Below are 288,358 nucleotides of genomic sequence, written 5' to 3' on the forward strand. Positions count from 1 at the left end.
CTCCATGCTCAATGCAGAGCTTGATGAAGGGCTCAATCCCCCAGTCCTGGGATCATGACCTGAGCTGAAATCAAAAGTTGAGGGCTCAACCAACTGAGCTACTCTTGTAGCCTGCAAAAGATATCTTCATGAATGAAAAGATAAGTTAACAGGGTGGGAATAAGATACTTACAAACAACATATGTTGATGAAGGACTTGTATCCAGGGTATATAAAGAACATTTAAATGCAATCCTGCCAAACAGATATTCAACAAATGGTGATTTTAAGATCGCAAATAAACACATAATATTTTCAACAATCATCAGGAAAATATTAAAACTCTATTGTGACATACCATTAATGGAGTACTTGTTTGACTTGCTCAGTCTGTTAAGTCTGACTCTTGATTTTGTTTCCGATCATAATCTCATGGTCTGTGAGTTTGAGTCCCACATCAGGCTCTGCTCCTGCTTGGGATTCTCTCTCTCCCCTTCTCCTGCTATCACTGTCTCAAAATAAATAATGTTTTCTAAAGATACCACTAGCAAGTGAAGACTAAGTGGGACTAAGTGAAGACTTCAATAGGCAAAGAAGGAAAGTATCATATAAAATTTTAGAAAGCACTCGTTAATGCCTGACATGCTAATTATTCTTTACTTTGAGAACCTCCTTAAATATTTTGCCCTAGTTATCTCACTTTACTTAACACCAGTCCTAGCCCTGACCACTGAATACATTTTTAGAAAGACTGAAAAGCAAAACCAAAAAAAAAAAAAAAAAAAAAAAAAGTAACAACATCAAATGCTGTTAAGACTGCAGAAAAACTGGAATTCTCATAAATTACCAGTGGGAATAAAAAAATGTCCATTCTGAAAATCACATTTGAAGTTTCTTATATAGTTATCTATACACATATCCTAAGAGATGATAATCTTATACCTGGGTAGTGACCTTAAGTAAGTGAAATTGGGAAACAAAAGCAAAAATGAACTACGGGGACCTCATCAAAATAAAAAGCTTCTGCACAGCGAAGGAAGCAATCAGCAAAACTAAAAGGCAATGGAAAGAATGGGAGAAGATATTTGCAAATGACATATCAGATAAAGGGTTAGTATCCAAAATCTATAAAGAACTTATGAAACTCAACACCCAAAAAAACCAAATAATCCAATGAAGAAATGAGCCAAATACATGAATAGACACTTCTCCAAAGAAGACATCCAGATGACCAACTGACACATGAAAAAATGCTCAACATCACCCATCATCAGGGAAATACAAATCAAAACCACAATGAGATACCACCTTAAACCTGTCAGAATGGCTAACATTAACAAGTCAGGCAAAAACAGATGTTGGCTAGGATGCAGAGAAAGCGGATCTCTTTTGCATTGTTGGTGGGAATGCAAGCTGGTGCAGTCACTCTGGAAAAGAGTATGGAGGTTCCTCAAAAAACTAAAAATAGAACTACTCTACGACCCAGCAATTGCACTACTAGGCATGTATCCATGGGATACAGGTGTGCTGTTTCAAAGGGACACATGTACCCCCATATTTATAGCAGCACTTTCAACAATAGCCAAAGTATGGAAAGAGCCCAAATGTCCATTGATGAATGAATGGATAAAGAAGATGTGGTATATATATATACAATGACGTATTACTCGGCAATCAAAAAGAATGAAATCTTGCCGTTTGCAACTACATGGATGGAACTAGAGGGTATTATGCTAAGTGAAATTAGTCACTCAGACAAAGACAAAAATCATGACTTCACTCATATGAGGACTTTAAGAGACAAAACAGATGAACATAAGGGAAGGGAAACAAAAAGGGAAGGGAGGGGGACAAAACAGAAGAGACTCATAAATATGGAGAACAAAATGAGGGTTACTGGAAGGGTTGTGGGAGGAGGGATGGGCTAAATGGGCAAGGGTCACTAAGGAATCTACTCCTGAAATCATTGTTGCACTATATGCTAACTAATTTGGATGTATATTAAGAAAAAAAGTGAAATTATATGTTTATACACAAAGAGGAATGTTTATAGCAGCTGCAGTCCCACATGTCAAATGTTACATCAATACAAATGCCCTTTAAGAATGGAAAAACAATCTGTAGTGAATCATACACTAGATATTGTTGTTGTATGTTGAAATCATACTATTCAACATTAAAAAGAAAAAAGTTGGGGTGCCTGGGTGTCTCAGTCGGTTGAGCATGTGACTTTGGCTCAGGTCATGATCTCACAGCTCTTGAGTTCGAGCCCCGCATTGGGCTCTGTGCTGACAGCTCAGAGCCTGGAGTCTGCTTCTGCTTCTATGTCTCCCTCTCTCTCTGCCCCGAACCCACTCACATTCTGTCTCTGTCTCTCTCAAAAATAAATAAACATTAATAAAAGAAAAAAAGAAAAAGAAAAAAGCCACTGTGGTGTATAACAACTTGATGGATTTCAAAGCCACGAATGCTGATTGAAAGAAACCAATCTCCAAAGGTTACATACAATGGATAAATACATTCCATTTATATGACACTCTCAAAAACACAAAGCCATAGTAATTGAGAATGAGTAGTTGTCATGGGTTGTGGGAAACAGTATGGAATTTTGTACTCATGAAACTTTTCTGTATTCTCATTAGGGTCATGGGTACTAAGTTTATTTATGTTAACTGCAAAGAACTGTACACTAGAAAAAATAATAATCCTAAAGTTCAATAATTTTTTATTTATTTAATTTAATTGTTATTTATTTTGAGAAAGAGAAAATGCATTCAAGTTACGGGAGGGGCAGAGAGAGCAAGAATCCCAAGCAGGCACCGCACTGTCAGTAGAGAGCCAGATGTGGGGCCCAAACCCCCAAACAACCATGAGATCATGACCTGAGCCAATGTCAAAACTTGGATACTCAACCAACTGAGACACACAGGTGTCCCATATCTAATAACATTTTAAATTTAAAGTCACAAAATGAATGTCTTTACCTAATATGTATTCATCAATATAAGAGAGGGAGGGCTTTTTAATTTTTTAAATGTTTGTATATTTTTGAGAAAGTGTGAATGAGGAAGGAGCAGAAAGAGAGAGACACACACAGAATCTGAAACAGGCTCCAGGCTTTGAGCTGTCAGCACAGAGCCATGCAGGCCTCAAACTTGGGATCAGCAAGATCATGACCTGAGCTGAAGTCAGATGCTTAACCAACTAAGTTCCCAACATTGGTTATTTCCTGAGTTGTTCATTTTAGCCATACTTACTGGTGTGAGGTCCCATCTCATTGTGGTTTTAATTTGTATTTCCCTGATGATGAGTGATGTTGAGCATTTTTTCATGTGCTTGTTAGCCATCTGTATTTCTTCTTTGGTAAGGTGTCTATTCATGTCTTTCACTCATTTCTTTACTGGATTGTTTTTGGGGTGTTGAGTTTGATAAGTTCATTACAGATTTTGGATCTATCTTGATCTGATATGTCATTTGCAAATATCTTCTCCCATTCCATAGGTTGCCTTTTAGTTTTGTTAATTATTTTCTTCACCATACAGAAGCTTTTTATCTTGATAAGACCCAATAGTTCATTTTTTGCTTTTGTTTTCCTTGACTCCGGAGACATGTTGAGTAAGAAGTTGCTGCAACTGAGGTCAGTTCCTTTCTCCTATAGGGTTTTGACGGCTTCCTGTCTTATGTTTAGGTCTTTCATCCATTTTAAGTTCATTTTTGCGTGTGGTACAGAAAGTGGTCCAGGTTCATTTTTCTGCATATTTCTGTCCAGTTTTCCCAGCACCATTTGCTGAAGAGACTGTCTTTATTTCATTAGGTATTCTTTCTTGCTTTGTCAAAGATTAGTTGGCCATACATTTGTAAGTCCATTTCTGGGTTCTCTTTTCTGTTCCATTGATCTATGTGTCTGTTTTTGTGCCATACTGTCTTGATGATTACAGCTTTGTAATACAGCTTGATGTCCTGGATTGTGATGCTTCCAGCTTCGGTTTTCTTTTTCAGGATTGCTTTGGCTATTTGGGGTCTTTTCTGGTTCCATATTAAATCACTTTCTTAATTTCAATAGTATGTCAATATCCAATTCAGAAACTATCTAGATGCTTCTAGAACTATCTAGTTCTTTTAATTATAAGGGAATTTAACATAGGATTGACTTAATAAGTACTAAAAAGTTAAATAGGAGATGATGAGAAAACGAAGAGAGAAGCAACAGAAAATAAATTCTTCCACCACCAGAGAGAGACATTTGGTAATTTTACCAGAACTCAGATTTAAGGATTCATCTGGAGTAAACTGGAACCATAGAAATGTATTCCTGGTAGAACTTTCTAGCATAAATTAAGACCAGAAGTATGGTTAGTATAATAAAAGTTGGAGCCATGAAAAAGATGCTGCAAGAAATCTAATGATAAGATTAGATATACTAAGTAAAATATAACTGATATCTTTCCTTTTTTTATTGTCTAATATTCCATCAGTGTTCCCATTACCCAAAACTACTGAGAAGCCAGAAATGAATGGAACTTGGGTAAGTTATTTTATTTTAAAGCCTATATAGTTAGCATACAGTGCTATACTAGTTTCAGGTGTGCAATATACTGATTCAATAATTTTTTTTTACTTAAAAAATTTTTTTTAAATGTTCACTTATTTACTTTTGAGAAAGAGGGAGAGCACATGTAGAGGAGGGGCAGAGGGAGAGAAGCAGAATCCAAAGCAAGCTCCAGGCTCCAACCTGTCAGCCCGGAGCCCAGTGTAGGGCTCGAACCCAAAAACTGCAGATCGTGACTTGAGCAGAAGTTGGATGCTCAATTGACTGAGCTTTCCAGGCACCCCTGATTCAGCAGTTCTACACTTTATCCAGTGCTCATGATGGTAAGTGTATTCTTAAACTTCTTCAGCTGTTTGACCCATCTCTCACCCACCACCACTTGTAGTAACCACCAGTTTATTCTCTATAATTGTCTATTTGGGGGGTTCTCTTTCTTTTTTTATTTTGTTCATTTCTTTTGTTTCTTAAATTCCATATATGAATGAAATCATATGGTATTTGTCTTTTTTTGACTGACTTACTTCATTCAGCATAATACTCTACTTCTGCCGATCTTGCAAATGGCTAAGACTTCACCCTTTTTATGGCTGAATAATATTCCATTGTATATACATACCACATCTTTATCTAGTCATCTATCAGTGAACACTTAGTTTGCTTCCATAATTTGGGTATTGTAAATATTGCTGCAACAAAACATTGGCATCCATATACCTTTTTGAATTAGTGTTTTCATATTCTTTGGTTAAATATCTGGTGATATACTTACTGGATCATATAGTAGTTCTATTTTTAATTTTTGAGGAAACTCCATTATATTTTCCACAGTGACAGCTCCAGTTTTCATTCCCGCCAGCAGTGCACAAAGGTTCCTTTTTTCCCATATTTTTGCAAACACATGTTGTGTTTTTTATTTCAGCCACTCCAACAGGTGTGAGGTGATATCTCATCATGGTTTTGGTTTGATTTCTCTGATGATGAGTGATGTTAAGCATCTTTTCATGTGTCTGTTGGCCATCTGTATGTTTTCTTTGGAGAAATGTCTGTTCATGTCTCCTGCCCATTTTTAATTGGTGTCCCCACACCTTCTGCTTGTGCTCTGCCTCTCTGTCTCCCAAAAATAAATAAATTATTTGTTTTTTTGGTGTTGAGTTATACAGGCTTTTTATATAAGGACTGTCATTTGCAAATATTTTTTTCCATTTAGTGGGTTGTGTTTTAGTTTGTTTGTTTGTGTTGTGCTGTTGTTGTTGTTTCCTTTCCTGTGAAGAACTTTTTATTTTGATGAAGTCTCAATAGTTCATTTTTGCTTTTGTTTCTCTTGCCTCAGGACACATAGGATTTGGGAAAATTTCTCCCATGAACAGAGAAAAGCAAAATAAGGCAAGTGGATGACTTGACAGAAAATTGGCTAGTAGTGAATGAATAAGCAGCACTGTGTTATCATTATACATGTTACTCTTATAGACTAGCAGACTGTATATTCTGGTAGTTTAGAGTAGGTATGCAGTAGCTATAGGACTTCCAAAATTGAAGAGTGAAGGCCTTGGCAAATTCCTTCCCTGTGAAAGCAATAATAAAACTGGCAGTGTTATTAAAACAATTCCATAATTCTAGAAACTAAGCAAAAACATACAAGAAGTTAAGAAATCATATATGAAGGGGCACCTGGGTGGCTCAGTCAGTTGAGCATCTGACTTTGGCTCAGGTCACGATCTTGCACTGAGCTTAGTGCCAACAGCTCAGAGCCTGGAACCTGCTTCCAATTCTGTGTCTCCCCCGTCTCTTTGCCCCTCCCTGGATCACGCTGTCTCTCCATCTCTTCCAAAAATAAATAAATATTTAAAAATTATTAAAAATTTTTAAAAATCATATATTAATAAAAATATTTTAACCAAGTTAACAACAGTGAGACTATAGAAGTAGATCCATAAACACAGAGAGCAAACTAAGTGTAGTTGCTGGGTAGGGAGGGGTGATAGATGAAAGGAGTAGAGGGTACAGGCTTCCGATCATGGAATGATAAAGTCATAGGGATGAAAGTTAAAGCATAGGAAATATAGTCAGTGGTACTGTAATAGCATATATGCATATAGTGACAGATGGTAGCTACACATATGGTGAGCGTAGCATAACTTGTTGATGCACTGTGTTGCACACCTAAAATTAATGGAACATTGTGTATTAACTACAATTCAATAACAAATTTTTAAAAAATTCAGAAAAACTAAAATATGTTATTTAAAAATTCAGAAAGACTAAAATATGCCAGTTTTCACACTGGCAACATACTTAACAGAGAAACACTGTAAGATATCCTCCTATCTAGAATGAGATGGAGAGATCTACTGTTTTTTTTAAGACCTCTGCTTTCACACCTTGTATTCAGCATTATATTGGAGCTTCTAGATGTGCCAAAGAATTAATAAGGAGAAAATAAAAAAACAAAACAAAAAACACTTGTATTAGAAGAAGTAAGATGACTTCATACTGCATTTGCAGATGAGGTAATTTTATAAATAAAATCTGGGTGTCTTGATTACACCCGACTTAGGCCCAGGTCATGATCCTGTGCTTCGTGGGTTCAAGCCCCGTGTTGGGCTCTGTGCTGACAGCTCAGAGCCTGGAGCCTGCTTCAGATTCTGTGTCTCCCTCCCTCTCTGTCCCCACACCTTCTGCTTGTGCTCTGCCTCTCTGTCTCCCAAAAATAAATAAATATTTAAAAATTTTTAAATAAATAAATAAATAAATAAATAAATAAGCTAATATAAAACTTCAGAAAGATGTAGGATCGAAATTAAAATCAATTGCATTTATATAAACTAGCCATAAATAATCCAAATACACATTTAAGAAACCTTTATTTACTATGGCATTAAAAATAGTAAGATATTTAGGATTGACAGAAGTATAAAATTTATTCTCTGAAAAAAAATCATTGAAAGAACTAAAGAAGACTGAAATGACTGGAAAGACATCTCATAACCATAAATTAGAAGACTTAATATTGTTAATATGTTAATACTTTTCAAATCAATGTACAGATTTAACAAAGTCACTACCAGAATGTCAGTTGGTTTTTGGAAAAATTGGCAAGTTGAAACTAACATTCATATAGAGTTGGAAGGGGCCCAAAATAGTCAAAACAATTTTAAAACAAAACAAAGATGAAAGACTCACACTTCCAGATTTCAAACTTTACAACAAAGCAGTGGGAATCAGGACAGTGTGTCCTAGCACAAGGATAGAGATATATATCATTAGAATGTAATTCAGAATAGAAGCAAACCCATACATTTATGGCAATAGATTTTTGACAAGAGTGCCGAGGCAGTTCAAAGGGGGAAAAATCCTTTTAAGTGATAGTGCTGGGACATGAGATGATCACATGCAAAAGAATGGAGTTGGAATCCAACTTACATGATATACAAAACTTACAAAAAAATCAGAGAAGAGACTGCATATGTGGGGGCAAAGAGTATATGAGAAACCTCTGTACCTCCACTCATTATTCAAAACTGCTCTAAAAAATAGTGTATTAAAAAACATGGATTAGGGTTGCCTGGGTGGCTCAATCAGTTTAGCATCCAACTCTTGATTTTGGTTCATATCATGATCTCACAGTTCATGAGATCAAGCCCCTTTTGGGATTGTCTTTCTGTGTCTCTCTGCCCCTGCCCTGAGATGTATGCTCTCACTCACTCTCACAATAAATAAACTTAAAACAAAACAAAACAAAACAGAATCATGTGTCAGACCTAAATGTAAGAGCTAAGACTTTGAAAACTTTAGAAGAGAGCAGATGAAGATAGCACATGTTTAATAGAATAGATATAAAGTTTATGACTGGTTTAGGCACTGTATTCCTTATGACGACAACAAAAGAACAGGCAAGACAATATTCTTATAGTGACTTTTATCAAAATTAAAAATGTTTGTGTGTGAAAGCACATTTTAAGATAGCAAGAAGACTACCTTTAGCATAGCAGCAAGTATTTGCAAATGACTTATCTGACTAGTGTCAAGAACAAAGAATATGTAGGGGTACCTGGCTGACTCAGCACAGTATGTAATTCTTGATGGTCGGGTCATGAGTGCAAGCCCAACATTGGGCTTACTTTGAAAAAAAAAAACTTCAGAAAAGAGAATATATAAAGAATACTAAAACTTTAACAATAAAATAGCCAAACTATGGAGAGAGCCTAAATGTCCATCAACTGATGAATGTATAAAAAAGATGAAATATTAAACACACACACAACAGAATATTATCCTTCCATCAAAAAGAATGAAGTCTTGGGGTGCCTGGGTGACTCAGTTGCTTAAGTGTCCGACTTCAACTCAGGCCATGATCTCACAGTCTGTGAGTTCAAGCCCCATGTCAGTTGATGTGCTGACAGCATGGAGCCTGGAGCCTGCTTCAGATTCTGTGTTTCCCTCTCTCTCTGCCCCTCCCCTGCTCATGCTCTCTCTCTGTCTCAAAAATAAATAAAAACATTAAAACAATTTTTTTTTAATATTAAAAAAAAAGAATGAAGTCTTGCCATTTGCAACGATGTAGACAGAGTTAGAATGTATTATGCTAAGGAAAATAAGTTACACAGAGGAAGAAAAATACTGGAATTTAAGAAACAAAACAGACAAACATATGGGAAAGGTGGTGGTAAAAAAGAAGAGAAGGAGGGGTGCCTGGGTGGCTCAGTCTGACCTTGGCTCAGGTCATGACCTTGCAGTCCGTGAGTTCGAGCCCCACATTGGGCTCTGTGCTGACAGCTCAGAGCCTGGACTGCTTCGAATTCTGTGTCTCCCTCTCTCTCTGCTGCACCCCCACTCATGCTCTGTTTGTCTCTCTCTCTTTCAAAAATAAATAAACATTAAAAAAATAATAAAAAAGAGAAGGAAACAATCCACAAGAGACTCTTAATGACACAACAAACTATGGCTTGATGGAGGGAGGTGGGTAGGGGATGGTCTAGATGGGTAATGGGTATTAGGTACTTGCTGGAATGAGCACTGGGTGTTGTATGTAAGTGATGCATTCTACTACTGAAACCAATAGTACACTATATGTTATGTAAAAAAAAAATTAAGATAAATACATGTATTTGGTAAAAAGAGAAATAACCCAATTTTAATCCTTTAATATAAGCATATAATTTGAGTAGACATTTCTCTAAAACATAGATAAGTGACAAAAAAGCAGGTGAAAATGTTTGATATCATAGTCATTAGAGAAATATGCAAGTCAAAACCACAATGTGATTCCACTTCACATGCAGTAAATACATAGCTATAATAGAAAAAGATGGACCATAACAGTAGTTGTTATGGAATTGTAGACATAGAAACCCTCATACACTGTTAGGAGAAATGTGTAATGCTGCAGCCAGCATGGAAAGTAGATGGATGTTTCCTCAAAATATTATGCTTCCTCAAAAGCAGAGAGTTAACATATGACCCAGCAATTCACTTCCTAGGCATGTGGCCAACAGAAATGAAATCATATGTCCATACAAAACTTGTACATAAATTTTCATAGTAGCATTATTCACTATAGTACAAAGTCAAAAGAACACAAGTGTCCATCAAATGAAGAAGGAAGGCATATGGCACAACTATGTAACTGACTGCTACTTAGTCACTAAAAGCAATGAAATATGGTACATGATACAGCATGAATGAACTTGCTCAGGTAATTTGAGCATTATGCAAAGGTGAAAGAAGTCAAATATTCAAGCCCCTATAACATGTGATTCTATTTATATGAAATATTTTTAAAGACAAGACCATATAGAAAGAAAGTAAGTTAGTGGTTACTAGGGCTGGAGAGGGGCAGGAATATATAGTGATTGCTACTGGATATAGATTTCATTTTTGTGATAATGGCAGTATTCTTTAATTAGATAGTGATGATGTTGTGCAACCTGCAAATATACTGAAAGCCACTGAAATACATGCATTTAAAGAACGAATTGATATATAATTTCTATGTCAATAAAATATATTAAATGTTTTTTAAATGTCCGGTTTTCAAGACAAATTATGATACATGCAAATAAATGAAATATGTGACTCATAAGAGGTAAAAAAAACAAAACAAAACAAAACAAAAAACAGTCAGTACAAACTGTCTCAGAAGGGATCCAAATATGGGAGATACTGAAGAAGACTTCAAAACCCACTATTGTATGGGGCACCTAGGTGGCTCAGTTAATTGGGCAACTGACTTCAGCTCAGTCATGATCTCACAGTTCGTGGGTTCCAGCCCCTCGTCGGACTCTGTGCTGACAGCTCAGAGCCTGGAGCCTACTTCAGATTCTTTGTCTCCCCCTCTCTCTGCCCCTTCCCTGCTCACACTGTGTGTCTGTCTCTCAGTAATAAATAAGTGTTAAAAAAAAAAACAAAACAAAAACAACAACACACTATTGTAGGTAAATTCAGTCACATAAAGTTAACCGTTTTATTTACTTGTTTTTAATTTTTATTGTTATTTGTTTAACTTTTATTTTTGAGAGTGAGAGTGTGTCTGGGGTGGAAGGTGCAGAGAGAAAGGGGGCAGAGGGGCAGAAAATGAGAGAATCTTAAGCATGGAGCCCATCACCCAGCTCCATTCCACTACCCTGGGATCATGATCTGAGTCAAATTCAAGAAACAGAGGCTTAATCCACCAAACTACCCAGGTGCCCCTTGTGTTATTTTTTTAAGTAAGCTCTACACCCAGCGTGGGAATTGAACTCATGACCTTGATGTCAAGAGATGCATACTGTACTGACTGAGCCATCCTGGCACCCCAAAATTAATCATTTTAAAGTGAACAATGCAGTGACATTTAGTGATATTAACACGGTTGTGCACTCACTATCACTGTATACCAAAACATTGTTATCTTCCAGGGAAAGTCTATACCCACTAAGCACTTTCTTTCTACTTTGCCAACACCAAATTGGATTGTTTTCATGAATTTGCCTAATTTGGATTCTCCCACATTGTATCTATCAATACAAATCATTTTCATGGCTGAATACTATTTTAATATATACCTTAATGTTTTAATCCATTCACCTGTTAATAGAGTTCAATTGTTTCCACATTTTGACTATAAGTGAATAGTGCTGGTAACTATATATCTACTTGTTTGAGATCCTCTTTTCAATTTTGGGTATGTAACTACAAAGAATATCTGCTGACTCATATGGTAATTGTATGTTTAGCTTTTTGAGGAACCACTGAAGTCTCACACTGTTGAACCATTTAAATTCCTACTAGCTATATGAGTTCTGATTTTTCTGTATGTTTACAGCTTTAGTCCATTTTGAGTTAGCTTTTATATGCGGTACATGGTTAAAGTCCAACTGGACCCTTTGCACTGTTTAAGTAGCTTGCCAAAACACTTATTACAGAAAGTGTCCTTTCTCATAAAGTGGTGTTGTTACACTTACCAAAAATCATTTGATCATAAGGGTGCCTGGCTAGCTTAGTGAGTAGAGTCCAGGAATTTTTATTTCCTGGTGGTGAGTTTGAGCCCTGCGTTGGGACACAGAATTTACTTGAATTTACTTAAAAGAAATCATTTGACCATATATATGAGTGTTGATTCTTGGAATGTCTATTCTGTTCCAATGGCCTGCCTACATGTCTGTCTTTAGACTACTATCATGCTTTTTATTTTGTAATTTGTTTTGAAATAGGGAAGGGCAAAGCCTCTAATTTTGCTCTCCTTTTACAGTGTATTTTTTACTTAGTATCTTGTGTCTATAAATTAATTTTTTCCTATTTCTGAAAAATATTATATTGGAATCTAGATGAGAACACATTGAATTTATAGATAGCTTTGAGTGGTACTGACATTTTAATAATTCTTCTGGGGTGCCTGGGTGACTCAGTCAGTTAAGCATCTGACTTAGGCTCAGGTTATGGTCTCACTCCTTGTGAGTTTGAACCCCATGGTGGGTTCTGTACTGACAGCTGAGCCTGTAGTCTGTTTCAGATTCTCTCTCAATCTCTCTGCCCTCTTCTTTTTGCATTCTGTCTCTGACTCTCAAATATAAAATAAAACATAAAAAAAAATTTTTTTAAATGTCTTCCAATTCATGAATTCAAAATGTCTTTTTCAAATTTTACACCAATGATTTTGTAGCTTTCAATATACACGTTTGGTGTTGTTAGTGAAGTTTTAAGTATTTTTTTTTCTTTTTGTTGCTATTGTGTTTGTTTTTACTGAGAAGTTTTTAATTTTCTAAAAAGTTTTATTTAATGAAGTAATCTATGCCCAACGTGGGGCCTGAAGTCACTACCCGAAGTTTCATGCTCTTCCTAATGAGTCAGCCAGGTATCCCTTGAATTTTTAATTTTAATTCCAAGATAGTCAACACACAGTCTTATATTAGTTTCAAGTATTTGATGCTATTGTTAATGGACTTATTTTAATTTCCTTTTCAGATTTATTTTTAGTGTATAGAAATACGATTGATTCTTGTGTATTGACTTTGTATGCTGTAACTTGGCTATGTTCATTTATTAATCCTAACGGTATTTTTTGTGGAAACTTTTGAATTTTCTACGTATGTCTTCTCCAAACAGAAACAATTTTCTTTCTTTCTCATTTGGGTGACTTTATTATTATTATTATTACTATTATTGTTTTACCAAATTAATCTGGTTAGGACTTCCAGTACTATGTTGACTAGATGTGGCCGAAATTGGTATCTGAGTTTTGTTTCTGATTTTAGGGTTAAAGTTTTAGCTCTTCAATTTTGAATAGGATGTTAGCTGTAGGCTTTTAATATATGGTCTTGTTGGGGCGTCTGGGTGGCAGTCGGTTAAGCAGCCGACTTCAGCTCAGGTCATGATCTCACGGTCCATGAGTTCGAGCCCCACGTTGGGCTCTGTGCTGACAGCTCAGAGCCTGCAGCCTGCTTCACATTCTGGGTCTCCCTCTCTCTGACCCTCCCCTGTTCATGCTCTGTCTCTCCCTGTCTCAAAAATAAATAAATGTTAATATATGGTCTTGTTATGCTTAGGTAGTGTTCTTCTCCTAGTTTGTTAAGGGTGTTTTTCAGTGGTGGCGATGTGTTGAATTTTCTCCAATTAAAATTTGCACCGGTTGAGGTAATTGTGTGACCTTTGTCTTTCATTTGAATAATGTGGTCTATTACTCTTCATGGTTTCCTATATTGAACATTCTTACATCCCAGAGATAAATCTCACTTGGTCATTATGTGTAAATCTTTTATTGTGCTGTTAACTTTGGTTTACAGGTATCAACTGAGGATTTTTGCATCAACATTTGTCAGAGATGTTAGACTCTAGTTCTCTTTTCTTGTTATTTTATGTTGCTTTAGTAATTACTGTTTCAGGGACACTTGGCTGGCTCAGTTGGTGGAACAAGTGACTAAATCTGAGGTTCCTGAGTTTAAGCCCCAGGTTGGATGTAGACATTATTTAAAAAGGAAAACAAAACTGAGTTTCAGCATATTCCCTAAAGTTGAAATTTTGGGAATAGATTAGGTTTTTGTTCGCTTGTTTTTGTGTTTTAAGATTTTATTTCGATGTATTCTATAACACCTAACATGGGCTTCAAACTCACAATCCCAAGATCATGAGTTACATGTTCTACCTACTGAGCCAACCCAAGAACAGTGTGAGGTTTAAAAACATTTTTTTTTTAAATGTTCATTTATTTTTGAGAGAGAGACAGAGCACAAGCAGGGGAGGGGCAGAGAGAGAGAGAGAGGAGACACAGAATCCAAAGAAGTTTCCAGGATTGAGGTGTCCGCACAGAGCCCGACTCGGGGCTGGAGCCCATGGACTATGAGATCATGACCTAAGCACAAGTCAGACACTTAACTGACTGAGCCCCCGGGTGCCCCTACAGTTTGAGGTTTGATGTTAACTCTTTAAATATTTGGTAAAATTCCCCCAGTGAAATCACCTGGTTCTGGGCTTTTCTTTGTTAGAAGTTTCTTAAATTTTTTTATTACACATTCAGTCTGGCCTGCATGTACCCTTAGATGTGAAATGAGCTTGTTGTTGTAGACAGTGAATCATTAGATCCTGTTTCTTATCCATTCAGCTACTACATGTTGTCTAACTGAAAACTTTAAACCATTTACACTTAAGGATTTATGATAGGAAAGGATTTACTATGATCATTTAGGAAATTTTTCCTATGTTTTCTAGCTATTTGGTCTCTCTTTCCTCTTGTTCTGCTTTCCTTTTTTGCTTTATTATGTTTGTTTGTAGTTACACCCTTGATTCAATCTCCTTTCATTATTAATTTTTTAATGTTTATTTATTTATTTATTTATTTTTTTAATTTTTTTTTCAACGTTTTAAATTTATTTTTGGGACAGAGAGAGACAGAGCATGAACGGGGGAGGGGCAGAGAGAGAGGGAGACACAGAATCGGAAACAGGCTCCAGGCTCCGAGCCATCAGCCCAGAGCCTGACGCGGGGCTCGAACTCACGGACCGCGAGATCGTGACCTGGCTGAAGTCGGACGCTTAACCGACTGCGCCACCCAGGCGCCCCAATGTTTATTTATTTTTCATGGACAGATTCATAAACTCACAAAACCATGAGATCAAGAACGAAGTCAGATGCTTAACTGACTGAACCGGCCAGCTGCCCTCCTTATAAGTATTTTCTTTGTGGCTACGATGAATATTGCATAAAACATCATTAAATGTAATATGTACCAATCTCTTTTAAGCAGAGAACATATTAACTTTATTACGCAAAAGCTCCCTCTACTCCTTTACATCTGTATACTTCCCCCTCCCCCAATGATTGCTGATGCCACAAATGAGATCTTTTTATATTTTATATCCATTAACATTTATATAGCTATTTCTATGCTTTTTATTTTTAAATTCTATGAGAAAATTCAGTATAATACATCAATTCAAAGGATTCTATATTTGTCTATGTGTTTATCTTCACTAGAATGCTTTCTATTTTCAATATGATTTCATTTTACTAATATTTTGTTTCAACTTGAAATACTTCTTTAGCATTTTTTTTTTTTTTTTTTTTTTTTTTGGTAGGGAATGTCTAGTGGTGCTAAACTCATCTTTCTGTGTTTTGGGAAGTTTTAATTTCTTCTTAAATTTGAAGGGCATTGGCACAAGATATAACCTAGTTTGGTGTGGTTTGTTGTGGTTTGTTTTCTTTTTCTTTTTCTTTTTGCTATTAGCAGTTTTAACATATTAGCTGGCCTGCAAATTTTCTGAGAAATCCAATAATAATGTTAGAGAGGATCTCTTATATGTAACAAGTAACTTTTCTCTTGCTACTTTCAAGATTCTCTTTTTCTGTTCCTTTTGACCATTTGCTAATGTATCTCATTGTGGGGTTTGAACTTACTGTAGTTAAGGGTTTATTGCATCTTGTGAACTTATTTCTTTCCTCAGTATGGGGGAGTTCTGACCACTACATCTTCATATAGGCACTGTTTCTTTCTGTCACTCTTTCTCTTGCTGCGCATAAAAATATTTGGTGTATGTCTGTCATCTGTTACGTATCTACTATCAGACTAAGTTATTGTTAATGTAAAATCAATGGTTACTGATTTTGTCTGGGCAACTTATCTGTTTAGTGTGATATTAAGGTCACCTAGTATTACTTTATTAATTTTTCCTTTCAGTTTTGTATTTCCTTTATATATGTAAATTCTCTGATGTTACACCTAACACCTATTTACACTTTTTTTTTTTTTTAAGTTTAGTCATTTATTTTGAGAAAGTGTAGAGAGCAAGAGCACAGGAATGGCAGAGACAGAGAATCCCAAGAAAGTTCCATGTTGTTAGCGCAGAGCCTACCATGGAGCTGTTTTACAAATTGTGAGAGCAAGACCTGAGCTGAAAGCAGTTGAATACTTAACTGTGACTAAACCACCAGGCTTCCCTATTTACAACTGCTTTATTTTCTTGATGAATCTATTCCTCTCCATTATTATTGTGATCATTTTAACTTCAAGTCTACTGATACAATAGACATACCAGCTCTTTTTCAGTTAAATTTGCATGGAATATCTTTTTCTCTTCCTTTTGCTTTCAACCATTCTTTGCCCTTTAGCTAAAATGGGTCTCTTGCAGGTGGCATATTGTAAGATCTTATCTATTCCCTCCAGAGTATCAATCTTTAAAGAATGGAGAATTTAATCACTTTGGGTTAAAGCAATAATTGATAAATAAGGAATTATTGTTACTAATTTATTATTTCTGGCTCTTTTGATGTTCCTTTGTTGCTTTTTCTCTTATTTTCCTTTGTTGAGTTGATGTCATTTATGGTAATACTGAATTCTTTTCTCTTAATCATTGGTGTATCTAATACAGGTTTTGCCTTTAGGTATACCATAGTACTCATAAAATATCTTTGTTATAACATCCTGTTTTGTGCTAATAACTGAGTATCAAAATACAAAACATAAATTCTTGCCCCTCACATTTTAGATATTTATATATCTGATACCACACATATTATATTTTTGATACTTTTTTTTTTATTTAAACATTTAAAAAATATTTTGAGAGAGAGGGAATGCATGTGAGTTGGACAGGGACAGAGGGAGAAAAGGACAGAATCTTGACTTCAGTGGAAACCAAGAGTTGGATGCTTAACTAACAGAGCCACCCAGTGCCCCTAAAACTTTTATTAAAAAAGCAATTAATATGTGACATATATTGTTTTAAGTGTACATGATTCAATATTTGTATGCTACAAAAATCAACATGTCTACTTCACATCCATAATTACATAGTGACAATTTCTACTCTTACCAACTTTCAAATACACAATAGATTATACTCACTGCTGTACATTCTATCTCCATGACTTAATTCATTTTATAACTGAAAGTATGTAACTTGTGTTCACCTCCACCCATTTTACTCACCCCAAGGCCCTACCTCCAACAACTACCAATCTGTTTCACTAAGTTTTGTTTAGTTTTAGGTTCCACATATAAGTGAGATCATACAGCCTTCGTCTTTCTCTGCTTATTTCATTTAAAAAAAATTTTTTTTCAACGTTTTTTATTTATTTTTGGGACAGAGAGAGACAGAGCATGAACGGGGGAGGGGCAGAGAGAGGGAGACACAGAATCGGAAGCAGGCTCCAGGCTCCGAGCCATCAGCCCAGAGCCTGACGCAGGGCTCGAACTCACGGACCGCGAGATAGTGACCTGGCTGAAGTCGGACGCTTAACCAACTGCGCCACCCAGGCGCCCCTCTCTGCTTATTTCATTTATCATAATACTTTCAATGTCTGTTCACATTACCAAAAATGGCAGAATTCCATTTTTTATGGTTGAATAATATTCCACTCTACACATATACCACACCTTTTTTTTTTTCAAATTTTTATTTTTTGAGAAAGAGTGAGTGGGGTATGGGGTAGAGAGACAAAATCCCAAGCCCAACATGGGCTCAAACCCACAAACCATGAGATCATAACCTGAGCTGAAATCAAGAATCAGAAACTTAGCTGAGCCACAAAGGTGCCCACACATGTTCTTTATTCTTTTTTTGATGGACGCTTAACTTGTTTCCATATCTTGGCTATTCTATTTACTGTTGCAATGTACACTGGGGTAGAGATTCTTTTTAAGACAATGATTTCATTTCCTTTAAATGCTGGTTGCAGTATTACTAGGTGATACAATTACTATTTTAAAGTTTCTTAGAACGTCCGTTCTGTTTTCCCTAGTGTCTGCACCAATTTATATCCACCAGTGTCCAAGGGTCCCCTTTAATCCACATCCTCAGTAGAATGGTATCTTTGTCTGTTTGATAATAGATATTCTAATAGGTGTTGTGAAGTGGTATCTCATTGCAGTTTTGATATAGATTTACCTCATTAGTAACAATGAGTTCTTTGGAAAATGTCTATTCAGATCCTCGGCCATTTTTAAATCAGATTTTTTCTTTTGAGTTGTATGAATTCTTTATATACATGTTTTGGTTTTTTTTTTTCAGATAATTTGCAAATATTTCCTCCCATTTAGCACATTGCCTTTTTGTTTGATTGTTTCCTATCCTTAGCAGAGGTTCCCACTGATTATTTTTGGCTTTGTTGATGTTACTTAGCTGTCAGATCTAAAGAATCATCACCAAGACTGTTTTCAGTAAGGAGTTTATCATTCGAGGTCTAATTTTCAAGTCTTTATCCATTTTGAGTTAATTTTTGTGTGAGATAGGGTACAGTTTCCCCAGCACCATTTATTGAAAAGACCATCACATGCGGCACCAAGGTGGCTCAGCCAGTAAAGTGTCTGACTCTTGATTTCAGCTGAGGTCATGATCCCAGAGTTGTGGGATCCAGCCCCACATTGGGTTTCATGCTGGATGTAAAGCCTGCTTAAGATTCTCTCTCCTTGGAAGTTAAGATGGCAGAGAAACAGGGGGATTGGAATTTCTCTCCTCCCTCAAACACAGCACTACTGTGGTCAGAACACTTGGAACACTAAGGTGGAAAGAGACAGCTTGTGAAACAAAGGTGCGTGTCTGCAAATTGGGAGAGATAAAACGGGCAGCACAGGCTTGGAGGAGAGGGGAACCCTTCCATGGAGAGACAAAAGAAGAGAAGAGAGGCTGTGGAAGTGTGGGACTGTATTTGGACAAGAGAAAAAACTTCTCTGGACCATGGACTGGGGTACAAAGAATACAAAGAAAGCCAGTTTCTACTTTGAAAACGGCCTTAGGAGTGAAGATTGTGGAGTTTTCAGACTTGTGTGACTTTCTCACAGGACAGAGCTGACATGGGTTGAGACTGGGGTGGAGGCAGCAGCCACTGAGCACGTAGCAATCTCAAGGGCACACTGGGATAGAACAGTCCTCTCCCTCCAGTACTGCGGGAAGAGTGGGAAAAGGAAATACTGCCCCCCTCCCCGCCTCAAGGACCAAAGACCCTGCCAGAGGCCCTTTGTCAGCTGGGCAGAGTGGCACTATTTCAGAACCAGGTTTGCACCAAGCGGAATCCTTTAGGACATTGGGTTTTGAATGTCAGCTGAGTGCCTAAGACAGGAGCAGGACAAACCAGCCACCTGTTCTACCGTGTGAGGGCTGCCTGAACAGCCTGGCTTGGGTCACCCAGTCCGGGAGGGGAGGAGACAGCAGGGTGTCTCCATTTTCCCCCCCATCACCAACACACTGGTGCTTCAGGGAAAATGACAGTGGCCCCCGTGGAGGCGGGACATGCTTACACCAAACCTCACCCTCTGTGCCTGACAACTGCATATGTACGGGAGTAGGACTGACACTGACCAAACCAGACAGCCTCTGCTCCAGACCAGCATGGCCACCGGCCTCAGGCAGCAACAGACAACTGTACTGTGGTTTTGCACTTTCTGATTTGAATTTTTGAATTTTAGTCAATTCCTATTTTACACACACACACACACACACACACACACACACACACACACACACACACACACACATTTTTTTTTTCCCTTCTTGCTCTTGTTTTTTTAGTCAGGCATTTTTACTCTATTCTTTTTACACCTTTTCCGTATCTCTTTCTTCTTTATTTTCCTCTCTGTCTTATGGTTTCTTTGATTCTCTGCCTGATCTTTTTCCCCACCCTGTCATTTCTCTCTTTGTAGGGGATAAGGCTTCTACCACCCCCACCCCCATTTTATTCATTTTTTTCCAGGGTTACTTCAGTGAACAAATCAAAGTCCACTTGGTCAAAGGTCCAAACACTCCACCACGACAAGTAAGGAGGAGCTTTGCAGAGGACTGACTAGTGGGATAGAGCAGTCAAATACATAACAACAGAGTGTATGCAACACACTCTGAAAACACTTCCTGAACTGCCAGGTCCTGGACAGTCTATGCCCCTTTTAAATATAGTAGTACTAGCAGGTGCAGGACACATAACAAGTTATTAAAATATGTAAAAGACAGAAAACTGTCAAGAAGACACAGAAAATTACCTTCAAAATCAACAGAAACAGGTCAACACCACAACATATTATAATGAAACTGGCAAACTACAAAGATAAAGTGAGAATTCCAAAAGTAGCTAGGGACAAATGAACCTTAACGCACAAGGGTAGACACAGAAGTATAGTAGCAGACCTGTCCACTGAAATTTGGCAGGCCAGAAGGGAATGACAGGAAATATTAAATGTGCTGAAAGGGAAAAATATGCAGCCTACAATCCTTTATCTGGCAAGACTATCATTCAGAATAGAAGGAGACAAAGGCTTTCCCAGCAAACAAAAACTAAAGGTGTTCATCACCACTAAACCAGCCCGGCAAGACATCCTAAGGGGGACTCTGTGAGTACAGAGCAGCAAAGACTACAAAGGACCAGAGACATCACCACAAGCATGAAACCTACAGATAACACAATGACACTAAATCTGTATCTTTCAATAATCACTCTGTTAATGGACTAAATGCCCCAATCAAGAGACATAGGGTATCAGACTGGATAAAAAAACAAGATTTATCTATCTATATGCTGCCTACAAGAGACTCATTTTCAACTTGAGGACAGCTACAGATTAAAAGTAAAGGATTGGGGCGCCTGGGTGGCTCAGTTAAGTGTCCGACTTCAGCTCAGGTCACGATCTCACGGTCCGTGAGTTCAAGCCCCGCGTCGGGCTCTGGGCTGATAGCTCAGAGCCTGGAGCCTACTTCTGGTTCTGTGTCTCCCTCTCACTGCCCCTCCCTCGTTCATGCTCTGTCTCTCTCTGTCTCAAAATAAATAAACGTTAAAAATAAATAAATAAAAGTAAAGGATGGAGATCCATCTATCATGCTACTGGATGTCAGAAGAAAGCTGGAGTAGCCATCCTTATTATCAGACAAACTAGATTTTAATACAAAGACTGTAAGAAGGACATTACATACTGCATGATTAAGGGGTCTATCCAGCGAGAAGGTCTAACAATTGTAAATGTTTATGCACTCAACATGGAGTGCCCAAATACATACATCAATTAATCACAAATATAAATAAATGTATAGATAACAATACCATGATCTAGGGGACTTTAAAGCCCAATTACAGCAATAGATAGATCACTTAGGCAGAAAATCAGTAAGGATACAATGGTTCTAAGTGACACATTGGACCAGATGGACAGAACGGTTATATTCAGACCTTTCAGGACACCTGAGTGGCTCACTGGCTAAGTGTCCGACTCTAGATATCAGCTCAGGTCATGATCTCATGGCTTGTGAGTTTGAGCCCCACAACAGGCTCTGTGCTGACAGTGCAGAGCCTGCTTCGGAATCTTTCTCCCTCTATCTCTGCCCCCACTCCCCCCACACTCTGCTTGCTATCTCTCTTTCAAACTAAATAAAACTCAAAAAAAAAAAAAAACCCAAAAAACAAAAACTTTTCATTCTAAAGCAGAATACACATTCTTCTCGAGTACACATGGAACATTCTCCAAAACAGATCACATACTGGGTCACAAAACAGTCTTCAATAAATATAAGAGGACAGAGTCCATACCATGCTTATTTTCAGATCACCATGCTATGAAACTTGAAATCAACCATCAAGAAAAAATTTGGGAAGCCTCCAAATACAGGGTTGTTAAACATCATCCTATCACAAAATGAACGGGTCAACCAGGAAATTAAAGAAGAAATTTAAAAATATATGGAACCAAATGAAAATGAAAATATGACAGTCCAAACCCTTTGGGATGCAGCAAATTTTCTTCTTAGGACTGTCTTTGCTGCATTGCAATCCAGGCTTATCTCAAGAAATAAGAAAATCCCAAATACACCTCAAGAAACTAGAAACACAGCAGTAAAGAAAGCCCAATGCCAGCAGAAGGAGAGATATAATAAAGATGAGAGCAGAAATAAACAATATAAAATCCAGAAAAACAGTAGAACAGATAAATGAAAATCTTAAGAGCTAGTCTTTTTAAAGAATGAATATTGATAAATCCCTAGTCAGAGTTCTCAAAAATAAAAAAAGAGAGGACCCACATAGATAAAAATCATGGATGAAAGAGGGCAGATCACAACCAACACCACAGAAATACAAACAACTATTAGTGAATACTATGAAAAGTTATATGTCAACAAACTGGACAACCTGGAGGAAATGGACAAATTACTAGGCACCCACACGCTACTCAAACATGAAGAAATAGAAAGTTTGAACAGACCCATAACCAGCAAAGAAATGAAATCAGTTATCAAAACTCTCCCAGCACATAAGAATCTTGGGTCAAATGGCTTCCAGGGAAGTTCTATCAGACTTAAAATTTAAAGCAGAGTTAATACCTATTCTTCTCAATCTGTTCCAAAAAACAGAAATGGAAAGAAAGCTCCTGGACTCATTCTATGAAGCCAGCATCACCTTGGATCCCCAAATCAGACAAAGACCCTGACAAAAATGAGAATTACAGGCCAATATCCCTGACTAACATGGATGCAAAAATTCTCAACAAGATATTAGCAAATCAAATTCAACAGCATATAAAAAGAATTATCCACCATGATCAAGTGGGATTCATTCCTGGACTGCAGGACTAGTCCAATATTTGCAAATCAATCAGTGTCATACATCACATTGACAGAAGACAGAGTAAGAACCATATGACCCTGTCAATAGATGCAGAAAAAGCATTTAAGAAAATACATCATCACTTCTTGATAAAAATCCTCAAGAAAGTTGGGGATAGAAGGAATGTACTTTAACACCATAGAAGTCATATACGAAGTTATCAAATTCACTTTTCACAGCTGACATGATAGTCTACATGGAAAACCCAAAAGACTCCACCAAAAGTCTGCTAGAACTGATACATGAATTCAGCAAAGGCGCAGGACACAAAATCAACATACAGAAATCAGTTGCATTTCTATACACCAATAATGAAGCAACAGAAAGAGATATCATGGAACTGATCTCATTTGCATTTGCACCAAGAGGCAAAAAGTACTTAGGAATAAACCGAACCAAAGAGATAAAATATCTGTATGCTGAATACTACAGAAAGCTTATTAAAGAAATTGAAGAAGACACAAAGAAATGGAAAACACATTCCATGCTCATGGACTGGAAGAACAAATATTATTAAAATGTCCATACTACCTAAAACAATCTACAAATCCAATGCAATCCCTATCAAAATAGCACCAACAATTCATGGGGCGCCCATGGCTCAGTTAGTTAAGTGTCTACTTCAGCTCAGGTCATGGTCTCGTGGTTGATGTGTTCAAGCCCCGCGTCGGGCTCTGTCCTGATAGCTCAGGGCCCGGAGCCTGTTTCAGATTCTGTCTCCTTCTCTCTCTGCCCTTCCCCTACTCGAACTCTATCTCTTTCTCAGAAATATTTAAAATTTAAACAAAAAGCACCAGCATTCTTCACAGAGCTAGAGCAAAGAATCCTAAAATTTGTATGGAACAAGAAAAAACCTCAAGGAACCAAAGTAATGTTGAAAAAGAAAAACAAATCTGGAGGCATCACAATCCTGGACTTTAGCTTGCACTACAAAGCTGTAATCATCAACACAGTATGGTATTGGCACAAAAACAGACACATGGACCAATGGAATGGAAAAGAGAAATGGACCCCGAAGTGTATGGCCAGCTAATCTTCAACAAAGCAGCAAAAAGTACCCAACGGAAAAAGACAAGTCTCTTTAGCAAATGGTGCTCAGAGAATTGGAGCAGAAGAGTGAAATTGGACCACTTTCTTACACCGTACACAAAAATAAACTCAACATGGATGAAGGATCTAAATGGATGAAGGACCTAAGTGTGAGACAAGAAATGATCAAAATCCTAGAGGAGAAAACAGGCAACAACCTCTTTTGACCTCAGTTGCAGCAACTTCTTACTGGACATGTATCCGAAAGTAAGGGAAACGAAAGCAAAAATGAACTAGTGAGACATCATTAAGATAAAAGCCTTCTGCACAAGAAAGGAAACAACCAAACCAAAAGGCAACCAACAGAATGTAAGATATTTGCAAATAATATATTTGATAAAGGGTTAGTATCCAAAATCTTAAAGAACTTTATACCCCAAAACCCTGGGGTTTTCTTTATCAATAAAGAACTCAACGGGAGGATCCTGGGAAGATGGCGGCGTAGGAGGACGCTGGGCTCACCGTGCGCCCTGATGATCACTTAGATTCCACCTACACCTGCCTAAATAACCCAGAAAACCACCAGAAGACTAGCAGAACAGAGTCTCTGGAGCCAAGCGCAGACGAGAGGCCCATGGAAGGGCAGAGAGGCGGTACGCACTACACGGACTGGCGGGAGGGAGCCGGGGTGGAGGGGCAGCTCGCTGGCCAAGCAGAGCCCCAGAGTCTGGCTTGCAAAAGCGGAGGGGCTGGAAGGAGTGTGTTCCAACAGCAAGCAGGACTTGACATCTGGAAGATTATAAGCTAACAGCTCTGTTTGGAGAACGGGAGCGCTGGAGGACAATGGGAGGGAGAGTTGTTGAGCCCCAGACAACAGAGCTCAGCTTGGCAGGGAACAAAGGCGCTAGCTAGCACCATCTCCCTCGTCCATCCCCCAGCCAAAATCCCAAAGGGAACCAGTTCCTGCCAGGGAATTTGCTTGCACCGCGCAAACACCCAACGCTGTGCTTCTGTGGATCCATCCCTCTGGCGGGTCTGACTCCCTCCCAGTGACGCATGGCCCCTCCTGAAGCGGATCTCCGAAGGAAAAGCGAGCTGAGCCTGCCTCTCCCACCCCTGTGCACCTTGCTGATCCACCCCAGCTAATATGCCAGATCCCCAGCGCCACAAGCCTGGCAGTGTGCAAGTAGCCCAGAAGGGCCACGCCAGCCCACAGTGAATCCCTCACCTAGGAGAGGGGAAGAGAAGGCACACACCAGTCTGACTGTGGCCCCACCCACCAATGCAAGTTATTCAAGACAGCACAGGAGAAGTGCCCCACAGTCCCACACCACTCCAGGGACTATCCAAAGTGACGAAATGGAAGAATTCCCCTCAGAAAAACGTCCAGGAAATAACAACAGCTAACGAACTGATCAAAAACGATTTAAACAATATAACAGAAAGTGAATTTAGAATAATAGTCATGAAAGTAATCGCTGGGCTTGAAAACAGTATAAAGGAAAGCAGAGAATCTCTTGCTACAGAGATCAAGGGACTAAGGAACAGTCAGGAGGAGCTAAAAAATGCTATCAATGAACTGCAAAATAAAATGGAGACAACTACGGCTCGGATTGAAGAGGCAGAGGAGAGAATAGGTGAACTAGAAGATAAAATTATGGAAAAAGAAACTGAGAAAAAGGGAGATAAAAAAATCCAGGAGTATGAGGGGAAAATTAGAGAACTACGTGACACACTAAAGAGAAATAATATACGTATAATTGGTATTCCAGAGGAGGAAGAGAGAGGGAAAGGTGCTGAAGGTGTACTTGAAGAAATAATAGCTGAGAACTTCCCGGATCTGGGGAAGGAAAAAGGCACTGAAATCCAAGAGGCACAGAGAACTCCCTTCAGACATAACTTGAATAGATCTTCTGCACGACATATCATGGTGAAACTGGCAAAATACAAGGATAAAGAGAGAATTCTGAAAGCAGCTAGAGATAAACGTGCTCTAACATGTAAAGGGAGACCTATAAGACTCATGACTGATCTCTCTACTGAAACTTGGCAGGTCAGAAAGGAATGGCAGGAAATCTTCAATGTGATGAACAGAAAAAAATATGCAGCCAAGAATCCTTTATCCAGCAAGTCTGTCATTTAGAATAGAAGGAGAGATAAAGGTCTTCCCAAACAAACAAAAACTGAAGGAATTCATCACCACTAAACCAGCCCTTACAAGAGATCCTAAGGGGGATCCTGTGAGACAAAGTACCAGAGACATCGCTAAAAGCATGAAACCTATGGACATCATAATGACTCTAAACCCATATCTTTCAATAACAACACTGAATGTAAACGGACTAAATGCACGAACCAAAAGACATAGGGTATCAGAATGGATAAAAAAACAAGACCCATCTATTTGCTGTCTACAAGTGACTCATTTTAGACCTGAGGACACCTTCAGATTGAGGGTGAGGGGATGGAGAACTATTTATCGTGCCACTGGAAGTCAAAAGAAAGCTGGAGTAGCCATACTTATATCAGACAAACTAGACTTTAAATTAAAGGCTGTAACAAGAGATGAAGAAGGGCATTATATAATAATCATAGGGTCTGTCCATCAGGAAGAGCTAACAATTATAAATGTCTATGTGCCGAATACCGGAGCCCCCAAATATATAAAACAATTACTCACAAATATAAGCAACCTTATTGATAAGAATGTGGTAATTGCAGGGGGCTTTAACACTCCACTTACAGAAATGGATAGATCATCTAGACACACGGTCAATAAAGAAACAAGGGCCCTGAATGATACATTGGATCAGATGGACTTGACAGATATATGTAGAACTCTGCATCCCAAAGCAACACTATATACTTTCTTCTCAAGTGCACATGGAACATTCTCCAAGATAGATCACATACTGGGTCACAAAACAGCCCTTCATAAGTATACAAGAATTGAAATCATACCATGCATACTTTCAGACCACAATGCTATGAAGCTTGAAATCAACCACAGAAAAGTCTGGAAAACCTCCAAAAGCATGGAGGTTAAAGAACACCCTACTAAAGAATGAATGGGTCAACCAGGCAGTTAGAGAAGAAATTTAGAAATATATGGAAACAAACGAAAATGAAAATACAACAATCCAAACGCTTTGGGATGCAGCGAAGGCAGTCCTGAGAGGAAAATACATTGCAATCCAGGCCTATCTTAAGAAACAAGAAAAATCCCAAATACAAAATCTAACAGCACACCTAAAGGAAATAGAAACAAAACAGCAAAGACAGCCTAAATCCAGCAGAAGAGAAATAATAAAGATCAGAGCAGAAGTAAACAATATAGAATCTAAAAAAACTGTAGAGCAGATCAACGAAACCAAGAGTTGTTTTTTTGAAAAAATAAACAAAATTGATAAGCCTCTAGCCAGGCTTCTCAAAAAGAAAAGGGAGATGACCCAAATAGATAAAATCATGAACGAAAATGGAATTATTACAACCAATCCCTCAGAGATACAAGCAATTATCAAGAAATACTATGAAACATTATATGCCAACAAACTGGACAACCTGGAAGAAATGGAAAAATTCCTAAACACCCACACTCTTCCAAAACTCAATCAGGAGGAAATAGAAAGCTTGAACAGACCCATAACCAGCGAAGAAATTGAATCAGTCATCAAAAATCTCCCAACAAATAAGAGTCCAAGACCAGATGGCTTCCCTGGGGAGTTCTACCAGACGTTTAAAGCAGAGATAATACCTATCCTTCTCAAGCTATTCCAAAAAATAGAAAGGGAAGGAAAACTTCCAGACTCATTCTATGAAGCCAGTATTACTTTGATTCCTAAACCAGACAGAGACCCAGTAAAAAAACAGAACTACACGCCAATATCCCTGAAGAATATGGATGCAAAAATTCTCAGTAAGATACTAGCAAATCGAATTCAACAGCATATAAAAATAATTATTCACCACGATCAAGTGGGATTCATTCCTGGGATGCAGGGCTGGTTCAACATTCGCAAATCAATCAGTGTGATACATCACATTAATAAAAGAAAAGAGAAGAACCATATGATCCTGTCAATCGATGCAGAAAAGGCCTTTGACAAAATTTGGCAACGTTTCTTAATAAAAACCCTCGAGAAAGTTGGGATAGAAGGAACATACTTCAACATCATAAAAGCCATTTATGAAAAGCCCACAGCTAACATCACCCTCAATGGGGGAAAAACTGAGAGCTTTTTCCCTGAGATTAGGAACACGACAGTGATGTCCACTCTCACCGCTGTTGTTTAACATAGTGCTGGAAGTTCTAGCATCAGCAATCAGACAACAAAAGGAAATCAAAGGCATCAAAATTGGCAAAGATAAAGTTAAGCTTTCACTTTTTGCAAATGACATGATATTATACATGGAAAATCCGACAGACTCCACCAGAAGTCTGCTAGAACTGATACATGAATTCAGCAAAGTTGCAGGATAGAAAATCAATGTACAGAAATCAATTGCATTCTTATACACTAATAATGAAGCAACAGAAAGACAATAAAGAAACTGATCCCATTCACAATTGCACCAAGAAGCATAAAATACCTAGGAATAAATCTAACCAAAGATGTACAAGATCTGTATGCTGAAAACTATAGAAAGCTTATGAAGGAAATTGAAGAAGATATAAAGAAATGGAAAAACATTCCATGCTCATGGATTGGAAGAATAAATATTGTCAAAATGTCAATACTACCCAAAGCTATCTACACATTCAGTGCAATCCCAACCAAAATGCACTAGCATTCTTCTCAAAACTAGAACAAGCAATCCTAAAATTCATATGGAACCACAAAAGGCCCCAAACAGCCAAAGTAATTTTGAAGAAGACCAAAGCAGGAGGCATCACAATCCCAGACTTTAGCCTCTACTACAAAGCTGTAATCATCAAGACAGCATGGTATTGGCACAAAAACAGACACATAGACCAATGGAATAGAATAGAAACCCCAGAACTAGACCCACAAACGTATGGCCAACTAATCTTTGACAAAGCAGGAAAGAACATCCAATGGAAAAAAAGACAGTCTCTTTAACAAATGGTGCTGGGAGAACTGAACAGCAACATGCAGAAGGTTGAAACTAGACCACTTTCTCACACCATTCACAAAAATAAACTCAAAATGGATAAAGGACCTGAATGTGAGACAGGAAACCATCAAAACCCTAGAGGAGAAAGCAGGAAAAGACCTCTTTGATGTCAGCCGTAGCAATTTCTTACTTGACACATCCTCAAAGGCAAGGGAATTCAAAGCAAAAATGAACTACTGGGATCTTATGAAGATAAAAAGCTTCTGCACAGCAAAAGAAACAACCAAAAAAACTAAAAGGCAACCAACGGAATGGGAAAAGATATTTGCAAATGACATATTGGACAAAGGGCTAGTATCCAAAATCTATAAAGAGCTCACCAAACTCCACACCCGAAGAACAAATAATCCAGTGAAGAAATGGGCAGAAAACATGAATAGACACTTTGCTAAAGACGACATCCAGATGGCCAACAGGCACATAAAAAGATGCTCAACGTCGCTCCACATCAGGGAAATACAAATCAAAACCACACTCAGATATCACCTCACGCCAGTCAGAGTGGCCAAAATGAACAAATCAGGAGACTATAGATGCTGGAGAGGATGTGGAGAAACGGGAACCCTCTTGCACTGTTGGTGGGAATGCAAATTGGTGCAGCCACTCTGGAAAAGTGTGGAGGTTCCTCAAAAAATTAAAAATAGACCTACCCTATGACCCAGCAATAGCACTGCTAGGAATTTACCCAAGGGATACAGGAGTACTGATGCATAGGAGTACTTGTGCCCCAATGTTTATAGCAGCACTCTCAACAATAGCCAAATTATGGAAAGAGCCTAAATGTCCATCAAGTGATGAATGGATAAAGAAATTGTGGTTTATATACACAATGGAATACTACGCGGCAATGAGAAAGAATGAAATATGGCCTTTTGTAGCAACATGGATGGAACTGGAGAGTGTGATGCCAGGTGAAATAAGCCATACAGAGAAAGACAGATACCATATGGTTTCACTCTTATGTGGATCCTGAGAAACGTAACAGAAACCCAGAAGAAAAAAAAAAAAAAAAAGATGTTAGAGTGGGAGAGAGCCAAAGCATAAGAGACTCTTAAAAACAGAACAAACTGAGGGTTGATGGGGGGTGGGAGATGGGTATTGAGGGCACCTTTTGGGATGAGCACTGGGTGTTGTATGGAAACCAATTTGACAATAAACTTCATATATTGAAAAAAAAAAAAAAAAAAGAACTCAACTCCCCCAAAACAAATAATCCAGTAAAGAAATGAGCAGAAGACATGAATGCACACTTTTGCAAAGATATCCAGATGGCTAACAGGCATATGATAAAATGCTCAACATCACTGTCAGGGAAATACAAATCAAAACCATATTGAGATATCACCTCATACCAGTCAGAGTGGCTAAAATCAACACGGCAGGAAACAAAAAGTGTTGGTAAGGATGTGCAGGAAAAACCCTCTTGCACTGTTGGTGGGGATGCAACTGGAGCAGCCACTCTGGAAAAGTGTGGAGGTTCCTCAAACAATTGAAAATGGAATTACAACCCAGCAATTGCACTACTAGGAATGTATCCAAAGGATATAGGACTGCTGATTCAACGGGGCACATATATTCCAATGTTTATAGCAGCAGTATCAACAATAGCGAAATTATAGAAAGAGCCCAAATGTCAATTAACTTTTGAATGGATAAAGATGTGCTGTGTGTGTGTGTGTGTGTGTGTGTGTGTGTGTGTGTGTGTATGATGGGATACTACTTGGCAGTGAAAAAGAAATCTTGTCATTTTCAACAATGTGGATGGAACTGTAGAGTATTATCCTTAGTGAAGTAAGTCAGTAAGAGATAGATATACCATATGATCTTGTGGTCTGTGTGTTTGAGCCCCGTGTTGGACTCTGTGGTGACAGTTCAGAGTCTGGAGCCTGCTCCAGATTCTGTCTTCCTCTCTCTGCCCCTCCCCTGCTCGTGTTCTCTCTTCCTCTCAAAGATAAACATAAAAAAATAAATAAATAAAAAAGAGACTACCCTTTCCCTGTTGTTTGTTATCATCAATCACATATGCATGGGTTTACTTTTGGGCTATGATGTTCCATTGGTTATGCATCTGGTTTTATGCCAATACAGTTTTTTTTTTTTTAATTTTTTTTTCAACGTTTTTTATTTATTTTTGGGACAGAGAGAGACAGAGCATGAACGGGGGAGGGGCAGAGAGAGAGGGAGACACAGAATCGGAAACAGGCTCCAGGCTCCGAGCCATCAGCCCAGAGCCTGACGCGGGGCTCGAACTCACAGACCGCGAGATCGTGACCTGGCTGAAGTTGGACGCTTAACCGACTGCGCCACCCAGGCGCCCCATTATACAGTTTTGATTACTACAGTTTTGTAACATGGTTTCAAATCATGAAGTGTGATGCCTCTACTTTTGTTCTTCTAGATTGCTTTGCCTATATGGGATCCTTTGCTATTTAGTACAAATTTTAGGACTGTTTTCTGTATTTGTTACAAAAAGTCCTTCAAATTTTGATAGAGATTGCATTGGATCTATAAATCATTTTGGGATGTAGGGATATTTTAATACTTTTAATTCTTCCAACCCATGAACACAGTATTTTCCAATTTCTTTTTCAATTTCTTTCATTAAAGTCTTATATTTTCAGTGTACATACATTCGTGCGTTAAATAGTATTTCAGTGTTAAAAATGTGAATGATATTATTTTCCTAATATCTGGATAGATTGCTGTTAGTGTATAGACATTCTACTGATTTTTACATATTGATTTTTTATTCTGTGACACTACTAAATTTGTTTGTATATGTATGTCCGTGTGTGTGGAGGTTACAGTTTTCTATATATTTAAGATTATGCCATCTACAACAGAGATAATTTTTCTTCCTTTTTGATTCTGATGACTTATTTTTCTTGCTTAAATGCTCTTGCTATTACTTCCAATACTGTGTTGAATTAAAAATGAAAAGAGATATCCTCATCTTTTTCCTCATCTTGAGGAAAAGTTCTCATCTTTTCAGTATTGAACATGATGTTGGGCCTGTCATTTATAGCTTTATTATATTGAGGCATGGCCCATTAGTCCTCGGTTTCTCAAGAGCTTTTATAAGAGAGATGTTGACATTTGGTAAATGTTTATTCTGCATCCAATAACTTTGTGAGGCCAGCATTATCCTGGATGCCACCAGAAAAAAAAAATTACAGGCCAATATACGTGATGAACATACATAAAAAAAAAAAAAATCCATAAAATATGGCAGACCAAATTCAAAAGTATGTTGAAAGAAGCATTCACTGGGGCGCCTGGGTAGCTCAGTCGGTTAAGCATCCGACTTCAGCTCAGGTCTTGATCTTGTGGTCTGTGAGTTCGAGCCCTGCGTTGGGCTCTGGTCTGATGGCTCAGAGCCTGGAGCCTGTTTCCGATTCTGTGTCTCCCTCTCTCTCTGCCCCTGCCCTGTTCATGCTCTGTCTCTGTCTCAAAAATAAATAAACGTTAAAAAAAAAAAAAAAAAAAAAAAAAAAAAGCATTCACTGTGATCACCCGGATTTATTCCAGGGATTGCTTCAATACCAACAAATCAGTGTGATGCACCACATTAACATAAAGTATAAAACCATATGATCATTCCAATAGATACAAAAAAGATAAAGTTCAACATGTATTTATGATAAAAACTCTCAACAAAGTGTACATGGAGGAAATGTACCTCCACGTACTAAAGGCCATATGTCTCAAGCTCACAGCTAACATCATACTCAATGGTGAGTTTTTCTTTAAAGATCAGGAATAAGACAGTATACATACTTATTTGTATGTATACAAATACATACAAATACATACCAGTATGTACCAGTATACATACTTATTTGGCACTATCAACACAGAACTAGAGGTCCTAGCCAGAGCAATTAGGCAGGAAATAAAAGGCATCAAATCTGAAAGTAAATTAAACTACTTGTAGATGAAATAAAATTACATATAGAAAACTCTGAAAGTTCCACCAGAAAACTTGTAACTAATAAACGAATTCAACAAATTGGCAGGATACAAAATCAATATAGAGAAATCAGCTGCATTTCTATACACTAATGATAAACTCACACACAGTAATTAAGTGAATATCATTCACAATTGCATAAAAAATAACCCTAGAATAAAATTTAACCAAGGAGGTGAAAGACCTGTACGATGAAACAGTGATGAAAGAAACCAGACAGTAAGTGTAAAAGTCTAGAAGAAAATACAGGAAATCTTGGTAATGATTTTTTTAATTTGCTAATAAAAACAAAGACAAAAACAAAAATAAACAAGTGAACCACATGAAACTAAAAACCTTCCGCCCAGAAATAGAAGCAATCCAATAAATGAAAATGCAATCTACTTTAGGAGAAAATATTTGCAGATCATATATGATATGGTATTAATATCTAAAGTATATGAAGAAGCTATACAACTCAACAGGAAAAAAACCCAAACCACCTGATTAAAAAATGAGAATTGATAGTAGATATATAAATGGGCAATAGGTACATGAAAAGGTGATCAGAATCACTAATTAGGGGAATGCAAATCAAAATCACAATGACATTTTATCTCCCAAATGTTAAAATGGCTAGTAGCAAGACAAAAGACATGATGGTGAAAACCCTTCTGTACTATTGTTGGGAATGTAAATTGGTGGACACACTATGAAAAATGGTAAATTCCTCAAGCAATTAGAAATAGAATTACCTTATGATTCAGGAATCATACTTGGTTTATACCCAAAGAAAATTAAAATAGGACATTGAGGAGATATCACCACTGTCATATACATTTCCACCTATTCACAATATTCAAGACATGAAACAATCTGATGTCCATCCATGGCTAAGTGGACAAAGAAACATGTATCACACTTTATATATACACAGTGAAATAAGTCAAGAGAGAAAGGCAAATATATGTTATCACTTACACAGGAATTTAAAAGGTGGTAAACTCCGAGAAACACAGGCTAGAGTGATGGCTATTTGGGGTAGTAAGAGTGGAAAAATAGGGAAATACTGGTCACAGAGCACAAAATTAGTTATGAGTAAGTTCTGGGAATAATGTTGAGTATTGTGATTACAATACTACTACTTATTTAGTATTTAAAATAATTGAAATATATCTGAAAGTTGCTAACAGAAAAAAAGGTTTTCACTGCAAAGAAGAAATAGTAATTATGTGAAGGGATGGAGTTGTTATATAACCCTCCTGTGGTAATCATTTTATCACAAAGGAGTGTATCCCTGAATTTACACAATGTTATGTCAATTACAGCTGGGAAATAACTGTCATGTCAGTAACTCTGCAGGGAAAAGGCAGAATCAGATTATAAACAAATGTCAAAAATCCAAAGAATCTAAACAATGGGCAAATACACGCTCTCTCTAAATGACTTACAGAAATGAACAGTTAGCACATGAAAAGATATTCAACATCACTCATTAACCACTAAGAAAATGCAAATCAAAAGAGTAATAAAGTACCACTCCATATCTATGATAATGGTTATTATGGGACAAAAAACAAACAAACACAAAATCACTTTTGGTAAGGGTGTGAGAAATTGGAACACTTAGGTATTATTGGGGAGGATGCAAAATGGTACAGCTGCTATGAAAACCAGTTATGAAAATTCCTCAATAAGTAAAATACAGAAATAATGTAAGACTTAGTGATTCTAATACTAGGTATACACCTCCAAGAATTAATAGCAGCAACTTCAACAGGTAATTGCACATCAGTGTTCCCAGCAGTATTATTCATAACATCCGAAACATGGATATTACCCACAGACCATCCAGGGATGAATGAATAAACAAAATGCATATAATGGAATATTATTCAACTTTAAAAAGGAGAAAACCCTGATATAAACTACAACATAAATGAACTTTGAAAACATTATTCTAAGTGAAATAAACCAGTAACAAAGGGACAAATCTGGGGCGCCTGGGTGGCTCAATGGATTAAGCATCCAACTTCGGCTCAGGTCACGATCTAGCAGTTGATGGGTTCGAGCACTACACTGGGCTCTCTGCTGACAGCCTGGAGCTTGGACCCTGTTTCAGATTTTGTGTCTCCCTCTCCTGTTGCCCCTCTCCTGCTAGTGCTGTCTCTCTCTTGAAAATAAATAAAATTTTTTAAACAGGACAAATCTTGTATATTCCCACTTAGTAAGGTATCTAACATAGGCAATTTAGGGACAAAGTATAACAGGGAAAAGAGAGAAATGAGTAATTACTGTTTAATGGGTAGCTTCTATGAGATGATGAAAAGGTTCTTGAATAGAGGATAATTCTAAAGCACTGTGAATATTAATGCCATTAAATTGCACACTTGATTAACATGGTGTATTGTTATGTGTATTTTGCCACAAAATGCTGTTTTGCATTTATAACATTTTCAAGATGACACAGAAACTGACATTTGTTAGTATTTAAATTTGTAAGTAGTTTCTTGGGGTAACTAGGTGGCTGAGCCAATTAAGCATAGGACTTCAGCTCAGGTCATGATCTCATGTTCATTGGTTCAAGTCCTGCATCGGGGTCTGTGCTGACAGCTCAGAGCCTGGACTCTGCTTGGGACTCTGCTTGTCTCCTCTCTCTGCCCTTCCTCCATTTGTGCTCTCTTGGTCTCTCAAAAATAAATGAATATTAAAAAAATTTTTTTGAATTAAAAAAATAAATTTGTATGTTGTTTCTAAGGTACAGTCATGGAAAAGATATAATATTTACAAAGGGTAGCATCAGGATATTATACTGATATGATGAAACAATTCTGTACCTTAACTAGGATGGTAGTTGCACAAATATACTTGAATCAAATTCCACAGAATTGCAAGCACATACAAGAAATGTGTGCTTGCAAAACTTGTAAAAACTGAATAAGAATAAATTAAAAGAAAAACCCTGAATAAGGCTTGTAGTATTATAGTTAAAAACACTACATCGTGCACTGGAAAATTGCCTTTACATTATTCTGTAGTTATATGTCCTATTGCATTAAGCTAGTTGAAAGCTCATGAACTTTATAACTTCATTCTTCACCTCCTTATAAAAGATCACTTCAGGGGCGCCTGGGTGGCGCAGTCGGTTAAGCGTCCGACTTCAACCAGGTCACGATCTCGCGGTCCGTGAGTTCGAGCCCCGCGTCAGGCTCTGGGTTGATGGCTCGGAGCCTGGAGCCTGTTTCCGATTCTGTGTCTCCCTCTCTCTCTGCCCCTTCCCCGTTCATGCTCTGTCTCTCTCTGTCCCAAAAATAAATAAAAAACGTTGAAAAAAAAATTTAAAAGATCACTTCAAATAAAAGATTATCAAATCTAATGCAACACCACATAAAAAAAACAAGACTGGCACCTGGTTGGCTCAGTCAGAACAGCATACAACTCTTGATCTGGTGGTTTTAAGTTTGGGACCCATGCTAGACGTAGAGATCACTAAAACAAATTAAATAAAGTAACTAACTAAATATAAAAAAAATAGCCAATATCAAATCAAATTTATTCCCAAAAGTGAAATTGTTAAATTATTAGGAAATTTATGACCATATTCCATATTAATCAATCCATGGAAAGAAAGACCATATGGCTAAAAATGCTGGGGGCAGGGGCGGGTACGGGTGTGTATGTAAGAACTTTGACAAAACTCAACTAACATTCATGACTGAAAACACTACAGAAAACAGAACCCTAGAGCTTTCGTTCCTGTTGAGGAGTTCCTTTATTTCACACAGAAGCTGTTAATGGCAGAATCATAACAGGTGCAGATGATGCTGAGTGTCAGACTGTGCTAAAAATGGCAGAGGGAACACAGCAGTAGTGTCTGGAGGGCCTGCCAAACTGGTGAAATGATTCAGTTTGGATAAGCCTATGAAATTTGGTTGGAAGCCATACCAGAACACAGACTGTGATCCTGTGGTGTGGCACTGGGTCCTACAGGAAAAACTGTATGTTTTGGGAGCCGGGTAAGCACTGTGTTCCATTTCAAGTGGCATGCTAGTTAGATGCAATTTACTGTCACTTTTGACCTATGGCAAGGTGAGGTCCTGCTGGGTGCAAGTTATTCAATAATGGTACATTTGCAATGATGGTGCACCTAAGGAGAAACTGTCCTATAGGCCAGAAAGCTTTCAAAAACTCACAAAAATGGGTAGTGGACTATATATGAAATGGGAATTTTCTCTCCTTCTGACATTAGTTTAAAATTTCCCTTGGCAGTTAAAAACAGCTTTTTACCCTGTATTTTGGTTAAACCATCTGAGATGGCTTCAATTTCCTCACATAGCATTTCAAATTCCTTATTATATCATGGATACCTTTTCTGCATTTTCATTCCAAGTCAGGCTATTTTGACTTTACTCAATAAACTGATTTTGAAGTTGGTGGTTATTATTGCCTTAGCAAAATCTGCATCTGTGAGGGTCTCTCATTTCAGGATTTGGGTATGCCAAGCAGTTGCATTTTCCTCAACTTTTCTTGCCTGATAGGACATTCTCTCTGGATGTTGCACTTCCACTAGTCTTTGCAATTGGAATTTAACTCAGGAACAGCCAATTGGATGAGGTGCAGAAAAATAGGGGTGTGGGAAGGGATGTAGTTACCTTGCTCTCTGACCCACATCATCCGACCTGAAAACGTGTTCTCATAGGAACTTGAAGTTCCTATGGCTACTTACAATCATAAATACATACTAGCTGAAAACTTACCTCTTTGTGGAAATAACAGAAATGTTTGCGTATGATGGGAATGCTGGCCACTGTACTATCAAACACTGTACTAAAGATACCACACAGTCAAACCAGACATTAGAATAAAAATTTAACAGTGAGGGGAAAAGTACAATCACTACTGTTTGTGGATCACATGATTGTCTAGAATACTCCAGAAAATCAAATCTAAAATTAATGCAACAAGGGTGCCTGGGTGGCTCAGTCAGTTGAGTTGGACTCTCAGTTTCAGCTCAGGTCATGATCTCACAGTTTTGTGTTTGAGCCCCGCACTGGGGTCTATGCTGGCAGTGCGGAGTCTGCTTGGGGATCTCTCTTTTTCTGCCCCTCCCCTACTTATGTCTCTCTCAAAATAAATAAGCTTACAATTTTTTTTTTTAAATTAGTGCAAAAAATAATTCAACAAGAGAACACAAAACTAATATGTTAAAAGCCATATCCAGTACGTAACATAAAGCAACAAGGAAGATAAAACCCTCATTTAAATAGAAAGAAAAAAAAGAGGGGTGCCTGCATGGCTCAGGTAGGGATCTGACTTCAGTTCAGCTCACGATCTCATGGTTTGTGAGTTCAGACACCTCAGGCTCTGTGCTGAAAACTCAAAAGTGTGGAGCCTGCTTCATATTTTGGGTCTCCCTTGCTCTCTCAAAAATAAACACTAAAAAAATTATTAAAAAAAAGAACTGAGTGTAAATTTAATAAGAAAACTGCAGAGCCTGTATAAAGATAATTTTAAAATATCTATTTGTGAAAGACAGATCTAAATAAATGCAAAAATAACCTGGTAAAATAGTAATACTTAAAAGGATGGTGTCTTTTAGATTTTGAAAACACACAAATTAGGAAATGGTATAAGCCACAGAAAAACTAATCTTTGATTTGTAAAGAATTCAAAAATTATAGAATAAGGGACAAAACCTAGTAGAAAAAGGGGAAATTTCATGACCAGAAAATTCACAATCGGAGACTAAAATACTGACCCTGAAACATATTAAAACATGTTAAAAATGTAACATAAAAATCTAGCTAAAATGAGATATCATTTATTATTTATAAAGTATGACTGCATGTCTTCTGGTGAAGCGATGGGCAAAAGAACTCACTTGCACTGATAGTAGGGATGCAAATTGGCAAAACATTTCTGGAGAAAAAGTTAGCAATGATATGAATATGAATTTGGTAATAATTTGAATCTGGTAGTAATTCCACTACTAAAAGTTATGCTGACATACAGTTTAAGCCTACAACAATAAGAAAACACATGATGACAAGGTTATAGTTAATGCAGCATTATTTGTATAACTGTGAAATACTGAAAACTCCTTAATGTCCATTTGCACAGTTTAAACAAATTATGGAACTTGGACACAGTGCAGTACTGTGCAGTTAAAAAAAAATGATATTTAATAACTAACTTGGAATGATCACAACCACATAGTTAAATGAACAAAGTAAGTGGTATGCAACCTTACACGAATTAAGAGGATGAAAGAAAATACACATAGGTGTTCATCTGTGCAAAATATAAGAATAACCAAAAAGTAAAGGGATCAGTTAATTTCAGGAAAAGTATGAATCAATAGAGACTGACACTCATTTGTCTAGTAATCACTCTTAGAAGCATAATGTTTCACCTATGTCCCTCCCCCAAATAAAAAATTAAGATATACATTAACTTTTGGCACCAAAAATAGAATGTAAACAATAACCAGTAAATCTAAATATAGATAAATCACATGATGACATTAAATAGATAGAGAAAAAGGGATGATTTAGGTAAAATGGAAAACACTGTAAAGAAACAAAAAACGTACGCTATGGTCTGCTTTTTACAAGGGTACAGGATACAATTTTGTAAATATGTAAATGTATATAGTATGAATGTGTAGAATTGAGAACATGTTATAGGTATTTTCAACCAAGTTCTCAGCCAGATTTAAGCTGTTTACTGAGAGGGCCTATAAGAAGTGAAACCCCAGAGGGGCGCCTGGGTGGCTCAGTCAGTTGAGCGTCCGACTTCAGCTCAGGTCATGATCTCATGGTTCATGAGTTCGAGCCCCGTGTCAGGCTCTGTGCTGATGGCTCAGAGCCTGGAGCCTGCTTCGGATTCTGTGTCTCCCTCTCTCTCTGCCCCTCTCCCACTTGTGCTCTGTCTCTCAGGTATAAATAAATGTAAAAAAAAAAAAAAAAAAAAAAAAAAAAAAAAAAAGAAGTGAAACCCCAGAAGTAATGAACACCCCTAAGCCCATGCCTTGGTTTCTAAATATTTTTAGTTTTTTTTATTAAAAAAAAATTTTTTTTTAACATTTATTTATTTTTGAAACAGAGAGAGACACAGCATGAGCAGGGGAGGGGCAGAGAGAGAGGGAGACACAGAATCTGAAGCAGGCTCCAGGCTCTGAGCTGTCAGCCCACAGCCCAATGCAGGGCTCGAACTCACGGACTGTGAGATCATGACCTGAGCCAAAGTCGGACGCCCAACCAACTGAGCCACCCAGGCGCCCCGGTTTCTAAATATTCTTTAACAAAACTGCGTGTATGGATGGTTCAGTTGGTTAAGCATACCACTCTTGATTTCAGGTCATGATCTCATAGTTAATGAGATGAAGTTCCAAGTTGGGTTCTATGCTTAGTGCAGATTGGAATTCTTTCTCCCTTCTCCCTGCCCTTCCCCCACCATCTCATAATAAACTTAAAACACACACAAGAATATGCAGTTCACTGGAGAAATGGCTGATTCAGCAGGGGAGGGAGGTTAGGCAGGGAAAACAGAATGAAACAGGATCACCTGCTTACTGGAAGTGCTATAACTAAAAGGAAAGAAGGTATAAGAAAGTAAAGAATGTTGTATGTAAAAAAGAAAGATATGAGGAGGGAAGAAATGAGAAGGAAAGGAGAAGAGGGAGGCCTAAAAAATGTAAGAAAAAGTGATTCTAAGTTTTCAGGCGGCTCAATACCAACATTATGTGAGTTGAAATAGATTCTCACTTTTAATGAGATAAATGGTTAGGTAGGCCAAAGTTTACCAAATGCAAAACAATATATTTAGCATATTCGATTTTCAAATTTTCTTTTCAATTTACTGAGGTACCATTATTTGATTTTAAGGTGGGCACAACACAGCAGATCTCTTCCTGTTTATTGTTATCTCTGTATTCAGTTGTGGGGCTTGAACTCACAGCCCCAAGATCAAAAGTCACATGCTCTACCAATGAGACAGGTGTCTCATGCTCTACCAATGAGACCAACGTCTAGCCAGGTGACCTAGACATCTATTAATATTTAAAAACAGAAGTATTTCCCCCATCACATCCTTCTTCACTGCATGCATCTTCACATTATTTACCATTGCAATATTTTAACAATTATGGATTCTAATGCAACTTCATCACATTCATTTCCATTCCAGGGGTGAAAAAAATCTAGTAATACAAGGCCTGCCTAAAATAAACAACATTCTTGTTCCCCATTCTATATCATTTGGTATCCAACTGCAGTACAGGGCTCAGGAAGGAGCTGAATTTTGTCCCAAGAATGTAGTGTGAAAGCCCCTCTTTTGTGGGGGTGGTGCCAGAGAGACTTTGCAGGAAGCTGAACATACACACTCAAATGACCCTCAGACTACATCTCAACAGGACTGTCTGAAATATGATTAAACAGGATCGAGAGCCTGATAATACAACAACAAACATCTAGGATACAACAGAAAATAATTGCCATATGAAATCCTACACAATCATGAAATGAAGGAAATACTCATCAACAGATAACACCAAGATTCATCAGACGATGAAAGTATCTGAGATCAAGTTTAAATAAATGATCATACAAATACTTCAGTTAGAAATGACAAATCTCTTGAAACCACAAATAGAAAAATCTCAGCACAGAACAGAAGTTAACAATAAAGAATCTAAATGTAAAGCACAGAACTCAAAAAAATACATGAATCAAATATAAAACACAATGGACTGGCATGGTAATACATTGCAAAAGACAGAACAATAACTGAATGAACAAGAGCAGATTATCAGAGTACTGCAGCTGAACACAAGTAAACAGGCTGAAAAACTGAAGAAGAGTCATAAGGGCCAATGGACTTAAAACAAAGAGCTAACATTCTCCAAAGTACCAGAAAAGGGAGTGGGACTAAGAAAACTATCAAAAAAATTATGTCTTACACTTCCCGTATTTGTCAAAGATCTGTATCTACAGCAAAAGAAGCCAAATGAATGAATATCAAATAGGTAAAATCCAAAGTAATCCCCATTAAACATAAACTTCTAAAAACTAAGGACAAAGAAAAAAATGTTGAAAGCAAGCTAGAGACAAAGAAAAGTTATTTATAAGAGCTCAAAGAATTTGAACAATACTGGATTTCTCATCTGAAATCACAGGCTGGAATGAAATGACACAGAATAAACTCAAGTACTGGAAAACAACAGCAACGTCATCAATCAAGAATTGCACAGCTGGTATAATTCTCCTTCAGAAATTAAGGAGAAATAACATTCTCAGATGGAAGAAAACTCAATATTAGTTGCTAAAAAAGTCCAAGAGAAAGACCAAATCAACTTCTCTAAGCAAAAAAAGAAATGACAACAAAAGGGTTAAAATTTCAAGAATGGAGGATCACCAAAAACAGGTAAAAATCAGGGTGAATACAGTAAATTCTTTCAGAAATTTCTTAACTGTAACATTATCTAATATGATGCTCACTGAGTAGAAAGAAAACAATTATATTTAAAAAGGAAAAAGGATAAGGAAGTAAAGTTTCCACACTTCAAACACTTCCACACTTTCTACTGCCTGTGTTTGTAGACACAGGTAGACAGGGATTAAATTTCAAATGTATGTTTTGATAACTTAAAGCAATTCCTAAGGAAACTAGTTAAAAGAACATACTAAAATAAACATCATATGGGGGCTCCTGGGTGGCTCAGCCCATTAAGCATCTGACATCGACTAAGGTCACGATCTTGTAGTTTGTTGGGTTCGAGTCCTGCATTGGGCTCTGTGCTGACAGCTCAGAGCCTGGAGCTCCTTAGGATTCTGTGTCTCCCTCTCTCTCTGCCCCTCCCTGGTTCATGGTCTGTCTCTCTGTGTCTCTCAGTAATAAATAAATGTTAAAAAAAAAAAAAACCCAAAACACCATTATGTAGATTACTATGGAACCCCAAAATATTTTCTTTTTTTTTTTTTTAATTTTTTTTTTTTCAACATTTTTAATTTTTATTTTTGGGACAGAGAGAGACAGAGCATGAACGGGGGAGGGGCAGAGAGAGAGGGAGACACAGAATCGGAAACAGGCTCCAGGTTCCGAGCCATCAGCCCAGAGCCTGACGCGGGGCTCGAACTCACGGACCGCGAGATCGTGACCTGGCTGAAGTTGGACGCTTAACCGACTGCGCCACCCAGGCGCCCCCCAAAATATTTTCAAGTAAGTCATAGAAGAAAATGAAATATGACAAATGAAAAAAAAAAAAACTAAAAACCTAATAAAATAGCAATGCCAACCCCTAAAATAACAATACTAACTTTAATGTAAACAGCCTGTATACAGACTACTCAAGATCCACAGACTGGCAAAGTGATTTAAAAGACAACTACACATGGCTTAAATACATTTACTTCAAATTTAAGGACTCAGATCAGATATAACAAAACAAAAAAAAAAATTTTTTTTTTAATTTTTTTTTTCAACTTTTTAAAATTTATTTTTGGGACAGAGAGAGAAAGAGCATGAACAGGGGAGGGGCAGAAAGAGAGGGAGACACAGAATCGGAAACAGGCTCCAGGCTCCGAGCCATCAGCCCAGAGCCTGACACGGGGCTCGAACTCACAGACCGCGAGATCCTGACCTGGCTGAAGTCCGACGCTTAACTGACTGCGCCACCCAGGCGCCCCAAAACAAAAAAATTTTTAAGAGGGAGGAGCGACACTAGTACTTGATAAAGCAGGCTTCAGGATGAAGAAAAATTTTAAGAAGCAAAAAGAGATGTTACATAACAACAAAGATCAAATCACTGAGGGACCCTTGAGTGGCTCAGTCGGTTAACACCACCCCCCCCCCCCCCCCCCGCAACCCCGCCGCCTGCCGCCCCGACTTCGGCTCAGGTTGTGATCTCAGGGTTCACAGGTTCAACTCCTGCGTCGGGCTCTGTCCTGACAGCTGCTTCAGATTCTGTGTCTCCCTCTCTCTGCACTTCCCCACTTCCGCTCTCTCAAAAACAAACTTTGAAAAATTCTTAAAAAAAAAAAAAAATCAAACCACCATCGTATTTTCCTAATGCATAGGTAGCAAAAGAGAATCTGAAAAGAAAGTAAACAACAGGAAACAACTCAGAAGAGAACAGACAAATCCCAAACTTGAGGTTGAGTATTTTAAATTTTTTTTTTTTAACATTTTATTTATTTTTGAGACAGAGAGAGACAGAGCATGAACGGGGGAGGGGCAGAGAGAGAGGGAGACACAGAATCGGAAGCAGGCTCCAGGCTCTGAGCCATCAGCCCAGAGCCGGACGCGGGGCTCGAACTCACAGACCGCGAGATTGTGACCTGAGCCGAAGTCGGACGCTCAACCGACTGAGCCACCCAGGAGCCCCCAGGTTGAGTATTTTAAAACTGTGACACAGCAAATGATGATAAAATTATGAGATAGAGATTAGCAGGTGTACAAAAAACTTGGACCCAATTTATAATCAAGTATAAATAAACCCAATGAACGAATTAAAATATACGCAATGGTCCTACTGGAATCAGAATACACAAATTTTTCAACCTCCCCTCCCCCCCGCCCCCGCCATGAAACATTCAGAAAGAAAAACTACATCTTGCAACTTGTAACACAAACATAAACATATTTAAAAATATTATATACAATGTGCTCTCACCAAAATGGAATCAAGGTAGAAATCATTAGCACAGGAAAACAATAACCAGGAAAATTTCCAAACAAACAGAAATAAACACAATTCTAAATACTCTTTAAGTCAAAGAGGAAAAGTTCATAGGAATTTTCATAAAACTGAACAAAAAAATAAATTACAAACTATAAAATGTGAGATACAACATAGCTAAAGCACTGAAAAAAGAATTTATTGTACTGATTATAGTAAAAGACGACTTCTAAAACATAAGTTCCTACCTTTACAAAACCAAACACATTAAAGCAAACCCAAAGTAATGCGTAGGATATAGTTAACAACAAAGAGAAATCAACAAAATGGGCAAAACAGAAGAAATCAGTAAAACAAAATTCTGGTTCTTCAAAACAAAGAAGGAAATATTGGTAAACATCTAACAAGGCTGGCAAGTATGTGCAAAATCACAAACGCTACTCAGAATTAGGATAAGACAGCACTACAGATCCTGTACCAATAACAGGATAATGAAAAATATGAGAAATTTTCATTACTTGAAAAAAATTCCTCAAAATTTAAAGGAGTGTAAAATGGTAAAATCACTCTAGAAAAAAATGTTTAAACTGTATGTGCAACCTAGCAGCTGTCCTCTTAGCCATTTGTCCCACATAAAATCTCTATCCACCCAAAAACCTCTCATATACATAAAGAATATAACGCAAAAAGCCAAAGGGATGTTCTTCAGTGAATGAAAGGCTACATAAATTGTGGTATATCCATACCATGACTGCTACTCAGCAATAAAATCAGAAAGCTGATACTTAAAACAATTGAGACATCTCCACGGATTATACTATGTGTAAAGAAGCCCTTATCGAAAAAAGTGACATGCTTTATGGTTCCCTTTAGAAAATTCTTGAAATGGCTACCTTAGAGAAAGAATGTAACGATGTTGCCATGTTCAAGGACAGGTAAAGGCAAGAAATGGCAGTGGGTCTGAATATTAGAAGACAACATGAGGGATCCAAGTGGTGAAAAGCAAAATTCTGTACACTGACTATATCAATGTCCATATCTTGGCTAAGATACTATACTATAGTTTTGCAGTATGGTGCCTTTGGGGAAAGTGACTAAAATGTATACAAGACCACTGTATTAGTTCTTTGCCATTACATGTGAATGCACAGTTATGGGAAAATAAATATGGAATTAAGAAACAAAACATACATGGCCGGTCTGCAGGCTATCAAATTCAAAGATAGTATAATGAAAAGATTCCTCTAACACAAAGATTTGTAAGCATTTTACAATTCCAACTTTCCTGTTGTGGGACTGAATAAGCACTTAAATCTGGAGTCATTACAGACAGAATTTAAACCTTTATCTTTTCATCCCTTGTCCCCTTACCTGTAGGGTAAAGATAAATGAATGCCTTCCTCAAAGGATCACTGTGAGAATTAAAACAGTCAAAATAATTAAAATAGAATTAGTGCATGATAGTATGGTATAATTATGTCATACTAAAAACAAACAGGCATGCAGTGCTTACTTCCAAAGCAAAACATTATCTGGGTGTTTCAAATATTGAAACAGAACAATAGTATAAACCGCTCTAGGTCAACAGGTACAAAAATGTTGCTTAAAGATGGTAACCTGGGGGGTGCCTTGCTAGCTCAATTGAAAAGCATACAAATTTTTATCTCAGGGTCATGAGTTCAAGCCCCATGTGGGTACACAGATAACAAACAAACAAGCAAAAAAACCCTTAATAATAATAAAGAAATAAAATAAATGAAATTAGCAATCTGTCTTGTATAAACTGAACAACAGTAATTTCCTATCTGGGGGGTTTCTGGATGCAACCTGAATCTTACAATCATAATCTTACCCTTACACAGCAATCCATCTTTACTCCCATTACTTTACTAAAGCTGCTCAGTCTAATGTCACTTGTTGTACTAACACTGTTTTGGTTTATTATCTTTTCAAGATTCATGACACAGGTTTTTCCAAAAGCTTTTTATGTAACCAACATTACCTCCTTGTCTCAGCTTTCTTCTTTGCTCTACTTTCACTTCCTTGTAATGTCCTTTTCTGGTTTGCTGGCTTTTTAGCTCCAGCCTACTTTGAGTATGACTGACATACATATACAGAGGTCCTAATTTTCAATTTATTTCTTTGGATAATGTAGAAGTTAGGATTTTGGTATATAATAGATTAAGCAAGTTAAATTGCATATTCATGGCACAAATGCAAATTGGTAAATTATATGCCACAAAGAAAACCTACTTAAACTGTAACAGAAGGATTATGACCAAGTTCACTCTTTCTGGATTAATATCTGGTATTTCGTATAATTTGTGGACTAGAGTCTTTTTCTCAATAATATGTGTGCCATGATAAAAATTTCTTTAATTGAGAGGAGCATGTGTGGCTCAAATTGGTTGTGTCTGACTTCAGCTCAGGTCATGATCTCATAGCCTGTGAGTTTGAGCCCTGCATCGGGCTCTGTGCTGACAGCTCAGAGCCTGGAGCCTGTTTCGGATTCTGTTCCTCCCCTTCTTTCTCTGCACCTTCTGTACTCACACTGTCTCTCTCTCAAACATAAATACACATTTAAAAAGTTAAAAAGAAAAAAAAAAGACTGAACTTCTGCAAAGTAGAATTCTTAACATATAGTACACATATAATTTATGAAGAAACACAATTAAGTCATTTTCATATCTAGGTCAATTCAACAAATTCAATTTACCTTAATTTGGGCAGTATCTCAAAAAGAGAGGAGATAATGTTTTGTAACTAATACAAAAAAGAAATGGTTATGAAAAATTCACTTATGGTACTAGTACCTTATAATCATTGTTTCCTGATGGTTGATTTTGTAACTCTTGTTTAGAAGGAAAAATGTTATGTCTTAGACTCTTATTATTAATGCCTGCTGGATAAGAGCATTTACAAGAGAATCACAAAAATAATAGCAGATAAAATATCTGAGCAGCATGTAGTACTTAATTAAAAAATAACTGTAATTATTTTCCTCTGAAATTATTTACACATGACAAATGCTGTTAAGATTTTAAATCCTGAGGCGGCAACTGGGTGGCTCAACTGGTTAAATGTCAGACTCTTGATTTCAGCTCAGGTCACAGTTTGGTTTGTGAGATGGGGCTCTACACTGACAGTACAGAACCTGCCTGGCATTCTCCCTCTCCCTTGCTTTCTTTCCCTGCTCACTTGTGCTTTCTCTCTGTTAAAAATAAATAAATAAATAAAGATTTTAGGGGTGCATCTCACTCGGCTCAGGTTATGATCTCATAGTCATGGGATCGAGCCTTGTGTTGGGCTCTGTACCTAATGTGGAGCCTGCTTAGGATTCTCTTTCTCTCCGTCTGATCCACCCTGCTCACACATGCACATGTGCACACTGTCTCAAAAAAAAAATAACTTTTAAAAATATTTTAAAACTTGAAAAATTATTACCCAGCTTAATAAAATATTCCAAGTTTTTCTTTGAACTATTTCTAGGAAGCCAGAATACTTGAAAATTGGAAAAAAGGTATTCCATTAATACAATCATCAAGGCATTTCAGCAGGTAAGATTATAAATTCTCTTTAGACATTTGCATAACTTCATTTATACAACTCCACCAAAGCACCTTTGAAAACTCTTAGTATATACTGTGTTAAAAATGAGAACATAAGCCAAATTTTTCAGAAAACAGGAGAAGAAACCAGGTATTACTATAAAATGAGATACTAAGGTTAGTACAAGTCATTTGTTCAGATAAAATAAAAGCCTTTATAGAATTTAACATTTACTAGTGTTACAGAATTTTAACATTTCCCCTCCTTCCTTCTTCAGACATATTCAACAAACAGCACAGAATTTTGAAGTTACCTAACTTTAAAAAATAATTAATTTAACATATGTGTCCTTTAAAGCAGAAGCCATCCTCCTCATTCTGAATCTCTTTTCTATAACAAAGTGATAAGTAAGATTTAACAAATTTCTATAATGTTCCTTTTAAAACCCCAAATCCTTTTCTTTTCTAATATACATTTTGCCAGCTATTATTGGCTTAACTGTAATTTACTAAACCAGACTGAAAGTCTTTTACTTTAAAAATAAACATATTTTTGTAAGCAATACTTTACAGTAGGCACCTCAAAAACTATCACAGATGTGAAAATTTTTAAATCTATCTTTATACAATTATATATTTTTATTTCTATATGTTATACATATGTGTGAATATATATGTATATATAAAATACATATAATCAGATCTGAAAATGAACATAGGCTATGACTTTACACAAAGTCTTTTTTAAAACTCAAACAGTGGAAAACCCTTTAAACATTAAACAATTTTAATAAAAGTTTCTGTACAATGCTAAGTAGTTGTATTTACACATAGAAAATGTAAAAGGAGTAGTGCCTAAAATTACAGAACCCCTTAATATTAATGGCAGGTAAATCTCAGGTAAAATAACAACATTCCATTCACAAATATTTTCAAGCAATAAATATGTATTCATAAATAGTGTAAATCTGTATCAAGATTAGAAACAAAAGTCACAAATCTGAAGTTTACTCCTTAGTCTATGTGCAATCCATTATCTTTGTGTCTTGGCTATCAGATAGTAAGTCTTTTCTTAAAGTTTTATGTTAGAACCAGAAGTGTAATCACTCTGGCCTCAAACAATAGAGAAAAAAATAAAATGGTAAAAAACAAAAATTCCAAAAAACAAACCCAAAAAACCTTCTCTTCTAATATTTCACATTAAAAAAAAAGTTGATTAAAGATTTGAATTTGTTAACTATCTTACCAAATAGTGAGCTAGAACAGTATTTTTCTTTCAGGAAAATTCTCAAAGGGCAAAATAAATGAGAAAACTAAGTTAGCAGTTCAGAAATACAGAAACACAGAAAAAGGTTATCTTCAAGTCAGTAGTCTGACATTGCCAATTCTCGTCAGGTATCATAATACATTTGATAATTAATTATAGTGGGATATAGGCGGTGCTCTCCTATATCCAGATGGTTGATACTCTATTCTTGGAAGGTTGCATAGACATAGCTTTTAGTCAGCAGTCTTATGAAAACAGCTACAAAACCAGTGGTGCAGACCTTTCCTGAAGAGTAGAAAAGGTGTCATTTAATATTCATGGGACAATTATCAGGAGGATGATGACAACGAAGGAGCCTAAAATTAAAAATAAGGTATGTTAATTATTTTGGTATATAATCCTTAATAGTATTCTTAGCCCATGGCTACTAACATACAGCCTGTGTTGTAGAAGTATGAGGGAGTTAGAAACATCAAAGCCCCAAAAGGTCCAACAGACTGCTCAATGATGTGCTCCTTACTGTCTCCATTAAGGCCAATTTCCTTAGTTCTGAATGATTACCTGACTTTTCTGTGCTTCAAATTTTAGTAAAAAAAAAACAACCCACAAAACTTATGGAATATGTAGGCCAACATTTTAGACTGCTAAAGAAAGAGTATTATGGAAAATAATTTGGAAATTTAACATTTCACTAGTGACTGTCTTACGAACAATTCTCAGGTAGAGTACATATTTCACGACTCATTATTTTTTTCTCTTCAAGCAATTCTGAGAACAATGCAATTAAAAATACTTGAAACAAAATTTCAGAATTTAGAACAAGGACACTGGAAAAATACCAAAAGCTCATGAATAACTGTTTCCATTCATACTGCCATTCAAATCCAGAAATAAATGATACTGAAATTAGAAAAATGGCAGTTTTATGATACTGAGAATTTGATATCATGTATCTTATATATCATACCATCAAGTCAAGAATCATAAAATATTTCCATGAGTTTAACATTCAAGACAAGCACTAGGTTTTAAATAAATCAAATGAACTCTGAAAGCACAAGTACATTAAAAAAAAAATACAGATTTCTTTATGGATCACCCCTATAGATTTAAGTAAACTCTCTTTTATCAGTAAAATCAAGTAGCATAAAGACTGTGATAATACTATAAATAAAACAAGAATTTTTAAATGTAATTATTGCGATTATTATTTAAGCCATTCCTTCCACACTCTCAGCACACAACCTGCTTGGGATATTCTATCTTCCTCTGTCTCTGCCCCTTCCTCTATCTCAAAACGAATAAATCTGTATTTGTACTTAGGCCATTCTTATTGAAAAGAAAAAATAGTAAGGTGTATCAACTGGACATTTATTAGGGGTATCTATTAAGCCAATGGAAAATGTTAGTATCTTATTACTTTGGATTTACCAGATAGAAAAAACACACACTGCTGCTTCAACAACCCAGCTAACTATGTACTCACATGTTGAATTCACTTACTAATGTAAACTGGTCATAGACTTGTATCAGGTCCTCCATTTTGTACTGCTCTAGCACCACAAAATTGTCCAGAGTTCCACTTGTTTTTCGTGCACAGTCTTGGCAATGTACTATGTAAGTCTTTTGAGAGTTGCTTTCATTAGTGACAAAAAGGAGATCAAAAACTTCCACCTATTTTATATAAGAGAAAAAGCACCGAATGGAGATTTGTTGAATTTATTGCATCACTTTAGTAAAACTATGAAATTCTACTTTACATGAAATTATGGACAGTGATTTTTATAAACATAAGTAGTTAAAATTAAAAGTTTAATTCAAAGATTCATAAAGGTGAGTCTATTTTTATTTTACTCAAAATATCAGTATATAATCAGGTAAAGATAATGATTTTTTTTTTTACTTCTCTATGATAGCATTAATAGTATTTTTGTATTTCCCTCCCCTCACAGAATGGTTCTATAATGGTGGTGACTATATTTTACTCATATCTAGACCTTTATAGCAGATTACAAACTAATACTAAGATGAAAGCTAAAAATAAAAGGAGAACACTGAAATATACATAACCAGCTTATTTTTAAGAGGTAGAAACTGACAAGTAAAAAACTGTTCAGTTTTAAGCCTGTATATTAAGGAAAAGAAGTATAGTGTATTCATGAGCATTAACAAACCAGAAGATAATAAGGACATTTTTAATACAGAAAGCACAATGAGTTGTAAGACTCCAACAGGATAATGGATAGTAGTGATAACAGTTGTTTTCAAATACTGTAAAGATATATATTTAAGTTTAACACTGAAAGGAATCTGGTGGATTATATATAATAACACATTTTGATGAGGTTATACAATAAGAAAATAGCCAAGGGATTTCATCAGTCTATCTCAGAATCACACAAATTCAAGGTTTAATTTGGACTGGGACAACTTCCCAGTCAAGTGGTTCTGTGACTATTGCTTGATTTGAGTGACAAAAACTCATCACCTAAAGTCATATTTGAACTGGTCTTTTAAAATGCCATTTTATAAGGTTTTTAAAATTAGTGTCAATAGTAACAATTTAGTGAGCCCAGTTTAAAAATTGAGGTTTTTCAACATGTCATTCCCCATGTGGTCAACTACCTTGTTGATCCAAACACTTTTTTTAAAAAGATTTTTTATTTTTAAGTAATCTGTACACCCAATGTGTGCTTGACCTCACAACCCTGAGATCAAAACTTGCTTGCTCTACCAATTGAGCCAGCCAGACACTCCCTGTTCTAAACATTTTTAAACTCCTTTTCTTTTTATATTCTTAACACAATACACTAGTTTAAACCCTTGTTAGCCCTGTTTAATTACAATAGCCTCCAAACTAGTATGTTTGCTTTCTGGATGGATGCATTCTCTCCAATTACCAACTACCACTCTCTGAAACACAGATCTTGACTTAGTGCCTTGCTCAAAACCTTTTACTGCTTCAGAATAAACATCAAATTCCTTAAACTGAATTCAAAATGCTCTGTAAACTATACACCATCTTGTACAGACTTTTAGGAATTTTTAAACTCTATTTTCTTGCCTCATTGAATTACTCACTCTTTGTTACATATGTTATTCATTTTCCCATCCCTTTACTGTTCCTAAAACCTAATGATGTTTATAAACTTCCAATTCTAGCCATTTTTTGGCTTGTTCAGATCAAACTCATTCTTTAAGGAAGGACTCAAATGTTATAATATGCCTTTAAGTTCTAAACCCAATTAGAAGAACAATTATTTTCCCTACTGGTTCTCTAATAGTCTATACATGTCCAGCTTCATATTCATCATAGTGTCATGTGCATCAATAACTAGTTGTTTCCAGTCTGTCTTTTCCAAGTGAAAGTAAGCTCCTCCAGAGGAGGTACCACATCTTTATTTTTGCACTTCTTCCAAGCCTTGGCCAGAAGAGGGCATCAACTGTATTATTAGATGAAAAAGGACTTAATACTATATGCCTGTGTGTGTGTGTGTGTGTGTGTGTGTGTGTGTGTGTGTGTGTGTGTTACCTGTGTATATATATACACTTGTGTGTATATATACATATGTATATGTATATATTCCTATATATATGTGTAGAAAGAGATGCCATCTGTGTATCTACTACAAACTGTCTGTCTCAGTTTAAAATCTGGGATAATTATCAACTGGTAAGAAAGTATTACATGAATGTCTCAGTAGTCAATAATTACGAATTAAAACTTAATTATTACACTAGCAGATAAAATAAAATTTAATAAAATCGTTGAACTAGTCAATTAAAAATGCATTATATAATAATACACACAAATCAGTAATTAAAAAAAACACACCAAAGCTAGAGAACCTATACCAAAAAAATGGTCAGTAAGAACAGTTACCTCACAAATGCTACAATAATGTGCTGGTTCATCATTTGTCCGTCCATGCCATATAACCTCTTTTCCTGCAGTAATAAGAGCTTCTCTCAATGTCTGACATTGTTTTAGAATTTTCAGAAGACAATACCTATTGTGGAAAAATTATTTGTTACAATTGAATACTGAATATTTGCAGCATAAAAGATATAGCAATTATAAATGAGTATCTTGGGTCTACGGTTTACTGATACAGTTTTTCTTTTGTCAATTTTTTCACATATAACTGGCCTAACAGCAATACTAATACTAAAGCACTGCCAATTTGAGAATATCTGAAAAAAAAAATAAAATGATTTCATCTACAAAAGACTCCCCTCTTATTCAAAAACAATGTTCTTAATTTTTGCTGTGGTTTGAGCAAGTGAAGATAATTTTTGAAGAGGTAAATTTATAATAAAGAGTCAATTCCTTCATCTCTGAAATCAGTATTAATTCCATGCTGAAACTTTTTTGAATACAGTAAGACAAGAAGGCATAGGTCTCTACCTAGACCCTTCAAAAGTATCATTTATATAACTGATTTTTTTTATTTTTATTAAAAAAAATTTTTTTTAATGTTTATTTATTTTTGAGACAGAGAGAGAGCATAAATGGGGGGGGGGGGGCAGAGAGAGAGGGAGACACAGAATCGGAAGCAGATTCCAGGCTCTGAGCCATCAGCCCAGAGCCTGACGCGGGGCTCGAACTCGCGAACCATGAGATCGTGATCTGAGCTGAAGTCGGACGCTCAACCGACTGAGCCACCCAGGTGCCCCTATATAACTGATTTTAAAACTCTGAGACCAAAGCAGAAAATTATTATAGATTTACACATTCGAGAACACAAAATTAGTATAAACTGCAGCAGTGAAGGAAAAAGAATGTTACTGGTTCAATTTTAAACCGAAGGTTGTAAAATGCAATCTTTATATTAATAAACTTTTCTTATAGTTTATATTTCCTTTACACTCATACTTCTAATGCTAGCAATAGAGCAAATCCTCATGAATAATGCTGATTTTTCCTCTGCTGTTACTGGTTAGAACTGTCTGCTAACATTGCCACAAATTTAAATGCTTGAAGTTCTCCTTTGAAAGCAGACTTGTACTACATGACCTTTTTGTGTATTACATTTCAGTTCTAAAAGTATTCTAAAAAGCGTCATTGGTTCAACAAGAGTGATGTTACCAATTGTATCTGTGAACAACAGTATAATGCCCTGGGATAAGAATCAAACTAACTTGGCAGTTCTTTGATAGACTGTATTGCTAATGACTCAGAATTTAGACGAGTCAATATAATTACATAAGTTATTTGAAAGAACTGACATCATGATATTTAAAACTATCTTCCGTAAGTGTTTTACATGCTTCTACTTTCTTTCCCAGAAGAATGGAGGATTCATGAGAGCAAAGGATTTTGTCTATTTTATTACACTGGTGTTAAGACTGTGCCTGCCATACAGTAAGTGCTTAAGAAACACCTGACTGTTAAACAAGTAATTAAGTTTTATAATATGGTAAGAGGCATCAGATTTAATCTCTTAATTTTACATTCTGTACGAGATTAAAGAACTGTACCCAAACTCATACAAATAAACCTCTGGTGAAATGATTTTAAGAATACATAGATGTTAACTGATCAAAAAATATAAAATAAGTATAATAATCTCAAGTGTAAACTTGCATGAAAAATTTCTTGAAGTATATAAAATAGTAATACTTTCACTTTGCCTATAGCAATTCTTCATGTTTAACTTACTGGAAATAAGTTCATGCCTTACTATATTTGTATCTCAAAATAAGAAAAGCTTTGCGAGTGTGTGAGTGTGTGTGTGTGTGTGTGTGTGCGCGCGCGCGCGCGTGCGCTTAAAAGAAGGGCTAGAGGAGGCAAGAGGTAAAAATCCAATTCAGAAAAGAAAATATATGGGAATGTAAACTGGTGCAGCCACTCTGGAAAACAGCATGGAGGTTCCTCAAAAAACTAAAAATAGAACTACCCTACGACCCAGCAATTGCACTACTAGGCATTTATCCAAGGGATACAGGTGTGCTGTTTCAAAGGGACACAGGCACCCCCATGTTTATAGCAGCACTATCAACAATAGCTGAAGCGTGGAAAAAGCCCAAATGTCCATCGATGGATGAATGGATAAAGATGATGTGGTATATATATCCATATACAATGGAGTATTACTCAGCAATCAAAAAGAATGAAATCTTGCCATTTGCAACTACGTGGATGGAACTGGAGGGTATTATGCTAAGTGAAATGAGTCAATCAGAGAAACACAAATATCCTATGACTTCACTCACATGAGGACTTTAAGAGACAAAACAGATGAACGTAAGGGAAGGGAAACAAAAATAGTATAAAAACAGGCAGGGGGACAGAAGAGACTCTTAAATATGGAGAACAAACTGAAGGTTATGGAAGAGGGTGTGGGAGGGGGGCTGGGCTAAATGGGGAAGGGGCACTAAGGAATCTACTCCTGAAATCATTGTTGCACCCTATGGTAACTAATTTGGATGTAAATTTTAAAAAATTAAAAAAAATACAAAAGCTCTGAAGAAATAAAAAATATATATATATAAATCACACTAGATGTAAAGCACTTACTGAGATCTTCTTCCTACCCCTCTCCAATCTGACTTCACCTCTGAACTTTATAAATATGAAAGTACTGCTTCAAAATATTTATTTCACAGGAAAATAATGCCTAAAACTCTGCAAAATATTATCTGCAGATGCAACACTGCTTGTAAACTAAAAAATGCTGCCATGTAGGAAAATAAATTAATAAGAAGTAGCATTAATAAACGCTTCATAGGAAAAAAACCACAGAATTAGATAGTTTACATACATTAAGCCACTTAAGTCTTGTGTACTTAAGCTCAGTGCAAGAAGCTTTACTATTCAACTCTTTTACAATGACGGAAAGAACAGCAAAATTTAGCAATAATATTTTCTTCTATCTTCTCTAAACTCTCTTTTCTTCACTTTCTGCCTATTCGTCTATTATTCTCACCTACTTTTCTTCCTTTTTTTTTTTTTTTCTTTTATGAAAATAAGATTCTTGGGGCTATGGAATCACACTGTATTTCCTAAAACCCTTACCAGTAGTATTAGGAAATTGGCTTAGTATTATTCTACCCCCCTTTTAAGTATTATTCTATTCCTTCAAAAAGACACTTTCATTTACAAGAACAGTGATTATTTTGGCAACTGGATCACAGTTCTTATTGTATGACTTCATAGGCAGTTTCAAAGTTCCATATAAAACAAAGCAATATACTACAAAGATATATAGCTTGGTTTGCTAGAAGTGAACATTAGGCATGAGTAGTTCTGCTTCTGCAATCAGGTGCAGAATTAGTTGCCCAGATGGTGGAATCTTAAAACTGCTAACTGCTGTCAGTCACATAATGAATAACCAAATAAGGTCACTCCATATTATGTTTTCTCCATTCATCTGAAATTTTTAGTCCTTCTCATTTTCAGAAAGCTTTATATGAACAAAAGAATAAAGGACAGCAATTTATAGGTAGAGAAACTTACGAGTAAAAAATCAGTAAGAATCTTATTTTTTAAAAGCAGCAGCAGGCATAAATAGAAAATCAAGACAAAAAATAATGTTTACAACTTAACAAACTGCTTTTGTTCAGCCTAGATACTGATTTAATCCTAAAAGGACTTTCCAAAGTATTGGATGGCTACAAAATACTGGCTGAAAAAAATGTAGTTTTATTTCTTCCTCAAATTTTAATTTTTTGCTGGGTTTTAATTTTTTAAAGTTTATTTATGTATAAAACTGTGCACCCTGGTGTGAGTGGGAGAGGGACAGAGGGAGAAAAAAATCCCAAGCAGGCTCTGTGCTCTCAATGCAGAGCCCTATACAGGGCTCAATCCCACAACCATGAGATCATGACCTGAGTCAAAATCAAGAGTCAGACACTTAACAGACTGAGACACAGAGGTGCCCTTACCAATGAAGTTTACCTTTTAACAATACAATATAAATGGATAGGAAATGAACAAGTATACTGTGGTCCTTAATGTATAATACTAGAACAGAGACTCCTAAAAAAGGAACACAGGAGTCCGATAAATCATTCATTAAATGTGGTAATCCATTTTACAATGTTCCATCTACTCTGAAAGAACAGGAAAAGATGGAAAATGCTTTCACTGCCCAACCATACTCTAGGAACATGAAAAAAACAACTCAAAGTACAGAAGTAACTTCAGTGACTTCTGAAAATTAATCTTATTCCAGAATACAAAGACTCTGTTTCTGTTACTTGTATAAAAGAGTACATCTCAACAGGCAGGTTGTAAAGAAGACTTCTAAATTGAAAGAAAAAAGTAAAGAAGATTTCATTTATTTGGATTATTTGTAGATTTATTTGAGGTTTTACAGAGCAGATTTTAACCATACTAAAAACTATCTGGACACAGATACTTAAGACGGTGAAGACTAGAGATGGCATCTGGACAGTTAGAAAAATGAAGAGAACAAAACTGAAGAGGGACATTTCAGAGCATGATTTCACTCATGTTTAAGATGAAATATACTTGAACTATCTGAAAAAGAAAATTGAGAAATAACCTTAAAAAAAATATGGACAATGACTAAGAGTTTTTATTTTTCTGACTTCTAGCTTTTAATTTATGTCTTAAGATTCTGTGTTTCATTAATATAGCCAGCAGCAAATCTGGAGGTATGACAACAGTGAAGCCTTAATAATACAATTAAGTGAAATGTTTTTATCTTCACATTCTGATAATCTAAATTCCCAAAATAAGTTCCCAATGTCAGTGTGGCGATGAATTTTTGAATGGATGAAATTTAAGCTGACTCAGTATTAACTCTTCATGACAATAATCTCAACCTTTTACCCAAATCTTACTAGGTAGTGTGGAAATGAAGAAATATCAAGAGATGCCTTGCCCTTGCCAGCCCATCTTACTGACAAAGTCGTGCAAAACAAAACACAAAAAACATGATACACAGTAGTAACTATGATCACACTAAGATCTTCTGTCACTTACTACTCCCGGGTTGTATATACACTAAAGGCAACAAGGAAATTTTGCATTAACTGACAATTATATGTAAATCAATCAAAAAGCTGAGAAAATTTAAAAGTTTGTTTTATTTTTAATTTTTTAAACATTTATTTATTTTTTTAGGGAGAGACAGAGTGCAAGCAGGGGAGGGACAGAGTGAGAGGGAGATACAGAATCTGAAGCAGGCTCCAGGCTCTGAGCTGTCAGCACATAACTCGACCAAGGGCTCGAACTCACGAACTGCAAAATCATGAACTGAGCCAAAGTCAGAGGCTTAACCAACTGTGCCACCCAGGTGCCCAAGTCTGTTTTATTTTTAAAAACTACTTTTTATAGTCCAAATGTCTGTGAGCTCCCCCAGATTCCTATGTTGAAATTCTAACTCCCAATGGGATGGCATTTGGAGGTAGGTCATCTGGGAGGGGATTATAGGGTCATGAGAATGGAGGTCTTGGGAATGGAATTAGGGCCCTAAAAGTCAATCTCGAAGTGTTCCTTTATCTCTTCTACCACATGAGGACACAACAAAAAGATGTGCATTATGAACCAGGAAGTGGGCCCTCACTATTCACTAAATCTGCTGGCATTTATGTTGAACCTCTTCCTTTTCACACTCTCTCTGCAACTGTGAGACACAATGTTGTTAATAAACCATTCAATCTATGGATTTTGTTATACTAGCCTGAAGAGACTAAGATAGAACTTATTCACTCTCTTTTCATATATAGAGCCACAGGAAATGAGTCAATTATAAGACAAAGGATAAAAGCACAGAGATTATAGCCAGATCGCTTAGATTTAAACCTCAGCTTCTTTTACTGTATGCTTCAGTTTCCTCATTGGTAAAAAGGACATAATGTCCCACATCACTGAAGGACACCCACATCTTAATCCCTGGGACCTGTGCTATGCTATGTCATATGGCAAGGGAATAAAAATTGCACATGGAATTAAGGTTGCTAATCTTGAGATGCAGAGATTATCCTGATTATCTGGCTGTGCTCAATGAAAGCAGCCTTAAAAGTAGAAAACGGAGGCAGAAGAGTTAGTGTTAGAGAGATGCAGCAGGAAAAAGACATAACCAGCAACTGTTAGCTTTAAAGATGTTAGGGGACTCAAAAGCCAAGATATATTGGCAGCCTGAAGAAGGAGCCTAAAAAAAGCTCAAGGAAATAGATTCTTTTCTAGTGCCTCTAAAAAGGGACACAGATCTGCCAAGTCCTTTATTTTAGCCCTGTGAGACCTATTTCAGACTAATTTGTAGCACTTTGTTATGGTAGCAATAGAAAACTGATATAATGTATGAAAAGTTTAGAAATTAGTTGCTTAGTAAACAATAAAGAATGTATCATTTTAAACTAATATACTAAATTCTTCAGTTCAATTACTAATACTTAATTGAAGTTCAGTTTGAAATTTCTTTTGCACGAATGCCAAATCAACCTACTTCATACACTGAAACGTGTTTAGACTATATGTTTTGATGCTAAAATGCACAAAATTCCCACAAAATCATATATGATATTATTACATTGTCTTTTAATGAAAAGGAAACAGACTGATAAAGTTTGGTAATTTTCCCTGTGTCCAGACTAGCAAATGGAGGAACCAGGATTAAAGGCAGATTTCACATTAGAGGTTAGACTCCTTACCACAATGCTGTGCTGTCCTCTCTTTAACATTTTCCTGTGTGATTAAATAATCTCCCCCAAAGTACGTAAGTTTTAAAAAGGCAAATAATGGGGCGCCTGGGTGGCTAAGTCAGTTAAGAGTCCAACTTCTGCTTGGGTCATGAGCTGTCAGTTCAGGAGCTCAAGCCCTGTGCACAGTGCTCTGTGCTGACAGCTCAGAGCCTGGAGCCTGCTTCAGATTCTGTGTCTTCCTCTCTCTCTGCCCCCTCCCATGCTCATGCTCTCTCTCAAAAATAAATAAACATTAATTTTTTTTTAATAAAAAGGCAAATAATAACAATTCATACATATGTAAAAACATAATGATCAGCATGGCTAACATTAACAACTCAGGCAACCACAGATATTGGCAAGGCTGCAACAAAGAGGATTTCTTTTGCACTGCTGGTGGGAATATAAACGTGTAACAGACTCTGGAAAACAATACGGAGGTTCCTCAAAAAATCAAAAAGAGAACTACCCTACGACCCAACAACTCCACTGTGAGGCATTTATCCAAGGGATACAGGTATGCTAATTCAACGGGACACATGTACCCCAAGTGTTTATATAGCAGCACTATCAACAATAGCAAAAGTATGGAGAGTCCAAATGGCCATCAATGGATGAATGGATAAAGAAGATGTGGTATATACATATACAATGAAGTATTACTTCACAATCAAAAAGAATGAAATTTTGCCATTGCAACTACGTGGGTGGAACGGGAGGGTATTATGCTAAGTGAAATTAGTCAGAGGAAGACAAATATATGAGGACTTTAAGAGACAGAACAGATAAACATAAGGGAAGGGAAGCAAAATAACATAAAAACAGGGAGGGGGACAAAACAGAAGAGACTCATAAATATGGAGAACAAACTGAGGGTTACTGGAGTGGTTGTGGGAGGGGGGATGGGCTACATGGGTAAGGGGCTTAAGGAATCTACTTCTGAATCATTGTTGCACTATATGCTAACTAATTTGGATGTAAATCTAAACAAACAAACAGATAATAAGTAATTAATAAAAAATAGAAATAAAATAAAATAAAATAAAATAAAATAAAATAAAATAAAATAAAATAAAATAAAATAGAAAACATAATGAAAAACATAATGAAAGTACACAGAAGTGCTCAGTCAGTTAAGTGTCTAACTCTTGGTTTTGGCCCAGGTCGTAATCTCCTGGTTCATGAGTGTGAGCCCCAGACTGGATTCAGTGCTGACAGTGTGGAGCCTGCTTGGGAACTCTCTCTGTCCCTTCTCTGCTCATGGTCTCTCATCTTTTTCTCTCTCTCAAAACTAATAAACTTAAAAAAAAAAAGTACATGTACAGATAAAAGCAAAATTTTAAAGTGAAACATAAGCATTTCCTCTAATGACAGTCAACTAAATGACAAAATGGTATGTAAAAAATAAAACTTGTGATTTCTCTTCTATAATGTTGTTTAAATTTTAGAGAATCACTTTTCATCTATGTACTTGCTTATATGTTGTTCTTTTTAAAATGCTTATTTATTCTGAGAGAGAGAGAGTGCATTAGCAGGGAAAGGGCAGAAACAGAGAGAGAGAGATAGAGAGAGAGACAGAGAGGGAGGGAGGGAGAGAGAGAGAATCCCAACTAGGCTCTGCACTGACAGCTCAGATGTCACAAACCTTGAGATCATGACCTGAGCTGAAATCACGAGTTGGACACTTAAACTACTGAGGAACACAGCTGCCCCGATTGTTACATTTTTAAATCTATACCTGTTAATCCCTGCACTAATGTTTTTAAATACAACTATGTTTTACCCCCCATACCTGTGCTGTCTCTCTCCAACTCCCTACTGGGAAAATACGTGAAACCAGAAATTTGTATAGAATATTTATAAATCTCCAGAGCTTAGGCCAGGTCCTCCATTCAATCAGTACTCAAATACCGATTACATGAAAGCTATACAAATAAGCACTGTTGGCTGGTAAGAATACATTTTCAGAGTAAAAGACTCTGGTTAACATTCTCAATCCGAGTGATCACAGTAAGATGTGCCATTAAACATCAGACTAAGCCTGAAGTAGAATTCTGAAATTATAATAAATGATCAACACTAAAAATGATTATGTTAAATGTATTTTTAAGAAACTTGGAGCACCTAGGTGGCTCAGTAGATTACATGTGGGACTTCTGATTTTGGCTCAGGTAATGATCTCATTGTCCTGGGATCAAGCCCTTCATGCAGCTCCATGCTGAGTGTTAAGCCTGCTTAAGCTTTTCTCTCTCCCACTCCCTGTCCATAACCCTGCATTCTAAATAAACAAACAAATAAATGGACTCCCCAAATCCCAAAACTCCAAGTGAAATAGAGCACAAATATATACATGCACTTAGTTTTTTTAAAAAAAAAATAACATCTGTGTGGTTGGGTGGGGGGGAGGGGGCGGTGCGGGGACGTGAGGGGGGATGGGTGCCTTAATGGCTCAGGTCATGATCTCAGTTTGTGACTTTGAAGCCTGAGCTGGGTTTGTACTGACAGCTCAGAACCTGGACCCTGCTTCAGATGCTGTGTCTCCCTCTCTCTCTGCCCCTCCCTTGCTCGTGCTCTGTCTCGCTCTAAAAATGAAACGTTAAAAAAAAGTATATGGGGAAAAAAAAAGAAATGGGTGAAAATGGTTTTCAGTAAGTTAAGCTGGAATACCTCAGTTTGTATGAACAAATTCAACATTGAAAGCTACCAGAACTCAGATCATGCAATTTAAACTGCGACCACAGAAAATGGGAATACGTGTCAAGGAAGTCTTGCTGTCCCCTTATTTGAAATATTGACAGACATATGACAAACTGGAAGGGGTCTAGAAGGATATTAAAGATAGTAGATATTTTAAAATAATGAACAATAGTGAAGAACAGGAAAGATAATGAACTTTTCTTGATTCCTTTTTCCTTCTTATCTGACAATCCAATCAATGTAAGTCTTTCAGCTTCAGTTTCACAACTGTTTGTAGTGTTATCTCTTCTCTCCACATTCACTGCTACAAATCAGTCTATAATTTAGTACCTGATCATTTATAGGTACACTCATCACCACAACTATTCTGTCACTGTTACACTGCCTTTTTGTCCATAAACATACCAACTTGTTCTCACTTCTTTTTGACTTCTTATCTTTTTATTATTCAGTTCCAACCAGAAATCATATTCTTAGAAGTCATTTCAGCAAAAGAAGCATTCTGTCCCTCATAACCAAAAATTAGTTGTCCTATTTTATTTTACTTACATTACTTAACAGTAATTTATTTATCTGATTGAGAATTTGCCTGTCTGGCTCCATTAAATTTTAACCACATGAACTCAGAAAGTCTTTCTTAAATGTATCTATCCTCATTGCCAAAAACACTGTTTGTCATAAAGTTTGTAGTTCTCAAACAGTGATTCCTTTTACATAAATCCTGAAAAGAAAAAAAATCTAAGACACTGTGAACAAACAGTTCATTTTGGATGAGTCAGTGTACATCTTCAAGAAATAGATTTAAAGCAGTGACCTTGATAAAAAAGTTACTAAATGAGCACTAAGTGTGGATTTTTAACAGTAATTACTATATTACAAATGAGTTTTGACTAAATGTTCTTTCAGATCTTTCTAATGTAAAATTTTAAACATATATATAAAATGGAATGAGTCGGGGCGCCTGGGTGGCGCAGTCGGTTAAGCGTCCGACTTCAGCCAGGTCACGATCTCGCGGTCCGTGAGTTCAAGCCCCGCGTCGGGCTCTGGGCTGATGGCTCAGAGCCTGGAGCTTGTTTCCGATTCTGTGTCTCCCTCTCTCTCTGCCCCTCCCCTGTTCATGCTCTGTCTCTCTCTGTCCCAAAAATAAATAAAAAACGTTGAAAAAAAAATAAAATAAAATAAAATGGAATGAGTCACTATATAAAATAGTACATAGACATGCTACCATGGTCTCATACTTTTGTTTGGATAACTGTCTGGATAATTTATTACAACAAAAATTTCAATATACAGTTCAAATTGTTTATAATAAACCAGCACAGTTTTGAAGACACTGGCCTAATAAGTTTGGAAGACACAATAAATTTTCTCTTCTGTTTAGAATACATATATATATAACATATATATCCTAAATGTATATGTATACTTACATATATACATATATATTAGAATGAAAAAGAAACAGCAGCTTGTTTAATCTGTAACATCTCACATTTCTCTGACCAGAATTATTTTTCACTGCTGATAGTGAAGGGAGAGGGAAAGAAAAACATTTAAACTGCAATTTGGAGAAATACAATTAAGTGACACTGTCTAAAAATATGCAGTATAAATATAACTAAAAAATAAATGGAATGGAAATTAGTCTAAAAATTGAGAAGTTATTAAAATATATGTTTTCAAACTGGTATTCTATTAACTCTCTAAGTTGAAAGAAGCTAAAAAAGATGATGATTTAGACAGAACAATCAGAAAATTTAACTGTTTTAGTTACATTGCTATTTTAAATGCTAATTTCTTGATTGGACATTTATAATATAGAATTCTCACTCCCTTTTGCTGCATGCAAACTTCAATATTAAAACTAAAACTGTACTACTGGAAAATTAGTTTGGTTGAGAGGGCAAGAAAAAACACAGATCACGAATTTATTGGTGTATATATGCCTTTATTCCTCTCTGTACCGGAATAATGTGTGTATTTGTAATAATGTGTATTTGTAAAGGAAGAACGTATTTTTAACATGTGAATTCTCTTTTGTCATGACTTCCGGACCATTTCATTGTTTGATGTCAACCGACATAATGATTTGGGGAAATAAATATGGATTTTTAACACTCCCAGCACACGCCCCACACCCAACAAAAAGATTTATAGTGATTTTGGAAATACTTACTTAATCATTTCAAAAAGTTTAGGATCTGAGACTTTGATATTCCGTGCCATATTCCAAGAAAGATGCACCATGGGTACTACTGACTTCACACTTTGCAATTTATTCCATTCATATCGTTCCACTGCCAATTTATACTGGCAGGCTAAGGAGAAAGCAAGTATTTGTTGTGGATATGCACTTGTAAACTTGAATATACTATCTATACTAACAAGACTTTTCTTAGGATATACGATTTTTGAATATTTAGTGAATTATTTTCTAATAGAAAAATAATACCAATTAGAAATAATCCTTTAAAATGTAAAATCTGTTAATTATTAAAATACCTGTAAGTGGACCAACATTCCAGGCAATATTGTTGCACCAACCAACAGCCTGAACCCAATGAACAGTGCCTGCATTTATCCAGACCAAATCTCCAGGTCTTTGAATAAACCTGTAAACAGGCACATTTGCTTCATAAAGATCTTCAAGGTTCGGCCACCAAGAACTCATAAGAAAATTCAAATTATTTCTGGGGGGGAAAAGGAGTAAATAACATATGAATTAAGTTTTTTAATGTCTCATAAAAGTTGGGGAGAGAATTTCCAAATGTTAGAAGATGCTCTTAGTATTTCATTAAAACAGCACTGTAACAAGAACTACATCTTTCAAAACTAAGGGCTTGAAGATATTAAGGGATAATCCTGAAAATAAAGAAACAAAAACAAAAAACAGCAGATGACTCTGTAGATTAATTCAGAGATGTGTACTATATGCTTAACTTCACTTTTCAGAAGTCCAAAAGTTAAAGTTCCAAACTACACTTGAGACAATTTTTAATTTTCTTTCAAGGAAACATCTTTCATTTACCTGTTTTTTTTTTTTTTTTTTTTTAAGAGTATGTATTTTGAGAAAGACCACAATCACCACATGAACAGGGGAGGGACAGAGACAGGGAGGGAGAGAATCCCAAGCAGGCTTCACACGTCAACACACAGAGCCCAAATCAGGGCTTGACCACACGAACCATGAGATCATGACCTGAGCCCAGAAGAGTTGGACACGTAACTAACTGAGACACCCAGCAGCCCCTGATTTATCTTTTCTTAAAGAACTTCTTAATATCAAGGAATCTCCAAAAAGGAAATTGAGAGGAGGTACTATAAAAAGCCACTTCAGTTCTTAACCAGAAGCACTGTGGCAAATTTAGCAGTGGTGGAAGAGTTCTGTTTTTCATTTTCGCCCAGAAATTGAAGTCCATTTTTTTTTTTTTTACAAGAATCACCACCACTGTTACTGCAGCACCAATGCAAAGAGACCAAATTATTAACTTTTTATTTTGAATTCTGATTTTTTTATTACTCTCTGCCATCACAATGTAACTATTATAAGGTAACTAAAATATCAGTTCTTTAATTTTTTTTTTTTTTAACATTTTTTATTTATTTTTGGGACAGAGAGAGACAGAGCATGAACGGGGGAGGGGCAGAGAGAGAGGGAGACACAGAATCGGAAACAGGCTCCAGGCTCCGAGCCATCAGCCCAGAGCCTGACGCGGGGCTCGAACTCACGGACCGCGAGATCGTGACCTGGCTGAAGTCGGACGCTTAACCGACTGCGCCACCCAGGCGCCCCATCAGTTCTTACTAATATATACTTTATTTCAATTATTTAATTTTTTCAAGAAGAGAAAATTCACATCATAGAATTGTTCATCACCAAATTTTTCCTTATTTGTTTTCTCTTAACAAGTATGATAAAGGGTGCCTTGGAGTTGTCTCTATGGAACCTATTTCTCTTCCTTTTTACTCCTAAAATGCAAGGCTTTTCTTGAGATAAATCTAGCATATACTGATAAATCAAGGGATAAAAACTGTATGTTTCCTGTAAATTTTGAAATGTTGCCAGAAAAATATAAAGAAGGATGGCAGGGGTGGGGAGACTGGGAAAGGGAGGGAGGAAGGGAGGGAAAAGAAAAAAGAAACAAGCTACAAGTACAGAACAAAACTAATTTTTAGCTAAACACTGCCAAACAGAAAACTGGGAAAAATTATCCATTAAAAAAAAAAGGTGGGGGGGGGGGGACCCAAAGGTGAATAGATCATGCATTTTTAAAAAAACAATAATTGATTTAAAGATATATGTTAAGTGTAGTCATAAAATGAATGCTAAAAGATTTCAATATTAGAAGCAATAGACTATGCAAAATAAAATTTTGTGAAAAACTGAAAGGATTAAGTGTTATTTCTTCAACTTAAGATGAACTAATCATTTTAACTTGATACTGAAAGTTTTGGTTATCACTTGGCTTTTCTATTTTAGACCTAAGTATACATGTGTTATTTGAAAGCAGACAGTGAAACCTGTGAATAGTTCCTACTCAGATTACTAAGAATTTTGGTACTATATGTGTAACAGTTACAATATACCTCCTAATAACTTTAAGAAATAGCAATTAAGGGTACCTGGGTGGCTCAGTTCATTAAAGCATCTGACTGGATTTTGGCTTGGGTCATGATCTCACGGTTTGTTGGACAGAAGTCCACATTGGCCTCTGTGCTGAAAGCTCGGAGTCTGCTTGGGATTCTTTCTGCCCTTCCTTTGCTGCACATGCGCGCACACACACACACACACACACACACACTCTCTCAAAATAAAAAAACAAATGTTAAAAATTAAGGAAAGAGTTATTAAGCACACTGGAGATCTCTCATTAGACCCATTAAACTACCAGTTTGCTGATAAATAAAAGGTCAGAAAGGAGCATTTTATACCACTTTCCTGTAAAGTTTTAGAAATCTGACCTTTCTTAGATTCTAAGAAAAAACTACAAGAGAGTAAAAAGTGATCACACCCTGCCAAAAAGAAAACTCTAAAGTACTGTTTAAAACTACCGTGGAACAGTTTTTACTAAATCAAATATACTGACTGAAAACCCTCCAAAATTGGCATATGATAATGTGTACCGATTTAAAAATAATTACATATGTGAGTTGTTATAATTTCATTCAATTTTTCATACGTCATAAACACAGCATTTACCAGTATAGTATCATTACCAATTCTGAAAATAGGAGGGAATTCATTTGCAGCTGAACATTTACAATTTTTGGCTCACCATAAAGATACAAAAGCTTGACTTATTACCAAGGTATAAGGACACTTAATTTTAGAATTCATACCATTTCTGACTTAAATTTTAAGTAAGTCAAATTTTTCTGTAAAGTACATTTGAAAACAAATGTGCATTCACTCACCAATTAAAAAAAAAAAATTTTTTTTTAACGCTTATTTATTTTTGAGACAAAGAGAGACAGAGCATGAATGGGGGAGGGTCAGAGAGAGAGAGGGAGACACAGAATCCGAAACAGGCTCCAGGCTCTGAGCAGTCAGCACAGAGCCCGACGTGGGGCTCGAACTCGCATACCGCGAGATCGTGACCTGAGCCGAAGTCGGAGGCTCAACCAACTGAGCCACCCAGGCACCCCCAACCAATTTTTAAAATTAAGTTAAAAAACAATTACTTCCTATCTTTCGAATTTGAACCTCTTCTTACTGCATAGACTATAATTTCATAGCATCTTGCATTCACTGTTATTTCACATGACATAACAGATTTCAAATAACACTGCTTAAAATCAGGTTTCTAGGGGCGCCTGGGTGGCTCAGTCAGTTAAGCGGCTGACTTTGGCTCAGGTCATGATCTCGCGGTCCGTGATTTCGAGCCCCGCGTTGGGCTCTGTGCTGACAGCTCAGAGCCTGGAGCCTGTTTCAGATTCTGTGTCTCCCTCTCTCTGACCCTCCCCCATTCGTGCTCTGTCTCTCTGTCTCAAAAATAAATAAATGTTAAAAAAAAATTAAAAAAAAAAAAATAAATAAAATAAAATAAAATAAAATAAATAAAATAAAATAAAATAAAATCAGGTTTCTAGATAATAATTAGAAATTTAGCATCATACTCTGTCCTTTATAGTAAACACCTTCTCATAATTACTTTAAAAGCAAATTTGTTCAGAAACTTACTTTTCACAAAAGTCATTGAGAACACCCCAATAATCTTCAGGAACAACAAACCATTCACAATCACCTGGACCAATATTTATATTAACAGAACAGAAGTTGTTATTCTCTTGGTGACCTGAAAAGGAAAAGGGAAAAAAAAGTCATTATTACACTGTAAATTCAATGGGAGAAATGTGCCTTTAAATAACTGGGTTGTTTCAAGAGTGAAAAGTAACTGGTTATAAAGCAGTGTATATTACACGATAAGCAATAAATACTACATATGATATTAATACTACTTTCTCCTCCATAAAGAACTCCCAATTCTTATAAACAGAATAAAAAAATTATTGAAGAGATAGGGTTTTCAAAATTTAACTGGGTCACTTAGCAACGTGCAACACCTCTATAGCTCTCATAAACATACCAATTTCATATTGGCATATATTATAAATGTTTCTGTCCACAGGTAGGTAAATATTATTCAGGCATGGAGATTTAAAATCTGAAAATTTGGGACACCATATAAACCAAAAAAAAAAAAAAAAATTAACAATTTTTAAACAAAAGATGTGTGAACAATCTTAATTTTTCAGAACACGTTTAAAGATCATGTCAGCATATAAACACTCTTATAGCAAGGTACCATATGTATGTCACAACAGGAACAAAATCTCTACCAAACAAAGAGAAATTAAAAAAAAAATGTTATGTTGAATTATTCTGAGCAAACTAAAACATACTGCACATTTCCTTTAAAATATTTCACACGGAGGGCTCATTCAGTTAAGCATCCGACTTCAGCTCAGGCCATGGTTATCGTGGCTCGTGGGTCTGAACCCCATCTAGGCTGACAGCTTGGAGCCTGGAGCTGCTTCAGATTCTGTCTCTACCCTCTCTATCCTCCCCTGCTCACACTTTCTCTTGAAAATTAATAAGCGTTAAAGGGGCGCCTGGGTGGCGCAGTCGGTTAAGCGTCCGACTTCAGCCAGGTCACGATCTCGCGGTCCGTGAGTTCGAGCCCCGCGTCAGGCTCTGGGCTGATGGCTCAGAGCCTGGAGCCTGTTTCCGATTCTGTGTCTCCCTCTCTCTCTGCCCCTCCCCCGTTCATGCTCTGTCTCTCTCTGTCCCAAAAATAAATAAAAAATGTTGAAAAAAAAAATTAAAAAAAAAAAGAAAATTAATAAGCGTTAAAAAGAAAGAAAAAAAAGGAAATTTGACACAGTTCTACAGGATAATGCTATATAAATAAATAAAAAGTCCGAAGGAGTTATAGGCACATATGACAAAGAGATAATCTATTAAGTTTGGTTCTCTCTCACAGATTTTAAGAGAAAAAAGATACTTCATTTCCTTTAATTTACTTCATTTTCCTACAGAATTTACTTTTATAAAATATCCCAAACTGGATAATTGTCAAATTGAAATGAATTTGAATAGATTCTAATACCATATACACAAGAAAAAAAACAAACAAAAAACAAACCTTCAGATGTGAAACTGCTTAGTATTACAAAGATATTAGTGACAAAAGAGGACCAAGATCCTTGTCTTGTTTCATTAATTACAATTCTCTTTTATCTCTTTCAAATTTATTCCCACTCGTGATAAAGTATCACATAAATGAATTTCCAATAATGCGCTGGGAATAAAAATTCCAACCAATGGGTTCCATCTACATCAAAATCTCTGAGGAGATTTTAAAAATACATGGAGATCTAGTCCTCAAAGGACAGCCTGATTCAGCATTTCTTCCAAAAAAGTTTTTAGCAGATTTCAATGACCAAAGAAACTTGGGACCATAAGTCATTTATAAATAGGTAAGAACCTATTTCTTAAAAAGTTATTTGGGGGGCGCCTGGGTGACGCAGTCGGTTAAGCGTCCGACTTCAGCCAGGTCACGATCTCGCGGTCCGTGAGTTCGAGCCCCGCGTCGGGCTCTGGGCTGATGGCTCGGAGCCTGGAGCCTGTTTCCGATTCTGTGTCTCGCTCTCTCTCTGCCCCTCCCCCGTTCATGCTCTGTCTCTCTCTGTCCCAAAAATAAATAAAAAATGTTGAAAAAAAAAAATTAAAAAAAAAAAAAAAAAGTTATTTGGGGCACCGGGATGACTCAGTAGGTTAAAGTCCGACTGTTGACTGAAGCTCAGGCCATGATCCCAAGGCAAGAGATGGAGCCTGTATGCTTAAGATTCTCTTTCTTTCTCTGCCTTTTCCCCAGTAATGCATGCGTTTTTGTTCTCTAATTAATAAAAATAAAATTAGGGGATGCCAAACTATAGCGCATGGGCCAAACATCTGTTCCTGTGAGTAAAATTTTCATGGAACACATATATGCCATTGGTTTGAATTTTCTCTATGGGTGTTTTCATTCTACAAAATCAGAATTAAACAGCTGTTAACAGAAATCTTACACACTCTCATTAGTTCACACTGCTTCTTGGTAAAGTACTGTATTAAGACAGTTATAACCCAAAACCATTTCAACTGACATATGAGTATGGAGACAGCTTGGTGGGACAAATGTGCATGTCTGCAAATTGGGAGAGAGAAAACGGGCAGCACAGGCTTGGAGGAGAGGGGAACCCTTCCATGGAGAGACAAAAGAAGAGAAGAGAGGCTGTGGAAGTGTGGGACTGTATTTGGACAAGAGAAAAAACTTGTCTGGACCATGGACTGGGGAACAAAGAATACAAAGAAAGCCAGTTTCTACTTTGAAAAGTAGAAGAAGGCGGCCTTGGGGCGCCTGGGTGGCTCAGTCGGTTAAGCGTCCTACTTCAACTCAGGTCACGATCTCGCGGTCTGTGGGTTTGAGCCCCGCATCGGGCTCTGGGCTGATGGCTCGGAGCCTGGAGCCTGTTTCCGATTCTGTGTCTCCCTCTCTCTCTGCCCCTCCCCTGTTCATGCTCTGTCTCTCTCTGTCTCAAAAATAAATAAACGTTAAAAAAAAAATTTTTTTTTAAATAATAAAAAAAAAGAAAACGGCCTTAGGAGTGAAGATTGTGGAGTTTTCAGACTTGTGTGACTTTCTCACAGGACAGAGCTGACATGGGTTGAGACTGGGGTGGAGGCAGCAGCCACTGAGCACGTAGCAATCTCAAGGGCACACTGGGATAGAACAGTCCTCTCCCTCCAGTACTGCGGGAAGAGTGGGAAAAGGAAATACTGCCCCCCTCCCCGCCTCAAGGACCAAAGACCCTGCCAGAGGCCCTTTGTCAGCTGGGCAGAGTGGCACTATTTCAGAACCAGGTTTGCACCAAGCGGAATCCTTTAGGACATTGGGTTTTGAATGTCAGCTGAGTGCCTAAGACAGGAGCAGGACAAACCAGCCACCTGTTCTACCGTGTGAGGGCTGCCTGAACAGCCTGGCTTGGGTCACCCAGTCCGGGAGGGGAGGAGACAGCAGGGTGTCTCCATTTTCCCTCCCATCACCAACACACTGGTGCTTCAGGGAAAATGACAGTGGCCCCCGTGGAGGCGGGACATGCTTACACCAAACCTCACCCTCTGTGCCTGACAACTGCATATGTACGGGAGTAGGACTGACACTGACCAAACCAGACAGCCTCTGCTCCAGACCAGCATGGCCACCGGCCTCAGGCAGCAACAGACAACTGTACTGTGGTTTTGCACTTTCTGATTTGAATTTTTGAATTTTAGTCAATTCCTATTTTACACACACACACACACACACACACACACACACACACACACATTTTTTTTTTTCCTTCTTGCTCTTGTTTTTTTAGTCAGGCATTTTTACTCTATTCTTTTTACACCTTTTCCGTATCTCTTTCTTCTTTATTTTCCTCTCTGTCTTATGGTTTCTTTGATTCTCTGCCTGATCTTTTTCCCCACCCTGTCATTTCTCTCTTTGTAGGGGATAAGGCTTCTACCACCCCCACCTTATTCATTTTTTTTCCAGGGTTACTTCAGTGAAGAAATGAAAGTTCACTTGGTCAAAGGTCCAAAACAATCCACCATGAGTACAGAGATAAAGCAACCACAGAGGTGACAACAGAGTGCATGCAACAGACACATGAAAAGACGCTCAATGTCACTCATCATTAGGGAAATACAAATCAAAACCACACTGGATACCACCTAACACCAATCAGAGTAGCTCAAATTAACAAATGAGGAAACAACAGATGTTGGCAAGGATGTGGAGAAATGGGAACCCTCTTGCACTCTTGGTGGGAACGCAAACTGGTGCAGCCACTTTGGAAAGCAGTGTGGAAGTTCATCAAAGAATTAAAAATAGATCTACCCTATGACCCAGCAATAGAACTGCTAGGAATTTACCCAAGGGATACAGGAGTGCTGATGCATAGGCGCACATGCACCCCAATATTTACACAGCAGCACTTTCAACAATAACCATATTATGGAAGGAGCCTAAATGCCCATCAACTGATGAATGGCTAAAGAAGATGTGGTTTATATATACAATGGAATACTACTTGGCTATGACAAAGAATCAAATCTTGCCATTTGCAATGATGTGGATGGAACTGGAGGGTATTATGTTAAGTGAAATAAGTCAACTAGAGGAAGACAGGTATCATATGTTTTCACTCTTATGTGGAATTTGAGAAACTTAACAAAACACCTTGGGGGAAGGAAAGGGGAAAAAATAGTTAAAAACCGACAGGGAGGCAAACCATAAGAGACTCTTAAAGAGAACAAACAGGTTTGCTGGAAGGGAGGTGAGTGGGAGATCTAGACTGGTGATGATGACCACTGAGGAGGACACTTGTTGGGATGAGAATTGGGTGTTGTGTAAGCGATGAATCCTGGCAATCTACTCCTGAAGCTAAGAGTACACTGTATACACTGTATGTTAGCTAACCTGACAATAAATTATATTGAAATAAATAGACTTAAAAAATAAAAATTAACATATGTATCACATACTTCAACACTACATTAAAAAATGACAAAGGTATATCCATCATATTAAAGCAAGGAAAGTGAAGTGCAAGTGGTAATGCAAATGTTTTTCTCCATTTCATAGGAAAGCACTGTATTTACTAAAGGATGTTCTTGCTGCACTAAAAAATTACTGTACACTGAAATTATCAAAGTGATCACTACAAATTTATCTATCTCACAGGAAAACAATGGGCAGAATAATTAGAAAATGTAAAAATGCAGTATGTCATAAAACTTTTCATAAATACTTTAAAAAAAAAAAGAAAAAAAATAGAGACCAAAATCAAAGTCAGTCTCTGGCCAAACAAAAGTGGTGTATAGACAGTTGAATTACTAAATTGTGTTTCACTACAGCAATTAACTACTTCTAGAGAAAATAAAATGGTTCCAGACTACTAAGACTTTTGTTGAGAACAGCTAACTCAATGAAGATGTTGAAAGCAGTACCAACAGTCAATTTCTTAAAAAGGTAAATAATTTTAGGTAGTTTTTCTTGCCCGTTAACAGGTGAACAGACTTTACTAAATGGCATTTGCTAAGTGGTATTTTAACTAACTGATCTTGATGCATCAACACCAAATGTACTTAAGTACTGAAGGATTAGTTTTTTATAAGTAATCTTTCCAGGACAAACTAGAATGTGAATATTTTCAAAGAAGTTGAAAAACATTAAATCCTCCAAGAATGGAATCCAATCAGATGTATTACAAATAATGGTGGAGAAAATGTACAAAGGCAGACAAGCATTTACATGGACATACTAACAAAGTCTGTTAAGACATAAAGTGCTTAGTGTCTATTGTTATTCACTGTGTTATTCACTGGGAGCTACTTGATTGTGTGCCACTCTTCAGTCTTAAAGACTAAATGAATATTAGCTATATGAATTTTTCTCGGAAAAAGAAGCCAAACACTGTGACCTGCTATGATATGGCAGTAGTGAAGAAATAGTAGTGAAGTCATTATTATAATCTTTAGAGCTGTCAGGGTTGGGCCTCAACACTTTCTGCGTAAGAACCAACCATCAGCTACTGTAAGTGAATAGTGACAGGTCATGAAAAGTTTGTTAAAGTCTTCAAAATGTATCTTTAAAAAGTCAACCTAAAATTACAAAGGAAAACCTGTATTACAATAAAGTCATTTGCAAAACAGTATTTTTTGAATATGAAGTATTAGCAAGGTGTTTTATACATTTTCTGTGCTTTTAAAACCTGAACAATAGGGGTCCCTGGGTGACTCAGTTAAGCCTCTGGCTTCAACTCAGGTCATGATCTCAGATCTCAGTCTGTGGGTTGAGCCCCACGTCGGGCTCTGGGCTGACAGCGTGGAACCTGGAGACTGCTTTGGATTCTGTTTCCCTCTCTCTCTGCTCCTCCCCTGCTCATGCTGTGTCTCTGGGTCTCTCGAAAATAAATAAATAACTGAACAGAAGATAACGACGTTTTCAAGTATCAATCAATGCAGTGTAAAAAAACATTCCCATCTGCAAAAGTCCATTTACAAATGAGAAGATTCTAGCTGACTTTCAGTTAGAAAGATTAATTCTAATGCAATAAAACATATAAGATGTCAAGTAAAAGAACCATAACAGAATTCAGTAAATGCCTTACACCCAAGTAAGATACTCAATAAAACATGCTTACACATTGACAACCGTATTTGGCAATACCTATTTTATGTGAAAATATATTATTTTAAGGATGAAATACATAAGATCTAATTACAGCATAGCTTTTATAGATACACACTTGTAGTTCATTCTGATGACAAGGAATGGTAATTTTAAGCCCCTATAAGGTGAAATTTTATTCTCCCATCAGAAGAAAAAAACCTCCTGTACTCATTATGTATTTTCACTCTTGTCAAAAAAAAAAAAAAAAAAAAAAAATCACAGAAACATTTTTTTTCTATTATACGAGTACTTACGAAATATCCTCTATTATACCTCGGGGCTTAGAGCCTAAAATACTACCATCTTAAAGAAGTTTCATGGCTCCTGCATTAGCAAATTTCTGAATTACATTTTTTTTTTAATTTTTTTTTTTTTTAACGTTTTATTTATTTTTGAGACAGGGAGATACACACCATGAATGGGGGAGGGTCAGAGAAAGGGAGACACAGAATCCGAAACAGGCTCCAGGCTCTGAGCTGTCAGCACAGAGCCCGATGCGGGTCTCGAACTCATGGACCATGAGATCATGACCCGAGCCAAAGTCGGCCGCTCAACCGACTGAGCCACCCAGGCGCCCCTGAATTACATTTTTAAACAATGTAACATAATTGTATAGAACAGAAAATATCGGTGCATTATATACTTTAAGTATTTTCAATGAAATTTATATTATATATAGTAAGAATAATAATTATGATATAACTCTTAGTTGTAATTGTAGTGAAAACAATTTGGCAAACTCTGAGCTTGTAACCAATGAGATAAAGACAAAGCCTTTATTGCTTTAAGCTCCTTTACTCACTTAAGTGATTAACTGCCTCCTTCCCCGGATAAATTTTTTGGATTATTCGTGTTTACATGCTAAATAGATTAAAAAAAAAAAACACAAAAACAACAACACATAGAGGAAACTACTCTCAGTTCAATAATTACAAATATTTTGAACTATGAGAAATCTTTAAAATATCCTTTGGCTTTATTTAATTATACATGGGAATAAACTGGTTTTATGTGTGTTTCATATTTGACTCTTTTTTAATTATGCAAGATGTATTAGTTCACAAAAATAACCTGGTGTTCGACTCCCTGGAACTTTCATGTATAGCTGAACTGTATTCATGCCCAGCACAGTATGACCAAGGTGGCTTAGAAGGTTTCCTGCTGATACCACACGCACAAAAGCAGGAAGTTTAGTTAGCTCATGTAGCTGCAATTTCCACCTGAAATAAAGTAACAGATCAAAAGTGTCACCTAGTGAGAATTAACCAGATATTTGAAAATACTTGTTCCAATCAGAAACACATTTAAATCTCTAAGTATTATCCTTAAGGTTAGAATTAGTAATGTATAAACTATACCAAAGAAAAGTTTCCAAAATAAGTGATTGTTAAAAAATTAAATCATAAAATTTGTAAGTTTAGTAATGAAACAATTTTTATTTTCTAATTTTTAAATTTAACGTTTCAAGAGTCCTCAGTAACAAAAATCTAATCATAAAACTTAGCAAAAATCATTTCAGAATGCTATTATTTTTAACTAAGAGTTATATGCTAGCATAAATAACAAAAAGAATGATGCTAAACAACGAATAAAAGACAAATGTAAAACCACGGAATTTCCAAACTTGTTATCTTAGCTGTACGTCATAAAAATAGAACTGGTAAACTTACTTTTTGTCATCGGAGAGGTCAATATTGGTTCCAAATTTTATGGTTTTAAAAGGTCCTTTCCTTCTTCTTCCAGAACTTTAAAAAAAAATTTTTTTTTTAAAGAATATTAAATTCCTGAATTTTGGACAGAAATACTGAATGAACACTAAAAGCTACTTACGAATCTGAAGATACGGATTCAGTATCTGAATAATCTTTATGTTGCATTCTTTTTTCATTTTCTTCCTATAGATTAGAAAAACATTCTTAGTACCTATTTCAGGCTAGTATTTCCATTACGTAAGTTAATAAAATATTTTTTCTATATGAGCACCACAGTTTCAAACTAAGCTCCTAGAGGCATACTTCACCAAAAAAATCTTGAATGTCCACACTAAATAAAATGCCAATGGCATGATACTCAACCTCCTCCATCATTTATGAAATTAATACTATAAATGTCAGGTATTACATAAATAAGAAAAACATATACCAATTCTAATTTTATTGTGGACCATCAGTGGTCTCTTAAAAATAGCAAATGAATTTTATTTTAAGCGATCTCAAGGAAATTTTAAAGAGAACAGAAAAACAAAACAAAAATAATATTAAAAATGTGGCATTTTTTTAGGGAAAAAAAAAAATTCCGGAAGCACATGCTTAACCCTAAACAACAAGACTTTATTCCCTATTTCAAAAGCAAAAAGTAAAATTTATTTCCCTATGACACTTTTCTGAAATGAAATTTATAGTTGTTTTTAAAGTTGCCACAAATTCTAAGAGATAATGGAAATAACACAAAAAACAAAATTAGGGTACAAGGTATTAAACTTTTTTATAAGTGTCAAGGAGCAAAACACATCCCAACGCAGAAATGTGTGTTTTCATACAAGTACAAATATTCTGTAGGTATACATGGTAAGAAAAATAAGATTTACCATTTTTTAAAAGATTTACCATATTATATTATGATTTTGTGTAGACAGCCTGACCTAGCCTGTGTGGATTATAGTAGCAAAATAAAGGGCATATATAGAAATTGTTTATAGTCTAATTTTTTGAGACAACACATGTACCTAAACAATAAAACGCATAGCACTAGGAAGGAACTTAAAAGCTGAATAAAAATTCATGATGCTTTTCGGAAAAAGGTTGCTATATAAATCAATACAGAAATGATGGTGAGACAAGTAGAAATGCACACTGAAAAGAATGAAATTGGATCCCTACTTTTTACCATATAAAAAAATTAATCCAGAATAGATCAATGACATAAAATTCTTACTATAAAATTCTAAAAATAAAACCCAAGAGAACTCTGTACAAGCACAAATTGGTCAATGATTTCTTACCTATGATAACAAAGATAAAGGAATCAAAGTAAGTAATAATTCATCAAAAATAAATCATGTGCTTCAAAGGAGACCATTAAAAAAGTGAAAGATAACCAGTGAACAGGGGAAGTTTCTGCAAATTAAATACTTGTGAAAGTATTTGGATAAGCCTGTAAGAAGTTCAGAAGGAGCCACTCTGTCCTAATAACTTACTAAAAAGGTGAACAAACCTAAAAATCAACTACTGTCAGATGAGAAAATGAAGTGAGGACACTTCCAACCCTGGAGTCAGGTGAATAACAAAAATCTTAACAGGAGAACAGACCTCCACAGATAACAATGCTGTGCCAGTAAAAACTTAATGTAATTGGAAATTTGGCAAACACTCAATGTTGACAGGTCTCAGAATTAAAAACTCCAATAAAGCGCACTAACCAAAATGGGAGTAGGAGTGAGAAGAGGTGGTGTGCTCCATGCTGTCAACAGCTAAACATTAAGAACAGGACACACTGAAGAGGGTGGGAAGGGTGGGGTGGAGGTAGGATGGAGAGCCAAACAAACCCACAGGGCTGTCTATGGGACAGTGGGACACTTTAGGCACAAAGACGAGAGAGGGAGAGTCTACACCTCCATACCAGGCACAGGGAACCCACAGGTGGAAAGAGTAGCTCCAGATATTTGGGTTTAAAAAACCAGAGGAGCTTAACACTGGGTGAAGTAACACCTGGAATTTTAAAAGTGAGTGATGGGGCCCCTGGGTGGCTCAGTCGGCTGAGCGTCCGACTTCACCTCAGGTCACGATCTCGCGGTTCGTGAGTTCGAGCCCCGCGTCAAGCTCTAGGCTGATGGCTCAGAGCCTGGAGCCTGCTTCCGATTCTGTGTCTCCCTCTCTCTCTGACCCTCCCCCGTTCATGCTCTGTCTCTCTCTGTCTCAAAAATGAATAAACATTAAAAAATAAATAAATAAATAAAAATAAAAGTGAGTGGGCTGGGCTCTGGGAGAGCTGAGACAGTGATGGAAAACTGGGAACAAACCTATCCTTAAAGACAGGACAACAAAAGCTCTTATAGCACAAAAGCAGCAGTTTTAAAAGTTCCTGTGGTATACTAGAGGGAGATCTGTTTACTAATCACAGAAGTGTGTTGGAGGGGCAGTGATCTTTAGAGGATATCCCCAGTACAGAAGAGAGCTGGAAAGCCTCATTTACCTCCCTCATCCAGGTACACAGACACCTCGGGGAACTAGCACAGTGTGAACAAACACTCCACCTAGCTTGCTAAAGGTGTGACCTGCCCCCAGGGCTTTCTGTGGACATGCATACTTCAACCCTGACAGCCTAAGTAGGAGACTCCTCAGCACTCTCACAGCATACAGGTACAAACCTTGCTATTACTGTGTGCCCCGTCCCTGTATTATTTTGTGAACTTGACCTCTGCAGGAATCCATCCCAAGTGGTACCCCAAGCCTGGCAGTGAGCAAAGAGACCCAAATGACGCCAACACCATCCTAAACGGACTCCTGCCCTAGGGAGAAGGAAAGATAACCAATCACACAGGCCAGTCTTGCTGCCCCAGCAGTGGGCTTGGGGCAGGTATCAGGTCTGACTACAAGGCTTGCCTATCAACTAAAGCTTCTTAGGCCACAGCAAAAACACTGCCCTATAGTTCAGTGGTATTGCATCTCTGGTAGATGCTTGGTCTGACTCAACTCACAGCCAAGGCAGCCCCAGATGAGCCCACCAATAACAAACGGACTAAAGCCAGCCCATAAGAGGCAAACAGAGCCATTGCAGACACCTGGACTGAAGGCAAACGCAGCTCAGCTACAAGAGTACAGTAGATTCTCCAGGTGCCAGATTCTGGGGAACAGGTGACAGTGCAATGCAGGGCACTACAGAACTATTCTGATAAGGACACCACTTTCAAGAGCATGAGATGTAGCTGACGTTCCTAACACAGAGAAACAGACATGGAGAGGCAGACAAAATGAGGACATAGAGAAATATATTCCAAGTGAAAGATGATGACAAATATCACAGCAAGAGAGCTAAACAAAACAAAGATAAGAATTTTTGTCTGATAGAGAATTTAAAGTAATGGTCATAAAGATACTCATTGCATTTGAGAAAAGAGTTGAGGATCTCACTGGGACCTTCAACAAAGAGACAGAAAACATAAAAAGGAACCAATCAATAACTGAATATTAAATATATAACTCAATTACTGAACTTAAAAATATTATGAGACTGAATGAACAGTTGACTGGTGGAAGGAGAGGAACAGATCAGAACTGGAGGACACAATAATCAGAAGCAATCAAGCTGAACAGGAGAGTGAAAATGAATAATACAAAACGAGAATAGATCAAAGGAACTCAGTGACATCATCAAGCATAAAAACATTAGCATTGTAGGGATCCCCAAGTGACAAGATAGAAAAGGGGACAGAAAATTTATTTGAAGAAATATTAGCTGAAAACTTCCCTAAGTTTTCACCCAGATCCAGGAGGCACTGAAAACTCCCATCAGAATAACCCAAAGAAGTCCAAACCAAGACACACAGAAATTAAAATGCAAAAAGTAGTGATAAAGAAAGAATTTTAGAAGCAACAAGAGAAAAGGAAGCAGTTACATACAAGGGAAACCCCAAAAAGCTACACGCTGATCTCTACAAGCCAGAAGGGAGTGCTGTGATATATTCAAAGTGCTAAAGAAAAAACCTGCAGCCAAAAATACTCTATCCAACAAGGCTGTGATTCAGAACAGAAGCAGAGATGAAGGTTTTCCAGACAAACAAAAGTTAAAGGAATTTATAAACGTTGCCTTAGCAATGTTACACGAAACATTAAAGGGGATTCTTTGAGTGGAAAAGAAAGATCACAGGCAGGAGTAAAAAAAGAAGGAAACACAAAAACAGTAAAATTAAGTATTATCTGTAAAAATCAGTTGAAGAGATTTACAAAATACAAAGATGAAATATATGACACTACATACCTAAATAAAATGTGGAAGAGAGAGGAGTGAAAATTTAAAAATTTTAACATTTATTTATTTTTTAAAGAGTTAGAGAGAGAAAGAGTGCGAATAGGGGAGGGGCAGAGAGAAAGGAAGACACAGAATCTGAAGCAGCCTCCAGGCTCTGAGCTGTCAGCACACAGCCTGACACGGGCTTGAACTCAGAATGGCAACATCATGACCTGAGCTGAAGTTGGATGGTCAACTGACTGAGCCACCTATGTGTCCCAAAATTGCTGCTTTTAGAATGGGTTGAAACTTAAGTCATCATCAAAAAAGAAAAAAAAACAGATAAACTCAATTCTCCAAAACAAACTGATGGTTACCTAGAGGGGAGGCTGGCTGGAATAGGTGATGGAGGTTAAGAGTACACTTAGCATGAGGAGTACTAACTAATGTACAGAATTGTTGACCCACTATAGTGTACACCCAAACTAATGTAACTTTATGTTTATTACACTGGAATTTGAAAAACCTACTTCTTAGTAACTTTCAAGTAGGCAATACAGTATTATTAATCATAATAACCATAACATATAATACACCCTTAGAACTCACTTATGACCTAAAGTTTGTACCTTCTCATCGTCTTCACCTATTTTCCCTATCTCTTGACCAATCCTGTTTTTTGTAAGGTTTTCTTTCTTTTCAGATTTCACAGAAGTGGCATCATACACTACTAATGATTTTCTGTCTTACTCCACTTACATAATGCCGTAAAGATCCACTCTAGTTTTTGCAAATGGCAGGCTTTCCTTCATAGTTTTAATGTTTTGACAGAGAGAGAGTGCAAGCAGGGGAGGGGCTAAGACAGAAAGACGCAAGAATCTGAAGCAGGCTACAGGTTCTGAGCTGTCAGCAAAGAGCCCTATGCAGGGCTCAAACTTGTGAACCGTGAGATCATGACCTCCACTGAAGTCAGATGTTTAACCAACTGAGCCACCCAGGTGCCCCTTTCCTATTTTATTTTATTTATTTATTTAATTTTATTTAATTTAATTTTATTTATTTTACATTTTATTTGTATTTTATTTAATTTAAAATTTTTATTTTGTCATTTATTTTTTATTTTTTAATTTTATTTTATTATTTTAATTTCTTTTATTATTTCATTTCATCTCATTTATTTCATCTCATTTTTTAATGTTTACTTATTTTTGAGAAAGACAGAGACAGAGCGTGAGTGGTGGAGGAACAGATAGAGAGAGAAGGGAGAGACAAAATCTGAAGCAGGCTCAAGGCTCTAAGCTGTCAGCACAGAGCCCAATGTAGCGTTCAAACATGGGAATGGTGAGATCATGACCTGAGCCGAGGTCGGATGCTTAACTGACTGAGCCACCTAGGCGCCCCCTCCTTTTTTAAATTTTAAATGCCTGAATAATATTCCATCTCTCTTTGTCTCTCTCTCGCTCACACACACACACACACACACACACACACAATCTTTATCTGTTCATTTGTGATAGACACTTAGGTTGTTTCCTTGTCTTGGTTATTACATAAGCTGTAACAAACAAGTGAGTATAGATACCTTTTCCCAAGACTGGTTTCACTTTCTTCAAACATAAACCGAGAAATGGAATTACTAGATCATATAGTAGACCTATTTTTAATATTTTGAGGAACCTCAATAGAGTTTTTATAGTGGCTACACCAGTTTTTCCCAACAGTGCACAAGGCTTCACATTATCCCATATCCAACTTATCTTTTTGATAAAAGTCATTCTATTGCCTATTAAAGTGATACGTCACTGTGGTTTTGATTCGAATATCCTTAAAGATTTATAATGTTGAGCCTCATTTTCCTGTTTCTATCTACTCTATTGTTTTTCTTTAAAGTTTTTATTTAAATTCTGGTTGTTTTTGTTGTTGTTGTTTTTGTTTTTTTAACTTACAGTGTATCATCAGTTTCAGGAGTAAAATTTGGTGATTCATCACTTACATCTAACACTCAGTGTGAGCCTCTTTTCAAATGCCTGTTAGCTAATTCAATGTCTTTGAAAAAAATGTCTTTTGGAATATTTTGTTCATTTTGTATTTAAAATAGTTTTTAAATTTTTATTAATTTTTGAGAGAAAGAATGCACATGAGCAGGGGAGGGGCAGACAGAGTTGGGGATAGAGGATCTGAAGCAGGCTCTGCACCAGTAGCAGAGAGCCCAATGTGGGGCTTGACTCAGGAAGTATGAAATCATGACCTGAGCCAAAGCTGGATGCTGAAGTGACTGAGCCAACCAGGAACTCCTATTTTGTTCATTTTAAATTGGATTGTTTCTTTTTCTCATGAGTGAACAGCTTCTCTCTATATTTCACATACTAACCCATTACTGAATGTAAGATTTGCAAACATTTTTTCTCATTCAGTAGGCTGCCTTTTGACTCTGTTGATGGTTCCCTTATATGCTTTCTTAGAAGCTTCTTAGGGGCACCTGGTTGGCTCAGCTGGTTAAAAATCCAGCTCTTCCCTTCAACTTGAACTCCACATCAAACTGCGCTAGGAGCACAGCGTCTGCTTAGAATTCGCTCTCCCTCTTTCTGTGCCCCTCCCCTGCCGGCACACTTTAAGTAAATTAACTTAAAAAGAAAAAAAAAAGAAGAAGCAGCAGCACCCTTTTAGTTTGATGTGGTCCCACCCGTTTACTTTTGCTTAATTTTGCAATAAATCCTTGCCAAGACTGATGTCAAGGAGCTTTCTCCTATGTTTTCTTAGAGCAGTTTTATGGTTTCCAATTTTACATTCAGCTCTTTAGTCCATTGAGTTATTTTTTATGTATGGTGTAAGACACATCTAATAATTTACTTATCCCTAACTGATATAATAGATAATCATTTATTCCAAATAATAACAGCAATAAGTTATTTGATTATATGTGTGCATGTCTGTAACTATATATATATTATATACACACGTATATATATGTGTATACCTGCTTATGTGTAAATGAAATGAATAATAACAAGATTCAAAAAGCAAGAACGAACAATCAGGAATAATGTGGAATTAATAAAGCACATGACTACTCCTGCAGCAATACAGTGTTATTTGGAAGTGGACCTGGATCAGCTGTTAGTGTATAGGGCAAATCTAGAGTAACAACTAAAATACAATCTCAAAAAGACTTATAACTGATAGTATAAGAAACGAGATAAAAAGGAATGCTATACGATGATCAGTAACAAACAGTAACTACAACTAATAAAAAGAAGTAACAAAATAGTAGATATAACCAACTACATTAAGACTCACTTTGAATGCAAATGAAACCTGGAGATTATAAGAGTAAAAATTTAAGACCCAGATACATGTGGTCTATAAAAAAAAACAAACCACACACAATATACATAAAAATATATACACCTTCAAAAATAAATGGATGGAGAAAGATATACCATGCTAACACTAGTCAAAAGAAAGCAGAAGAAGTTAATACTAATTTCCGACAGGTCACACTATAGAACAAGAGAGCAATCTCTCTCAAAAATAAACATTAAAAAAATACTATGGATAACTATATTCACAAATTTTATAACCTGGAAGAGATGAACCAATTCCTTAAAAAATACAATCTATCAAATAACAAGAGAAGAGATAACCTGAATGAACCAGTAACTGTTAAACAAACTGCATCAATAATTAGTAACTCTGTAACAGAAACCACCACCATGCCCAGATGAATTTACTGTTGAGTTTCACCAAATATTTAGGAAAATTGTGGTAATGAGCTACAATCTGATCCAGAAAACAGAAGCAGAGGGAACATTCTGTAACTGTATTATGAGGCCAACAGAATGATTACCCTAATACCAGAAAACATCACCAAGACATTATAAAAAACCCCACAAGAAAAGAAAACTTCAGACCAATGTGTCTCACAAACACATGCAAAAATCCTCACAAAATGTTAGCGAGTTGAATCCAACTATGTATAAAAAATAATTTTACACTATGGCCAAGTGGGATTTATCCCAAGTATGCAAAGCTGATTTAAGACTAGAAAATCAATTGCTGTAATGCATCATATTAAAGGACTGAAAAAGAAAAATCACATGATCATAACAAGTGATGCAGAAAAGCAAATTCAAACATTCATGCATGATAAAATTACTCTCAGTGAACCTGGAATACTTAGGAACTTGCTCCACATAAGATACCTACAAAAAAAACTACACCAAACATGATAATGTACAGGTGAGAAACCCAAAGCATTCCCCAAGCCCAGGAACAAAGCAAGGCTGGTTCCATCAAATGATAGTTTGATTTTTTTCTTTCACCTTCAGTAGGTGAATAAATAAATGAACTGTGGTATGTCTAGAAAACTGAATGTTATTCAGAAATCAACAAGATACAACAAGACATACAGAAAACTTAAAAGTGAAATGTGAAAAGGCTACTTTTGTATTCCAACTATACGACATTTTGGAAAAAGGGAAAACTAGAGACATAAAACATCAATGGTTTCCTGGGGCTGGTGGAAGGAAGTTATAAACAGGCAAAGGACATATAATTTTCATTAAAAAAAATAATTTTGGGATTCTGGGGTGGCTCAGGTCATGATCTCATGGTTCATGAGTTCAAGCCCCATGTCGGGCTCTGTGCAGACAGCTCAGAGCCTGGAGTCTGCTTCGAATTGTGTCTGCACCTCCCTGTTCACATTTTGTCTCTCTCTCTCTCTCTCTCAAAAATAAACATTTAAAAAAATAAAAATAAATAAAAATTTATTTAAAAGTAACAATTTTTGAAAATAAAAAATTTTTAATGTTTAGTTTTGAGAGACAGAGAAAGACAGAGCACGAGCAGGTGAGGGAGACACTGAATCTGAAGTAAGGCTCCGGGTTCCAGGCTGTCAGCCCAGAGCCCGGTGTGGGGCTGAAACTCACAAACCACGAGATCATGACCTGAGCTGAAGTAGGATGCTTAACTGAATGAGCCACCCAGGCACTCTATGAACACAGAATTTTTAGGGAAATGAAATTCTCTGTATGATACTATAGTGGCAGATACTTATAACTGATATATTTGTCCAAACCCACAGAAAGTACAAGAGCGATCCCTTAAGGTAAACTACAGACACTAGGTGATAATGATGTGTTAACTGCAGACTCACTGATTGTAACAAATATACCATTCTCGAATGTGATGTGATAATGGGGGGAGAGAAGAGGGATATATCTGTACCAATTAAAAAAGAAAATTTTTTTTTTACATTTATGTATTTTTTGAGAGACAGAGCACAAGTGGGGGAGGAGCAGAGAGAGAGGGAGACATAGCATCCAAAGCAGGTTCCAGGCTCTGAGCTGTCAGCACAGAGCCTGACAGAGGGCTCGAACTCATGAACTGTGAGATCATGACCTGAACTGAAGTCAGATGCTTAACCGAATGAGCTACCCAGGTTCCCCTCTGTACCGTCCAATTTTGTTGTGTCCCTAAAACTTTAAATATAAGACCTATTTTATAACTGAAATTTATATAAAAACTTATAAATAAATACAAGTAATTAAAAAATAAGAACATTTTATCTTCAATACCAAAGACAACAGTCCAACTTAACAATGCACAAAGAAACTTGATACACATCTAAAGAAGGTATATGTGAAGACAATTTTATACTAGTTTCAGGTATACAATATAATGTGCAAAAATAACTCCACACCCTATGCAATGCCCATCACAACTATAGATATTATCCTTCAAATTCATAGTTAAAATTAAAAGAGAAATGTGAAAAACAAACTTAATTCAAAGAAGCGTTTGAGAAATGCATTTAGTGATCTGAACACCAATTTATTTATTTTTTGAAAGAATCCACAAAATTCTATCTTAATAACTGCTAGAGGATTCCACTGCTGACTCCCTTTCTAGTAGGCCTATTAGCAACCACTCTTTGTTATGTTTTTTAAACTTCTCATATATTTTGAGACCTTATAGATTTCTACTTCTGTAGTTTAAAGACTACAAATGAATGCTCATACTGGCAGCACATATATTAAAACTGGGTCGATATAGAGAAGATCAGCATGGCCCCTGCAAAAGGATGACACAAAAATTCATGAAGCATTCCATATTTTTAGATATTTAAAAATTTGGCCACGATGGTTCATGATCAAGGTGATCTAATAGACAGTACAGAAGCCAATGTGCAAAGCTCAAAAGTACACTGATCAGTTATGTGAGCTGCTTACTATCAGAAAAAATCTTGTAAGAAGATCCGTATCCTGGTGCTTTTTAATGTTTATTTTTGAAAGACAGACAAGAGTGTGATCTGGCAAGGGGTAGAGAAGGAGACACAGAATCCGAAGGAGGCTTCAGCCTCTGAGCTATCAGCACAGAGCATGATGTGGGGCTTGAACTCATGAACTGTAAGATCATGACCTGAGCCAAAGTCAGATGCTTAACTGACTGAGCCACCCAGGTGCCCCTAAAAGTTTACCTTATTATTTGCTAATGTCATCCACAACAGTTCATCTGTACACATACTAAACCATCTCGTTCACTTTTTTAAGAGGTTAATTAACATTACTATGTTTTCTGGGGTCCCTCTCCCCAGAGAGGGACCTGTTTGTACACAAAGGGAGATTAGAGAAAACATGCTTTTGGAAAGCAAATAGGAATGGTTTCAAATGATTTAAACTTTTCATTGTTGTCCACATGTCGTTCTACATTCCTGGTGAATGATGAATGTTGCTGTCAAAATGCTGCCCCTTACCCATAAGGGTTGCTGGGCATTTGATGGCAGGAAGATTTTAAAAGCTAGACCAAAGTTGTTTTAGAATTTAGTTCTGTGAACCTGGTGATAAAGCAAAGAAAAGGTTCATTTTTGTAAAAATACTACTTTGGAATAGTGATATTAGACTTATCCCAATTTAAGAATATGAAATTAATCCCCAAGCATAGTTTTAGACCAAAAAAAAAAGTTTCAAAAGATTGCTGACTTATAATACAAATGTTGTCTACTTCTCTTTTCCACACAGGTCCAGAGCAATTAAAGAGAATGTAATTTCTGCAGGCTCTCAAATAAATGTATTAAGCCAACTTCAGTTCATCCTTTAATGAATTAGAAGACTGGGTTACCCTCGATACATTTATATTCATTTCTTCCACTCCCCTTAATGTTTCTTAATCTCCTTTTACCAAAGTGAATAGTAGGGAACAAGGGTCCAAATGGTTAAGTTTCTTTGTACCCTTGCACTTCTAATACAAATAAACATGTTTTTAAAAACCCAAAAAGAAACATATAAAAATAAACACTACAAATGACACAGAGTATTAATACTTCCTCTAGTGCCTTTCATATAAACAAAATGAAAACACCTTTTCATTGAAATGAGTAGGAGAGCCAGCCAATGAGTTTTCTTAATTAAAACTCATTTCCACAAGTATTAAGGAGACTTACTTTATCATTCTAATTAGAAATATTTTGGGGGCGACTATGTGGGTCAGTTAAGTGCTGGACTTTTGACTTCGGCTCAGGTCATGATCTCAGGGTTTTGAGTTAGATGCCAGTGGTACTGGGCAAGGAACCTGCTTAAGACTCTCCCCAACTCCACTCCCTCCCTCTGCTCATGCTGATGTGCTTTCTCAAAAAAACAATCTTTCAAAAATGGGGGATAGGAGACAGTAATTTTGTTTTTCTATTAACAAAATATATCTTATCAACTCCACCTCTGCTAAGTTGTTAACAGTTCAGTAACTTCTAAGTTGTGGCATTTATAAATCATAATTATACAAACTAACCAGGTTGTTTTAAGAGTAATGTGCATTTAGCAAAATAATCTCCAGGAAATAAATACTCACTCTCAATGATTCTTGGAAGGAGGAGGCTTGGTATTGTGCATACTTTGCAATTGTAGTATGAGATCTATTACTTTCACAACGCCAGATTTTCTTGGTTCCAGTAGGATCCCAGTTTTCATCTGCCGGTTGCAACAACTGTGTTCTCACTTCCACAGTATGCTCATTGTTAGCTTCTACCAAAGTTTTGGTAGAGAAAAGTCCAAGATCTTCATAAAGAAATAACTAGTGTTAATAAATAAAACTGCATTTAATACACTAAACATTTAAAGGTACCTAGAAAAAGTTTTATGGAACTCCAATTTCCTAAAGATTGCTCAAGCCATTAGGTGCCAGATTTGCACAGCAACTCCTTGAAACATTAGATACAAAACATCATGACTAGCAGATGGAGTGCTTACAAAAAGGATACAATTTTACCTACATTTTATAGCTTAAAAAGTATTCTATTATCTAACCTTAATAACTAATGTATAATAACACCAAATTAAAAACTAAGTAAAAATCCATTCTAAGTAGGCCAATGTTGGTATCATCTATTAAAGATGTGCTAGAGACAAAAAAAGAGAAGAATCCTAAACTGAAGCTCAAAGGAAAATAAAGTTTCTGCCAGTGTTTTAAAATACTAAAATGTTGGGTTGGCTGCGTGGCTCTATCGGTTAAATGTCTGGCTTCAGTTCCAGTCAGGTCTCGCAGTTCGTGGGTTTGAGCCTGTGTCAGGTTCTGTGCTGACAGCTCAGAGCCTGGGTCTCCCCCACCCCTCTCTCTCTCTCAGACCCTCCCCCACTTATGCTGTTTCTTTTTCTCTCTCAAAAAAAAACTTTAAAAAAAAATACTAAAAATAGTAAAAGGATGTTCAAACTTTCTTTTTTTAATCTTACCTAATTTAAGAGCTCCAGCAAGGCCACGTATTACTGTAACAGGGTTTTTGGGATTTGTACAAAACTGATGTAATGGAGGAAAGAAAGCATCACGCTTGTTTTCCAACTGCAAAATTAAAATGTTTTGTTAGATCTCATAAATAATGATTAAGTATTACACTGCAAATTTGTACTCACTTTTGCATCAGTCATTTTTACATCTGATATATATTAACTGTTAATACCGTCTTGCTCACATTGCAGTACTTTACCATTAGTTTATTTCAGGAAATTATTAGGAGTTAGTAACTCCTAATTTTCCTAATAACTCCTAAATTTCTTTTAAAAAACACATTTTAATTTGATACAGTTTGAATATTATCAGTATTACACTATTCTAGCACATTACTCTAAAATTGATATTGATGATATTTAAGTATTTTAATAGTTAAAAGTATAATCTAAGTGTACTTTTCAAGTGTACTTCCAACTTCTTGTTTGAAAGATGTGGAAGAAGTGAAACTTAAATCTCAACATCAAAGCATTTTAAAAACTAAAAGCAAAATTAGAAAATTTTTCAATAAGACCTCAAAAAGATAAATATTCACTTTGCTTTTTATTCCCTCAGTTTAGTTTGAAAGGTTTATTTTCATGTTTATCTCACAACTGCCCTTCACAGTAAGATATGCATACATGGTAGTTGGTAAAGGATTAATATAACATTTGTAAAAGAAAAGGACAAATTTCTAAAATGATTTTAGAAATAAATAAATAAATAAGTAAATAAGTAAGTAAGTAAATAAATAAATAGAAATTTATTTCTATTATTTAGAAATAATAGATCGCTATTATCTACATATTATCTATAAAATTATTCTTAATTCTTGTTCTTCAATATTCAGCTCAAAACATCTTTTGCATATGTCTTAGGAAATATAGTAAGGATAGTAACAAACTCTGGGGGAAGTGAATCGGAAATTATTGTGATAGGGGCGCCTGGGTGGCTCAGTCGGTTAAGCATCCGACTTCAGCTCAGGTCACGATCTCGCGGTCCGTGAGTTCGAGCCCCGCGTAGGGCTCTGGGCTGATGGCTCAGAGCCTGGAGCATGCTTCCGATTCTGTGTCTCCCTCTCTCTCTGCCCCTCCCCCGTTCATGCTCTGTCTCTCTCTGTCTCAAAAATAAATAAACGTTAAAAAAAAAAAAAAAGAAATTATTGTGATATACATTAAGTTCTACAGCAAATGCTGAAATTTCTGAAATGCAAAAAAGGCACTTTAGCTTCAAAGTGAAATTTAAAAATATCTACTGTACTTATATTTACTTTAACCTTTATAATAACATGCTCTTACTACTTTTATATTTGCAACCACTTTTTATGAAGATAGAAAAATTTTTCTAATTGAAGCAAAAATTCAAATGAATTTCAAGGTTAATAAAGTAGCAGGTGGTAGAATGTACATTTAGAACAATGTTAACAAAAAAAGGACACAAAACAATTTTCTTTTGCTACTCTCATATAATCCTAGTCCATCTGTGAGATATGTACATGTAAATATTAGCTTCAACAAATCTTTTGGAATAAACCAGTGTGTCAATACCCTTTTCCACAAAGGACAGGTTGTAAATATTTTTTGGTTTTAATGGACTACATATTGTTTTGGAACTACTTAAGTCTGTCAATCTAATGACAAACTTAAAAGCAATCAGAGACCACAAAAATAAAAGGCATGGCTGTGTAGCCATCTGTTTACAAAAATAGGTGGTGGACAATATTCAAACTGAGAAATGTTACTGAGAAATGTTATCATCCTCTGGTATAGAAGTTATGTTTTTTCAGAATCATCAACTTGTGAGAAAAAAGTTAATTTTCCCCAAAAGGACATGTGCATGGCTTAATAATATATCTTCAAAAGAGAGGTAAGTTCAGACACTTGATATACTTCAATTTTGTCAGTGAGACTCACATAAATACTAGGTGTGGGTGGATTCAACTTGTCTTTTGGCAAGGGAGGATATGGTGAAGTTGGTGGTCTTGGAGGCGGACATTTATCCAACAAAATATGACTATTAGACAATCCATTTTTACCTAGATTCCTGGAAAATAAAAAGTAGAAAAAAAATCAGATATACATTAATTTTGAAATAGAAAGCAAAAAAGGAAACTGAAATTAAGTTTTAAGTATATAGCATTTACAAAAATAAAATCATGCTAAATTACTGGTATCCATTCAATAAAATAAAGAATTGTTAATTGTGGCAGACAATTCACTTTGATTTCTTGTATATTTAAGAAAAACTGAAGAAAATATACTATATAACCACATAACATGAATTATTGACAAAACTTTTCTCCTAATTTTCCTATTTATTTTCTGGTTTGAACAATACAATGTTTTTAATATGTTTCACCCTGAGATATACTTAATAGTAATTTGTGGATTTTTTGGTTCTTATTTTTAAGTTAAATTTTAATAGTTAATATACAGTGCAATACCGGTTTCAGGAGTAGAATTCAGTGATTCATCACTTATACAACAACATCCAGTGCTCATCACAACAATGTTAACAGTAATTTGAACAACAATAAAAAACGATTAGATAACAATTTCATAGTAAGATTTGTTTCTTTTCTCAAAAGTCTTATTTCCAGAATAACTTTTGACAACTTTGAAATCTACAAGACATTTATTTTCTGTTTTCAAAATGGATTTTTTGTGTATTCAGGAAGATACCACTTTACTATAAACTTATACTTTATTACAATAATTTTTATAGTGGTATGTATAGTTGCAAACTACAAATTGTTACTATGTAGGAAAATTAATCTCAAATGCAAACTTTTTTTTTAACATAAGAACACTGGAGAAATATTTCTCAATCTTTAAAACTTAAAAAAAACCACTCAGAAAACTGAAAAAAAGTCTTTGAAATCAGATTGTCCTATTCAATTATTAAATTAAAAAATAAGCAACACATATATAAGGGAAAAGCTCTTAAAAATACCAAAATTTCAAAGTCTGTGAAAACTATTTCAGAGAATAAAATATATATCAATAACTGTGTTAACTTCAGAACAAAGTAGGTTTTTAAAATTTAAGTTCATGTAATAAAACAAACTGAAAGCAAATTACCATTTATTAATTAGCTTTATTTTAGCTAAAGAAAAGAATAACTTTCAGTTCTTTAGGCTAAGGAGAAATAGAGCTTCAAGTGCAATACCTCCCAACTTTTCAGATGCCATATTAAATATCCTTGAGGATATAAAGCCTATTTTTTTTCACTATAACAAAAAGCTTTTGGGGTGCCAGGGTGACTCAGCACAGCATGCAACTCTTTTATCTGTGGGTCATGATCTTTATCAAGTCCCATAATGGGCATGGAGTCTACTTAAAATAAGAAAATAAAATACAACAAAGAACTTCTGAAAGTTAGGAAACAGGTTTAAAATTACTGAGTTCTTTTATTTATTTATTTTTTTTAAAAAATTAATGTTTATTTTTGAGAGAGAGAGAGACAGATTCAGTGCAATGGGGGAGGGACAGAGAGGGGAGAGAGAATCCAAAGCAGGCTCCAGGCTCTGAGCTGTCAGCACAGAGTCTGATGCAGGGCTCAAACTCATGAGTTGTAAGATTATAACCTGAGCCAAAGTTGGACATTTAAACCAACTGAGCCACCCAGGTGCCCTGACTTCTTTTTTCTAAATAAAAGAATGTGCAAACATACATTAAACTAAACTTTTATTACACTTAACTACTGATTAAGGTTAAATGTTAAAACAATAGGTCCAAGTATCTGATTACAAAACACAATGGCCCATTATGTTTACCTTAAACCCACTTAAGGTTTTAAAAATACAGAATTGAGTCTAATTTATAAAGTTCACAGAATGTTTTTCTTTTTTTCCAAGTTTACTTATTTTGAGAGGGGGTATACACACGCGCACATTGGAGGGGAAGAGACAGACAGAGGGAAAGGGTGAGAATCCCAAGTTTGCCCCAGCTGTCAGATCAGAGCCCGACCATGGGACTCAGTCTCACAAATCATGAGATCATGATTGAGCCAAAATCAAGAAGCACACACTTAACTGACTAAGCTACCCAAGCACCCCAGAATATTTGTTTACAAGTAAAAAAATTCTGTTTGAAGCTGATAAAGGAAAAATTCAAGCATCTTCATTAGGCCAATGCATTAAAACTCAATAGCATCTCGCATACACGAGAGTCAAAACTAATTCAATCACTTGATATCTAAAATTATAAAATTAAAACTCTTGGGGGCATATGGGTAGCTCAGTTGGTTAGGCATTGACTCGATTTTGATTCAGGCTATGATCTATTTGTAGTGAGATCATGCCTTGCATTGAGGCTGCTTAGGATTTTCTCTCTGCTCTATTCCCCACTCTTGCACTCTCTCTCAAAAAATAAAAATTAAAATTAAAAAATTAAATTAAAACTCTTAAAAAGAGGCAATTACTATAACTGCAACCAAGATGAACCAAACAATAGTAATTTCAAAATAACTATGACTCTAAAACTTTATGAAGAACACACATGTGAGAAAACGCAGAACAAGTAATATAATGAAATCACATTACTAATTGCCTAATATAGTTCTGCCTATAATCATCAAGTCAGAAACTATAGTTTACCTCACAGAACAAATACATGTTTGTAGTAAGAAAGGAACCACAAGTTCTCTCTGCTAAAATACATAATATTGGGGTGCCTAGGTGGCTCAGTCGATTAATTGTCTGACTTCTGATCTCAGTTCAAGTCTTGTGTCTCAGGGTCCTGAGTTTAGACCTCTCAAGTTGGTCTCCACACTGGGCTTATAGCCTGCTTGAAAAACAAAACCAGGGGTGCCTGGATGGCTTAGTCAGTTAAGGGTCTAACTTCGGCTCAGGTCATGATCTCATGGTTTGTGGGTTTGAACCCCACACTGGGCTCTGTGCCAGCCTAGAGCCTGCTTCACATTCTGTGTTTCCCTTTCTCTCTACTCCTCCACCACTCATGCTCTGTCTCTCTCTCTTTCAAAATTAAACATTAAAAAAAATTACAAACAAAACCCCCAAAATACAGTATCAACCTCAGGGAAAAAAGTATAGAGATGTAGACAATAAAAATGTAGAATTTTCTAAATAATAATTTAGAAAAATATATAATTCTTCAGAGGAAACTTTACTATAAAAACCCAACATGTTAAAGAAAAAAAATTGGGGGAAAAAAGAGTAGATGTAGGAAATATTAAGAGTTTATTTCATTTTGAAAGATTCTTCTTAAATGTAGTTAACTTCCTATTAGGGAAATTTTTACTACGTAAAAAATATTTTTAAGGCACCTTATTTAAATTTACTTTCAAATATTATCATTTAGAACAAAAAGTGAACGGTATCCTACAGATGAAATCATATACAATTTAAGTGTCTTTCCTCCAGAAGTTTCTTAACCAGGTAAAGACTCTCTCACACTGATGATTACTTTGCAGTAATATGAATTCAGGGTCCTGTGCAGAAAACATCAATATTACTTAACAGAACTGGTCAAAGACCGTTATCAATTGCCAACGCGGCTCTATCTGAAAGCCTCAGAATACCAACCCTCATACTTAACCTCAACTTTTCAGAACCTGTTCGGTTATTCTCTTTCCTCTGTCCTGTCTTTTCTCTTCTTTGTTTTTCCCCTCTGTTCTCTGAAGGAAGTAGGGGGTGGTGGTGGCTAATATACCTTCAATAATAAATAGCTACATTAACTGAAAAAAAACATGAAATCACAGGTTCCTAGTGGTATTTTAAAATAAAGATACTTTCAACTTTATTATTATTATTGTTATTATTTTGAAGATTTTGTTTTTAAAGTAATCTCCATAACCAATGGGGTGGGGGGAGCCTGGAACTCACAACCCTGAGATCAAGAGTCACATGCTCTTCCAACTAAGCTACCCAGGTGCACCAATACTTGTGACTTCAAAAAATAAAACTACACATCTGGGGTAAGGCAAAAGTCCTTTTAGTACTTTCCAAGTCAAAATTGAATCTCAAAAAAATATTTTACTGAGAAGTGAATGTTTCCATACATTTCAAAAAATGAGATGAAGATTACAATCTACTAAAAATATGGAAAATACCAATTATACTTAATTATAACTTTACACAAAATATTAATTCTTTACATTAGTCCCATTACTTCACACTAGGTGGCTGCAAGCACAAGTTACATATGAATTTTAAAATGTGCTTTAATGTAGAACTTTCTTAGTGACCCACAATTAATGGCTGACTTGCCATCTATTAAATAAGTGACTCAACATCTGAAGAAATTTTATTTATTTATTTATTTATTTATTTTTAATTTTTAATGTTGATTTATTGTGGACAGTGAGAAAGAGAGACAGAGCGTGAGTGGGGGAGGAACAGAGAGAAAGAGGGAGACACAGAATCTGAAGCAGGCTCCAGGCTTTGAGCTGTCAGCACAGAGCCGACGCGGGGCTTGAACTCACAGACTGCGAGATCATGACCTGAGCCGAAGTCAGACACTTAACTGACTGAGCCACCCAAACACTCCTGAAGAAATTTTAGACAGAGAATACCTAAAAACTGCCAGTTTCAGGGTCATTAGCTGGAATTATTTTCACCTTTTAAACTGTAGTAAACAAAACAGTCAAGTTAGTTCAAAAATTTTTACTTTCTATATTACTTAATTTTAACCTCAATTAGAAAAAAATTAAAATCCAGTATCAGTATTCAAATTTCAAATGTTATGTACTAAGTTTACTGCAGCCCTTTAACTGAGTTCATCTAGGTTTTACATTGCTTCTTTTAAGGGATATCCATGAGTAAATGCAAGAAAGGAAACCGATAATCTATTATTTCATTTAGGATTTGATTTCATTGTGTTTAGTACTAACAGAATAAAAACACTGAATTAAAAACTTGATGTCAGGTTTTTGAGATGCTACAACTGCTATAAAACTGACTGTGGTGGGGCGCCTGGGTGGCTTGGTCGGTTAAGCGGCAGACTTCGGCTCAGGTCATGATCTCCCAGTCCGTGGGTTCGAGCCCCGCGTCAGGCTCTGTGCTGACAGCTCAGAGCCTGGAGCGTGTTTCAGATTCTGTGTCTCCCTCTCTCTCTGCTCCTCCCCTGTTCATGCTCTGTCTCTCTCTGTCTCAAAAATAAATTAAAAAAACGTTAAAAAAAAAAAATTAAAACTGACTGTGGTGGTAGGTGCACATATCTGGGAGTATACTAAAATCCAATAAAATATATTTTAAATGAGCAAACTATAAGGCATGTGAATCATATCTCAATGAGACTTTTTTATAAAGGTAAAATTAAGACACATAGGAGGGGGAAATCTATATAGTTTCACAAAGAAAGTCTTCCTTATTCTTGATTTTTTTTTTTTTTTTTTTGGAGGCGAAAGGCACTGCACCATTAAGAAATTTCTCAGAATAGCAGAATATGGCTGCCCTCAACAGAGTGACTGACAGTCTGTTATATTTTCAAATTCCTCCTATACACTTTACAATCCCTTCATAGTCAGAAAAAATTGTTACTAAAAAGAAATCACAGTTATAGTTTTCTAGTCTTTTTTTTTTTTTTTCTGTTTTCTATCAAGTATGATTTAAACTCATTCTCAGGTCTCAATTCCCAGAATAAGGTTAATCATGGAAAAATAGAGAACTTTAATAACCAGAAGACACTTTTAGATAAGAAACATCCTCTCATATAAGGGAGGTATAAGAAAATGCTTTTCACATTGGATACACTTATAAGGTATGACCATAACAGCAACACATAACAAAGAACCTTAGGAAACGAATATTTTACATAAGTGACTATATCACTTTTTACATAGTTGTTTCTTTGTTACATAATTGCTATTACTTATAAAATCAAAATATTATTTCAGTTTTCTGATGTCAACAGTAGTCAACCATTCTCATTTTGTGACAAATTTTCCCATACTAACCTGCATGCCTTCAGAACTTCTGAGGAACTGGAATATATGGACACAGACATTGATGGTATAACATGAGGACCAGGTTTTTGGCTAATTATAGGCAGGTCTGTTTTTACAGAGCTCTGTGAGTTCTCTAGCCCTTCTCCATTAAGTGTATTTGACCTGTGAGGACTGTTAAGGCTGGGAACAATGTGTGTAGTTGTCTGTTCAACGGATTTTGGAGAAGGAGTTGCAGTAGAAATGACTGAAGAGGGTGACGAGACAACAGAATTACTATTCTTTGTATCAACAGTGGGGTGAAAATTATTAACTTTGTCACAGGCTCCAGTCCCCTCACTGTCACTGGCTTTTCCAATCAACAAGGCAGACATCTGAGGATTATCTGAAATTTGTACATTTGGTGATAGGGAATCTCCATTGTTAGGATTGCAAACAGGCTCTGCCATCAACTGCTGAACATGATTAGAAAGTCCTTTGACACCAGCACAGCCATTAGGTGTGTCTCCAAATTGCCTGCTTGTTTCAGGCACCAAAGATCGATTTCCTGAAGGTTTGCTCTCTTTGGTAAAGGTAATGCCTTGTTGTCCACCTGAGGTAGCAATATGAGAGGAGAGGTGATTGAGAGCAGCTCCCTGTGTTACTGAATTGCTAGGCAGAGTTTGATGTCCAGTCTGTTTCTGAATAGCAGTGCTAGCTGCCTGGAGATACTGGGCAGGCCCAGTGTGAAAAGGAGGTTGTTCATCATGAGATCCTGCCAAATGTGAACTCTGACCTTTGTGAAGCCCCTTGAAAAACAGAAAAGAAATTACCAAAATTTGTTTAAATCTATTATGCAAACTCAGAATATGAATGCAGAATAATAGTGAGGATTATAAATGTTTAAAGAGCCACCAAAAACAATGTGCAATATACTTTAACTCAAACCCTAAAAATTGTTTTAAAAAGTTCCTAAAATCCACTGATTAAATGTAGCTAATATTCTTAGCAAAAATTATGTAACGAGGCTGCATAATTTTACTCCGTTCATTAGTGTGCAACAATATTTCTTCACATAAGGCTTTAAGAATTTTTAGAGTTCAATTCTGATAGACACATTTTCACGTTAAGAGAAACATATCTGTAAATTTATTACACACAGCCATTGCCAAGTCATAACACAGACTAAATAACACAAATCATTTATCTAAAAAGTATTATAAATTTCATACAGGAAGTATACTTACACAACCATTAAAATTACCAGTGACCCTATAACATAAATTTAGCAGGTATCCTTCATCAAAAATGCAAAACTATTAAATCGATGAAAATACTTCAAGGTATTACTTACATGGAATTCTACGCTCTTCACCACAACCCCTCACAGCCCAAGAGGACATTTTAAGTGCAGTGTCCCCACTAATTAAGAATTGAAGACGTTTTTCTCCCAAATTGACATCAAAAGAATATAGGGATAATGTTAAAGCATTTTTATAGAATAATTTATTGAAATAAAAACAAGTTTTAAATCAAACAGAAATTACTTAATGGAATTAAAATACTATAAGCGATGAATTAAATTAATATTACCTGAAATTTCTCTTTAGTATTGTAAACTGCTCTAAAAAGAACTCATTTACCAACAGTAATTTAGCAACACTGATTAAAGTAATATGTAATATATAATAACTTCTTTAGAATTACAAATATAATTATACATTGACATATTGTTAATACAAAACTCTACATGTAGTTAAAAACCTCAAAACCCTAGAGAAAATCTTACAGTAGCTTCTTTCTGAGTTGGTAATTAATTCAATGTAGTGACAAGGCAAAAGTCTTCTGTTTTCATATGAAATGGAATTAAGTTGTATATACACAAAAGTCAGTTTTAATTAATTAAAATCTGTCAGCATGCTGTTGACATTAAGTTTTGCCATCTAACATACCCTAAAAACAATGTTTTATATAAGAAATATTTGTATTTAATCTACCTTAATACTGGAAATGTTAAAAAAGAACAATTCAGTATTAAATAATTAAGCAAAACAACAATCATGGAGTAATTCAGATAAAATCCTTGTTATACAAAATCAGTTTTCATAAAACAGAAGTAGCAAACATTGTTATTAAAAAATTTTTTTAATATTTATTTTTGAAAGAGAGAGAGACAATGTGAGTTAGGGAGGGGCAGAGACAGAGGGATACACAGAATCTGAAGCAGGCTTCAGTTCTGAGCTGTCACCACAGAACCTGACCGGGCCTCAAACGCAAAAACTATGAGATCATGACCTCAGCCACACACCCCCAAATATTGTAGTCTAATAAAATCAACATTCAAAATATTCCAAAGTAGGCAAATAAAAACTTCATTCACCGTAGTCAAAACTGACCCAGAGACATTAAAAATTAGTACTTTTATTACTTCTCTAGCTATGAATCAGAGTATTTTGAATTTATTAATTCCTTCAAAGGAAATCCATGGTATAGTGAAAATAAAGAAGGACTGGAGAACTGACTGCAACTTTCACTGTATTCCTCAACCAAACCCAATAAATAGACAGCTGATAGAAGCCTGAACAACTGTGAACACATGTTGGCCATAATACATTAGTTGACCATTAACCTTTTATGTACAAAGGAAAAAACTCTTAGAAAACCAAGTTAAAAATTAAAACTAGAGGTTAAAGACAAGATAATGGCTGCAAACAAACAAAATTCAGAGATTTATCAATGAGCAACTTACTAAGGTAAAAAACAAATTCAGAAAAAACATTAAACAGAGTAATTACAATACAGACTTTAAGTGAGTAATGTCCAACATAAGAAACTGCTGACCATAAAGATACAGAACACCAAAATCCATACTTAAAAATGTCAAGGCCAAACTCTGTATTAATGAAAAACTTTAGGTGACAAATCCAAGGTCAGAAAACCCTAACTAAAATACAAAAAAACTGCACCTAAAACATCATAAAAAACAACAGACATTAATTTCTTTGATGTTTATTTTCCTAAATATGTCTCCCATGGCAAGGGGAACAAAAGCACAAATGAACCACAGGGACTTCATTAAAATAAAAAGCACCTGCCAGTGAATGAAACCATCAACAAAACAAACAACCTATCAAATGGGAGAAGATATCTATAAATGATATATCCATTAAGTGCTCAGTATCCAAAATCTATAAAGAAGTCAATACCGGGTCACCTGGGTGGCTCAGTCGGTTAAGTGGCCAACTTTGGCTCAGCATGATCTTGCTATCTGTGAGTGTGAGCACCGCATCAGGCTCTGTGCTGACAGGTCAGAGTCTGGAGCCTGCTTTGGGTTCTATGTAACCCCCTTTCTCTGCCCCTCCCCCACTTGTGCTCTGTCTTGCTTGGCCTCTCAAAAATAAATAAATGTTAAAAAAAAAAAAAAAAAAAAGAAGTCAATACCAAAAACCTGAAGAGTCCAATTAAAAAATAGAGGACCTGAATAGATATTTCTTCAAAGACAGAGATGGCCAAAGACGCAAGAAAAGATGCAACATCTTTTGAGATGATGATCATTCATCATTAGAGAAATGCAAATGAAAACTACAATGAGATACTACCTTAAACCTGTTCACAATGACTAAAATCAAAAAATTACAAAATTACTAAGTGTTGAAGAGGACATACAGAAAAAGGAACTTTGCAGACTACTGGTAGGAATGTAAATTGGTACAAATGCTATGGAAAATGGTATGATGGTTCTAAAAATTAAAATGGAAATTAAAAAATTAAAAATAGAAATATGTGATTCAACACTTCCAGTACTGGATGCTTACCCACAGAATACAAAACTTCTAATTCAAAAAAATATACGCAATTCTATGTTTATTACTTATACAATAGCCAAATTAGGAAAGCAACCCAAAGGGCCAGTATATAGATGAATAATGAAAATGTGATTTAAAAATACGCAATGGAAAACTGCTAGTAAGTCGCAAAAAGACGAAATCTTGTCATTGGTGATAATATGAATGGACCCAAAGAATATAATGTTAAATGAAATAACTGAGAGAAAGGCAAATTCTTCATGAATTCTCATATATGTGGAAAAATAAAAGCAAAATAAATGAACAAATAAACAGAAACAGACTCAAATACAGAGAATAAATTGGTAGTTACCAGAGGGGAGGGCTGTAGGAAGACATGCAAAATAAATGAACAGGATTAAGAGGTACAAACTTCAGTTATAAAATATATTACAGGAAGAAAAGCACAGCACAGGAAATATAGTAAAGAACATCATGGGGGCACCTGAGTGGCTCAGTCAGTTAAAGCATCGAATTCGGCTCAGGTCATGATCTCACCATTCACGAGTCTGAGCCCAATATTGGGCTCTGTGCTGACACACGAGCGCTCTAACACAGGGCTCAAACTCATGAACCATGAAATCATGACCTGAGCCAAAGTCGGACACTTAACCAACTGAGCTATCCAGGTGACCCAAAAAAGTCTCTTTAGTAAATGGTGCTGGGAAAACTGGACATCAATATGCAGAAGAATGAAAGTGGACCACTTTCTTACACCATTTACAAAAATAAATTCAAAATGGTTGAAAAACGTAAACAGGAGCAGGAAACCATCAAAATCCTACAGGAGAAAATAGGAAGAAACCACTCTGACCTCAGCCACAGTAACTTCTTACTCCACATGTCTCTGGAGGCAAGGGAAACAAAAGCAAAAATGAACTCTTGGACCTCATCAAGGTAGAAAGCTTCTGCTCACCAAAGGAAACAACTAAACTAAAACACAATGATGGCATGTGAGAATATATCTGCAAATGACATATCAGATAAAGAGTTAGTATCCAAAATCTGAAAAGAATAAACCAAATTCAACACACACAAAACAAATAACCCAGTGAAGAAATGGGCAAAAGACACGAGTAGACATTTTTCCAAAGAAGACACACACATGGCAAACTGACAAGTGAAAAGATGCTCAACATCTCTCATCATCAGGGAAACACTAATCTAAACCACAATGAGATACCACCTTAAACCTGTCAGGATGGCTAGAATTAACAAATCAGGCAACAACAGTTGGTAGTGAGAATATGGTTAAAGGGGAACTCTTTTGCACTGTTGGTGGGAATGTAAACTGGTGCAGCCACTCTGGAAAACAGTGTGCAGGTTCCTCAAAAAAACTGAAAATAGAACTACCCTATAAACCAGCAACTACACCACTAGGAATTTATCCAAAGGATACAAAAATGCTGATTTGAAGCAGCATATGTACCCCCAAGTTTTACAGTGGTGCCATCAACATTAGGCAAATCATGGGAAGATCACAAATGTCCATCAACTGATGACTGGACAGAAAAGATGTGGTACATATATAGAATGGAATACTATATGGCGAGGAAAAAGACAAAAATCTTGCCGGTTTCAACAACGTGGATGGAACTGGAGGGTATTATGCTAAACAAAATAAATTAGAGAAAGACATAAATCATATGTTTTCACTCACACATGGAAGTTGAGAAATTCAACAGATGAACATAGGTAAGGGAAGGAAAAATATGATAAAACCAGAGAGGGAGGCAAACCATAAGAATCTTACATATAGAAAACAAACTGAGGGTTGTTGTAGAGGGAGGCAGGGTATGGAGGAGTTTAGATTAAATAAGTGATGGACATCAAGGAGGCACTTTTCCAGATGAACACTGGGTGTCATAAATCACTGGGTTCTTCTCCTGAAGTCAAGACTACACTGTATGTTAAAACTTGAATATTGATAAAGAAAAATAAATTTTTAAAAAGTGTTAGATGTGCTGCCAACTGAGCCAGCCATGTGCCCCTCAGACTTTGATATTTTAAGATGTCAATTCTTACAAACTTCATCTACAGATTCAAAGCATCCAAATAAAATTCCCAGCAGTATTTTTATGAAAGCTGACAGAGTGATTCAGAAGTTTATACTGAAAAACAAAACATCCAAAAGAGCCGACACAATATTGCAGGAAAGAACTGCAGTACTTGATTTCCGGATTTAGTATCACACTACATTAATCAAAGCATCAAGGAATAAACAAACGGATTAAGAAAACATATTATAGGGCTGAGAAACAGATTCACATAAATCAATCAACAGCTATTTGATAAAAGAGCAAAAGCATTACTGTAATGGAGCAGAGTAACTCTTTTCAATTAATGGTGCTGGAACAACTAAACATCCAAATTAAGAAAAAAAATGAACCTTGACAAAGATCTTACACCCTCCATACAACAAAACTGAAAGTGGGTCACTGACCTAAATGTACAATGTGAAAATATGAAACTATGATTAACATAGGGGAAAATCTAGATACCTCAGCCATGGAGAAGATTTGTCAAATGTAAGTTGTAAGGCATGATCATGAAAGAATTGGTATGCTGGACTTTCATTAAAATTAAAAACTTTATGCTCTGTGAAAGACACTGTCAGAGAATGGGAAGAGAAGCAGAAATTGGGAGAAATTTGTAAGAGTCACATGTGATTAAGGACCATTAAACAGTACACAGAAGGGAAAAATGCTTAAAACCCAACATAAGAAAATAGTCGAATTAAAAACTGGTCAAAAGATCTGAATACATACTTCACAAAGCTAATACACAGATGGCATGAAATGATGCTCCAGAACGCCTTAGAGAATTATAAAACTAAAACAATGAGATACCACCATATCCCTATTCGAGTTACTGACGTCCAAACTACTAAGACCATAACAGCAATTGTACTCCTAAAATCTGTATGTTGAAAGTTAATACATAATATGATGGTATCCGGATATGGGACATCTTAGAAATGATCGGGTCATCCTTCAAGTAAGGAATTGGTGCCTTTATAAGAAGGACCCAAGAGAGTTCCCTTATTTCTCCTGCCATTTGATGACAGTAGAAGAAAGGTGATTATGAGCCAAAAGAGGGCCTTCAACAGATACCAAATCTACCAGTGCCCTGATCATGAATTTCTAGCCTCCAGAACTGTGAGAAAGAAATTTCTGTTATTTAAAAACTATCCACTGTATGGTACTTTGTTTATACTCCCCAAACTTAGACCTTTTACCATCAAATGACAAGAAAAGTTGGAATAAAAAGTCTTAGTCATTGCAAGTGGGAATGCAAAATGGTATGCTTTATAAGATGCTTTATAAGCTCATTTGTTAAGTTTTACATAAAACTAAACAATGTTATCAGCAATCATGCTCTTTTCACACAAAGATGCTGAAAAGTTTATGTCCACAGAACTGCACGTATATGTTTATAGGTAGCTTTATTCATAATTGCAAAAATTTACAAATAACCAAGAAGTCCTTCAGTAAACAAAAGGAAAACTAAACTGTAGTTAATTAAAACTATGGAATATGATTCAGTGATGAAAAAGAAAATGGTTATCATGTCAAGGTAAAGACATGGAAGAACCTAAAATGCAAACTAGCAAATGGAAGAAACCATTCTAAAAGGGTAACATACTATACTGATTTCAGCTATGTGACCCATGGAAAAGGCAACAATATAAAAACAATAAAAATACATGTTATTGAGGGACAAGCGACTCGATTTCGGCTTGGGTAATGATTTCACAGTCATGAGACTGAGACCCAGACAGCAAGCTTGGACGTTTCTGTCTCCCACTCTCTCTCTGCCCCTCTCCTGCTAGTGCTCTCTCAAAATAAACAAACTTAAAAAAGATAGTTTACTGGCATAGTTTCAGGGATGTGAAGGAAGAATAAATAGATGGAAGTACAGGGTATGTTTAGGACAGTGACATCTATTTTGTATGATACTATAAAGGTGAACATGTATCATTACCAATTTGTCAGTACTGTATAAAGTATGACACCAAGAAAAAATGTAAATTATGTGCTTAAAGTTAATAATAGTGTATTAATAATATAACTTATCAGGGGAACCTGGGTGGCTTAGTCGAGAAAATGTCTGACTTTGGATCAGGTCATGATCTCACGGTATGTGGGTTTGAGCGCTATGTCGGGCTCTGTGCTGACAGCTCAGAGTCTGGAGCCTGCTTCAGATTCTGTTTCCATCTCTCTGCCCCGCCCCCACTCACATGCCCTCTCTCTCTCTCTCTCAAAAATAAATACACATTAAATAAAAATAATACCTTATTTGTAATTATCACACCACACTATTACAAGACATAAATTTTTTATACTTTCTGCTCCATTTTCCATAAACCTAGAAGTGCTCTACAATACAGTCTTTCTTTTTTTTTTAAGTTTACTGATTTTGAGAGATAAAGTGCACATGTGCAAACAGGTTGGGGGCAGAGAGAGAAGAAAAGAGAGAATCCCAAACAGGATGCAGGGCTTGAATTCACAAACCATGAGATCATGACCTAAGCCAAAATCAAGAGCCAGATGCTTAATCGCCTGAGTCACCCAGTCGCCCCTACCTACCATATAGTCTTTCAATTGATACATTTCTAAAATACTTAAAATTCTCATATAATTATGATTAAAATTAATTTTTATAGACAAAAACTCATTAAATTTTATCTCTCTTCTCAAAATATACTTAAGTCAAAGAAAAATTATTTAAGAGCAAACAAAGCAGCTCATCTTTTACCTGAGTGGAGTCAGACAGCTGTTTTCTCCATGGCTCTTCTGTGCTGCTGGTCAGGTTTGTGCAGGTATGAGGTAGTATGAGTGTGTTTTGCTGCAGGTAAGGCACATTTCCATTACTTCCACTTCCTGTTACATAATTATTGCCTACCAAAATATTGTCTGTACTCCCTAGTGATTTTGATGTGCCAAAAGGAGCACAGCCTCCAGCAAATGGTCCATTGGACAAAGGCTTTTCAAAACAAGCAGAGCGAACTTCAGGCTGAGAGACACTAGATTGTCTAGGCAGAGTAGAATGTGGTTGCTGGCTACACATAAAGTTTGTAGGCAGTGATGAGTTAGCTATTGGCCCATTAGGAATTCCAGTAGTTTGTCCTGTCTGTCCCATCTTCAAAAACAAAAAAGAAAACTTGCTTGTGTGACTTTGAAAATGTGTAATCAATACATCCCTAATATCATTATAATATTTACTATCTCTATGTTAACAAACATATATTTTAAATTTGAAACATGGGTAAAGCAAAAATCTTTTCATTATATACTTAAAGAAAATTCTTAGTGTTATAAAGGAAAAGAAAGCACTTTAAAGTTATTAGTCAGTCATTTATAGGCCTTGTTTTAAATCATGAATATCACGAAATTTCAAATTTCTACTCCATTCCATTTATGCCAAATCCCTGAAATCAAGCAATCCTTAAAACATCTCCACTTCAATATGGCTACTTTAATTCTAAAATAATGAAAATAAGCCCAGAGAACACAACTGAAAGAATATGCAAAAAAAAAAAAAAAAAGTATAATATGAATGGTTTTGTTCTACATTAAATCATAGCTATTAAGAAATCAAAAGGCACCCACTGGTGGTATTTAAGGATCACATACATAAATGCTATTGGATTCATGTAGAAAATAGAAATCAGAATTAATATACTGTCAAATGACATTGTAGTCAAGACAGATATTTAACACGAAGATAAATATTAGGATAAAAATAATATACATACTTGTATTAAGACAAACTGATTTTCCAACTGTTCCAGCATCAGTTTCTGTGCTGCATTTAAATTATCTCTATTTGCCCGCAGCTGTTCCAAGTGCTAAAAAAATAAAAAGAATACACAGTTAAACTTAAGAAATAAGAGCCAATCAGACAACCTGTCAATGAAAAGACTGCAAACTCAGAACCTTTGTTTAGTCAAATATGGTAATTTCTAAGCTCAAGTAATCAATTGTAAAATGCAATCTTTCCAGAAATCTAAGAAAAGACAGTTAAAAACAAAAATTCACCAGAAGGTTACTTTTATGTTTTAAAATAAATACAGTAAAAGGAGAGAAAATTAGAATCTTCATGGAGAAAGCTAGTTAAAATAACAAAAATGTGGTATAACAAAAGTCAAAAGTGCTTATAAGCAACACTGTAACAATGGACATGACCTGAAAAGTCCAACAATGGGAATATGGTTAAAGAATGGGTGGCCTCCGTGCAGTTTTAAAACATGATTTTATACCCATAAAAAAACAAAAATAAGAAAGTGACACATAAACATGAAAAGGTTTTGAAGATCCGTATGTAAAAGAAACAAACACCAAGATTCTGAATATTTATACACGGCACTGTACCTACATTAAAAAAATATATTTCAAATGTTTTATTTATTTTTGAGACACACAGAGAGAGAGAGAGAGAGAGAGAGAGAGAGAGAGAGAGAGAGAGAGAGAGGGAGATTGAGAGAAAGAGAGAGAGAGAGAGAGAGAGCGAGCACGAGTAGGGGAGGAGCAGAGAGAGATGGAGACACAAATCTGAAGCAGGCTCCAGGCTCTGAGCTGTCAGCACAGAGCCTGATACAGCTGGAACCTATGAACCACGAGATCATGACCTGAGCCAAAGTTGGATATTTAACTGACTGAGCCACCACCCAGGAGCCCCTACCTACATTTGTTTAAAAAAAAGTAAGGAATCTATGAGACAAATATATATTCTTCTACATGTACAACATATCTCTATATCCTTTGCATCAAAAAATGCAAAGGAAGCAACTAACATCCGTTATTTGCAGAAAAAGAAAATTAACTGGCTACAATAAGGAACCAGAATAAGCCTTTAACCTGTATACCCTGTATCTTTCAATAACTCTTGTATTTCAAACACATGAACGTATTACTTCTTAAAGAAAAATGTTAAAATGAAGTATAATCTGTTACTCCAGAAAATGTGAGCTCATTATACTTATGTACTAATTCATTTGGTTTACTGTCATTCAATTTTAAGAATGAATGCCTAAGAAAACTTACTACCTCTTGCTTTAAAACAGGGGAGAAAATCTGTCAAAAGAAAATTTTAACCCACAACTACAGGGTCAATTAATCTAGACAAAGGACAGTCTCTTCAACAGATAGTGTTGGGGAAACTGGGAGAGCAACATGCAAAAGATTTGTCTGGACCACTTTCTTAGACCATATGCAAAAATAAACTGAAAATGGATGAAAGACTTAAGTGTAACATTGGAAACCATAACAATCTTACAAGACAGCACACAATAACCCTTTGACATCAACTGTAGGAACTTCTTAATATACGTATCTTGTAAGGCCAGAAATGAAAGCAGAAATCAACCATTGCAACCTCAGAATAAAAAGCTTCTGCACAAAACTAAATGGCAACCTACAAAATGGGAGAAGGTATCTGCAAATGACATATGCAATAAAAGACTAGGTCCAAAATATATAAAGAATTTATGTAACTCCACACCCCCAAAACTATTAATCCAATTAAAAATGGGCTGAAGCCATGAACAGACATTTCTTCAAAGAAGACATCCAGATGGCCAACAGACAATAAAAAGATAATCATCATTCATCATCAGGGAAATGCAAATCAAAACTACACCTCACACCTGAGAGACTGACTAAAGCCAACACAAGGAAACAAGTGCGGGGGAGGATGTGGACAAAAAGAAACCTTTCTGCACTACTGGTGGGAATGCAAACTGGTGCAGCCACTCTGAACAGTACGGAGGTTCCTCAAAAACCTAACAATAGAACTACCCAATGTGTTAGCAACTACATTCTATCATATATACAATGGAATATTACTCAGTCATCAAAAAGAATGAACTCTTGCTATTTGCCAAGACATGGATGGAGCTACAGATTATAATGCCAAGTGAAATAAACTCAGTCAGAGAAAGGCAAATACCATATGATTTCACTCACAAGTGGAATTTACGAAACAAAACAAATGAGCAAAGGGGAAAAAGACACAGAGACAAATTAAGAAACAGACTCTTAATTATACAGAAAAAGCGGTTACCAGTGGGCAGGCAGGGGGGGAATGTGTTAAATAGATGACAGAGATTAAGTATAGTTGTGATGAACACAGACTATTGTATGGAACTGCTAAATTACCATATTGTATACCTGAAACTATTACTATATGGTACGGTAACTGATTGTAATAAAAAAAAAATTTTCATACCTGTAATTTCTGTGGTGTCAAATACAATGAATGAACTTGCTGTGGTACTGGAGTATGTGAAACAGTTCTATTCCAGTTCTCAGAACTATTCTGAGGAAAATTTATTTTGTAAAATTAAAGAATATTTGGTTACATTCATACACTAGCAGTTATGAAAACTAATACACAAAGGACTAAGAACTGGAGCATTTACAAACACATAGGACTTATCTATTTGAATTATTTAAAAAATAACTTAAAAAGCATAATCGATTTGGAAGTTTACAAATTTGAAATATACATTGATTCTTCAATTCCAGAACGTAAGAGGCCCCTTATCTAAATATGTCAAACAGCTAACAGCCTGTTCATTGTACACAACATTCAACTTACTTCAGTGTAAGCAGAAGATGGTAACATTAAGTGTCATAAAACCAATGAACAGAATAAAACTATTGAAGTTATCCTTAACTTCTATATTTAAATGATGGTTACAAATCTGGGTTAGGAATTACTGCTTGGATAATACTAAAACAAGTGAAAAACTTTTCATTCCCTGATGTAGATAGTTGAAAATACATGAAGGGCAAAATTTCAGAAGACACAGATCTTCCTTTTTGATTGGGATTTTCCATTTCTCTAAATGTATATATACCTTTGTTGGACTAGATGTTCTTTTCTTCTTGGCAGGGCTGGATGAGCCATCTACTTGGCTGGAAGTAATCATATGTACTGGCAAGGACTGCTGTGAAAGTGGTATTTGACTGAGGCCTAATACAGGTTCAGTATTTGGATGATGACCTTTGTAAGCCTAAGATCACAGAAGTAAGACAAAAGTATGGTTCCATACAGTCTTAATTCATTCCTTCAAAATATAAAAAATTTACAAGCTGCATACTTTTTAAAGCTATGTGGACATCATGGACTGCAATTAATGAAAATCAAAACTGAATGAATCATTAATGGAGGAATGTGTACCTTCTTTTGAAGAACTTTTTTTTTTAATACAGCACTGTATAATAGTCCCTTAAAAAAACCCTTTGAAATTAATGAGAACATATTTTTAATTTAACCAATTTTAAATTGGTAACCCAAGTTCTTTCCCATATCGGAGGTAATCTCTACACCCAATTTGGGCCTTCACCTCATGATCCCAAGAGTCACATGCTCTTCTGACTGAGCCAGACTGGCACCCCAAAGTAAGTTTAATCTTGATCTAAAATCCCTCACAATTAAATTAGAAGGCTATGTTAAAAAAAAAAAAAAAAAAAGTCAATCCTGCACTGAGTAATATAAGTTTGATCACTGCAGATTGGAAAGAACCCTTAAAGCTGGGCACCTACAGAAGATAACCCAACTTCTCACCTGCTGTGCTGTGTTCATGGCACCCTGCCTGGAGGTAAGCTCTGCGGGTATTGGTAGGCTCCACGCCTCCTCAATACTAGGAAGTAATTTAGTTTTATTCTGTAGACTACCTTGTGGAAGGTTACACAACTGAGCCTAGGAAAAATTATGTAAAAAGCAAATTTAACACAGGCCTACTTGAGTTAGAGCAAGTCCACTAAATCCTCCTCAATGTTACAGGTATTTATTTTTTAATAGATTCTAAATTTGGGGATTTAAGTATATATGCTAAATATAAAGAGGTCAACTAGAATACACGTGTGTTGAGTCAGAACAAAGCTAATTTGTTTTTCAAAAATTTCACAGATCTCATGAAATTTCAAACAAGAGTGGAAAACAATGGTTGTGTTCTTTTCACTAAAATGCTGTAACTTAAAAATGTAGATAACAGAAAAATCATGCAAATTAATGTGTACTAACTAAATATGCAAAAAATCACTACAAATACTGTATCTCTTACTTCAAATGAAAAGTAAAATATCACAAAATGTTAACAATTATGGGAAAAAGTTACTGACATGAAAACAAAAAAAAAGACATACTTTCTAGCCACCCTCCTCATGGCAATTATCATATGGAAAGGCGTTTTAAAGAAAGCTCCTTCAAATTTTTACCTGTAAAAATTTAATTCTTCCCACAAGTGTAGAGGTATTATTACAACTTTTGCTTCTAGTTGCATTTAAGTAGCATTTAATGGCATCCTGAGGTTGGTTGCAGGATTCATAGAGAGTACCTAGGTCCATCCAGGCTGCTGCATGCCCATGATCCAATTGTACGGCACAAATATAGGCCTGTAGAGCATCCATAGGTTGATTTTGCTGCTGATACAGCACGCTAAAAAGAGAAAGAAAAAGTTGTCTGAAACAAACAGAATATAATACCAATACTCAGTATATTACGTGTTTCAAAGAAGTCATGTATCTATTAAAATACTACTAACTTTATATACAGAAGTCTTACCCTATTGAACACCATGTGTCTGCACTGGCTTCTGATTTATCAATAGATTGCCTGTAAGATATAAAGGCATCCTGAACTTTCCCAATACTTGAGTAACACCTGAAAGGGAGGAAAAAATTGTATGTATTTGGGTATGGGTATACAGAGAGAAGCACATATATACATATATGTAAACTATTCCATTAATACTTAACTGTACTCATTTGCCAAAATGACATCCACAGAAAGGAAATAAACCCAAAGAGCTAACATGTATATGTACGTGTGCATTTGAATTTACAGATACAAATATATAGTAATTTGTATTACTATATAGTAAATTGCTATATAGTAATTTGTAACACAAATATGTAGTAAATTGCTATTAAATGAGCTTTCTTATATTCTTATAAGTGGTAACACATTACATTAATGAACAGCATTGAAATCATTACAACCCAAATTTGCTCAATGCCATAATCTGTAGTTGAGCACAGAGGTATTTCTATATGTATCCATAGTTTGTATTCATGTTTCCTTTAGGACAAGAATAACTCTAAAAAACAAAAAAAAACTACATGTTCATAATTTCAGGGGTGCATCTAAACTTTCCTTTATAAATGTACAACAGAAACACCATTCCTTAATTCATGAAAAGTTCAACTGAAATATAGTTATTATCAAACGGAGTATGAAAAACATCAAAAAAAGATCTTAAACAACTAATTTAATAGGTATTTTTAAAATTTACATTTAAATCCTCTGTTTTAAAAATCTGTAATTGTGAGATATTAAGAGCAAAGGCAGTATATGGACTTTGTGTTAGCTGCTGGGAAAGGAAAACTCAACGCATTACAGAAATCACAACAAAAAAGAGAGAGAGAGAGAAGAAAAAAAGCAATCATCAACAAGTACTTTTATTTTAAAATTTGTTTTCTTCAGAGGCTGGAGTATGTGTTTTCAGTGTGTGTTTCCATGAAACAATTTGTTTAATTTTACTTGCCACTGGATAATACAAAATAGCAAAAAAAAAATGTTCTAATATCTTTAATTGTACATTCACTCTAAATTGAGAACTACCATTCCTGATCGAAACTGTGTTAATCCACGTAATCTTAATGGCTGGGAACCACAGATTACAGTAGAAAAGATGACAGATGACATTTCATATAAGAAAAAAAATTACTCAGTGTTCAGATGGAAAATTAAAACACAACTGTGATCAACCTGAATTTGTCCTTTTAAAAAAGGCAAGTGTCATGCCAAAATCACTTCATAGAAATATTAATTTTCTAATAATGTTTAAACCAAAAAATTAAAGACTGCAATGAAAATAAATTTGAAACAGAAAACCATGAGTCTAGGACACACACCTGAGCCAGAATTATACTTAAAATAATGAAAACTGTATAAAAGAGTAACATGAAATGATTGATATATCAAAGACTCAGTGATTTCACCAGGTACTAAAGGAGATATAATTGTTTCTAAAACTTATTCAGTTTAATACAAAAGGTAAATTCATGCAAAAAAGAATAAAGTACTGGTTTTTTTTTTTTTAATTTTTTTTTAACGTTTATTTATTTTTGAGACAGAGAGAGACAGAGCATGAATGGGGGAGGGTCAGAGAGAGGGAGACACAGAATTGAAACAGGCTCCGGGCTCTGAGCTGTCAGCACAAGGGCCCGATGCGGGGCTCGAACTCATGGACCGCGAGATCGTGACCTGAGCCGAAGTCGGCGCTCAACCGCCTGAGCCACCCAGGCGTCCCTAAAGTACTGGTTTGAGAAAGGATAAATGACCTTTTTTAAAAGATGGTGATTTAGAGGTTTAGTGAATATCTTTGTAATGTTCAGTAAACACAAGTGGATACGAAACAAGTTCAGAACTCTTACAGTCAGAAATCTTCATTTGGATTTCATCCATATGAAAGAGAAGTTTAAGAACACTGGGTGCACATAAGCAGCTGGAAGAAATAAACTTGAAGAATGACTAAAATGTGGTGTGAGAAACAGAAGAAACACCAGTAAAAGAGGCAGAAAAGCAATTTCAGGGAATGCATAAACCAGTGTTGGACAGAAAATTAAAAAGAGTTAGCAGTAATTGCAAACAGGTAATGTTAATAGTAGTAGAAAAGTTTTTTTTTTTTTTAACAAAACTGAATTTCAGATTATCAGATGCCTAAATGCCAGGAGAAATCAGAAGTATTTTCTGAAACCTGCATTTTTCATATTGCATTTTTAAAAGTCAAAAAAAAATGACAATGTGCCAAAGAACCAATGTCTGGATGCCATCACCAAGAACTTTTCCCCTAATACAATTTGTTTAGGTTCCTTTAAGGTAGGCTGACATCAACAAGTAGTACCAAGTAAATGCACTGTTTCTGTGACGCTAATCAGCCTTAAGGAAAATGAGTCTCTCAAAAATGAGTCCAGAAACTCTAGACTTATTTTCTCCATGTGTAAATTGAGAGGATAAATGAAGTTGGCTGCCTAATCATCTGAACTCTTAACAGTTCTGTTACTATGGGAGATTACTAACAAAATCATTAACCAGGGTGAATAAAATTGAATTAACTTATTTCCATCTCCCTTTATATACACATTCCGAACAACAACCAACACAGCCTCGAATACAGAGGTAACAAATAAAAATCTCCCAAAATACTAGTGTCATCAACTCCCCATGAATTTTAACTAACAATGAGATCCTCACTCAGAGCTTTCATAAATTTTAAAATATAAATTTTGAAAAACTTAACTTTCTGTAGCAATAAAGTCAACTAAAAATAATACATTGGAAAATAGTAGCTGAGAGCAAAAGAAGCAAATTTACAGAAGAAATTCAACAGACTAAAAATAATTACAGTCTAAAACGATAATCCTGAACCCCAAAAAAGGTTAATATCTTCTGAGAATTCGAAAAAGTATTCTGTACATTCACATAATCTTATCCAAAAAAGGTAAAAACAAAGCACATGCTGTGGTGCATGGGTGGCTCAGGCGGTTAAGCATCCAACTTTGGCTCAGGTCATGATGTCAAGCCCCGCATCGGGTTCTATGCTGACAGCTCAGAGCCTGGAGTGTGCTATGTCTCCCTCTCGCTCTCTGTCCCTCCCCTGCTCACACTCTTTTTCTCTCTCATAAATAAATAAATGTTAAAATAACTTTTAATAAAAACTAAAAAAAATAAAGCCCCTGCCAATATTTTAAAGGTAACTATGGATAAAGCCCTATGTGCAATACTGCTCTCAAAGAGATGGAAAAGTATGTCATTATTTAAACGGTATTTTGACATATTTCATTATATCCTCTTAACATATTAACTGTGATTAAAAAATAATTCTTTATGTTAAAAAGATCAACACAAGGGCTCACAGTGGCTCAGATGATTAAGTGTCCAACTCTTGATTTCGGCTCTGATCATGATGTTACATTTCATGGCATCAAGGCCCACAGTGGGCTCTGCATTAAAAGCCTGGAGCCTGCTTGGGATTCTCTCTCTCCCTCTATCTCTGCCTGTCCCCCACTCAATTATGCACATATTCTCTCAGTCTCAAAATAAACATTAAAAAAAAAAAGAAACAATAACTTTTTTAAAAACAGGTATACAAAGCGGTGTCTCATAGCTCAGTTGGTTAAGCATCCAACTGTGGTTCAGGTCATGATCTTGAGGTTTGTCAGTTCAAGTCCTGCATCCAGCTCTGTGCTAAAAGCTCAGAGCCTGGAGACGGCTTCAGATTCTGTCTCCTTCTTTCTCTGCCCCTCCCCCACTCAAGCTCTGTCTCCCTTTCTAAATAAATGTTAAATAAAACTAAAAATACAAAATAAAAAGATATACATAGTGCATGTTATGCTGCAATTTTATTTTGTATAAAAAAAGTAGTAAGAATATAATACAGAAAACAATTTTAGAAGTCAATGTTTATAGTAATAAGCCTCTTTTACAGACACTATTAAGATATTCACTGTGCAAAGTAATAATTGTTAGCTCCAAATCCAAATGTATGTTAGTTTACTTATTCCATTTATTACATACCCAGTTTTTTCAATGCACAACACTAGAAAACACAGACAGAAAAGATACAGATTCTTTTGGAGAACTCCTAGTGGACAAGAGGGACTAAGCTTGGACATAAAATTCTATCTTGCAAACAACTCAAACTAGACTCTTTTATAACCCTTAGGGAGATTAGAAAAAAAGTATTTTAAAAAAGGAACTTATCCATTAATTGTTATACATGATCTATGCAGATAATCAAATATTAAAGAAAAAAACTAACCTAATAATAATCTCACTCAGACATAAATATACTTCACGAAAGTTGTAAAAATTTTATGTTTTGAGGGATGCCTGCGTGGCTCAGTAGGTTAAGTGTCTAATTCTTGATTTCAGCTCAGGTCATGATCTCAGTTTGTGAGTTCGAGCCCAGCAATGGGCTCTGCACTGACAGTGCAGAGTCTGCTTGGGATTCACTCTCTTCCCCCTCTCCCTGCCCCAATCCTGCTCATGCTCTCAAAATCAACAAACAAATAAATAAGTCAAAAAAAATTTTGATTATATATTTAAAAATAATACATTATATAAAAACTAAAGTTAACATAAAAATGAAATTTGAATTAGACTTCATGACAAAGTTCCTCAAAATAAAGTACTCCTTGTGAAAAAAGAATCAGGTCAAATTTATAATTAAAGCAAAATACGACAATTAAGTTAAGTTTATAAATTTGAGAAAAGGAACCTGACAGACCTAATATAATACTTTCATTCATGTGAAATAAATTGAGACCTCAAACTATTCTGATAACTTTATAGGTCATCAGTGAGAATAAAATTAAACCCCATTAAATACATTAAAAAGTAGTGAAACAACAAAGGGAACACAATTTAAATACTGAATTAAAAAATAATACTAGTGATTAATACCTGAGGTCTCTTGAAAATCCTTCAAAACTTCAAAAACTAGCAATAATGCAAGTACCATGTAGATAAGGTAAAAAATAAAAACTGTGATAAGTGAAATAAAAATTTCTTACTAAAAGCACTAAATTTAGATTTTACCTCTCAAGACTCTATTATAATGTATTTATAATAAAAAGTCACTGAGCACATATTGTATAGTTTAACATTTAAGATTATAAATTAACTCTAGGCATCACAACCCAAGTGTCCGGTCTCACCTCCCAAGAAAATACCAAGACTGGCCAGAATTAGGATCTGCCTCCAAAGACTTTTGGAGACACTGAATAGCATAGCTTTCCTTGGTGGCTTTGTCTCCCAGCAGATCCACATTATGATGCATCCATCCTATAATTAAAAGATTATAAGCATTTACCCATGATTCAACTATTCTTCCAGTTTTTAGTGTATCATGAACACAAATAAAATATCTTTTTTGTATATCCATTCATCCTGGATGAGACTTCTCCCAAATTTCAAACTATAAGGGACATAGCTACAGGAAAGTGTACTTAAAAAAACCAAAACCAAAACCAAACCAAACCAAACAAAAAAGCAATCAAAGCTACCAAGCCTCCTTAGGAACTGAGAGATATTTAAATGATTTTGGGCACTGCACTGAAACTTCTTAGATTAGGAATATGGACTTTTCTAAATTTAATTCAAAATCAAAATCCAATTTATAATAAAAAATATGACGATCATTAATTTACTTTTCCTTTGAAGGGTAAAACAATCCAGTAAGCCAATTTTTATTTTTAAGGAATAAATAAAACCTTCAAAGATAAAACTGTTAAATAAATTTTAACAACCTTACCAACACTTGTTATGGTCATTAACATCCTAAATATAACAATGTTTGACCAAGAACAAAAACAACAAACTAAAACCCTCCAAGGCTGTAGACATTGAAAACAAAATGAAAAGGGGGTTCAAAAAGCATTAAGAACAGTTATAGACTGCTTGATGAATAAACAGGTGTAGAATTACAGTTACAGAGACAATGGAAAAACTGGAACATAATAAGATATGTTAAACATTTAAGTTGACAGAAATAAGCATTTCAGTTTTAGTCAATTCAAGTGTATAAGTGCAAAATATATAAATTCAAGTGTATAAAATGCAAAAATATTGCCTAGGTAAAACTATGTTTAAGTGCTTCTGACACAAATAAAATAATGACAGTATGAAGGTATACATATTGTCAACAGACTGATCATAATTTGGAATCACTTGCTCCAAACCAAACAAACAGTAAAAACAAATACAAACTCCACCCCAAATATCAAATACAGACATGACAGATAACTAACAATATGAACCATTAGGGAATATACCTTTCTATCCTCTATAAAATAACATTAACTTATATTACCTTTGAACACTAGATTTTATTAAAAACATTAGATTATAAGAAATGCTGGGGAAAATATAGAATCTGTAATTTTTATGTGAGAGATTTCCATTAATTCATACTATGAAAGAGCTTGTGAAAGCAGGCTCAAAAACCACTCACTAGCTGTGTGCAAGATGTCAATATAACTAACTTTATAATGTGCTAATAATAATAAGCACATGGAAGTACTCCCAATTTTTTTCAAAAAATCAAGTACAAGAGAACTTGAAAGGACTAGTTGCACTGAAGTATTCTATTTAGTTGGACTGAGATGGATCATGTTAGATTCTGGGTTTCAATATATCAATTCTGGACATAAGAAAAAAAGGAATACAGTTATGCAGAAACATTTACAAAATAAAGTATGTATTTATTTTAAATAAAATCACATAATAATGAACATCATCATTAATCTTTATATATAATTCTAAATACAAAGGGACTGCTAGGCCAAAGGGTGCCAATTGCTGCCACCAACCAACCCAAAATTTGGAATTACTGCAATCTATAATAGATTTATAAACAAATTTATAAATAATAAATCTATTACAATAGATTTATAAATAAATGTATAAATAAATTTTTATATACCTAACTGTTGTAAAACAATTGCTTTTACTTGTGCTGGTAGGTTTTCTGTCTGCAACAGTTGTTCATAGGCTTCCTTTGCAGAATGGTATTTCCTCTAAAGTAGAAAACAAGATGTTGAGAAGAATAAAATGATAAATCTTTAATAAACAAAAATAAGGATTTTAATAAGGAATTGATGACACGATTTAATTAACTATTCAAGTAATGAAAGAGTATGAACACTAAAATGCATGCTGTAAAGAATTAGTGCATGAAGATTTAGATAATATAAAGTTTCTATAATGAAAAAATAACTGAATGTAAAAAGCGCTAATTTATTAATGGAGTATTTCTTTAACCCTGGACAGCTATGTTGTAAAATAACTAACAGCTAATAAAAGTAATCTTGAACATTACAGAGTGTCAACAAAATATGTTTTAAAAAATGTGCTATATTTCAAAAGGTACAAATAGAATAAATTCAACCTTGTATATAACAAAACAACATTCACAAAGCTTTTAAGAGTATTCTACTAGCAAATGTATTATTAGATGGAAAGAATTTCAAAGATACAGACAACTTAGGAGGCAAAAACATTAAGTGCTACTATCTTTTACAAAGTCTAAGAGAAAAAGTTAACATTTTAATCTTACAATATTGTTTCTTATAGGAAATACTCTTAAAATTTCTTATTAAGGTATGTGTTAAAAAACATAATTATTTCCCACAGTTTTGATCTAAACAAAGTTCATGATATTCAAGGTACACCCAAATTCCGAAATGAGTCCACGGTCCACAGTTGTCCCTCAAAAAATACTAGTCAGACTAAATTATTAATGCCTCCCAACAACAGAATAACTTTTTAAGAAGACAAAACTTCCAAGCATTATCTTTTTAATGTACTTGAAAAAGCAATTACTTTAAGTCATTTTTATGTATAACAGCAGGATGAAAATGTCATTTCAAGGTTATTTGTATTTAAATGAGCAGCACAACATGAATAATTCAAATAAATGTATACACTGTAACTAGTAAATTTGAGTTTTTTCTCTAACTAAAGGTAACCAAAACCTCAGGAGAGAAAAAAAACCCTCAGTTTTTATTTCTGTCATATATGCACATACAGATATATAAGCACACCAAATTTAAAAATACACACCACAAAGATGTCCATACATACATACAAAGATACATACTTCCTCAAGCATACACACAAATTCAGCAAAGTTAGATAGAAAATTAATAATCAAATTGTATTTTATGCACTAGTAAAACACAGCAAAGATGAATTTTAGAAAATTTAACTTAAAACAGCACTAAATGGAAAAATATATTTAGAATAAATTTACCAACAATGTAAAAGACTTGTATAAAACACATTGGTGTCAATGGACACTATCTATAAAGAGGTCAATAGTTGTTTCCCTATCTTGGTATATCCTATAGTAGAGCTCTACTCCTAACTGTTAAAGGAATCTTCATCCTGTTTTTCATAGCATCTGCAACATTTTTGACTTCTGATCAAGAGTACCAGGGTTCCAATTTCTCTACATCCTTGGCAACACTTGTTATCTTTTGTTTCCTGATAACAGCTGTCTAGAGAGGTTTAAGTGATATCTTACTGTGGTTCTGATTTAAATTTCCCTCATGATTAGTGACATTAAGCATTGTTTTATAAACCTGCTGGCCATTTACATGTCTTCCTCAGAGCAATTTCTCTTCAAACCCTTAAGCCATTTTGAAATTGAGTTATTAGATTTTTTGCTATTGATTTAAAGGAGTTCTTTATATATTTGCAAGATTAATCCCTTATTAGATTAGATTAATGAATGGTTTGCAAATATTTTCTTCCATTTTGTAAGCTGTCTTTTCACTGTGTGGGTTGTTTCTTTTGCTGTTTAGAAGCTTTTAACTCGATGTGGTCCTAACTGTGGATTCGGGGGGGGGGGGGGGGGAGGGGGGAGGGTTTCCTGTGCTTTTGGTGTCATATGCATGAAATCACTGGCAAGACCAGTATCGTGATGCTATTCCTTTATTCTTTAAGGGTTCTACAAATTTAATTCTTCCATTTAAGTCTTTAATCCCCCTTTTGTTGACTTCTGTGTAAAGGATATGGGTTCAATTTCATTCTTCTACATACGGATATTGTTTTCCTAACACCAACTGTTGAAGACTCCTCTCTTTGTTGTGTATTCTGGGCACTCATTAAACACCCATTGACCGTATCCACATAGATTTATCTCTAAGCTCTCTATCCCATTCCAACAGTCTAACTATGTTTGTCTTTACACTGATATACATTGTTTTCAGTAATTTAGCTTATTATCTGATCAGGAACTGTGATACTTCAGCTCTACTCTTCTTTCTCAAGAATGGGCTTTTTGTGATCTTTAGAAGTTCCACTAGAATTAGAAAGTCATTCTTCTGAGGCACCTGCGTGGCTCAGTCGATTAAGTGTCCAACATCGGCTCATGTCATGATCTCACGGTTGTGAGTCTAAGCCCCTCATCAGGCTCTGCACTGACTGTGGAGCCTGCTTAAGATTTTCTCTCTCCCTCTCTCTCTGCCCCTCCCTTGGTTGTGCTTTCCTACCCAAAAATAAATAAACACTTAAAAATTAATTTAAAAAAAGAATCATTCTTTTTATACCTGTAAAAAAAATTCTATTGGGATTTTTACAAAAATTGCAAGGAATCAGTAGGCCAATCTGGAATTTCTAATTAAAAAGCCCACCAGAATTCTCTGGGGCGCCTGGGTGGCTTAGCCAGTTGAGCAGCCGACTTCGGCTCAGGTCATGATCTTACAGTCTGTGAGTTCAAGTCCTGCATTGGGCTCTGTGCTGACAGCTCAGAGCCTGGAGCCTATTTCAGATTGTGTGTCTCCCTCTCTCTGACCCTCCCCCATTCATGCTCTATCTCTCTCTGTCTCAAAAATAAATTAAGGTTCAAAAAATAAACAAAAACACCAGAAGGGCCTGAGAATATATGCAGAGAAACCGGACTTTATTTACAAAATGAAGGGGCTCCTGGATGACTCAGTTAAGCATCTGACTTCAGCTCAGGTCATGATCTCATGGCTCCCGAGTTTGAGCCCTGTATCAGGCTCTGTGCTCACAGATCAGAGCCTGGAGCCTGCTTTGGATTCTGTGTCTCCCTCTCCTTCGAACCCACCCTGCTCATGCCTGGTGTCTCTCTCTCTCCTATCTCTCTCTCCCTCTCTCAAAAATAAATAATAAACATTAAAATTTTTTTTAAAAGACCAAAACTTTTGTACATGAAAAGACACTATTGAAGACAATTAAAATCCACAGAAGAAACTGAAAACACAAAGAATGGGAAAAAATATTTGCAAATGATATCTCATAGTTAATATTCAGTAGACATAAAAAAAACTCCTAACAAGTCAATAACAATATCAAACAACCCACTGACAAATGATCAGAGGACCTGAATAAATATTTCACCAGCAAGGTATGCACATGTCCAATAAGCACATGGTAAAAAAAAAACAAACATCAAAACCACTAGTTAACAGGGAAATGCACATCAGTATCATAATAAAATACAATTTCACAACCATTATGAAGGGCAAAAATATAGAAAATAACCAGCGTTGGCAAGATGTGGAGAAATGTGAACCCTGTGTGTTGTATGTTTTGTGTGTAGACAATAGTGCAGTCACTGTGGCTCCTCAAAAAGATTAAACATAAATTTACCATAAGACCCAGCAATTCTTATAGGTATATACACCTGAACATTGAAAACAGGGTCTCATATATTTGTACACAAATCTTTACAGCAGCTTTACTATTCACAATTGCTACTAGATAGAAATAACCTAAATGTCCACCCACAGAAGAATGAAAACAAAATGTATTATTCAGTCATAAATAGTAATGAAGTTCTGATACATGCTACAACATGGATGAATCTTGAGGGTAATGTTAACTGAAACAAGTAAAACACAAAAGGACAAATACTGCATGACTCTATTTATAGAAGGTATCTAGAATCCATATTCAAAGATATAAAGGTAGAATAAAGGGTCAAGGAATAAACTTAAAAGGAATACATGAGCAGCCCTATGAGCAGGAGACGAATCTAAAAATTCAGTACTTTTAAACAAAATTCAAAACTGTTTCACAATATTCTGTACCTTTTCATGATAAAAACCATTTAAAAAAAATAGGAATATTAGGGAACTACTTTAAAACTGATAAAGGGTAGCAGCACTCTCAAAAATACCCAAATTATGGAAAGAGCCTAAATGTCCATCAACTCATGAATGGATAAAGCAATTGTGGTTTATATACACAATGGAGTATTACGCAGCAATGAGAAAGAATGAAATGTGGCCCTTTGTAGCAACGTGGATGGAACTGGAGAGTGTGATGCTAAGTGAAATAAGCCATACAGAGAAAGACAGATCCCATATGTTTTTACTCTTATGTGGATCCTGACAAAACTTAACAGAAACCCATGGGGGAGGGGAAGGAAAAAAAAAAAAAGGAGGTTAGAGTGGGAGAGAGCCAAAGCATAAGAGACTCTTAAAAACTGGGAACAGGAGCGCCTGGATGGCTCAGTCGGTTAAGCGTCCGACTTCAGCTCAGGTCATGATCTCACGGTCCGTGAGTTCGAGCCCCGCGTCGGGCTCTGTGCTGATGGCTCGGAGCCTGGAGCCTGTTTCAGATTCTGTGTCTCCCTCTCTCTCTGACCTTCCCCCGTTCATCCTCTGTCTCTCTCTGTCTCAAAAATAAATAAACATTAAAAAAAAAAATTAAAAAAAAAAAACAACTGAGAACAAACTGAGGGTTGATGGGGGGTGGGAGGGAGGGGAGGGGAGGTGATGGGCACTGAAGAGGGCATCTTTTGGGATGAACACTGGGTGTTGTATGGAAACCAATTTGACAATAAATTTCATATACTAAAAAAAGTAAAAATAAAAAATAAAACTGATAAAGGGCATTTATGAGAAGCCAAAGTGATTATAGCAACTTCATTAATATTGGCAACTATGATGTCCTTCACAGGGTGAATGTACAAGTAACTGTAATACGTCCACACAATGAAATATTACTCATTGCTAAATACAAATGAGTTATCCAGTCATGAAATCATGAAGAAAAGTTAAATGCACATTACTCAAGGAAAGAAGCCAACTGGAAAGGAAAGACTATGAAATACTACAGTTACATAATTAAAATTATGGAATAGAAACGCATGCCAATTACTATAAATGGGTCAAGAAAAAAACAATATTATCTTTATTTGGAGATTTGACAGAGTATGCATTTAAGAACTTTAAAAACTACTAAAAAATTCAATGAGTGTGCCTACAAGACCAATAACCACTTAAAAATACAAAAAGAAAAGGACTAGATGACAATGCCATTAATAGTAAATACATTTAACAAAATGGGCATTGGAGGTCAGCACTGTCTCCATTCTACCTTTCTTTTGATTTTCATGTTTCAAACTTATAGTTTATCAGTGCTTCCAGTTGCTGACATCTAACTGGAACATGGCTACACACACTCACCCATACAAACTTAAATATACTCTATTGTGAAAGAGCTCAAAAGTCATCAGATGAATAAAGAAGATGTGAAGATGTGGTGTGTATTGTGTGTGTGTATATATTGTATATATATACATACAAATATATATATTGTATATACATACATACATATATGTGTGTGCATATATTACACACACACACACACACACACACACACACACACACACACACAATGGAGTATTACTCAGCAATCAAAAAGAATGAAAGCTTGCCATTTGAAACAACATGGATGGAACTAGAGGATATTATGCTAAACAAAAGTAATCAGTCAGAGAAAGTCAGGTTTACGACTTCACTCGTGTGAAACTGAAGACACAAAACAGATGAACATAAGGAAAGGGAAGCAAAAATAATATAAAAACAGGAAGAGGAACAAAACATAAGAGACTCTTAAATAGAGAGGACAAACAGGGTTGCTGGAGGGGCTATAAGGGGCATTAAGGAAGACCCTTGACAGGATGAGCACTGAGTGTTATACATAGGGGATGAATCACTGGGATTGACTCCTGAAAACACTGCACTATATGCTAACTGATTTGGATGTAAATTAAAAATTAAATTAAAATACATATACATGTACGTACACGTACACGTACACGTACACACACACACACACACACACACACACACACACACACCCCATTCTCTTATGTTTATTCTCCCTATGTTTATTCAAGCATATTTCAAATAGGTCCTGCTCAGAGAAGCCTTAACTAATCATAGTACACAATTTAGTAAAAGATATAGTCTAATTTTAAAAGATTCAAATGGTAAAATTCTGTAACTTTACTGATTACTCAGGATTAAAATTCATGTGTTTCATCTTTGAAAACTGCAATGAAATAAATATAACTTTAATATCCTAATATGCACGAATGATTATAAGAGACTTTCCATATATCAAAGGATTAAAAAATGTGTTTTCAAAAGCCAATGCACAGGGTGGCTCAGTTGGTTGAGAGTCCAGCTTCACCCTAGGTCATGATCTTGTCATTCCTGAGTTCGAGCCCCATGTCACACTCCATGCTGACAGCTCAGAGCCTGGAGCCTGCTTCAGATTCTATGTCTCCCTGTCTGTCTCTCTCTCTCTCTTCCTCTCCCCTACTCATTCTCTCTCCATCTTTCTCAAAAATAAACATTAAAAAGAAAAACTAAGCCAATGAAGAAAAACTATTTACACCAAAGATTCAGTTGAGAAGTAAACATTTTCATCTATGACACTCATATATGATGGCTGCCTATTCTCAACATACATCTTACCAAATGAAAGAAATTTGAGATTAGCAGTATATTCTACCTCTGAAGGTGATTCAACTCTGGTTCAGTAAATATTGAAACTTGCGGTATGTGTGTGTGATGGGGTCAGGAAGAGGTAGAGTACGAGATAGAGAGACCTGATGCTAATTTTCTTAAAATCCCTTATACCATGATTGCTACTCCACAAGCTGGGTAAAAATATCTTAAAGTATCTTACTACATCCATTTTATAATATGAATAATCAAAGATGCCAGCAGCTTTCCTGTTTTGAGAATAATTCTGCATAATCCCTGTCTTCATTCCATTATTTTATACTTGGCCTAAAAACAAAAGGAAAGACTTTTACACAATTTTACTCTATGAAGTGTTTTATTTTCTCCTTCCTGAAAAGCTATTATATGTGCACTGTATCTCACAACTGAAATGCAATCACTATTATTCCACTGCTCATATTCTGGATATAGTCTGTATTTTTTCAGGCTCCTCTCAACGTCCTGATATTCTACCACAGACTGTAAATTTGTATGTTCTCCAACCACCAAACAAAATCTGACACACACAAAATATTCTAAAATTAGACTGAAACAGATTAAAATACCCACCTTGAAGTAATGGTAATAACATCAGTGTGACTATAGGGTGTATTACAAATAATAAGACCTTTAAAAGGTATTTCAATATTATAGAAAAACAGAGGAAACTATTCTAAGAAAATAGTTACAATTATCCACAAGTATTTTGAAAAGTAAATTAGGTATTAATATCAGAATGGCATTCTTAAGTATAGTCATTTCACAGCATGCAAATGATTGAAGTTTAGACGCAAATCATATTAAAGGACAGTTTCTAGTATACAGCAAGCAGAGTGTTTGGGGAAATTTATTAAATTATAGTGAGTTGAAGGTAGTAACAAACACTATACACATATTGAATACAAACCTCAAATACCTTCATTTCTCTTGTATTATTTTTTCACTGAGCAAAATTGCAAACACAGGTAATGAGTATAAATACATATATATAAAATATATGCAGGAGTATATACTCAGAACTCGACTAACATTTCATTTAAAGCATGGTTTATAGAATTCACTTCACTTAAAGCATGAAGAAGATTGTTATTAGATCTGGTTCCTTTTTTAAATATAGTACGTTAAAGCACTTACCTGGGTTTCATACAAGTGGGCAATATGAAATTGAACTACAAAGGATCATGGAAAAGAATTAATTATAATACAGTTGACTTCAGGTAATAAACAAAAATATAGAAAATTATCAAATACAAGGAAATGCTAAATCTAAAGATTAGAAATCTGATTTAGATTATCTTTTGTGTTTACTTTAACAACACGGAAATTAATCTGCTAAAAATCATAAGAATGTCAAGAAAATATTAGTCATTATTAAAACTCCAGAAAAACTTTTACATTATGAACATGAAAATTCAACAATACTACATGAAGCTCAAATCAATAGTACGTAAATTTAAGATTTTAAATGTATATATCATCCATGCAATATTCTCAAATTTTTACCTTAAAAACAGTCATTTAATTAAGACATGTTTTCCAAAATATACAAGTTACTCTTTAACAGAAAATCTCATTAACAATTTTTCCTTTTAAGTATTGGTCAGGGCAATATTAGCAAAATAGGGGGAAAATATTAAAAATAGGGGAAATGAGTTTTCAGTTTTTCAGAATTAGGTAGTTTTTATTTAAAGAAGAAAAAAAAGTCAAATCATCTAAAAAGCAAGGTTAGAAAATAAAAATAGCTGAAAAATCAAAAAAGGTAGAACACCATTTTTGCTTCCCTTTATTAGAGTTCTTCCAGTTGCCTAATTCCCACTCACCAGAGCATTAAATAACTTAGTGAGGGTCATGAGTCAATAAAACAAAACTATAAAAATTACATACAAAATTTAGATTTTTGTATTCATGGTTTTTATTTTTCTGATGTAAAATGTCTTTTTTTGTTGTTGTTTAGATTCTAAGCAGGATAGTCTTTCAAAGTTATATACAAAATATTTATGTATGTGAATTTTAAGAAAAGTCTCACAGATGACATTTGCCTTAGGAAAAAAAGTACTAAGACATCTCTTTTTCTCTCCTTTCCTTCTGTTTCCCTTCCTTTTCTCTCATGGAATAGGAAAAAGGTAAAATTCTTTCTAGGAAGCATTAAAAAATTAAAAATTCTTAAAGTTGGCTTTAAAGATTATGTCTCAGTTAGTTTTGAAGGTATGGAAAATTCTCAGTTAATAAGTCCCCAGCTATCTAGTAAGTTCTCTATATCCTTACTGGAGAACATTCCATAAGAGAGAATTAAAATCAAACAACATTTTGGTACAAAGTTCCTGCTCTACATGTGAGGTTACATATTACATCTTAATCACCATCCAGGTAGAATAAAAACATCTTCCTAGAGAAGATAAAAATACTATTGCCAAGATAACAACAGAACAAAATAAAGAAAAAAATCTAATGACAATAACAAACAATATTTATTTTATAAGTTATATTATTCTGTAAAGAGATCTTTTGTTTTATAGATTTACCTTATAGGCTAAGGCATTTCACAGGGGAAGATATTTTATAAGCTAAAATCTTTATTTTATATGTTCAGAGATTTTTTTCCTCTTTGATGACCTTTCCTAAGGTAGCTCTCCTTACAATGCCATGTCCAGTTACCACTAATCACATCTCACTGCATGATTGGAGGGAACCAGGATTAAGAGTAAAAAATAAGGTAAAGACATGGAAAATCTGTTTCTCAATTTCCCAATCTTCATTCTATCTAATAAAAGGTAAGGGAAGAAAAGTTCAAGCTAACTTGTACCCTACCTAATACCATCTAAACTTTTCCCAGATTTTAGTCTCAGATCCTCACAATTGCACAAGGTACAGCATTATCTTCTACAAGATATTTCATTCTTAAATGTACTTTGAAGGAGGAACATAAACAAAAATTGCAAATGCTCCTGGCATTTTTCAATTATACAGACTAAAATTTGGACAAGTGTCAAATGGTCTTGAAATTTAAACTCAAATTTTTGGAATACTAGAAGAACTACATCTCAAAGAACAATTATATATGAAACTTCTGTATCCCCTAATTCTTTTTGAAATACTAATTGTACACATCCATTCACTATTTCTAAAACTAATATGTAGTATATACCTATTCAAAGAAACTATACATTTCTGATTTAAAACAGAATATTTGTTTTCTTTTTTAACTTTCCTTTGAATACTTAAGACATTCCCAATTTTACAGGCACAAGTAACAGTGTCAAATAGTCATGGTCTGTGGAGTATTCAAACCCTCAAAAATATTAAAAGGAAGAAAAATCATTTTTCCATTTAAATAATGCAAGACCACTACTAATGATCCCTAGCACAACACCAGCAATCACCATATAACACTATTTGTTCAACAAGAACCACCTACCTAAATCACCTGTCTCAATGTCTTTGACACAGGCTTGTGCTCCTCCATTTTATTCTCAGTAACCCACAAAAACAAAAATATAGATTTGAAAAAGTATTTAGGGTCATAATTTGAAAGTTCCTATGAATATCAGATTCCTAAAAAAGACAAAAGAACTACTGTACTTACAAATACTTACTTTCAACACTGGACAAAGTACAGGGATTACAGTCAATCAAAGCTAACTGAAAATGCTGTGAGAGGAAGGCAAAAAATATTAATGGACTATACTTAGAATTGCATAATATAAATTTTTATAGTTTGGGCATTTTAAGGTTTTTTAACATATAGTAAGTAGAAGATGTTACAAACCTAAAACATAACAGCCAACTAAAAAGAAAAAATTACTGTCATTCAAAACCTGTTATGAAAAGGAAAGTGTTATCAAGTTATTTATTCCCAACAGATATTTAAAAATGAAAAATGTGTGGGCAAAAAAAGAACTTGGTCTACATATTGTGTCAGTCTTTATTAGATGAAAAAAAAAAAAACTATTTCAGTATTCAAGTAAAAACTCTGTTACAGACATGCTTAAATAAAAATGTGGGTTTTTTTTTTTTTAATGTTTTATTCATTTTTGAAAGAGACAGCAGGGAAAGGGGCAGACAGGGAGACTAAGGAATCTGAAGTGGGCTCTATGCAGTTACAGCAGGAAGCCCTCTGTGGAGCTCAAACTCAAGAGCTGTGAGATCATGACCTGAGCAGAATTCAGACGCTTAACCTTCTGAGTCACCCAGGTGTTCCTACATATAAAACATGTTTTTCAATTCATTATTAAAAATCTGAAAACTCCAATGGTATTAACAACATAAAAGATTTTAAAATATTACTTCAAAACAAAACTTGAGGGCACCTGCGTGGCTCAGTCAGTTAAGTATTCAACTCTTGATTTCAGCTCATGTCACACTCTCATGGTAATAAAACCATGCCCTGTACGTCGAGCTCTGCTCTGAGTGTGAAGCCAGCTTGAGATTCTCTCTCTCTTTCTGCCCCACCTACCCTCTCTCTTAAAAAGAAAAAAACTAATTAAAAAAATATAAAAATGAAACAAAATTTAGAAACCAGAAAATTCTGAGAATTATCTTGAAAAACAAAATACATCTGCCTTTATTTCTGCCTTTATATCTGTATTTCAACAGATTATAAGAGTAACACAACATACATTGAACAACCCATGTTGAAATTAATCTGTGAATTATATTACTAACCTTTTAAACACCATGTAAATTGTGTGTAAATATGTATAATCATTCATTATACATTAAAAATGTAACATGACATACAGCTCTATTTCTCATTATATCAAGTAATGGTAACACATAATGTAAATATAATTGTAACTCTATTGTAGACACATTTGTAAGTTGGGCTAGGTACAAATCTAATATATACTGTTATTAGATCTATAAAATAATCTTATTAAAACATTAGTTTACTAATATTAGCTAACACTCTATAACACAATAATGTATAAATGATATATGGTATATAATAATATTAGATATCTTATATACAAATCATTCATCTATATGCAAATACTAAATACACAGGTAACATTAAACATGACAAAATTAATTATTACTAAAACACTAAGTAATATATGACACTTCTACTTATTGCTATAAACATCACATATACAAACTACTTAATAGAAAATAGTAAAACACTTGAATTTTTTGAAGTTAAAAGAAAAACAGACCCCATTTTGACCATCCTAGCAACTATTACCACAAACGTACATTCATTTTTCACAACGTTCATTAATTTTTCAACATTAAAATAAACAGCTAAATGATCAATTAAAATAATCAGCCATTAAATAACCTAAGGACAAGTTATTTTTAAAAATCAACTATAAAAATGCCACTCATACTTAAAATGCATGTATCTAAAATTATGAGACATACTGATTATTTCAAGTTTCAAATGCCAAGCTGTACATGCAGTTCAAACTATTATCTTCTGTGTGAAAAAATATTTAGCAAGTTTTAAGAACTACACTTCTATGTAGAATCAATGTGGAATCATTGGAATTCTTCAACCAGCCCCATTTATGCATAAAAACAATATTTGCTATCTGATAGTGTAACCAAATAATACATAGCATCAATGATAGAAACACTATGGTATTACAGGCCTATTAGGCTTGTAAACAGTATGTAGACAAACCTTTCCACAAATAGCGCTTGGTAAATGGGCTATCTACATAAACAAAAAAGAACTTGAACCCTATCTTCTACCATACACAAAAATTAACATGAAATACATTAGAGATGTTAATGTAACAACTATAAAAATGTTAGAAGATATATAGAAAAACAGTGGATATGGTAATTTCTCAACTATAACATCGAAAGGATAGACAACAATAGAAAAAAATTAATTGGCCTTCTTGAAAATTAAAGAACTTCTATGCTTGAAAAGATAGTGAAAAGAAAACCCACAGAAAGGGAGACACTATCTGCAAATCATAGATCTGATAAGTGATTAATATCCGTATTTTATTTAAAAAAAACCCAAAAACTACTCAACAAGAAAACAAAGGACCCAATTTAAAAATAAGCCAAGAATTTGAGTAGACATTACTATAAAGATAAACAAATGGTCAATAAACACAAGAAAAGATGCTTGACATTAGTCATTACAGATGTGCAAAATCAGTTATCCTTATCAAAATAACACCAGCATTCTTCAGAGCTAAGACAATCCTAAAATTTGTACGGAACTACAAAACAGCACAAAAAGCCAAAGCAATGTTGAAAAAGAAAATCAAAGCTGGAGGCATCACAATTCCACACCTTCACCTGTATTACTAAAGCTGTAATGATCAAGACAGTATGACACCGGCACAAAAACAGACACACAGATCAACGGAATAGAACAGAGAACCCAAAAAGGACCCACAAATATATGGCCAACTAATCTTTGACAAAACATAAAGAGTACCAGGGAGAAAAAGCGTTCTTTAAATCTTTCCTTTAAAAAAAAAAAAAAAAGGGGGCGCCTGGGTGGCGCAGTCGGTTAAGCGTCCGACTTCAGCCAGGTCACGATCTCGCGGTCCGTGAGTTCGAGCCCCGCGTCAGGCTCTGGGCTGATGGCTCGGAGCCTGGAGCCTGTTTCCGATTCTGTGTCTCCCTCTCTCTCTGCCCCTCCCCCGTTCATGCTCTGTCTCTCTCTGTCCCAAAAATAAAATAAAAAATGTTGAAAAAAAAAATTTAAAAAAAAAAAAAAAAAAAAGAGGTTAGAGTGGGAGAGAGCCAAAGCATAAGAGACTGTTAAAAACTGAGATCAAACTGAGGGTTGATGGGGGGTGGGAGGGAGGGGAGGGTGGGTGATGGGTATTGAGGAGGGCACCTCTTGGGATGAGCACTGGGTGTTGTATGGAAACCAATTTGACAGTAAATTTCATATATTAAAAAATTTTTTAAAATAAAAAAAATAAAAAAAAATAAATAAATCTTTCCTTTAAAAAAACAAAACCTTTTTTAAATATTTATTTATGAGAGGGGAGAGAGAGGGAAGAAGGGAGGGAGGGAGGGAGGGAGAGAGAGAGGGAGGGAGGGAGGGAGGGAGGGAGGGAGGGAGGGAGGGAGGGAGGAACAGGGTACAAGCAGGAGAGGGGCAGAGAGACAGAAAGAGAAAGAGAGAGAATCCTTAGCAGGCTCCAGGCCTGTCAGCACAGACTCCTATGCAGAGCTCAAACTCACGAACTATGCAATCATGACCTGAGTCGAAGTCGGACACTTAACCAACTGAGCCACCCAGGTGCCCCAAAAAGACAGTCTCTTAAGCAAAAGATGCTAAGAGAAATGGACAGGAACATGTGGAAGAATGAAAGTAGACCACATTCACAAAAATAAATTCAAAATGGTTCCAGGACCCAATTTGGGGGGTGGGGAGGCAGGGGGCAGGAAACCATCAAAATCCTACAGGAATAAACAGGAAGCAACCACTTTGACCTCAGCCATGGTAACTTCTTACTCCACATGTCTCCAGAGGCAAGGGAAACAAAAGCAAAAATGAACTACTGGAACCTCATCAAAATAAAAAGCTTCTGCACAGCAAAGGAACAACCAACCCAATTGAAAGGCAACAAGAAGAATGGGAGAAGACACTTGCAAATAACATATCAGATAAAGGGTTAATACCCAAAATCTATCTATAAAGAACTTCCCAAACTCAACACACACAAAATATAATACAATGCAGAAATGGGCAAAAGATATGAACAAGCACTTTTCCAAAGAAGACATCAAGATGGCTAACAGACACATGAAAAGATGCTTAACGTCACTCATTACCAAGGAAACACAAATCAAAACCACAATGAGGTATTACCTCAAACCTGTCAGAATGGTTACAATGAACAACTCAGGCAACAATACATGTTGGCAAAGATGCAGAGAAATAGGAATCCTTTTTGCAGCTGGTGGGAATGCAAACTGGTGCAGTCCCTCTGGAAAACTGTATGGAGGTTCCTCAAAAAATAATAAATAGAACTGCCCTATGGCCCAGAAATTGCACTATTAGGTATTTATCCAAAGGATACAGCTGTACTGTTCCAAAGGGTACATGCACCCCAGTGTTTATAGCAGTGCTACCAGCAATAGCCAAAGTATGGAAATATCCCAAATGTCTACCAACTGATTAACAGATGAAGAACATGTGGTGTGTGTATATATACACAAAGGAATATTACTCAGCAATTAAAAAAAAAAACTGAAATCTTGCCATTTGCAACAACGTGAATGGAACTGGAGGGTATTTTGATAAGCGAAATAAGTCAGAGAAAGAGAAGTATCACATGATTTCACTCATATGTGTAATTTAAGACACAAAACAGATGAACATAAGGGAAGGGAAGTAAAAATAATATAAAACAGAGAGGGAGATAAACCATAAAAGGCCCTTAAATACAGACAACAAATTGAGGGTTACTGGAGAGGTGCTGGGTGGGCAGATGGACTAAATGAGCAAGGGACATTAAGGAGGACACTTGTTGGGATAAGCACTAGGTGTTAAATGTAAGTGATGAATCACTGAATTCATTTCCTGAAATCATTATCACACTCTATGTTAACTAACTTGGATTTAAATTTACAAAATAATAATAAATAAAAGTTAATAAAATTTAAATTACAAAAAAGAGGAGGAGGAGGAGAAACCAGCATCTGGGGGAAAAAGTAATAATGAGCAGATATAGTTTAATGGGTGCAGAATTTTCTACGGTATGCTGAAAACCTTGGGTAACACACAGATAATAGTTATATATATAACATCATAAATATAAATGCTACACACTTAAATTTCTAAAATAATCAATATTATGTATAATTTATCACAATAAAAAGGAATACTTAAATAATTCAAGACAATACTTGAAAAAAATTAGGCTAGCCTATAAGGTACTGCATTTCATACATTTAAAGGCTTAAAATGGGATAAACTATTAACATGAATATGGCCCTTAAGTAACAAAAGCTTTGTTCAATGAACAAACTCTGAGAATCAATAATGCATAAAACTATGCAGATACTCGAGATATTTTATCAATATCCTATTTTGGTTGTGATATACTGCATACTATAGTCAAGCAAGATGTCACCCTGAAGGAAACTCTGATGGCATATATGAACACACTGTACTCTTTCTTACATGTACATTTACTATAATCAGAAAATAAAAAGTAAATAATAATAACCAAAATGGGGGCAAAGGGAGGGGGGTAGTTTACTCAAGACCTATCCAACAGCTGTACAGTTTAAGTTGCTTTTATTTTCCAATTATGCAAAGCTGACTGTGTGTCCTTAATGTGATACCAGAGCAAGACTTATTTAATAAATTGTTTCTTCTACAGAGAAAGACCAGCGTAACACTCACACATCATTCAGAAGTCTTACACTCACACATCATTCAGAAGTCTTATCATGAATTACAATGTAATGTGATAAAACAGATCTTTCCTAAATGACTCATCAAACAACTCATCTTAAAAGAAATAATTTTCAAGATGACAGTACTTCAGTACTATTATCACAGTAAAACCCCCAAATTAAAGAGATGTGTATAACTTAAGTCATGCTACATTTAATCTGTGAGTATTCCATATCCTATGATGAAACTGGTTTTGCAGAAGGAAAAATCTTGAAAGCAGCAGAAAAATTACTGCTTTAGTGTGCCAAACCCAAGAAAACATAAAATAACAAACACTTTCAAACAACATAAACCTTGCAAACCTTTACACAATAAGCAAAGGCAACAAAGGCACAACAAGTAGGACTATATCAAACTAAAAAGCTTCTGCACAGCGCAGGACACCATCAGCAAAATTAAATGGCAATACACTAAAAAGAAAATGTCTACAGATCACTATCTGACAAGAGGTTAACTTCCAAAATACAAACAAACTCATTAAACTCAAAAGGGAAAGGGAAAGGGAGAGGGAGAGGGAGAGGGGGAGGGGTGGAGAAGGGAGGGGGAGGAAGGAGAGGAGGGGGAGGGGGAGGAGTGGAGAGGAAAAACCCCCACAAATAGTCTGATTAAAAATGGGGAGAGGGGGGCGCCTGGGTGGCGCAGTCGGTTAAGCGTCCGACTTCAGCCAGGTCACGATCTCGCGGTCCGTGAGTTCGAGCCCCGCGTCGGGCTCTGGGCTGATGGCTCGGAGCCTGGAGCCTGTTTCCGATTCTGTGTCTCCCTCTCTCTCTGCCCCTCCCCCGTTCATGCTCTGTCTCTCTCTGTCCCAAAAATAAAATAAAAAAAAAAAAAAAAAAAAAAAAAAACGTTGAAAAAAAATGGGGAGAGGGGGGCGCCTGGGTGGCGCAGTCGGTTAAGCGTCCGACTTCAGCCAGGTCACGATCTCGTGGTCCGTGAGTTCGAGCCCCGCGTCAGGCTCTGGGCTGATGGCTCGGAGCCTGGAGCCTGTTTCAGATTCTGTGTCTCCCTCTCTCTCTCTCTCTGCCCCTCCCCCGTTCATGCTCTGTCTCTCTCTGTCCCAAAAATAAATAAAAAACATTGAAAAAAAAATTTTTTTAAATGGGGAGAGGTAGCACAAAAACAGACAGATCAATGGAACAGAATAAAGAACTCAGAAATGGCCAACTAATCTTTCACATCTTTGACAAAGCAGGAAAGAACATCCAATGGAATAAAGACAGTCTCTTCAGCAAGTGGTGCTGGGAAAACTGAACAGCGACATGCAGAAGAATGAACCTGGACCACTTTCTTACACCATACACAAAAATAAACTCAAAATTGATGAAAGACCGAAACATAACACAGGAAGCCATAAAAATCCTAGAGGAGAAAGCAGGCAAAAACCTCTTTGATCCTGCCCACAACAACTTCTTACTCAATTACGTCTTCAGAGCCAAGGTAAACAAAAGCAAAAATGAACTATTGGGACCTCATCAAAATGAAAAGCTTCTGTCCAGCGAAGGAAACAATCAGCAAAACTAAAAGGTGACAGAATGGAGACGATGATGTGCAAATGACATATCAGATACAGGGTTAGTATCCAAAATCTATAAAGAACTTATCAAACTCAACACCCAAAAAGCAAATAATCCGGTGAAGAAATGGGCAAAAGACATGAATAGACACTTCTCCAAAGAAAACATCCAGATGGCCAACCGACACATGAAAAAATGCTCAACATCTCTCATCATCAGGGAAATACAAATCAAAACCACAATGGATATGACCTCACACCTGTCAGAATGGCTAATATGAACAACTCATACAACAACAGATTATGGCAATGATGCAGAGAAAGAGGATCTCTTTTGCATTGTTGGTGGGAATGCAAACTAGAGCAACCACTCTGGAAAATAGAACGGAGCTTCCTCAAAAAACTAAAAATAGAACTATCTTACGACCCAGGAATTGCACCACTAGGTATTTATCCAAGGGATACAGGTATGCTGTTTCGAAGGGGCACATGCACCCCAATGTTTATAGTAGCACTACCCACAATAGCCAAAGTATGGAAAGAGCCCAAATGTCCATCAATGGATGAATGGATAAAGAAGATGTGGTGTATATATAGACAATGGAGTATTCCTTGGCAATCAAAAAGAATAACATCTTTCCATTTGCAACTACGTGGATGGAACTAGAGGGTATTCCGCTAAGCGAAATTAGCCAGAAAAAACAAATATCATATGACTTCACTCATATGAGGTCTTTAAGACACAGAACAGATGAACAGAAGGGAAGGGAAGCAAAAATAATATAAAAACAGGGAGGGGGACAAAAACATAAGAGAGTCTTAAATATGCAGAACAAACAGAGGGTTACTGGAGGGGTTGTGGGAGCGGGTATAGGCTAAATGGGTAAGGGGCATTAAGGAATCTACCCCTGAAATCATTGTTGCACTGTATGCTAACTAATTAGGATGCAAATTTTAAAAAATAAAACTAAAATTAATTTTTTAAAAATGGGCAGAGGATCTGAAGTGACAGCTTTTTAAGGAAGACCTATACCTTTATTCAGGTGAATAAAAAGATGTGCAACTTCACTCACCATTGCAAAACAAAACTATAATGAGATACCACCTGACACCAGTCACAATGGCTAGTATCAAAAATAACAAGAAATAACAAGTATTGGCAAAGATGTGGAGAAAATGGAACCCTCCTACACTCTTGGTAGTATTTTATGAAATACAACATAGAAAGGAAATACTGTATGATCTCACGCATATGTAGAATATGAAAATTTCAAGAGGTGCCTGGGTGGTTCAGTCGGTTGGGCGGCCGACTCTGGTTTCGGCTTGGATTATGATCCCGTGTTTCATGGGTTCCACCCCTGCATCACGCTCCACGGTCGTGGTGCAGAGCCTGCCTGGGATTCTATCTCTCCCTCTCTCTCTGCCTCTCCTCTGCTTGTGTGCAAAGAAGTAAATAAACAAACAAATATTTTTTACGGTTGAGAATTTAAAAATTAAAAACCAACTGGAAAAAGTCTTTCTCTTTAATAAGTGGGTGCTGGGAACTTTCACCACTTTCTTATCCCACACACTATAAACTCAAAATGAATTAAAGACTTATATGTGAGGGGCGCCTGGGTGGCGCAGTCGGTTAAGCATCTGACTTCAGCCAGGTCACGATCTCGCGGTCCGTGAGTTCGAGCCCCGCGTCAGGCTCTGGGTTGATGGCTCGGAGCCTGGAGCCTGTTTCCGATTCTGTGTCTCCCTCTCTCTCTGCCCCTCCCCTGTTCATGCTCTGTCTCTCTCTGTCCCAAAAAATAAATAAAAAACGTTGAAAAAAAAATTTTTTTGTAATAAAAAAAAAAAAAAAGACTTATATGTGAGATATCAAACCATAAAAATCCTAGAAGAGACCACAGGAAGTGGCAATAACCTCTTAGACACTGACCATAGCAACATTTTTCTTGATATGTCTCCAGCAAGAGAAATAAAAGCAAAATTAAACTATTGGGACTACATCAAAATCAGAAGGCTTTTGCACAGCAAAAGAAACAATCTACCAAACTAAAAGGCAACCTACTGAATGGGAAAAGATATTTGCAAATGACATATCAGACAAATGGTTATGCTCCAAATTCTAGAAAGAACTTGTATACAACTCAACACTCCCAAAAATGATCCAATGAAAAAATGGACAAAAGACATGAACCGACATTTCTCCAAAGACAACACCCAGATTAGCAAACAGACACATCATGCTCAACATCACTCATTATAGGTAAAATACAAATCAAAATTACAATGAGATACCACCTCACCCCTGTTGGAATGGCTAAAATCAACAACAGGAAACAATAAGTATTGGTGAGGATGTGGTGAAGAGTAATCCTCATGCACTGTTGGTAGGAATACAAACTGGTTCCACTACCACAGAAAACAGTATGGAGGATCCTAAGAGAGTTAAAAGTACATCTACTATATGATCCAGCAATCAACCAGTATACTGGGTATTCACCTAAAGAATACAAAACACTAGGGCACCTGAATGGCTCAGTCATTTAAACATCCAACTCTTGATTCCAGCTCAAGTCATGATCTCATGGTTTATGAGTTTATGAATTCAAGCTTGCCACTATCTCACATAGCTGCCTGCGAGTTTCTATCTCACTTTCTCACCCTCTCCCCTGCTCATGTTTGCTCTCACTCTCAGAAATAAATAAACATTAAAAAAAAGAATTCAGAACACTAATTCAAAGGAGTATGTGCCCCTATGTTTATAGCAGCATTATTTATAACAGCCAAATTATGGAAGCAGCCCAAATATCCATCGACTGAGGAATGGATAAAGGAGTGGTAGACAGACAGATAGATAAGACATTAGATTAGATAGATAGATAGATAGATAGATAGATAGATAGATAGATAGATAGACAGACAGACAGACAGACAGACAGACGGACGGACAGACAGACAGAGATCTCAATGGAATACACCAGCCATAAAAAAGAAGGGAATCTTGGGGTGCCTGGTGGCTCAGTCGGTTGAGCCTTTGACTTTGCCTTGGGTCATGAATTCAAGGCTCATGGTTTCTGGTCCCGCACTGGGCTCTGTGCTGACAACTTAGAGCCTGGAGCCTGGAGCCTGCTTTGGATTCTGTGTCTCCCTCGTTCTCTGCCCTTCCCCAACTCATGGGGCGTGTGTGTGTGTGTGTGTGTGTCTCAAAAATAAACATTAAAAAAAGATTTTTTTTTTTAATGCATGGAGCCAAAGTGTACTACGCCACGTGAAATGAAGTCAGAGGACACAAATACCAAATGATTTTGCTCGTATGTGGAATTTAAGGAAAAAACAAAAAAACGAGGGAAGGGAGGACTGATAGAAAGAGACAAACCAAGAAACAAACTCCTAACTCTAGAGAACAAACACAGTCAGGGGGATAGCAGATGGGTGAAGAGGTGAGAGGATTAAGGATTTTACTTGTTGTGATAAACACTGGGTAATGTGTAGAATTGTTGTATCACTATACTGTATACCTGAAACTAACAAAACACTGTATGTTAACTATATTGGAATTAAAATACAACTTAATTTTAAAAATTAACAAAAATAAGTCAAACACAAACATCTCATTGCTACAGAGAACAAATTGGTGATTGCCAGAGGTGAAGGGGGTGGGGGGTAAGTAAAATGAGTGAAGTTGGTCAAAAGGTACTAACTTCCAGTAGGTAAAGTAACTAAGTCCTGACATACAGCATATAGCACAGCAAAAGTAGTAAACCATGCTGTAATTTGTATTTAAAGTTGCCTTAAAAAGTAGAACTTGGGCGCCTAGGGGACTGAGTCAGTTAAGTATCTGACTTTATTCAACTAAAGTTGTGATCTGGTGGTTTGGGAGTTCAAGTCCCACATCAGGCTCCATTCTGACAGCTCAAAGCCTGGAGCTGCTTTTGATTCTGTGTCTCCCTCTCTCTGCTCCACCCCACTTATGCTTTGTTCTTCTCTCTCTCTCAGAAAAAAAAACATTAAAAAAAATTTTTTTTATTGTTATGACAGCTTTCAAAATTTAACAATGAAACGGACAAGCATATTTTACACCTGTAAAATATTTTCAACAAACGTCATCAATTTTAAATTCTATTACCATCAAAAAATATTCATAAGGAATTTATGATCATTTCTTCACTGAAAGATAATTTAATTACAGGGTGGATGGAGAGTTTGAGCCCCATTGGGCTATGTGCTAACAGCTCAGAGCCTGGAGCCTGCTTCAGATTCTGTCTCCCTCTCTCTCTGCTCCTCCCACTCACATTCTACCTATCTCTCTGAAAAGTAAATAAACATTAAAAAAAAACGGGAGCACCTGGGTGGCTCAGTCAGTTAAGCATCTGACTTCAGCTCAGGTTGTGATCTGCAGGTTGGTGGGTTCAAGCCTTGCGTTGGGCTCTGTACTAACAGCTCACAGCCTGAAGCCTGTTTCAGATTCAGTGTCTGCCCCTCCCATGCTCACCCTCTGTCTCTCTCTGTCTCTCAATAATAAATAAACGTTTTAAAAAAAAAAGATAATTTAATTATAGCTTTACAGAATAAGCAATAATAGTTTATTATTTACAATAATAATCGGAAACTGCTACTAAGAAAGCATCTGGAAAAAAACCAACATCATTTGCTTTATAAAAGTTGAATGCTTTACAGTATCTTCATTTCAATCCACCACTTTGTCAAGACTAGTTTCTACTATAAAATGTTTGACTAAACATTATATACTGTATGTAGTACTGTGAATTATAACTGCTAAACAAAAGTTATGTGGGTAAAAAGAGGGGTATATATTAGTTGGCTCAGTATGAACCTACAAATTTTATTTTAAATTTTCAATGTTCAATTTTTTCCATTATATGTATTAAAATGTAACTCTGCCACTGAATTTAAGAAGTTGGGCTTATACTGGGGGACCTGAATGGCTCAGTCAGCTGAGCATCTGACTCTTGGTTTGGGTTCAGGTAATGATCTTGCAGCTTCGTGGCTTTAATCCTCCTATCAGGGTCTGTGGGCTGGTGCCAGCCTGCTCCAGATTCTCTCTCTCCCTGTGCCTTTCTCCCACTTGTACAGTCTCTGTCCCTCTCAAAATACATAAATAAACAAACTTTAAAAAATAATAATAATAAAATCTTTTGCAAAAAATTGGGCTTGGAGAACCTGGGTGCCTCAGTCCGTTAAGTATCTGACTTCAGCCCTGTCATTATCTCGGGGTTCGTGAGTTTGGGCCCCACAAGCGGCTCTGTGCTGACAGCTTGGTCCCTGAAGCCTGCTTCGGATTCTGTGTCTCTCTTTCTGCCTCTTCCCTTCTCACACTGTCTCTCTGTCTCTTAAAAGTAAATACAACATTTAAACACGTTTTTAAAAGTTGGGCTTATACTCTGTAAATTTAAATTTTTCATTTAATTTTTTTTCTAGGAATTTATGTCTATTTTATGTTGTAATACAAGGAAGCAGAGACAGACCACTAACTGAAGTATGAAAGAAACTAGTACTGGAGGCCATCTAATCAGTGTAAGCCAAAAAAAAAGAGAGAATAAGTTTTCTTATATTCAATGTTCTTTCCACCTCTTATGTAATCTGTAATTGATATATGTATGTAGTATGTTGTCCATAGTAGGCCAAAGTATCTTGTCAATGAAGATAAGATAAACAGTCATTCAAAGAAACAGAACTTGGCTTTTCTCAACAATAACACAGTAAAGGCCCAGAGAGTAAATATTTTCTATTTTGTAGGATATGCAGTCTCTGACATACCTCTGACACTGTAACCCAAAAGCACCCACAAATAATTTGTAAACTAACAAGTGCAGCTGTAAAACCATTGTAGAATAAAAAGTAATTTACCAACCCCTATCTTAAATTATCCCAGAATAATGCTCTAAAACTCCTGGCATATGATATACCCAGTGAACAATGCAAAATGAATTACTAAAAGATATACAGTGAAAGTACTGGTATACTAGATAAAACAGTAAAATAAAACGCATGAATACACTCTTCTGTCTTGGCTGCAACTAGTGATGCTAAATGATGTGTTAATGCTCATGTTTATTACTCCTTTTATATTTGCCTCTTAAGTCAGTATTTCTTATTTTCAACTAGCAAATTATAATGAGACAATACGTTTATAAGTATGCCAGGAAAAGATCCCAAAGTACATACACACAATACACACAAACATACAATCCTATAAAAATCCAACAGCTCTGCTATTGGTATATATTTAAGGAAATTAGCATTATACACATAAGCAAAGTATCAGGGGAGAACCCTATATAATTCCATGAAATTAAGATGGTTTCTGAAAAACATGAATCCTGTACCAATATTCTTATACTGTACTCATTTCAAAGAATCCATTTTAACAGTTTAATAGTAAATAGAAGTTACTAGTATTATAAAAATGTATTTGTCAAAATGTCTTTTATTGAAGCAATGATTATGCTTTAAACATATTCTTATAGAGTACATCAGTATCACTTAAATTAAGAAGTAATGAAGTAAAATCTTACTATCACCCAAGTAAGGAAACAACAAAATGTACCCAGGAAACTATATAACAAAGGAAAAGTGAAAACAACAAAATCTGAAGTGGTGGTATTATTCTGGAGTAGAATAGTTCATATATAGGTTTAGCCCACAAATGGAGTACGTTTTTTTTTTCTTCAATATATGAAGTTTATTGTCAAATTGGTTTCCATACAACACCCAGTGCTCATCCCAAAAGGTGCCCTCCTCAATACCCATCACCCATCCTCCACTCCCTCCCACCCCCCATCGACCCTCAGTTTGTTCTCAGTTTTTAACAGTCTCTTATGCTTTGGCTCTCTCCCACTCTAACCTCTTTTTTTTTCCCCCTTCCCCTCCCCCATGGGTTCCTGTTAAGTTTCTCAGGATCCACATAAGAGTGAAAACATATGGTATCTGTCTTTCTCTGTATGGCTTATTTCACTCAGCATCACACTCTCCAGTTCCATCCACGTTGCTACAAAAGGCCATATTTCATTCTTTCTCATTGCCACGTAGTACTCCATTGTGTATATAAACCACAATTTGTCCATTCATGAGTTGATGGACATTTAGGCTCTTTCCATAATTTGGCTATTGTTGAGAGTGCTGCTATAAACACTGGGCTACAAGTGCCCTATGCATCAGTACTCCTGTATCCCTTGGGTAAATTCCTAGCAGAGAACTGCCATTTCTAACACTCACTGAGCACATTAAAATTCTGTTTGTCATTTAATTTAATAATAAGACCATATAACTGAAAATAGTGTAAATATCACTTTTATGAGGATAGATGAAATTCTATGAATGGAAAATGGAACTGGAATTCAGAATTGCTATACATAGTGTCTCCCAATTAGAAGGTATCTTATGGTTGGTGGGTCTGACCATGAGCCCTGCTTCAGGCTCTGTGCTGACAGCATGGAGACTGCTTAGGATTCTCTCTCTCCCTTTTCTGCCCCTCCCCACACTTGCACTCCCTCTGTCAAAATAAATAAATCTTAACACCTTAAATCACCTTCGCAAGGTGAAGATATTTTGAGGCAGTGTCAAGTTTTAAAATGAAATTTACTCCCTCAATGGCTCTTTACACTACACTAAAAGTGAATTACTCCGCTTCAGAGACACATCTGGCTATTTTCAGGAAGAGAAATGAAAAAAGAAGGACTGATAATGTATGGATGTGCAGAAAAAAAGTATAGGAATCTTTTATAACTTAGGAAAAAGGAGCACCTGGCTCAGTTGGTTGAGCATCTGACTTTGGCTCTGGTCATGATCTCAAGGTTTATAGGTTCAAGCCCCACGTCGGGCTCTGTGCTGACAGTTAGAGCCCGGAGCCTGCTTTGGATTCTGTGTCTCCCTCTCTCTCTCACCCTCCCCCGTCTCAAAAATAAATAAACATGAAGTAACTTTTTAAACAACTTAGTAACTAGAACATGCAAAATATACCATGTCTCTCATGGAGTTAAGGGGAAAAAACAAGGTAGGTTCAGAAAGACCTGAAATGTATGTGACTTAAACTTGGCTTTGTTCTCTAAGAGCAACACCCATTCTACATTACCTCTTGGACAATCAGATCTTCCTCAATAATGGATCTACCAGTAATTCCGTCCCTTCCGACAGAAAATCACCCAACCTACATCTGACAAGTGAGAAACAAGGGCAAGTCCCTTGCAGATTTTTAAAAAGTTATTTCAAGGGGCAACTGGGTGCCTTACTTGGTTGAGCGTCTGACTTTTGATTTTGGTTGAGGTCATGGTCTCATGTTTGCTGAGATAAAGCACTGCATTGGCTCTGCACTGACAGTACAGAGTCTGCTTGCGATTCTCTCTCCACCCCCCACCCCCCTCTATTCTCTCTATGCCCCTCCCTTGCTCATGCTCTATCTCTCTCTCTCAAAGATAAACAAACATTTAAAAGTGAATAAGTAAAAAGTTATTTCAATATTTCTAAGTCTTCAAGATACTAAAAAGAAGCTACATTCTATTCTTCCACATCATAGGAAGATGAGAATGATGATGATACCTTTGCCAAGCACCTACTGTGGGTCTGGATTACAGTAAGTCACACACTAATGAATATAAACAGAATGAGAAAGAATGTACTTCTTTCACATATGGTAACTATGCTATACTAAAGACGGAAAAAGCAACAGATAAGAAAAAATATGAATCTTCATGACATATCTAAAACAACTAAATCAATTAATCTTGAAGCCTGGAATTCCTAGGACAAGAGCTATTGCATTTTTACTGTTATCTGAACCAACCTGAGTTAAGATTTAAGTGTCTACACTAATACACTGCACCAGGAAATACCATGGTATAGTACAGAGGTTTTTATACCTGGCAAGACTAATTACTACAGTCCAACCTAGGAATGAGTCATAGTTTCATTCATGTAATTTTTTTAAACATTTTTATTTTTGAGAGACAGAGACAGAGCACAAGCAGGGGAGGGGCAGAGAGACAGGGAGACACAGAATCTGAAGCAGGGTCCAGGCTCTGAGCTGTCAGCACAGAGCCTGGCATGGGGCTCAAACCCACAAATTTTGAGATCATGACCTGACTGAAATCAGATGCTCAACTGACTGAGCCACCCAGATGGCCCCTAGTTTCATTCATTTTAAATGCTAAGTAATTATATCACAACATATGATAATTTCTCATCCTGCAGCACCTGGGTGGCTCAGTGGTTAAGCATCTGACCCTTGGTTTTAGCTCAAGTCATGATCTTGTAGTTCATGAGTTCAAGCCTCATGTCGGACTCTGCACTGACAGCATGGAGCCTGCTTGGGATTCTGCCTCCCTGCTCTCTCTTCCCCACCCCTGGTTGCGCTCGCTCTCTCTCTCTCTCTCTTTCTCTCTCTCTCTTTCAAACAGACAGGCATATTTCTATTAACAGAGAACTTAAAAAGCAAATGCTGGGATCAAATAAAAATCAAATGACCTAAAAACTAACAGAAAGATAAGTGTCAAAAACATCCCAATATCCTATTTTATTTATTTATTTTTTATTATTTTTTTGAGAAAGAGAGAGAAGAGGAAAGGGCAGAGAGAGAAGGAGAAACAAAATCCCAAGCAGGCTCCAGGCTCTGAGCTGCCAGCACAGAGCCCAATGCAGGGCTTGAACTTAAGAAAGGTGGACATCATGACCTGAGCAGAAGTCTGATGTCTAACCAACTAAGCTACCCAGGAGACCCTATCCTTTCCATACAAACGAGATTAGCATCACAAAGCTGTCAGAAGTAAAAGAAAGCAGTGCACAGAAAAAGCTACATGTATGTATGTAAGATATTTTTATTAAAATCAAAATCATGTGAAGGTTTGGAACTTTTTACCTAAGCCTAAGGAGTACAAATATATAGAAGACTGTTTTTCTTATGTATCAGTTAAGTAAATCACTTTCACTTAGCTAGTGAATATTTAATTCTGTTCTGCCTAAATAAAGGATATTGTAAACACTTCCAAATCAGTAACTGCAGCTTAGCATCCACAGATTTTAGTAATACTAACCACTGTATAATATTCAGTTAATCTTTTCTCCACTAATTGTATATACACATTCCATATTTAAGAGAAAAAATGTTTCGCTGTTTTTCTTTTGCCCTTCAGTGTTTCCACAGAATACCCATCAAACAAAAACAAAAACAAAAAACGAAAAACAAAACTCAACAAAAAACCTGCAGTAGGATAACATATGTTCCAAGAAAATTATACCAGATTTAATTTACTTCCTGATATAAGACTTATTAGCATCTCTGATGGATTAATATATATTGTGGATGTCAGGAAGGGTTAAAATCTGCAAGGTGTCATAGCTATACTTACTTTACATTTCAATTCCACTAAAGTCCCACAGTATACAGTTTGATAAATGATATGCAAACAGTAAACTGATAAATCTGATTCCATTCTCTACACAAGCTGCATTTAACCTTGGACTTACTCCTTAGCTACACTTCTTTCTGTGGCCTCTATGTAATCTAAATTCTTTAGTCTATCTGCAATGGTTTTAATGTTCTTGACTGAATACTTGTGCAGTAAGTATCATTCTTTTATAAACCCATAAAATTCAGGGACAATTACATTCAATACTTTGTTTAAGGCAGTGCATGAATACACAGCACAGGAAGAGATTAACTCAGCAGGTCTCAGTTGTCCAAACCCTGCATATTTAAAGAAATGTCTGGCCCTTGACCAACTCCTGAGGATGATCTCTACATCGTTGGAATATTCTGCCTTACAAGTGTGCCTTTCTATACCCAGAACTTGGAGTCATCTATATAGTTTATGCTTACATTATTTGTGCTGGGGGCCTGAGGCTACAGTGTATCAGTCTGATATCAAAGGGGCTACTAATGACTAGGTAACTAAGGTTGGCTAGGTATGCTCTCCATCTCACCAATATCAACCCCCAATATTATACACATTCCATGGACAGGGAAAAAAACCCTGGAAAGGCTTGGGTGAACATCCCTGGTTGACAATATTATGTGTGTGTGATCACACATCATTGAAATGAATTAAGTGCTATTCATATGACTGCAATGAGAGAGTATAAACAGGGCTCTTGTCTCTCCTGGACTCTACCTCCTGTGCTTTTTCCTTTGACAATTTTAATCTGTGCTCTTTCACTGTAATAAACTATGACCATAAATAAAACTGCTTTCTAAGTTCAGTGACCTTCAGCAAATCACTGACAATTAAGGGTGGTTTAGAGAACCCCCTATCACACATAGTTTTTAAATAACATTTATTTACCATTTCCATGCTAGTGAATTCAGAGCAAGTCCTACTATAAAGTCACACACACATTCTTTTGTAGGCAAGATATTCCACAATAGATCTATGTCAGGAAAAAAGCAAACATTCAGAATGGTCATAAATTGACAAAACCTAGTGCTTTCCCCCAGAAACTTGAATTCTTTCACAGAGCAATACTTTTGTCATACAAAGAAACTCCAGTCCCATTAATAACCTCAGAAGACATAAAATGACAGAACACAGAAACTGAAAAATGAAAGTTTTGATAAATCATATTTCCATTAGAATTAAAATATTTAACAATGTATTATTTTTTCACAGTAATATTTACACTCACCAACCAGCAGTCCATAAGTTTTAACAGAGAAGAATGTATTACAAAATTTTGCCTATGCCATGTGTCGTGCTACTAGAAGTGAGCAGACTTCTCATCAGTCACATATGAATTCAAGACTAGCCAATGATTAGATTACTGGCACTTCATCAATAACTGCTCTTCATCTTTATGGCCAGTGCTTTACATGCTCAAATATAATAAAAGCCTTCACTGTTTCTGAATCACACACTTCAAACACTTTTTAAAGACAAAATAAAAACAAACCAATAAAATAAAATTTAAAGAACCAAACATTCATCTTGCAAATCTTAGCATCAAGTCTACTTTGTACCCTGAAATTCAAACTTTTTTTTTAACCTTTTAATTTATATCCTAAATTAGTTCTTTTTTTATAGTGGTCATATAAATTCCAACATTTCTGAACACTTAAAACTTAGCAACACCACAGAGAATAGGGTCTGTCTAGGAAAAACCCAAGCTACCTACCTTTAAACTAGATTCATAGTCTGTGTTCACTTTGAACATAAGCCCAAGTCGCAAATGAATTTCCTTGGCTCGACAAAAGCTGGGATCAACATAAAGCACCTCTTGAAATGCTTTAATTGCCCTGAAATAAAGACAAAAGAATCTAAACTTTTAGTATTTATATGTATTTTCCTTGGCACTTCAGGAAACATTCCTGTTACACAATTCTGACAGAAATTACAACTTTCTGAAAATCTTATGAACATTTTTAGATTAGAAAAAGATATGGAAACTCAATCGTTTCCATATTCACATTCACAGATCATTCAACAGTAAAGGTTTAATAACATTTTCAGTGACAATAACCGCTTTTTAAATTTTTCTGAAGCATCTCAGACGGGGACAATAGGAAAGGTTTTAAAAGGCCAAGAGGGTAAGAGTGTTAATCCTCATTCTATACTGCTCTAGAAAGATCTACATTTAGAAACTTCACTTGCCTATCACATGTTTAGATTCTACCTGTAATCTATTAGTATAATGTAATATATATAGGGCTGGTATTTATTTCTTCCAGATGGAATTCCTGCAGTACAGTCTTTTCTGTAAACTATCTTACCTCAATAGGAATGCAGTACCTAATCTACTTCCACCTTCATTTGTCTATCACTTTATCTTTGTCTAATTCTATATCTTCTTATTTGCTCTTTTTAAAAATTCTTGATTACTAGTAGAGAAAATCCAAATACGCTGGATAAATTTTGAATATTTTTTAGTATTTGAACTATGTAAATTATTACTTCCTCAAAAATGAGTAATACATGAGACCCCCCCCCAAAAAAAAAAGTCCACTGACCACTGACTGAATACTGTAGGGGTTAGGGGCAACACCCACAGCAACAAGAAAATCCAGCTGTAACTTTTTACCCCCCAAAACCTTAATTATTAATAGCATACTGTTGCCTGGAATCCTTATCGAAACCATAAAAATTCAATTAACACGTATTTTGTATATGTATCACAAAATACATTCTTATAATAAAGTACAGAAAACAAAATGTTAAGAAAATCATAAGGTAGAGAAAATACACCTAGAAGCAACAAAATATATCATGTAAAGACCACCTGTGCAGTTCAAACTTGTTTGTTCAAGTATCAACTGTACTGTATTCTCTAAACTCCACAAGGGTCACTATTTAGAATCTTACGTGTTTCCAAAGTCAATTTCCTCTTACCAAAAAAACATACAGATACCACGTATACCATAAATAAGGACAAAGGAACACACTATGTCTTTAGTAAGTCATTTTGGTTATGTTCCTACTTCTAAAGTTGTGTAGTTTTATATGCATTTATTACAAAATTTATTGCAAAATTTACTGCAGAGCATTTTAAAAGGTAAGGGTTTTTTGGAAAACATATAGACATCACTTTAAGATAAATAATAAAAATTTACATTCATCTCACAGAACTAAACAATGTCATACACAAATTAAAGCAGTATTTTCCACCTGTACTAATTTATCTCTTCTGATTTCATGTTCTTATCTTCAATTTAAGGGGATCCACAAGTTATCATAGCTATGTGGAAGTATTTTTCATACACACATTCACACACACGTAAGTGGAAACATGGTTTAAATCAACTTACCAGTGAAATGCATTGTAGTAGAAGTAAACCAAACCAAGGCCGTATAAAAAGGCAGCATTCTGTTAAAAAAAATTTTTTCATTGTAAAAGTTTTTACAGCTGTTTCCTACTTATTAGAAATCTGGTACATTATGTTTTTATGTTCTGAAAATTCTACCATACATTACATAATACACTTAAAACAATGAGGTCATTCAGTAACATGCAATTCAGAAAAGCCAAACTACTTCAAGTATTTTCAATTTTGAGGCACCTAGGTGGCTCAGTCACCTCAACATCTGACTTCGGCTAAGGTCATGATCTTATGGTTCATGAGTTTAGGACCCTATCAAACTCTGTGGTGACAGCACAGAGCCTGCTTGGAATCCTCTGCCCACCCCCCCCCCCCACCCCCATTGTCCTCCTCCACTGCTCACTCTCTTTCTCTCTAAAAGAAATAAACATTTAAAAGAAGAAAACAGGTATTTTCACCTTCTTTTTAATGAAGCCCAAAATGAAAACATGAAACTTACATTCTTAAAGCTTATGTGAAATCACACAAAAGAACAAAGCAGGAGGTGTAACACTTCCTGCTACAAACTACAGCATATAAAACCAGTATGGTATTGGCATAAAAATGGAACTATAGGCCAAGAGAACAGAATAGAGAGCAGAAAATTAATCCCCCACATTTACAATCAACTATTTCTCAATCAGGGAGCCATGATCATCTGAACATCTGATGACAAAAGGACTGTGTCTTCAAAAAATGGAGTTGAAAAAAATGGATAAATATATGCAGAACTATGAAACTGGACCTATTTCTTACAGTACTCCCCCAAATTAATATGAAATCAATTGAAGACTTAAACATTATACCCAAAACATAATACCCTAGAACTCCTGGAATAAAATTTGGAAAAGCAGCTCCTTGACAGTGGTTTTGACAAAGATTTCTTGGGTTGACATGAAAAGCACACACAAGTAAAAATCAACAAGTAGGACATTAAATGTAAAATCTTCTGAACAGAATAATTAAAAACATGAAAAGAATGGGAGGTAATTTCTGCAAACCACGTATCTTGTAAGGAGTTAACAACAAAAAAGAATCTAATTAAAAATGGGCACAGGAAGTAAACATTTTTCCAAAGAAGAAATTTAAATGGCCAAAACATAAACAGATGCTCAACATCTAATCATCAAGGAGGTACAATTCAGTAACACAACAACATACCACCTTTACACCTCTTTGAATGGCTATCATGAAAACGTCAAGAGATAACGAATGTTCACAAGGATGTAAAAAAAGGAAACCTAGTACACTGCTGATGGAAATATAAATTGGTTCAACAATTATGGAAAATACAGAGGTTGTTTACAAAAATTAGAAAGAGATCTACCATATGATCAAGCAATTCCACCAGTGTATATTTATCCAAAGAAAATGAAAATAGGGTATTGAAAGGACATATACATACTCCTGTGTTCAGTGCACATTATTCACAAGAGCCAAGATATATAGAAACAACCTAAGGTACCATCAACAGATGAATAGATAAGTAAGATGTTACACACACACACACACACACACACACACACACACACACACAGCGCAATACTATTCAGCCATAAGAAAGTACATCTTCCCATTTGTAACAATGTAAGTGGTAAGTAAAAACAAGCAGAAAAACGGAAAACCAGTAAAAACTGTCAGAAAAAAACCCAGCACTGCATGGTATCAATAACATGTGGTATCAAAAAAGCCAAACTTGGGGCGCCTGGGTGGCGCAGTCGGTTAAGCGGCCGACTTCAGCCAGGTCACGATCTCGCGGTCCGTGAGTTCGAGCCCCGCGTCGGGCTCTGTGCTGACAGCTCGGAGCCTGGAGCCTGTTTCGGATTCTGTGTCTCCCTCTCTCTCTGCCCCTCCCCCATTCATGCTTTGTCTCTCTCTGTCCCAAAAATAAATAAAAAACGTTGAAAAAAAAAAAAAAAAAAAAAAAAGCCAAACTTGGGGCGCCTGGGTGACTCCGTCGGTTAAGCGTGCGACTTCGGCTCAGGTCATGATCTCGCGGTCCGTGAGTTCGAGCCCCACGTTGGGCTCTGTGCTGACTGCTCAGAGCCTGGAGCCTGTTTCAGATTCTGTGTCTCCCTCTCTCTCTGACCCTCCCCCATTCATGCTCTGTCTCTCTCTGTCTCAAAAATAAATAAACGTTAAAAAAAAATAAAAATAAATTTAAAAAAAAGCTAAACTTGTTAAAACACAGAGTAAGTGATGGTTATCACAGGAAGACAGGTGAACGGCATAGGACAGGTTTTATTTCAAACTACCAGTGGGTAGAAAGACAACCGCTAGAAATCTACTGCACACACATTTCAGCAAACACAGAGAACCATACTGTATTATAATCAACAAACTTGCTAAGAGACAAAAAGACTTGCTCACTATTCCAACCAGGGTGCCTGGGTGGCTCAGGCGGTTAAGCATCTTACTTCAGAAGCTCAGGTCACCCTCTCACGGTTCATGAGTTTGAGCCCCACATCAGGCTCTGTGCAGACAGTTGGGAGCCTGCTTAGGATTCTCTCTCTCTGTGTGTCCCTCCCCATCTCATACTCTCTCTCTCTCTCTCTCTCAGAAGTAAACATTTAAAAAAATTTTTAAAAAGGAATTATTCCAACTACCAAGAAGAAATAATAAAATAATACAAATTAAAATAATACATATATAAAAAATACAATACAATATATACATACATGAAATATACAATACATATATAAAAAAATAATACAAGTACAAGATAATACAAAGTGAGATACTAACTATTGCTACAATGGCAATCATATTACAATATGTATATATGAAATTAACATGTACATCTTAAATTTACAATGTTACAGATCAAATATTTCAACAATAAAAATAAATTTAAAAATGACCAGTATGTACTTGAAAAGATGTTCATATCATTACCCTTCACAGCAATGAAAACCGAAATCACAGCAAGATATCTCCACCTACCTAAGATGGCAAAAATAAAAAAGACAATAACAAGTACTGACAAGGTTATGGAGAAACTAGTACTGTCAGAGATAATCATATGGGTCAATGCAAAAGGACACCATAAAGACTTACAGGGATCTCTTGTTGTCAGTTTTACAACTGTTTTGAAGATTAGGTATAATTTTCTACAAAATATATAATTTATGAAATTCTCTCTCTGTATAATTCAGAAACAAGTGAGGTTCAGAGGATTTATAATTTGTCAAAGTGTCTGTCACAAACCCTAGTTTCATGTGATCATCAATAACAACTCTATATAATGTGTCTGTGTTAAAGAAAAAAAGATGTGGCTGAACGTTACCAAGATGATGACAGAGATAGCAGACTCCTGACATTCCCTCCTCCCAGGGTTGGACCAAATATACAGCAACACGTGGATTAATTCCCTAAGTGAAATTCAAAACTTAGCTGAGTGACTCCTACATATCAGGCAGTTGGTAAAATATCCTCATCAAAACAGGCAGGAAGACCAAGACAGTCTTATACCATAAACCCCACAATTACCCTCCTAATTCTGCCTTTAACAATCACAAGTCTTCTCCAACTTCAGTCTTCTCCATGAGGAACAAAGTGTTTGGACCACAAACTTATGCGCCCAACTTTTAAGACTGCCACCTAAAATCACCAAGGTCTGGAATTTGACATTCATGAGTCCCTCAGGACCATTGCCAAAAAAAGGAAGGAAGGAGAGGGAGGGAGGAGAGGGAAGGGAGGGAGGGAGGGAGGGAGGGAGGGAGGGAGGGAGGGAGGGGAAAGAAGGAGGGAGGGAGGGGAGGGAGGGAGAGGAAGGGAGGGAGAGGGAGGGAGGGGAGGGAAGGAGAGAGAGGGAGGGGAGGGGAGGGGAGGGGAGGGGAGGGGAGGGGAGGGGAGGGGAGGGGATGGGAGGGGAGGGGAGGGGAAGGGGAGGGGAGGGGAGGGGAGGGGAGGGGAGGGAAGAAGAAAGAAGCACTTGTTAAATAGGCTATGAGTATTTCCAGACCTACTTTTAAAAGAGAGAAGGAGAAAGACAAAGACAACAATAGGAAATGTATAACTTCTCCAAGGAAAGGAACAGAAATTATGTGTTTGTAATTAGACATGCTACAGCCAGATCAGGAAAAACTGGCTCAGCATCCAAATTCAGCTCACCGTATTTTTACGTGGCACTGCAGACCTAAAATAGGGTTTACATTTTTACGAGTTTACTTACAGAAGAAAGTAAGTGACAGAAACCAAATATAGCCAATAAAACCTAAAATGTACAGACAAGTCCATTAAAATAAATTTGTGAACCTCCAAAGTTAACAATTTTTGAACTTCTGTTCTTTAAAATATATGAAGGGGCGCCTGGGTGGCTCAGTCGGTTGAGCGTCCGACTTCAGCTCAGGTCACGATCTCGCGGTCCGTAAGTTCGAGCCCCGCGTCAGGCTCTGGGCCGATGGCTCAGAGCCTGGAGCCTGCTTCCGATTCTGTGTCTCCCCCTCTCTCTGCCCCTCCCCCGTTCATGCTCTGTCTCTCTCTGTCTCAAAAATAAATAAACGTTTAAAAAAAATTTTTTTAAATATATGTAATGATAAAAAGTAAACTGCTAAAATTTGCAATAAAATTTTAAAAATAGTTCAAAATTAAGAACTAAAGATCTACCTCAGAATAAGGCTTGTACATTTCACTGCAGAGGCTTAAATAATGTCACATTAAGGATCCTCACAGAAACAGAACCAACAGGGAGAGGAAGTAGAGGGAGTGTATGTACATCTGTGTGTGTGGTTTATTGTAAGGATCTGACTGAATGCACGTTGACAAATACAAAGATCTGAATAGTCAAAGTTAGAAACAGGAAAGTTGATGTTTTAATTTAAGTAAAAATGCAGGAAGCTATGGATGTCCCAGTTCAAAGACTTATTCACAGGATGGTCAACTTTTCTATAGTAGATAGGGCTTGAACTGATAGAGACCCATCTACACTAAGGAGGCTAATCAGCTTTAGCCAGTATATTCATGTGTTAATCTAATCCCAAAAAACTTCAAAGGCATATCCAGAATGTTTGAATAAATATTTGGACCCAATCAAACAGGGCCACCAGATAAAATTAACCAAAACGAGTCCACAGGCACACATACATCATACATATATCCTTAAATCATATGTAATCTCTAAGAAAAGAAAGAAAAAATAAAAAACACAAGTGTCTAATTCTGAAGCCTAACATGATACAATTATTGTGCATACAACCAAAATCAGGGAAGCTCCTTCTCCAGAAGGGGACAAAAAACTCTCAGCAATACAATCACTTCTTGATATCCTGTAGTTGAAACACTATGATACAATATCAGTAAGCAGTACATTACATCATCAGAGAATATGAAAAGGAAGAAAAAAATACATGCTTTACACACACTTGACAAAGTCCTCAGTGCTGTAGTCATGGCCATACCTGGTATTTGTAACCACCTTCTTCCATTAATCATTCGGTAGTCCCTTTGCAACCAGAAAAGTGCTTCAACTCATCATCTTTCTTTAACTGCTAGGGTTATACCAACCATTCTTGAAAGGTCTGGGCCATTACTATTCCACCCTTGACTATGTTTTTGCAGTTTTCCATTGACCTTATATCATAAGGCATAGTAATTTTAAGAGATGCTTTAAGGGATACACTGTACTGCACACAAACTCTTTCTTACATGCAGGAGTAAATTTCCCCCTGCATATCAAGATGAATCACCACAACAGAAAAGAAACACCTTTTCTTGCCTGTTAATTCAAATTGAGGAATAAGGAGTCCAAATAGCCAGGCAGCAGTCTCAACTTTCAGTTTTATAGGAACTAGGAACATGCCTCCTTTTGGCACTAACACTTATTTGCCACCAGACCATAAGGTCATAGAGAAGGGAAACCAAAATTTTGAAGGTAATACTTAACTGGTGCCAAGATAACATCATCAGGGTGCAACACAGGTGATACCAGTCTTCCCCCTCATGAGAAGAGCAACTTGCAAGTATCCATAAAGAAGATGAAAACCCAAGAATATAGGGGTAAAGATTAAAGCACATTCTTGAACCACAGAGACTGAGAAGGATGCATTAGAAGCTCAGAAGGCACAATTACACTACTAGGCATTTATCCACGGGATACAGGTGTGCTGTTTCAAAGGGGCACATGCATCCCAATGTTTATAGAAGCACTATCAACAATAGCCAAAGTATGGAAAAAGCCTAAATATCCATGGATGGATGAATAAAGAAGATATACATATATATACATGTATATATACACATACATATGTATACACATATACATGTATATGTATATACACATACACGTATATATTACATATATATGTATATACACACAATGAATGGAGTATTACTTGGCAATCAAAAAGAATGAAAGCTTGACATTTGCAACTATGTGGATGGAACTAGAGGGTATTACACTAAGCGAAATTAGTCAGAGAAAGACAAATATCTATGACTTCACTCATGAGGACTTTAAGACACAGAACAGATGAAACTAAGGGAAGGAAAAATAATAGAAAAACGAGGGCAGGGCAGGGCAGGGCAGGGCAGGGCAGAGCAGGGCAGGGCAGGGCAGGGCAGGGCAGGGCAGGGCAGGGGAGGGCAGGGCAGGGGAGGGGAGGGGAGGGGAGGGCAGAGGAGGGGAGGGGAGGGGAGGCTGAGCCAACTGAGTTGGCTGAGTGGCTGAGTTGGTTCAGTTTGGCTGACAGCTCAAAGCCTGGAGCCTGCTTCAGATTCTGTGTCTCCTCTCTCTCTCTGCCCCTCCGCTGCTCATGCTGTCTCTCTCTCTCTCTTAAAAGTGAATAAATGTTTAAAAAAAGAATTTTTTAGAAAAATTACCAGCTAGAAGAGCAAAAAAAAAAAAAAGGGGTGAAAAGGAGTTATGAAACACCATCAAAAGGAAAACATAAAAGCATTTTGTAAACCCAGGTACAAAAGAGAAAAACAAAGAGAAAGAAAATATATTTAAAGCAATAAATGCTGAAAAGCGGATATATATGGAGACATGAACATCCAGACTAATGAGGTACAAAAGAACCCAAGAGATTCAACCTAAAAGGGCCAGCCACATCAACACACATTATAATTAAAATTAAATTGTCAAAAACAAAAGAGAATTTTGAAAACACTGAGGGAGAAGTGACATTTCACATACAAGGGAACACCAATAAAACTACAAGGAGATGTGTCATCAGAAACTTTCCAGGGCAGAAGAGGATATATTTAAAATACTAAAAAAATTGTCAACCAAGAATGCTATACTAAACAAAGCCACCTTTCAGAATGAAGAAGAGAAAATGCTTTTCCCCAACAAAAACTAAGAAACTTCATCATCACTATACCTGCCTTACCAGAAATCCCAAAGTGAGTTTTTCAAGAGGAAATAAAAAGATGCTAATTAATACCATCATAAAAACGTATGAATGTACATGTAAAATTCACTGGGTAAATGTAAATATACACTCAAATTCAGACTCTCTTAATATTGTAACAGTAATATATAATTCATTTACAAGTCTAAAACAAGTCTAATTTAAAAAACATTAAGTGTTAAAAAAAGTTAAGTGCAATAGTTTATTATTGCATAAACAATTTAAGAATATCTTAACTGTAACATCAACATGTGAATGGGAAAGAAAAAGATGAAAAGTTTGTATGCAAAGTTACCAGATAAAACAATGTTATAAATAAAAGATATTTTATGTAAGCTTCCTGGTAAATACAAAGGAAAAACTTGTAGTAGTGATATAAAAGACTACTATAAAAAGTCAAAGCATGTCAGCACCAAGTAATCTAATCACATAAAGAAAACACCAAGATATAAAAAGGAACAAAAGCTTTACATTACATCCAGAACACTAAAATGGTATTTGTAAATCCTTACCTATCGATAATTAAACAGAAACTGATACAATAAACATAGAATGCCTGAATACATTAAAAAAAAAAAATCCAGTGATATGCTGCTGCCTAAGATACACAGGAGAGTGAAGGAAGAGAAAAAGATTATCTGTAAGGTAACCAAAAGAAGGCAGTAAGAGCTACATTTGTATCAGACAAAAAAAAGATTTCAAGGTAAAGACGGCCAAAAAAGGTCAAAGGTCACTAGTAACTGCACGCGCGCGCGCGCACACACACACACACACATACACACACACACACACACACACACACACACACACACACACACACACACGTGTCACTATATCACAATAATTGCAAGTTACTTATGTATCCACCACCAGAACACCTGAACACAAAGCAGATCACCTCAGAATTAAAAGCAGAAATAAATACTAGTGCCTGGCTGGCCCGGTCTCAGGATTATGGGTTTGAGCCCCATGGTGGGTGTAGAGATTACCTCAAAAATAGAAGTTTAAAAACTAATTATAAGAAATTAAAGTAGAAATGAATACCAATACAATAAAAGTTGTGACTTTAATACCCTACTCTGGACAACAGATGGATCACCCAGAGAATTAAAAGGGACACAGCAAATTAGAACAATAACAGACAACACATGAACCTCACAAACATATATGAAACATTTCATCCAACATGGTCAGAATATACATTCTATTCAAGCACACATGGAACATCTTCTGGGATAAATCACATGTTAGCACATAAAACAAGTCTCAAATTTAAGAACAGGTGAAGTCTTATCTTCTCAGACTACAATGAAAGGTATGAACTCAGTAAAAGAGGATCAACAGGAAAATTCACGAACATAGGGACATCAAACACACTCCTGAAGAACCAATGAATCAAAGAAATTAAAAGGGAAATTAAAAATTGCTTGAGCCAAATGAAAATCAACACACAAATATATAAAGTTATGTGACAGAGCAAAAGTAGTTCCAAGACAGAACTTTATGGCAAACAAATTTCAGTTGTATTGTTTACTTTAGCAACCATCTGAAAAAGAAAAGCCCACTGGAAAATTGATAAGGAAAGCAAAGGCAAAAGGCATGTAGCTGAATTTAAATATCCTAACAGCTTGCAGCCCACACTGATAGACACCTGAAACATGCAGAGTGTGACCCTCCCTAGGAACTCATGCCTCAGTGCCTTAATGTTGTTTTATTAAAGACTAAAAGTAGTATCTTCACAGCAGCTAGCTCCTCAAAGTCCTGAACACTTTCCTTCCAAATTCCTTAGAGATTTAGGCTACCCTTAACCTCCATTAATTTAATAGTATATAAACAGCTATTCCTCACAATCCCAGTGCAGCACTTTCTGCCCACAGTGTAGCAGGATTCTTAGTCTTGACACAGAGGCTTTCCTTTCCAGGAAGCAACTTTATTCATGCCAGCACTGCTCAGTTGGGTTCATATCCGAAGAATTGAGCCCTGAATGCCACATGGCATAGTTTTTTTTTATACATTTTCTATTTCCTTGTCTCCCCTATATGGTAACACACAAACATGCAGTCTGATTAAGTGGTCCCACGTTACAGGGTCTGAGGGATGCTGTCCCATACACATATGGCCAGGTTGTCTTGAGGTTATTTTTTTTTCCTCCCCTTACAGAGTGGACCCTACCATATTCCCCTCTTTGATGCTCAGACCCCTCTACTTTTGGGTTAAAGAGCATCATCATCTTGGTTCAGAGGTTTATATTTCCAAAACATCATTACATGAGTGGCCATCTTTCCTTCAACCATGGCCTCAATGAGACTGGAGACAGACTATACAACCAGGAAAGCTAAGCAGGGTAAGAGCAAGCACCCTCCCAAAATTAGGAGGATAATTCCCATGAGGGTTTTGAATCCCCCCCTCCAACCCCCAAGTTAAAAACCATCTTCCAAATTCTCCCTGGGGTTCCAACCATTCCAGGTCTGGAGGGGGATATGAGCAATTCTTCTTCAATCTGTGATCTCCTCTATGACTTTTCCCTCATCAACTACCTGTAGGCACCAGAGGCTCTGTTTAAATTTTCCACAAACACCTCCCTCAGAAACAAGCAAGTTATCTAAAGCCAAGTGATTTTGACAGAGGGCACTGAGTATTTTGGTTCGCTGCTCAGCAAGAACTAATGGCAGTTTCCTTCGTTATAATTTCTACAACTGCTTGCAGTCTGATTGTGCGGTTTAGCACATAAAACGGAGTGCGGTAGCCCCAGAACCCGTCCTCTGCACAGGTGACAGGACCATAATATTAGATTATACACTTGGGAGGCCCCTCATCTTTACAATCGCCAATTCACAAGGCATACCACTTCCTTTAAGTCTCCCTATCTCTGTACATTTGAACTCCCAGATGTTCCCCCCTAGCAAGACGGAGCAAGAAAAACAGATGGACAGATAGCGCCCAGCACACATGATCCTGACATGTATAGGCTGTTTCCCCACATATCCAGTATAGTCCAAATGGGGCCTGTCATTTAATGGCTGCGTCTATGTTGTCCCAGGCCTGTCAGAGATGAGAGAAGTCAGACAAGGGGTAGTGTCTCACTGGAGATGACCCGGGGACACCCAGCATTGAGTTTTCCAGGTAGTTGAATTATAAAACCTTTGGCCCAGGCAAGCTAAGTTTCCAACAGGGATGGTGAACTTTTTTCCCCACAGGCCAGACAGTTCTTCCTAATGACTGAGGTTTTGAGGAGCCAAATCCTGGTAATGGAACTGGGGTATTTTGTTCCATTATAAAGCTTGCAGGAATCTAATTTCCAGGCCCCCCATGGTCACTGATCCCCCATCTTGGTTCCCCCACACACATAGCATGAAGACACTTTAGTGTCTAGGGTATAGTCTCTGCCAGGACTAGAAACAAGTTCCTTGCTGGGACTGAAATGGGAGGGGGCTACCTCTTATTTCTTTGTAGAAGGAGTGGAAGAACTTGATGGGCTGTGATTGAAGCAGTGGTACTGACTCTTGAAATATAGCACAGTCCCTGGGTAATGGGAAATAACGTTAGGAATTCCCTGAGCCTGCAATGATGGGTTAACAAGGCATAAAGAATTACAAAGCCACAGGATGCTCACACCCAAGTTTGGGTAAACAAGATTAGGTAAACAGGGCAGGGCAAAGGCCCCAGTATAGAGAAGGTGGAGCAGAGGCTCCAGTATAGAGAGGGTAGGGCAAAGGTCCCAATACAAAGGTATATGAAATAAATAAGATTAGGTATGCAGGGCAGATACAGCCCCCCGCCCGCTGCCCCCCCCCAATTTAGTACTAGAGCAGAAAGCTGCTTTCACAGGAAAAAAGGACCAAATTAGGTAAACAGGTAAATAGGGCTACAGACTGCAGCAGGGTAAAGGGAGCTGATAAGCAAAAGAAAGATGCCTTGTTGACCCTGGAGTTACGTGCACTGTTTTTCTCCTCCCCTAGACCAGTTTAGGTAAACAGAGGTGGTGCCTCACATCTGCTGTAAACAACCTTCCACCTGGATGCCCGGGCGCCAGGATTTTGTTTTGTGTTAACGAAACCCCCAACCCTGCATATCTTCAAGATCCCCTTTCCCTCACATCCATGAGTTAATGTTCACAGTTTAATTGTCTCTTTGTGCACGTCCATCACCATGTTTATAAGCCCTCTGATCCCAATAAAAACAGAGCAAGGACCCTTAATCGGGGCTCTTGTCTTCTCCTGGACATCAGCCATCTCTCATATTTAAATCCTGCACCCCATTTTCTTGCTAGACAAAAAAGGACTCTACACCCCGAGTCTACAACAGATGGTGACCCTGATGTGACAGAAGAAAAAAAAAAGGGGACTACAGGCCAACATGGCAAGGGAGCCCATGTGGCCAGGAGGCAGTGGGACACAAGGAACGCAAGATGCTGCAGAACAATTAAGGAGCTCCAAGAAAAAAGAAAAGAAAAAAATGCACTGGGTACAGTCTCTTCCTGATGAGGTAAAGGATAAAGCGAAACCATATTAGGATTCCCTGCCAAGGAACTTTTTGAGAGATCTATCATGGGAAAACTCCCTAGCCCCTGAACAAAAGCGCTATATGTGAATTCTTCAGTCCCTAGGAGAGACAGCAGGGGCCACTCTAAATTATAAGACACTCCTTAGATTATTGCCTGTCCAACAAAATTGCCCTTGGTTCCCAGAACAAGGAATTTATGGACTTGACGAGTGGGAATGAGTAGGGAAAACACTGAAGGTCAGGCATTCTGAAGGGGCTAATGTCCCCCTGCAGTAATCCGCATCTGGTCCATCATCTGCACTGCCCTTCCCTCCTTGAGCTTGAACACTCCAGGTGTTTTTGGATCCCGGTCTGTGCCTTGCAAGGGATAAAGTATGGTCTCTGTTGGGTGAGCTCTGCCTCGACTTCAGTTCCACAACCACAGGTGGTATGTTTCAGGCCAGGCCTCATGGGTTGCCTTCAGCCCACACTCCTGGGATCTTAGAGGGAAGCTCAGGCACCGGTTGTGGTTCCTCCTTGTCACAATCTTTGCTTCTGGTTTCCGTAGGGTCAGAGCAGCCTGTCCGCAAGAGTGGAAAGTTATCTGGGACTGCAGCCTTCCCAACAGGTCACGGCCCATTAGAGCCACAGGGCAGTCGGGGAGGTACAGGAATTCATGGATGACTTCATGGCCAACTAAACTGCATCGTTGAGGCAACAGGAAGGGACAGTGCGTCCGACTGCCTGAGGCCCCCACAATGGTGGCTTGTCTCTGTGAGAGGTGTCCACGGGTTGGGTCACTACTGAGTGTTTGCTCCAGTAGCCACCATAAAGTCAATGGGTTGGCCACCCCCCCCTCCCCCCCATTCACTCAGACCATGGGCTCCTGGGGCCTAACAAAATATAGCCTGTCTGTCCCAGTCCTCTTCATAGTCCTTGTTGCTGGCTAGCCCCACAAAGTCATCTTCGGGGGCCCCATGAGGCCCTGGAGCCAGTTAATACCAGCCCTGGACCACATGGTCTCTTTCTTTCTGCTTGGGACCTTGCTGACAATCGTCTGGTTGCTGGGGGCATTCACTTTTCCACTGGCCCTCCTGACGGGAGTAAGCACACTGATTCCACCCTAATTTTGATCCAGGGCTACACCTTCCTCCCCAGCGGTCCCCTTTGGAGCCTTGAACCTTTCCTTGTAGGGCACTTTTCCGGGAACATTCTGACTGCTCCACTATGGCAGCAGCTAACAAGCCTGCCTGTTTTCCCATCTGTTGGCATTCTTCCTTCCGTTGTCACCTGCATGGTTAACCAACACCTGGGTTGCTACTTCTAGCAACGCACTGGCATTCAGGCCAGTGAAACCCTCTAGGTTTTGCAGCTTAGGTGGAATGTCCCCCTGAGCCCGAGCTACAAAAGCTGCATTAACCATCCGCTGCTTGGCGGACGCTTCTGCATTAGAGGGATGAAATGCCTCACATAGTCTCTCCTAAAACTGGCTTGGGCATTCCTCAGGTCCTTGTAGCACTTCTGATGTTTTACTCGTATTTATGACGTTTTCTCCATGCCATTTAGAAGCACTTCTTGATACTATTCAGTCCTTGCAAACCCTCCCTCTGTACCTGTAGCATCTGGCTCCCATTTGGGGTCCTCCCCAGGGAAGTGAATCCAAGCATAGGTCTGGGGGTCTAGTGTCCCAGCTGGGGCATTCCCCTCTAACCATTTTAAGGCTGCCAGGTAATTCAACGATGCTTCTCTGTTTTGAAGAGGTCAGAAGAGGTTGGTAGAAGTCATCCAGGTAGGTTTGTAGCTTTGAATTATGGACCATCACAGCCTGGGGTTTCTCCATATAGGAGGGGGTACGGTGTTTCCAGTTTAGGAGGTCCATAATGGTAAAGGGTTGGAACACAAAAACATGCTGGCCTCCTTGGATCTGGTCTTCCTGGTTTCCCTCAGTGGCATCTGTAGGGCTCCCTGGTGTGGCTGCAGGGAGGGACCGCCTCTGCTGGTCTGATTCTCTAGTCAGGTATATGACTAGGAGGTATATGTGGGGTTCAGACTGGCAGTCCAGGTAAGTGAGTCACATTACGGAGGCCAGTGGTGCTAGGGGTGGTGAGGTCTTGAGACTAAGGGCAGACTCTGATTGGGTTCGGCAGCTAGAGTGACTGAAGGCACAGGTGGCAGTGAGGGGTCCAGTGGGACATATCGTGGTGGGGTTTCTTCAGGTTCTCCCGACAGTATGGGCTTTTTAATTTCTGGCCAGTATTTGGAGGGAAGCTGTGATGCAAGCTATCCTAACTTTAAAGCTCTTTTCAATACAGAGTTTCAGCCAAGGAGGCTAGGATAGGACCAGGTCTTGCCAACAGTAATGTAAGGAAATTTGTCTGGGTGGCCTGGGTCCCCCGCGATGACCCTGAATATTCAGCTAACTACTTCCTTATCAAGTGAGCCCATGGAGAGCCAGCCCACCCCAACTGATAGCCAATCAATTTCACAGAATGTCCAGAGCTTTCTGGGTGCTGATTTCACACCATAATTTCCTGAATATCTCTTTCTGAAATTTCTCAACATACACCCTAGGGGTGTTAGTTTACTCTGCTCTCCGCCCATTTCTTCCCCCTAACAGACAACTTTCATGCATACAAGGGGAAAAAAGAGGAAGTTGGGGGACTAGTTTGGAGAGGATACACACTCGCTTTTGTCAATTTCTGGCCACTCTCCCCTTGGAGATATTTCAAATTAGCATTGGCATGTTCAGTTTCAATCCCTGACTGGGATCAGACTCCAAGGAAGTCTGATGTCGCCTTTGGATGTATGAGGTCTCCACAAAACCATGGATCAGGAGTCAACACTGGTTTCGGCCGCTGGTCAGGCTGGAACCTTTCCATTGTCTGTCTCATTCACACACACTCACACGACTCCAGCCCACCGCCCTATATTCAGCGCCTTAGAGTCGCAGCTTTGTTCCAAGTCCCTTGTGGAATTACTAGGGCAACTCAGGGAAGTTATCAGACTCCCCTTCTGCCTCTTAGAGCCAGGTCTTTCAAAACAAACCTGGGTTCTTACCAGTCTGGCGGGTAGCACTCCTTAAGCTTGTTCCTGGGCCTCACTAATTCTCACCTTCCTGTGCACAGAGATAGGTTTATCTTCTCCAGAACAAGCAGTCCTCTGGCAACAGGCGAGGTAGCTTCTCTAGGCACTCAGATGTTTGTACCCAGTGGCAAAGGAGGTGGAAACACGCTGATTCAACTGAACTCCAGCTCCCAAGCAACGTAACGGGATTCTTGCACAGAGAGTCGTGACACTGAGGCTTTTCTTTCCAGGAAGGAACTTTATTCATACCAGCAAAGCTCAGTTGGATTTGTGCACACAGAACTGAGCCCACAGTTTTTTATACATATTCTACTGCTTTGTCTCTCATATATGGTAACATGCAAACCTGGTCTCATTGGGTGTTCGCATGTTACAGGGTCATGAGGAATGGTGTCACATACACATGTAACCATGTTGCCCTGAGATCTTTTTTGGGTTTTGTTTTGGTTTTTTCCTCCGTAGGGAGGTGATCCTACCACAAAAGCTCCTGTCCTCATGCTTTAATAAAACCATCTTTTTGCACGAAAGATGTCTTGTGAATTCATTCTTAGCCATTTGCTCATGGAACACTTCAGGAATAGTATCAAGAATAATAAAGTTAGTAATGAATTTTAAATCTATCAATGACAAACATACACACTGATAATATAAGATTTTGAGTAAAGGAATTGAATAAGACACAAATAAATGTAAAGATACCCATTTTTGTAAATAGGAGAATTAAATTTTGTTATTAATGTCCATATTACCCACATCCAACTATATAGTCACTGAAATCTCTATCAAGATTTCAATGTCAACTTTTATAGAAACAGGCAAAGAAAAAAGATTTTAAATTGGCATGAAACCACAAGAGATCCCCAAGTAGCCAAAGAAATGCAAAGAATAACAAAAGTTTGAAATATCACCCTTTCTGATAGAAATCAAAACAGAATGGTTACTGGAATAAAAAAACAAGGCACAAAGACCAAGAGAATAAAATTAACAACCCAGTAATAAACCCATGTATACAGACTACCAGTATCTGACAAGGGAACTATTAACACTCATGAGAGAAGAAGGTTCTTCAATGAATGGCCCTGAGAAAAGTAGATTATTTACATAAAAAAAAACAATGAAACAAAAAAAATATCTTAATAACATTTGCAAAGTAAACTCAGAAATGGACTGACAATGAACACCATAAAACTCCTAGATGAAAACACAAGGAAGAAGTTCCCTGACACTGGTATGTTTCTTGGCAATAGTATTTTGGATATGACAACTAAAACACAAGCAAATCAGAAATGAATGTGATTATCGGGGCGCCTGGGTGGCTCAGTCAGTTAAGCGTCTGACTTCAGCTCAGGTCATGATCTCACGGTTTGTGGGTTCAAATCCCGTGGTGGGCTCTGTGCTGACAGCTCAGAGCCTGGGGCCTGTTTCAGATTCTGGGTCTCCCTCTCTCTCTGAGCCTCCCCTGCTTATATTCTGTGTCTGTCTCTCAAAAATAAATAAATGTTTAAAAAAAATTTTTTAGTGTGATTACATCAAACTAGTAAGTTTCTGCACAGCAAAAGAAATGATCAACAAAATGAAAACAATTTATGGTAAACAGTGTTAAGGATCCTCAAAAAACTGAAATAAATGGGGTGCCTGAGTGGCACATTGGTTAATCATCCAACTTCAGCTCAGGTCACGATCTCACGAACTCTACACTCACAGTCCAAAGCCGGCTTGGAATTCTCTCCCCCGCTCCGCTCTCTCAGACCCTCCCCTGCTCATTCTCATTCTCTCTTAAAAATAAACAAATAAACATTTAGAAAACCTTTTTAAAATTGGAGATACAACTACCACCTGATCCCTCAATTTCACTTCTAGGTGTATACCCAAAGAAAACAAAATCACTATCTGAGGAAATATCTACCATGTAAGTGTTTATTACAGCATTATTTATTATTTTTATTAGCCAACACATGGGAAAAAACCCAAAGTATCCATGCATAGATGAACAGATACAGAAAATGTGAGAAGAACCAAGACACACAGACACAATGTGATATTATTAGGGAGGGAGGGGGGCGCCTGGGTGGCGCAGTCGGTTAAGCGTCCGACTTCAGCCAGGTCACGATCTCGCGGTCCATGAGTTCGAGCCCCGCGTCAGGCTCTGGGCTGATGGCTCGGAGCCTGGAGCCTGTTTCCGATTCTGTGTCTCCCTCTCTCTCTGCCCCTCCCCCGTTCATGCTCTGTCTCTCTCTGTCCCAAAAATAAATAAAAAACGTTAAAAAAAAAAAAAAAAGTTATATTAGGGAGGGAGGGAAGAAGAAAGGAAAAAAGGAAGAAAACACTGCCATCTGTTAACAACAGATAGACCTTGAGGGCATTATGCTTACTGAAAGTCAGAGAAAACATACTGCATAATCTTATTTATATGTGGAATTTTTTCAAGTTTTTATTCAAATTGCAGTTAACATACACAGTATTAGTTTCAGATATACAACATAAGGAAGTCAACGGTTCCATACAACACCCAGTGCTCATCCTAAATGTACATCTTAGTCCCCATCATCTATTTCAGCCATTCCCCACCCAACCACCTATTCTGTAGAGTTAAAAGTCTGTTTCTCGGTTTGCCCCCCTCTCTCTTTTTTCCCTTTAGTTTCTTAGATGGCCAAGAGACACATGAAAAGATGCTCAACATCATTAATTATCAGGGAAATACAACCCCAAACTGCAATGAAATATCTCACAACTGTAGAATTAACATGAGATATTCACCTTCAAAATTAACAACATGAGAAATAACAGGTGTTGGCATGCATGTGAAGAAAAGGAAACCATTATGCACTTTTGGTAGGAATGCAAACTGTGCAGCCATTCTGGAAAATAGTGTGGAGGTTCCTCAAAAAGTTAAAAATAGAACTACCCTACTACATAGCAATTGTTCTACTAGATATTTACCCAAAGGATACAAAAATGCTGATTTCAAAAGGATACAGGCAACCCTCTCTTTACAGCAGCACTATTTACAATTGCAAACACCCCAAGCGCTCATCAACTGATGGACAGGAAAGAAGTTGTGTGTGAAATATTACTCAGCCATAGCAAAGGATGAAATCTTCCATTTGCAACAACATGAATGGAGCTAAAGTATATTACACTAAGTGAAAAATAAGTCTGTTAGACAAAGACAAATACCACATGATTTTTTACTCACGTGGAATTAAGAAACAAATGAGCATATGTGGAATTTTAAAAACCAACCTCATAGAACCAAAGACCAGACCTGAGATGGAGAAGTAACTGGGTGAAGTCAAAAGGTACAAAATTCCAATAATAGTATAAATAAATGCTGAAGATATAGTATGATGACCAGAATTAATAATACTGTACTGTGTATTTGAAAACTACTAACAAATCAAATGTTAAAAATTCTCATTAAAATAAATTCTTGCTGCATCAATGAATTGTAGCTATATGATGAATCTTAACTACATTTTTAATCACTTACATATATATAGTGAACATATATAATCACTAAATTTGAATGTATCAAAACGTTATGCTGTCTGTATAACCTTAAACTTACACAATTTAATATATCAATTAAATCACAATCAAACTGGAAAAATAATAGTGAATAGTGCCATTCTCATTTCCACCCACTGGCTGACTGACCCACAATCCTTGATTATCAGAAACAATACCATATAATAGGCAGTTATTCAGTATGAACACAGACTTCTGAAGAACCCTCTTCAGCTTTGCTAGAGGGTACTGACTAGCTGGGGATGTTGATGAGTCTTTAGAGATCATTTCCACCAAAATATCAAGCCTGCCATTTCAGGATAGTGGGGAACGTGGTTAAGACCAGTGAATTCCATGATCATGGCCCACTGCTGTAGGATCTGAAATAATGCTGTGTGGAACACAATGATGTTTAATATGGTATTCTCTAAGTCCACAGATGACAGTTTTGACAGAAGCATTTTACCAGGGAAGGCAAATCCACATATGGAGTATCTACTGTAATAACAAAATGTTGTCCCTTTCATGGTGGAAACCCTGCACTGTAATAAACTTAATGGGTAGCTTGTTGATTTCCATGGAAATACTGCCATATGGGGGGCTCATTATTGGCCTCTGCTTCTCACATATTGAGTACTCAATGGTAGCCACACCCAGAACAGTAGTGGTTAAGTAGAATATATTTTGCTAAGATCATGCAGAGAGAAGGGGCTGATTGGTATTCACATAGCCAGTCATTCTATCCACTTGATTATTTTTTTAATTTTTTTTTTTAACGTTTATTTTTGAGACAGAGAGAGACAGAGCATGAACGGGGGAGGGGCAGAGAGCGAGGGAGACACAGAATCGGAAGCATGCTCCAGGCTCTGAGACATCAGCCCAGAGCCCGACGCGGGGCTCGAACTCACGAACCGCGAGATCGTGACCTGAGCGGAAGTCGGACGCTTAACCGACTGAGCCACCCAGGCGCCCCTATCCACTTGATTATTAAAACACTCCTTGGCTGGTGTCACTCTTTGGTATTCACACGTAACAGAAATAACTTCACAATTGAGATGCATGTGAAGAAATATCTTCACAATTGAGATTAAGTCTCATCAGAACTTTAGATGTGGCCATTTTAAATCAGTCTTTCACATACAGTTATCATTTGATTTGGATTCTGAAAGTGTGTACAATAAACTATAGGCAGGGATGTTTAACAGCATTGCAGGAATAACTCTGAAATTGTACCTCAAGCTCTGAGTAAGAATTTCTAAAAATAAGGGAAGCTAACAGAGTCATAAACCTGCGAACTCAAGTAAAATCAGAACAAGAAGCTTTGAATGAACTGCTGAGATCATTATAACTCTGGGTGAATTTGTCTGAAACATGGTTTCTTCGATGTTTGTAACCGGTCACTTAAGGAACTTTTTCTCTTAAACTATATATAACTCATAGCAATCTCATAAGTAATCCTTGGTGAACAAAAACAATTATTTTTCCTCCATACCTGATCTTCTACAATTTGAAAACTATTATTAAGTATCCTTATCTTTATGGGAAAAATGATTTGCATAAATTCAGAAAGAACCTCTTCTCCTTGTAAAAAACATGATTGGAAACACTGGATATAATACAAAATATTTGACTGGGATGTCACATTTGAAAATAAGGTTCATTAAATAACATATGATCTGAGAATGGCAGGACTTTAAGGAACATTTAACACGCCAATGCTCATAAAGCCCGCTTTGGCAAAAGTGGCCTGAACCTAAGTGTCCCCCACTTTGGCGCTGAGGTTAAGGAAGCTCTTCCTGGCAAGCCCAGGAACCTCAGGATACTTTCAAGAACCCTAGAAAAAGGAATTCAACCAAATCTATATAATGCAGCAAAACGTCAGGTGACAAATTCTTGGCTGTACTTTCTAGCCTTGAGAGGCTTTTAAAAACCTAATCTGAGAGGCACCTGGGTGGCTTGCTCAGTCGGTTGAGCGTCCAACTCTTGATTTTGGCTCAGGTCACGATCCTAGGGTAAGAGAGCCATGTCAAGTCCATGCTCAGCTTTCTCTCTCCCTCCCTCCCTCTGCCCCTCTTCCCACTCACAGGGGAAATTCATTTATTTTTAAATAAAAATTAAAAAAAAATTTTAAGGGTATATAGTGGAGATTTTATAATCCAAAGAACAGAAAAAAAATCAACAAACAAAACAAGAAGAGCTTCAGAGATAGATGGCAGGCCATTAAATGCACCAACACATGTGTAATGAGAATGCTAAAAGAAAAAAGAAGGGCAAAGAAAAATATTCAATAATAAATGGCTGGGAAATGTCCAAGTTTCAGGGCAAACTTTAATTTACACAACAATAAAATAACTTAAAGTAGGAAAAAGGAAGAAAGAGCCACAGACACATTAAAATGAAAAATGTCAAAGAACAAAGACAGGTAGATCTTGAAAGCAACAACAGAAAAAGAATCACTTAGCCGTCCCCGCCCCGCCCCGCCCCAAAAAAGTAGTTAGACTGACAGAGGATTCTCCTCAGATACGGTGGTAACATTCAAATTGCTCAAAGAGGGTATCCGGGTTGGTCAGTCAGTTAAGTGTCTGACTTCGGATCAGGTCATGATCTCATGTCTCATAAGTTTGACAGCTCAGAACCTGGAGCCACCTTTGGATTCTGTCTCTCCTTTCTCTCTGCCCCTCACTCATTCACACTCAATGTCTCTCTCTCAAAAATAAGTATTAAAAACATTTTTTTTAATTAAAAGAAATTTCCTCAAAGAAAACAGTCACCCAAAAATCTTCTTTCCTTTCAACAATGGCAAAGCTCTTTCAACAATGAAGGACAAATAATAACGGCAAATTTAAAAAAAGAGAGAATTCACTGCAAACACACCCACCTCACGACAATTCTAATAAACCTCTTCAGACTTAGAGCAAGAGCCTAAGTGAGTAATTTTAAAGTTCCCCACACATAAACCCCTCCACACAAAACAATCACAAAAAGGATCAAAATTACCTTTTTGGTAATAAAACGCAATTATGGAACACAGCATACTTTACATCTCTTTTCTTCTCCTGAGTTAAAAAACGTTTACACAATCTCAAGAGAACTGTATTGTTGGTTTAATATATATCACAATGTAACTTGTTATTAATTACAAAATAAATGGGGTAGTGGGAACAAAGCTGTATTGGGCTAAAGCCATGGCTCCAGATGGGACGGGGCTAAATGGGCAAGGGCCATTAAGGAGAACACTTGTTGGGAGAGCACTGGATGTTATATGTGGGTGATGAATCACTGAATTCTATCCTTGAACACTATATGATAACCAAGTTCAACATAAATTTTTAAAAATGAATAAATTTTTTAGAAAGTGAAATTACAAAAACAATTCCATTCATAATAAAAACAGTCTACTAACTGCTGTCTCTGAGACAAAATTTAGATTCAACAATAAAAGTACATTTAAAAATACAATGCAAGGGCGCCTGGGTGGCTTAGTCGGTTAAGCGGCCGACTTCGGCTCAGGTCATGATCTCTCGGTCCGTGAGTTCGAGCCCCGCGTCAGGCTCTGTGCTGACAGCTCAGAGCCTGGAGCCTGTTTCAGATTCTGTGTCTCCCTCTCTCTGACCCTCCCCTGTTCATGCTCTGTATCTCACTGTCTCAAAAATAAATAAAATGTTAAAAAAATAAAATTAAAAAAATAAAAAAAAAATACAATGCAAAGAATGATACTGAAAAGAAAGAAAAGGTCAACAGAATCAAACTGAAAGTCTAGAAGTAAACTCATATATCTAAGGATAAGAGGGGCGCCTGGGTGGCTCAGTTGGTTTAAGCATCCAGCTTCGGCTCAGGTTATGATCTCATGGTCCGTGGGTTCGAACCCCGCGTCGGGCTCTATGCTGACAGCTCAGAGCCTAGAGCCTGTTTCAGATTCTGTGTCTCCCTCTTTCTCTGACCCTCCCCTGTTCATGCTCTCTCTCTCTCTGTCTCAAAAATAAATGTTAAAAAAAAATAAATAAATAAGGCCAAGAGACTGTGTAAATGGTGTCAAGACCATCCAAATGATGGAAAAGTTTTCTTCTGAACAAACAGTACGGGGAAAAATAAATATCCACATGCAAAGGAATATAGTTGGAACTTGTCCGCACACTACATACAAAAATTATCTTAAAAGGATGAAGAACATGAAAGTAAAAGTTACAACTATAAAACTCTTAAAAGAGAAAAACAGGGATAAATTTTTATGGCTATGTCTGATAGAGAATTTAAATTAATGGTTATAAGATACTCACTGAACAGAACAAAAGAGTGGAGAGTGTAAGTGAGATGCTTAACAAAGACATTAAAAAGCACAAATCATAAAGAACGAAATAAATGAAATTTAAAATACACTAGGTGAAATAAGTAGACCAGAGGAAAAAGAAAAATGAATTAATAACTGAAGGATACAGTAATAAACAGTAATCAAACTGGAAAGGTGAGAGAAAAAAATTATGTAAAATGAAAATAGACTTTGGGAAGTCAACGACACCTTCAAGTGTAGTAACACTCACATTATAGGGATCCTACAAAGAAAACAGAGAGAAAAAGTGACAGAAAACTCATCTGAGAAATAATAGCTGGAAACTTCCCGAATCTGGTGAAGGAAACAGAAATCTTGATTCAGAAGGCAGAGAGAATGTGCCACAAAATCAATCCAATTAGGATACGTCAACACACATAGTAATTAAAGTGGCAAAAGTAGTGATAAAGTATGAATTTTAAACCAGCAAGAACAAAGAAACCAGATACTACAAGGGAAGCACCATTAAGGCTGTCAGGTTATTTTTCAGCAAAACTGCAGGTGAGAAAAAAGTGGCATGATATAGTCAAACTGCCAAAAAGGAAAAAATCTGTAGTCAACCAGGCTATTATTCAGAATATAAAGATAAAGAGTTTCCCAGACAAAAATTAAAGTAATTCATCATCACTAAACGAGCCCTATAAGAAATGTTAAGGGGGAGCAATGCCTCGGTGGCTCAGTCGGTTAAGCATCCAACTCAAGGTTTCAGCTCAGGTCATGATCTTGTGGTTCACAAAATGAAGTCCCACATCAGGCTCCAGACTGACAACTTGGATCCTGCCTGGGATTCTCTCTCTGCCCCTCTCCTGTTGATGCTTCTCTCCCTCTCTCTCTCTCTCTCTCTCTCTCTCTCTCTCTCTCTCTCTCTCTCTCTCTCCCCCTGCCTCCCTCTCTCTCTCTCTCTCCCTGCCTTCCTCTCTCTCTCTCTCTCTCTCTCTCTCTCCCTGCCTCTCCCTCTCTCTCTCTCCCTCTCTCTCTCTCCCCCTCTCCCTCTCTCTCTCTCTCTCCCTCCCTCTCTCTCTCTCCCTCCCTCTCTCCCTCTCTCTTCCCCCCTCCCTCAAATAGACATTAAAAAAAAAAAAAAAAAAAGAATGGGGTCAAGTTTTAGCCATGAACAAACTGCCCAACTATATGCAGAAGACATTATATACAAGGCTGATGGTAACCAGAAATCAAAAACCAGTAAATGACATGCAAAATATATATTAAAAAAAAAAAAAAAAAAAAGGCATCCAAGTACATCACTAAAGAAAACCAATAATGAAAGAGAAGGGAGAAAGGGAAGAAAGGAACACAGAAGAACCACAAAACCAACCACAAAACAGTAACAAAATGGTAATATACACCTATCAATAATCACTTAAAATTTGTTTTAGCTTCACTTATTTAGAGAGAGAGCGCACGAGTGACAGTACGGCAGAGAGAGAGAAGGAAAGAGAGAATCCCAAGCACGCTCCATGCTACCAATGCACAGAGCCTGAAGTAGGGTTTGATCTCAACCTCAGGATCGCAACCTCAGCCAAAACCAAGAGCTGGGACACCCAACCCAGTGAGCCACCCAGACACCCCTTTAATAACTTTAAATATAAAGGCCTAAGCATTCCAAGCAAAAGGGATAGTTTGGCAGGGTGGATAAAAAACAAAACCTATCTATATAGTCAAGAGACTTATTTCAGACCTAAAAACAAGCAGACTGAAAGTTAAGAGATGGAGAAGCACTTATCACACAAATGGATGTGAAAAGAAAGATGGGGTAGCATTACTTGCATAGGACAAAAGAGATCTTACAACAAAGACTGTAATAAGAGACAAAGGACACTATTAATAAACAGAACCAACAAAAAGGTAAACAATTATAAATACTTATGCACCCAACATGAAAGCACCCAAATACATAAAACAGTTATTAACAAAATAAAGGAAGTAACTAAAAGTAAGACAATAATAGTAGGGGACGTAAAACCCTACGTACATCAATAGACAGACCATCCAAACATATAATCAACAAGAAAGCAATGACGTTTAAATGACACACTGGACCAGACGGTCTTAACAGACATTCAAAACAACCCATCCTAAAATAGCAGAACACATGATCTTTTCAAGTGCACATGGGAGATTCTCCAGAAGACATCACCTAATATTAGGCCACAAAGTAAGTATCAATAAATTCAAAACAATCAAAGTCATACCATGCAACTTCTCTGACCATAATTAAGCTAGAAATCAACCACAGGAAAAATTCTGAAGAAAGCACAAATACACAGTTAATAATAAGCTACTAAAAACAATGAATGGGTGAACACAGAAATTAGGAGGGAATCAAAAAAACACATGAGACAAATGAAAATGAAAGTAACGTCCAAAACCTCTGAGATGAAGCAAAACTGTTCTGAGAGGGAAGTTTGTATCAAGACAGGCCTATTTCAGGAACCAAAAAAAAATCTCAAGAAAACAACCTAACCCTATACCTAAAGAAGCTAGGAAAAACAAAAAATAAAAAACAAAAACAAAAAACCAGGAAAACCGAAAACCAGCAGAAAGAAGGAAGTAATAAAAATGAGAGCAAAAATAAATGCTATAAAAACTCAAAAAAAAATCCATTAGAAAGTATCAATGAAATCAGGAGTTGGTTCCTTGAAAATACCAACAAAATTGATAAACCAAGGCCACCTAGATGGTTCACTCAGTTAAACATCCAACCCTTGATTTCAGCTCAGGTCATGCATGGTCTTACGGCTTCTGAGATCAAGCTCCACATTGGGCTGTGAGTTGGGCATGAAGCCTGCTTAAGATTCTCTCACTCTCCCTCTGTGTCTGCCTCTCCCCCATCAAAATAAAGATTAAAATAGTAAAAATTTTTCAAATTGATAAACAAGATTCTCCCCAAAAAGAGAGCGTGCAAATAAACAAAATCAAAAATCAAAGAGGATAAATAACAAGCAACACCACAGAAATACAACAGGCTAGAGAACACTATGAAAAGTTACATGCCAACAAATTAAACAACCCAAAAGAAATGGATAAATTCCTAGAAATATATAACCTCCCAAAACTAAAGCAGGAAGAAACAGAAAATCTGAAAAGACTGATTACCAGCAATAAAATTGAATCTAAAATCAAAACACCCCCTCCCCCAAATATTACAGGACTACAAAGCTTCACAGGTAGAGTCTACCAAACATATAAAGAAGAGTTAATACTGGGTACTGGGGTGGCTCAGTTGGTTATTAAAAATGAAAAAAAGACGAAATGATATCTATTATTCTCAAATATTCCAAGAAATAGAAGAGGGGGGAAAAACCTGAATTTATTCTGAGACCAGTGTTACCAGAAAAAGATAAAGACTATCAAAAAAAGAAAACTACAGGTGAGTGTCTTTGATGAACATGGATGCAAAAATCCACAACAAAGTATCAGCAAATGGAATACAAAACTACATTTAAAAAAAAAACAAAAACATTTGATGCTATCAAATGAGATTTATTCCCAAAATTTAAGCGTGGTTAAATATTCACAAATCAATGTGATATATCATCAATCAAATCAATGAGAAAGGATAAAAACCATATAATCATTTCAATAAAGACAGAAAAAACATTTGACAAAGTACATTTATTCATGATTAAAAAAAAACACACCACCTTTGTTGTGTTTAAACAACTTTACCTCAACATAGTAAAGGCCACATATGAAAAACCCACAGGAAAATCTGAGAGCTTTTCCCTTAAGCTCGGGAACAAGAAAGATATCCATTCTCAGCACCATTAGTCAACACAGTATTGGAAGTCCTAGTCACAGGAATCAGACAACTAAAAGGAATGAAAGGCATCCAAATCACTAAGGAAGAGATAAAACTTTCACTATTTGCACATGACACGATCTATATATACAGACACCCCTGGAGTGTGTCAGTGGCTCAGCTGGTTAAGTCAGTTAAGGATCTGACTCCTGGTTTTGGCTCAGGTCATGATCTCCCAGTTCTTGAGTTTCAAGCCCCACGTCAGGCTCTGGCCTAGTGGCACAGAGCCTGCTTGGAATTCTCTCACTCTCTCTCTCTCTACTGCCTTCCCCTCACATGCATGCTCACTCTCTCTCCCAAAATAAATAACCTGTAAGAAAAAAGAAGCCCCTAAAGACTTCACAAAAAAAACTACTAAAACTCAAATGAATTCATGAAGGCACAGGATACAATATCAAGGAACAGAAATCTGTTGCATTTCTATAAACTAATAATGAAGCAGCAGAAAGAGAAATTAAGTAAATAATTTCATTTACAATTCCACACAAAATAATAAAATACTTAAGATAAACTTAACCAAAGAAGTAAAAGTGTACTCTCAAAATTATACAACCACTGATCAAAGAAACTGAAGATGACACAAACAAATGGAAAGATATTCCATATTCATGGGATTGGAAGAACAAATGTTAAAATGTCCACACTACCCAGATTTAATGCAATCCCTATCAAAATACCAACAGCATTTTTCCCAGAACTAAAACAAACAATCCTAAAGTTTTTATGGAACCACAAAAGACTGATGAACATCCAAAGCAATCTGCAGTTACCACAATTTCAGATTTCAAGTTATACTACACGATGTAGTAACCAAAACAGTAGGGAATGGTCACAAAAATATACACAAAGATCAATGAACATGACAGAAAGTCCAGAAACAAATCTGTGATAAGATGGTCAATTAATCCTCAACAAAGGGAGCAAGAATCAGCAATGGGAAAAAGGCAGTCAACAACAAATGGTGTGTTTGCACTATGTGCAAAAGAATACAAATAAATCACTTTCTTAGTGGAAAAGAATAAAATTGAATCACTTTCTTATACCATACACAAAAATAAACTCAAAATGCATTAAGAGCTTAAACGTTAGACCTGAAAACATAAAAATCCTGGGAAAGAGCACAGGCAGGAATTTCTCTTACATTGGCTGTAACAATACTCTTCTAATTACGTCTCCTAAAATACAAGAAATAAAAGCAAAAATAAACTACTGGGACTACATGAATATAAAAGGCTTCTGCACAATGAAGCAAACAACAAAAATAAACCTGCTGAATTTGAGAAGATATTCGCAAATAACACATGTGATAAAGGGTTAGTATCCAACATATATATAGAACTTCTACAACTCAACACCAAAAAACCCACAAATAATCCAGTTTAAAAGTGAGCTGAAGACATGAACACTACCTCAAAAAAGACAAATGGCCAACAATCCATGAAAGGATGCTCAAGATCACTCATCATCAGGGAAATGTAATTCAAAACCACAATGAGACACTAACACCTACAGAAAGGCTCAAATCAAAAACTCAACAAAAAGCAAGCTTTGGCAAAGATGTGGAGAAAAAAGAACCTTTGTGCACTGCTACTGGGATGCAAATTGCTGCAATCCCTATGGAAAACAGTATGTAGTTTCCTCAAAAACATTAAAATTAGGGGCCACTGGGTGGCTCAGTTGGTTTAGCATCCAACTCTTGATCTTGGCTCAGGTCATGATAACACATTCATGGGATCGAATCCTGTATTGGGCTCTGTGTTGAGCATGGAACCTGCTTGGGATTCTCTCTCCCTCCTGCCCCAACTGTGATCATGCTCTCTATCAATATAAATAAATAAACTCTAAAAAAAATAAAAATAAAAAATACAACTACTCTGTGATCCAGTATTTGCACTAATGGGTATTTGCCTAAAGAATACAAAAATACTAATTCAAAGGATATATGTACCTCAATATTTTTTCCAGAATGGTCTACAATAGCCAAATTATGGAAACAGCCCAAGTGTCTGCAGCTGGATAAATGGATAAAGAAGATGTATGTATATGCATACAATGGAGTATCATTCAGTCATTAAAAATAAAAAAAAATATTTGCCACTTGCAACAACATGGATGAATCTAGAGATTGTAACATTAGGCAACTTAAGTCAGACAAAGACAAATATCGTATTGTTTCACTCATATGTGATTTAAGAAACAAAACAAATGCACAAAGGGCAGAAAAAAAGGAACAAAAAAGAGAATCTTCACTATCGAGAAAGACCTGATGTTTACCAGAGGACAGGCGGTTGGAGAGTGGGTGAAACAGGTGAAAAGATTAACAGCACACTCATCCTGATGAGAGCTGAGGAAAGTTCAGAATTGTGAATCGCTATACTGTACACATGAAACTAATGTTAACACTGTATGTTAAGTATACAGTAATTAAAATTAAAAAAAAAAATTAAATACTAGCTATACAAGCTACAGCAGGGATGAACTTTGAAAACATTTTGTTAAGTGAAAAAGCCAGACCAAAAACTAGGCAAATATGTAACAACAAAATAATTAATAGTTCCTTAGGGAAAGGTTTAAGGGGATTAGGGGAGAGTATACAGGGTTTCATTTTCATATGATGAAAATATTCTAAAATTGAATGTGGTGATGGTTGTTATTCAACTGTGCTGATTAAAAATCACTTGGGGGGGGCGCCTGGGTGGCTCAGTCGGTTGGGCAGCCGACTTCGGCTCAGGTCATGATCTCGCGGTCCGTGGGTTCGAGCCCCGCGTCGGGCTCTGTGCTGACAGCCCAGAGCCTGGAGCCTGTTTCAGATTCTGTGTCTCCCTCTCGCTGACCCTCCCCTGTTCATGCTCTGTCTCTCTCTGTCTCAAAAATAAATAAAAAACGTTAAAAAAAAAAAAAATTAAAAAAAAAAAATCACTTGGGGGTTACCTGGGTGGCTCAGTCTGTTAAGCATCTGACTCTTGATTACAGCTCAGGACAGGATCTCACAGTTCTTTAAGTTTGAGCCCTGCGTCTCCCTCTCTCCCTCTACCCCTCCCCTGCTCTCTCCCTTTCAAATTAAATTAACTTAAAAAAATTTAAAAACAGAAAATAAACAAACAAACCACCTGGTAGCCGGCTCAGTTGGAAGGACATGCAACTCATATCTATGGGGTTTTCAGTCTGAATCCCATGTTGGGGGTAGAAATTACTTAACGATAAAGTTAAAAAAAAAAAACAAAACACTGAAATTTAAACCTCTGAATGGATGTAGTCTATAGTAGACTAAATTGTATTTTTATAGGTGTCAACAAAATTTTTTAAAACAAAATTTAAAAAATTTATTAGAATATTTATGGATTAAGTAAATTCTAGTTTTTTTCACTGTTTCTTTCCACTCCACTTTCATTTAAATTAAGGACTCAAGGGGCGCCTGGGTGGCTCAGTCGGTTGGGCGTCCGACTTCAGCCAGGTCACGATCTCGCGGTCCATGAGTTCGAGCCCCGCATCGGGCTCTGGGCTGATGGCTCAGAGCCTGGAGCCTGTTTCCGATTCTGTGTCTCCCTCTCTCTCTGCCCCTCCCCCGTTCATGCTCTGTCTCTCTCGGTCTCAAAAATAAATAAATGTTAAAAAAAAATTTTTTTTTTAATTAGGGACTCAAACATGGATTTGGGGTAACCTAAACAATTTCCCATTCATGCACACAATGCTATCTATAACTAATCCTCATGGCACCTATGCCTAAAATTGATTATGATTATGGCTTATATCCTATTATAAGACAAATTTGTTTTGTGGTGTAAAATAACAGTCATTGTTGAAAAGCAATCTATGTAAGCTACCTATAACATACTTGGAAAGTATCCATGCTGTAAAAAAGATTGATCTGCTAGTTTATCTTTTCTTAAACTGATTTAACACAATGGATAATTTATCCTTATATATAATTCTTCATTTAAGTAGGGCTTCTTAAACAGTTTTAATTCTCCCCAGAATTCCAATCACAGCAAAAACATAAAAATGAGGCATGGTACCCTTAGCATACAGCCTAACAACCATCTTCAAAAAAACCATCATTCACCCTTCATTCATTTCCAGCTTTGAACTTTAAAGGAACAGCACTTTTTTTCTTCAACAAGATAGTTCAACATAAAATAGCTGAGAGAAAGTTAGATCTTTTCCTGTCTCCATGTATTATTTTGTGTAATATGAACCAAAAGAAGAAAACAAAATTGACATTCAAATGTGTACTAACCTTCCAGTAGTCAGTCTGTAAACTGTAGTATTTCTGATATGCAGATAATGCTGCAAAACAGAAAATAATTATTAGCAAATTTTTTATGTCCCATTTGAAAATCCACAACAAAGATTTCAAAACTTTAATAAGCTGCCCATCAAGCCCGTGTCTCAGTGAACTGTGCTATAAATACCAAACAATTTACGGGTGCCTAGGTGGCTCAGTTGGTTAAGCTTCGGACTTCAACTCAAAGCATCATCTCAAGGCTAGGTGGGTTCCAGCCCCACGTCAGGCTCTGTGCTGAAAGCTCAGACAGGCCTGGAGCCTATTTCAGGTTCTATCTCTGTCTCTCACTTTCCCTGCCCTGCTCACACACACACACTTTCTCAAACATAAGTAAACATTAAAAAAATTTTCTTTTAAACAACCAAACAACTAAATGTTTACAGACTACCAACTACCATGAAAGTAATGGAAATAAATGACCTACAGAAGATCAAGTATATAAAAACTATTACCAAATTTCATTCTTGCACTAAAACAAATGGTCAAGTCTTGGTAATTAATTCAATCAATTTGGATTCCCTCGTGGACCAAATATCCTGGGAATTTTCTAAGGCTACCATATACTATATAGTGAATTTTCTAATTTTTTCTCAAAATGAGAATCACTTCCCAGAAAATTACAATGACATGCATACATACTTCCCTTTATACAATCAACACTACCTTTGACTACTAGCTTCAATTTTACTTCAAAATAGTTATTCCCATGCTCCCTAATCCCCCTAAGGGTACAAAAGGAATGGAATCACATAAAGTGGGTCCTCTCAAACTTTAAGAAAAAGGCACAGTAAGGTATGTCTGTTTGGGTGGCTCAGTCGGTTAAGCATCTGGCCTCGGCTCAGGTCATGATCATGTGTCTGCTGAGTTCAAATCCCACGTTGGGCTCTATGCAGACAGCCCAGACCCTGGAATCTGCCTCAGATTCTGTGTGTGTCTCTCTCTGCCCCTCCCCTACTCCCATTCTGTCTCTCTCTCTCAAAAATAAATAAACACTGGGGCGCCTGCGTGGCCCAGGCAATTATGCATCTGACTTCAGCTAAGGTCATGACCTCGTGTTCCGTGAGTTCGATCCTGAGGTGGGGTTCTGTGCTAACATCTCAGAGCCTGGAGCCTGCTTCCGATTCTGTGTCTCCCAGTCTCTCTGCCCCTCCCTGCTCATGCTCTGTCTCTCCCACTCTGAAAAATGAATAAATGTTTAAAAAATTTTTTTGATAAACATTAAAAATAAAGTTTTATAAAGACACACAGTAATACAAAAAAGTGAAAGAGTAAACAGTCACTTTAACATATTAGAATTGTGGCAATTAAAAAAATTGAAGATGAAAACAGGAACCTCCAGCATAATTCCAATGGAATCAGATTATCTTTTAATGTATTCATTCAAGTATGCCAGGGAGAACATTTACAATAAAATATAGTTAGGAATGAACACTGCCCTGAAAGTCAAAATAAAATGAAAATATCAGCAGTAAACCAGAGGAGCACATTGTACATACTATGTAACATGCTGAGGATTTTCATTATCTTGAACAATCATTGTAATGAATTTCAGACATCACAACAGAACTGTAAACATTAGCTAAAATCCTTTCGTGCAATTCACTACACACTTAGAGGGAAAAAAAAAATCTTAACAAGGAAAACTTTTTCAAACATCATAAAATGAAAATAATCAGAATTTTTAAACAACCAAACTTATGACTAGAAACACTACTGTATATGTAAGAATCATCTCCTGTAATACAATACGTTCTAAGTCTAAGATATAACTAAATGACTACAGGAGTTCTTTTTAAAACAAAAATCTAAAGAAGAAAAACTAGTAACACAAGAAGTCACAAATTACCACAGGAGACACTGTCCAGAGGCAACCACCCCAGTAAAGCAATGTCAGGGGAGGAAAATCTTAACCACAAGTGACAATTTTCTAGAGGCTAAAAGTCAAAAGCCTGAGATTTTAAAAAATTCAGGGCACTTAGGCCTAGGAGATTCCCAAAATATTGTGAAGCTCACTTTTAAGGTCCCAGATTCCCACAACATATCAGAAAAACCTCAACTTTTAGGCAAACAAAGGGAAAAAGGAATGCTTTGAAATATCTCAGAGTACCAATAAAGAAGTTTGCCTTCAGGTGAAAATGGTTATCCAGCAGGTAACCTACAAACTATCAGAGCCTAGCTGTTCAGGAAAGTAAGAGAAATACCTGACTCCAGCCTATTCTAGTCCTTCTTAATGTAAGTGAGGAAAAAGAACTGAAAAATGCCTTCACTTTCCAACCTGAAGTCTTAATAAGAGACTTTTGCTCCCCTGCCAGTTTACCACATTACTAACGGCCTATTTATAGCAGCTCTTTTAATTGATACCTCACATCAACACATTAAGAAAAAATTATGAGACATACCACAAGCAAAAAGACATAATTTAAAGAAACAGAACAGCAATGGAACCAGACATAGCAGGTAAACTGAATTTCTCTGACAGAATTTAAAACTCCAATATGCTAAAGATAGTGTATCAACAGAGCAGCATGCAAGAACAAATACGCCATGGAAGCAGAGAAATAAAAATCACAACTAAGGATCAAGAAGAAATGCCAAACTTCAAAAGTTATTATTAGGGGACTGAATACAGTCGTGGAAAGAATATCTGAGATGCAGAACGTAACAGCAGAATCCTCAAAAACCAAAAGGCAGGGAATATCGCTGGAGGGAAAAGAAAATAAAACAAAGAATATAATTTCAAAGGACTCTGGACAAAACGTAAAACAGAGAGAAAAGAGCAGAGGAATTATTTGGAACAATAATGACAGAGACTTTCTCCCAAGATTAAAGTCAGACAATAAATCTCACACCCAGGAAGCTCAGAGAATACCAAGCAAGAAAAACATCCAAAGCAAAAAATAAAAACTCAGGCATATCATTTTGAAACAACAGAAACTAAAATTGAGAGAGAGAGACAAAGACAGCACTCTTGAGTGTGAGAAAGTGAGGGACAGGCAGAGGGAAAGAAAGAATCCTAAGGAGGCTCCACACAAGGCACAAAGCTCAATGTGGGGCTTAATCCCACAACCCTGAGATCATGACCTAAGCCAAAATTAAGAGTTTGACATTCAACAGACTGAGCCACCCTTAAATGATTTTTAGAAAACAATCTAGAAAGAAACTAGAGGAAACGAAGATGAAAAATGATATCAATTATTCAACCTCTCTGAAACCATGTAAGGAAGAAGATGATAACAGTATGCTTAAACTGTTGGGGGGGCGGGTGGGAGGGGTACGCTAGAATTTTGTACACTGCACAATTATCATTCAAAGAAAAGGAGAGGGGCGTGTGGTTAATTTAGTGGGCTAAGCAATCAAGTCATGTTTTCACCTCAGGTCATGATCTCACAGTTTGTGAGTTTAAGGTTCTGCAGAGCCTGCTTCGGATTCTCTCTCTCTCTCTCTCTCTCTCACTGCTCCCCCACCATATCTTACATGTGCGTGCACTCTCTACCTCAAAAATAAACCTATAACAAGTGAAAGCAAAATACTTTCTCAAAGAAGCAAATATTGAGAGAAACTGTTGGCAGAGGAGCTGCCTGACCAAAAAAAAAAAAATGTTAAAAGAAGAAAATAAAAAGGTCAGTAACTCCAAACTACGTGAAGAAAGCACAAAGTAAATATGAGTAAATATAAAATCTTTTATTTTTCTTATTAACTAACTGATCTAAAAGATAACCATTCTGGGGCGCCTGGGTGGCGCAGTCGGTTAAGGTCCGACTTCAGCCAGGTCACGATCTCGCGGTCTGTGAGTTCGAGCCCCGCGTCAGGCTCTGGGCTGATGGCTCGGAGCCTGGAGCCTGGACATGCCTGTTATATCAATTAATTAAAGGAAACTCAGGGGCGCCTGGGTGGCGCAGTCGGTTAAGCGTCCGACTTCAGCCAGGTCACGATCTCGCGGTCCGTGAGTTCGAGCCCCGCGTCAGGCTCTGGGCTGATGGCTCGGAGCCTGGAGCCTGTTTCCGATTCTGTGTCTCCCTCTCTCTCTGCCCCTCCCCCGTTCATGCTCTGTCTCTCTCTGTCCCAAAAATAAATAAAAAACGTTGAAAAAAAAAAAAATTATAAAAAAAATAAAAAATAAAAAATAAAGGAAACTCAATCCCATCTAGTTTCTCAAGAAAATAAACTGGGGTATGACTCCTAGACATGTCTCCAGCCCTTGGAATGGTTACAAACAGAGCAGGGCAATTACTATCACCACAGACCTTAAAAACATCATTAAAATACAGTATAAGGCCTTTCACTGAGGGAGGGACAAAATTTATCATATGGCCAAAAGGATATTTACTGAAGAAAAAAAATCTGTCAATGACAGTTCTGCAAGTAGTATCAGCCTGTGGAGTATGTCTTAAAAGCAATCCTTTCAACCACAAACTTGCCCTCACAGGCAATCAAGACTGGAAGCTATCCAGAAAAGACTGAGAATTAAGTTTCACTCATACACCAAGGTCAAAGGAATTCCAGCATCTCTTGGTATGGGTTAACACTTTCACTAATTGGGTAAAGGTTTTCCCCTACAGGACAGAAAAGGCACAGAAATAGTAATAAAAATTCTGCTTTATAAAATAATATCCAGGTATGGGTTACCTAAAAACTTTCAAAGTAATACTGGTAAATGGCTGCTTTGACTCTTTCTCTAGTAGAACTCCTGGCTCTTGCAAAAGTTTTACATCTCAAAATAAACTGTCTCCTTATACTCAGCAAAACTCTAAATAATACCTCACAAACATTAGATGCTTTAAAACTTTTTTTAAATTAAGTTAGGGCCAAACTCTTGAAAAAAGAGCCAACATTGATTACTTCCTGCTCCTGCTTCTCCATAACCTGGGTTATGAGAGAGATTCCCTGATATATGTTTACAGACTCGGGGTCTCTCCTAGATTGTTTGACAGGTTTGGAAACTGCAGACATTATCTTAAGATGCCATCTTAGTGGTCAGTATAATCTTTCCTTTGTGTTTTTCTCTCTGTGTCTGCTAATGTTATGCCACCTCATGCCTGCCAGCCTTCCTGTAAAACCATGCTGGTGGGCCACTTGACCAACCCTTGAGTAGACTAACTGCTATACCCTTTCACCACCCCTTATCAGCTTGAAGAAGCCAGAACGGTCATCGTCCCTGTTCCCTAACAGCACTTACAGGCCCTATTTCCAGGGAAGAAATAAATAAGGAAAGGGTTGACATTAGGCAGGGAGAAATAAGAGACCTTCAGGGAGGCCGGCTGCAGCTAAAGTGGGAAGCTAAAGAAGCAGATGGGGTTCTCCCCTTAGGAAATCCTTTATGGGCACGCTCCCCCAATTATCAAGGGCATAAGGGAGGATCTAAATGAGACAGACCCTAAGGCAACACATAGGGGCCCTTAGCTTTACCCTAACCACCTTACACCTCTGGGTCAGGGAGCTGACCATAGACACTCACCCTTTTTTTTTTTTAATTTTTTTTTTCAACGTTTTTTATTTATTTTTGGGACAGAGAGAGACAGAGCATGAACGGGGGAGGGGCAGAGAGAGAGGGAGACACAGAATCGGAAACAGGCTCCAGGCTCCGAGCCATCAGCCCAGAGCCTGACGCGGGGCTCGAACTCAGGGACCGCGAGATCGTGACCTGGCTGAAGTCGGACGCTTAACCGACTGCGCCACCCAGGCACCCCGACACTCACCCTTTTAAACCAGGGGATGCAATATGGATAAAAAAGTAAAATGTCCAACCCCTAAAGGCCCTCTAGAGAGGCCCATTCACTGTCATTTTGTCCACCCCTACTGCAGTAAAGGTAGCTAAAGTGGTTCCCTGGATTCACTAAAGCAGAGTAAAGCCAGCACCTTCAAATTGGGAGTGCCTTCCTGATCCATCAACACCGTGTAAGCTGACCATACAGAAGCAATGTGCAACTCCAGAGGCTCTGGGAGATTGCAGCCCTGCTTTAGTCACTCTGGAAGCTGACTAATCTACTCATGGCAGAAGCCTGAGGAATTAAGGAATTAACGGTCCAGTAAGACAGAAGACTGTCCTTATTCTCTCTGTTTCCTTACTGTAATGCACTGTTGTGACTTGTTTCTATTATTGTGATTCTTGCTCTACTCTTTGCTATAGGATTGGCCAAAGCCGCCCTAGCCAGCTTGACATGTGGTGAGAGGTTTCTGTTAACACTCACTTTCCTTTTGTGGATACGATACTTGGTTGGTACCAACATGGGGAAATGGCCATAAGAGACTAGAAAATTAGTCCCGCTCCTCTAAAGCTCAATTATTGGGAAAAACTGTTTTGCCTGATGGGGAAAAAGTTCATTGTTGTCTCTGTTAAAAACTTAACATGCCTAAGCCAAAGATTTTATAACCCAACTGTCCGAAAAAATGACTGGTGGTGGACCCCAGATCATCTTGATCCAGATCCCCACCACTGTCTAACTTCTTTCATCTCCAAGAGGCCTGATACAATGTCAATGTAGCCATCAAATGGCAGGTCCCTAGTGCAACGTACTAGGTATGTGGACAGACAGCCTCTATATTATCTCCCTCAGTCTGGTCAGGGTCATATGTGCTGGAAACTATTTGTCTATCTTTCTTTCTGCTCCTACCTGCCAGAGGGAAACATTTGGGAGTCCAAGTATATGGGGAGAGGGAGACTCAAAGAAAGCAGTGTGCCTTACAAATTGGCAATTAAAAAGATGATAAATGGCCTCTGGAGCTTATAATCCAGTAATATGGACCTGTCACCTGGGCAGAGGATGGGTCCTGGGTCCCATTTACATGTTCACCCACATAATCAGACTGCAAGCAGTTGTACAAATTACAATCAGTGAAAGTGCCAGAGTTCTTAGCTTACTAGCCAAGCAGCAAACCTTAGATTACCTACTTGTTTCTGAGGGAAGATTTTGTGAAAAGTTTAACCTAAGCAACTGCTGCCTACAGATAGATGATGAGAGAAAGTCATCGAGGAGATCACATATCAAATGAAAAGGATTGCTCATGTCCCCATCCAAACCTGGAATGGTTAAAACCCCAGGGAGTTATTTGGAGGATGATTTTCAACTTTCAGGGGATTCAAAACTCTCATAAAAATTATCCTCCTAATTCTGGGAGGGTGCTTAATCCTGCGTTGCTTTTAGCTCCACTGGTTGTACAGTCTGTCTCCAGCCTCATTGAGGCCATAATTTAAAAGGACAGCCACTCGTGTAATAATGTTATAAAAATATAAACATCTAAACCAAGATGATGCTCTCTGACCTAAAATAGAGGGGTCCAAGCATCAAAGGAGGGAATGTGATAGGGTCCTCTCCCCAAGGAGATAACAAAAAACCTTAAGGCAACGTAGTTAGTTATACGTGTATATGACAATATCCCTCAGGACCTTGTAACATGAGACCACTTAATCATTTTGCGTGTTACCATACATAGGAGACAAAGAAGTGGAAAATATATTTAATTTTTTTTTCAACGTTTTTTATTTATTTTTGGGACAGAGAGAGACAGAGCATGAACGGGGGAGGGGCAGAGAGAGAGGGAGACACAGAATCGGAAACAGGCTCCAGGCTCCGAGCCATCAGCCCGGAGCCTGACGCGGGGCTCGAACTCACGGACCGCGAGATCGTGACCTGGCTGAAGTCGGACGCTTAACCGACTGCGCCACCCAGGCGCCCCTCAAAATGCACTCTTGAATTGTCATGATCATTATTTTTCCAGGTGTGAGCCGAATGCTAAATACCTCTGTAAGACTAATTATTTCCTTTAACACAGCGGCTAAAAATTCTCATTCCTAAATAATTGTTATACGGTAGCTTTTCAGTTAATATCCCGTATCAAGTGTTAGAACCAAGATGAGGTAATCCTTTAATTAAAAATTTAATGGGTTTCTGGGACCCCAGTTGAAGGAGTGACTATGTAATTTCTGGATACTTCTTTTTTTTAATGTTTATTTTTATTTTTTTATTTTTTTTTTTTTAAATTTTTTTTCAACGTTTTTTATTTATTTTTGGGACAGAGAGAGACAGAGCATGAATGGGGGAGGGGCAGAGAGAGAGGGAGACACAGAATCGGAAACAGGCTCCAGGCTCCGAGCCATCAGCCCAGAGCCCGACGCGGGGCTTCAACCCACGGACCGCGAGATCGTGACCTGGCTGAAGTCGGACGCTTAACCGACTGCGCCACCCAGGCGCCCCTGGAAAACATATTTAAAAAACGACACCACGTGGTTTTTCAGGCTCAGTTGTTCAGATATAAATGCAAACCCAACGGAGTAGTGCTGGCACAAATAAAGTTGCTTCGTGGAAAGAAAAGCCTTCAAGTCACAACTCTCTGTGCAAGAATCCTACCACAATATTAGCCTAATGTTGGCAAAAATCATCTAACACAATTTATGATAAAGTAATGAATCCTCGTACAATTCATTGAATACTGTAATGAAAAACAAATGGTTGTAATGGTTGTATGGGTGAAGAATGGTTGTCAGTGTATTGGCTGTTTACCCTGATGAACCCAGGGCTAATTAGAATATTCATCTTGTTGTGTTCACCAGGGACTCACTAAAAAGCTACAAACAAGCAACAATAATCCTGTTTTCTAGCCGTTCTCAGCAAGTTATACTTGCCACCAGAATCTAAGGTTGGATGCCAGAAATCACAAGCAAGCGCCATGACCCACTTTATCAACCAGTTTCATCCTGTTCAGATGCCTGCTAACCCCCTCCAGATGACAATGGGATCATTACCATCTAATTATATTAATAAAGGGCTGCCAGGTGACTCAGTCAGTTATGCTACCCACTCTTGATCTCAGGTCAGGTCTGGATCTCAGTGAGTTCAAGTTACAATTTCAAGTCCTTGCACTGGGCTCCCGGCTGGGAGTGAGGCCTACTTAAAAAAATAAAGTAAATAATAATAATAATAACCACCACCACCACCACCACCACCACCACCACCACCATCTACTTAAAATAATAATAACATTAACATAAAAACTACATCTACCAGCATCATGACAGATCCAACTGCATCCACTTAAGGGAAGAAAAGAGGTCAGATTCTGATTCTGAGAAGCTCCCCACCTCCAAAACCTGCTTTCACCAATAAATCCTAGGTCACCTTGCTTACCAGCCCATTAATTACCCTAAGCCAAAACCACAACCATGAGACCTTATCAAGAAGGTGCCTTTAGGGGCTCCTGGGTGGCTCAGTCAGTTAAGCGTCCGACTTCAGCTCAGGTCATGATCTCGCGGCCCGTGAGTTCAAGCCCCGCGTCGGACTCTGTGCTGACCGCTCAGAGCCTGGAGCCTGTTTCGGATTCTGTGTCTCCCTCTCTCTCTGACCCTCCCCCATTCACGCTCTGTCTCTCTCGGTCTCAAAAATAAATAAACGTTAAAAAGAAAAAAATTTAAAAAAAAAAGAAGGTGACTTTAGACCATTATCTCCTTTTCTGCATCCTCTGGCCACTGAATAAATTACTTACTTGCCATCAAATGTTTTGGTTATTTGGCAATTGGTATTAAGTAAGGAAAGAAATTATCATTTGGTAAAAACTGCAGCTGCTTAGTAGTAGAAGAAAGTATCTTACTGATGAGAATAAAAGCAAAAGAAATGGAGATTTGAAAATGTCCTTGTGGCACCTGGGTGGCTCAGTCAAATGTCTGACTTTTGGTTTGGACACAGGTCATGATCTCATGGTTCATGGGTTCAAGCCCATGTGGGGCTCTGCCCTGGCAGTGTAGAGCCTACTTGGGATTCTCTCTCTCCACACACCGCCCCCCACCACAACCACTCTGTCCCTCCCCAACTCACAACTGTCTTTGTTTTTCTCAAAATAAATAAAACTAAATGTTCTTATTAAAAATGTTAATGTTTATTTATTTTTGAGCGAGAAAAAGACAGAGTGTGAGCAGGGGAGGGGCAGAGAGAGAAGGAGACACAGAATCCAAAGCAGGCTGCAGACTCTTGACCTGTCAGCACAGAGCCCAACGGAGGGCTGGAATCCACGGACCACAAGATCATGACCTGAGCTTAAGTCAGACACTCAACTGGCTGAGCCACCCACACACCCCTTAAACATTCCTTTAAAAAAAATTTTTTTTTAACATTTATTCATTTTTACGGGTGAGAGAGACACAGCATGACAGGGGGAGGGGCAGAAAGTGTAGGAGACACAGAATTAGAAGCAGGCTGTGCCGACAGAGCCTGACTGGGGGCTCGAACCCATGCCAGGAGATCAAATACTTAACCACCTGAGCCACCCAGGCACACCAAAAATTAAATATTCTTAAAACTTACAGCCCACTGACAAAAAATTGAGATAGGGAGAGTATGACACTCCTCAAGGCACTCACAAAAGCCTTAATGTTAATACTTGACTAGAGGCAAAAAGCAACCTTTTTTTCTGGGACCTCCAGGATACTGTAATTCTATTTTTTAACACAGGAAAATCCCTCTGGAAATTTCCTTTATCTCTACCCCACCTAACTTAAAAGTATATATAATCAGTCATTCCTTACAATCCCATTGCAGCTCTTTCTGCCCAGTAGTCCTGTCTACATGCTTTAATAAAAATAACTTTCTGCACTGAAAACATCTCAAAAATTCTTTCTTGACCAGCCCCACATCACATCATAAAACACATTATCATTAGCCTAGGAAAAGAGCCAAATTCAAAATTCAAATATAACTTCTACTGAATGCCAATTTTTCCCTACAGTACAAAGTCAAAAATTCTTAAATCACCCCAATGTAAACTGGGTACACAGTGTAAATACTGCCTGTATATGACATGAAATGAATGGCATCAATGACACAAGGGACAGAAGAACTAGGATTACTTTACCAATGTAACATTCTCATACCACAATGTAGCATTATTTGGAAGTTGACATGGATACCTTATATATCTATGTTGATTAAGCTAGGGCAGGCATTTCAAATAACTTTTTACAGAGACGCGAGGGTGGCTCAGTCGGTTAAGTGTTAAGTGTCTGACTTTAGCTCAGGTCATGATCTCAGTTTGTGGGGTAAGCCCCGCCATCAGGCTCTGTCCTGACAGCTCAGAGCCTGGAGGCTGTTTCAGATTCTGTGTCTTCCCTCTCTCTGCCCCTTCCCCTGCTCGCACTCTCACTCTCTCTCAAAAATAAACGTTTATTAAAAAAAAAATTTACAAAGTGCTAAGAAAGTAGAAGAAATGGAACCCTTCATAATCACAAAGGTAGAAAAGACTGGATGACAAAAATAGGAACAAAGAATAAAGACAAAACGGTAACAAATACTGCAGCTATTAATCTGTACTACTCTGAACATTAATGGTCTAAATGCACAAAAGGAACACCTGGATGGCTTAGTCTGTTAAATGTGTGACTTCGGTTCTCACAGTTCGTGAGTTTGGGCACCACATGAGGCTGTGTGCTAACAGCTCAGAGCCTGGCACCTGCTAGGCATTCCGGGTCTCTGTCTCTACCCCTCCCTTCCCCCCACCCCCCCCCCACCCCCCGGGTTTTCTTGTCCTCTTGCTCTCTCTCTCAAAAAACAAACATTTGAAAACAGAATTTTAAAAAGTAAATAAATGCACAAATTAAGAAAGACTGTAAGAATGAATCAAAAATCTACAACTAGCTACATATAATAAACTAGAAACCTTCTATAAATGTAAAGATATCTTGGGGCGCCTGGGTGGCTCAGTCAGTTGAGTGTCCAACTTCAGCTCAGATCATGATCTCACAGTCTGTGAGTTTGAGCCTCATGTTGAGCTCTGTGTTCGGAGCCTGGAGCCTGCTTCGGATTCTGTGTCTCCCTCTCTGCCCCGCCCCCACTCACGTTCTGTCTCTATCAAAAAATGAATAAACGTTAAAAAAAAATTTTAATAAAAGAAATACATATAAAGATATCTAAGGTAAAAAAGTAAATGGGTGAAAAAAACATACCATGATCACCAATCAAAAGAAAGCAGTAGTTATATTACTTTCAGATAAAGCAGATTTCAAAACTAAGAAAGTTACATAAAATATACTACATAATTGTAAAAGGGTCAGTCTTTCAAGAATACATAACGATCCTTAACAAGCATTTACCTAACAGGACTGCATTAAACCATAAGAGACAAAAAATAATTTGCAAAGAGAAATATATGAATCCACCAATCAACACGGGGAGACTTCAAACCCTGTATCCCTAATTGGACATATCCAGCAGAAAGAGAATCATCAAGGGCACAGTTAAACTCAGCAACACATCAATCAACTGGATATTGATGTGAGAAACAAAGGCAAATAAAAAGTTAAATGTCCTTACTTCTACAGCCCATTGCTAGTCCCTCAAACAGGCAGCTCAGATGCCCCAATGACACTCGGCTCAGGGTAAAAGGCATTTAATAGCCCAAACCCCACAGGATCCTAGATGTCTAACTTTAACATATAAAAATTTCTTTGAAAACTTCTGTATCTCTAACCCCCAAATACATGTTGGCCATCATCCTCCAAACATACAACTCCACAGAACGACTTCTGAGGGGTATCATGACTGCAGTTTTATTATACAGTACTAAATGACTTTTTCCTGGGGGCCCCTGGATGGCTCAATAAGTTGAACATCTAACTGTTGATTTTGACTCAAGTCATGATCCCAGGGTTGTAAAATCAAGCCTGTGTCAGGCTCTGCACTGCTTAAGATTCTCTTCTCCCTGTGACCCTCTCTCCCACTCATGCACTAATTATCTCTCTTAAAAAAATTTTTTTTTAATATTTTTAACTTAACTTAAAATAAATAAATATAGAGGCGCCTGGGTGGCTCAGTCGGCTAAGCGTGCGACTTCGGCTCAGGTCATGATCTCATGGTCCGTGAGTTCGAGCCCCACGTCAGGCTCTGTGCTGACAGCTCAGAGCCTGGAGCCTGCTTCAGATTCTGTGTCTCCCTCTCTCTCTGACCCTCCCCCATTCATGCTCTGTCTCCCTCTGTCTCAAAAATAAACAAACATTAATAAATAAATAAATAAATAAATAAATAACCTTTTCCTAACAAGAGGTCACCCCATCAAGGTCCTGGAAAACCTCGGAAACTTACACTATCCCTACCCCACTCCCAACTTGAAGGTGTATAATCAATCACACCTCACAAAACCAGTGCAGCTCTTTCTGTCCATGGGTCCTGTCCCCATACTTTAATAAAACCACCTTTCTGCATCAAAGACTTCCCAAGAATTCTTTCCTGGCCATCCACTCCAAACCCTTACATTTCCTTATCAGGTATCACAGATTACCTATAGACTACTCCATTTAAGAACAGAAGAATACACATTCTTCTCAAGCTCACACTGCAATTTTACCAAGACAGACCACATTCTGGAAAAGAAAGCACAACAACCATAGAAGAATGGAAATTAAACAATGTCTGTTCCTCAGACCACAAAGAAATTAACCAAAAATTCAACAACATAAATATAGCTGAAAAAGAACAAAATACATGGGGGATTAAACAACACACTTCTAAATAATACATGTGTCCAAGAAGAAACTTCTTGAGATTTCTGAAGAGAAGTTAAAAATTATTCGGAGGGCACCTGGATGGCTCAGTGGATTACGTGTCCAACTCTCTGATTTTGGCTCAGGTCATGATCTCCGAGTACACGGGTTTGAGCCCTGCATCAGGCTCTACACAGTGTGGAATCTGCTTGGGATTCTCTCTCTCCCTCTGTCTTGAGTCTCCCCTATTTGTTCACTTCTTTATCTCAAATAAATAAGCATTAAAAACAAATTTAGGGGCACCTGGGTAAGTCAGTCAGTTAAGCATTTGACTCCTGGTTTTGGCTCAAGTCATAATCTCACAGTTCCTGAGTTCAAGTCCCGTGCTGGGTTCTGTGCTAACAGCTCAGAGCCTGGCCCTGCTTTAGATTCTGACTTCCTTTTCTCTGTCACCTTCCCCACCTTCTCTCGCTCTCTCTTTCTCAAATAAACATTAAAAAACGAAGGAAGGAAGGGAGGGAGGGAGGGAGGGAGGGAGGGAGGGAGGGAGGGAGGGAAGAAGGAAGGAAGGGAGGAAGGGAGGAAGAGAGGAAGGGAGGAAGGGAGGAAGGGAGGAAGGGAGGAAGGCAGGAAGGGAAAGGAAGGGGGGAGGGAGGGAGGGAGGGAGGGAGGGAGGGAGACACACCACTACAGATTAAATGTACTTAAAATGATGAAAAACAAATACTATGAATGACTCTATTATAAACACAAATTTGACAATCTAGAGGAAATGCATAAATTCTTTGAGACACAATTTACCCAAATTCATACAAGAAAAAATATAAGACAATCTGAACAGGCAGGCCTTAAGATCATCAATTTTATGTATCGACTTGATGGAACTCAAAATGGCCAGAGAACAAGGAAAATATTATTAGGTGTGTCTATGATGTACATCTATTAAGGGCATGTCTATGATGGCATTTCTGGAAGAGATTAATATTAGATTAAGCAGATTAGGGAAAGAGATGTAGCCTCACCAATGAGGGCACACAAACTATCCAATCCTTACAGGGCCTGAATAGGACCAAAAGACAAAAGAAGGGCAAATTCCCTCTTGTATTGTGATGCGATGTTTACTTTTTCCTGCCCTCAGATTTTATAATTCCTAGTTATTGGGCCTTCAGTCTCTAACATACATCAGAGGCCCCCGGATTCACAGGCCTTTGGAACTGGACTGTATTATACTACCCCCTTTACTGTCTCTCCAGCTCATAGATGGCATTTTGTGGGCCTTCATAACTACATGAGTCAATTTTTACATTAAATCTCCTTGTATATGATTTGGAGAACAAAGGCAAAAAAACTGTAGAAAAAATTAAATCTCCTTAGAACGTGCAGCCTATTGGCAAGTCCTTGAGACAACAGTCAGGAACTCAACTGCCTCAATGTTAGTATCTTACTCAAGGTTAGGGTGCCTGGGGAGTTAGTCAGTTAAGCAGCCAACTGCAGCTCAGGTCATGATCTCACAGTTCACGAGTTTGAGACCTGTATCAGGCTGTGTGCAGACAGTCTAGAGCTTGGAGTCTACTTTGGATTCTGTCTCCGTCTCCATCTCCGTCTCCGTCTCCCTCTTCCTCTCTCTCTGCCCCTCCCCGACTCGTGCTCATTCTCAAAAAAAAATGAACATTGAAATAAAATTAAAAAAAAAAAAATACTTTGCTCAGAGCAAACAGCAACTTCAGGTTGACATTATTAGTCCTACCTCTAGGATCCTGTAAGTCCCCTTTAACATATAAAAATTCCTTTGGAAACTTCATTTATTTCTACCTACCCAAGATAAACATTAGCAATCATCATCCAAGCATATGGCCCACTGATACATATCTAATACATCATGACTATGGTTTTACTAGACAGTAGTAGATGACCTTATCCTAACACCAGCTAGCCCCTCAAGGGCCTGGAAACCCAGCTTACAAATTCTTAGAAACTTAGGGTATCTCTAAAGCGTATCATCTCTATACTGATCAACTCGAAAGTGTATTGTATTAGTCACTATTCACAACCCCAGTGCGGCTCTACCTGCCCAGGGATCCTGTCACCAAGCTTTAATAAAACCACCTTTTTTGCACCAAAAAGTTGTCCTCTAATGTAATAAGAAAAAAAGGTGAAAGACATACAGATTGAAAGGGAAGAAATAAGTTATTTCTTCACAGATGACATGTTTATGAAGAAAATCAAAGACAACTGATTAAAAAGGAAAAAAAAAGAACCCTCCTGAAACCATGAAATTATAGCAAGGTTGCAGGTACAAAACTCCCAAAGACTGGGAAAAAATATTTGCAAGAAATACATTTGATAAAAGGACTGTTGTCAAAAATATACAAAAAAGCTCTTAAACTCAACATAAGAAAACATTAAAGATGGGCGAAAGACCTTAACAGACCCCACCAAAGAAGATACACAGATAAGGGCACCAGACTGGCTCAGTCAGAAAAGCATGTGCAACTCTTGATCTCAGGATTTTGATTGGAGCCCCACGTGACAAAGATTATACATGTATATACATATACACAAAGAAGATAAGGAGATGACAAGTAGTCCTGAAAAGCTGCTTCATATCATGTGCCCTCAGGGAAATAAATGCAAATTAAAACTAAATTTTAATTAGGGGGCACCTGGGTGGGCACCTGGGTGGTTCAGTGGGTTAAACATCAAACTTCAGCTCAGGTCACAATCCTCACTGTCCCTTAGTTCAAGCCTGGCTTCATGCTCTGCTGGCAGCTGGGAGACTGGAGCATTCTTCGGATTCTGTGTCTCCTTCTCTCCCCCTCCCCCACTTGTGCTCTGTCTCTTAAAAATAAACAGCAAAAAAAATTTTTTTAATTAAAAAAAAACCCACACACCAAATATAAAGGCCAAAATCCAACATGCTAACAGGAATGAATGTTGATGGGGAGGTAGAGCAACATGAACTCTCATTCATGGTGGGAGTGCAAAATGATACAGCCACATTGGGAGATAGTTTGGCAATTACTTAAAAAACTGAAACATACTCTTACCACACGATTCAGCAATCATGCTCGTTGGTATTTACCCAAAGCAGATGAAAACTTTATGCCCACATAAAAAAGCACAAGTGTTTATAGTACCTTTATTCTTAACTGCCAAAACATGGAAACAACCACAATGTCCATTAGGTAAGTGAGGGAACAAACTGTGGCATATCCAGACAATGGAATGTTTTTCCAAAGAAGAGAGGAGGGAAGAAGATGGGATGGGACAGGACAGGACGGGAAGGCAAGGGAAGAAGAAAAAGCTATCCAAGCCATGAAAAGACAAGCAGGAAGCTGAAATGCTTATTAACAAGTGAAAGAGACCAACAAAAAGCCACACTTTGAATCATTCCAACTGTATCAGATTCTGAAAAAGACACAACAAAAGGAGTAAAGACAAGTGGTTCCTTGTCATTAGAGGGAGAAGGATGAATGGGTAAAACACAGAGAATTTAATGCAGTGAAAATATTCTGGTATACAATGATGTGTGTCCAAACCCAGAGAAAGTACTACACCATAAGTGACCCATAGGTAAGGGCATCTGGTGATTATGGATGTGCCAATGTTGGTTTTTTGTGTTTTTTTTTAAAAATTGTAACAAGTATTACAATTCTGGTGGTTGATAAATGGGGAAGACTGTGCAAGTGTGGGGACAGTGGGTTTAATATCTAGCTCCCCCTCAATTTTGCTGTGAACCTAAATGTGAACTTCTACATAAATAATGTCTTAATTTATAGAGCTTAGGTGGCTCAGTGAGTTAAGTCTCCAACTTCAGCTCCAGTTATGATCTTGCGGCTAGTGAGTTCAAGTCCTGCATCAGGCTCTCCGCTATCACCGTGGAACCTGCTCCAGATGTGTCAGCACAGAGCCCAGTTCAGATCCTGTGGAGCCCAGTTTGGATCTCTGTCTCTCTCTCTCTTGCTGCACCCTGCCTGCTCTCACGAGCATACGTTCTCTTTGTGAAAAATAAACATTAAAAATTATTTCTGAAATTAATATGTCTTAATTTTAAAAAAGAAAAAGGGGCACCTGGATGACTCAGTCAGTTAAGCCTCCGACTCTTGATTTCGGCTCAGGTCATGATCTCATGGTTAACCAGTTTGCGTCAGGCTCTACGCTGACAGCACAGAGCCTACTTGGGATTCTCTCCATCCCTCTCTTCTCTTGCCCCTTCCCTGTTCTCTCGCTCTCTCTCAAAATAAATATATAAATAAACATTTAAAAATTTTTTTTTAATTAAAAAAAAAAAAAGGAAGACTGTGGATAGGGACTTCAAGAAGGCAACTTAAAGAGTTTATTCAGGGGGTGCATAGGTGGCTCAATTGGTTAAGTGCCCAACTTCAGCTCAGGTCATGATCTCATGGTTCCTGGATTCGAGCCCTACATCTGGCTCTGTGCTGACAGCTTGGACCCTGGAACCTACTTCAGAATCTGTGTCTCCCTCTCTCTCTGCCCTTTCCCCCACTCACGCTCTCTCTCTGAAAAATGAATAAATGTTAAAAAAAAATTTTTTTAGGGGCGCCTGGGTAGCTCAGTCGGTTAAGCATCTGACTTCAGCTCAGGTCACAATCTCACTGTTCCCAGGTTCGAGCCCTGCATCGGGCTCTGTGGTGACAGCTCAGAGCCTGGAGCCTGCTTTGGCTTCTGTGTCTCCCCCTCTCTCTCTGCCCCTCCCCCGCTCATGCTCCGTCTGTCTCAAAAATAAACATTAAAAAAATTTTTTTAAATTTTTTTAAAGAGTTTGTTGAAATACCCTTTTCCTAAGAACCAGCCATATCTGATAAAAATTATTTCAAAACAACCATTTAAAGTCTCTGAAAGTGTCCTATGGACACTGAAAACATTAAGTAGTACTTAACATAAGTAAATCAACTAAAAACAGTTAAAATCAGTAACACTTTATACTTAAAGCTCACTTCATTCCCATCTTCCCCCAGCTTGCCAGGTCAGAACACTGTACACATCGCAGGTATATCAAAAACAGGGTTGCCTCTTGCCAAGCTCCTACTTTAGAGCTTAAGTAACTCTCTCCAAGAAGAAACAACTGGTAATATTTGTCTTGTCCTTCAGCAGCGTGTTGCAGAAGCTATGTCCCAAGCAAGTGCAAAAAAGAGCTTTACAAAAGCTCTTATTTTGCTTTACAAAATAGAGCAGATGGAAGTTCCAATGCGGATGCAACAACCTGAAAATAATAACAGACAGAATGATCCCAACTGGAATGATCCAACTGGAATCACAGATTCCATGTCAGGAGAAGCAAATGGAGAAGATCCAAAGACACTGTCCAGGACGTGCTCCTAAAGAAAAGGCAACATACCAAGAGAAGGCAGCCACTATTCCATGCTCCAACTCTGGGAAGGTCATGCAGAGATTCTATCCTACAGAACACAAAACTGTAGTTTTCCCTAAGTGACTGAATTTATATGGAAAAGAGAAAAGAGAAATTAAAGATTAACATCACTGTTGAAAGCAATGGAGATTTTAACATTAAATAATTAAGAGGAGGCTTGTAGCTCCCAGACAGCAAAAATCTGAACTACAGAGTAGCCAGAACTGTAAAAGACAACTAGGAAAAAGGCACAAAAGAATACCTAAGAAAAGAACACTCCTGGAAGTTTATCATCAAATGTACATGTGCAAAGGTAGTGTGGGAGAGGGTTGTGAATTTAATATAATCCAACATGAGCAATTCATGAGTAAGGCCATTGTTCAAAAGAAAAAATTCAATCATTAGCAAATAGTGGGTACTAACTCTTTTCATGGAATAGAGGCAGACTAGCTACAAACTTAAAAGCAACAGTCAAACCTATAATCAAGACAACACTGTTAAAACCAAGGCTGTGTATATGACAAAGGCTGAACCCTCTGAGAAGCAATATGAGAAGCCACACAGTGTAAGAAATATAGACTTCATAGAAATAGTCTGATCTTTAATAAAAATCAAACAACAAAAAGCTCCAGGGAGACAATGGACAGGGTGGGGTGGGAAGACACAGGAGAGTAATCACAGTTGGTATAAAATACAACTAAAATGCACAGATTTCAAAAGGGAAAAAAGACATGGAAATAAATGGGAAACTATGGCTCACAATAAGGGAGAACAACAACAACAACAAAAACTACCACTGTATTTGAGTAACCAAAGGACTTCAAAATATAGCAATACGTTAAAAAAAAAGAGGGGAAACACTGATAGAATGACAAAGAAATTATGAACACAATGTCTCATCGTTAGATTAATCATGGAAAAAGATAAAAATTTTGAAAAAAGACATGCAAATTCTGGCATTAAAGAATATCTGGAAAAAGTTTCAACAATAGACAAAAGCTGGCAACGGGAAAAAAAAGGATGAGTGAACATTAAGGCAATATAATTATGCCAAAAAAGGACAGAGAGGGGGTAAAAAAAAGAAATATAAGTGAAGTCTAAGAAAAACATGGCACACCAGCATGCACATAAGTATGATATAATGACATCAGAAGGAAAGACACAAAAGAACAAAAACCTGAAAAAATGACATTACAGTGAGTCCATGGACTCTTTTTATGTTATATATTCCAGATTTCAGACTGAAGAACCAAGAAACCAGGAACAGCAAAAACTAAAAAACTACTCTTCTTAACTAAAGATCAAAGAAAGAAGGCATTCCAGCAAGGCTTTAGACTACAACTGCTCAACTGCAGTGAAAGAGTTGCTTCAGATCACCCACACCAAAAAGCAAATGGAAACCACACTTTCACCAAATAAGAATATACCAGGATGCTATTTGGACTAATTTGAAAGAAAGCCAAAGAAATTTCTATACTGCTGGCTGTCAAGGACAGCCCGCTTGTGGTGTCAGAAGAAGCCTGAACTTCACATTCTTATAGCAGACACAAGGTGCCCTCTCCCATTCCCTCAATACTTGGGTGGACTAAAAGCATCCTAGTGGAAGTCTGGCCTTTCATCACTGTGCAATGGTAATGAGATGGGAAAAACACCATGCAGGAAGACAGAAATCCCATTTTAGTTCTAACATAACTAAAAAACTCCATAGCAGTCAGGTGCCAATGAAGATTTGGTGAAGTATCATGTCTTTTATCTTAATCTAGAATTAAAAAGTTGATTATTCCTTGCCATGCCAGATGTCACAAAAGGCCAACTAAAATAGAACAATAATAAGATCCAAGATCAAACAATGTAACACAAAACCATTTATGATTAAATTAAAATCACTTATCAAAAGCCAGAAAAAAATCAATCTATATGAAAAAAAACAACACAGGAAACACCAAGTTGAGTCAGATTTTAGGATGAACTGATAAAGAACTTAAGCCACAATTTTCAAAACACTTCCAAAAACACTTCCAAGCATGCTTGAAAAAAATCAAAACTAAAATATCTCAGCAAATAGAAGATACAAAGGAGAAGCAATGTACATTTGAGAAATATTAAATGCAACAATAAAGAGCTCATCTAATACCAATACAAATACAGTGAAGAACCGCCAAACTAAAGAAATTATACAACCATATATAAAAATATGTAAAAAATATATTAAAAATGTATTTTAAAAATATGTTAAAGACATAAAAAGGAACAGACCCTCAGGGATTTAAGCATTAGCAACAAGAGGTAAAAACATTTTCTCATTATAGCCTGACATAAACAGTTAAGAGCTGAAAAGCCTTCAAATATAATTTCTTAAATCTGACCAGAGACATAATGAAGAAACTGGCCAAACACAAAACAGGATACATTACACCATAAACTTAAAGAACCAAAAGAAAAAGATGATCCTGAAACCTTCCAGAAAAAAAACTGATACATTATGTTTAAAAAAAATTTGTTTTCAAATGACAGCCTATTTCCTATTTGAAATTATGAGGAATTGGGGCGCCTGGGTGGCGCAGTCGGTTAAGCGTCCGACTTCAGCCAGGTCACGATCTCGCGGTCCGTGAGTTCGAGCCCCGCGTCAGGCTCTGGGCTGATGGCTCGGAGCCTGGAGCCTGTTTCCAATTCTGTGTGTCTCCCTCTCTCTCTGCCCCTTCCCCGTTCATGCTCTGTCTCTCTCTGTCCCAAAAATAAATAAAAAACGTTGAAAAAAAAAAAATGAAATTATGAGGAATAGAAAACACATAAAACATTCAAGTAGTGAAAAACAGTTAACCCAGAATCCTATTCAGAACAAAAATATGCACCAATAAGAAATAAAAACTTTTGAAAATGAAATAAAAACTAAGAGAATTTTTGTGAACAAATTTACCCCACAATGATAAACTAAAAAAAGTTCCCTGACATGGAAATCAAGAAGAAACACAGGAAGAATAGAATAAGCAAAATAAGAAGTATTTGCCACTTGAATTTTCTAAATACATTTAAGAAACTCAGTAATGAGCTTCATCAAATCAGTGAATCACAATGAACAAAGTAAAAACCAGTTACCAACTAAGATACAGAGAAAACTTGGGGACGTAAAATATAGTACTCCTGGTATTATCCTACCTTAGTGTGTTTTTAAAAAACTAAACGTGACACTACAATACAGTAAGCAACTAAATTCACAGGCATTTTCCCAGGATTTTTATTCATTTTTTTAAACATTTATTTATGTATGTATTTATTCATTTATTACTTTTTTTTTTTTTCAACGTTTTTTATTTATTTTTGGGACAGAGAGAGACAGAGCATGAACGGGGGAGGGGCAGAGAGAGAGGGAGACACAGAATCAGAAACAGGCTCCAGGCTCCGAGCCATCAGCCCAGAGCCTGACGCGGGGCTCGAACTCACGGACCGCGAGATCGTGACCTGGCTGAAGTCGGACGCTTAACCGACTGCGCCACCCAGGCGCCCCTTATTACCTTTTTTTTAATGTTTATTTAGTTTTGAGAGAGATAGTGTGAGTTGGGAGGGGCAGAGAGAGAGGGAGACACAGACTTTGAAGCAGGCTCCAGGCTCTGAGGTGTCAGCACAGAGCCCAACACAGGGCTCAAACTCACGAACCATGAGACCATGACCTGAGCCAAAGTCAGAGGCTTATTACTGACCCACTGAGCTATCTAGGCACCCCTTAACATTTATTTATTTTTGAGAGAGAGTACGTGGGAACACACATGCTGGGTGGTAGGGACAAAGACAGAATCCCAAAGGATTCTGTACTGTCAGCACAGAGCTCAACTGTGAGATCATGAACTGAGCCAAAATCGGAGTCAGATGCTCAACCAACTGAACCACCTAGGTGTCCCCAGAATCTTTATTCCTAATAGCCAACCAATGGAATTATCCCCAATGTACATTAACAATAAATGGTTAAACAAATTGTGATACAGCCACAGAAATGGAATACCAATCTGTAGTAAATAAGAATTATCAATAAATGTTATCAATACACAATAAACTATCAATTATTAACATAATATATCGATACACTTGAGGGGCGCCTGGGTGGCGCAGTCGGTTAAGCGTCCGACTTCAGCCAGGTCACGATCTTGCGGTCTGTGAGTTCGAGCCCCGCGTCAGGCTCTGGGCTGATGGCTCGGAGCCTGGAGCCCGTTTCCGATTCTGTGTCTCCCTCTCTCTCTGCCCCTCCCCCGTTCATGCTCTGTCTCTCTCTGTCCCAAAAATAAAAAATAAAAAACGTTGAAAAAAAAAAAATTTATCGATACACTTGAATGAATCCCTACAGAATTTTGCTCAGTAATAAGGCAATTAACTTTTTCCATAGGGACTCTAAGTTCAGTGGGGCTCAGCATCTGACTTCAGCTCAGGTCATAATCTCACGGTTCATGAGCTTATGCCCCACTATGGAAGAGCACCAGCCCTGCTCCAGATAAAACATCAGCTCCACTCCAAGTGACCTTGACCTACACTCTGGGTGAGCCCTGTTTGTCTCTCTTTCTTTCTCTCTGCCTTTCCTGGGATTCTTTCTGCCTTTCACTCACTTGCACCCTCTCTCTCTGTGAAGGGAAGAAGGAAAAAAAAAAAAACATTTATTTTTGAGAGAGAGACAGAGCATTAAACAGGGAGGGCAAAGACAGAGGGAGACAACAGAATCTGAAGCAGGCTCCAGGTTCTGAGCTGTCAGCACAGACCAGAAGACGCAGGGCTCAAACTCACAAACCACAAGAGCATGACCTGAGCTGAAGTCCAACGCTTAATCCACTGAGACACTCAGAAGCCCCAGGGGAAAAAAAAAAACTGTATGTAACTTATGATTCCATTAAAATTTTTTTTAATGTTAGGGTGGCTCAGTGGCTTAGGACTCTCTCTCTCTCTGCCCCTCCCCTTATCGCTCGCGCTCTCTCTCTCTCTCTCTCTCACACACACACACACACACACACACACTCTCTCTCTCTCTCTCTCTCTCAAAATAAATAAAACACTTTAAAAAAGAATGTTCTTAATGTCAAATTATAAATTAGATAATAGATCAGTGGTTGTCAGGATTCAGGGAGGGAGCTCTGGCAAAGAAATTAATATGCCTATAAAAAGGCAACAGAAGAAACACTTACAGCGATGGAAATCTGTGTATTCACCCTGTCACCACCAATACTCTAGTTGTGATATTATACCTTTTCAGTTAATACAGAAAAAGCCTGCTAAATTTTAGTACAAAATATTATAGTACTTTTGCCTGTTTGTTATCCTATTTCCCCCCGTTTTGCAAGTGTCAGGGGTATATGATGTCATTTCATCCTCTTAGTATGGTTATCTGACGTAAGGAAGATCAACAAAACCCGTTTTCTCAAATAAATGAAGGCAATGTATTGACCTGATGATTTCCAGAAAGACTGCAATTAAAAGTTGACATTTACTTTCATAATCTCTTAGGCTAGAGTGTTCTAAGCAGTATGTACAAACCATTTAAAGATACATACAACCCACTAATCGATTCTTTAATTATAAGAACTTTTGAAGAAATACTACTTATAGCAGCAAATCCAGACTAAAGCACACATCTTCAGGGCCAAACATACACTAAGAAAAGACCTATAAGAATCCTGAGCTTGCAACTCTGGTTGATCTCTGGTCATCTGCAAATAGGATACGAAGGCAAAAAAAGAACTGCAGATAACCTGGCTTATTGCTGAAAGAGTACACCATTTCAGACGAAATCAAAGAAGCAGTTTTTTTTTTTTCTTTTTGGCTCCAATGTATTTGAGGAAATCACTATGACATCACTGCTAACTACTAAAACAAAGACTTCAGTGACCATACATGCTAAGAAATATAAAACACAATCTTTGTAAATAGTTTGGGAAATCACTAACTCATTAAAACACAGCCTTCAACAATCAAACAACAGCAAATCTGTGGGAAGAGTGAATCTAATTTCTAGAACTACCACATTATAATATTCAAAATGACCAGTTTTCAACAAAAAAATTCAAAGTATACAAAAAATCCAGAAGGAAAGGAAGGGAAAAGTGGGATCAGGAACAGCTAAAGGATTCCATGCACAAAAACTAAAGATAAAGAGAATAATATAAGAACAAACAAAATATCCATGAGTCATTTAAAAAATATTAAAAGGAAATTCCACAGCTGAAAGGTGTAGCAGTTAAAATGAAAAATACTCTGGAGAGGTTCATACCAGATTTTAGCATATGGAAGATAAAAAATCAGCAAACTTGGGGCACCTGGGTGTCTCAGTCAGTTAAGCATCCAACTCTCGGGTCATGGTCTCACAGGTTTTTAGTTCAAACCCCACATCAAGCTCTGCAGTGGCAGTGTAAAGCCTGCTTGAGAATTTCCCTTTCCCTCTCTCTCTGCCCCTCCCCTGCTCGTGCTCTCTCTTTCTCTCTCAAAATAAATAAACCTTTTTTAAAAAATCAGCAAACTGAAAGATAAAACAATCTAAATTATCCAGTCTGAGGAGTATGATGAAAATCTAATGAGGGGAAAAAAAAAAGGAAAGACCTAAGGCATCTGTGCATTGCAAGTAAATGTTAACATACCCTTTATAGAAGCTCCAAAAGCAAATGAGACAAAGAGACAGAAATACTATTTGAAGAAATAATGACTGAAAAATATGAGTCTACATATACAAAAGGGTCAATAAACTGAATACAGGAAATACATTGTTATCAAACTGCTGAAAGACAAAAATCTTGAAAGCAGCAATATAGAGACAACTAATCTCACACAACTGATCTCTGATAAACATTACAGCCTATTTTCATCACCAGGCAGGTGAGAGTGGGATGACATATTTACAAAATGTGGACATAAACATGTTTTCATACTGCCATAAAAATATTACATGCAGAAAAATTATTTTTCAAAAAAGGAAGAAATTAAGATATTCTCAGGTAAAAGCTAAGGGAGTTAACAACTAGTACACCTGCCCACAAGAAATGCTAAAGAATCTCCACACAGATTAATTAAAGATCACCAGAAAGATAGGAGCACATGAGTGGCTCAGTTGGTTGAGCATCCAACTTCAGCCCAGATCATGATCTTGCAGTTCATGAGTTCAAGCCCTGAGTCGGGCTCTGTGCTGACAACTCAGAGCCTGGAGCCTACTTCAGATTCTGTATCCCTCTCTTTCTATACCTCTCCCCCATTCATATTCTGTCTGTCTGTCTGTCTGTCTCTCTCAAAAATAAACATTAAAAAACAAGAAGTACATAGACGCAAAAAGATATTCCAACACCAAGAACAATATGACTAACCTAATAGCCACACAAAATAGACTAACTGAAAATCTAAAAAGAGGGATGAAGGATCAATTTATCAAGAAGATAACACAATGATAAAGGCATAAATATGAAAAAAGAGCCCCAAATAAAGGAAAACAATATGGACCAAAATTGAAGGAAGAAACAAATAACCTATAATTGCAGCTGGAAACAATTATTCTTTCAGTAATAAAGCTCATCTAGACAGAAGGTCCATAAGAAACTAGGTGACATAAACAACACTTATAAACCATGCACACTTAACAGACATACAGGACACTCTACCCAACCACAACAGATTACATATTCTTTTCAGGGGTACATGGAACATAGGACAAACGGAGGTCAAGCAACAAAACAGGTCTCAAAATACCTTGAAGCCAAAAAAGTAACTTTGCAGCCACAACAGAATATAGAAAAATCAGTAAGAATGACAACTGGAACATTCCCAAACATGTGTTAAGGAATATAATCTTCAACAAGCATGAATCAAAGAAGAAATCATAAGGAAATCAGAAACTACTTCTGAGTTGAACAGAATAAAAATCACAACATACCAAAACTTACATGATGTAGCAAAGTCATGGAAATTTATAGCTATAAACACAATATAAAGTATGTGGAAATGCAAGCTGTTGCAGCCACTCTGGAAAACAGTATGGAGGTTCCTCAAAAAACTAAAAATAGAACTACCCTACGACCCGCATTTATCCATGGGATACAGGTGTGCTGTTTCAAAGGGATACATGCACCCCCACGTTCACAGTAGCACTATCAACAACAGCCAAAGTATGGAAAGAGCCCAAATGTCCATCAATGGATGAATGGATAAAGACAACAGAGTATGACTCGGCAATCAAAAAGAATGAAATCTTGCCATCTGCAACAACGTGGATGGAACAAGAGGGTATTATGCTAAGTGAAATCAGTCAGTCAGAGAAAGACAAATATCATACAACTTCACTCATATGAGGACTTTAAGAGACAAAACAGATGAACAGAAGGGAAGGGAAACAAAAATAATATAAAAACAGGGAGGGGGACAAAACAGAAGAGACTCATAAAGATGGAGAACAAACTGAGGGTTGCTGGAGGAGTTGTGGGAAGGGGGATGAGCTAAATGGGTAAGGGGTACTAAGGAAGCTACTCCTGAAATCACTGTTGCATTATTTGCTAACTAATTTGGATATAAATTTTAAAAAAAGTTTTTTTAAATAAAGAAAAAAAAAAGTAAGTATAATCTCAAATCAGTAACCTACAACCACACAAATCCATGGAATTAGAAATGAGCAAAGTAAATTCAAGCAAACCAAAAAGATACAAGGTGACAAATGAAGATAAGTAGAGAATAAAACAAATAAATGTAACCAGAGGTTTGCCTCCTTGAAAAGATCAACGTAACTGATAAACCTTTCAGTCAAACAGACAAAAAAAAGAGAGACAGACAGAAAAGACACAAATAATTAATAATGGAGACACTGACAACAACCTTACAAAATAAAAAGTATTAAAAGAGAATATTATTAAAATCGTAGAACAGCAAATTAGACATCCTAGATGAAAATAACAGGGGCACCTGGGTGGCCAGTTGGTTAAGCGTCAACTTTGGCTCAGGTCACTATCTCATGGTTTAGGGGTTCGATCCCCGCACTAAGCTCTGTGATGTCAACTCAGCCTGTTTCAGATCCTCTGTCTCCCTGTCTCTGCCCTTACAAGCATACATACGCTTTTTCTCTCTCTCAAAAATATATATTAAAAACAAAAACAAAAAAAAAACCCCTGAAAACACACCAATTACCTAAACTTACTCAAAAACAAATACAAAGTCTCAGTGGACTTATATAACATATAACATATGAAGTGAGTGAATCAGCAATCAAATCCTCCCTGGGAAGACCTATCCAGGCCTATGTGGCTTTACTGGTGAATTCTACCAAACATTTAAAGAAGAATTAACACTAACCTTTCTCAAACTCTTCCAAAAAATAAAAGAAAAAAGAATACTTCTGAGCTTATTCTATGAGACCATCATTAATAAGACCAAAGCCAAATAAAGGCATCAATAGAAAATTACACAAAAATATGCCTTATGAATACAGATGAACAATCCACAACAAGATACTAACAACCTGTAATATGAGAATATATGTAAGAAGATTATCCACCATCAAGAAATGACTTTTATCCCAGTAATACAGGGTGGTTCAAAAGAAAATCAATGTAAAAAACACATCAACAGAATAAAGAAAAAAACGATCATCAAATCTCCCAAAGAACAGCAGAGAACATTTAAACACCCTTCCATGAAATTAAAAAAAACCTCTCAGAAAACTCAGAAGAAACTTGCATTAATATGATAAAAAACACATATGGAAAACCCAACAACTAGCATCATAATGGTGAAATCTAGGGGCGCCTGGGTGGCTCAGTCGGTTAAGCGTCCGACTTCAGCTCAGGTCACGATCTCACGGTCCGTGAGTTCGAGCCCCGCGTCAGGCTCTGGGCTGATGGCTCGGAGCCTGGAGCCTGCTTCCGGTTCTGTGTCTCCCTCTCTCTCTGCCCCTCCCCCGTTCATGCTCTGTCTCTCTCTGTCTCAAAAATAAATAAAAACGTTAAAAAAAAAATTAAAAAAAATAATAAACGGTGAAATCTAAAAGCTTTCCCCACCCCAAAATGACAGAAACCAAACAAGGAAAGCGTCTTTCATCACTACTACTGAGCATCACTGTAAATCCAACCAGAGCAAACAGACAAGAAAAAGAAATCGAAGGCATCCAAACTGCTAATAAAGTAAAACAATTTCTATTCATAGATGACAACCTCAAAATATACACAAAAGAGGTGCTAGAACTAATAAAATATACAAAGGTTTAGGTTATATTATCAACAGAAAACAGCAGTTGTCCCAAACACCCTACAATAAACAGAAAAAGATTAAAACCACAATTCCATGTGGAATACAATCTAAAAAAATACTTAATAATAAATTTAAATTAAGGAGGTGAGAGATTTGCAACTCTACCCATTTCCACATGCAAAAAAATAAGGCTAGTCCCTTGCCTCAGACCATATGCTAAGTATAAGTCAAAGAGAATCAATAACATCAATGTAGTAAATAACAAAAATCTTAGAGGAAAATACAAGAGTAAATCTTCATGACCTTAAATATGCCCATTAATTACTTAGATATGGAACTAAAAGCATGAGTAGCAAAAGAAAAAAACAGACAACCTTCATTTCAATTAAATTATAAACTATACAGGGTTCCTGGATGGCTCAGTCGGTTAGTATCTGACTGTGGCTCAGGTCATGATCTCATGGCTCGTGGGTTCAAGCCCCACGTCAGGCTCTGTGCTGACAGCCCAGAGCTTGTTTCAGATCCCGTCTTCCTCTCTCTCTGCCCCTCCCCAAACTTGCTGGCACACATGTGTTCTCTCTCTCTCTCTCAAAAATCAACATTAAAAGATTAAACAAAAAAGTTCTACAACAAAGCAGACAATCATGAAAGTGACAAGACAACAAGCAAAATGGGAGAAAATATCTGCAAATCATATACTGTGGGCCCTATTTTCTGTCTCTTCCTGCCCTACATATTAAATGTCACTCCCTTCCTGCATTACATGCTTTAAATACTTCCCTAGCCTTTAGTCAGTCTGAAGGACCCCTTCCTTTGTGCTGTCTCTCTTGTGTTCAAGCATAAGCCCTGGTAAAAGTCTTGCCTGGAGGGGTACCTTGGTGGTTCAGTCAAGTGAGCATCCCTACTCTTATTTTGGCTCAGGTCATGATCCCAGGGTCATGTAATCAATCTCTGCATCTCTCTCTCTCCCCCTCTCTGTTCTGCTCTCGCTCTTTCTCTCTCTAAAAAAATAAAATAATAAAACAAAGCAAGGCAGAGACAATGAATGTTCATAACCTGAAAATAACCTGGACTGAAGTCATCTATTTTCTGATTTTAAGTAAGTTCAAAAGGAAGAAAATATCAGCATAATAAACTGGTCAAATAGATAACTAAAATATTGCACTAAATAATATAATTTCTAGGTCAACATTTCTCATAGTCCAAGATGAAGGAGCATCAGTTAACTATTTCAGTTGGAAATGTTAATCCTCAGGCCTTATCTCAGACTTTACAGAATCAGGAAATCTATGAATGGGTCTCATCATTTGTTTAACACAATCTTTTTTTTTTTTAATGTAAATGTTATTTATTTTTTTACAGAATTTGAGAGAGAATGGAAGAGAGAGTAGGGATGGGACAGAGAGAGGGAGACAGAGGATCTGAAGCAGGCTCTGTGCTGACAATAGAGAACCCAATATGGGGCTCAAACCCATGAACCATGAAGACCATAACCTGAGCAGAAGTCCAATACTTAACCAAGTGAGCCACCCAGCAACCCATTTAACACAATCTTTAGATTTCTGGTGCACTCTGAAATTTGAAGATCATTGTTACAGGGGCTTACATGTGAAGTTACTACAAATGGGAACTATAATTCTAGTAAGAATTATCCTAAATTAAAAGAGGTCCCATGGAGCCATGTAGTTAAATTTAACAGACACTGGCTTAACCCACATTATGTCCATCAGTACCTTTAATAAACTAAGATGTACTATATTTCTTTTAAGTTCATTGTCTTTAGGGAAATAGAGAGTATACAATAATTTATTAAATAATTACATAATTCCAATCATACCTGACAACGAGAACCTTTTTTTTACCAAGAGATATTACATTCACAGAAACTGGAAAAAAGTGATATTGTTGTATACACGATACACTGGCTTTATATAAAGCCCAGCCTAATTCCAATACTTTATAAAAATGTGTAAGGTATCAATTTACACAATTTCTTTTTGTTACCATTATATTCAAAACCAGGTGAGTTAAATTTTAACACATTTAGTAAACTAATATGTAACCTGGTTTCATGAAATTCCTCTTTGGAACACAAATACTAAGTGATTAACAATTAGGAGAAACAAGACCTCTATATGAATATACAATAAACTCAAATAAAAATCCTAAAATCAAAGCTACGAAAGTAAATGCTCCAAGAGAATTTCTGTCTGAATAAGATGGCAGAGACTCTATTTTCCCTGTTCCTCCCTAACAAATGAAACTATAAACTTTAAACGTAACAAAATAAGGCAATCAAAAGAAAATTAAGAAAAAAATGAAATTGGAACACACAATATTAGGCATTTCAGGCTCCAGAGTATTTCAGACTCCAGGTCTGAAAGAGAAACATAGCTTCAGTAAGAGACCCCTATTAGGCCCCACGAAACAAAATAAAGTCAACAATGAAGCAGAAAGCAAAGACAGGATTCTTTGTCCCACTGGATCAAATGGGAGAGCCTCAGGCAAAGCAAGTGAGCCTAGCACCATGGACAAGGGCAACGGATGGCGAGCCCTGCAGATAGGAGTGTCTAAGGGAAACTCTCTCCTTTCCCAGGCTTGTAACACCTCAACACCAAGAGGCCTACTCAATGTACAAGGACAAGAGCCCCAAACTCAAGTTCTCTCACAGACTTTTCATGCTCTACTGTCCCATCCAAAGACAACAGCAGCAGATGGTCAGGACCAGTGACATAGTCTAGGATTAAAGACCTCTTTGTTACTGAGCGGAGCCTGCTTCAGATCCCATCCCCTTGTCTCCTTCTCCCCCTCCCCTATTTGCTTGTATGTGTGCTCTGTGACTCTCAAAAATAAACATTCAAAAAAAAAAAAAAATCTACAAAAACAAATAGTATCACAATGCCTCTGAAATTTAAGTTGTTACTAACACAATAAAAAAACCACCCATCAAAAATCCAGGAAAATCACAATTTAAATTACAAAGAACCATCTACAGATGCTAAAAGAAAATGAATTGGAAATTTAAATTACATAAGGACTTTCAAGCAATCCTCATGTTTATATAAGTAAGTAATCAACATACCCAAAATGAAGTGCCTTAATCTAAGTCCAACATCACTAAACCTATTCTTAATTATAGTTTTGACTCTTACCAAAAGGAAATCTTAAACCATTCACTCAGGACACACCATATCAGGACACCCTGACAGATCCCTGCACAGGCCTTAAATACTAGCCCCCACCTCATATAACACCAATGCCCAGACCATACAGAGATGCCAAACTAACAAGCAGAAGTTCCTGATGATTTCCCCAACAGTCATTGTGACAATCTTTCTACCTCCCAAGGCCTTCCTCTTGGTGTGCTCCCTTAAAAAGAGACCCCATGGGACCTGCTCCATTCCTTTGGGTTTGAATTAACCAACATGACCTTAGTCTAGGAACTCCAAAGGACTACACACGTGGGCCCTAATAAAAGCATTTGCCCAGGTCCTACCTGTCTTCTCTGCCTAATCGTTGCCTTGATCTTTCCTGTGTGACTGCTTGAGGCATGATATGTACTTCCCACCAAGACACGTGAGTAAAGAATTTCTCTATTCAATTCTTGTAGCAGTCTTTTGTGAAGAAACTCAGTTCACCATCCAGCACCCTGTACTCTACCTGTCACAAATGGTAATTAAGCAAAGTCATAACATACATACCTTGAATAAATCACCCTAAATCAGTGATGTCCCAAACTGTGATTCATGAAATGTATTAGGAGAAAGCTATACAGAAGTTTTTAAGGGTATTACAGAAAGAAGCTGTGTGTGATTTTTTTAACTGTAACTTAAAACTCTAATCCTTTTCATTTATACTTAAATAAAGCTATATGATTTACTTTATCTCTGAATGCAATGAAGATACAAGATCACTTGATGCATATGCAAAAAGTTACTATCTTTGAGAGAAACACATACATCTTTCCTTTTTCAGTTTGTTTATTTTTTTAATTTTATTTATTTTGAGAGGGCAAGTGTCCCAGAAGAGGAGACACTGAGAGGAAGAAAGAGAATACCAAGCAGACTCCACACTGTCAATGCAGACACAGGCTTGATCTCACTAACCATGAGATCATAACCTGAGCTAAAATCAAGAGTTGGATGCTTAACCAAATGAGCCACCCAAGTGATTCTTTTTATTTATTTAATTTTTTATACCCAATGTAGGGACTGAATTCACAATCCCAAGATCCAGAGTCACACGCTGTGCACACTGAGCCAGCCAGTGGACACAAGAAACACATAATTCTTTCCAATGCTCATAAGTTACTACCAGTATTCTGCTGTCTTTTAAGGTCAAAAAACTAAATGAGGATTATAATGAAAAAATCTATATGCTATATAAATTTCCTTTTAATCTCTACCTTAAAGAACAGATTAACAAATGGAGACACAAAAAATATACCAACTTTAAGATATACAGTTAATTCTCATTATTCACCAATTCTGTTTTTACAAAATTCATCTATTCACTACAATGTAATCTAATAAACAATACCTGTGGCACTTTCATCATACTCATTCACAGACCTGTACAGAATGAGGAAAATCTGAATGCCTGTTCTCAGCTAGGGCTGAAAATGTAACATTACCTTTAGTTCTCATATTATAAATGCTCTTTTCATAGTGTACTTAGTATTACCTGTTTTTCCATTTTCTGCCTTTCTGTGCTTTTTGTTAGTGATTATGTGGTTTCAAATGCCCTTCAAGCATGAATAAGGGCTGTCTAGAGCTCCTAAGTACAAGAAGACTATTATAAGCCTTTCAGAGAACATAGATTTATTAGTAAGCATCATTTAAGGATTAAGTTATTCGTTACCCTGGTGACTAGAAATTCAATGTCAATAAACCCATATATATATGTACAAAAAGTATATATATTAAAAAAACACAACATGCCTTTAAAAAGAAAGAGACACGTAAAACAAAATTATATACCTAATGAAAATGTGGCGGCCAGAGGCTAACAAGAACTTGTTAAAAAGAAAACAAATTCACCCACCCAAAAAAAGGAAAGAAGGGAGGAAGAAAGAAAAAAAAAAACACAAAAACACCACAAGCCCAAAATGGCATCACTTAGCTTAAGGCCCCAAGAAAGCAAACCAAGACTTAATACCTACTCTAACTGCAGTTTCAACTCCCAACACAACCCAGAAGTGACTGTAAGGAATGCTCTGGTCAGCATCCTCATATGGGCCCTGTCCACCTCATAAAACCTTTCCATCCCTAAATAAAGGTAAGCTCCCCTGAAATAATCTTCTGCTGTTTATGACTTCCATATCCTGCTTTTAAAAACCTTTTCCTATCTCCCTGTGGAGCTACCTTGCTCAACTGAATGCTGTCCAATTCATGACTCCTTGCTTCATCTTCAAATTTACTTGAGTCAATTTTGCTTTTTAACAGATTTAGTGGTAGTGTCAGGATCCAAAGTAACCTTCTGACAACATGTGGGAAGAAAAACAAACATGAGTTCACAGTCTTTCTCCCCATTTCCAGAGGTTACTGTTAAGTCCCTCTCAGATTAAATTCTGCTCTTTTTGCATTTGGGCTACCAATCTAATTGGACTACCAATCTAACTGGCATTAACAGGTCAATCTAGATGACAGGAGGCTCAAACAGAACACCTTAAGTCCTTGGTTCAGTCAGCAACTGAAATCCCTTCCCCAGCTCCAGTACACAGTATAGATTAATAAAGTCTGCTAGTTTAGTCCACACCTGATATTGCTGGTGATATGTAAAACCTCTCAGTCAGTCTATAGTGACCTTTTTTGGTTATTGCTTCAAACTGTTGAGGTGCACATTTGTTTGACTTGTTTTCTGTAAATAAACCCTTATCCAATGGGACTGTTAAAATCCAAAGAGTTCAACATTCCATCTTACCACATACTTGCTTTTTGTTGGTTTAACGCTCATGTATTTTTGAGAGACAGACAGAGCATGAGTGAGGGAGGGGAAGAGGAGACACAGAATCTGAAGCAGGCTCCAAGCTCTGATCTGTCAGCACAGAGCCTGATGTGGGCCTCCAACTCAAGAACTGTGAGATCATGAACTGAGTCAAACTCAGAAGCTTAGCGGACTGAGCAACCCAGGCACGCCCCATAATCACTTATTATATAAAAGAAAAACTATGACTCCAGAAGGTTTACAAATCTACAAACTTGTTTTATGTCCTGATGAACATGACTTGGTGACCATCAGTTTGGGCACTCCAAAAGAAGGCTGGACAGATGTGAACTGCACTCCTTTTGTGGCTGGACATAAATGTGTATCAACTCTATTTGCAGCTTATGTCCTACTAAACTGCTGCCAGCCCTGAGGAGAATTATACCCTAGAAACTCATTGTCATTATGGAAAACATTCCAATGAAATAAGATCAATTTAAAAAGTATACCTGTGGGCCACCTGGCTAGCTCAGCTGGTATACCATGTGACTCTTGATCTTGGGGTTATAAATTTGAGCCCTACGATGGGTATAGAGACTACTTAAAATAAATAAATAAAAGGGGAAAAAAGCGCACTTCAAACCACGGGTTCCCAAATTAAACAGAATGGGATACCTACTTTAACTGGCTAAGAGAAGCTTCTAAAAAGTTTCAAAGTGCCAAGACAGTCTCATTGGAAGATTCACTGCCAAAGGGTAATAAAAAATTAAAACCATAAGATGTATATAAAAAACAAAGACTGTAAAACTGAGTAAAATCCTACTGGTCCCCTCTTTCCTCCTCTATGTATTCATTCTACTAATCATCTGCACTGCTTTTCCACTCTGAATAGACTACACACCATTAAAAAAAATCCACCAAGTTACTAGCCTTATAGATACTACCGTTATCAACTAGATGGCCAAACTCAGAGTTAACAAAACTGAAGCATTTTCTAATAAACAACTATTTTATCCCCTTAAACAACCTCGTGGAAACGCTGGTAGGTGCTAGACCCTACAGAGGATTCAGAGGGCTCCCGGGAGAACCAGGCAAGAAGCCAGCCACTGAAGGGTGAAAATTCTTACCAGAATCAGCTCTTCCAAATCTCTGTCTATAGTGTCTGGTCAAGAGAGGAAAATAATAATTTCATGTTGTCCCTTCCTTTCCAAATTCTGACCCAATGGCTATTGATCCTTTCTATCCTAGGATAACTACTGACTTCTTGCTTGTGTAACCAGGGTTCACTTTATGCCTACCTGGCATAAGACCGTTGGTTCTATCCTGCTGCCTTCCCCCACCCCAGCTCTTTAGGAAACTCTCAGGAAGGTGGATCCTATCCAATTTCTTCAGGAATTTGTCACAGACCCAACAGAGGTTATTCAGTACTACCAGGAATATTTCAAGTTAGAACTATGTACCCAGAAGGAAAGAAAAAACTTTAGAAAAATGTGGATTATTTTGAATAATTTAGAAAAATTATAAAATTTAGAAAAATATGGACAACTAATGATGTCATTTAAGTTACAAACTGAAGTTATACTCTGAAGTTATAGGTTATACTCTGCATGTACTCTGAAGAATGTAAGTTATACTGTGAAGAATCAAAAGCAACTGTCCTTATTTTACAATTCTTTTATAAAACAAAAGTCAGCTCTAGAGACAATTCACAATGTAATACTCCTTTTGCCAATTCCTAAATTGCCCTTGTTTAGCTCAAAAGACTTGTAAACTACTGGTCTTAAGAAAACAAAGTTCTAGGGGCACCTGGGTGGCTCAGTCAGTTAAGGATCTGACTCTTGCTTTCAGCTCAGGTCACTATCTCACAGTTCATGAGTTCAAGCTCTATCTCAGGCTCCACACTGCTGACAATGCAGAGGCTACTTGGGATTCTCTCTCTTCATCTCTCCGCCCCAACAACTTGCACTTATGCTCTCTCAAAATAAATAAACTTAAAAAAGAAACCAAAGTTCTACTTCAAAGAACTTATATTCTTTTTTCCTTGAAGTTATTTATCTTACCATTTCTCTGAAATGTAAAAACAGCCAACAATCACTTGAGATTAAAAATGGGGGAAAAAAAAGAGATCTTTTTTAAAAAACATTTTTTAATACTTATTTTTATTTCTAATTTTTTTTAATGTTTATTTATTTTTGAGAGAGACAGAGACAGCGCGAGCAGGGGAGAAGCAGAGAGAGGGGGAGACACAGAATCGAAGCAGGCTCTAGGCTCTGAGCTGTCAGCACAGAGCCCAAGGCGGGGCCTGAACTGACAACCTGTGAGACCATGACCTGAGCTGAAATCGGCCACTTAAGTGACTGAGCCACCCAGGCATCCTAACATTTACATATTTTTAGAAAGACACAGAAAGAGGCAGAGGATCCGAAGCAGGCTCAGCGCTGTGAGCACAGAGCCCAACATAGGATCATGACGAGTCATGATGTGAAATCAAGTGTTGGCCGCTCAACCGAGTCACCCAAGCACCCCAAGAAAGAGACCTTTTTAAAATAAACACTGCTAAAAGGACTCTAGTACCCAAACGTCAGCACAGCCTCCAGAGGATTAATTCCAGGGACAAAAACAAATCTTAAAAAATCTTCTCCACAAGTATTACCTGTAAGATCCTTGCATCTATTTGTGTGTCCATATGTAAAAACACGTATCTTGTAAATGTGAGATATGTTTCTATCTCCAGATGGTATAGCTTAATTTGATTTATAAAAGACCTCTATTTAGGTGGTTTGAAGACAGCCCCCTGTAAGGACTGGTCATTATAACACTCTCGAAAGATAGAAACTAACCAAGATGTTTTTCAAGTTCACACAATTTAGATATACTCTATATAAAAGATAGTTTAGGGACCCTTGGGTGGCACAGTCAGTTAAGCGTCTAACTTTGGCTCATGTCATGATCTCATGATACAGGAGTCTGAGTCCCACATCGGGCTCTGTGTGCATTTAATGAGAATTCAAATTATCAATACATACTGGTGAGACCCTTGGAACACCTGCAGCTGGAACTTCCTTCAACTTCCACTTAGTATGGATTATCAGTTTATTATTGTTAGGTTATATGTGTTTTCCAGATGAGCTGAAGCTTTCCCCTGCTGCAAGGCTGTTGTTCCCAACAGTGACAAAGAAACTGTGACAAACTGTGCAAAACTGTTTTTCACTTGGGGCACACCTAATCAAAGCATCCACCTCATTGTACAGACTATTCCAAGTCTAAAAGAAAACCTTGCAAACTTCTTGGAATTTTACGGTACGCAACCTTTGGCCATGCTAGTATGAGTAGCTACTTTAAGTGTCTGATGTCTGAACCTCAAATGAAAGCCTTCCTGGATCCCAGTTCAAAGGATCCGATCTGTCACAGTTTAGAGTCTCGCGATTAGATATTTTGAGCCCCATAAAAAAGGGGACCTCATAAAGTATTCTTGACAACTGACAGAAACTACTACAAAATTAAAAGGTACTAAGCCATCTCACAGATAAAGAAAGCTCTACCTGATACCTGGTCCTAGATAGAAGCAATCTTCAAATCAACAAGGAAGAAAAACAGAACAGGCATCAGGTAGAATTCTGTCCAAGATGACAAATCAAGACTTCACACTTTAACTAACATGAAACCCTTTCTCCTTTTTTTTTTTTTTTTTTTTCCTTTTTAAATCTAACACTGTCCTGAAAAGACAAGACTCTCTTTTGCATCTCCCAGGCCACTGCTAAGGGAGTTAACCTCTAAACTTAGAACAAACTTTTATTTCAGGCAAGGGGAAAATCTGTGTCCCAACTTCTCACAAGCAAAGTAAGACCTCTCATTATTCAACTCCTCTGAATTTCCATCATTGGGTTAAAAAAGGACCTACTGAGGGACACCTGGGTAGCTTAGTCAATTAAGCAAGTGACTTGGGCTCAGGTCATGATCTCATGGTTCATGAGTTGGAGCTCCACACCGGGCTCTGTATGGACAGCTCAGAGCCTGCAGCCTGCTTCAGATTCTTGTCTCCCACTCTCTCTGCCCCTCCCCAGCTCTCACTCTCTCAAAAATAAATAAATATTAAAAAAAAAAAATTTTTTTAACAGGGGGCAGCACACTAAAAGAAAAACCACAGGCCCAAAATGGCATCACTTAGGTTAAGGCCCCGAGAAAGTAAACCAAAACTTAGTACCGAATCTAACTGCAGTTTCAATCCACCCCACCCCAAACGCACCCCAATGGAAATGCAGTCTTAACGCATTAGGCATATTGTGGTCAGCACCTGTATTAAGTAATCCCTCACATGGGATCCCTCACATCTAATGAGACACAGTTCCCTTCCCCCTAAGAGAAAAAGATCTTGCCTAAAATATCCTTTTTTGTTTATGACTTCCTTGTCTTGCCTTTCCCTTTCTGTAGGCCTTTGAAATTTCCCTTTACTTGCAAGATGGCATGCTGCCCAATTAATGAATCATTTGCTATTTAATAAAGCCAATTAGATCTTCAAATTCACTCTGAATTGTTTTTTTAAAACCTTAATCCTAAAAAAAGAAAAAAGAAAAAAAAACAAACTTAATCCTGTATTTCCCACTGAATAGCAAAGGCTCAGTACTGCCTAAGTCACGGTTTCCTGTTATTTACAACTATCGTAAAAAAAAAACAACAACAACAACAACAAGAAATCTACTGTATAGAATATTTAAAAAATTAAGATTATGGAGAAAATTAAGATTTAAGAAATTAAGATTATGGAGAAAAAACTTAAATGTATTGTAAGTGTAGGTAAGAATTACTTACTGGAATGAAATTCATTTCCAATAGCAAAATTTTTGTGTAGCATTCATAAAGCTCCTATACTACACAGTAGGAAAAAGGAAAAAGTCCAGGGAAGCACATGAATCTATTAATTTACAACATTTCAGGGTGTTTACCATGTCAGGTTCTGTAGTGACAGCTCAGGAGCCTGAAGTCTGCTTTGGATTCTGCCTCACTCTGCCCCTCCCCTGCCCTCTCTCTCTCTTCTCTCTCTCTGTCACACACACACACAAATAAAAACATGGAGTGTCTTAGTGTTTCAATCAGTTAAGTGTCTGACTTCTACTCAGATCATGATCTTGCAGTTTGTGGGTTTGAGCCCCACTTCAGATTCTATCCCTCTATCTCTCTCTCTCTCTAGCCCTACCCTGCCCATGCTCTGTCTCTGTCACTCTCAAAAATAAATAAACTTTTAAAAAAATTAAAAGAAAAATAATGAATAAATAAAAACATTTAAAAAAAGAAATAAGCATTTCTAAATAACAAAGTCCACTGAGATTATAAATGCTACGTGTCTCATATAGTACATTATACTGTCTCATACCAAAAAAGCATTTCATTGATAAAAACACCGACTTTATTATGTCTGAGAGCAGAATATGCCACCTTAAAATATGACTCTTGGGCATAATGATTCTGTTCACTGATGATATGTACAAACAGGAAATACAAAAAAGCTTCAGAAACATACTGGAAGTTATTATTACTCTTTTATAAGGAAAATTTACATTTATAAAGGAATCCTTATTTGTAAATGTCAACTGATCAGTACTAGGAAGAGAATAATTTAAATCACAAGAGATTTTCCTGAAGGCATTTTCAAAAAGGCACTAAGTATATACGCATATGAAAAATTTTTCTTATTTAAAGGGTTTTTCCTGGTCAATTTCTCTAAACAGCCTCCTCCCCACCCAGTATTTTAATTTTGTCTTTTCTTGTGCTTAAATTGGTGGTTTAGGGCATATCAAACAGTAACGCACTTTTACTAGGTATCTCCTGCATGTATATGTAAAACACAGATCAATAAACTTGTTTGTCTTTCTCTTATTAATCTTTCATTATGGGAAGGGAAGGGTGCCACCTCAGTCAAGAACTCAGGATAGAAGGAAAACCCTTTTTCATCCAGAAGGAAAACTATTTTTCTTTCCCTATACTTAAAAAAAATGTGGATGTCTCGGTCATTTGAACAACACCATGGGCTCACGTCATGATCTCACTTTCCTGAGTTCAAACCCTGCAGTGGGCTTGCTGCTGTGAGCACAGAGCACACAGTCCTCCTCTCTCTGCCCTCCCCCTCCACTTGCACTCTCTCAAAAATAAATAAACTTAGAAAAAAAAAGAAGAAAAGAAAAAGGAAGGATTTGTGACACAAAACAAAAACAAAAAATGTGGTACACAATAGACTGCTGCCAAAACACCAAAACTCTAGTCCTAAAACAATGTGTTATGTTTCTACTAAACACATTTGCTGAAAATCTTAACATACCCACCCAACTCAACCAAGATATTTACTATCAAAAGTTTAATATATTCTTGTTTATAGGATGAATTTTCTTTGATGTGGAGATTGTCTGCTAGAGAGGAAAATCATTTTTTGAGTGATTTTAACCTACTAAATGCATTTGCAGATCTAGGAAAAGCATGAACTTTAAAAGACTACCTCAAGTTATTTATCTCCACTTCTGCATAAGAAAAAAATACTCTAGTTTTATGAATAATGTTCTTCAAGACTCGAACTTACACTTTATTATCTGTATTAAATTACAACATGACAAAGATTGGATTTAAGTGTATTCAAGCTAAAATGTAAAGTTTTAAAGAATATCAAGAACAAAAAGGAAAAATAATATTTGTATTTGCAGAATAATAAAATCTGTTTTTTCCTGCCCTGTTCCCCAGAGCTCCTAAACACTCTTGAGTTTCCTGAGTCTAAGTAGGAGGAGCTTTTGTTATTTGTAAGCACCTATTTTGACAGAGACTCTTAAATATGGAGAACAAACAGAGTGTTAGTGGAGGAGTTGTGGGATGGGGGATGGGCTAAACAGGTGAGGGATGTTAAGGAATCTACTCCAGATACCACTGTTATACTATATGCTAACTAACTTGGATGTAAATTTAAAAAATAAATTAAATGGGGTGCCTGGGTGGCTCAGTCGGTTGAATGTCTGACTTCAGTTCAGGTCATGATCTCACGGTTCATGAGTTCGAGCCCTGCATCAGGCTCTGTGCTGACAGTTCACAGCCTGGAGCCTGCTTCAGATTCTGTGTCTCCTCTCTCTGCCCCTCCCCTGCTCACGCTTAGTTTCACTCTGTTTCTCAAAGCTAAATAAACGTAAAAAAATAAAAATGAAATAATTTTTTTTAATAAATTAAATAAAGATAGTGTTTACCTGTCTTTGCAGGGGGGAAAATTTGTTTTGAGTTCACCAGAATTTATGCTAAAGAGATGAGTCATGCAAAGTCTCAAAATAAAGCTGCAATGGTAGGGAAAAGGAGGCAAATTTAGTTCTATAATTAACTACTGAGCACTGAGATTGGAAGAGTTTATAAGATTCTGATTTGGTAAATATACCCCCATTCGTCAGGGAAAGAAGCTCCTGAGCACAGGACACTTACATACCTTGCTCTATAATATTCCTCTTCGTTTAGCTGTTCACCTGTACCCTTTATCATATCCTTTATAATAAACTAACAAATGTTCCCCTGAGCTTTGTGAACCACTCTACAAAATTATCAAACGATCTGGCTGATCAGCAGTGCAGTAACATTTATGACTTGCAACTGGATTCTCACACGGGCTGTCATGTGGGACCAAACCTTTTACCTGTGGGATCGACACTCTCTCCAGGTATATAGTATCAAAATGGAGTTAAACTTGTAAGACACTTCCGAAAATTGGAGAATTGCTTTGGTGGTGATGGAAAACTCTCCAGACTTATTCTTTCCAAAATGTCCACATTTGTACTTATAGACAAAGATACCATACCAGATATTATCTGTCTACTGGTAAAATTTTAAAGAACATAGATTTTCACAAGAACAAGCAAAATAACCATATACATTGTAAACTGTTACTGAGTTTCATGGGATGATCAAACTTATTAAATATTTACATGAAATTACATTAGAAGTTCACATTTTCATTTACTCTACCTTCTTTTTCATTGCTTAATGTGTCTAGAAGAAATTAAAAAACAGTTGTAAGTGCCCATAACAAAAAGTAAAAACAATTTGTATGTGATGCATACGTACATCAAGGAGAATTTTTAATAAATAGATGAAAACACTACCTTTTGGATAATCTTCCAATAAGAGGTTGAAGTGACCTAATTGACAAAAGAAATCAGACTCCACTTTTCCTTCAGCTTTTAAGATTAAAGATTCGTAGCAGCGAACAGCCTACAAAGGAAAAATATAAGTATTAAGAGAAAGGCAAATTCCTAACTGCAACCTGAGACAATGCATATATATTACAAAATTTACACAAGAGATCAAAGCAATAATCAATATGTCATTTTTACCACAGACTTATGATTCAATTCCTGAGAAGAAATAGCTTTTTAAATATTTATTAATGGAGCCATCACTTATGATCTTTTTTTCCTTATAAATAAGGGAGAATAAGGGGCGTGTGGGTGGCTCAGTTGGTTGACGATCCGACCTCAACTCAGGTCATGATCTCACAGCTTGAGCGCATCGCGCTCTCTGCTGACAGCTCGGGCTCTGCTGACAGTTCGGAGCCTGGAGCCTGCTTCAGATTCTGTGTCTCCCTCTCTCTCTGCCCCGAACCCACTCACATTCTGTCTATCAAAAATAAACAAACATTAAAAAAAAATTTTTTTTTAAAGGGAGAATAAGACTTGCCAAATTAGATAACAGAAGTTCCTTAATGACTTTATATGACCTGCAAATCTAAGTAATTATTTTGGTCTTTATTAACACAAAACTACTCCTCTCAAACAGGCACAGGCAAAAAGGACTATCGACTTTTTCAGTACCCAGTAATCAGATTTTTTAATATCTGAATAGTAGCAAGTCCAAATTGAGATGTACTATAATTATAAATCACGTAACACATTTCACAAGCCTATGCATACAAAAAAAAAGTACAAAATATTTACTAATAGGGGAGTCTGAGTGGCTCAGTCAATTAAATATCTGACTCTTATTTTGTCTCAGGTCATATCTCACAATTTATGAGATCAAGCCCCCAAGTCCACACTGGGTGTGGAGCCTGCTTGGGATTCTCTCTCTCCCTCTTCCGCTGCCCCACCCCTGCATGTGCATGCTCGCTCTCTCGCTCTCAAAAAGAAAAAAAAATTTTTTAATCAACTAAACTGAATGAAAACTAAAATATTTGCTAATATGTTAACCATTAAAATAAAATTTTGGATATATTTGATTAAATAAATGTATTATTAACATTAACTTCATTGGTTTCTTTTCACTGTTTTTATTTTAACTGTTTCACTAGTTTCAATTACTATAAATTTAAACTTGGGGCGCCTGGGTGGCGCAGTCGGTTAAGCGTCCGACTTCAGCCAGGTCACGATCTCGCGGTCTGTGAGTTCGAGCCCCGCGTCAGGCTCTGGGCTGATGGCTCGGAGCCTGGAGCCTGTTTCCAATTCTGTGTGTCTCCCTCTCTCTCTGCCCCTTCCCCGTTCATGCTCTGTCTCTCTCTGTCCCAAAAATAAATAAAAAACGTTGAAGAAAAAAAAAAATTAAAAAAAATTTAAACTTACACATGACATGAAAAATTCATACATCACTACAGATTTCTGCTGGGCAGAATTGTTCAACAGTAGCTACCATCTGGATTAATCAACCATTGTTTTTGCAAAGAAACTTAGGATAGCACTGAGACTACCATACACTATATTTCGATTGTTTTCTCCTAATCCTGATATATTTCAAACATACTAATCCTAACCTTAACTCAATACACACAGGTACACTCCTCTTGTACTATTTTTAGAAAAAAAAATCAAATCTTTCTGAACTTTTTTAGAGAAATTTTTTAGAAACTTTTTAGAGGAAAAAAAATCAAATCTTTCTGAACTTAACAAGTTTACAGAAGAAATTAGGAAGATTTTTGTACTAAAAATATGAAAGAACAGTATTATTGATTTCCTCCACAATTATCAGTAACCACAAGAAACCACAGAACCTGAACTTCTTCCTGTCTTGAATCTTATCAACAATTGAAAACCTGATATAAAAATTTTAATTTGGGGGTACCTGGGTGGCTCGGACAGTTAAGCATCCAACTTTGGCTCAGGTCATGATCTCGCAGTTCCAGTTCAAGTCCAGCATTGGGCTCTGCACTGATGATAGTTCAGAGCCTGGAACCTGTTTCATAGTCTATGTCTCCCTCTCTCTATATACATCCCCACTTGCTCTCTCGCTCTCTCTCAAATAAATAAAAACATTAATTTTAATTTGAAAATAACTCTTGTACTGCTTAGCACACAAGAACTTAACAGTTTCTTTACTTTGCCCTCAGGAAAAAAGATATCTCTCCTTCAAAATTTTTCAATCTTCCCAATAAAATTCCAAATTAAGTCCCTCATAATACATGGCATTTAGAGTAACCATAAGAAAGAAATACGTATAATTGGTGTATACTCTGGGTACATTTCCAGGAATAATCCTGGGTATGGTGCCTCTGAAAAGTACCTAAGGTCAAATATTCCCACGAAACAAAATAGAGTAATTTCTCAGTATCATCAAAAACACCCCTAATATATTTTTTTTAAAGCAGGTCCAGGGTTCGGGGTGCCTGGGTAGCTCAGTCGGTTAAGCCTCTGACTTCAGTTCAGGTTATGATCTCACAGTTCACAGGTTCAAGTCCCATGTCAGACATCCCATTTGATGTGCTGACATTTCAGAATCTGGAGCCTGCTTCGGATTCTGTGCCTCTCACTTTCTCTTCTCCCCCACTCACATTCTCTCTCCCCAAAATAAATAAAACATTAAAAAAAAAAAAAAAAAAAAAAGCAGGTCCAGAGTTAAGGCTCTATGGTGGTGATTCCTTTACTATTCTTACAGGTTTTCTGCATGTCTGAAATTACACTACAATCAGCTATTCACTGTCCGTAGTTTCCATTACCTGTGGTCAACTGCACTCTGCAAGTAGATGACCCCAATTAAAAGGTCAAGAGTAGTCTAATGTCACAATATGTACATCATTCACCTTACTTCATCTCATCACATAGGCATTTATTTATCATCTCCTATCATCACAATAGTGAGTACATACAACATATTTTGAGAACAAATTCACGTAACTTTTATTTCAGTACATCATTACAGTTGTTTTAGTTTATTGTTATTGTTATTAATCTCTTACCGGGTCTGACTTATATATTAAACTTTATCTTAGGTGTGTATGTATAGGAAAAAATATGGCAATATTTAGGATCTAGTACTATGCACAGTTTCAGGCTTCCACTGGGAATCTTGGAATGGATCTCCCTTGGAAGAAGTGACACTACCATAAAACAAAACAAAATATAAACAAAGTGGGTGAAATATTCAAACTGACAATACTGAATGACTCAAATTTTGGTCGGAAGACTGTCCTTTTGTGCTGGAACAGAAGACAGAGGGAAAGAAGTATGAGAACTAGTAAAAGTCATGGCTGAATAAAAAAACTATTAGGCTACAGTACAATAATTTTGGTCTTCATGTTAATAAAACAATCAATTTGGCATTTTAAAGGTAACAGGCTTTTAAATCCCAAATTCATTACTTATTTTTATAACTTATATAATATTCAGAAATTTCTCATCCTTAATTTTCTTTAACCTTTTATATCTTACTTAGATATTGAAGTTCTGGACAACTGGGGTCAAGAGTCAAGTAAGATTCAAAATGTTTTTTATGACTTAAACAAGGAGATGGTAACATACCAGATACATCTTCCTGTCAGTATACTTTCATACACTGCCAAGTCCATTAGAGCAAATCTTTATTATGGGAAATTGTTGATATCTAAAATTAACAGTATTACTGATTCTCTCAGAAGAGATATTAAGTAAGATCTAGAATTTTAAATACATCTGCCAGTTCACTCAGGCTTAAGTACCAAATTCTTAACTCTCTTCATTAAGCCCACTAAAAATGTATTGGTGATTAAAAATGATGTTGCAAAATCAAATGTCAGATAAGATAAAAATAAACAAAGAAGGTAGAAAGAAGACAGTTTCCAGGTACACTACAAGTCAACATTGCAAATGAAACTCTAAATTGTTTAAACCATTGTATCTTTGATATTCGATAACTGAACTTCATTTAAAGCAATGTAAGTAACTGGGAATACATCCTGCTGCACATAACACAGTAAGGGAAAAAGAACATTTTATTTTTTAAGAGTATTACTTAGAATCAAAAGGCTAATGAAAAACACAAATAGACAAAATGTGACAAAATGTGTACAAAACAAATTTAACCAAATTTCTATAAAGAAAAAAAAAAGGGTTGGGTGAAGTGGATTACTTTTACATTCCATGTTTTTGTTTAGCCTTAAGTATGCACTTTATAGCAGTGGTTACCAAAGGAAAAGAGAGTGGAGTGGAGTGGAGGGTTCTGTTCCTCTTCCAGGAGCATCTGTCAAAACACAGAGATAATCTGACAACCATCTGACAAGGTATAGAAAGGTCGGCTCCCTACAACAGATCTATCCATCCCATCATAACTACCATTAGTTGGGCACCTGGGTGGCTTAGTCAGTTTTAAGTATCGCATTTCCGCTCAGGTCATGATCTCAAGGTTCATGAGAGCTAGAGCCCCACATCACCATGGAGCCCACTTTAGATTGTGTCTCTATCCCTCTATCTCAAAATAAGTAAAACTTAAAAAAAAAAAAAAAAAAAAAAAAAAAGGTCATTGATGCCAAGGCTTAGAAAGTTTGCCCTAGGAGGCACCAGAATGGTCTAGTCAGGTTAAGCCTATAACTCTTGATTTTGACTCAGGTCTTGATCTCACGTGAGATCAAGCCCCACAACAGGCTCTGCACTGGCAGTGTGGAGCCTGCTTAAGATTCTCTCTCTGTCTCTCAAAAATAAATACATACTTTTTAAATCTAAAAAAAGAAAAAAAAAGTGAAAATCTGCTTCAAAGGCATGACTTTACACACATTTCAAAGAAAAAATACTAAAATGACATAAAAGAAATGTTTAAAAGTTTCTAGAATTTCTATGCTTACTTTGTTTTTCTATAATTATCTAGTGTTCCCAAATTAAACTGTTTTGTTATAAAGTATCATTGAGCACCTGGGTGGCCCAGTAGGTTAAGCCTCTGACTTCAGCTCAGGTCATGATCTCACAGTTCATGAGTTCAAGCCCTGTGTTGGGCTCTGTGCTAACAGCTCAGAGCCTGGATCCTGCATCAGATTCTGTGTCTCCAAACCCCCTGCCCCTCCCCCACTCACACTCTTTCTCTCTCAAAAATAAACATTTAAAAATAAAGTTAAATTAAAACTAGTAATATTAAAGTATCTGAAAACCCTCAAATAATCCTAGTTTTAAATGTCACATTTATAGATAACCCTGGATCAAAAAAGAAATCAAAAGGCCAGTATTTTGAATCAAACAAAAATGAAACCGCAGCACAATGAGGAATGAGGGAATGAGTTCAAACAAATCATTAGAAAAAGTCTAGTCTCTTTCAATAAATGGTTCTGGAACTGAAGATCCACATCAAAAAGAAGAAATTTCACATCCACTTAACTATACGCAAAAATCAAAAAAATACATCACATACCATGTGATTATATATATATACATATGACATTTGTAAGAAAACACAGGAGACGATGTCTTTTACCTTTATTTCGATAAAGCCTCCCTAATAAACCAAGAAAGGCAAAATCCACAGAAGAAAAAAGATTAAGGTGAATTTCCTGAATACAGAATTTCTGCTCTTCAAAACACACTATTGAGGAGAATGAAGACATAAACTAGAAAGATGTTTATAAGTTATTTGTTAGATAAAAAATTCATATCAGAATATATATTTATTTTTTGTTTTAAAACTCAAAATTCAGGGGCGCCCGGGTGGCTCAGTCAGTTGAGCGTCTGACTTCGGCTCAGGTCATGATCTCATGGATGGTGAGTTCAAGCAATACGTAGGACTCTGCTAACAGCTCAGAGCCTGGAGCCTGCTTCAGATTCTGTGTCTCCCCTTCTCTCTGCCCCTCCCTCGCTCACTCTCTCTCAAAAATAAATAAACATTACGAAAATTTTTAAAAAGAACTCAAAACTCAGAAACGATTTTTTTTATTTTTAATGTTTTTATTTTTGAAAGAGCAAGAGAGAGACAGAGCACGAGCGGGGGAGGGACAGAGAGACAGACAGACACAGAATCCAAAGCAGGCTCCAGGATCTGAGCTGTCAGCAGAGCCCGACTCGGGCTCGAATCAAGAGACCACGAGATCATGACCCAACTGAGCCACCCAGGTGCCCCTGAGAAAAACAAATTTTTAAATAGGAAAAGACTAGAACAGGTACGTCAAAGAACGTATATAGAGAAGCAAAAAAGGACATGCAAAGATATTTACATTTTTTTTCAAACATTAACTACTGATGAACAGAGGCAAAAAAGTTAAAACCTGAAAACAAGAACAAAAAGGATAAACCTTAAAATAAGTGGCAGGAGAGAAAAGAAAATGAAGCAGTGTATTTTGTTTAATTCCCTTTATATAAGTTTCTAGAAATGCAAAATAAACTTCGAGACATAAAGTAATCAGTGGTTGCATCAAGATGGGGGAGGTAGGGCTGTAGCAGAGATAAAAATAACAGATTCAAAATGGCGCAAGAAGCTGATGGCTATATCCAGTGTGTTGCTTTTGAATGTAGTTTCACAAATATATACATATCAAACTGCATTATTTCAAACAGCTATCATTTTTTATATATTAACTGTACATAATCTGTTGGGGGGATAGCAAGTAAATGTGCAAAAGACAGTCAAGTATAATTATAAATCATATCATAATCATAAATGAAGGTGAAGTACTATTAAAAAGTCAAAAAGCTCTTTAAAAAGTGGGGGCCAGGGTGGTCCATTCGGCGGAACATCTGACTCTTGATTTCACCTCAGGTCATGATCTCAGGGTCACGGGAGCCCATCAGGCTCCAAGCTAAATGTGGAGACTGCTTGAGATTCTCTCTCTCTCCCGCTGTCCCTCTCCCCCAACTAGAAAGCACAAAGCTCTGCCCCTCCCCCACCCACAAAAAAAGTCAGTTTATTTATTTATTTGGAGGGGGAGGAGGGAGAGTGTCCCAAGTAGTCTCCTAACTGCCAGTGACTTATGTGGGGCTTAGTCTCATGACTGAGATCGTGACCCGAACTGAAACCAAAAATCTGACACTTAACTGACTGAGCCACCCAGGAATGCCCAAGAGATCTCTTTAAGGGGCACACTGGTGGTGCAATAGGTTAAGCGCACAGTCTTGATCTCCACTCAGATCATGATCTCAGTCTGCGGGTTCCAAACCCTGCATCAGGCCCTTCACTGCCAGCTTGGGATTCTGGCTCTCCTCTCTACTCCTTCCGCAAGTTTGTACTGTCTCTATCTCTCAAAATAAGTCAACTTAAAAAAAAAAATTTACGGTACTTCTTTAAAAAATCTTTAAAAAGAGGGGCGCCTGGGTGGCGCAGTCGGTTAAGCGTCCGACTTCAGCCAGGTCACGATCTCGCGGTCCGTGAGTTCGAGCCCCGCGTCAGGCTCTGGGCTGATGGCTCGGAGCCTGGAGCCTGTTTCCGATTCTGTGTCTCCCTCTCTCTCTGCCCCTCCCCCGTTCATGCTCTGTCTCTCTCTGTCCCAAAAATAAATTAAAAAAAAAAAAAAAAAAAAAAAATCTTTAAAAAGAGACTTTGACTGCCTCCTCCTCCCTCTCCATTTCTAAACCAATGTGTGAATTCAAACCAAAATGTCTTTTCCAATATGACAATTAACTTGTAATAAGCCTCCACTGTACCATGTCCAATGCTAAGTACCTTACATAAATATTCTTCCAGAGGCCCTTAGGTGGCTCAATCGGTTGAGCCTCTGACTTCAGGTCAGGTCATGTTCTCGCAGTTGGTGAGTTCAAGCTCTACATCAGGCTGTCAGCCTGTCAGTGCAGACCCCACTTCAGATTGTCTATCCCTCTCTTTCTCCCCTTCTCCCCCACTCTCTTCCCAAAATAAGTACACATTTAAAAATACATATATTCTTCCCTATCACAAATGCAATGTGCTGAAAAAGGACTTTAATTTAGGATAATATTTAGGATAACTAACACCCTTTATATAAAATAAATGGAGGAGGAGAAAACGCTGAAAGAGAAAGAAAAGAGGAGAAGGAGGAGGTCAAGGGGAAGAGTAAAAAAATGAAATGAACTAGAAAAGCTGCTAAAGCTCCAACAGTAGAAAGCCAACTTACCAGGTAACTCAACTACAAAAAAGGGGTGATTTCAGGAGGGTAGTGAAAACCCTGGCTTGTGTAAGACAGAGGTGCCAAATGCGGTGACAATAAATGGGGGAAATTCATAGCTTTGTTAGCCTGAGATTACAGCTCCAGTTTGTGCTGGGGCCTAGAAATTTAAAGAGAGATCCTGAAAATCTGGAAAAAAAACCAACAGTCAAAATAAGTTCTCCACACTAACCCAGATGATTAATAAATCACACATGTAAAGGAGATACCCAACACAGCCTTATATAAAAGCCAAAAGAGGAGCGCCTGGGTGGCAGAGTCAGTTCAGGTCATGATCTCACAGTTTGTGGGTTTGAGCCCCGTGTCTAGCTCTGTTCTGACAGCTGGAAGCCTGGAGCCTAATTCAGATTCTGTGTGTCTCTCTCTCTCTGCCCCTCCCCCACCCACACTTGGTCTCTCTCAAAACTATACAACTATTAAAAAAAAAATTTTTTTAAGCCAAAAGAGATTTAAAAACTTCAATTTTAATGTATTCTGCAAGCCATCTATAATTAGCCAGCACAGGATAGAACCTTTTCTCAGTATGACACAAGTGAACAAAATTTCTGCCCAAATTAATAGCTAAACTCTAAAGACAGTAAGACAGCCCCCTATAGAGCTAGAACCAGATTTTCTAAACTTTTGTTTTAAATACTGAGCATTCACAAATTAGACAGTTCCAGTTTAAATCCAGCACCCCCACCCCGCCGCCAAGCTGCTATAATACAGATCTGAAATTCTCGAAGAAAAATTACTAGACCCACAAGGAAATAGTGAAATGTAACCCATAATCATCACAAGGAAAAAATAAAACTCAACAGAAATGGAACACAAATGAATCTATCCATTGAACTGACTTCAAGGCAGCGTATTACAAATATATTGGAAGAATTAAAGAAAATTATATTCAAAGAAATAAAGAAAAATGTGTTCAAATTAATAAACATGTCTAGAAACACAATACAAACCAAAAACCAAAAAGAAAGCAATAAACAATATCAGAGCTAAAAATCTCATTAATTACAATGAAAAAATTAAAGCTGAACGGAAGATACACCCAAATAAACAGCACTGGATATTTTAGCAGTAATACTATGAAACAGATTACATTAAAAAAATGGATGGGGCGCCTGGGTGGCGCAGTCGGTTAAGCGTCCGACTTCAGCCAGGTCACGATCTCGCGGTCCCTTGAGTTCGAGCCCCGCGTCAGGCTCAGGGCTGATGGCTCGGAGCCTGGAGCCTGTTTCCGATTCTGTGTCTCCCTCTCTCTCTGACCCTCCCCCGTTCATGCTCTGTCTCTCTCTGTCCCAAAAATAAATAAAAATCGTTGAAAAAAAATTAAAAAAAAAAATGGTACAACAGTAATATTCTCATTATGCTTTACCTCTACTCTTTACGCTAACATAAACAAAACCTAAACATTTTCCAAACTGCAGCAAGTCATTGTTGAAAATTTCTGCAGAAAGACTTGATTAATATCTTAAACCTATATTACAAATCTAAGTTAAAACACTTTACCTCAAGATTAAATCTCAGTACTGGTTAAATGCAACTTATTCAAGTATATGAAAGCTCCAAAACTCTAAGCAACCACTAGCTATTTCAGCTTACTTTTTTTAATTACTAAAAGCAATATGTATTACTAATTTATTTTTCATCTGAAACTCTCAACACTATATGACATATGTCAACGCTATAAAAATTCTTAACATTATAGAATTTTAAAAGTGTACTATTACAACCATTCTAATCTTTGTAATAACATTTACATGATCTTTTTTTTTTTTTCTTTTCTGTCCTGGAATCCAGTGCCTGACTACATGATCTTTTTTTAAGTTTATTTATTTATTGGGGGATGGAGGCACAGAAAGAGAAAGTGCTGTGCTGTCAGCACTGACCCTGACATAGGGCTCAATCGTATGACCCGGGGATCATGACCAGAGATTCATAACTTGAGCCAAAATTAAGTCAGACACTTATCCAACTGAGCCTCCCAGGTGCCCCCTTTTTTTTATATCAGAGACTAAGAGTAACTAACCTTTGGAAGAAAGCACCCTCAAAATACAAGAAAGTCAAGGGGAAAAAAACACTAATTCAAACAAAGGTTTGGGGGGCACCAGCCTGGCTCAGTTGGTAAAGCATGGATGGAACTCTTCATCTTAAAGTCCTGAGTTCCAAACCTATGATGGGAGCAGAGTTTACTTAACAAAATAAAAATAAACAATAAATATAAATTTAATTAATAAGTAATCAAAACAAAATAAACACAGGGTTTGAAGATATATGGGGTCAAACTTTTCAAGTAAACATTTTGCTGGTATACTGAGACCAACAAAGAAGCAATCAAGATCAAGAACTACATGAGAAAATAACATGCTACTTAGGGCCCTTGACTGGCTCAGTCAGTGAACATGTGATCTTTTTTTTAAAAAAATGTTTTAGGGGCGCCTGGGTGGCGCAGTCGGTTAAGCGTCCGACTTCAGTCAGGTCACGATCTCGCAGTCCGTGAGTTTGAGCCCCGCGTCAGGCTCTGGGCTGATGGCTCGGAGCCTGGAGCCTGTTTCCAATTCTGTGTCTCCCTCTCTCTCTGCCCCTCCCCGTTCATGCTCTGTCTCTGTCTGTCCCAAAAATAAATAAATTTAAAAAAAAAAATGTTTTAATGTTTATTTTTTGAGAGAGAGAGCACAAGTACACAAGCAGATGAGGGGGAGGGGGGGAGGGAGAGAGGGAGAGAGGGAGAGAGGGAGAGAGGGAGAGAGGGAGAGAAGGGGAGAGAGGGAGAGAGGGAGAGAGGGAGAGAGGGAGAGAGAGAGAGAGAGAGAGAGAGAGAGAGAGAGGAATGAATCTGAAGCAGGCTCCAGGTTCTGGGCTGTCAGCAGGGCTTGAACTCGTGAACCACAAGATCCTGACCTGAGTGGAAGTCAGACACTTACTTAACCCACTGAGCCACCTAGGTGCCCTGGAACAGGTGCCTTTTGATCTCTGTGTTATGAATTCAAGCCCCACCCATACTGGCTATAGAGATTACTTAAAATCTTAAAGAAAAAAAATTTTTTTTTTTTCCGTTTTTTTTTTATTTATTTTTGGGACAGAGAGAGACAGAGCATGAACGGGGGAGGGGCAGAGAGAGAGAGGGAGACACAGAATCGGAAACAGGCTCCAGGCTCCGAGCCATCAGCCCAGAGCCTGACGCGGGGCTCGAACTCACGGACCGCGAGATCGTGACCTGGCTGAAGTCGGACGCTTAACCGACTGCGCCACCCAGGCGCCCCAAAGAAAAATTTTTTTTAAAACTAAACAAAAAAACCACACTACTCAGTATTTAAAGGGAACAAATTTCTTTTTTAAGTGTATTTACTTTGAGAGAGAGAAGTAAAATGTGATGTAATTAAAGTTGAGAAAGACACACTTGCACAAAAATTAAGTAAATTCTTAAAAATTTTTTTTTTAGGCGCGCCTGGGTGGCTCAGTCAGTTAAGCACCCGACTTCAGCTCAGGTCACGATCTTGTGGTTCGTGGGTTCGAGCCCCGCATTTGGCTCTGAGAGCCTGGAGCCTGCTTCAGATTATTCTGTGTCTCCCTCTCTCTCTGCCCCTCCCCTGCTCATGCTCTCTCATAAATGAATAAACATTTAAAAAATGTTTAAAAAATAAATAAATAATTTTTTTAAAAACTTTTAATTATTTTTTGAGAGACAGAGGTAGAGCGTGAGTGGGGGAGGGATAGAGAGAGAGAGAGAGGGAGTCAGAATCCAAAGCAGGCTCCAGCCTCTGAATTGTCAGCATGGCTGACAGTTGTAGGGCTCAAACTCACAAGCTGTAAGATCATGACCTGAGCTGAAGGCAGGCATTTAACCAACTGAGCCACTCAGATGCCCCAAAATGTCAATTCTTTAAAATTTAACTCCAGTGTCTGAAGAGTTGAGTCTAAAATGAGTATTTATCTGACTGTGGAATTAGATAAAGTTCTCAAGTATTTTCAGACATGCACACAGAATTACTCATATTACTTAGGTTTTACTTCTTCATTATAACCAAGGTAATAGGTTTACCCCTCCTTTTTAAAATTATTATGAGGGGCGCCTGGGTGGCTCAGTCGGTTAGGCATCCAACTTCGGCTCAGGTCATGATCTCACGGTCCGTGGGTTCAAGCCCCGCGTCGGGCTCTGTGCTGACAGGTCAGAGCCTGGAGCCTGTTTCAGATTCTGTGTTTCCCTCTCTCTGTGACCCTCCCCCGTTCATGCTCTGTCTCTCTCTGTCTCAAAAATAATAAACGTTAAAAAAAAAAATTTAAATTATTATAAGGAAAGATAACTGCATCAACCCCAAGTTAAATGTCTGTCACTACAATATAAAATATTACCTTCCCTGGAGCGCCTGAGAGGCACAGTCTGCTAACCCTCTGACTTCAGCTCAGGTCAGGATCTCGAAGTTCATGAGTTCCAGCCTGGCTCAAAGCACAGAGCCCACTTAGGATCCTCTGTCGTCCTCTCTCTGTGCCCCTTCCCCGCTTACACACACACACACATGCACACGCACACACGTTCTCTCTCTCTCAAAAATAAACAAACATTTAAAATATATTACCTTCCTGGGGCACCTGGGTGGCTCAGTCAGTTGAGCACCCAACTTCGGCTCAGGTCATGATCTCGTGATTCGTGGGCTCGAGCTCCGCATCAGGCTCTGTGCTGACAGCTCAGAGCCTGGAGCCTGCTTCCAATTCTGTGTCTCCCTCTCTCTCTCTACCCCTCCTCTATTCACATTCTGTGTGTGTGTCTCTCTCTCAAAAATAAACATTAAAAAAAATTTAATATACTACCTCCCTTAAAATTGTAAAAAAATTTTAACCTGTTGGAAATACTTTGTACAATAAACTAGTGAAATGTTTAAAAGATTAAGTTAGTAACAGTCATCACTGATTACATTCTATCATACTGATATCATGACTGATATTTTTAATGAAGCCAATTACTACACACATGATGAATGGACTGCACTTAACTGAAAAAAAATTATTACATTTCAGCTCCTGGTTATTAGTTGTCATCAAAACAAACATAAAAGTGAGATTAGGAGTTACAAACCTTGTTTATGCTAATTAAAAGTAGAAATAAAAACATGGCAAAAATTTTTTTAAATAAAATGTATTTAATACTTTCTTCTCAATTGCAGCATAAACTAAGTCAAATTCATAGCTGCTAACTACACGCAGAAAATAACATCTCTAACGGAAGCTATTTGTTGCACACATACCAACTTTCATGGTGACACCTGGCACCAAACATTTTCACCAGATTTTGCTCAGGAGATGGAAAATGACAGAGACGGAGACTCTGTGGCCTTTATGCAAGTTTAAATGACAGTTACTACACGTGCTACAGGTGTTTAAGCACACTAGAAGCTTATGAAAGCTATGTGAAATCTGAAAACGATACAAGAATCCTACTTTTAAGTAATAAGAACTCTTAACAAAGCTCCGTCACACTACACGTCGACAGCTATGCCTACGAGTCGCTTTAATTTCTCTTTATGTCTTCCCTTTCTCAAAGCTCTCCCCAGTATTTCTCCTCCCACTATTTCCCGCCATCTTGGCCGACCCGAGCAGCCATTAACTAAAAGCCAACAACTTTTCTCACAAATAAAGAGGGAATCCTACCTGGTTCCTATCACATATAGGAACCAAGATTCCAGAAAAATTCCAGAATTATAAAATCACATTCACAGTTGGATATTTCTGTAGCAGTTACATCCAAACAAGCAAATAACTTCAGGTCAAACACAATCGATATTTATGGATTCAAATAATCCCCAATGCAAACTCTTCGCTGCTGTAAAGTACCTTCAAACTACCCCTTTAGAGGCCCGATATATAAGAAAGCCTACCTAAAGTGTGTAGTAAAAATCAGACATCACAATGCAACCAAGAGAAAAAATACGTAAGTCTGAAACGTTTAGAACTGCATACAACGATGATCTTATGATGCTAAGATTCAGAAACGTCCTAACCAAACACCCGGAAATAAACGTCGAGCCTGTCCCCAAAGCGCCGCTGTCTCGGCTCCTCAAGCTACAAAATAACATTTCGTAAGGGTGCCAAGTAAGGTCTCCCAAATGAGGAAAGTGCAAAAAACTGTTTTTGCTTCGCAGTCACAGTGGGTGCTGACTGGTCTTGGAAGGCCGCGGGAGAAAAAGCAAGCAAGGTTTGGACACCGCCGCGGTTACCTACCTTCCCCAAGAGGGTCTTAGTCCTGGCGCCATTTTCGTGGAGCCTCACGAACCCAAAGAGACGGCTGCAGGAAGAGACATACGCAGCTCGTTAACGATGCGGGAAAGCCACTGCCCCGTCCCTTCCCCAGCCCAAGGCAGCCTGCAGAACACCTAGATAACCACCCCGCCGATACTGGAGGCAAGCACTATTCGGACCTCCCCAGGAGAGCGACGCCAGCAGTCCCGGAACCAGCTGGAAGAATGACGGCCGTCGTACCTGTCCAATCCGCCGAGTGCCTCCCTCTCTTCGGCTGTCAAGCTACAGGACCCCTCCTTGCTCTCGCCGCTCTCTTTTCCCGCCGCCATTTTCTTTTCCTCATCACCGAAAGCAGTGGCGGCGGTAGCGAGCGATACTCCGCAGGATTTCATTAGAACACAACAAATTTAAAGTCCAACGCCGAAACCCACAAGTCCACCAACCTCTAGTCCAGAGCTCGAAAAGATGTGCCGCGTGAAAATAGCACTTTATCGCCGTTGCCTCCCCTACCTCGGATGACGGCGATGAAAAAAATCCCAAGGTGGTGGCAGAAACAGCACGGGCTGCGGGGCTCGGCTACTGGATCACATCGCGGAGTAGGCGGGGACAGCAGAAGAGGCGGAAGCTCGCAGCACTAGGAGGATTTCCTAGAATCACAAACTTCGCCAGCACCAGCACAAAGTTGTTGTAATTGTGTTACAGGGCGAACCCCAAATCTCCGTGACGCCCTCCTCCCCCTCCCGCCCCGAGTCTGGCGCAGCCAATTGATGTGACCCATTGGTGTCACATGACCTTTGTTGTCGCACGTCAGTTGTGGCTCCACTGAACTTGCTACCTGCCTGAGCTCCGCCCACAAGGCGGTCCCTGACCAGGCTTTGGGAGGAGCGTCATTTCCAACAGGTTATTGGTTGATGGTCACGTCTGTCGGAGAAACTATTCACTAGACGGAGAGAACTCTTCAGTACTAGTTGAGTGAAGTCTGGTAGGGTAGGGGAGGGCCTGTATCCTGCCAGTCTGGAGTAAAAATGACCAATGTAGGGAGCATAGGTTGAAATCACGCAGGTCCGCTGGTAGATGCGAAGTTTGCTGGAAGATGGATGGACCTCCTCTATCTGCTCTGCAACTCAGGACTATGTGGATGTGGACTCTTCAAGGATCTGGGAAGGGACGCGTTATTGTAAGTAACGCATGGCTTCTTCCGTCAGAGGAGACACTTTTGGCACTTCTGGAAATAATGGCGTACGGACGGATACTGCCTGTGCGCTCTTACTCTTTTTCTGTCAACCACCTGTTAAGAGAAGAGGTAAAGTTTGCCAAAGCCTCAGCACATACCGGCTTGGAGTGAATGGAGAGTCGTTACTAGGGTGTCCTTTCCTGAATACAGCTAACTCCGATTTTGTTTTGATGACAATTTTGTACATCGTGTGTTTATCATTTCACTTGGTGTCTAAGGAAGACGTCAAACTGTTTAGCTAAATGCAAGGTGTCGGTAGTGTTAATCGTAAAAATGAAAGTCAGTAGGAGGTCATTGCAATCCAGGACATGTAACTTATGACAATACCACAGCCAAATCCAACAAAGAACATTATTTTACAAAAAAGGAACAAATTTGGAAGGGTTTTATTTTATTTTCATTTTATTAACTTTTTATTTGTTTTTGGGTAAGTGTGCAAAAAGGTGATTTTAATAAAGCTCTGGGACAGGACCTGTGGGCAGAAAATAGGTGCCAGGAATGGTTGTTTTAAATGACAGACTTCAGGGTGATGACAGTTTTTCATTGTAGGGATTGTCAGTTTCTCCTAGAAAATATAATATATGTATATATATTTCCTGTTTGGGCCTACGATTGATAATTTGTCTCTTATTATAATTCTTTTGGAGTCTGGAACTAACAACTATGCCTCTAATTGAGTTGGGTGGTAAGGCTCTTCCTTCTAACCCCAACACTGTATTAGTTAGGTTTTCTTTTGTCTGCTACCCTCACCTCACAAGGGATATTAATGGGACCTACTTATAAAGAAGCCTAAATGAAGGAATAGTTAAGAGCATCACAGTTTGGAGTGCCTGGGTGGCTCAGTCAGTTGAGCCACCGACTTCATCTCTGGTCATGATCTCACAGTTTGTGAGTTCAAGCCCCACCTCAGGCTCTGTGCTGACAGCTCAGATCCTGAAGCCTGCTTCAGATTCTGAGTCTCCCTCTCTCTCTGCCCCTCCCCCACTCATGTTCTGTCTCTGTCTCAGAAATAAATAAACATTAAGAAAAAAATTTTTTAAAAAGCATCACAGTTTGAACAATACAATAACCTTAGAAAATAAAAGATAACCACTTTCTTATTCTGACCTCTCTGTTGTAAATAAATAAATAAATAAATAAATAAATAAATAAATAAATAAATACTATAATTGGGAGAGAAACAGACCTCTGTTAACTCTTTTCTAAAGACAAATTTCAGGGGAGACTGGCTGACTCCGTTGGTTAAGCATTGGACTTTGGCTGGAGTCCTGATTTTGTGAGCTTGAGCCCAGGTTAACAGCTCACGGTTAGCACAGAAGCTGGAACCTACTTCAGATTCTGTCTGTCTGTCTGTCCCTCCCCCACTTGTGTGAAAGCTTGCTTGTCTGTGACTCTCTCTGAAAAATAAATAAGGGTTAAGCAAATTTCAGAATTTCTGGAAAGATTGTGGAGTAAATTCTGAGCTGACTTCACCCCACAGATGCGCGGAGATAAAAGCTATCTCTGTGGAACTTACTCTAAGAAAACAACCTGAAGACAGCTAATTTTCACAGTTAATCATAGAGAGGAGGCCACATCAAAAATGGTAAGAAGGGAGAGATATAGTCAGGAAAAGGGAAATTTCATAATAAATTTCCTGTAACACATTTGCAAACTATACCTCCAGTTGTTAATGGTAAAAAGTAGTAAGTTTTAATAGGCATCTAAAGAAATATAGTTTTGTATATTTCAGGGAAATAAATTTCTAACTGAAATAGGTAAGATATATTTAAACTTTGAGTTATTTAAAAACAAAGACAATTTAGGGGCGCCTGGGTAGTTGAGTCAGTTAAGCAACCAGCTTCAACTCAGATCCTGATCTCACAGTTTGTGGGTTCGAGTCCCATGCCTGGCTCTGTGCCGACACCTTAGAGCTTGGAGCCTCCTTCAGATTCTGTGTCTCCCTCTCCCCCACTCATGTTTTCTCTCCCTCTCTCTCTCTCTCTCTCTCTCTCTCTCTCTCTCTCTCTCTCTGTCAAAAATAAATAAACGTACAAAAAAATTTAAAACAGACAATTCAGAAATAGCTGACTGGATAAATTCTAACAGTATGGGAGAAACTATAGAATTCCAAGTAACTTTTGCACATAGACACGTATTTTCATTATTATTTTTTTAATGTTTATTTTTGAGAGAGAGAGAGAGCACGAGCAGGGGAGGAACAAAGAGAGACAGACACAGAATCTGAAGCAGCTCCAGGCTCTGAGCTGTCAGCACAGAGCCCAACGCATGGCTTGAAGCCACAGAATGTGAGAGTATGACCTGAGCCTAAGTAGGACGCTCAACCCACTGAGTCACTCAGGCACCCTGTATTTTCATTATTTTTTGAGAGTAGTTGCTAAACTAACTTTAGTTTTATAAATTACAGTCTATGTTTAATTCCTCACTCTGAAACATTTGTGTTCTTATCCTATTCTAGGTAAATGTTTACAGGAGACTAAGCATTTTCAATAGCAGTATTTATTTATTTATTTATTTATTTATTTATTTATTTATTTATTTATTAACGTTTTTTATTTATTTTTGGGACAGAGAGAGACAGAGCATGAACGGGGGAGGGGCAGAGAGAGAGGGAGACACAGAATCAGAAACAGGCTCCAGGCTCCGAGCCATCAGCCCAGAGCCTGACGCAGGGCTCGAACTCACGGACCGCGAGATCGTGACCTGGCTGAAGTCGGACGCTTAACCGACTGCGCCACCCAGGCGCCCCAATAGCAGTATTTACTTATACATTTATTTTATTTATACATTAACTGTAATAAGTGATGATCCTCAAGAATAAGGATTTTTGACACATATTGAGTATTAATAATTAGTACACACTTTTGTAGAAGCAAAGTACAGATCCTGTAGAATCTGTATAAGTCACACTGTAGTAAAATAATGATTTATCTAGCATGAAAAATAGGGGGCGCCTGGGTGGCGCAGTCGGTTAAGCGTCCGACTTCAGCCAGGTCACGATCTCGCGGTCCGTGAGTTCGAGCCCCGCGTCAGGCTCTGGGCTGATGGCTCGGAGCCTGGAGCCTGTTTCCAATTCTGTGTGTCTCCCTCTCTCTCTGCCCCTTCCCCGTTCATGCTCTGTCTCTCTCTGTCCCAAAACTAAATAAAAACCGTTGAAAAAAAAAATTAAAAAAAAAAAAAAAAGAAAAATAGTTTGCAAAATTTTTCCTGGCAAGCCTAATTTTTAGAATTTTTCCCTGCTGTTACTGGTGTCATAAAGACTATGTAATTGAGGGGCACTGGGTAGCTCAGTTGGTTGAGTGACTAACTTGATTTCAGCTTAGGCGGTCATCCAGGGTTGTTGATCTCAGCATGGAGCCTGCTTGGGCTTCTCTCTCTCGTTCTCTTTCTCTATTTCTCTCTCACTCTAAGAAAAGATTATGTAATTGAGGGGTGCCTGGGTGGCTTAGTCAGTTAAGTCACCAACTCTTGATCTCGGCTCAGGTCACAATTCATGGATCAAGCCCTGCATTAAGCTCTTGGAACCTGTTTGGGATTCTTTCTCTCTCTTTCTCTCTCTGCCCCTCTACCCCTGTGAAAACAAATAAACCTAAAAAACATTTTTGCTTTTATAATCTAGAATCTATTGAGGTGTGGGCATATGGACAATAATTTGCTTCATCTTCATAGGACACCTCAGTGACTCAGTCACTTGAGCATCCAACTCTTCATTTCTGCTCAGGTTATGATCCCAGGGTCACGGGAGCAGCCTTGCATCAAGCTCTGCACTGAGAATGGAGCATGTTTGGGATCTCTCTCCCCCTCTGCCCCTCTTCTCCACTTTCTCCCTCTCAAAAAAAAAAATTAATTAATAATAATTATTAATTAAAAAATTCTGCTTCATCATTATATTTTGACTTCTTGTAATTAGAAAAGTAGTCCCTTATGGGTTGCCATGTGTTACTGGAGTTATAGCATGATCCCATCTCTTTCCATGTTTATTCAAATTCATTGAAGTATTGGCCACATTTCCTACTATAATACCTCTCTCTCTCAAAAAAAAAAAATCTTTAATATATAGAGTAGTTACATAAGTAATACTAAATGAATTACTGTTTTTTTCAGTTTTTGTTTTTTATTTTTCCTCTGTCTGACAAGTACTCTTTCTTTTCTCTGATGACATGTCTCCTAGACTTCCCTTATCCTTCAGTCTTGTCACTGTTTTTAATGTTTAGATAGTTTGCTTTTGGGGCGCCTGGGTGGCTCAGTCGGTTAAGGGTCCGACTTCAGCTCAGGTCATGATTTCTCAGTCCATGAGTTCGAGCCCCGCGTCGGGCTCTGTGCTTGACAGCTCAGAGCCTGGAGCCTGTTTCAGATTCTGTGTCTCCCTCTCTCTGACCCTTCCCCGTTCATACTCTGTCTCTCTCTGTCTCAAAAATAAATAAACGTTAAAAAAAAAATTTAGATAGTTTGCTTTTATGGAAAGGAGACTACTTCTAATCCCAGCCCTTGAAAAAGTCCACACACAAACTAATTGACCAAATTCTGGTGCTAACAATCTGTTCTACAAAAATGGTTCTGACCAGCCAGAAAATGGCTTCCTATGCTTAGCTTTATGGTACTGAAATGACATTTTGTAGTAATCGACACTCTAAGGCATCATTTATTACTCCTGTGCAGATTGGAGTCTTTTCACTCATTTAGGAGCTGAATTTAGTATGATAACTAAATAAATCAGCCTGCAAGAGTGAGACTATGATAGGCTTTCCAGAACCAAAAGAGCAAGAGTAAAGAATTAACAGATAGAAAAGCATCTGCAAAAATAGGCATTGTAACTACCATTTCATTGAAGACACAACAAAGCACCATGGAATTAGCCTAGTTCCTAGCAGTAAAATAAGGGTATCAATGACAAAGATGTAATAATTGAAAAAAAATATTTTTCATAGGCACGTGGGTGCCTCGGTCAGTTAAGCATCCAACCCTTCATTTCATCTCACGTCATGATCTGACAGTTTCGTGAGTTTGAGCCCTGCATTGGGCCCTGCACTGATAGCATGGAAACTGCTTGGGAATTCTCTCTCTCCCTTCCTCCCCCATTTGTGTGCTCTGTCTCTCTCAAAATAAATAAACTTTAAAAAGTAAAGAAAAAAAGGAAAGAAATTTTTCCACATATTTACTGTTTCATTCCATAATTTACCAAACATTTATTAAAGATCTCATATAGGGGTGCCTGTCTGGCTCAGTGAGTAGTGCATGGGACTCTTGACCTCAGGGTCATGAGTTCAAGCTCCAAATGGACCCAACTTAAAAATAAATAAAACATTGTATATTCCACTGTGCTCCAAAGTGATCCTTACTTGGACAGTTGTAGAAGTAAATTACTCAATACAAAGATTGCTATGAGATTTACCCAAATTTCTACAGAACTCAGAGGAGAGATATTTGTATCAGCCTGAAGGAACCAAGAAAGGCAGGACTAGATATAGCTCTTACAGAAGAGTGTATCCATTGGCAGGAGCTGTGCACGAGGACGTGTGTTGAAGGCAGAGGGGCTTACATACCTGTAAAAACACAGAAGCCAAGAATTTACACAAGAATTTACATACAGCTGTCACCAAGAGAACAGAAACTTTAGAGTGGAAAATTAGGCAAGACCATGAAAAGTCTAGTATTGCATAGTAAAGAATTATACCAGAGGTCATAGTGAAATATCAAAGGCTCTCAACTACCATTTTATTACCATAAAGTCAGTTTTAGTCAGAAAAATAAACTGGTTTATTTTTGGTTATTGTTCCTTTTTTTAAACAGAGGTTTCCTTTCACTGAGTTCAGAACTGGTGAATATTGACAAACTGGCTAACATACTGTTCATTACTGAAACACTACTAAAGCAGCCCTTAGTTCTTCCATTTTGCTTTCCTCTTGAAATGGTTTATAAAGGATTTAGCAAAGAATGGAGATCTGTTAATGTTGTGGTCAACTGTAGTAGAGTAAAAAGTCTCATATTTACTAGTTATTGGGGTGCCTGCTGGCTGAGTCAATTAAGCATGGAACTCTTGATCTTGGAGTTGTGAGGTCAAGCCCAACATTGGGTATAGAGATTACTTTAAAAATAAAAAAATAAAACAAAATCTCTTAATATATCTACATATTTTCTAGCTATAATCTTGCCATATTATCTGTTACCAAAGATTTAAAATATTACTGCGTTTTGATTTGTTAAGCTAACTAGTTGTCCAATTAATACAAAAATCATATTCACAAATTTGAGTGGGGTAAGCCATAGCTGATAGTGCTGTTGTTTCATCCCACAGTAAATTAAAAGCTTTTGTTATAAATAGCCAACAATGGGTAGCTCAATAATTTATAAACTAAGTTCACCAAAAGAAGTCTCTCTTTCTTAACCAAATTGAATGACATTTATTTTATATGACTTTATAACTTCCTCTTTGTGTATGGGATAAAGAACAAATGATCACATATTTGTCTGTATATAGATCCAGCTCCTGTACTAAAGTTGTCTAAGTACTGGGTAATAGAAAAAATAAGACTATATGGAAAGTCAAGAGACATGAACAACACTGCAAAACATATCAATAATCTGAGAACTTAAGAATTAGCAATCATCCAGGGGCGCCTGGGTGGCGCAGTCGGTTAAGCGTCCGACTTCAGCCAGGTCACGATCTCGCGGTCCGTGAGTTCGAGCCCCGCGTCAGGCTCTGGGCTGATGGCTCGGAGCCTGGAGCCTGTTTCCGATTCTGTGTCTCCCTCTCTCTCTGCCCCTCCCCCGTTCATGCTCTGTCTCTCTCTGTCCCAAAAATAAATAAAAAACGTTGAAAAAAAAAAAAGAAAAGAATTAGCAATCATCCAGTCTTATGATTAATTGTGTTCTCTGGAGCCCTGGTCTCCTCAGTCATACTTCAGAGGGATTTTAGAGAGATCAGTGCAGAGTGGCAGAGGGATGTAAGAAACACTCCACAAAATATCTAACTTAAAAACAAGATTTTTCTGTTTAGGAAGAGTTTGAAAATCACATCCTATGTATGTAGAAAATGAAAAAACAGGTCATGACTAGCCGAAAGTCATCTGGCCAACAAATAGAAAAACTTGGGCTAACATTGTAGGAGTTAAGGATACTGACCCACACACGTTAAAAAACACACTAGAATTTTTATCTCCCCTGAAAACTTAACTAAGAATAGACTGCTGCTAACCAGAAGCCTTACCAATAACATAAATGGTTGATTAACACATACCTTGTGTTTATGCAATTTTACTGTAAGAACATAGTGTATAAGAAGTGTTACTAACAGAGATACCTGGGTGACTCAGTCAGTTAAGCATCCAACTACAGCTCAGGTCATGATCTCATGGTTCATGAGTTCAAGCCCTGCATCAAGATCTGTGCTGACAGCTTAGAGCCTGGAGCCTGCTTTAGATTCTGTCTCTCCCTCTGTCTCTGCCCCTACTCTGCGCACATTCTCCCCCTCTCTCAAAAATAAACATTAAAAAAAAACAAAACAAAACACCTACCATGTGTAAGAGGACTTCTGCAGTTTAAACCTGTGTGGTTCAGGGATCAGCTGTACATGGGCACCTGGGAGGCTCAGTTGGTTAAGCATGTGACTTCAGCTTGGGTCATGATCTCAGAGTTTATGGATTCAGAGCCCCGTGTCCAGCTCTGTCCGTGACAGCTCAAAGCCTGGAGCCTGCTTCAGATTCTGTGTTTCCCTCTCCCTCTCTGCTCCTCCCTGCTCATGCTCTGTCTCTCTGTGTCTCTCAATAATAAATAAATGTTAAAAAAATTTTTTTTAAAGGATCAGAGAAACACTTTGCCTCAAAACAATAGAAATACTGCACTTGTAATATTTAATTTCACTCAAAATAATGTTAGGGCAAGTGTCAGTAAATAATGAAAGTGATGCTAGGGCTCCTGGGTGGCTGAGTCAATTGAGTATCTGACTTCAGCTCAGGTCATGATCTCATGTTCATGGGTTTGAGCTTCATATTGGGCTCTTCAATGACAGTGTGAAGCCTCCTTGGGATTCTTTCTCCCTCCTTCTCTTTGCCCTTCTGACTCATTCTCTCTGTCTGTGTCTCTGTATCTGTCTCTCTCAAAATAAATTAAAACTTTAAAAAAAAAAAAACAATGAAAACTAATGCTAAACATATTTAAAACCACATCACAGACTGCCAACATAGAGCATGGGAGAGGAAGGACAGCTCAAAAATTGAGTTTTATTTTAATGAAAAGGCAAGATCTTTAGCATGTATTTTTAGTAGGAAAAAATGAGAGGAAAGACAGAGAGACATGAGATAGGAAGATATAAGGAAACTTATGGCATTAGTTTCAGGTGGGAAAATGGCTCTTCCATAATAAGTGGTGTTTTGTTTGTTTGTTTGTTTGTTTGTTTCCATAATAATTTGTACCTATGTTTAAGTGTGAGAAGGGAAGCTGGCAAGAATAGACAAAGGTGCCCAACCAAATGTCAGAGGCTGGATACTCCCTTTGCATGCTTTTGCCTTCTGTAATCTTGCTTGCCTCTTGCATCAGCCAACTGCCCATAGAGCACAACCAATAGTGCCCCCCGGTCCAAACCAATAGAATGTTTCCAAGTACCCAGAAATTAGCCAGGCATAAAAGAAGGCCAGCACTAGGACTTGGGGCTCAGCCTTTGGAGGTGACACCACAGGGCCAGCACCATTGTGACAAACAGTTTTTTCTGATTACTCAAGTGCGTGTCGCTTGTCTCCTCCCAGGAGCCAAGTATTTGCTGTAACATTTTTGGTGTGTTGGCCAGGCAGTTGTCAGTTGCACTGGCCCTTTGAGCTGGTCAGAGGCCACAGGAGAGGCCACTAATCACAGCCCCCTGTGACAGAAAGGAAAGCATGCCACCAGTGATTTCACTTGACCCCAACCGTCAGTGGACCCAACAAAAGTCAGCCACCACTGCACTTGAGTAGACTCCAAGGGGAACAGAAAAGACCTGTCTCAGGACATTAGAACATTAAGTGTCCCTGGTGACTTGAGACCAAGTTGAGGCCTGCCTCTAGGTGGAAGGGGAGCTTGATCACTTCCGCAGTGACATAGTCGCCAGATAAGGAGGTCGTGGGTGGAAGTCTGCAGTCTGTCTGAATGTGTGTGTGAGTGCCCATGATCCACAGTTTTTGCTACAGAGCCTGAGTGGGTCTTCCCCTGTGATTCCATGATAACCTCATACAGCTCAAGGCAGAATCAGGTCCACAGAGGTCTGATCCTAATCAGGGGTTTAGACTGACCTGCCAATGCTAAGAGGCATCTAAATCCCCATGAGGGGAGCGGCCAAGCAGACAAAGTGACCTCTTCCCTCATGTTTGTCCTGCAACACCACACATTGGGAAGGATCTGTTTAGGATAACAGGATGGGAGGAAATTCTTCAAAACCAGCTGTTTAAGAGTGTATTTTAAAAAGGGATTTTCAGGGGCGCCTGGGTGGCGCAGTCGGTTAAGCGTCCGACTTCAGCCAGGTCACGATCTCGCGGTCTGTGAGTTCGAGCCCCGCGTCAGGCTCTGGGCTGATGGCTCGGAGCCTGGAGCCTGTTTCCGGTTCTGTGTCTCCCTCTCTCTCTGCCCCTCCCCCGTTCATGCTATGTCTCTCTCTGTCCCAAAAATAAATAAAAAACGTTGAAAAAAAAAATTTTTTTTTAAAAAAAAATAAAATAAAAAGGGATTTTCAGATGACCATGAGTTTGAATTCACCCCTGGGAAATTACACCCTCTGTGAATCAGAATGGCCTACAATTTGGTGTAGGCTGGCCCTGAGGGCACCCTAGATGTCCCACAGTCTGAGCTGTTTATAAAGTAGTTACTGAAGACCCGGCCACCTAGGTCAATTCTCATACATTGGCTGGAAATAGCCCAAGTCAAGCCTCCTTCGGTCTGGTTCTGTGTTAATAGTAAGGGGCAATGTAGGTTCTTAGTGGCTCATGCCAAGAAGAAGACCTCCCAGCAGAAAAAACTGCCCCTGTCCTCCAAGAAACTTCAGAAGAAGTCCTTCCATTTCCACTACCATATGCCTCTGGCGCCCCATCAACTGAGGGAGGGGAACCTCGCCTGCCTGACAGTCCACCCCTGTCAGTCTCGCCTGTGCCAGCAGCCAATCTGCCCCAACCAGGGGCACCTGAACAGGTAGGAAGGTGCCTTAGGTCTGCAGCTCAAGATCCAAGGCCTCCAACGTCAATACAGATGCCATTGTGGGAGTCTAGGGGTCCCCAGAGAATAGGCCCCAATGGGACCCTACAAGAGGACGGATTGGTTTTCTACAACCAAATGGTCCCCTCCTCTGACCTCCTTAACTGGTAACAACACATGCTGCCCTATTCTGAGAAGCCACAGGTGATGATAGATCTACTAAAATCCATAATCCAGACTCACCCCCCTGCCTGGGTCAACTGTGAGCAGCTTCTACTTAGCGTTTTCAACATGGAAGAGCACTGACGAATTGTCACTGAAGCCAGAAAAATAGCTCCAGACACAGGCACCAGATGGGAATCTAGACTTTGAGACTTGAATGCAGGAGGCTATGCCTGAAGAGGAACCCCACTGAGATGCCAACACAGAGGTAGGAAGGGTCAGATTAGAAAGATGACTACTCACCTTCTTCCAAGGGATAAAAGCAGGGGCCAAAAAGACCACCAACATAGCAGAGTTATCTGAGGTCCTACAAAAGCCAGAAGAGAGTCCAGCTGACTTTTGTGAAAGATTATGTGAAGCCTTCAGAGTTTGCACTCCATTCGACCCAGAAGCCCCTGAAAATCGCTGCATGTTCCATGCTGCCTTTGTGGGACAAGCTGAAAGTGACATTTGACAGAAGCTCCAAAAATTGGAAGGATTTGCTGGAAAAAACACCACTGGATTTTGGAAATTGCCAACAACGTTTTTGTAAACTGGGATCAAGCTGCCAGAAAGGAGGTAGACTGAAGAATGATACAAAAGGCAGCTTTCCTGGCCACTGCCTTGGAGCAAGGCAGAAGGGCCCTCATGGAAACCACAAGGGATGCAAAAACAAAGAAGTGCGCCACTGGGATGAGATCAATGGGCCTCCCCAAAGAATTTGGACACTGGAAAAATGAATGACCCAACCACCGAAAAAGGGAAACCAAAAACATCCACTCCACACAGCCGCTACCAACCAGAGTCACCAGAGGCTGACTTGATTAGACTGGCATGAGTGGACTCTGATTAGAAAGACGGGGCTTTATCCAAGTAGGCCCCCATGAGCCCATGGTCAAAATGAAGGTGGGGGCCAAACAATAGACTTCATGGTTAACACTGAGACCAAACACTGTGTGGTGACACACAAGGTGACACCTGTGTTGGCTCAAGAAATCACCATCATAGGAGCCACTGGGATGCAAACCTGAAGGCCATTTTCTGGTACCTGACATGCCAGCTGGGGATCACCAAGTAGTTCATAAATTCCTGTTTCTTACCTGACTGCCCAGTGTCACTGTTACATAGAGAACTCCTAGCCAAGGTGGGCACAGCAATAGCCTTCACTTCAGTTGGGCAGATGCAATTGCACCTAAATGAAAAGGCCCAACCCATGGTTTGTCCCTGATGATTCCATCAGGACAGAGGAATGGAGATAATATACTTCCCCTCCTGATGAACCAACTTTGGCCCCCAAACTAGAAGCTAAATTCCCTTCAGTTTGGGCTGAAGGAAATCCCCTGGTCTGGCAAAATAAAAAACAAAAACAAAAAAACACCCAATATTAATTTACCTAAAGCCTGGATCCCAACCTGTCACAATACTCCAATATATGGTGCCACAGGAGGCATACCTGGGGATCCAGACTCACTTGGACAGGCTACTCAAATGGAGACTTCTAAAGTAATTCTAGTCCCTTTGGAATACTCCTCTGCTGCCCATGAAAAAGCCTGGGACAAATGATTACTGCCCTGTAAAGGACCTATGAGCCATTAATGAAGCAGTCATTATGCTGCATTCAGCACTGCTTAACCCATACACTCTACTGGGACTCATACCCTCAGAAGCAGTATGGTTCACATGTCTAGATTTAAAGGATGCCTCCTTCAGTCTCCAGCTAATGCTAATAGTCAGCCACTATTTGCCTTTGAATGGGAAAACCCTATCACAAGGGCAAAGGAACAGTTCACTTGGACTAGACACCTTCAAGGATTCAAAAATTCATCTTTAAGGGAAAATGTTTGCCTTGGGTAATTTTGGGTATAGTGGGGCTCTAGCATCTGACATAGTGAGCTATCTGAGACAGGACCTAGGGTGTGTCCTCCTCCAATATGTGGATGATATCATGCTAGCCAATCCCACGAGGACCCAATGCTGAGAGGGAACGAGGGCCTTATTCAGGCAACTAGCAGAGGCAGGATACCGGGTGTCAAAGACGAAGGCACAGATTTGCCAATAGGAAGTTCCAACAGAAAGTTAAATATTTGGGCTTCAAAATTACCCAAGGCAAACGGATGCTGGGAGTCTAAAGTAAACAGGCAGTCTGTGCCATTCTGGTTCCCACTACCCACCAGCAGATCGGAGAGTTCCTGGGAGTAGCAGAATTCTGTCGAATAGGATCCCAGGGTTCTCAGAGTTGTCCAGATCTCTATATAAGGCATTAATGGGGGAAGAAGGGGCACTGCTTTTCTGGGGCCCTAATGAAGAAAAGGCATTCGAAACTATAAAAACAAAACTCACGGAGGCACGTGCCTCGGGACTGTCAGACGTATCATGAGATTTCAGTTTATTCATGCATGAAAACTATGTTGGGGGGGCGCCTGGGTGGCGCAGTCGGTTAAGCGTCCGACTTCAGCCAGGTCACGATCTCGCGGTCTGTGAGTTCGAGCCCCGCGTCAGGCTCTGGGCTGATGGCTCGGAGCCTGGAGCCTGTTTCCGATTCTGTCTCCCTCTCTCTCTGCCCCTCCCCCGTTCATGCTCTGTCTCTCTCTGTCCCAAAAATAAATAAAACACGTTGAAAAAAAAAAATTTTTTAAAAAAAGAAAAGAAAACTATGTTGGGGCTCTGGGAGTTCTCACCCAGGAATTTGGATGTTGGCAAAGACCAGTGGCATACCTTTCAAAGGAGATTGATTCAGTTGCAGCAGGATGACCACCCTGTGTGAGGGCACTAGCAGCCACCACACTTTTTTTTTTTTTTTATGTTTATTTTTGAGAGAGAGAGATAGAGACGGAACATGAGCAGGGAAGAGGCAGAGAGAGAGGGAGACAAAATTCAAAGTAGGCTCCAGGCTCTAAGCTCTCAGTACAGAGCCTGACATGGGGCTCGAACGCATGAACTGTGAGATCATGACCTGAGCTGATACCGGATGTTCAATCGGATTGAGCCACCACATTTTTAATCAAGGAAGGAGACAAATTCATGTTGGGGCAAAACCTAAATGTTAAGTTTCCCCATTCTGTTATTGCCTTGATGGATGTCAGAGGGCAACACTATCACATGCTCGGATTCTACAATATCAGGGACTGCCATGTGAGAACGCACAAACAAGATTCAAAGCTGTAAAAACTCTAAACCCTGCCAATTTCTTACCCACAGCATTGGGACTCCAAGAGTATGATTGTTTAGAAGTACTTAATGAAGTCTATTCTAGCTGACCAACTTATGAGACAGGCCCTTACAAAATCCTGACCTTATCCTGTACACCCGTAGCAGCAGCTTAATGAACAAAGGCAAAAGATATGCCGGTTATGCAGTAGTCCCTGATTTTAGGGTCACAGAAGCAAAGGCCATTCCACAAGGATGGTCAACCCAAAGAGCAGAACTGTGGGCCCTAATAAGAGCACTAGAACTCAGGAAAGACAAACTGGCCAACATATACACTGACTCATGCCTTTGCCACTCTACATGTACATGGGACTCTATACAAGGAGAGAGGACTTGTGACCACAGAAGGAAGAGAAATAAAAAATTGGGAAGAAATCCTAAAACTATTTAGGGTAGTCTGGGAACCGAGGGAGGTAGCAGTCACCCACTGCAAGGGACACCAAAGAGCAAAGAACTCCGTGTTGGAAGGTAACCAACAAGCTGAAACTGCAGCTAAACAAGCAGCAGGAAAACAAACAACACCCTCAAAAATCCCGCTGGCCCTGGAACTGCCAACTTCCCCAAAGTACACAATCCAAAAAACAAAATGGGCACAATAGGAAAAAGGAAGACAGACAAAAGAAGGATGATGGGTACTTCTAGACCAAAGAGTCTATATACCAGAGCAGCTAGCCCACCAGGTGGTTCTCCAACAGCCTGAGCTCACCCACCTAGGAAGAACCACCCTTGAAAAAATTATTAAGCTGTTACTAGTAATTGTTCGACTCTCATCCCTCTGTGTGTTGGTCTTTCAACACTGCCTCCTCTGTGCGCAAAGTAATGCAAACAAGGATCCACTGGGCCCATGGGAATCCAATGCTGTGTTCAGGCCCCTTCGAAGATTTATTCTGGTTTACCAGAATAACCCGGTAACCATAGACTCAGACAATGGCCCAACTTCCATGGCCAAGGTGGTACAACAAGTAGGAAAAGCCCTAGGTATCCAATGGAACTTACATACAACCTGCCAGACCCAGAGTCCAGGGAAAGTGGAACTTATGAACCAGGACCTTAAATCAGCCATGGTAAAACTATGTCAGGAAACTAACTTGTCCTGGCCAGATATACTACCCCTAGCTCTTCTCCAAATATGCTGTATACCCCGGGGAAAAATAGGATTCTCCTCATTAGAGATCCCAGGGGAACCTGACAGAGCTAAGGAATTTAGAAATACAAAAACAACTACAGGGGCTAGGGGAAACTGTATTTGAGACACATAGATGGGTGACAGACAAGATACCTATTCCCCTGGGAATAACTGTACACCCCCACAAATCTGGGGATCAGGATTGGATACAAGATTAGAAAAAGGAACTATTTAAACCTACCTGGAGGGGACCTTATTTAGAATGCTAACTATGCCCACAGCCCTCACAGTTGCAGGACTAACTGCCTGGATCCACCATTCTCTAGTAAAGGCCTGACCCTTAAGAAGATAGCAGACAATAAACCACCTGCAGCTAACACCTGAGAACTCTCTGTAATCAGAAGCTTGAGAAACATAAATCACCAAGCACTCTCTCAGATTTCATTGTTATCCCCTACCTCTATACTCTTTGCTATAGGGCTGGACCTGATCCCTGTCAAAATGGGAGGACTATGTCTCTTCCTAAATGAAGAATATTGCTTCTCTGTCAACCAATCAGGAATAATCTGAGATATGGTCCAGCAGTTAAAGGAGTGAATCAACAAATGAAGCAGGAACTAGCAGACTCATGGAACTCTTGGAGGAACGTATGGAATTGGGCATCCTGGCTCCTCTCTATAGCTGGTCCTCTCCTAATGCTTTTCATACCTCGCCTGTTTGGTCCTTGTATTCTTAATATGCTAACAGGTTTATTTCCTCTTTTCTAGAAGCTATAAAATTCCATATGGTATTCCAGTTGGACCATTCTAGCTGTCACTACTCTCCTTTGAATGACTAAGAACGCTAGCTGTCTCACCTCTCACTTCAACATCCCTGTCCAGCAGGAAGAAGCCAGAATGATTTTTGCCCTCCCTCCAATGGCAGCAAAGGGTTCTCTAGCTCCCACAAATTGATTTTCTCTCAGTCTGCTACAGCAGCTTGAGAATCAAGACAGGGGAATGAGAAGAAAAGCTAGTAAAAACAAAATAAAAGGGGTCAGCCACATGCTCAAGGCTGGATACTCTCCTTGTGTACTTTTGGCTACTGTAGTCTGCCTCCACCAACTATCTGTGTAGCACCACTGATAATGGACCCCTCCCATTTTTCTTTTGTCTCTCAAACCTCTACAGTTCCAGCCATAAAAGGAAGCTCAGCCTTTGGAAGTGACCCGCTGGGCCAGCACCAGTACACAATAAATAGTCTTTTCTGATTCCCCGAGTGCATGTGGCTTATGTCTTCCTGGGCACCAAGTATTTGCTGTAACATGTCTATATGAAGATTTTTAACTATGTATTAAATTTCTTACTGGATTTTGAACTATTTGGTAACATTTCTTCTTATATGAGATTTGGAGGTTTGTTCTATTAAGAAATTTATCTGTTCTGTGGGCACCTGGGTGGTTCAGTTGGTTGAGTGTCTCACTCTCAATTTCAGCTTAGGTCATGATCTCCCAGTTTGTGGGTTTGAGCCCTGAATAAGCTCTGAAATGACAGCAGAGAACTGTCTCCCCATCTCTCTGCCCCTCCACAACACCCATGTTCATCCCTGTGTCAAAAATAATAAAATTAAAAAAATTTTTTTTCTAATTTATTCATTCTGGGGCACGTTCAGTCAGTTAAGCGACTGACTTCAGCTGAGGTCATGATCTCATGGTTCATCTCTTTGAGCCCCACTTTGGGCTGCGCGCTGATAGTAAGGTGCCAGCTTCAGATTCTCTCTCTCTCCTCTCGCTCTGTCCCTCCCTCTGCTCACTCATTCTCTCTTTTGAAGTAAAAAGCTTAAAAAAAATGTTCCATTTCCTTCCAAGTTTATAGCACACTGATTTATAAGTTTCACACACCATTGTTTTTATTGAAATAATTGTCTTTTGAAAATATTTATGGATGAAGGAAAATATCCTAAATATTTATCCATGTAGTTGTCATTTCATGCTGGTCATGCACTGTATAGATAAATATTTCCATCTGCTATCATTTTCATCTTGTTTGAAAAAGTTTCTTTAAAATATATATAAGTCAAGACACCTGGGTGGCTCAGCTGGTTAAGTGTCTGACTCTTGATTTCAGCTCAGGTCAGGATTTTAGGATTTGTGGGATTGAGTCATGAGTCAGCTCTGCACTGATAGCATAGAGCCTACATGGGATTCTCTCTCTCTCTCCCTCTCTTTCTGTCCCTACCCCACACGCTCTTTCTCTCAAAATATATAAATATTAAAAAAAAAAATCTAGGGGTGCCTGGGTGGCTCTGTCAAAGCATCTGACTTCAGCTCAGGTCATGATCTCAGGGCTTGTGAGTTCAAGCTGGGCATTGGGCTGACTGCTTTTTGGATCCTCTGTCTCCCTCTTTCTACGCCTCCCCCACTAGTTCTCTCTCAAAAATAAACATTAAAATAAATAAATAAATAAATAAATAAATAAATAAATAAATAAATAAAATACATTAAAAAAGTTTAAGTAAAATAAAAAATAAAATCTATGTAAGTCTGGTGGTAATGATTTCTTTTGGCTTTTACATGAATAAAGCATCAATTTTTCTATATTTTTTGAAAGATTTTTTACAGAACATAGAATTCTGGGTTGGTGTTTTTTAATCAGTATTTTATTATTTTTCTTAAGTTTATTTAAGTAATCTGTAAACACAATGTGGGGCTTGAACTCAGGATTTGAGATTAAGAGCTACATGATCTTCCTGCTGAGCCAGCCTGGTTTTCCATTCCTCAGTACTTTAAGGATGTTATATCACTGTTATTCATTCATTATATATGTTAAGCAACCCGGGGATGCCTGGTTGGCGCAGTTGGTAGAACAGGCAGCTCTTGATCTCAGAGTTGTGAGTTTGAGTCCTACCATGGGTATAGGGATTATTTTAAAATTAAACAAAAGAAAAAATACTACCTTTGTTCCTGAGTATAAGAGATGTGTCTATTTTCTCTGGCTATTTAATCAAGACTTGTGAACAATTTAATTTGGATATGCATTGTAATTTTGTTCATATTTCTGGTGCTCGGAAAACTTGAGATTCTTGAATTTCTGTGTTTGTACTCTCAAGAATCTCAAATTTTCTTCTTTAACGTTATCATACACCAAAAACTTGTAACTATATGAGGTGATGAATTTAACTAACTTTGTTATAGTAATAATTTTGCAATATATATATTAAATCATCATGTTGTATACCTAATATGTCAATAACTTGTCAATAGAACTGGAAAAAATAAAAATAATAGAAATAAGAACGTGGGGAAAGCAAATCTGGAAATTTATTTTGTCTATATTCTAATTTTTTTTCTTTTTTTTTAAGCTTTATTTAGTTGGGAGGGCAGGGAGGGATAGAGAACCTCAAGCAAGACCTGTGCTGCTAGTGCAGAGCCCAATGTGGGGCTCAATCCCATGAACTGTGAGATTGTGACCCGAGCCAAGATCCAAAGTTTGCTGTTTAAATGACCGAGCCACTTAGCGGACCCATTCTAATTTTTTCTATTCTCTCTTCTTCTGAAACATAATTTTGTGTATTTTAAAGTACTTGACACTTTGCTCATTTTTTCTCTCTATTTAAACTTTGACCATTTCTATTATTACATTTTCATTTTGCACCACTAGTTCTTTTATGTCTCTAATTGACATTTCAGCCTCTAATCTCTAAACATATTAAATACACTTGTAATAATGTTTTCCTGTCCTTGTTGGGCATTTCCAACACTAACAGTTTTGAGTGTATTTTCATGGGCTTAAATTTCTTTTTTTTTTTTTTTATGTTTATTTTTAAGAGAGAGAGATAGAGACAGAGCACAAGTCGGGTGGAAGTGCAGAGAGGGAGACACAGAAAGTGAAGTAGGTCCCATGTTCCCAGGTGTCAGCACAGAGCCCAATGTGGGGCTCAAATTCATGAGCTGTGAGATCATGACCTGAGCCAAAGTCGGATGCCCAACCAACTGAGCCACCTAGCTGCCCCATTCATTGACTTTACATTTCTGATTATTATATTAGTTTCATCCATTCTGGCATTCAATTAAGTTACTTGGATACAGGCTGATGCCTTTGGATCCAGTCTCTCTTACACCACCTTGAATAGAAGTAGAAGCCAAAATTATTAAGATTAATCATTAAGTATCTTAATCCCTTGCCTGTCCTATCCCACCTTTAAAAAAGTTTGAGCCTGGGGCGCCTGGGTGGCGCAGTCGGTTAAGCGTCTGACTTCAGCCAGGTCACGATCTCGCGGTCCGTGAGTTCGAGCCCCGCGTCAGGCTCTGGGCTGATGGCTCGGAACCTGGAGCTTGTTTCCAATTCTGTGTCTCCCTCTCTCTCTGACCCTCCCCCGTTCATGCTCTGTCTCTCTCTGTCCCAAAAATAAATAAAAAACGTTGGGGGGAAAAAAAAAAAAGGCTGAAAAAAAAAATTTAAAAAAAAAAAAGTTTGAGCTTTTTTTTTTTTTTTTTTTAAAGTAATCTCTGTCCCCATGATGGGGACAGAACTCAAACTTGGAGATCAAAAGTCACATGGTCTACTGACTGAGCCAGCCAGGTGCCCCTTTCTTCTTTTATTGTTGAAATAGTCTCATACAGATAAATAAAATGATGCCACAGTGCATTTATTGCTTGTGTCTCTTGCCTTTCCTTGGCATCCAGTATCCTCATAGAAAGCTTTTACCAATGCTGGTGGCAGCCACTGAGAGTTCTTCCTTTCTGAAGTACAGAATAGATACATGACTTTTGATCTTTGTTTGAACTGGTAGAGCCTAGAATTCTTACTTGCTCTCTTGACAAGAAGTTCTTCTTTTTCATGAAAATATTTGCTTTTTATTTTTATTTTTTTCTTTTCATTCTTTGGTATTTCTTCCATAGTAGATGAAAGAGGGAGAAAACAGATATGAGCAGGGGAAGGGCAGAGTGAAAGCCAGTGAGAGAGAGAGAGAGAATCTCCAAGCCTAGTGAGGAGCCTGACAGGGATCATGACCTGAGCTGAAATCAAAACTTGGGTGCTCAAATTATAGAGTCAGCCAGGTGCCCCCATAATAGGTGAATCTTTATTGTTCTAGTCCAAGTTCCCAATCTGTTGGGGTATCTCCTACTTCATGGTCTACAGTTCTTTTATTCACTCCTTCTACAGTTCTTTTCTCTTGAATAGTCTGTCCTCTAGTTCTTATATTCTCGGATACAGTAGTCCTAGTCCATGCCCATTTGCTCCTTCACTTCCTATGCTTAACTGACTGAGCCCCCCAGGTGTCCCCTCCTTTACTTTCTATGAGTGCTCTCCTCAAGGCCTGGGAAAAATCCTGAGATCAATCCATGCCATTCATCTGGCTCCCAGTGCCAGTTGCAGCCTGAGCTATTCCATCCTTATATTTCTTTTGGAGATGATAAATGCAAATGGCTAAGACCTACATTCAACAATTCTTTTAACAACTATGAGTCATGCTAACTAGATATACTTGGTGCTAGAGATACACCAAGAAAAAAGAAGGAAAAATTCCTGCCCTTAGTATGCATACAGTTTCTTGGACTGTGGTTCAATCATTTGTTAATCAAAGCTGAGAAATTCTCAGCTCTTATCACTTCAGGTATTACTTTTACTATATTTCCTTTCTTTTTTTTTTTTTTAATTTTTTTTTTTAACATTTATTTATTTTTGAGACAGAGAGAGAGAGAGCATGAACGGGGGAGGGTCAGAGAGAGGGAGACACAGAATCTGAAACAGGCTCCAGGCTCCGAGCTGTCAGCACAAAGCCTGACGCGGGGCTCGAACTCACGGACCGCGAGATCATGACCTGAGCCGAAGTCGGCCGCCCAACCGACTGAGCCACCCAGGCGCCCCTACTATATTTCCTTTCTAAAAATTCTGGAAATAATTTATATTTTGTAGACACTTTTGAATCTGTTATTCCTTCTGTGTGTTTGTGTGTGTGTGTTCTTTTTTTTTTTTTTTTTTTTTTTTTTTTGAGAGAGAGAAAGAGATGGTGCAAGTGAGTAAGAGGCGAAGAGTGAGCGAGCAAGAGTAAAACAGAGCTTATGCTCTCCTGGGCTTGAGGTCACCCAGGCAGACTCAAGATCAATCAAACCATGAGATCAGGACCTGAGCCAAAGTCAGATTCTTAATAATGACTGAGCCACCCAGGGACCCCTGTGTGTGTTCTTTTCTTAACTTTCCATATTTTAGTTCTCTGTTCTTCATCAAAGTTATTTTTTCCAACCTATTTTCTCTGAAGCTACGTTTAACTTGCTATTAAATCTATTCACTGATTTATTAAGTCTAGTTCTTATGACTTTTAGGTCTATGTCTATCTTTCCCATATATATAGACTTCCTTTAATGTTTAATATTTCTGTTGAAATACTAAGTCTTGTGTAACTCAATGTGCATAGCCAAAAATAGTTAAAACCTATATTTGAATCCCATATTTGAAGCTCCCAGGGTCCATTTCTATTTTGTGGTGGTTGATACACCTCTTTAGTTCATCTTACCTTTTTTGTTTGCATTATTTTTGTTTTTTGCTTTTAAACATTTTAATGTTTAGAACAGTTTTAGGTTCACAAGAATATTAAGCCTCCTCCATTACCAAAATACCTCAGCCAACTATAAGCAACATTTGTCACAATTCCTAAAATTGCATTGACACATCATTATCACCCAAAGTCCCTAATTTTACAGTAGGGTTCATTTTGGGCATCCTACATTTATTGACATGTGAAGAGTGTATCAAGCATAATAGTAACATACAGAACAACTGCACTGCTCAAAAAGTGAAACAACTATTTTTCCACTCTCCAACCCGTGACAACACTAATCTTTTTACTATCGCCATACTTTTATCTTTTTCCAGAATATCACATAGTTGACATCATATAGCATGTAGTTTTTTAGGTTTACTTTTTGTTGTTGTTGTAAGTACAGTATGTGATTTTATCAGAGCGCCTGGCTGTCTCAGTTGGTAAGAGGATATGACTCTTGATCACAGGGTTGTGAGTTTAAGTTCCATGTTGGGTCTATACCCAACTTAAAAAAAAATTCCTTTGGGGCGCCTGGGTGGCTCAGTCGGTTGAGCGGCCGACTTCGGCTCAGGTCATGATCTCGCAGTCTGTGGGTTCGAGCCCCACGTCAGGCTCTGTGCTGACAGCTCAGAGCCTGGAGCCTGTTTCGGATTCTGTGTCTCCCTCTTTTTGACCCTCCCCCGTTCATGCTCTGTCTCTGTCTCAAAAATAAATAAATGTTAAAAAAAATTTTTTTTTAAATTCCTTCATGTCTTCATAGCTCATTCTTTTTTAGTCCTTTATCATATTCCATTGTCTGAATTATCTATTTATCCATTCACTTACTGAAAGACATCTTGTTTGCTCCTAAATTTTAGCAATTATAAATAAAATGACTGGAAACCTTTGTATACAGGTCTTGTGTGGATATAATTATTGAACTCCTTTGGGTAAATATCAAGGAGTGTAATTGCTGGATGTTTAGTTTTGTCAGAAACCACTTAATGGTCTTCCAAAGCAGCTGTAACATCCATTCCTACCAGCAGTGAATGAGAATTTCTGTTGTTCCATATCATTGCCAACATTTGGTGTTGTCACTGTTCCAAATCCTGGCAATTATAACAGTCGTTTCCTGGTATCTATCTCACTGTTATTTTAGTTTGCATGTGCATAATGTCATATGATGTGAAGCATATTTTCATGTTTATTTGCCATCTGTGTATCCTCTTTAGTGGTTTGTCAAGGTCTTTGGCTCACTTTTTTATTGGATTTTTTGTTTTTATGTTAAATTTTATAATCTTCATATATTTTAGGTATTAATTCCTTATCAGATGTATCTTTTGCACATATCTTCATCCATTTAGTAGTTGCCTTTTGTTAATGTTTTCCTTTGCAGTGCAAAATCTTTTTAGTTTGATTTAATCCCATTAGGGATGTACAAGTAAGGTATCGAATGAATTACCTGTTTATTTGCCTTACACACAAGTTGTATGGTGACAACTCAAAGTAACACTGATCAATTATATCTCATGATACGGAAGAGAGAATTCTATCATATATTGTAATATTCTACTATTCTTCTGTTATAGAATTTTATATTCTATAATATTATTTCTAGAATATGTATACCCATAGGAAGTTTTTTTTTTTTTTTAATGATTATTTATTTTTGAGAGAAAGAGCATGAGCAGGGAAGGGGCAGAAAGAGAGGGAGACATAAAATCTGAAGCAGACTCCAGGGTCTGAGCTGTCAGCGCAGAACCTGACATGGGACTTGAACTCACAAATTGTGAGATCATGACCTGAGCTGAGATTGGATGCCTCACCAACAGAGCCACCCAGATCAATAAATTTTTTAAAAATTTTTGAAAAATGTTTATTTAAAAAAAATTTTTTTTAAAGATTTATTCAGTTTTCAGAGACAGAGACAAAGTGTAAGTGGGGGAGGAACAGAGAGAGAGGGAGACAGAGAATCTGAAACAGGGTGCAGGCTTGAGCTGTCAGCACAGAGCCCAATGTGGGGCTTGAACTCACAAACCGCAAGATCATGACCTGAGCTGAAGATAAGACGCTTAACCGACAGAGCCACCCAGGCATCCCTTAAATATTTATTTTTGAGAGACAGAGACAGAGTGCAAGCAGGGTAGGGACAGAGAGAGAGGAAGACACAGAATCTGAAGCAGGCTCCAGGCTCTGAGCTGTCAGCACAGAGCCTGAAGTGGGGCTCGAACTCACAACCTGTGACATCATGACCTGAACTGAGGTTGGATGACTAACTGACTGAGCCACCCAGGCTCCCCTCATTAATTTTTTTTAATGTTTATTTATTTTTGAGAGACAAAGAGAAACAGAGCATCAGTGTGGGAAGGGCAGAGGGAGAAGGAGACACAGAATTCAAAGCAGACTCCAGGCTCTGAGCTGTCAGCACACAGTCTGATGTGTGCCTGGGACTCATGAGCCAGTAAGATCATGACCTAAACCAAAGTTGGACACTTAACCAACTGAGCCACCCAGGAGCGCCAATATACCCACAGAAGGTTTTATATGTAACTTCCTGATTCCTGATGCTAGTCCTAAGAGTGTCTGTCTTCACACATAGCTATAAAACAATATTTTTATTGTTTCTTTTTGAGAGAGAGAGAGAGAGAGAGAGAGAGAGAGAGAGAGAGAGAGAACAAACAACTGAGGAGCAGAGAGAGAAAGAGACACAGAATCTGAAGTAGGCTTCAGTCTCTGCCAACTGAATGAGACACTCAGTTGTCCCCACACATGGTTATTAAAGAACCCAACTCAAGAACTGCCAAAACTCAATGCACCTGGGTAGCTCAGTTAGTTAAGTGTCTGACTTTTGATTTTGGCTCGGTCAAGATCTCATGGTTTATGAGTTCAAGCCCTGCTGTGGGCTCTGCATAGACAGCACGGAGCCTGCTTCAGATTCTCTTTCTCCCTCTCTGCCCGTTTTCACCCCTCTCAAAAATTAGTAAATAAATGTTTAAAAACAAAAACTACCAAAATTCAGTTGTCTTTTTTTTTTTAACATATTTACTTTTTTTTTTTTTAGCACTTTATTTTTTATATATTTTTTACTTTAGAGGCAGAGAGCATGAAGTGGGGAAGAGGGAGACAAAGAGAGAATCCCAAGCAGGCTCCACACTCAGTGGCTTAGCAGAGGCTAAGGATGTAAGGTTCCATCCCATGACCCTGGGATCATGACCTGAGTTGAAACCAAAAGTGGGATGCTTAGCCAACTGAATCACCCATATGCAACTGATTTTTTAAAATTATGTTTGTATTTTTATTTAAAAATATGTATTTATTTTTTAAAATTATCTCTTTGTATTTTTATTACAAATAATTTGATATTAAATAAGGTCTGCCCCTAAAGTGGGCATGACCCCAAGATCAAGAGTTACATGCTCTACTGACTGAGCCAGCCAGTCACCCCAGTTGTTTGTCATTTTGGTGTAGATTTAAAATAGCTTCAGGGTACCCAGCAGGATCAGTCAAAAGAGTCTGTGACTCTTGATCTTAGGCTTGTAAGTTTGAGCCCCATGTTGGATGTAGAGATTACTAAAATAAACAACAAAAAAGTAGCTTCTGGTTTATTTTATCCTATTTATTTTAGCAAACTCTATACCCAACAGGGACCTTGAACTTATAATCCTGAGATCAATTGTTATATTTTCTAACAAATGAGCCAGCAAGGCACCACTACCTTCTGGTTTAAAGGTGATGAAGAGGGGTGCCTGGATGGCTCAGTCGGTTGAGCATCCGACTTTGGCTCAGGTCATGATCTTGTGGTCTGTGAGTTTGAGCCCTGCGTTGGGATCTCTGCTGACAGCTCAGAGCCTGAAGCCTGCTTTGGATTCTGTGTCTCCCTCTCTTCCTGCCCCTCCCCTGCTCATGCTCTGTCTCTCTCTCTCTCTATCTGTCAAAAATAAACATTAAAAAAAATTTTTTTTAAGTGATGAAGAAAACCTCACAGTATGTTACCTCACAGAAGTTATGTCTAAATTGACCAAATGATAGAAGTTGTATAGCATGAGAAGCATCTCTTTTTTTTTACTTTTATATTTAAAGCCACACAAAGAAGCCATCTGTAGGATTGTGATCTGCCTTAGTCTAATACAGTTGGGTATTTTTTGTCTGTTAGACTATTTACACTCCTCACAAATCTGCTTTTTACAGTATACTTCACTGCCATCATCACGTTGACCAGGCAGAGAATCTAGGAGGTTTTAAGAGACCCATTCTTCTCTACGTATCTTCATTCATGCATGAAGTTCATCCATGGTTCATGTTATGAAACTACATATTAAGGGAACATAAATTCCCTTAATATATGTGTCATAGACTCTAAGTTTATGTGTCATAAACTCTATGTTTATGTGTCATAGACTCTAAGTTTAAAGTTCTCTCTTGTCTAACAAAAGAGCAGGATGCAGGATGAAAAGGAAGAGATGGCTAATGTCTGGGAAAAGACAAGAGCCCTGTGTCAGGGTCTTTCCCTGTATTAAGATCAGAAGGCTTATAAATGTGATGGGCATGCACAAAGAGACAATGAATCGATGAACATTAACTTGGGGATGTGAGGGAAAGAGAGGTTTTGAAGATATATGGTGTTTGGGGTTTGGATCAATATAAAACAAAATCCTGGTGCCAGGCAGAGGGGCAGATGGTTGTTAAAAGTCAGACATGAAGCACGCTGGGTCTGTACATCTTAGCTAGCCTAGGGGGTGAGACAGATAGGGGGAATAATCTTAGGGTTAACAAGCCACCTTTTCTTTTGTTAATCAGCTCTGTTCTGGGCTGCTTGCAGCGCAGCAGTCCATAGTCTAATTCACCGATTTACCTGACCTGGCCCTATCCTCCTGTGAAAGCAGCTTTTTGGCTTTTGTGCTAAATTGGGGGGCATTTTTGCCCTGCATGCCTGATCTCGCTTACCTCACATACCTTTGTTTTCGGAGCCTTTGTGCCTGTTCCAATTTTGGGCCTTTGCCTTCCCCCTCTCTATTCTGGGGTCTTGCCCCTCCCTCTCTATTCTGGGGGCCCTGGCCCCTCTCAATTCTTGGTACGTTTGCACCTCCTATTCCTGAGTGCCAATCTTGTTTACCCAAACTCGGTGTGAGCATCCTATGGCTTTGTATTTCTTTATGCCTTGTTAACCCATTGGTGTAAGGCCAGGAGGATTCCTAAACTTATTCCCCACATAGATGGGAGAAATTAGAATCCTAAATCACATTCAGACTACAACAGGTATGAGTTCTCTCAAACAGAGAGCCTAACTTTTTAATTTGGAAAATCTCAAATTACTTCTTTAGACTGCTTAGTTTAGATATACAGTACTTTGTCAAACTCACAGATTTAAAGCTGTCAACACAGAGCCCAATGTGGGGCTCAAACTCAGGAACCATGAGATCATGACCTGAGCCAAATTCAGATGCTTAACCAACTGAGCCACCCAGGTGCCCCTAAAGATTTTATTTTTAAGTAGTCTTTACACCCAACATGAGGCTCAAACCCACAATCCAGAGATTGATGGTCTCATGCTTCACTAAGACATCTATCAGGTAGGTATTTTCATCAATGAGAGTAGGTACTTTCAACAACACCCCTGCTTCTCACCTCTGAAGAACTCAGAGGAGCTAGTGATTGGATTATAAAAACTTTTGAACAATGATACTCAGAGAGCTTACTGCTGGATGAACACGTCAAGGTGTAGCAGGGCACCAAAAATGTATGGAAGATCTTTGTCATCCTTCCTTCTCTATACTTACCCTATGCTTCTCTTCCACTTGGATGTTCCTTTGTAAACTTTATAAATAATTGGTAGTAGGAAATTCCTTCTGGGGCACCTGGATGGCTCAGTCAGTTAAGTGTCTAACTTTGGCTCAGTTCATGATTGTGCATTGAGTCCTGTGTTGGGCTCTGTGCTGACAGCTCAGAGCCTAGAGCATGCTTTGGATTATGTATCCCTCTCTGCACTCCCCCTCTTGCACTATGTAAAAAATAAACATTTTAAAAAAAAAAGGAAAGTCCTTTCCTGGCTTTGTTATTCTAGCAAATTATCAAACATATGGTGGAGAATGGGGGCTGGGGAACCCCCAAATTTGTGGTTGTTTTTTTAAAAATGTTCAATGTTTATTCATTTTTGAGAGATGGAGAGAGACAGAGCATGAATGGGGGAGGGGCACAGAGAGAGAGAGGGAGACACAGAATCCAAAGCAGGCTCCAGGCTCTGAGCTGTCAGCACAGTGACCGATGTGGGGCTCGAACCCACAAACTGCAAGACAATGAATGACCTGAGCCAAAGTCCGATGATCAACTGACTGAGCCATCCAGGTGTTTTGTAATTTGTAATTTTGTAATTAGGCAAAAATATGTGTAGCCTGAACTCCTTATTTTCGACTGACATATAAAGTGGGAGTCATGGAGCACCCAGCTGGCTCAGTGCATAGAACATGTGACTCTTGATGTCAGGACCGTGAAATCAAGTCCTACACTTGGCCTAAAGCTTACTTTAATTTTTTTTTTAATCCTTATGTTTTTATTTTTAATTTTTTAATTAAAAAAATTTTTTTAATTTAATATTTTTATCTATTTTTGAGAGAGAGAGAGAGACAGAGCATGAGTTGGGGAGGGGCAGAGAGAGAGGGAGACACAGAATCCAAAGCAGGCTCTAGGCTCTGAGCTGTCAGCACAGAGCCTGGCACAAGACTCAAACCCACAACCTCTGAGATTTTGACCTGAGCAGAAGTTGGATGCTTAACCAACGGAGTCATTCAGGCATCTCCATAGAGCTTTCTCTAACAACCACAAAAACAAAAAACTAGGATTCTTGGCAGTGGGAGCTGGCAGTCCTGTGGAACTGAGTCCTTAACCTGCATAATCAGTGCTAATTCTAGGAGTTAGTATCAAAATTGAACTGAGTTGTGATGAGCACTGGGTGTTACACGTAAGTGATGAATCACTAAATTCTACTCCTGGAACCAATATTACATTATATGTTAATTAACTTGGATTTATAATACATACATACATTCATACATATATACATACATACATATATATAATATATGTACACACACATTGTATTTAATTGTCAGAGAACTGAAAAACTACGTGCAGAAACTATCCCCCACCTCCACACCCCAACTTAGTGTCAGAATTTTATTAAAATTTATTTTAAGTTTATTTTTGAGAGGAGGGGGGGCAGAACGAGAAGGAGACACAGAATCTGAAGCAGGCTCCAGGCTCTGAGCTCTCAGCCAAAGTAGAACATCAACTGACTAAGCCACCCAGTGTCAGAATTTTAAAACTGTAGGCTGCAAAAGCTTACTTATCATGGTTTATTACTAGCATACAGCCATCATAATCAGAGGTGGGTTGAGTGAAACGGCAGGCAAATACAAATACCCCAAAACTTTGGCAGGAGAAAAGAAAAGAAAAATTAGAACAGTAGCTACTTCTATTTCTAAGACAGTTACTTTGAAAATCCAGAAAATAAAAATATACATTTAAATTTACTAAGAGAAGTATACTTTCCCATGTTAAGAGAATAAGATTTTCTAGATAAAATTACAATATTGAGATTTTTGAATTAGATAAAAACAATAGGATTCTTTATTTGAATTAGATAAAAACAATAAGTACATAAATTTCATAAGTACAGATTACTAATATGTGCAATGTTATCTGTTTTAGGTATCTATATCTCCATATATTTACAAATTAAAAAAAAATTTTTTTTTTAACGTTTATTTATTTTTGAGACAGAGAGAGACAGAGCATGAACAGGGGAGGGTCAGAGAGAGGGAGACACAGAATCCAAAGCAGGCTCCAGGCTCTGAGCTGTCAGCACAGAGCCCAACGCGGGGCTCGAACGCACGGACCGTGAGATCATGACTTGGGCCGAAGTCGGCCACCTAACCGACTGAGCCACCCAGGCGCCCCTATTTACAAATTTTTACATAGAATATCCCTAGGGGCACCTGGGTGGCTCAGTGGGTTAAGAGACCAGCTATTGATTTTGGCTCAGGTCATGATCTCACGGTTCTTGAGTTTGACCCCTGATTGCATCTCTCCACTCTGACAGTAAGGAGTCTGCTTGGGATTCTCTCTGCCTCTCACATGCTTGCACTCTCTCTCGAAGTAAATAAACCTTAAAAAAAAATCCCTAGAACAATTTTTGAAAATGCATACCAGAATACATGCCCCAAAAGAGTAGTTACTTATGGAGGAGCTTTCTGCTATTTTTCCAACCTGGAAATCTTTAGTATAATCCTTAAAAGTTTCAATTCCCTGAGTTCTGTTATATGTACAAATATTCAGATTATCAACCATATTTTGATATTGTGAGGAGGCCTTATTCTAAGTGGTCTAGGGGCACTTAGGTAGCTCAGTTGGTTAAGTATTGGATTCTTCATTTCAGCTCAGGTAACGTTCAAGCCCTTCATTGGGCCCTGAACTGACAGTGTGGAGTGTGTTTGGGATTCTCTCTTCCTTCCTCTCTGCCCCTTCCCTACTTGTGCATGCTCTCAAAATAAATAAACTTAAAAAAAATTGTCTAACTCCTTGTCAGAGCACAAATTATCTCATACATTTCAATGTTGCTTTAGACATTTTTAAATTTTTATTTATGTGTTTGTTTATTTATTTATTTACTAAGAAGACTTATGCCCAATGTGGAGCCCAACACAGGACTTGAACTGAGCTCAAGACTTGAGCTGAGATCAAGTTGAACATGTAAGTGAGCCACCCAGGTGCCCCATAAGCATTTTTCTTTAGATTCTAGGGATAAATCACAAAATAGCACAGTGAATCATAGTTTGTTGAGGAATTATATGCAGTATATTTCTAGTCAGAATGCTATGGGTAAGAAACCAGGGAAAATAAAGAAAGAACAATGACAAATCCTTCTTAGATTTTTTTTTTCCCCTTCTGACATTTTTCCCCTAATGTCCTTTTTGAAGGTACCAGGACCAGCTCACTTGGGGTCTGGTCTAAAGAAGCTGTGACTAGAGTAGTAGTCAGTGCACAACTGGTTAAAAGAAGGATAAAACAGGCAAGATTGAAGGTTAGAGTATGTGCAGGAAATGAAAGGGCTTCTGCATGGGAATGGTGGCTTTATTAAGCCATCTTGTAGGGAGTACCTTTTACTAAGAGGGGAAGGTTTCCTCAATGTTTGTCCATCTTCTCATAGCACATTAGATAAAACTAGCTATAGAGTCTCCAGTAACAAAGTACCTCCTTTGCAATGTTTCCCTGCATTCCATTTCCAGGTTTTAGGCTATTGTGAGAAGGAATAGGGTAGCCTATAGTTAAGGCAATGAAAGCAGCAAGTAGTAAAAGATGGTGTAGTGGGGAGTGCTATGGATTTAAACTTCTGCTTTTGATGTTTATTTATTTATTTATTTTTGAAAGGGAGAGAGACAAAGTGCAAGTGGGGAGGGGCAGAGAGAATGGAGACACAGAACCAGAAGCAGGCTCCAGGCTCTGAGCTGTCAAGACAGAGCCCAATGCAGGGCTCGAACTCACAGACTGCAAGATCATGACCCGAGCTGAAGTCGGACGCTTAATCGATGAGCCACCCAGGCACCTCTAAGCTTATGCTTTTGAGTAGGGCTAAGGAGTGGTCTTCAGTTTCCAATGGGGGTCAAAAATTGTATGGTAAGGAGACTCTTAAGCTGTTTTCTTAGATTACCTGTCGTAGAGCCCAATGTCTGTGTATACTCATGCTTTATATTGATCTTCCCCACATTGTAGCATATCTATCTAATAGGTCTTTCTTAAGCATTTGATGACTGGTGTCTAACTAGACACAGGTGGGTCTTGCTAAATATTTTCAGGCACTTATTAAGGTGGAGGTTGGCAGCAGTCAGCATGGAAGCCCATAGTGAATCAGAAATTGAATGTGCTGAGTAAAAAAGATATAAATTGGCAGAATACATATTATCTGTAAAGCAAGTTTTATATGTTCATTTTGTTTTTGAGAGTACATATGTGTGTGCAGGACCGGGAGAGAGAGAAGAGGCCAAGGGATCTGAAGCAGGCTCTTGCTCTGTCAGCATGGAGCCAGATGCAGGGCCCAAATTCACTAACCATAAGATCATGACCTGAACTGAAGTCAGACGCTCAACCCACTGAAATGCCCAGGCGCCCCCTACCTGGAAAATGATTATCGGCAGGGCCAAATGACTCCATGTGATTGTGTTACTAATTGGAAAGTTCTGGTAACTGCTGTCCAGAAGTGTGATATAAACTAACCTTTAGTTTCCTGTTAAGATTTTGCTCTGTCAAGGGAACAAGTGGATACCACACAGAACACTGTTGGTTTTGCAACAGATAAACTGAAAACCCTGAGCTTAAATCTTTTATCATGGGCAGTAATCAAACTCATTTGTTTTTGTCTAGAGACTGCATTATCTTTATGTATGGACAGGAAAGAATATGCCCTTCACCCCAGAGGGCATCATTATTTCTAACTTTTAAACTTACTGCTGTAAAAAAGTATCACAAAAATGTGCAAAAACAAAAGGTTAGAAATTGTCTTACTGTCTAACATGCTGGATTTTGCAGGCTAATAGTTACTGTTCAGAAACTTAGTTCGCAAGCAACTAAAACTGTCTTGTTGTTTTTCTAAACACAGTATTATCTTGTTCTTTCACCTCCTGTCCACTTACATTAGGTCTATGTCTCCCCAGTCTTGTTTGGCAGTTTCCCAATGAGGTAGGTTAGAGGAGAGAGCGTTTTCTTCCCCATCTTGGCCATTATTTTTTTAATTTTTTTTTTTTTTTTAACGTTTATTTATTTTTGAGACAGAGAGAGACAGAACATGAACGGGGGAGGGTCACAGAGAGAGGGAGACACAGAATCTGAAACAGGCTCCAGGCTCTGAGCTGTCAGCACAGAGCCCGACGCGGGGCTTGAACCCACGGACTGTGAGATCATGACCTGAGCCGAAGTCGGACGCTTAACCGACCGAGCCACCCAGGCGCCCCGAAATAACCCCTCTTGGCCATTATTAAACTCAAAGATTGAGTGTGTACATACTGACAGCAGCAAAATTTCCATAATAATTTTACATTTTGAGATTGGATCTGTATAGAGTTGTTGAGAGTAAGTAATAATTCATATAGAAGACTCAATTCTCAACTACTGGAGGCCTTTTAGAATTTTAATTCTTGGCTTGACATGTGCATTAATTTGTGCCTATGGAATGAAAACTTAAAAAAAAAAATCAGTGCAGGCACCTGGGTGGCTTAGTCAGTTAAGGATCTGAGTGGCTCAAGTCATGGGCCCAAGCATTCATTGGGCTTCCTGTTGTTAGTGGCAAACCTGCTTCGGATCCTGTCTCCCCCTCTTCTCTGCCCTTCACATGTGCTCTTTCTCTCTCTCAAAAATAAATAAACGTTAAAAAAAAAAAAATCAATGGACACACTTAACTTTTGTTAACAATTAACAATGGTATCCTGAGATAATGTACTGAGTCAGTCTTAGGGCAGACTGAGGTATGAGTCAAGAAAAAAACAAAAAACAAAAAACAAAACCAAGATATTCCATGAATTTTCCCTAGTGAACAGTTAGTTAAACAACATCAAAGGTCAGGGAGACCCTCACATTTGTATGCCCACAGCTTTAGCCTTCTTTGGAGCCTGGATTAGAAGCTGCCCATGTCAGGGGCGCCTGGGTGGCGCAGTCGGTTAAGCGTCTGACTTCAGCCAGGTCACGATCTCGCGGTCCGTGAGTTCGAGCCCGCGTCAGGCTCTGGGCTGATGGCTCGGAGCCTGGAGCCTGTTTCCGATTCTGTGTCTCCCTCTCTCTCTGCCCCTCCCCCGTTCATGCTCTGTCTCTCTCTGTCCCAAAAATAAATTTAAAAAAAAAAAAAAAAAAAAAAAAAAAAAGAAGCTGCCCATGTCAGAAGAAACAAACATGAATCCCATAGTTTACGTACTGCACTGGCAAGTATCTTGAGAGCAGTTTTTAGCCTACATTTCACACCGCAGCACCTGACATTGAAAACACTGGTACTGGGGCACCTGGGTGGCTCAGTCAGTTACGTGTCCGACTTCGGCTCAGGTCATGATCTTGCGGTCCGTGAGTTCGAGCCCCGGGTCGGGCTCTGTGCTGACAGCTCAGAGCCTGGAGCCTGTTTCAGATTCTGTGTCTCCATATCTCTCTGACCCTCCCCCGTTCATGCTGTGTCTCTGTCTCAAAAATAAAACGTTAAAAAAAAAAACAAAACACTGGTACTCCAGAGCACTTTGGAAGATGATAACGGGGAGATGGCTCCATAAGACTTGTGTTCCTTATCTTTTTTGTTTATTTATTCTTGACAGAGAGAGAGAGGCAGAGCATGAGTAGGGGAGGGGCAAAGAGAGAGGGAGACACAGAATCCAAAGCAGGCTCCAGGATCTGAGCTGTCAGCACAGCTCAGACGCAGGGCTTGAACCCACAGACCGCGAGACCATGACCTGAGCCGCAGTCAGATGCTCAACCGACTGAGCCACCCAGGCGCCCCCCCTTATCTTGTTTGTCCCCTGACTGGTCACAGGGAAAAGGAACATGTTCCAGAAGGACAATACAGTAAGTACAAGACAAAAGGCAGTTTTCTTGGTCATGCTTCTGTTCTTCTGCTAAAATAGTAACCATTTCAAGCCAGTATATATATTTTTATTTTTGAGAGCAGGGGAGGGGCAGAGAGAGAGGGAGACACAGAATCCGAAGCAGGCTTCAGGCTCTGAGCTGTCAGCACAGAGCCTGATGTAGGGCTCGAACCCATGAACTGTGAGATCATAACTTAGATGAAGTTGGACATTCAACTGACTGAGCCACCCAGCCACCCCTCATGTCAGTATTCTTCATGGACATGGAATATAATGGCATAGCTGCACTGGTGTGAATATAAAATGACATGGACTCTCAGGAATGCTGAAAATTTTTGCAGCCCCTAGGTGGCTTAGTTGGTTAAGTGTCTGTCTTGATTTTGGCTTAGATCATGATCTCATGGTTCATGGGATTGAACCCTACAATGGGCTCTGCACTTACAGCAAAAAGTCTACTTAGGATTTTCTCTCTTTTCCCGCTTCTCCCTTCTCTCTCAAAAGAAATAAACTTTAAAAATCTAGACCTGTTCGTTAAGATTACCGCAATCAAGCACTCTTGGCAAAACAAAAAGAGACAGTGGACTACCAGACTATTTTGGTATATTGGTAGCAACATTTTTCAGTGTTAACAGAAAAAAATGTATCATAAATGTACATCAATGTATTATCACATCTCTGTTGGACCTATGCCTGAAAAATGAACATTCATTAATCAGCATACCAGAGAACGCCTCTTCACTCTTCTCCTCTTCAAACTACTTTTCTTCAAGGTAATTTCTATTCTCATTCCCCTAGTACAGGAACACATTCTGAGGAATATGTACTTTTGGCCATGGGTCCCAGATTCTAAATCCAAGTTTCTGAAGCTAAGAATAAATGATATCCCTAGAACTTGGAAAAATGAACTGTCATATTAAAAAAGCAAGAAAATCCTAACTTCTGAACTGGCTCTGAGTAGTGAAGGAGACAGATACAATACATAGTAAGCAGGCATAGTAAGCGAGTGACATTCAAGATTGGGAGAATTTTTAAACTGTTAGGTAAAATAGCTTTTAGTTACTATTAGTTTCACTGCCATATTCTCATACAGAATATGTTCTATGGTCTTTTTAAACTTAAAATATTTACTTTTCTGAGTGAGCACAAACTGATAAGGGCATAAAGAGAGGGAGAGAAAGAGAGAATCCCAAGCAAGCTCTGTGCTGTCAGTGCAGAGCTGTACACATGGCTAGAACTCATCAGTCATTAAGACCATGACCTGAGCGGAGATCCAAAGTTGTATGCTTAACTAAGCCACCCAAGGGCCCCTTATTTTTAAACTTTTAATACAGAAAACTTTCAAGCATCAACATGTTTACTGAAGTACCCAAATTTCAACAACTCATGCATAACATTGTGTTAACCCAACTTCATATACTACTTTTTTCTAGAAAAACAAATCTCAGCTACCAATCCCCTTTGGCTGTTAAGGTACTAACTGGTAACACCAAATTCTTTCTGACTGCATGAACCTAAACAAAATGGTTCAAGCGTAAATAACTAATCATCAGGATATAATAAATTGAAATATTGGGATGCTGGACTGGCTCTGTTCATAGAGCATGTAACTCTTTATCTTGGGGTCTTGAGAAGTCCTGTTGGGTGTAATGAATACTGAAATAAATGAGTGCCTAGGTGGCTCAAGTCAGTTCAGTGTTCTGAGCTGTCAGCTTAAGTCATGATGTCATAGTTCAGATGCTGCCCCATGTTGGGCTTTGTGCTCACAGTGTAGGGCATGGTTGGGATTCTCTGCCCTCTTCCCCATTCACTCTCTGAAAATAAACTTTAAAAATAAATAAAACAAAATGAAATAGAGGCTCAGTTAAGTGTCCCGCGTTTGTTCAGGTCATGATCTTATAGTTAATGAATTCAAGCCCTGCGTTGGGATCTTTACAGACAGCCCTTAAGCCCTGAGCCCACTTCAGATGCTCTGTATCCCTTCCTCTGCCCCTCTACTGCTCATGCTCTCTCCCAAAAATAAACATTTGAACATATAAAAGTAGTTATCAACACACACCTACTTAGAATCTAAAATAAAAAATAAGCCAAGTATAAAGCTAAAGATGTGGAATAACCAGCTCCTTCAAACTATGGGAAAAGTCCAAAATGATAGAAGGCTGGTGGTATCTAAGACATGCAGTACATGTAACCCTAGCAACTGCACTTTAGAATGCACCCAAAAGAAATGGGTCTATCATAATTACTGGTAATTGTTCTAATCAGGCTCCTGGAGATTTTTCAACTGAGCAACTTTTGGTTTTCCAGGTTTGTCTGTGGGCTAATTTTACCCAGCACCCAAAGTCAGGCTAGCCAGAATCTCATCCTCAAAATGTTTTCAATGACGTGTTTTTTCAATGCTACCAACCCAGTGTTGTATAAGGACCCTGGTCTGCTTTCAGCTTGAGTCCTGTTATCCAGAATCACTGTTATCATAGTTGTTACTCTCTTAGGAATTTTCCAACTGCCTCGACTAGAAATTCCTACTATGAATGCTGCATTTGGAGTTGAATCCAAGCTCTCCCTGATTCACAAGATCCCAAAGCACAGTTCCCCACCCTCTTTTTAAAATTTAAATTCAAGCTACTTAACATACTGCAATATTGGTTTCAGGAAAACCATAGTCCCTCTTGAATAGTCTTCTCTCTCTGCCAACAACCACAACCTAGAAACCAACCAACTCTTCAGTACACAATGGATTCTATAAATCAATTAGAGCTTACAACTACATGAGACACCTGGGTGCCTCAGCAGGTAAACTCAGGTCATAATCTCAGGGTTTGTAAATTTGAGCCCCACATTGGGCTATCATTTTAGCGCCAGCTTCATAACCTGTCTCCATCTCTCTGTCCCTCCCCTGCTCTCTCTACACTAGACATATTTTATCTCACAAGTGCGGAGTTAAAAAAATTAAAAGCTCTGCCTTCATTTATATAAATTTTAAGGACTGCCTTCATTTATATAAATTCTAAGAACTCAATCTCCTATCCAAGGGTAGTGCTTATTACCCTCCAGTAATGAGAGAGAAGTTCCAAAGGGACAAAAGGCAGAATCACTTTTAAAAAAAATTTCAAAATATTTAATGTTAACATGTTAAGCTGGTTTAGTTCTTACATTAAATGATATTGGCTGCCTGCATCAGTATGTGGTAATAATTGAGACACAACAGAACAAACCAAAGTTGGGAGTCTGGGAACCCAAGCCATCTCTGCTATCATTCATCTGTTTCAATTTTTTTCTTTTAAAATTAATTTCCACATTTTAAATTTCTACAAATTTAAAATAAATTTCCTTTTTTAAAATTAATTTGTGGAGCTTGAACTCACAACCTTGAGAGTTGCAGGCTCTATAAACTGAGCCAGCCAGGTGGTCCCAAATTTATTCTTCATTCTTACATAAATCAATGTAATAAATGCTCTATATAAGCCTTTTACACTTGTGACTTGTAATAAAAAATCCTGCTTCTACATATTCCAATCTCACACCACCTTTATCATTTATTCCAATACCTAAAAAGCACAACACTGGCTTCATGAAGAGGAGGCATTTCATAAACAGCTTTGATGGTTAACCAACAAATGATTTCCAATCCTCCAGGCTAACAGTACCATTTCAACATCTCACAATTAAACCACAAATGACAGCAAAAGATGGTGTTCAACTTTTTATTTTAGTAAAATCAGAATAAACACCACATGCAGTGCTAGCATCTAAAACTAATACAATAAGCAGTTACTAACTTACAGTGACTTGAGGTTCAATGTCTACATTCAGCAAGTTTAAATCCATTCTTATTTACTGAAAATGTTGCTGGATGAAAAAAAACTGAATGTAAAAGTCACTAATTATGGCAACACACAAAGAAAACCACATGTATGAGGTTTGCAAATAGGCCAGACAGTCACTAGGAAAACCAAACCAAACAAAACACATAACGAAACAAAACTCACAGAACCTTTTGAGAAACATGGACACTTCATATCAGTGTTTGGAAGTGTTTCTTCAATATTTTAAGACAAGTATATCAAAACCTTGGCATGTTTTAATTTCAAGTTGCCAATTTTGTCTTCAATTTTGTCAGAAAGTTATAGCTAGCTACATCAGCAATGCCGGGTCTGCTTAATTTGACTCAATTGTTTAATAGAACTTAACATTAAAAGCTCACACTACCCCGAAATATATTATTTCACATACGGTGACATTCAACATTCAAGTGCCAGTGTTTTTGTACTGTCTTTTGGTCAAGTTTCTTAAAACTTTCAAAGAATTCACTTTTAGGCTTACAAAAATAAATATTTGTCAAAATGTTCAATAAATATTACACAAACTAGCAGCAAAAAGTATCTAAAATCTGACGTGTGCAAAGTTTTCTTCTCAACTATCATTCCTTGGTCCCCCCAAAAACATTAGAATCTAGTACTAAACAAGCTGTGTTCAACAATCTCCAAGAAACAAAGATTGGAAGTTTAAGGACACGCACACGAGACATATATATAAAATTCTCTGAATGTGCAATAAAATAAGTACTTTGTATAAAGTTATGGGCAAAATGTACAAGAGTCTAAACCTATACTAATTGAAATAGCACCGTAACAAATGACCTCAATACTGTCAAGTGCACCTACTTAATGGTTTTTAGAACAAGGCACAATATACTTGAAAATCTATTGCACTTTTAAGAAAATTTTTGCCTGCTTGTGCCATCGCAAAGTTTAGTTTTTAAAGATCACTGTTCTGGCCATAAAATTAGCACAGAAGTCCATGTGGCAGAAGCATTTTTACTGGTGGACAATAATCTTTGGCCAAATTTATCATAAAGAGACTATAAATACAATGGAAACCTGTGCAACTAAAATAGACTAAAACTGCACTATATAGGAATAACATCTTATGCAGTTTAGTACCTATCCAACCTGTGTGATCTCAAAGATTTCAGTTTGTTGTTCTTCTGATCTACAAAGTCTACAAGTGTAAGCCATTTTTAACATTTCCAAGCAGCTTAAAAAGAGCAATGTGAATCTGCATTAAAATAAAGCCTGCTGGATAATCCATCCTGCTCATACATCCTCTTGACCAAAAAACATCAACACTAGCATGCATTAAAAACCAAAATCCAACCAGGTCCATAACAAGACTGGACTTCTATGGTCAGCCATTCTACCATTTCAATTACATTTACGGCAGGCATTAAAATAATCTAATTAGAAGAAATTTCCTTCCAACACTTTTTTTAATCAAACCTGTAAACTTTTCCTGTAGTACTATGCCCACATTTGCTTAGCTTAAAATTAATAACCTAAATATTAAAAGAGAAATTGCTGTATTTATTTCTATTAACTTTGAATAACGCTTTGAAAAATATATAAACGTATTCATACAAGTCACATCCTGACTGGAATGGCTTATTTTAAAACTACAAGATTCTAAGTGCCTATCCAGGATAGAGTGAGCAAGTTGGAACTTTAAACTTAGTACAGTTTGCCACATTAGAAACTAAATCTGCCTTAAGATGTTTTTCTCCCCAGTCTGCAAGAACCAAAAATTCCTAATGCAGGCTATTGCCTGTTTTCCCTTCATTAATATCTGCAGATGAATTAATGATTCCTGTTAAGTTGGATCACACCTGTGTGCCAAGGTTTGATTTTAGCCCAAGTTCAATAAACTTACTTTTTCAAAACAATTGGTATCTTGAGCATTACTAAGCCAACAGGACGTCAAAATAATAAGTTGTCTAAAGTTAAAGTCACAGTACATTAACAAACAAATGATCCTCAGCCACAAAATTATAAATACAATTTGGGGTGAGAATAAGCAGGAGGGGAGTTTTTCCCAACTACAGCAATTAAATCTTCAAACCAACTTCTGAATAAGGCTGCTAATTGTTCCTTTCTTCTTGTGACTTTGAAGCTCCCTTGAATTTTCAGGAGAATCACAGCTGGTAATGTACTGCAAGGTCTTGAAGCTATAAGATACAGTCTGGCTAAGTTACATGTGGTTTCCATATTAACTTGTTTGAAAGGGTGACTTTATTATTGCAAAGCAGATTCAGTTGCCCCACCAGTCAACCCCCTGGGAGTTATAATTTCCTCCATATCCATCACTGTTGTAGAAGCTTCCATAGCCACCTATTAAGAAATGTGTGAAAAGAAAAGTTAGGTCAGCCATTTTAAGTTTCTTCCTTCTATCTCTTTAAAGCCTAATTTAAAAAACGTTATGGCACTGATTTTGTGTTCTTTGGAAATAAAATTTCTGACAAATTATGCTGTAAGGGTCGGGGGGGGGGGGGAAGCACATGCCCAAAGTAAAGAGGAAAAACTAACATTACCTCCACCATATCCTCTGCTGCTGCTGTGACTACCTCCACCACTTCGGCTGCTGTTTGCACGACTACTACCAAAGCTAGAACTGCTGGATCCACTACTTTGTCGATAGTCTCTGGCACCAAATCCTCCGCTGAATCTAGTATGAAAAGGAAAACATTGTGGGTGGTTTAAGAGTATGCAATTCAATTAAAATGACCATTACTAATTTTTCAGTACCAGATTTTCAACTGGATTGCCACTGTGGTCAATTCTTGTAACAGCATTTCCAAAGCCATCAGCAGGTAAGAGCTGACATTTAACTCTTTATCACCCTTAGTTTCCTTTTTTTCCCCCTGTATTTTTAAAATAGCTTTTAGATATATATTTTTTCAATATTTATTTGAGAGAGACAGAAGAGCATGAACAGAAGGGCAGAGAGAGACAGAATCTCAAGCAGGCTTTGCACTGTCATCACAGAGGCCAATACAGGGCTTGATATCAAGAACCATGAGATCATGACCTGACTGAAATCAAAAGTTGGATGCTTAACTGACTGAGCCACCCAGGTGCCTGTCACCATTTCTAATATCCCTTGCCAAAACATGTAAGTAGTGGCAGTGTTTTAGTTAACCTGGGATACAACTTCCTGCGCAAAGCAATCTGTACCTCTTCGAGCGTCCACGACTGCTGCCCTTGTAGTGGTGTTCGTAAGCCATGTTTTCTAACCAAGATGGCACTTCTTGTTTAGCTTCAACAAGAAGATCCAACAAATCCTTCGTGATATTTATATTTCTTTCATTAAAGAATGAGGTAGCAAGGCCTGTAAGAGTCCAAAAAGTACAGAAAGGTGAGTTTTCCATAAAGTAATCCAGTCTTCTCACTTTTGTATGTTAAACCATAAATAGAACAAAAAAATATGACATTACAATTTGCAATGTAACCAAATTAGAGATTTTAATTTTTTAAAATTGTTTTCAAGTAAGCTTCATGCCCACTGTGGGGCTCAAACTCATGACCTGAGATCAAGAATCACATACTCTACCAACTGAGGCAGCCAAGCATTCCACCTGGAGATTTTAACAGTAATTTTTAGCTGACATCAGATGTCAGCTTCACCTTAAAAGTAAGTTCTAGTATTTAAGATTTCGTAACAAACACTTTACCAAGGTTTCCTACACGTCCTGTACGGCCAATCCGATGCACATATTCCTCAATGTCACTTGGCAAATCAAAATTGATTACGTGTTTCACATTTGAAATGTCTAGTCCTCTCGCTGCCACCTGAAAAATAACTTTTGTTAAAAAAAAAAAATAAAAAAAAAAGCAACACTCAAACATGTTTAAATAAAAAATATATACACACAGCGGTAGCCACTAGAATAGGGCTTTTTCCTGAGCGGAACTGGTGAAGGGCCTCCTCTCTATCTCTCTGTGACCGGTCACCATGGATACTGGTACAAGCATATCCTTCATGGTATAAGAAATCCTCCAGAGAATCAGCACCCTTTTTGGTCTCCACAAACACTAAAGTCAGTGAATCCTTTCCTGAAAAATTATATAGAAGGTCTGGTTTACCAATAGCAACTCAGTATCATTACCTGATCCAAGTCTTAAGTGACTTAGTTGTCTTTGCACACAGAAAATAAACACACAGAAATAATAAGTATTAACTGCTTAGAAAAGTGAACAGAAAAAAGGCTAGGAGCTAAAGAGATGCAAATATCATTATAAGGCTGTTTTTTTTAAAACTAGGTTTCATGCCCAGTGTGGAGCCCAATGTAGGGCTTGAACTTACTACTCTGAGACCAAGTCCTGAGGTAAGATCAACAGTTGGATGCTTAACCCACTGAACCATGTCCCTGCCCTTATTTTTAACTTTACCTGTTGCATTTAAGAGGTCAAGAAGAAATGACCGTTTGTCTACTTCTTCCACCCAAACTACTTTCTGTGTGATGTTCTCAGAGGTAGAGCCAACTCTCCCTACAGCCAGAAAGATATATTCATCCAAAAAATCACGAGCAAGCATCTGCAAAAGGGGGAAAAAAAACTTTTTATACTCTACTTAAAAATGTAAAATTATCTTGAAAATACTTACTTGCAAATGCTCTAAAAATTTTTACCAGACAATACCTGTATTTCCTTAGGGAAAGTAGCACTAAACATCATAGTGTGGCGAATACCCTTTGGTGGCATGGTATCTTGTTCAACTATACGACGTATCTGAGGTTCAAATCCCATATCCAGCATCCTATCTGCTTCATCCAATACTAAGTATCTATTATGAAAAGTACTCATTTTAGAATTTGATGAGAACTGACCACTGAACGTACAAATATAATATTCATTCTAATATTGGCCTCACAATTTAACACTTGTGAAACCCATACATCCTGTAATATTTAACTCTGTCCCAATGAATCGTACAGGTAAAACTGATTTTCAAAAACTATGTTAAAAGTTTAATCACTAAAATTACGTTTTAATGTTAAAACAGTATTTCTGAAACACTACAAAATGACCATCAGTGTAAAAGAAGTCACATTTCATACATAATACATACTTGCAGAAGTCTAATCCAATCTTTCCTCTTTCCATCATATCCACCAGACGTCCTGGAGTGGCAACTAACAAATGACATCCACGTTCTAAATCTCGAATCTGCTGACCAATATCAGCACCACCATAAACAACACAAGGACGAACTCTTGACCGGTATGAAAACTATAAACACATAATTAGATGTTTGTAAAAAAAAATTACTAGAATGAATGAAAATTAATAATCATCAGTGCAATGCATACTTACTTTTCTGGCTTCCTCATAGATCTGTACAGCCAATTCTCTTGTTGGGGCTAAAACCAAGGAGATTGGATATTGTTTACGGCGTCCGTACCTTCCATTTTCCTAAGAAAGGAGTACAATTTATAAATTAAACTCAAAGACCCTGACTCTTGTTCTTTAAAAAAAAAACAAAACTCATCACAGTAAAATGACCTCTATAACAGTTTAAGGATTACAACCAAAAATAGGTCTTCATGAGAAATATATATTGAAAATCAAAAGGAATTAAAATAAAATGTATTTAGCGTTGCTTAGGAAAGTCTTAATGAATATTTATGAAACTTTTTCTAGGACAACTTATTTCATAAGGAAATCTTTACCTTCACAGCCTTCAAAGCCTCGCCTGGACCGTCTCTATAAATTTGACTTAAGATGGGCAACAGAAATGCTGCAGTTTTTCCAGACCCTGTCAAAAAAACCCTTGTATTTCAAATACATTTTCAGTGAAATAAAATTTTATTTTATGCCCAATATTTTGAGAAAATAGATTTATAAAATCAAGAAAAGAATGGCAAATGAATTCTGTAATCCATTTTAAACTATACCAATACTCAATTCTTTACATTTTAAGGTATATGAAAACAATCACCTTGCCTCTCCCATGGCACCAACTTCCACTTCCATATACTACTGGTATGTACAACAGGAGTCCATAAACTTTTTAAGACTTTAACAGTGAAGTCCTTTGTGCACTGGTCTCTACTTTTGCAGAATAAAGCCTTGGTTTTAATTGTGCCAATAAAACTTTGTGTTTTTTTAATTTTTAAGTTTTCTTTAAGTAATCTCTATTCCCAAAGTAATCTCTATGCTTAACATAGGGCTTTGAACTCACAATCCTGTGATCAAGAGTTAAAAGTTCCACAAACTTCACTGGCTGTCAAGCTGGCACACATCAATAAAACTTTTTTTTTTTAATGAAAAAATTCTTGAACATTTATTGATCTTTTGAGAGACAGAGAGCGAGTAGGGCAGTAACAGAGAGAGAGGGAAACACAGAATCCAAAGCAGGTGCCAGGCTCTGAGCTATCAGCACAGAGTGCGATGAGAGGGTAGAACCCAAGAACCACAAGATCATGACCTGAGGCTCAAATGACTGAGCCACCAGGCACACCCTCCACCCTGCAATAAAATTTTATTCCTAAAAATAGACACTGGAGGGGCATCATTGATTTCAGTTCAGGTTGTGATCCCAGGGTTGTGGGACTGAGCCCTGTGTTGGACTGCACGCTAAGTGTGGAGCATGCTTGGGATGCTCCTCTCTTCCTCTGTCCCTCTCCCCTGCTTGCATGGTCTCTTAAAAAAAAAAAAAAAAATTAACAAAAAAATTTCAAAAATAAAATAAAAACACATGCCAGATTTAGCCTAACAGTCACATTTAAGTAAAGAAGAGGTAATCCCTAGGTGGCTCAATTGGTTAAGCGTCCTACTGTAGCTCAGGTCATGACCTCATTGTTTTGGAGTTTGTACCATGCGTCCAGCTTGACAGTGACAGTAGGGAGCCACTCTGGATCTTCCATTCTCCCTCTTTTCCTGCCCCTCCCCTACTCTTTCTCTCAAAAATAAACATTAAAAAAAAAAAAAAGTAATCCTTAAAGAAGGAAACATATTACAAATGGCAGTGACTGAAGTTTCCTTTTTCTATATAGAAGTTTAACACACACGGAAAAAGTTCTGCCATCTCTTTTATTACTGTAAAATTCTCATACAGAACTAAACTGCCCCCGTCCAATTCCCAAAATACTGGAGAATGAGAGGCACAATTCCCTTTTCCCCACCTATGTTTTTATGGGTCCCAGGCTCTTGATAAGACCTCCCCAACTAATCTTTATCTAACTCCAAATCAGGCTGAACTCAGACCCTCCCTGTACTAAGTACTAGTTTTAGAGCAAGCCCAATTGAGATACTAGCTTCATGGAGTCAGTTTACCTGTCTGGGCACAAGCCATCAAGTCTCTTTTTTGTTTGATGATTGGAATGGCATGTTTCTGCACTGGAGTTGGACGAGTATAACGAGTAAGCTCAATGTTTCCCATGATGATTTCTCCCATCTCAACATCGCTGAACTGCCAAAGAAGAAGCAAGTCAAACACGCCATTATCTGTTGCAACTTGTTTTGTACTAATAGGACAACAAAAAACAAGTTTTATTTATTGCTGCTTTTGGTTGTGTTTACGTATTTGCATATTTGTTTACATATGGTGGTTTTTAAGACTATATACTTTTGGTTGCACACACATACTAGTTCTTAAGAAAATAAACTGTTTAAAGAAAAGGAAAATAAACTACTTTAGAGTTAATATATTTTCACACATTTTGTATTTCAGCATAGTTCATTATGATGACGTAAAATCCGAGTCTCTTCAGGGTGCCTCAGTGGCTAAGCATCCAACTCTTGATTTTGGGTCAGGCCATGATCTCATGGTTTGTGGGATTGAGCATGTCAGGCCACTTAAGATTATCTCCCTTTACCTCTCTCCCCCAGTCTCTCTCTCAAGTAAATAAATAAAAAAATCTCAGTCTCTCCTTTTTTATACCCTAATGAAAAGTTAAAAAAATTTTAAATGTTTATTTTTGAGAGAGACAGAGCACAGTCGAGGAGGGCAGAGAAGAGGAAGACACGATCTGAGGCAGGGCCCAGGCTCTGAGCTGTCAGCACAGAGCCCAACGTGGGGCTTGAACTCAAAAACCGTGAAATCATGACTTGAGCTGAAGTCAAGGCTTAACTGACTGAGCCACCCAGGCACCCCAAACTAATGACATTTTTAAATGGTAACAAAGAACTGTTAAAATGCCAAAAAAACAACTTACACTTTCAATATGTGGAGGACAGTTATTGCCAGTTGCCTCTACTGGAATATCATCATATTTCTCAAAGTTAATTCCAGTATTTCCTCCAGAGAAGAGTTCCCTGTAATCAAATGATCATTACATAGATTATACTAGATTGTAAGTTTCTTATCAGTCACCATATGCTTCAAAAACTTACTGCTCTAGTCGTTCACTTGGTGGAAGTGGTTTTGACCAATCATCTTCATCTGATCGGTCACACCAACGACTGTGTCCACTGCGTTCAAATTTGCCAAAGCCAGTCCTATCACGACTGCCAATACCATCATAGTCACTCCGTCCACGATCATCAAACCTGAACAGCACAAGCAAATGATCCAAATATGTTACTTAACCAATACCATAATACCTCTCTAGATATGTACCGTGTATTAACTGAATTGTTTGGTCACAAGTACCTTTCAAAGATGTCAAAAATTCAACACTGGCAATGTCATGTATGAAATAAGGCCCTCTAATTAATTGTTACGTATAAGTTACATATCTTCAATTTAAAAAAACCCACATCCACTTTTACCTTATATAAAATTATATACAGCTTCAATCAATGTCTCATATGCTAAGCATTAAGTTTTATAGAACTTACATCCAGAATGCACTTAACACGTTCACTTTAAACGTGATAATCTAAATACATTCACGGACAGGAAAGATAACATCAGTTATCCTAGTTATATGTGGATATAAAATAAAATCCACTAACGTGACACGCTTTTAGAGTTTTATTCTTAGTACTGAAAAACAATATGGGACTGACCACACACACACACAAAGCTCTTATGATCAATTCATCATACTTGTGAGGTTGTAAACTGTGTTTAAACTGAAGGGATACTACAAAATAATTTAGTAAAAACACAGATCATGTCAAATAGCATATTCTTATTGCATATAATCTGACTCTTCCCTCCTCTTCCCTTACACTATGGGGGTGGAAGGTGGGAATCAAGCTTATTGCATGTAATTTAACAGATTAAATTTAGGGAAAAAACCTTGCATAGCTGACAATAAACCAACATTTTGATTAAAATTAAGAAAAAGATGGTTTGTGGTTAGGGAAAACACTGTGATTAAAGATCAATAAAAGGACAAAGAATGAGAATATATCAAACTAAGAGTTGATCCCTAAAATTGTTACTTTCAATAATTTACCTTCCCCTTGGTCCATTTCCACGATCACTGAAGTAACTGGGCTTTCCTCTTGAATCTCGGGATCCAAAACTGCTGTAGGCATCCTTATCTTTACTACAACTCCACCCTGGACTCTCTTTATCACAGAATCCTTCAAAAAAAAAGTTAAGGAAAAAAAAAGCTGACAACACTCTTACATGAGTAAGATTATTTGAAAAAATAAGCTTCACATACACAGTTTCTCTTTTATTTTATCCTTCTGGAATCAAACATCAATAGAAATACTTTTATCAAAATATAAGATTTAAAATAACTGGTTTCATCAGCAAATAGAATTTTTACTATCTTTCTCTTTTCCACCAGAAATTATCGTGTAAAGCAAAGCCACTTCATGCTCTCAGCAAGGACAGTGAACTTAATGTAGATCACATCTAACATAATTTACATGAAATACAAGTATACAATTATATAGCCACTATCAGAGTAACAATTTATATTCCATTCTTTCAGTGTCTTTCCTATACACCAAACAGAATGAAACAGCAGCCTATTCCAATAAAATTATTGGAATATAAGGCTGTGGCAAAATACCTTTTTAAAAGTGTAACTGCT

The 288,358-nt window shown here is 37.6% G+C and overlaps 2 protein-coding genes, 1 long non-coding RNA gene and 1 other non-coding gene across 8 annotated transcripts in view; 2 read left to right on the forward strand and 2 right to left on the reverse strand.

The window, feature by feature from the left end:
- Positions 1–45,040: 45,040 nt before the first annotated feature.
- LOC131503576 (lysine-specific demethylase 6A-like) lies at positions 45,041–240,286 on the reverse strand. Of its 5 annotated transcripts, none has more exons than XM_058715027.1 (30): positions 239,805–240,286; positions 239,547–239,610; positions 225,154–225,262; positions 182,046–182,095; positions 151,204–151,262; positions 149,577–149,697; positions 130,155–130,209; positions 127,696–127,730; positions 119,715–119,808; positions 117,949–118,075; positions 112,790–112,888; positions 112,444–112,663; positions 111,791–111,925; positions 111,081–111,236; positions 110,447–110,536; positions 107,976–108,068; positions 106,976–107,065; positions 98,406–99,181; positions 92,402–92,531; positions 90,458–90,563; positions 89,580–89,785; positions 77,622–77,686; positions 77,462–77,536; positions 76,863–77,011; positions 69,209–69,323; positions 65,530–65,717; positions 65,204–65,345; positions 53,561–53,687; positions 51,164–51,351; positions 45,041–50,033 (listed from the first exon to the last, which is right to left on the reverse strand). In XM_058715027.1, the coding sequence occupies exons 1-30, from the start codon at positions 239,954–239,956 to the stop codon at positions 49,982–49,984; spliced, it is 4,068 nt and encodes a 1,355-aa protein (XP_058571010.1). In that variant the 5' UTR covers positions 239,957–240,286; the 3' UTR covers positions 45,041–49,981. The 5 variants fall into 5 exon arrangements, with proteins under 5 accessions (XP_058571010.1, XP_058571008.1, XP_058571007.1 ...); XM_058715025.1 differs by having other exon boundaries at positions 51,181–51,351; positions 106,976–107,359; XM_058715024.1 differs by having other exon boundaries at positions 106,976–107,359.
- Positions 87,748–87,854, forward strand: LOC131503585 (U6 spliceosomal RNA). The gene has a single exon (XR_009257464.1). It is a non-coding gene; the product is annotated as a U6 spliceosomal RNA (small nuclear RNA).
- Positions 240,287–278,277: 37,991 nt separating the features above from the next.
- LOC131503557 (ATP-dependent RNA helicase DDX3X-like) overlaps positions 278,278–288,358 on the reverse strand; it is an 18,796-nt gene continuing 8,715 nt past the window's right edge. The window contains exons 5-18 of the mRNA XM_058715006.1: positions 287,768–287,897; positions 286,755–286,910; positions 286,577–286,676; positions 285,696–285,831; positions 284,090–284,175; positions 283,734–283,832; positions 283,489–283,649; positions 283,059–283,203; positions 282,810–282,954; positions 282,292–282,473; positions 282,092–282,209; positions 281,595–281,748; positions 280,952–281,085; positions 278,278–280,751 (exon numbers count right to left, since the gene is read on the reverse strand). Of these exons, the coding sequence (XP_058570989.1) occupies positions 280,672–280,751; positions 280,952–281,085; positions 281,595–281,748; positions 282,092–282,209; positions 282,292–282,473; positions 282,810–282,954; positions 283,059–283,203; positions 283,489–283,649; positions 283,734–283,832; positions 284,090–284,175; positions 285,696–285,831; positions 286,577–286,676; positions 286,755–286,910; positions 287,768–287,897 (1,826 nt within the window). The 3' untranslated portion in view covers positions 278,278–280,671. The remainder of the gene's footprint in view (positions 280,752–280,951; positions 281,086–281,594; positions 281,749–282,091; positions 282,210–282,291; positions 282,474–282,809; positions 282,955–283,058; positions 283,204–283,488; positions 283,650–283,733; positions 283,833–284,089; positions 284,176–285,695; positions 285,832–286,576; positions 286,677–286,754; positions 286,911–287,767; positions 287,898–288,358) is intronic.
- LOC131503558 (uncharacterized) lies at positions 281,069–283,602 on the forward strand. Its single transcript, XR_009257460.1, has 2 exons — positions 281,069–281,230; positions 282,681–283,602. It is a non-coding gene; the product is annotated as an uncharacterized LOC131503558 (long non-coding RNA).

The sequence above is a fragment of the Neofelis nebulosa genome (genome assembly GCF_028018385.1).
Source record: "Neofelis nebulosa isolate mNeoNeb1 chromosome Y unlocalized genomic scaffold, mNeoNeb1.pri SUPER_Y_unloc_1, whole genome shotgun sequence".
NCBI classification, from domain to species: domain Eukaryota; kingdom Metazoa; phylum Chordata; class Mammalia; order Carnivora; family Felidae; genus Neofelis; species Neofelis nebulosa.

Coding starts and splice junctions, on each gene's coding strand:
- LOC131503576 (XM_058715024.1), bottom strand. CDS start 239,956: ATGAAATCCTGCGGAGTATCGCTCGCTACCGCCGCCACTGCTTTCGGT. Junction 65,718..69,208: donor CTCAATGACTTTTGTGAAAA/GTAAGTTTCTGA, acceptor TTTCCCCCCCAG/AAATAATTTGAATTTTCTTA. Junction 51,352..53,560: donor ATTATTGTAGCATTTGTGAG/GTAACTGTTCTT, acceptor TATATAAAATAG/GTGGAAGTTTTTGATCTCCT.